The sequence below is a fragment of the Numenius arquata genome, chromosome 19, assembly GCF_964106895.1.
Source record: "Numenius arquata chromosome 19, bNumArq3.hap1.1, whole genome shotgun sequence".
NCBI classification, from domain to species: Eukaryota; Metazoa; Chordata; class Aves; order Charadriiformes; family Scolopacidae; genus Numenius; species Numenius arquata.
In genome coordinates this window covers 7,786,713-8,063,026 of record NC_133594.1, presented here as the reverse complement: position 1 = coordinate 8,063,026, position 276,314 = coordinate 7,786,713, and the positions used below count along the sequence as shown (strand labels likewise).

At 48.7% G+C, this 276,314-nt stretch overlaps 19 protein-coding genes and 4 non-coding genes across 24 annotated transcripts in view; 11 read left to right on the top strand and 12 right to left on the bottom strand.

Moving 5' to 3' along the window:
- Positions 1-7,318, top strand: part of MYMK (myomaker, myoblast fusion factor) — an 8,183-nt gene extending 865 nt beyond the window's left edge. Inside the window, exons 2-5 of the mRNA XM_074161292.1 lie at positions 2,076-2,190; positions 4,281-4,429; positions 5,973-6,089; positions 7,172-7,318. Coding sequence (XP_074017393.1) covers positions 2,076-2,190; positions 4,281-4,429; positions 5,973-6,089; positions 7,172-7,318 — 528 coding nt within the window. The remainder of the gene's footprint in view (positions 1-2,075; positions 2,191-4,280; positions 4,430-5,972; positions 6,090-7,171) is intronic.
- A 24,773-nt stretch (positions 7,319-32,091) lies between these two features.
- On the top strand, positions 32,092-36,627 carry SLC2A6 (solute carrier family 2 member 6). The gene is made up of 10 exons (XM_074161260.1): positions 32,092-32,192; positions 32,800-32,962; positions 33,068-33,274; positions 33,891-33,990; positions 34,554-34,765; positions 34,922-35,074; positions 35,407-35,515; positions 35,759-35,932; positions 36,238-36,383; positions 36,472-36,627. Exons 1-10 carry the CDS (start codon positions 32,092-32,094, stop codon positions 36,625-36,627), a joined length of 1,521 nt encoding a protein of 506 aa, XP_074017361.1.
- A 5,834-nt stretch (positions 36,628-42,461) lies between these two features.
- Positions 42,462-48,991, bottom strand: CACFD1 (calcium channel flower domain containing 1). The gene is made up of 5 exons (XM_074161141.1): positions 48,868-48,991; positions 43,872-43,944; positions 43,259-43,384; positions 43,006-43,113; positions 42,462-42,555 (listed from the first exon to the last, which is right to left on the bottom strand). The coding sequence occupies exons 1-5, from the start codon at positions 48,989-48,991 to the stop codon at positions 42,462-42,464; spliced, it is 525 nt and encodes a 174-aa protein (XP_074017242.1).
- Positions 48,992-50,574: 1,583 nt separating this feature from the next.
- ADAMTS13 (ADAM metallopeptidase with thrombospondin type 1 motif 13) lies at positions 50,575-70,357 on the bottom strand. The gene is made up of 29 exons (XM_074161140.1): positions 70,275-70,357; positions 69,614-69,942; positions 68,759-69,042; positions 68,418-68,559; positions 67,903-68,042; positions 67,044-67,127; positions 66,834-66,958; positions 65,915-66,061; positions 65,469-65,603; positions 64,763-64,913; positions 63,990-64,094; positions 63,367-63,518; positions 63,176-63,239; positions 62,510-62,636; positions 62,147-62,295; positions 60,665-60,785; positions 59,991-60,071; positions 59,537-59,718; positions 59,157-59,292; positions 57,311-57,440; positions 56,442-56,631; positions 55,635-55,752; positions 55,153-55,282; positions 54,071-54,275; positions 53,258-53,570; positions 52,733-52,879; positions 52,088-52,264; positions 51,559-51,743; positions 50,575-51,268 (listed from the first exon to the last, which is right to left on the bottom strand). The coding sequence occupies exons 3-29, from the start codon at positions 68,981-68,983 to the stop codon at positions 51,110-51,112; spliced, it is 4,020 nt and encodes a 1,339-aa protein (XP_074017241.1). The 5' UTR covers positions 68,984-69,042; positions 69,614-69,942; positions 70,275-70,357; the 3' UTR covers positions 50,575-51,109.
- Positions 70,358-70,786: 429 nt separating this feature from the next.
- On the top strand, positions 70,787-77,108 carry REXO4 (REX4 homolog, 3'-5' exonuclease). The gene is made up of 8 exons (XM_074161023.1): positions 70,787-71,102; positions 71,467-71,825; positions 72,122-72,277; positions 72,488-72,681; positions 73,103-73,191; positions 73,777-73,851; positions 74,546-74,620; positions 75,336-77,108. The coding sequence occupies exons 1-8, from the start codon at positions 70,902-70,904 to the stop codon at positions 75,435-75,437; spliced, it is 1,251 nt and encodes a 416-aa protein (XP_074017124.1). The 5' UTR covers positions 70,787-70,901; the 3' UTR covers positions 75,438-77,108.
- STKLD1 (serine/threonine kinase like domain containing 1) lies at positions 76,019-88,680 on the bottom strand. The gene is made up of 19 exons (XM_074161022.1): positions 88,666-88,680; positions 88,076-88,171; positions 87,543-87,587; positions 86,182-86,256; positions 85,545-85,649; positions 85,269-85,339; positions 84,522-84,637; positions 83,974-84,086; positions 83,719-83,879; positions 83,135-83,265; positions 82,434-82,517; positions 82,020-82,136; positions 81,336-81,470; positions 80,288-80,416; positions 79,051-79,179; positions 77,997-78,125; positions 77,547-77,684; positions 77,153-77,232; positions 76,019-76,066 (listed from the first exon to the last, which is right to left on the bottom strand). The coding sequence occupies exons 1-19, from the start codon at positions 88,678-88,680 to the stop codon at positions 76,019-76,021; spliced, it is 1,917 nt and encodes a 638-aa protein (XP_074017123.1).
- Positions 88,681-89,098: 418 nt separating this feature from the next.
- On the top strand, positions 89,099-102,868 carry SURF4 (surfeit 4). Its single transcript, XM_074161183.1, has 6 exons — positions 89,099-89,280; positions 96,518-96,704; positions 97,824-97,900; positions 98,516-98,559; positions 99,520-99,706; positions 99,954-102,868. Exons 1-6 carry the CDS (start codon positions 89,233-89,235, stop codon positions 100,218-100,220), a joined length of 810 nt encoding a protein of 269 aa, XP_074017284.1. The 5' UTR covers positions 89,099-89,232; the 3' UTR covers positions 100,221-102,868.
- A 312-nt stretch (positions 102,869-103,180) lies between these two features.
- SURF2 (surfeit 2) lies at positions 103,181-106,493 on the bottom strand. Its single transcript, XM_074161411.1, has 6 exons — positions 106,314-106,493; positions 105,789-105,943; positions 105,467-105,570; positions 104,834-105,028; positions 104,047-104,213; positions 103,181-103,274 (listed from the first exon to the last, which is right to left on the bottom strand). Exons 1-6 carry the CDS (start codon positions 106,491-106,493, stop codon positions 103,191-103,193), a joined length of 885 nt encoding a protein of 294 aa, XP_074017512.1. The 3' UTR covers positions 103,181-103,190.
- A 1-nt stretch (position 106,494) lies between these two features.
- Positions 106,495-111,524, top strand: SURF1 (SURF1 cytochrome c oxidase assembly factor). Its single transcript, XM_074161410.1, has 9 exons — positions 106,495-106,640; positions 107,568-107,649; positions 107,774-107,901; positions 108,265-108,347; positions 108,556-108,747; positions 109,043-109,115; positions 109,494-109,656; positions 110,698-110,779; positions 110,992-111,524. Exons 1-9 carry the CDS (start codon positions 106,578-106,580, stop codon positions 111,056-111,058), a joined length of 933 nt encoding a protein of 310 aa, XP_074017511.1. The 5' UTR covers positions 106,495-106,577; the 3' UTR covers positions 111,059-111,524.
- On the bottom strand, positions 110,890-116,909 carry RPL7A (ribosomal protein L7a). Its single transcript, XM_074161412.1, has 8 exons — positions 116,890-116,909; positions 116,194-116,314; positions 115,619-115,768; positions 114,236-114,376; positions 113,804-113,883; positions 113,344-113,474; positions 112,837-112,906; positions 110,890-112,341 (listed from the first exon to the last, which is right to left on the bottom strand). Exons 1-8 carry the CDS (start codon positions 116,890-116,892, stop codon positions 112,237-112,239), a joined length of 801 nt encoding a protein of 266 aa, XP_074017513.1. The 5' UTR covers positions 116,893-116,909; the 3' UTR covers positions 110,890-112,236.
- On the bottom strand, positions 113,552-113,624 carry LOC141473808 (small nucleolar RNA SNORD36). Its single transcript, XR_012463599.1, has one exon. It is a non-coding gene; the product is annotated as a small nucleolar RNA SNORD36 (small nucleolar RNA).
- LOC141473815 (small nucleolar RNA SNORD36) lies at positions 114,056-114,132 on the bottom strand. The gene has a single exon (XR_012463605.1). It is a non-coding gene; the product is annotated as a small nucleolar RNA SNORD36 (small nucleolar RNA).
- On the bottom strand, positions 114,451-114,516 carry LOC141473817 (small nucleolar RNA SNORD24). The gene has a single exon (XR_012463607.1). It is a non-coding gene; the product is annotated as a small nucleolar RNA SNORD24 (small nucleolar RNA).
- On the bottom strand, positions 115,838-115,912 carry LOC141473816 (small nucleolar RNA SNORD24). Its single transcript, XR_012463606.1, has one exon. It is a non-coding gene; the product is annotated as a small nucleolar RNA SNORD24 (small nucleolar RNA).
- Positions 116,910-117,029: 120 nt separating the features above from the next.
- On the top strand, positions 117,030-123,790 carry MED22 (mediator complex subunit 22). 2 transcript variants are annotated; one of them, XM_074161050.1, is made up of 4 exons: positions 117,030-117,182; positions 117,824-117,904; positions 118,227-118,435; positions 122,451-123,790. In XM_074161050.1, the coding sequence occupies exons 1-4, from the start codon at positions 117,060-117,062 to the stop codon at positions 122,647-122,649; spliced, it is 612 nt and encodes a 203-aa protein (XP_074017151.1). In that variant the 5' UTR covers positions 117,030-117,059; the 3' UTR covers positions 122,650-123,790. The 2 variants fall into 2 exon arrangements, with proteins under 2 accessions (XP_074017151.1, XP_074017153.1); XM_074161052.1 differs by having other exon boundaries at positions 117,036-117,182; positions 122,457-123,784.
- A 345-nt stretch (positions 123,791-124,135) lies between these two features.
- SURF6 (surfeit 6) lies at positions 124,136-127,304 on the top strand. The gene is made up of 4 exons (XM_074161049.1): positions 124,136-124,328; positions 125,043-125,258; positions 125,871-125,962; positions 126,439-127,304. Exons 1-4 carry the CDS (start codon positions 124,235-124,237, stop codon positions 127,108-127,110), a joined length of 1,074 nt encoding a protein of 357 aa, XP_074017150.1. The 5' UTR covers positions 124,136-124,234; the 3' UTR covers positions 127,111-127,304.
- Positions 127,305-128,413: 1,109 nt separating this feature from the next.
- CCDC180 (coiled-coil domain containing 180) lies at positions 128,414-153,672 on the top strand. Its single transcript, XM_074161120.1, has 37 exons — positions 128,414-128,482; positions 129,057-129,241; positions 130,085-130,143; positions 130,661-130,770; positions 130,867-130,995; positions 131,190-131,300; positions 132,190-132,285; positions 132,544-132,707; positions 132,943-133,062; positions 133,752-133,831; positions 134,515-134,603; positions 135,122-135,238; positions 135,877-136,050; positions 136,586-136,701; positions 138,023-138,149; positions 138,577-138,616; positions 138,716-138,951; positions 139,554-139,771; positions 140,248-140,423; positions 141,534-141,714; positions 142,244-142,390; positions 142,664-142,808; positions 143,020-143,136; positions 143,438-143,536; positions 143,895-144,008; positions 144,668-144,867; positions 145,627-145,697; positions 146,215-146,281; positions 147,003-147,074; positions 147,900-147,966; positions 148,305-148,446; positions 148,869-149,029; positions 149,837-149,974; positions 150,997-151,108; positions 151,349-151,454; positions 152,011-152,149; positions 153,541-153,672. The coding sequence occupies exons 1-37, from the start codon at positions 128,414-128,416 to the stop codon at positions 153,670-153,672; spliced, it is 4,626 nt and encodes a 1,541-aa protein (XP_074017221.1).
- Positions 153,673-156,238: 2,566 nt separating this feature from the next.
- LOC141473563 (globoside alpha-1,3-N-acetylgalactosaminyltransferase 1-like) lies at positions 156,239-163,725 on the top strand. The gene is made up of 6 exons (XM_074161119.1): positions 156,239-156,336; positions 157,141-157,256; positions 158,383-158,445; positions 159,754-159,804; positions 159,903-159,938; positions 162,017-163,725. Exons 2-6 carry the CDS (start codon positions 157,195-157,197, stop codon positions 162,102-162,104), a joined length of 300 nt encoding a protein of 99 aa, XP_074017220.1. The 5' UTR covers positions 156,239-156,336; positions 157,141-157,194; the 3' UTR covers positions 162,105-163,725.
- Positions 162,650-164,722, top strand: GBGT1 (globoside alpha-1,3-N-acetylgalactosaminyltransferase 1 (FORS blood group)). Its single transcript, XM_074161118.1, is given in 2 exon segments — positions 162,650-162,766; positions 162,768-164,722. Coding segments are annotated over 2 exon segments (645 nt in total). The 3' UTR covers positions 163,296-164,722.
- A 41,260-nt stretch (positions 164,723-205,982) lies between these two features.
- Positions 205,983-231,473, top strand: RALGDS (ral guanine nucleotide dissociation stimulator). The gene is given in 19 exon segments (XM_074161128.1): positions 205,983-206,108; positions 222,660-222,770; positions 223,306-223,547; positions 223,932-223,946; positions 224,106-224,292; positions 224,374-224,400; positions 224,733-224,825; positions 224,972-225,187; positions 225,318-225,421; positions 225,755-225,839; positions 226,534-226,611; positions 226,704-226,790; positions 227,061-227,093; positions 227,565-227,686; positions 227,873-227,968; positions 228,104-228,305; positions 228,601-228,846; positions 228,992-229,106; positions 229,300-231,473. Coding segments are annotated over 19 exon segments (2,361 nt in total). The 3' UTR covers positions 229,476-231,473.
- A 2,279-nt stretch (positions 231,474-233,752) lies between these two features.
- GTF3C5 (general transcription factor IIIC subunit 5) lies at positions 233,753-241,018 on the bottom strand. Its single transcript, XM_074161178.1, has 11 exons — positions 240,853-241,018; positions 240,131-240,356; positions 239,720-239,918; positions 238,685-238,880; positions 238,436-238,540; positions 237,834-237,948; positions 237,051-237,131; positions 236,390-236,487; positions 235,762-235,844; positions 235,319-235,461; positions 233,753-234,660 (listed from the first exon to the last, which is right to left on the bottom strand). The coding sequence occupies exons 1-11, from the start codon at positions 241,000-241,002 to the stop codon at positions 234,503-234,505; spliced, it is 1,554 nt and encodes a 517-aa protein (XP_074017279.1). The 5' UTR covers positions 241,003-241,018; the 3' UTR covers positions 233,753-234,502.
- A 1,390-nt stretch (positions 241,019-242,408) lies between these two features.
- On the bottom strand, positions 242,409-248,653 carry CEL (carboxyl ester lipase). Its single transcript, XM_074161205.1, has 11 exons — positions 248,588-248,653; positions 247,939-248,089; positions 247,381-247,503; positions 246,836-247,033; positions 246,605-246,735; positions 246,054-246,161; positions 245,717-245,834; positions 244,645-244,831; positions 243,885-244,088; positions 243,191-243,388; positions 242,409-242,677 (listed from the first exon to the last, which is right to left on the bottom strand). Exons 1-11 carry the CDS (start codon positions 248,651-248,653, stop codon positions 242,467-242,469), a joined length of 1,695 nt encoding a protein of 564 aa, XP_074017306.1. The 3' UTR covers positions 242,409-242,466.
- Positions 248,654-262,218: 13,565 nt separating this feature from the next.
- Positions 262,219-266,529, bottom strand: GFI1B (growth factor independent 1B transcriptional repressor). Its single transcript, XM_074161275.1, has 6 exons — positions 266,340-266,529; positions 264,650-264,796; positions 263,837-264,099; positions 263,431-263,568; positions 262,809-262,974; positions 262,219-262,397 (listed from the first exon to the last, which is right to left on the bottom strand). Exons 1-6 carry the CDS (start codon positions 266,452-266,454, stop codon positions 262,219-262,221), a joined length of 1,008 nt encoding a protein of 335 aa, XP_074017376.1. The 5' UTR covers positions 266,455-266,529.
- Between the last annotated feature and the right edge of the window lie 9,785 nt (positions 266,530-276,314).

The following is a 276,314-nucleotide window of genomic DNA, read 5'->3' as shown; positions in this document are numbered from 1 at the left end:
ACCTGCTCTAGTGGAGGTGTCCCTGCCCATGGCAGGGGGGTTGGAACTCGATGATCTTTAAGGTCCCTTCCAACTCTAACCGTTCTATGATAAAGCAGGATTTGCACTGGAAAAATTCTCCTATTTAACGCCATGACAATGCTCTGCCAGAGAATATAAAGGAAATAGCCCAGCAACCCAACCAATATTGCATTTACCTCTTCTCCCCGCTCATCTCAAGGCATCTCATGAGGGTTGTCATGTCCCTTGTACAGAGACAGAAACTGAGGCAGGGAGGAGATAAAGGACCTTCCCGGTGTGAAAAGCTCTTCCCCAGCAGCACAGAGGGTAAAGCAGGGCTCTGAACCAGGGTAGTTTCTTATTCCTAAGGATCCACTGTTTAAACCTCCAATTAAAGCACGATGCGGGGTGGGGGGGAAATTCTGCCAGTTCCATAAAACTAGTTATTAAAAACGTCCCAGCCGAACTCCTCCCCCCCCGCCCCCAACCCCCAGCTCCCCGGGGAAGCCAGACATCTACAGTTTCATTTTGCACCAGTTTTGTGTCTGCTCCGCCGCCCCGAGAAGTCGATAGGAAAATTGGCACGTGTCTTGACGGAAGGTGGAACAGGTCCTCGCCGAAGAGATTGAGGAGGCAAAATATCTGTGCGTGGGGCGGGGAAGGGAAGGGGAGGCAGCTGCCAGCGTGGTCGGGGGGGGGGGGTAGGACAGGCAGCAGCTGCTGCTGTTGCCTTTCTTGTAGCATCCCACTCCTCCTGCCCCAGGGAGACCTCATCAGCGCAGCGAAAGCATATGTCCATCGCAGACAAGTGCTGCGACGCCAGCCAGAAACACGCTCTTTGTCTTCTCCCACCCTTTCTTCTCCCCCACCCCGTCTCCGGACTCCCCGAACCCAATCTCAAGCAGAGAAAAGAATTACGGCCGTGGTGCAATCTTTTCGAGAAACCGCAGCGAGCCAAAGGACTTGCAGCTATTCCCATTATAAATAATATCAGCATCCCCGCTGGGCCGTGACAGGGAGGATTGTTCCAGGGGCGTCCTGCCAAGCGGTGAAGGGACTTCTTCAGCAACGGCAAAGCGCGCTGCTGCTACCACTAGAAAACTCGCCGGGCCGAGTGCTTGGAGGAAAAGGCATTCCTCTGATTGCACTGGAAAATTTCTCTTGGCTTGGTCTGCATTTATGTTGCATGACAATAGGTTTGGTTTGTTTTTTTTTTTTTTTGCAAATAACCTAATCAATGGGCTAATGGGCAGAAAGCAGCAGCTTTTAAGGGAATGCACTAATGAGTGAATTCCCCAGTGTTCAGACTCTGGCCATATAAACCCTATTTAGCCTGGACAGTGACCTGGCATCCACACACATTTCATCAGGACACTCATTTTGAATTGTTTTACAAGAATCTTTCGCAATTAGACCCATAACCCCAGAGTCCTCCTTCTGCTGGAGAGGACGTCCCTGCACCGCCTGGGGCTCGGCTCGCAGCAGCTTGGTCATCAGATTGCAAATTCTGGCACAGACCAAGAGGCAAACTACAGCTCGTCCCCAAATAATTTGTACTAAGAGAGAAGAATGCTGATTCTCAGGCAATTTGCAATTGGGAACGGTGACATTATCTCTCAAATATATTCATTACTGCATACCAGTGACCCTGGTGTATTTGAGACTGTTCTGTTCTGGCTGGCCATCCTCTCAACAGCCACGCAAAGGCTGTTTCAAATTTCAAACCAGTTGATAAGAGCCTTTACCTTACTGGTCTGTAAGGAACTAGTTTTCTAATGTCCCTTCCCTTCCCTTCCCTTCCCTTCCCTTCCCTTCCCTTCCCTTCCCTTCCCTTCCCTTCCCTTCCCTTCCCTTCCCTTCCCTTCCCTTCCCTTTCCTTCCCTTCCCTTCCCTTCCCTTCCCTTTCCTTTCCTTTCCTTTCCTTTCCTTTCCTTTCCTTTCCTTTCCTTTCCTTTCCTTTCCTTTCCTTTCCTTTCCTTTCCTTTCCTTTCCTTTCCTTTCCTTTCCTTTCCTTTCCTTTCCTTTCCTTTCCTTTCCTTTCCTTTCCTTTTTTTTTTCTTTTTTTTTATATATAGTTTTACCATGTATGTGATGGCCCCGGTTTATCAGTGCTGTGCTTCATGCGCTACGATATCCTGGAGTACTTCAGCATCTATGGAACAGCTCTGTCCATCTGGGTGTCCCTGATGGGTAAGCACCGGTCCCTCATGGTTCCTACCGGGCACCAATGTTTGCAGGTTGGGCAGGATCTCTCGGCAACGCTGGTGGGACAGTTAGTGGGTACAGTCCCCAGAAACGTTGTCACCTTTGAGCTCCCGTCTGCAAGACTTTGCTCTGAGACTGTCTTTTATGGAAGTCACCCTGTGCTATGGTTTCATCCATTTTTTTCTCATCTCGTTCATGCCTTGGAAAGCCCTTGCACTCAGTGGGGTCCAGACACACATGAAGACGGTCCTGAGTGGTGGCCGGGGAAGTTTTGCTCTTTGGAGATAAACAGAGCTCTGGCGCCGGGTGTTTGGGTTAGTTGGGTGTTCCTCTGCCTTCACCAGCTCTTATGCGTGTCCTCACAACAGCAGAACTATTTATTTCAAATTGGCAAGCAAGACATGCAGCCTTGTGCATTAGTTCAAGGCAGGACAGTACTATGAGATGACTTAGTTTGAAACCTCCTATTCCTCCTCATTTTCCCCATACTGAGCCCATCAGCTTGTCCTGTCCTGACTTGAGGGCATGAAGAAATGCGGAATCTGCCACTTCCCTTGGTAGCACGCAAATCAAAGTGGTTTAGTCAAAACAAATTCATCTTTCTAGTTTATCAAAAAGCCTAGTCTGGGCTGACAGGAAATATTAGATCTGCTTAGAAAAAGCAGAAATACATTTCACTTCCTTTTTATTAAAAAATCCTGACCCTTCCCCTATTACTCAATTTTCCTTTTCCCACATTCCCTTCACTTGCTTTTTTTTTTTTTTTCTCAATTTGTTCCTCATTTGCCACTGAAACAAGGTATAATAGAAACGAAAAAAAATATGACAGAGCTAAAGAAGGTGGTGCTTCCCCAGGCACGGGTCTGCGGGTCTGTCCCTCCCCTGTTCCCTGCCAAGGAGCGCAGACAGCAGCATCCCCTCCCAGGGCATGCGACGGGATAAACCTTGCATGCAGGGAAAAAATGAGTGGATCAAATATTAACCTTAGAAATGGCTCTTTTCCCCCAAAGTGCGAGTCCCGAGGCAGGCTCCCACATTGCCAGTGGCACTTCAGTGCTCTCTCTCTCTTCTCGGCTAGAAAAGGCCATGAGGCAACTCATCTCCGAAGGGCATTTTCAGTAGATAACAGCAGTGTCAGGGTAGGTCAGAGCTGATCCAGACACTTTGGCTCCTTGCAGCAAGATTCAACTTAATTGCTTCATTACTGCATTCAAAACCCTTGCAAAAAAAATACAAATCCTGGACTACGATGTTTAAAATATTGACCCGCAGGGAAACAACAGAGATTAAAATACGGACATTATCCCTTAGCCAAACTCCCTATAAAACCACGATCCAAGGACATGGAAGGTGTGGTGACTGAAGCCCAGGGAAGCCTCTCGCTGTGGCTTGTAAAGCCCGAGCACACATGTGCGGACGCAGACCCTCGGGCACGCTTCCCGGAATGCAAATCCAGGACAGCCATAACACAGCTGTGCGAGCTGGAAAAGCATGGAGCCCACTGGGATCCATAACTTTTATCAGTTATTACCCCATTCTGTGCTAAACAAAAGCCTCTAATAATTTACTCGCACTGGTGACTTCCAGCTTGCAAACCTCAGGCAGGTGCCGGCACGGCTGGGCAGCCCGGTCCCCATCGCACCGGCGAGCGCGGTCCTACCGGAGAGGGGTGATGGAGGTGGCATCGGGGTGAGCCAGCTCGTTTGGAAAGGTTGGAGATATAGGATGAACCCAAGAGCTGATGGTGGGTGCAAGAATCTTTGCAACCGCCTCCGACTTTTGGGTCGAGGCAGGAAAGGGCAATAGGGGTGGGACATCTCCTTTAGCTTCCACACACAACACTGAGTGTAAGACCTCTAAAATCAGCTCCTAGACCCACCCCTCCGATTCCTCAGGATGCTTTGCCATCGTGTGCCTCAGTTTCCCCAGCTGTGAGGCGTAAGAAGGGCAAACGGGACCTGGATGCAATGCTGAGGGTCCCTGGGGCCGGTGGGCCAGACCCCAGAAAGGCTTTAGGGGACCGGGTGAGGAAGGGGGTGGGTGAGCTCACGCTCCCTGTGCTTGGTGCCCTGCAGCTCTGGCAGAGTTTGACGAGCCCAAGAGATCGACCTTCATCATGTTCGGCGTCCTCACCATCGCCGTGAGGATCTACCACGACCGTTGGGGCTACGGCGTCTACTCGGGACCCATCGGGACGGCCGTCCTGGTGATAACCGTGAAATGGGTAGGTAGGGAAGGGCACCGCGCTGGGGCTTTGCAGGGTGCTCACGGTGGGGAAGGGGCTGAGCCCTGCACAAAGGGGTCCGACCCGTGAGACCCCACCTGGAATACTGGGTCCAGCTTTGGAGTCCTCAACACAGGAAGGACATGGACCTGTTGGAATGGGACCAGCGGAGGGCCACGAAGATGATCAGAGGGATGGAGCACCTCCCCTACGAAGACAGGCTGAGAGAGCTGGGGTTGTTCAGCCTGGAGAAGAGAAGGCTCCGGGGAGACCTCACAGCAGCCTTCCAATATCTGAAGGGAGCCTACAGGAGAGCCGGAGAGGGACTCTTTGTCAGGAGATGTAGTGACAGGACAAGGGGTAATGGTTTTAAATTGGAAGAGGGGAGATTTAGATTAGATATTAGGAGGAAATTCTTTACTGTGAGGGTAGTGAAGCACTGGAACAGGTTGCCCAGGGAAGCTGTGGATGCCCCATCCCTGGGAGTGTTTAAGGCCAGGCTGGATGGGGCTTCGAGCAAGCTGCTCTAGTGGAGGTGTCCCTGCCCATGGCAGGGGGCTTGGAACTCAATGATCTTTAAGGTCCCTTCCAACTCTAACCATTCTATGATTCTATGATTCTATGACCCGTGCCAGCAGTTTCCTCCTCGAGGTCCAGCTCTCTCAGCCCAGGCCATTGCTTCTCCTTCAGGTTGAGCAGAAAGCAGGCAGACAGCAAGCAGCCCTTGTGATAAACGCCAGATTCGATCGGTCTGAGCAATCTACCACATCTGTCCCTGCGTTTCTAATCAGGAGAAACGTATTTATGGAGTTTTTACAGCTACTTAGAGGCAGAGGGGTCTGCTAAACTGTCCCGGAGCCAGTGGAAGATGTGGATAAAACACAGTGATAAAGTGGACTGGAATCTGCCTGTAGTCTGCCTGAATCTGGCTGGCAGCTCCTGGGACAGTCAGGCACTGTGCCGCAGCGGGTGTCCCACACACAGCAGATGCTGTGACCTGGGTGGCAGCACGGGTGGCAGAGCCATTGGCAGGAGGGGGCATGGCCATGAAAGGGAAAAGAGAAGGATTCAGTAATGAGGTAAAAACCGCAGGAAGACGCTGCTGAGCATCATGGAAATGCAGTGGCACAAGTCCCAGCTACAGACTGTCACTAAGCCCCATCTACTGCCTGGCTGGTAGCTAAAATCAAGTGGCCACGATAGGGAGGGGATGGGCAAGGAGGGGACCAAGGCAGGGGACCAGGCTGCATCCCCCATCCTGGGGATGCTGTGCCGGGATCTGCTCTCCCAGAGACTGGGATTGCAAGGGTACACGCTCCCTGAGCTGGGTTTGGGGCTGAACATTAGGAAGACAGCATTACAGTGAGGAATGAAGCAGCAAAAGGCAGAAATGCTTCCCACGCCTGGACAGACCCCACAGCCTGGTGGAGCTGGTCCGTGGGCTTCGTGAGGTTTTATTTCAGCATTTATGGGATCTTTCGGATGCAGAGCAGCCAGCTAAATCCAGGTGAACACACTTGGTGTGCTCTCTCTTTCCTCCCAGCTACAAAAGATGAAAGAGAAGAAAGGACTCTATCCAGACAAGAGCGTCTACACCCAGCAGATTGGTCCCGGCTTCTGCTTCGGGGCGTTAGCGCTGATGCTGAGGTTCTTCTTTGAGGTACCTGTGTGCGCGCGCGATCACCCTGACTTTACAAGGTGTAAAGGACGTTACCAAGATAGGAGACCTCCCCCTTCGCACCGCTGGGCTGCATCCAGCCTTGGACAAAATCCAGCTCAGGTGCAGGTCTCCAGGCTTGGCGCGCCGGGGTCTGGTGGCAGGGACAAGGGCTTGTCCCCATCCCAGCCCCTGGCCCGTTAACTGCAGTGTGGGCAGGGACAGATGTGACAGCGAGCGACACAGGGTGATGCTTGCTCTCTTTTGCCCCCTTTAAGTGAGTCACGAGGACAGAGGCCACACTTTCTTCAGCCATACGTGGTCCTCAAAACGCCTTTGTCAAATGCGAGCGGGGTTTTTTGGGAAGCGGGCACAGGTGACTTAAGGACACCTCACAGAGCCACGGCAGGGACCGGATGTGACCCAAGCATGGCCGGATTCAAAGCTGGCTCACGCCAAAGAAACGACTCCCCGTTGACTCCCGGGGGCACTCAATTCCATGTTTATAACCTTTTGCTCTCGCCGCTGGCCAGTCCGCCCGTCCTGCACAGAAGTGTCCGTCTGTCCCGCACGGGGAAGGCGATAACCCCCGGCCGCGCTGCCGGTCACGCGTGCGCTCAGCCCCGCCGTTACGGCTGCTCTGTGCATTGGGAGCTGCTAGATACAACCTCACAGTCATCCCCAAGGATTATTTTTCAAAGCATTTAGTAATTGCGAATTCTAGCAGAACATAAAAATGTCACTTAGCAGAAACCGCCTCCCCCCGCGCCCCGGCCTCGCCGCCACGTCCTTTGCGGGGTAATGAAACACTTCATTCCAGAATTGGGAAATGTGCAAATTGGAATGTGTTAAATCCACTTTGCCTTTTTTTTTTTTTTTTTTAAGGCTGGAAATCCTTTCTTCTTTGACAGCAAAAAGAGGCAGAAGGCTCAGGAATTATTATTTTTTTATATTTTATTCCTTTCCGTTTGGCTACTTGCAGAAACCTAATGTTTTGCACCTAACGCAGACTTCCCCCCCCCCGACCCGGGCACCGCTGCTCCCGCGGCCCCGGCAGGTCTCACTAACGCTCTCCCCGCTTGCAGGAGTGGGATTACACCTACGTGCACAGCTTCTACCACTGCGCCTTGGCCATGGCCTTCGTGCTGCTGCTGCCCAAGGAGAACAAGAAGGCCGGGAGCGCCGGGACCCCCGCCAGGCTGGACTGCTCCACGCTCTGCTGCTGCGTCTGAGCCGCCCCAGGCAAGCAGGGCACTTGCTTTTCCGCTCCCAGATCGATGGAGGGGTGGCAACAAAAATCAAAATGCTTGCCCACTGCGTTTTGCTCTGGGCCACCAGCATCTTTTCTCACCAGCTCTGTGCACGCCCTGGGCTTTGCTTCCCTTTCCACCGTCAGCCCTAGCAGAGGTTGTGCTCGCAGTGTGCTACATCCTCCTCTTTGGAGAAGCACTTCTCCGGGCTGCAACCCTCAGGAGACCCTTGGGCCACGTCACCGCCTGGGCTGTCCCCTGCGCTGGTCCTAGAGGACACGAGTTGTCTCCTCCATGCAGGTTTGCCCAGCCTGAGCACAGGGGGCTTCATTTGTCATGCCCGATTAACAGAACCTGTATTTTTTGTGAGATATTCACTATTTTATTTATGCATTCTCTTGATGTAAATAATATTTACTAACAAAGACTTCGCAAGTGTGCAATGCCAGTGTTTCCTACGCGCTGCAAGAAACGTTCCAGCTCAGGTTCTGCTCAGTCCAGGGCAGATGCCAGCCCCAAAGCGGAGCTCTGGGCACAGCCACCCCATCCCCTGCCCACAGCCATCCCCAGCCTGGAGGGACATTCAACATTGGGCACTTTGTCCATGTAGACCTGCCCGGGCGGCGCAGGCAGCAGGTGCGCTTGCGGAAAGCCTCGTTAGTATGGAAAAGACACGGAAAATTAAAGGCAGAGAAAAGAAGCTCCTGGAGGGAGGGAGGAGGGCTGTAAGCCTATAACATCTCCTCTAACAGACTATTTACTATAGCAGAAGTGTATGATTTATTTAGACTGTCTGGGAAAAAAGCCAAGACTATATGTCATGGACAATTAGAGCAGTATTGATATACAGTGATGTCCACAGAAAGCCCACATTAAGCCTGGGTTCCTCTGGAAGAGAAATCCACCCTGGTCATTCATCAGAGCAACTTCCTGCGACGGGGCAACAACCAAAACTGAATGAGCTTCCAACAAAAATATAAATGAATTATAAACCCCCGAGCATCCAAGAGTCACTGGCGAGCGGTGGCACAGCCGCCACAGCTGCACGCAGAGGCAGCGGTAGCAAAGATCTTTCAAAGGGTTCCCCAGCACCTAAACCAACACAGCACACAGGGCCTTTTTCAGCATCCAGCCCCCAGGACGTTTTGCAAGATGCTCTGAGGGTCTGCGTGCAACACCTTCCCCATTGCTTGCACGCTACTGGGGTACTTTGCCACATGAGGATTGCCCAGGGCATTCCCAAAAAGCGGTCTCAAGTGCTTCAACTCCTAATTCAGAGCTGAATGCAAGAAGCACCTTGGCGCTATATGGAAGAGCCGGCTCCGAGGATACACAGATGCTTCCCAAAGGGTCACTCACATGGGTGTCCCACGGCCAAGACCACTCTGGCTCACACTGAGCCCCCCCAAGCACGTCTCTCGGTGTGTGTTACCCCACAGTTTGCATTACCCCACGTGCAAATACTCCTGACCCTCCCCAGCAGCCTGACCAGCGCTGCCAGCAGCCTCCATCCCTCCACACACCCTTTGCCACTTGCAGCAGCTGCTGATCAGGGGCACCTTGATGCCCACCCCCCCCCCCCAACTCATTTTTGTGACTCTTCGGCCCCTCCAGCATCCCTAACCCTGCAGCAAGCCCCGGCGGCTGGTGGGCAGTGTGGGCATGGGGGGAGCCTTGTGTGGGGAAAGCGCTGGGAGGAGAGGCACTGGGTAACTGTGAACCCTTACTGTGCCTGAGCAGGAGGGAAAACGGGCTGGCAAACCCCATGCAAAAAAGGAGGACACGTTAGCTAAGGCCCAGCGGAGTAAACGAAAGCTCCTGCTCCCACCTGCCATGCATTCAGGTGTTACACCAAAAAAAAAAAAAAATACCAAAAATAGTGTATTGCATACAATAAAATCCCAGGCGAGGTTTCCTTTCCCCCCTCTCCCTGCTGATGCCCCAGGGCGCTGCTCCATGCAAACCATCTATCCCTTTGCACCCAGTGTGGGACCAGCACCCGTCCTCAGGGCCAAATCACAGCCAGGCATGTCCATGCGGTCCCTGCCCGGCATCAGCCCTGCGCCCGTGGCAGCACCCACCGTGGCAATACCGGGCACCCCGGCACCCGGGAGGAAGGTGCACGGGGCTGAAGTCGCTATCGCTGGGGCAGGATATCCCCTGCAGTACAAATGCAGGGAAATATTATAAACATTTACAGCAATGTAGACAAAACAGTCTCTTGTAACCTTTTAGCAATGCCGAGAGCTCTGCCTGTAAGAGCTCTTGAGCCCCTGCCAAAAATTCTTGCTGTTTTCATAAGAGTAGGTGTTTTCGTCTAAGGTGCAGTCTGAGTGCTGTGACCTTTGTCATGTCTGCTACTGAAATTTCCTGCTTCTCTGTTATTCTCTTCTTTGGTAAGACGATATGAAACCCAAAACTTTTATTGCCCCTTTTAAAGCGTCTTTATAGCTCCCTGTCTACTTCATATACTGTCTTATTCTCCAACGCTGGGATATTACTTATGGGATCCGGGCTTGATGCTGCAAAAGGCATTTGGGTTTCATGAAGCCCAAACCGCCCGGGCTTTTTTAAGATCAACCCAGGGGGAGGAAGAAAAAAAGAAAGAAAAAAGGAAAAAAGGAATGAGAGGGGAGGGACCAGGCTTTCTGCTCCAGAGGCATCGGCATCTGCTACTAGCACAGGGGCAGGGTGGCAACAAGGGTGGGCAGGAGCTTGCCAGCCTCCCCCCTGCTCTGCCATCCCTTCCCAGGCACAAAAACCCATTTTCTTTGTGTCTGGGCCACAGTGACACCGTGGGGTGACCGCTGGCCCTGGGGGGACGGCATCGCACAGCCTCTCTTCCCGTGCCTCCATCCTCTGCCTGCTCTGCCCCGGAGCCAGTGGCTCAGATGTGGTTGGACTCCGCAGCTGGTGCCGGACCCACTGCTGGCACTTGGGGACACCAGCCCTGCTTGGGGGGCCCCCATGCACCCCATTTGCCTGCTGGGTTTCGGCATTGGGACAGACCACATGAAGGACGCGCGTCCCCAGGCCAGGGATGATGCAAAGCCACAAGAGCCGTGCGCCTGTGCCGAGTGCTTCCATCCCACCCCTCGGGCTGTGGGGCATCGCCTCCACCTCACACAGGGACCACGGTGGCAGGGGTCCCGCAGGACCTGGCTCCCCTCTGCGTGCTCCTCAGCATCCCCACAGCGGGAGAAGTGGGGACCTGGCGTGTCGGGTGGGAGAGGGCTGGCCCCGGGGTGCAGCCCCATCAGGGATCTCACAGCAGGCGCAGGGGCCAGCGGGCAACGACTGGGTGGAACCATCCCCTCCAGGGGACACCGATTCCCCCATGCTCGCCTTTGGCAAGGCCAGGATGAGAGGGGAATTAGGACCTACTCCTGCTGGAGGGGAGGCTTCCAGAGATGTCTAGTCGGGCTCGGTGCCAGCTAATCTTCCAGGCAAACTTTATCCAGATCCCTTTGGCTGCAGAAAGGGAAAAACTAGCCAGACTAAAACATAAAAGCCTGGTTTCTGCTGCCAGCTGTGTGGGGCACTCCAGAAAATGCCTTATCACCATGTGATTTTGAAAGACCGCTTGGGTTTTTTTTCCACACACTGCTCTTCCCTCCTCACCCTCGCGCTGCCGTTCCTCTGCGCACGTTCAAGTTGTGAACCAGCCTGGCCAGCCCCGCCAGGTTAATGCACAGACCCTGGGGCCAAGGTTTTTCTTCTAACCATTTTTATGCCCTTTAGGCCATGGCGATGCTACCCTGCTTCAGAAAGTGCCCTTGCTTCTGCCTGTGGCAGATGTGGCTCATTGGAAGTAGAGATGGACAACCCAAGGAGACACATCCACCAGGACTAACAGAGAGGTCCTGCTTCCTCCCAGGGAGCACCAAAGAAACCTGATTTCCCTGCAAATTCAGAAGTGGTGATTTTTTGTGCAGGTAGAGGCAGGAGCTCTGTGGGGAGCCCCAGGGAGAGGTCTTGCCCTGGACTCCTCCATCACCCTCCGTTTCTGATGTGCAGGAGACATCTCTGTCCTGTAACAGGGATGCACAAGGGCTACAGGGGCGAAGGGGAAGCCGCCACCACCAATGTCCTACACAGACATGGTACAGATGCACTATGAGAAACCAGCTCCACCCATCAGCCTGGAAAAAAGTGGAGATGGAGCAACCGAAGCACCTGTCTGGGACCACTTGGTACCTCTCAGCTTTGCTCCAGCTATCCCAGCCCCAACGCACAGCTTTTTTAGGGTGCACAAAGAAGATCTCCTGTGCTTCTGATGAGTCGGGGGGCACCCAGGAAGAGCAGGGTGTGCTTTGCCATCTGCTGTGCAGAAACACCACCTTTCCGCAGCGGCACGGGATGGAGTTAGAGCAGACGCAACCGTGGGGGGTCAGTACAATGGTACCTCCTGCGTGGGTGCAAAGCTGCCTAACCCAGCACCAACGAGAGAAAAAAAACCATCGATATATCGGGATTTTGCTTAAAACACCACCACGCAACATCCCGGCAGGTTTCTCCTCTCTTCCTTTTTCCTCACAGCCTTTTGGCAAGATTTCCACCCAAACTTCTCAGCCCTGTTGGTGTGGGCTGGACAGCCCCATCCCGGCACTGCTCGGCAGCCTCCGACAGCAACGGGGTATTTTGGGGGCAGGGGGGAGCTCAGCTGCAGCACTGCAGACGGGCTGAGCCGCTCGGCTCCCGGGGGGGGGGGGGGGGGGGGGAGGTGGCCAGGGAGCCCCTCGCACACTCACAGGTGTCTGCTCCCCCCCCCCCCCGCCGCCGGCAGCGCCGGAGACGGACGCGGATGGTGGACTCGACCCAAGTGACCAAACCCGAGCACCGAGTCTCCGGCCCGGGGAAGGGGAGATGCGAAGCAGCCGGGCTCGCTCGGTTCTTGCGGGGATGCTTTCGCAGCTGCAAAAACTCGCTCCAGGTCCAGGTTCGGTGTCTCCAGCCTCCCCGCTCCTCCGGCGGAGCGGTCCCAGGGAGCGGCGGTCCAAGGTTTTTGGTTTAGGCCAATCTCCCAGAAATTCTGTCATCATGCAGTGCATCACGCACACTCCCGGATCCGCATTACACAGAGGATGGCCCCGGTCCAGCGCCTCTTAAAGTCAGTGGAAAAACCCTCCCTCGCTACGATGGGAGCTGGCTTGGGCCGTATACGATCTGACAGATACCATGGAGCGAGAGAAGTTGTTTTAATCTGGGAATATCTTGTGGCCCCAAAGCTGCTTCTGGAGACAGACGGGGCAGCGTGTCCGCAGAGCGGGCGCTGCTCAGAAAAGTTCCCAACTTCGCAACAGCCTTTCAATGAGCATTTAACGAACCCTCGTTATCTGATCCACACGCTCCCAATGCAAGGGAACTGCTCGGGTTTCCAACTGCACACATCATCTGATGCTCATAAAACGAGCTGATCTGTCTGGAAGCCCCAGACCCTAAGAAACATTATTTCAAGCGGGGGGGGGGGGGCGGGGGGAAGTCAATAATGCTTTAAAAAACACCCGCGTGGACAGGCAGGAATGGGTGGCTGTTCTCCCCTGCTCACCTGCGGTTTTCCAGCAAAGCAAAAGTTCGCTGATAAAACTCACAATCTCCTTATAAAGGCAGGCTCTGTTTTGCCTGTAAAAGGGAAGGCTTGGGGGAAGTTTTATATGCGTCTCTCCTCTCTTTCTATGTCTTTATTTGCATTTTCGTTTTCACAGTAGTGGAGCTAATCTGAATGGAGCAGGAGCAATGGTCCAGGTTATAACCAAAGTATCGGGTAGCACCTTCACATCTGGAAGGGATTTTGACACAAGTTCTCCCAGACTGTTACAGACAGTTTAAAAGCAAAATCTGATAAATAGCAAATGTTTAACAAGTCAATAGGAAGCTGCATTTGCGAGAACATGTGGCTCTAACCGGTCTAGCACGGCCGCGTTGCCAAGGCCCTTCAAATGCGTATGCGCACATACCTGTAGCACCCGGCGAGGGTTCGCCGTGGCTCTGCCCGGACCTGATCTCAGTTACAGAGGGAAGGATTAAAGACAGATGTGTCTTTGTACATCCAGACATGTCCAACAGCCCTCCTCAAAGCCCGAGCAGGTCCTGAGCCTCCCTGCTTTGGTGGGAAGGGGCTTGGTTCTCCTTCACAGCCTAAACTGAGTCCACTTCCCTTTCTGCATGCCCCCAGCTTGACACTTAAGGTGGGAAGAGGATAAAGGGAGCTGAATAGCTCAGAAAAGCCCTGCAGAGCCCATCCCCACACACTGGGCACTGCTATCCCCAGCACAGGAGTTTTGGGGGCTGCACTGGCCCATGAGGACCCACTCAGGTCACTGCACGAAGGGTCAGAAGCACACCAGGTCTCACCCCTATTTTGCACAGATTGGGGTCCATCAGAGCCCTAACCCAAAAGCCAGAAGCATTTTTACCCTTGGAAAAACTTTGCCATCCCTTGGGAGATGCAGCCTCCTCGGGACAGAGGCCGGTGGCCACCCGGGCAATGCCCTCCCCAGGAAAAGGGCCGCTGCCAGCAAAACATCCCAGCACAAAAGCTCTCGCAGTGTTGCAACCCTGCCTGGTTCGGGGAGACTTCATACCAATAAACAAACGACTACCCAAAAATGTGGAAAGAGGCATTAAAATAGAGAGAATTACGCAAGGAGGGGGGAGCGGAGGGGGAGACGGAGGAATAAGAAGTGACCAGGAAAACCACCAGAAACCCTCCGGGATGCCTGCCTATATTTAAAGATAATGTGTCCAGCCGTCTTGCCAAGTCCCACTCATTTGGAGCCGGGCTCATGTTTTGGATTAATTTTAAGGCAGTTCCTAAAGCATCTCACTCGCACAAGGAAGAATTTTTGCCTCCTTGGCCAAGGTGACCTTTTAAAAAATCTCACTCACTATTTTTCAGCCTCTCACTCATTTAAAATTGTCATCGCCGGGGAGCTGCGGGGCACTCGGGGCAGACAATTCCTTTTCTGGTGCTCACTAGCCCCACAGCCCCAGAGCATCCTGGAGCGGGGCTGGGTGCGAGGATGAAGGGCTGGGGGGAAACTTGCATTTCCCTGCAAGTCGGGACCCTTCCCCTCTCCTGTGAGCATCACCCGACCGAGCACTGAGAGTAGAAATTGCCCCTTCTTTCTGGATACATGAGCCTCTCCAGGCACCCCACCGTGGGCTGGCTGAAAGTTTTCCATGGAAACTAGTCTTCCACAGAAAGTCATATTATTATTTTTTTAACTTAAAATACTGTGTGGACACATGCACGCGTCGTCCAGACTGATGCCTTTGTTTGAGGAAGGGAAAAGTAAATTGTGAATATCGCCCCAGCCTGTGACTGCTCCACTGCAGATGGGTTTTCTGCTCAGCTCTTTGCTCAGAGCCGCCCCAGAAGGTGCCACCTCAAGACGTGCCCCAGTCTCCATGGGGAGGATGGGTTCAAGAGGTGTCACCCCCAGGTCCCCCCCAGCTCCCAGCCACAAGATGGGGAGAGGTTTTGAGCAGAAACATGAGAGCAGTCTCTCCCAGAAACACCACCCAGCCCACCTTCTCGCCCAGGCATCTGCAGCATCCTAATCGCCCTGGAATCCAAAGCACGTCCACGGCAGGGCCGTCAGATGCTTCCCATTTAGCTTAAACGTTTGCAAAATGCTCAGCCACTGACTCACTGCAGGGCACGGGATGAGCCGGCACATCCACGACGCTCGGCTGCCCTCACCGCACCATGGCAGGATCGTGTCCACTGCCCTGATGGGGTGTTTGGCTAAAAAAAAAAATAGGGATTTTTCAAAGTCAAGCATCCCTTGGTACTTTGCATCTCTCCCAGCACACCCGGAGCACTACCGGTGCGTGAGCAGGATGTGGGACATGGAAGTTGCTATTTGTTGCTGATAATCCCAGATGTCACGCTGGGGTTTTAAGGGAGCGATCAGAGCAATGGAGGAGAAAAGCACCATCTGCGATGGAGTGGGAAGGGGTGGCTGCAGGGGCAGCCCTGGCAGCGGAGCGTGGGATGCAGAGCCCCTCAGCCCCGGCAACGGCGCGACGGGGAGTCCAGGGGTTGTGGTCGGTTGGGAGCGACTTGGGATTCAAGAGGTTCCACCCCTGCTTGGGTTTCTCAGACCCTAACAGGTAGGGTCAGATACTTTCTTTCCCTCACACCTTGTGCCCTAAAGTTCCAGTGGCAATATCGAGTGACAGCAGCGATCAGAAAATGTCCCTTTGGCTAGAAAAAAGTAAATCACAAGATCTCACTGGTCCCCGGGTCCAAAGGTGCCAGACACAGCACGAGGACATCCTTCCTGCAGCAGCTTTGGTACGTTAACATCCAGCCCCGGGGAACCAAGACACGCAGAAGCAGCCATGAAAATGAGACAGACATTTGGGGTTTTGGTTAAGCAAATTTCCTCCAACCAGCAAGAAAAGTTGAGCTTGGGTTTGGCTGGATTTGGGAGATGAAGTTTTTGGGCAGCTCCATGGCTTTATTTAAACCGGTTCAACCAGCCATCGCGTAACCTCATCCCAGGAGGGGAACGCAGAAAGTCAAGGTGCCTCTTGTGCAATAGATGCTGCTCTTTACCCAAGCAGGTCTGGGATAGTGCTCAGAGTTTTGCTCCATCTCTGTCCAGGCTAAAGGAAAGACCACACGCAAAACGGTTTCAGGATGCCAGCAGCTGTGCACAAAGCATTTGGTTTACATTAATTATGTCTGGACAAAAAAAAAAAAAAAAAAGAAAAAGGGAGGGGGGGAAAGAGAGAGAAGGAGAGCAAGACAGGAGGGATGGAGGGAGGCTTCTGCATCGTCCTGATGAGACCTGCTCAGATGCCAAATGCAGATTGTAGCACATGCCGTGTGTCTTAACACCTCCTGCCCTGAACAGCTTCTACCACCCCGAGCAGCTCAGTCCTGCCCTGCGCGGCGCCTGTAAACGCCTTGGTGAATGAGAAGGACAAACACAGCCCATAATGGTCTCAAAGACCATAGGGGGACCTTTTCTTCCCAGCTTTGCTCCCTGCTCTGCTTCTCTCTTTCTCCTTTCCTGAGCAGAAACGGTCCCAACAAAGACTGGGGAAGGTAAAGCAAATTCTGCTGTTGGCAGGGGAGAGGTGCTGGTGATTACTGGGATGGGAAGCAGCAAACAAGAGAGGAGAGTAAATAAAATGGGGAGGAGGCAGATGGTAAGTGGAGTCATTAAAAACAGAAAAAACCCCTTGGTTTCCCAGCAGCACAGAAGCCCCAGAGGCAGGCGAGCGAAGCCCTTCACCATCTCCTCTCCAGAGAGCACCGTGAGCGGCAGGGACTCCCCCAGGGCTGGGGACTGCCACCCCCCAGGGGTGGGCACCCTATACCAGCACAGAACCTTGGGCTCCCCAAGGGCAAGAGGAGCCTGGTGAGGTGCAGGCTCAGCCTGAGCTTGAGCAGCCAGCAAAGGCACCAGATCAATCAGCTCTCCACAAAGCAAAACCCCACCACGGTGGGTCCGTGGTGCCACTCATCCTGGGGGGGCTAAGCACAGTTCCCAGCTTGGACCATGCACTGGGCAGCATCACCCCACCGGCCCAGCTGCGGGTTCACCAGCATGGAAAGGGTGGGACATCCAGCCCTGAGCTCCCAGGAACAAACACCTGCCTGCAGGGACTGCAGTGATTGACTGCAATAATCTGCCTGTGACCTGCAGCAGCCGCATCCCTGCTACGTCCTGCACATCTCCTGCACGCTGCACGTCCCCATCCCATGCAGCCTCGCCTGGGCTCTGCATGTCTCCTGGTACTAGGACTGCAGTGAGGTCAGGGACTGTACAAACGTGCCAGGAGCTGTACAAATCCTAAATACATCCCCATCCCAAGGGCCAGCAGCGTGCAGCAGCCCTGCTCCAAAACAGGCCATGAGCACTGTCAGGTCGTGGCATCGCCAGGCACAGGCATTTGGCAGGAGTTGTGATGCCGCATCTCCTGCAGCCGGCCGTCCTGGGGGACCACGGTAGTCGAGCCCCCCACTGGCAGCGGCTGCCCCCTCCCAGCCCAGCCAAAACCCGCTCCTCTCCGGGGCGGCTGCTCCCAGCCTCGCTGCGTAATGAACTTTCGCGTTGCAGCAGCACCGTCTCTGCTCGGCAGCTCGGGGGGCCCAGCCCGCGCACGCCAGAAGCTGGACTGACCCATGTCAGAGGTGATTAATTTATCAGGCTTTTGGCACCCACCACTCCCCGCCAGAAAAACAATATCCCAAATTCCAAGCCCTCCCGCCCAGCAGATGTGTCTGCGGCGAGGGCGACCGTTCCAGCCCGTCTCGCAGAAGCTGCCGCAGGGATGCAGCACCCGGGGGCTCCTGCGCCGCTGGCCACCTTCCCCATCCCCACTGGGCATCCGCAGGAAAACCTCCCCTGGGACCAAAACCCAGGGGCTTTGCACTGGGCTGCCATCCTGGTGGGTCCGGCCTCTAGCCACGTGTAGGTGTCCGTGCTGCCGAGCCACCAAGGAGAATCAGGATGGGCACACAGTCAGGGAAGGCGGCGGGTGCTGGAATACTGCCCCACCGAGCCCCTGCATCCCAGGGAGGAGCAGCACTGTCCTGCCCCAGTGCTCAGCAGCCCACGGAACTGCCTGGGATCAGGGAGCTCATCTGTGTTTGAACTGAGCAGGCACTGATTAAGGACTAATTAAGCTGTATCATCAGGGAAACACTCGAGACCTTTAAGATACACATTAAGAAAGTTGTTATCATTAGTGGAGAGGGTCAGAGGGGAGGGATGGGGCGCAGCATCGCTGCAAATACCAGCCAAGCCCTGCAGCTCGCCCTCCCCACCTCTACCAGGGGTTTAAAGCAAGAAACTGAGAGGGCGGTGATGTCACTCAGACACCGCAGAGCACTCGGACATTGGGCCGCCAAGAAACCAGAGAGATTTTTCTTCCTCTCCCCCCGCCTCGCTGCCTCCCCTCGGGTTTCAGAGGAGGGATGGGAGCCCATGGGAGCGTGGGGTCAGCCAGCCCCTCTGCATCCCAGCGCCAGCCACAGGGAGACCTGCTGCCTGGCCGAGGCCAGGGCTCGCCCTGATGTCAGGGTGAGGGGTGAAGGGGGGTAGACACAGGCAAACAGCCTCTTATTTATCCGAACAGGTCAAAAGCGCCTTGGAAGAGGCTGGAGCTGGATCCCTGCAGTCCGGAGGAGTCCAGCGTCTCCTCGAAGGAGAGGTTTCACAATTCATCTCGTTTGTTCGCTGTGGCATTTTCATCACGGTAGTTCGACTTATGCAATTACATAAAAAACATCTAATGAAATCTCGGTGACACAAAACATGAACGTTTATATTGGCCTCCCCGTGCCGTGGAGTTGATCTTGGCCGGGGCGTCCAGACAGACATTCTGCATTCTTCAGAGATTAAGCACTGAAACGCTCCGGAGAAACCCAGCTGCCCGCTCCCCCTGCAGCCGCGCCGCTAATTCCAACCACATGCTCGCCGGCCGGGGAAAGGGGAACACGTACCTTCTACACACACACACACACACACACACGGGTACCACCGGGGACACTGCCCGGCACCTCGCACACCCCCCGGCCGCATCCCCATCACCGTGAGCACTCGTGGGTCGCCGTATATAAATACACGCACAACAAGCACAATGGCTTGGTGGATCCAGTATCAGGTATAATTAAGGTACCGCAGCAAAATTGTTAATAAGTAAGAGGAGCAATGAGTAACCACAAGTTGGGGCTGGAGCCCCCAAGCCTGACCCCGTGGCCACGATGCCGCACTGCCCATGCAGCACCTCGCCGGTGCTTCCAGGTCATCAACCCGTGAGATGTCAGACCCCAGGCAAAACAAAAGAGCCAGGGAGGCTCTGGACAGTGAAACCCTCATTCTGGTTCAGTTCCCACCGCCCTCCTTTTAAAAGTTCTTCTGTCTCCCATTAAAAATACCGCTAATCATTAAAAAAAGGAAAAAGAATGGGAGGATGAGACGTGGAGGGCAGGGACTTTGTTCTCAACAGCACATGGGGAGCTGGGCAAGAACCACAGTGCTTCCAGAGATGGGGATGAGGGGAGTGGACACCCCATCCCAATGCTGCCCACATCACCCATGAATGGGTTTTAGGTGCATCAGTGCACCCCGTTGCCACTGGGCGATGCTGGTGGCTGCCGAGCAGAGCCACCTCCCCGGCACCGGCCAAGGCGCATCCCGCAGTGCATCCCTGCTCCTCCCATGGCCATTCCCATGTTTTAAGACCCAGGACAGTGACTTCACTGCAAATCTCCATCCCAGTGCCCGCCACAACCTGGAAATAAATGCATTTCATCCAGCAAAAGCACCTGTGGAAAAATATGCTATTCGGAAAGTCACCCGTCATGCCGGGTGACACCCAGGTGGCACTGCCAAACCAAAAGCCACCGGAGCGTTGTTTGCATCACCCTGGCGCCTGGCTGGCTGCAAAACCCCCCTGCTGTCGCAGGGGAAGAGGGAAAAATCCTGGCCAGTACTGGCCCACACCACCAGTGATTTCTCCAAATATTGGTTGGTTCGGGGACAGGGACCAGCACCAGCTCACGGGTTCAGTTGTGGCCACCAGGCTGCTGCCCCACACCACTGGCAGCAGCTGGAGCTCCTGAAAACCCCCAAGCTACCTCTCTCGCAAGGATGGGGGGGTCTGAAGTGCAAAACCCACGGGGGGATCCACCAGCCCCACCGCCCCCGGCCCCCCTGCCGGTGCCCTCATCTTCAGGGCGGAACATTTTTGACATACTACAAACCATCAGCAAAACAAGATATCAGGGCTGTAACTGCCGCTGGCGCCGATGCTGCCGGGGCGTGGGAGGGATCCAGGAATAACAAGGGGGGGGTTCAGCGAGCAGCAGCCCCCCTCGCCCAGGTTGCAACGGGGGCTGCGGCCCCGCGGGCGCATCGGCCGGTTGCCCGCACGGGATGTCTGCAAAGGCTCGGGCTTTATCGCCTTGCACGGAAGGAGGAGGAAAGACAGGAGAGGGGGGGAGAGAGAGGGGGAGGAAAAATAGCCCCTTATTCCACTTTCATCAAGGAAGCATCCAGCCATCCAAAAAATTTAATGTCATATTTTAGCAAGAAAAACAGCTGTTGTGGTACTTTAAGGCCCAGCATATTTTGGCCAGGGCTGCATGTTGTGGATATTGGCTGAGTCAAGGTTAGCTGTTAAAAGGCAGAAATTCTAGACCCATACGAAGAAACATCGCGTTCCTTTATATTCAGATAATATTTACTCCCAGGCCTGTTTTGTTTTGTTTTCTTCTCCCTCCTGGAGGGGGGCCCGGCCCCGGGGCTGTGGCTGCCCTTGGCATCGCTGCTTCACGGGCTGGGGGGCGGCTGTGCCCGGAACACGGCACTCTGGGGGTGATGGAAACAAGGGAAAAAGCAGGGGAGGCTCTGCCTGGCACCTCCAACTCGAGGTTTGCCCTCCAGTTTTCAGCGCTGCCTGGCTTGGAGCCATGCCTTGTGCACGGGGAGAGGCAGCAGGGCAGGAGCTGGGGATTCACTGCCTGCCGGGAGGCGACGGGTCCCCCCCAGCAGCACAGGCACCAGGGGAGTCGGTCACTTGCCTGCGGTGCCACAGGGAGGATGGGGACCCACAAGGTGCTGGTGTCATGGCACAGCATCCACACGCCTATCTGCCATTCAGACTGGGTCAGACTTTTATTCCCCCCAGGGGATAAAGATGCCCAAAAATCCCCAGCAGACAGAATTGGAGAAGGGGGAACGAGCTCCAGTACCATCAATCCCACCCCCTGCCCCAGGAGGAGCAGCTCTGCCCCAGCTAAGGTGCCAGCACGGCTACAAAACCCCCACAATATTAACCCCACAAAAGTTAAGTGCAATTTTAATACGGCGTTTTGCAGCTTTGTCTTTTCAGAACTTTGTTCTGTTAGAGCACATCTATGTTTTTACGCTATCGCCCATTTAAACGCCTGTGTCAATGCCGGTCCCCAATCCAGCCGGTCCCAGCCTGCCGTGCTGGGGACGGGCCAGTCCTCTCCAGAGGGTCTTTGTATGACAGCTTCTTCCAGCTCCCACCTGCACTGTGCTGCGAGAGCAAACGGAGCCCCTGGGTGGAGAAAGGTGGGGTGAGGGGGTGCATTTATACTACATGGAAATGAAACCCCTCCCAAAACCCCCCAAAACTGGAAGCAGAGCTCCCCAGGCTCCACAGCCCTGTGCCGAGCGTGATGCCACCCAGGCTGTAAATGACTCATCTTCTCGTAAAACTGGTTTGTTAAGGAAGAAAGAAAAGCCTTTGCCCTGAAACAATTCCTCTGCGCTTGCCAAGCTCGGCAGGAGCAATCCACGCTGTCCCCCTGCTTCTCCGGAGCACCCAGAGCCAGAGTCCCCCCCACCATGGTGCCACCTCCGGAGCTGGACCCCCTTCTCCCCCCGCAACACTGGGGCTTTCCTCCGAACCTCCCACCCAGCACCGTGCCTTACCAAACATGGAGCCACCAACACAACCCCGCATATTTCGCTAACCTCAGATGCTTGGAGAGGGAAGGCTGTGGATGCAAAAAAAAAAAAAAAAAAGGAAAAAAAAAAAAGTCCAAGGTGGAACCGCAATGTTTATAAAATGGGTCACTGAATTATACATAAAAATATTTTCCTTGTGGATGCAATTACTTCCTGGACTTGTTATTCCACAGATGCTTAAGTTCGCCTCAAGCAACTCCAATAAATGCTTTACAGTCTGCTAGATCAACAGTAGCAGCGCTGGAGCGAATTGAGCAGCGCTGTTTCAAATTTGTCAGAAAACCACACAGTGTTTTCATGCGCACGTTTTAGAAACCCAAACAAAATGATTCCCAACCGTCGTGCTCCCTTTCCTTACGCCTTTAATGGGTTTCACATGAGCTCCTCCAGACACGGGCAGAGCCCCAGGGGCTCGGCACACCCGGGCAAGTGGTCCCCAAAAGCCGGGGAGCGCCCAGGAGGAGATGGGAACCGAGCAGGGATGGCACCTCCCATCGCTCTCCCGTATAAACCCTGCTCATTTCACTCCTAAAATTTCCCATCTCATCCTCCTGCGAGGTCTGGCTCGCCCGTTAGGTACCCGGGGGCAGCGGGATGTGTAAGCGGCTTAAGAGGCTTTCCCAGGGGAAATGAATTTTGGGAGCGAGGGGTTGGGGCTGCCCCTACCTGCCACAGTGGCTGCCGGGGGGTGAGGGAGAGTTCAGGGGCTGGGGGGGACACATGCCACAACGGGTTTAAACGTGCAACGAGAAAACCCCAGAGGAGCTGCAGGAAAGCTGTTGGGAAGGGAAAAGCAGCGACCAGTTTGTTCCCAACGTGGGCACAGGCTGGCTATAATGGTCTCCCCCCATGGCAGGGACACCTATTTAGGTTTTTTTTTCCCATATCAAGCCGCCAATTTTCATGAAACTCGAAGCCATGGAGATGCATAAAGATATTTTTTTAATGCATGTAGGGCTTGGCCCAAACGCCCCTGAATAAAATCCTGGTCCATCTGGTACATCTTGATCTTCAAAAACCCCCAAAGCTCCTTTCGTTTAAGAGCAATTGAAAGTATTTAGTGCCGCTTTCAAAGACCTTGAATAGGAAAGCAACCAAGGGCTGTGGTGTTGGGGGACGCCCTGGGATCATGGGACAGAGTGATGTTATGCCAATAAGATAAATTAATATCTGCCCAAGAACACTTAAGATTCACTCCAGGACTAACAGGTGGCTGTAACAAGATTATCCCGTTAACAGATCACCAGCAGAGCAGAAATGTGCTTTCAGGTCTCTGCTTTCACTCCAAATTTCATCCACGAGATTTTCTGTCGGCAGGATAAATGGGTTAAAAGGTGCCTGCAAAAATGGGCTTATGAAAAGCTCTTTATTCTTCAGCTTTGAGGACGCAGCTGCCTCCCGTCCCCCTTGTATGGGAATCCCTGCTCATCTTTGCCTTTTTATAGGCCACTGCATCCATCCTGCTCCTCTCCCGCTCTGCTCTGCCAGCGGTTTGGGATCGACGGCAGACGGACACCAGCCCGCCCGCCGCAGTGTCACAGCCCCATCCATGTACCCAACCCTTATCCTGCCGGGTGTAGGCGACAGCAGGCTCTCAGCAGACAACGCACAGCACGAAAATCCCACGAGACCTGAGAGAGCATCATCCTCTTCAGCGATAGCACCCCACAGGCTGCAACCCCCAAACTCCCAGCGAGGCAAATCATTTATGAGCAATCCTCACCCTGCCACCGGCGGAAAATGCTTTGCTAAAGGGAAGGAGCCAGGTTTCCCTCTGCCTTTGCTCCCAGCCCTGGGATGGGGACGGGGAATGTATCCCCATGACCAAGCCACACGCGGGGCTGTCCACCTCAGAGGTTAAACCAAGGGTCCCACAGGGAACGCACTGGCATTTTTATTTGGAATTAGGTCCCAGCACATCTTAATTTTCAATTCAACCACCGCTGAAAAGAAACGTAAAATAAAACAAGCGCCAGCGGTGGGGAGGGAGGGAGCGAGAAGGCAGCACCGGGTCTGCCCACAGCCCCGAATTAGCTGCAGAAAAACGTTAACATTCCTGCGCTGGCCCCCAGCCAGGGGACAGAGCAATTCAGGAGACGGCGATGCAGTCACTGGCAAACACACGCACGGTCTGTGGGTCCCGGTGCCGCAGCCGGCGTGCAAAACCCTGGGGAAACGGCTGTGACCGAGGGTGGGGAAGAGGATGGGCCCCACACCCTGCTCCCAGAGATGGCTCCAAGGTGTTTTTAAATGCCACCAGCATTTTTCTACCCAAGGAAAGCGACTGGGAAACATCATGCAAAAGGTGACCCATACTACATGGGATTTCACTGTGGCTGGACACCATCCGGCTCCAGGTCCCCAGGCCAGCGGTGCCCAGGTTGGAGAGGTCATACGCTGCCTCCAGATATGTGAGTCACTGTGATTCAGGGGCGATGGGCAGGACAGCACAGTGGGAAGATCCCCCTTGGGGGCGGGGAGGGAGCACAGCATCCCACAGAGCATCCCATGCCACCCCTCACTGCAAACCTGCAGCAGCTCAGGTGCTCCCCAGCTCCCACCGGCTCGTTGCAGACCCCAGCACCCCACTGGAGACCCCCATTACCCCACACAGCACACACACACACACACCCCCCCCCAAGTCCCAGCCTGGGCTATGCCTGGCTGCCGGCGCGGTTTAATAATGCTGGCCCGCACCCTGGTATCCGCCGGCCGCCCCAGCCCTCCTGATTTTGCCATTTGCCGGGCGCTGGAGGCAGCGTGCCGCGCTCGAGCACCGGCGAGGGCTCCAATCTGTTCCTCATTAGGAGGGGCAGACAGCCCAGCGCGGGAGTCTGAGCCTTAATCTCCTTTCCAGTTGGTATCCGTCAGCAGATGTACAACAAGTGGTTGGATATTTTAGTGGGCATGTGTGTGACAGAGCCATTAGCTTTTTTTCCAGCTGAGAGGAGGGGGGGGGATATAAAATGCCGTGGCTCGAGCCGAGGCTTTGCCGGTCGCACGCGGAGCCCGACGGCAGGTCCCGGCTGCCAGCTCTGCTCCGCTCTGCCGGCGTGGTGGTTTATTTTACCAAGGTCTTTCTTGGAAGAAGCGGTGATGAAGTTAACAGCCTGTGAGCCATAATTGGCTCACATTAAATCAAGGAAATGATATGTTTTGTTTTGCCCCCCCCTCCTTTTTTTTTTTTTTTTTAAAAAAAAAGTCATATTAAACAGGAAAAAACCACACAGAGCCAAGGAAGAAGCAGGCAGCAGCTCTCAGGAATCTGGGGGGGGGAGGGTAGATTTTTGTCCCAAGCATAAAGAAATCCAGTCCTTGCCATCAAGGAAAAAGCAGCTTCACTTCAAAATACCCAGCAGAAATGCCCATGGGCACGGGAAGAGAGATCCAAAAAAACCCAGGTTATGGCACCTCAACAGGCACCACTTCAAACCCTCGTCCCAGCAGCTCATGGAGTTCAACTGGACACATTAAAAAAAAAAAAATGCTTAAAAAAAAGTCTTCTTAAAAGTTGTTTTGTCTACCTTGTCACCTCTCAACCAACACAGAGGTGTCAAAAGCCTCGTGGGTACCTTAACGTGGCTCTGGATATACAGGGTATTTCAGAAAGGAAACTTTCTTGTGCTTGTTCTTGAAATCCTATTTTTAGCCCCTGTGGCTGCATTCTGGGTGTGAGCTGAGCCGGGTGATGGCAGAACCCTCCTCCTGAGGCTGCAGGTCACCTAAGCCATCAGGTCTCCAGAGGGACAACATCCAGCCCCAAAAACCTGCCCCAGAGACACCCGCTGTGTTTCCACCCATGTTGCTGCAGTCGCTGTGGTGCTGCCCTGTGCTCACTGAGTTTTCACCCATCCCTATGGGCAACCACTGCTGCTGCATCACGGCACCAGAGTCCCCTCACAGCTCAGCACTGAAGTACCAAGAGCCACCAGGGCTTATCCCAGCTGGAGGCAGCCGCATCCCAGCTTGTCCTGCTACCCAGCACTGGATTTTGTGGAAAGCCTGAGCTGTTTCCCAGGGTTGGCCCGTCCAAAAGCACAGCATCCCTGCGGATGCTCAGCCCTTGCTTTCACGCAGTATCGCAGCACAAATGTGCATCAAGATCAACCGCATCATCCCAGCAAGGCAAGACACGAATCGATGGGGTACAGGGACCACAGGGGACCAGCTCTGAGCACCGCTGGCTGCATCCCTCCCTCTCTCAGGAGCCACCACAGCCCTGGCGAAATTCAGGCTCCAGAAGAGCATGGCTCCACACTGCCTTGACACTGCTCACACATGCCAGCCACCCAAAAGCTGCAGCAGAAGCAGCAGCAAATGATGAAGCCACCACATCACATGGGAAGGGCTGGAAACCTATGATCGGCCTCCATGTCCCCTATTTCATAGAATCATAGAATTGTCCAGGTTGGAAGGGACCTTTAAGATCATCTAGTCCAACCATCAACCTAACTCTGACAAAAAAAAAAACCCACATCACTAAACCATGTCTCTAAGCTCTATGTCAACCCATCTCCTAAATACCTCCAGGGATGGTGCCTCAAGCACTTCCCTGGGCAGCCCATCCCAATGCTTAATAACCCTTCCCATGTCAAAACTTTTCCTAATATCCAATCTGAACCTCCCCTGGTGCAACTTGAGGCCATTTCCTCTTGTCCCATCGCCTGTGACTTGGGAGAAGAGACCGACCCCCCTGGCTACGCCCTCCTTTCAGGGAGTTGTAGAGAGCGAGAAGGTCTCCCCTCAGCCTCCTTTTCTCCAGGCTGAACAACCCCAGCTCCCTCAGCTGCTCCTCATAAGACTTATTCTCCACCATCTCAGTTTCACTTGTACCTGCAGGCACTGGAAGTTGTGGGTCACAAGACTTCACGTGACCTGAAAAAAAGGCCTAAAAGCAGGAAAAAACATCCCACTTTTGGTAAATTCCCCACCCAGCTGAAGATCACACACGTGTCTTCCAGCTCATCCTGGCTCCTGGGTTAGCCAGGTCAGAAATGGGACACCAAAACCCCTCGCTCTAAGCATGGGGGAATGAACAAGTCTTCCATTTGCGTGGCAACCAGGAAACACCCCCAAAACTCAACCCTTTTCCAACTTAAAAACAACAACAACAAAGAAAACCTCAATGGGAAATTCTAATTTTGTTTGGAAATGTCATTTCCAAATTGCACATGAGAAATCATGCTCTGACCTGGCGTTGCTGACAGGCAAATATTTATCCCCACAGAATTTCCACATAAAGCCATCACTTTTGTCAGTAGGTCTGGACACCAGAAGAGGAGGGGGAAGGCAGCGAGAGGGGAGCCAGGAGGCACAGGGACAGGCAGCCCTGCCCGGCGGGTCAGGGCCATGGGTGGCTGCGAGCCCCTCGGACACATCCCTGCAAACACAAGGGGTCTCCCTGAGACTCACTTTGGGGCAAGATGCAGCCTTTTCCAACACATTCAGAGCGAGTACCTAATTTTTTTTTTTTTTTTTTTTCTTCAAAACTTGTACCATTTTTTCCAGTACATTAAACCAGTACAAGCCTCTGCTCCTCAGCCCCACAGCACTTCATCATTCAGCGCCGCCGCTCTCGCCCGTGGCGGAGCGGATCCCATCCGACATACATTTCTCAGTCTATTAGGCAGAGTTATTCTTTTGCTCTGTGTTTTGATACTTACAAAGCCATTACCATCCCTCGCATGCACATCCATCATCGGGCCTTCAAAACTCCAGAAAGTCCCAAAAAACTATTTTCCACTCACCATGCAGCCTGCCAGGCTCTGTTCTTCTACTCTGCGTTGCTTCATCCATCGAAAGACGTTTCAGCAAGTTCCGAGTCCAACAAAATAAACAGATGGCAGCCTGAAAAGGTGGTGATTTTTTTTGGCGGGGGGGAGGGGGCAAAGGATACAGCAGGGAAGAGCTAACTTTCGTCTGCCTGGTTGGAAAAGCTAACCTGGGCTCCGGGCACCATTGCCCGTCTGGAGCTGGGGGTACAAGGCACAGTTTGGCAAAGCTGTGGGGTCCTGGAAAGTTGCAGGGGGAGCAGCCGTAGCTGCCTCCTGAGGTCAGACTCCCCCAGCTCCAAAAGAGCCATGCCACAGGGGCGCACCCAGCTTGGTGCCAGCCCCCACCAGGCAGCCACCCTCTCTCTCTCTCTCCACGTGCCCCCAGCACCCTGCAGCCACTGGCCACCCCCTGAGTGACTCTGGAAACATGGCACGCGGTGTTCAACCACATCTTGCAAGGAGCCGGTTCACCATCACACCTCTGCACCGCCCCGATGGTGACCACGCGCTCCCCAAAAATCACCCACAGATCAGCACCCTGCCACAAAGCACCAGCTCTGCTACAGCCTTGGGGGATGCGGGAGATGCAGAGACAATCAATCCTGCCTCAGCCCAGGGCAAACCAGCCCTGGGGCTGCCCCCGAGCCCAGCGCAGGCACCAAGCATTACGGCATCCTGACCCAGCCATCACCAGTTCAGACTTACGAGGAAGATTTATGAAAGGATGTGGCCAGATGAGCGATAGAGACGAATAGCCTTGAGGAGTGACTGATTTCTCCCTTACAAGAGGAATAGAAATTAATTTATGAATTGGGTTAGTTAAGTTGCCAAGTGGCTTTGATGCAGTTTATTTTTTTGCATATGTTCATGATCTATTGCACAGCTGTCAGAGGGGGAGGAAGGTCCTATTGAGCCCGAGCAATGCATCACTCTGGCAGAGGCAGCCAACAGCTCTCAGCAAAACCAGATTGCCCTTTAATCGGCCACGGGCTGGTTTGCTGCTTTCCCAAAGCAGGCGCCTCTTTCCTCCTCAGTTCACCCTCAAGGAGCCGGAGCCCCGTTACTTACCACAGAGGTGGGGAGCGGGACTGGAGCCCCTTCTCTGTGCCAGTGGCCAAGCACAGCCCACCAGAGACACTGCTGATGCAGAGTCTTCTTTCACCCCTTGTGTGCTTTGGTAGAACCAACAAGCAAGTCAGGAGAGTCCCCAGGGAGATGTGGAGAGGGGACAGGGTGGTGGGCGATTTATTCCTTTCCGAGACTGCACTTTTAGAAAGAAACCATGGAGGGCAGAACGAGGACATGGTGCTCACAGAAAACAAGTGCAGGGACCTGTTACACCACATCTGAGGGACCCCCCTTCCCTCCAGGGAACACCGTCCCCCTGCACGGGGAGGGATGGACCTGCTGAGGGGCTCAGCCCCAGCTCCCCAAGCCGAGAGCAACGCAGGCGCCGGCTCCCCCGAGCTTCCCGGCGTTACAGGTGCTTGGAGCTTTTTCAAGACACGAAGTAATTTCCTGTTTGAAGCAGTTGACAAATCTGCACAGAAACTGGATAACCCTTCACGTCTCGGGGAGATCTGACTGTTCCAGCTCATAGCTCCTCTACAATACACTTTTTTCCCCCCCTGCCAAATATAAGGGGTAAGAGGTTAGGTTGAGCACTCCTCTCTGTCCTATGTCCAAGTGGCTTCAGGTTTAGGACAGACACCGTGTCCTTCTATGAGCTCTGAGGCTGGTACATACAGCAGCCACATGTCAAGGAGGTGCCCCAGCCCAGAGCAGGTTCCCATCCCTGGCCCCATCTAACAGCCGCTGCCAGCCTTCCCTGCGTCGTCCTGCTCCCTCCCGAAAGCCTCCCACAAACAGGGCTATTTAGGGAAAAACCTCAGTAATTAAATCATCACATAAATACAGCAAAACCAACTAATGCGCGTTCGTGGGTTTGACGACTCTTCAGTTAATAGTTGCTTTAATAGCCAGAAGCAAGAGAATTAAGTCAGAAGCTGGCAATAGCCGCCTGGGGACAAAAGGTGGCATTTGGGGCTCCAGCCCCGTGCACCCACGTGCTGGGATCACACCAGCATGGCCAGGCTCACCCGGCTGCGGCAGCAGAGCAGGTCCTGGATCCCAGGCTTATTTTGCTGGCTCCCAGGGGCTGTAGCAGGTTGTCCCCAGCCACCCGGGACCTAGCCCAAGCTCCCCAAGGAGCTGGCAGGAAGGAGAGCACAAAGCCCTGGAGAGAGGGGAGATGCAGATCCTGCTTTCTGAAGTCCCTCACTAGAGGCCACATTGATCTCCAAAAACAAATGAAGGGAGGGAGATGAATTAGCAAGAGGTGTTATTGCACACAGATGGCTATTTCACACGGTAGTCAGCTCTGAGTCATATTACCCCTGTCCAAGCCACCAAACTGCACAACCAGGTCAGCGCCCAGCACTGCCACCCCATCAGGACACATCATCTCTCCCTGCTTTGGTGTTGGCCTCTGCAAACTAAGAGGCTCCCGGCCCTCATCTTTGAGAGACATAAACATCCAAAGGGTGCAGGGACAACAGACCCATCACCACACATAGAAGCTTTTCTTCCCCTCACCCCCAAGCTCACCACAGACCAGCAGTGCAGGTTTCCCACCTTTGCTCTCAGCAATATCACTTCCAGCAGGGACCTACAACCCAACACGCAAACCTCTCCAAAAAACACAAGCCCAAAGCTGGCAGGACCTACATGGGACAACACACTCAGGCCCACCACAGTCCCAAAAACCAGCAGCCGAGCAGCTCCATGATGGAAAGAGCCAGAGATAACGAAGCAGCAAGCCCACAGCTTCCTCCTCACTTGAGATATTTATAGCAAAAACAAAGATCAGGAAGAAAAAGAAAAAAGCCAAGCCCTTACCTTGCAGCAGCCTCAGCCCCTGGAGACCTTGCAGCCACGTTCCCCAGTGAACACCGTCATGCTCAGCACCTGCAGCCACTTTTCACCTGGACCAGCCCCAGCAGCATCACCCTAAAGCCCTCCACCCACAACATGCCCTCCCTCTGCTACAGCATCTTGCTTTGGGGGGTCCCTTTTCTTAACTCATAATGCTGAAAGGCAGCTGCTTTAGGGTAGAACATGGCAAATATTGCATTGCAGAGACTCAGCGTGTCCAATTTTGGGGGGAAAAAAGCTAGGAGGGGCAGAAGGGATAAAGAATAACTTTCTTAACGAGTGGCCTTAGGGAATTTGAAGAGAAAGGGGGCTGCAAATTCACTGCATGAATTTTGCATGGAGCAAAATGCATGTGAGGGAGATGACCGATGGCATTTACTGATGGAGGGGGTGCCCAGGGTGCAGGGACCAGCTCCAGGTCAGCTGGAGGCTGTTGTGACATCCCTGCTCAGACCAACGTGGCGCTGGAAAGTTTTTGGATGGGCTGGTCTGCCACCCTGACGTGCCCTTGCTCCATGACCTTTCTTCCTGCAGAGAAATCATAGCCCCGAGTGCCTGAGTCAGCTGTAAATCCCCAGCATCGATCAGACACTAAATGCGGCACTTGGTGGTTGCAGAAGGGGAACCGGGTGGCACGGAGGGAAGAGCGTAGCAGCTCCTGGCTGACGCCAAAGCGTCACTGGGGCCCCCAGGCAGGCTTGGGGGTGCAGACACCATCCAGGTGGTCCCAAAAGCACCAGGGACTTTCTTGATGGAAACAAGAGGAACACTAGAGTAGCTTAGCGAAAGACATCTTTTGCTAATTAAATCCAAGTACAAAGGCAGTAGGTATGTCCCCACTTTTTCCTACAAGGCGAGTTTGGCTCTTGCAGCCCGCCAGGACCTGCAGGTGTCCCAGCACAATGCTGCCCACTGAGTCCTGTGGGGTTGGGGGATCAGGGCGAGGGGGCGAAGGCACCCATGGGCAGCCCGGGGCCCCCAGCAGCTGCACCCAATGCAGCAGAGATGCCACCCTCCCTTTTTCCAACCTCATCAGCACTCTTCATCCCCCTGTGCCCCCTCCATGTTCCCCTCCCTCTTGTTTCCTCTCCTTCCTCTTCCTCGGCTCTGGTCTATGTTGAAAACCCTTCCCCAGGGTGGCTGCGGAGGCTCACACAGATGCAATTTACCCTTGTAAAAAGCAGCAGCGTTTGGCTGGTCTAACTGGGACCAGTTCATCGAGGGGAGAGATGTGGCCTTAGCAAAGGGACACTTCTGCTGGTGGGAAACAGTTCTACAAGGGTCATCCCCGTAAGTGCTGCTGCAGCGATGGGTTTTGGTGTCGATGAGGTCTGGGAGTGACAAGGGCTGGGTGGGCGAAGGGCACTGTCATTTCCCCGTGGTTCTTTGCCTGCTGGTTTTCCGGCCCCCATAGTTTCCTCCCCAGAGGCCGGCCGGGTGCGAGCCCACGAGACACAGATTTCTCTGATTAGGCAACGCCAGGGCAGCCTCTCCCCTTTCGCTTTCAGCTGCCTCTTCCTCCCCGTCCCTGAGCATCCGGCCCCAGGCACAGCAGCAGGCGGGCACCGGCCACGGCACGGCCATGGAGCCGAGCACCCGCGAGCCCCTCGTGAGGAAAATGAGCGTCTCATACCGGACGTTCCCTGAGAGCGCTGGCAAGAGGCTCGACAAGGAATACCTGCGGTAAGGGCTGAGCTGGGGCCATGGGGCTGGCTGCGGGGTGAGCTGTGCCCCCCATCCCAAGAGCTAGGCTGGGGGGAGCCAGTGGGAGAGCAGCTTCATGCTGCTGTCATGCCCAAGTTGCTTGAGATGGGGTCTCATCCTGCCCAGGGTGTTGAGTGCTGGAAGAGCTGTGAGCGTGTATGCTTTTGGGCATCCAACTCTTATGGGGGCATAAGGTCCTGCTGGGGGACCTGGGGGACTTGAAAGGAGCCCTCTCCTTGCTCCACTGGGACGAACCGGTTGCCAGCTGGGTCTGTGGTGCCGCCCAGCTCCAGCTTCTGCTTTTCTTTGTTTATTGAACCTGCTGAAAGCCGCCCAGCACAGAGGAAAGCATTGTTGGTGCCCGGGGGGACGGGGTCTTGTCCCCCACCACAGGGCAGGAGCAGCTGCTGCTCTGCTCAGAGAAACCCCACCAACCCGGGGCTCTGCTGGGCCATTCCCGGGGAAAATCCCTTCCGTGGGTGTCACGAGAGCCTCGGCAAAGGCTGGGGGAAGCTGCAGAGTTAACATTTCTGCCGGGTGCGATAAGGGCACCCAACACGTCTGTCTCGCTCCCTCCCTCCTTCAGGAGCCTCCACAACAAGCGGCTCTACCTGGCTGTGTTTGCCGCTGTCCTGGGGAACTTCAGTTTTGGCTTTGCCCTGGTTTACCCCTCGCCCGTCATCCCTGCCCTGGAGGCTCACCCCAGCCCTGAGCTGAGGCTGGACCAGCACACAGCCTCCTGGTTTGGGGTAAGAAGTGGGGTTATCCCTGCTGGGGGCGGGGGATAGAGCCAGGGGGTGTATGGGGGGGGAAGCACCAGACCCACCGAGGTCCTTTTCCGTCTCTCCCCGCAGTCGGTGTTCACGCTGGGAGCGGCGGCGGGGGGGCTCAGCGCCATGCTCCTCAACGACCGTCTGGGCCGCAAACTGAGCATCATGTTCTCGGCGCTGCCCTCCGCCGTGGGATACGCGCTGATGGCCAGTGCCCAGAACATCGGGATGCTGCTGCTGGGACGCGTGCTGACGGGCTACGCCGGCGGCGTGACGTCCGCCTCCATCCCGGTAACGTGCCGTGGGAGGGAGTTTGCCAGGGGTTTGCACGGCGGGAGATGGAGAGGTGCCGTAGCTGAGCCTGGGGCATCCCGCTGATTTTTGGAGGCATCAGCAGAGCTCCAGGGCTGGTTGAGGTTGGGGATGAGGAGGATGCACTGGGTTAATGGCCCTGGTATGGTCACTCCAAGCTGCCCCCATGATGCTGGACATTCTCGCCTGCAGAAAAGGGAAGGCAGGTCCTCGATCCCGGCCCTGTTCTTCTCGGCAGTTATTTCCTCCCATGGTTACCGAATGCCGACCTTGTGTTGCATGCAGAGGGGAAGGCAAGGATTGAGTAACCCTGGGGCACGTCTTTCCAGTAATGGGAGCCTGAGCGTGCTGCTGGAGCACTTCTCCCACACTGGTGCGAGGGAAGGAAGCGGTGGTACCTGCAAGGTTGTCCTCTCCACCTGCCAGGACCAGCTTGTGATGCTGGACCGGTCAGATTTCCACCCCGAGAGGGCAGTTTCCTGGCAGTTCAGGGTTCTCCTGGCCACAGTGGATGACTGCGAGGTGACGGAGGACAGGTTTTGGTGGTGACGGCTGTATATTGCAGCTCGGTTAAATGTGTGTTGTCCCGCTTCAGGTCTACATCTCAGAGATCTCCCACCCCGGGGTCAGAGGCATGCTGGGCGCCTGTCCTCAGATCATGGCAGTGCTGGGCTCCCTCATCCTGTACGCGCTGGGCAAGTATCTCAGTGTTCAGAGGGCAGGAAACCCTCAGCGAGGCCTTAGGGAAGGAGAGTTTATTTTAAAGTTTAACTTTCTCAGCAAGTTGATGGATTCCTTCCCCTCGCAGCCAGCTCACAACCACCTCCGTGGGTGTGCAAAGGGGGTCCGGACAGGATCGCCCGTGCATAACCCACACTTGTGTGTGCACTTAGAGGGATAAATCCATAACCTGCACGGACCCGTGGCCATCACCATGCCTGCAGACCCGGGTCCAGCCGAGGTTCCATCAGGGCTGAAGGATGAAGCACGCGATGAACTGCGTGTGCATCTCCTGCCAGCGCATGCCCTGGTTGCTGCAGGATCTTGCTGGATCCTCCAAGATTTGAGGGAGCTTGCTGGAATTCCCCCATATTGAACAACAGCTGAAACTGCTGCTTTGCTGGGAGAAAAACATGGAAAATTTCTCTCTAGTTTTGGGCAATTTTTTTCCCCCCTTGGGTTTATTAAATGTCTGCTGTTGGGGTGCCCACGTGGAGGCAAGGCCAGGACTTCTCTCCTAACCGTGCTGCTCTGGCAGGGCTGGTCCTGGAGTGGCGCTGGCTGGCCGTCGCAGGGGAGGTGCCCGTGCTCGCCATGATCATCCTGCTCTGCTTCATGCCCGACTCGCCCCGGTTCCTGCTCTCCCAGGGGAAGGATGACGAGGCCCTGGTGTCCCTGTGCTGGCTGCGGGGCAGGGACACGGACTATGCCAGGGAATATGAGCAGATCAAGGACAGCGTGAGGAAGCTGGTGAGGAGGGGACGGGGCTCACCTCCAGCACGGGGCAGATGTAATGTGAAAACTGCAAAATCCAGCCTCCTTTGGGCAACTTCCGAGCCACCTTCTGGGTGCTGTGGTGGTGCCCAGAGGTGGTACACCTCAGCTTTCTGGCTTTGTCTCCTCCAGAGCCGGCGGGTTTCCTGTGCCGAGATCAAGGACCCTTTCATTTACAAGCCCATTCTGATCGCGGTGGGGATGAGGTTCCTGCAGCAGCTCTCCGGTGTCACCTGTGTCCTCGTGTACCTGCAGTCGATATTCAAGAAAACAGCTGTCATCCTGGTAAGTCCTGGGGTTCAGCCCATGCTCAGACTGCTCTGTCTTCAGTGATGCTCCAAATCCCCTGCAGCTCTTCAAAGACTTTGAAGCCTTTTTTTAAAGCACTTGGTTGACAGCAATTGCTGAGCACATGGCCTGCAAAAGGCTGCATGAGGTTGGGCAGCAGGACTGGTCCCACTCTCTCCCCTCTCTCCTCCTCTGAGCTTCAGGCTCCTCTTCTCCAGTCTCTTGCTATAGGAGCAAAGTCATCAGCCAGAGTCAAGGCAACATACGTGGGAACTTGCCCTTTCCCTAGCTCTCCCATCTCGGCTTCCCCACTGCTTTTGCCGTTGCAGAAACCAGAGTACGATGCAGCTCTTGTTGGTTTGGTCCGTCTGTTCTCCGTGGCGATCGCTGCTGTGTCGATGGATAAAGCTGGGAGGAAGATTCTTCTTTTTGTATCGGGTATGTCTCTCTCTCACTGCTGTGCAAGGGAAGCTCTTATTTAAGGTTTCTAGGAGCTTTGCAAAAGTGCTGGAATGCCTTCAGCCATACGGGACTTGGGCAGGGAGTAGGGGAGGTCTCAGAGGCCTCTTTCCTTTGGTTGTGGCTCAGCTGCTGAGCAGAAGCATTCCCAGGATCTCAGTCCTTGGCATGGAGGGAGTCATTCGCTCATCGATCCCACTGTGCTGTTGCATCTCTCCACAGCTGGTGTCATGTTGGTCTCCAACCTGACCATGGGGCTCTATATCCACTTCGTGCCGGCTTCTCAGAACGGCACCATTGCCAACAAGACGCTGGTGAGCTCTGCTACCCTTCCTGCTGAGCCAACCAACTACATCACCCTCATCCCCCTCCTGGCAACCATGTTCTTCATAATGGGTAGGTGCAGAGAGCGAGAGCCCAGGACCCACAGCACAGGGCTGGGTGCCAGACTGGGGGGACATTTCTCATCTGAGGCAGGGTGATGTGGAGCGAGGAGATTTGGGCTTGGAGTTGGAAGGCAGGCAGATGTCCCTGGAAGACCAAGAAAGATGGCATCTAAAGTCACTTTGAGGACTGACAGAGCATGAATGGGGGGAATGATGATTGATGGGGGAGCAGGGCAAGATTGCACAGGGCTCTTCTGCACTCCCCAGCAGGCTTCAGAGTCTCAGCAGCCTCACCTTACCCCTCCTCCCCTGCAGGTTATGCTATGGGCTGGGGCCCCATCACTTGGTTGCTGATGTCGGAGGTCCTCCCTCTGAAAGCCCGTGGGGTGGCCTCAGGCCTCTGCGTTGTCGTGAGCTGGCTGACAGCCTTCACCCTGACCCAGTTCTTCCTCCGAGTCGTGGTGGGTACTGCCCCAGGAGGGTGTCCAGCAGCCCCTCCTCAGACCCTCTCTGCACCAACTCATGTCTGCTTTCTGTCCTGCTTCCCAGGAAGCCTTTGGCCTTGAGGTGCCCTTCCTCTTCTTCGCTGTCATCTGCGCCGGGAACATCTTATTCACAGGCTGCTGCGTTCCAGAAACCAAAGGCAGGTCTCTAGAACAGATCGAGGCCTTCTTCAGGACTGGCCGGAGGTCATTCATGAGGTAGGAGCTGCCATTTGCCAGCTGCACTGGGCCACCAGTCCACGTGCTCAAGGGCAAGAAAGAACACGGTTGTGCTGCTGGAGGCTGGAGCTCTCTCCAAAGGCAATGGGAGGGGAACGGGCAGCAATGACCGTCTTGCTTTGGATGTAGACGTTGCCAACTGGAACTTTACCTTCTCTTCCTGTCATTCAACACTACCTCTTGCCCTCTGGGCAACATGTCAACCCAAGGTATAGGACCAGGTAACCAGCAGCAGGCTGGACATAAAGATGTTCTGGAAAACGGAACATGTGGCTGTGGACAAAAGATCATGCATGTCCTTTGCTCAGCAGCCACCAAAGCAGCCCAAGAGCCTGAGGGTTTGGCTGGAACAGAGTTAACAGCTGTAGCTGTTTTGGCAAAAGTTCATCGTGTAGTTGTAAAAATAAAACGGTTTTGCCTTCAACTGCAAGATGTTGCCTTTGTTGCAGAGAAGGGATCTGCAGGCGGGTGGGCTGGGAGAGGCAGATCAGGACTGTGACAAGGGGACCACAGCAGCCTGCAGCTTCCCAGATGAGTCTCATGTACTTGGGGACTTTGAAAGAGGCAGAGCCAGATATTTTGTATAAAAAGCTGCCACATTTTATTGCTCTAAAAACACACAGTACACTAGAAGCCTAATGAACAAGACCAAATACAGTTCACAAAGAAAATCCAGGACAAAACAAAGAACAGGAACAGACAGACATTCAGCTGTAGTGCAAGTGGTTCACCGTAGGAAAGACACAGTGGGTACTGACAATACTTTGTACTGGGATGGGTCCTTCCCACCCCAGGGTTTTACTCATCCACAAAGAGGAAGGTGGATGTGTCCCCATCACAGCTGTGAGTGGAGCCTCCGCCTCCATCACTTTGAGATTTCAACTGCATAGTTAGTAGCAAATTGCTCTTACCCCTTTCCTGTGTGTCCTGCATGATTAAGGACTTCTTTAATTTTTTTTAGAGCCTAACCCTAGGTAAAACACAGCTGCAGGAGGTGATTATGGCTGCGAGAAACAAATGGCCTTGCTGACTATTACATCCAACCTAACTCCTCCCAAAAGGGCAGCACAACAAAGGCTGAGCTGGGAGGTGATTTGCCCAAGCTCCTGAAATGCACTTGGCAGCCCGAAGGCTGGTGGAGATGTTGGTGTCCTCCCATTCCTGGAACATTCAGCCTGCAGTAACAAGGAAGCATTGGGTAATGTAGCATATTTGACCCAGATCTCAAGATATGCTACCTGCTATTGAGATCCCCTGCCGCAGGAGATGAGAGAAAGCACCTAAGAGAAGATATGCTTTATCAGAGGATTAATGTAAAGCAGCCTGGGACAGAGGAAGAGAGATGGGCCAAAATCAAAACCACAGAGAAAATTCAGTATTAGACCTAACCTTTGCAGCTGAGACCCATTTCCAGAAAGATGTTCGGCTCTGGCTGGAATATGACTATTTCTAAGCATGGCCTGATTACAAGAGGTCTCGAGAGCCTCTGGTTTCCACTGACCTTCTGAAGATCAGGATCTCTGGCAGCCCTGGGCTAGAGCATTCTCTTTCTCACATGGCTATGGACCAGGTCTTGATATCTTCACTTCAGTGAAACCCTTCCCTGAAGACAAAAAAAAAAATGACAGAGATGAATTGAGCTTCCCAGGGCTCAGCCTAAGGAGGAAATGCCCAAATATGAAATGAGGTTGGACTCTGCAGGTCCTGTGAGAATCTCATTGGAGAAGTATTGTCTGAGTGACCTCCTTCAATAAAGAAAGTCTGAGCGTTTTTGCTACAACATTTAGAGTCTGAGAAATCACAGTGGCTCTTTCCAGAGGTAGAATGGTCTTTTTATTCACTGCACACACAGAGAATCGATTGGTGTTACAAAATGAGCTCCTGCCCAGAGCAGCGAGGTCTGGGTACACAGCAGAAAGCGAGCTTCTGCTCTTCTCTTCACACTCAATGGAGAGCCCCAGGGCACAGCGGAGCCAATATGCACAAGTGCTATCAGCTCCATGACTGGGTGGGACAGGGAAGAGTTGCACGCTGTGTAAGTGCAGGTGGGTAAGAAGAGCACAGCTCACGTAGACGTGTAACAGTCCATTGCTAAAAGCACACGTCCTGCCAGTACCCAGGTGTCTTTCCACACTCACCAACGACTCACTGTAGTCACTGCATCACCTGCTCTTGAGTTCTCATGTAACAAAACTTCTGTCCCATCATCTCCCAAGAGGCCTTTCCAAGACCTGACAAGCAGAACCTCTTCTATAGAGACCCCATAATAGCCATCCAGCCTGGATGCCATCCGCAGGGATGGGGTTGAGCCTGTAAATTCTCTAGAGCAGGGCTTTTAAATCATTTATCCTTACACAGCTCCAAGCACCCTGATGGTGCCTCTAAACACAATTAATAACCACCATGCACTGTGAATGGGCATATTAACTACTGTGATGCTACTACTCTAAAGCTCCTCTCTACCTCCACAAAAACAGTGCCTTGCCCACACGGAGGTGAGACCACTCACTAACTGTCACTACAACTCTTAAAAGCCATGGCTGCTGTCACCAAGTCACATCTGCAACGATGGCAGCATCTGGCTTGGTTTCAGCTGCATCACAGACAGCCAAAATTCCCAACAGCTCCCACTCCAGACACACATCTGTAGGAGCCAGCAGTTTCAGAGCACGGATCTGGGACACCTCCTGTTGTGGCAGGCACAGAGACACTGAACAGCCCCAGCGCCTTTAAATGTTGTGGCCAAAGGCTCCAGCTCAGCTCTTACAGAAGAGTCCCTGAGGCCTGTTTTCAACAGAAGCGTTGAGCTCAGAGCTGAGCTTTGCAACCTGCTAAGGGTGGCAGAGCTGGTGTAGATGGTTCGCTTGCCTTGGCCCTAGTGTCAGACCCAACTGCCACAAAACACAGCGTGACAGTACTGCTGGCACCCGAGGGACGTCTGCCGCTCATGCCAAGGGAGCAGAGTGGATCCATCCGTGTCCACGAGCCCTCCAGGAGACCTGGAGCAGCGTCTGCCTGTGCCAGCCCCAGGGACTGTCCCAATGCCATAGACCAGCAGCCATCAGGTGAAGCCAGAGAGGGTCCTACCAGTTCCGTGGCTCGTCACCGCGGGCGTAGCTCAGCCTGCGGGCGTTACTCCATCGCCTCTGCTTTGCCTTCCGCCTCCTGTCACTAAAGCTACCGTGGAACTACTCACAGAGCAAAGCAGTCACTACCAAAGACATGCTCGTAGCTACGTGCATCAGTCTGCAACATTCCTCTACTACACACTACTTAACTCCCCAAACCCCCCTGAAATCTAAGCAGATGTCCTGTGTGCTAGGCAGGACTCTGCACATGAACCACCCGGAGAAGGTCGCGCGCAGGGACACCGCTGGCAAAGAGCAGAGAGGCTTTTACCACTGAAGACTCCTGCGGGGTGTTCCTCCTGCAGCACCCCATCTCTGCAGGCAGCGTGACTCACGCAGGAGCCTGCGGTCCCCGCACACATGCACAAGGAAGGCCAATGTCCCATGTATTGGGGGGGATCAGCTCGGAGCTGGGGGCTCTGAAACGGCACAGCCTTTATTGAAACCAGCTGCATCTGGGCTGGCGGTGCCTATTCTGCATCCCGGACAGGCTGGTGTGAGAGCAATCACGGTCCAGAGGCCTGGGGGAAAGGGGCTTAGCACAAAGTGACCACCCAGCATCCAGCTGTGTGTAAATAAACCCAAGCTGTGTTCCTGACCGGTGTAAATCCTCACACCTCCCTGGACTCCAAGGAAGAAACAGCAGCTAACACGAGCTGGCAGCTTAGCCCCCCGATCTCCAGGGACCACTCTGCTCCTGCTGCATCCCTGCCCTGCCACCTCCTTCAGCAGGGAGGTGTCGTTCTGCTAACGCAAACATGCACCATACCTAGAGAAAGGATTATATAGGTATTTTCCAACACTACACTGCTCAGAAGCCACAGAGTGGCTGGGAGACAGACCCTTCTGACAGAGCACTCAGCCTCCAGCAGCGTTTCTCAGACCACAGCGCAACCTTTCTGGTACCCCCATGACTCGATTGGGACCACGAAATGTTGGTGGCAGCAGGAGCTCAGCTCCCAGGGCAGGGGAGTGAGAACAGGCTGCATTTCCTCAGCCACTGCCCCCCAGAGCTGCTGCCTGCCTTGGCTGCCGAGCTGAGAACAAACCTCCAGTCCAGCAGCTACAGCCCAGTTTTCCTCCCTTCTCTCTCCCAGAAGAGGGGAAAACCAAACTTTGTCAGCACACTTTGTCAACACAACTTTCCAAAGCCTGAGAAATTCTCTGAAGGCTGAAATAGGATTTTACAGTATCCCAGTTGTAGCATCCCAGTTATAGCAGCCTGGGCTCTCCCTGCGTTCAGAGACCCCCCACAATGAAATGAGGCAGCCCTATGAAGGCCAGGAAATAGAGCACTCCTTTCTCCTAGGTCCAGAGAAAATGAGTCCCATGAAAATACTTAAATAACTACAAATAAATAATTCCCCTTTTTCCTAATCAAAATAAAAAGCAATAATGTAAAATCAAATAAATTAAACCATCCAGAAGAAACCATGATAAGAGGAGGGGGATCTGGACTTAGTGAGCAGTTTTGTTCTGCATGACACAAAGCAAACAGAAAATATAATGCAAGAACCACTGACGGAGCCTGTAATAAAGTGACCCACACTGAAATGATGCAGACTTCTCTGGGTTTGCAAAGGAAGGGTATGCCACCTTCCCGTACAAAACCAGCCCAGGACTGACGGAAAAAGAACAGGAGCCAAAAGAGAAAGGCTGTACCAGACGGAAGCAAAGAGCAGGTCCCTTGCACAGAGGGATGGGTCACAGGAGCAGATGCAGGGAGTGAGAGGTACCAGAGCAGACGCCTGGCCTCACAAGAGAAGGATGCTCTTGCACAACAGTAACCTTTACACCAGCAAAAAATCCTGCTCGGCTCAAGCAATAGTACCCTTTTTCAGCTGAGGTAAAGCAAACCTTATTTCCCTTCTTCCCCAGTAAAAGAGTGAATCTTAAGAAAAGTACCCTTATTAAGACAAAGTAATTAATTCATATAATTCAAGTAAATTGCAGTAACTGCCTGCAGCTGTATCCAGAGGAAGAGGGGACTGTGCTTTGTAGGTAGGTACCAGGATCTGCCCCAGCGCCTCTGGCAGCTCCTCTGCAGAGATGGTTATTGTCTTTATACGGGTTTTTTGATGGAAGTCCTTTCCCCCGCAGCGATGCCTCCGATGCCTGGCCTGACTGGACCCATATTAAAACACACTCAATGGAAGAAGACCAAGCTTAGGCATCGCCATGTAGTGTTAAACCCTGGATTAGTGTATTAAGCCTGGGAAGGGCCACACCAGAGACCGTTACTAAAAATGTGTAACGTGCAATGGCAGGTTATCCCGAAGCACGAGGCCGGTGGCTCCCTGACTCCCACGAGGCCAGCGCAGGCACGGAGGGCAGTTCCCAAATGAGCACTGCATCCTTGGCTCATCACTCCAAAGAATGGCTACCTACTCAGGCTGGTAAAGCAGCGCTCAAAGAGCCAGCACCTCTGCAACAGAAAAAAAAAAAATTAAAAAATAGGGGGACTGTGAGATATTTGGTTGAGAAGGAGAGAGGCCAACGCGCCGAGGTCTGGCTGCTGGTGTGAGAAGAGGGCACAGCCCATCCCAGCCCCTGAGATTTCCAGTTGCTGCAGTGTCCAGGGAAATCACGGTATAACGGAGAGGGGAGCAGGCAGAGGGAAGGGCAGAGTGGGTTTCCATATCTTCACCATCTCAGTGTCCAGAAGAATTTTACCCCAAGCTCGTGTGTTTCAGAGAGCCTGTCCCTCCAGGGCCCCCGTGAGCTTCTCTTCATCCATTTGCTTCTGCTGCTGGTGGATCCGGGCGTAGGAAATGGCATCTCCCCTGCAGAGAGAAGGGACAGCGTGGGGACATGAGCTCCAGGTGCCCACCATGGTGGGTAAGCGCCTGACACAGAGGTGGCCCAACCAGGGCCCAAGACTCTCCATGCTGAGGGATGCCAGGAGTGAAATGAGACTTGATGGCCCTCTCCAACCCCACCAAAGCTTCTCACCACCCCCACAGTTGGGCCCATCCATCCAACAGCTGCAGAAAGAGGGCTGGGACCCACGGGGCAACCTAGATTGAGCTCCCAAGGAAAAGCTCAGAGCTTAAGCAAACCCTAGGACCTTCCCTCCCAAGGCTTTGAGGTGATGGCAGGGAGATGTTCTACAGCATTTATGCCTGAAAGCACAGTTAGCACAAGAGGAAAGTGTATCCTCAGAGAGGAAGATGGGGGTGAGGGCTGGAGGTCCACCTTCCCCTTCCCTCCACAAGCAGACAGATCTCTCTTACTTTTTGCCGAGCGCCGACATGCCATAAAGCACCCCGGTGGCAAACGCAATGGCATTCCCAAAGAGCGTGGTGAGCGTCAGGCTGAGCACGACAGGGAACACAGCCATCCTGGAAAACAGAGGCAGCCCTCAAAGCCAGGCTCCGCTCCCCACGGGATGCGGGGATGCTCCTCCATCACAGCATACCCATGGGCATCCCAACGTGGTTCCTGGGATGGTTTCACCGCCACAACACCCCCCAGCAGCATCCTCACCCGCAGTAGAAAGCGGCTTTCTGCCAGGGCCGCAGCTTGTCTGCCCTCGCAGAGACGGCGTTCGCAAACTCGATAAACTGGCAGCAGAAAGGGGCTTCACACAGGAACAGGACAAAGGCGTTGAGCCTCCAGACAGAGAAAACCAGAGTTAATCCTGCCCACAATGACCCCAGCCCCACGGAGGCCAGCCACCCCCATACAGCCAAACACAGGCAGAAGGGAACTGTGGGGCTGGACCCCACTGCGCTACCTCCTCACTTCTTGATAATTCCCAAACCCTGGTGACCCAGACTTAATTTGGGTAAGTATTTACTACAACCTGGTCTAGTGGGAGGTGTCCCTACCCAGGGCAGAGGGGTTGGAACTGCATGATCTTTAAGGTCCCTTCCAACCCTAACCATTCTATGATAAAAAGGGGTAAAGACAGAATATAAATAGAATAAACCCAGCATCTCAACCCACCTGATGGAGCAAGATCTGGCAATTCACAGAGTCTGTTGGATGTTTCACTCCCATCCACTGCCCAAGAGGGCCAGCTCTGCCCCTTGCCCAGTGGTGTCTAATTAACCAAACTCCCTCCCGGCAGAAAAAAAGAAAAGAAACTCTGGCTCACATCATCCACACGCCGGCCGCGATGTTCAGGGGGTTGATGGTGACACAGTTCCAGAGACCAGCAAAGGCACAGGCTGGAAAGCAAAGAGGCTTTCGGTGACCATGAAGACCAACCCCGTGTCCCCATGGAGGTCTGGCTGCTCCTCCGGCTCTGCCCTGCAGCAGGACCTTGCAGCCACACCAGCATGAGTTCGCTCTCCTGTATTTTGGGCTGTTTTGCAGAGCAGAGGCTGCCCAGAAGAGCCTTTGTCTCGACCAGCACCTCTAGGCACTGCAGAACAGCCTCTCCAGACCAGCAGAGGAGGGCAGGTGGAAAGGGCTGATGGCCAGAAGAAGATCCTGGGGTGCAGGGGAGAGGGCTTCTTCCCACCTCCTCCAGCCAGGTATCCTTTTGCTCTGAACACTTGGTGACTTAGCATGACACTTGGCACAACTATTTGACAACAGACCATTCGTTTTTACATGGAGTCACATACACGACGCCCTGGTTTTTATTTGCCAAGGAATTACTGCTTTGTTCCAGGATGAACAGAGAGGTCCCAGCAGGCACCTGTCTCGGAGCAGCACTGGGAACGTTCAGCAAAAACACGACTCGCAGCACCAAGGCACACGGACAAACAATAAATAAAGCAGAGGTGAACGCGGTCTCTGCCACACACTGCTGGCTCTGCGCTGGAGATGGGCAGAAAAGAGCCAAGTTTGGGTCTCCGCTAATACAAATAGAAGCGGATGAAGCAGAGCCCAAAATAGCCCCAGCACTCCTGACCCTGTAACGCAAGGAGAGGAACCAGGCAGCAGCATCCGAGCCGAGGTGGCACGTACCTCCCTCCTGCCTCATTAAACTTGCAGAGCAAGTTGATACGCCCTTGATACAGCCCTTTTCCTCTGCCGATACCAACCGGCTGCCGCTGCTCACCGGGAACCCGAGCCTGGCAGGGAGGGCAGCGAGACCCGGGCTGAGGCCACAGTAAACAACACCGCCCTGAGAAACTCCAGCTAAAATTATATAGCCCTTAAAGGCTGTCTTGGGGATGTTTAGCAGCGTAATGAAGAGCTGCAGAGTCCATCTCTGGAGAATGAGACCAGCCTGGGCTTGGGTATTTGAGATATCTCCTCGTGTTTTGCTAAGGGGATCCCTGAGCAGCGCTGCTGTGAGCAGTCCTGACCTTCAAAAGCCTGGCACATGTTTGCAAGGTTGTTTTTTTTTTAAAGCAGTCACTGCTGAATCCTCAAAGTTTCTTTAAAAATAGTTATCTTTATTTACCAGCCTGGGAAACAGAGCTGCAGCCTATGACAGGACCGATCTAAGGTCATCCCACAAGCAAGTGAACCCCTGGCTTCAGGAAACAACAAGGTGATTTTTAAAGGCTTCCCAGGACTATTTCACAGGACCCAAAAGCTTTCGGAGAATCCTGCAAGAACAAGATCAGCCAACAGAGGAGAAATGCCAGAGGATGTGTTACCAGCCATGCTGCAAGGGCACTTCTCATCTTCCCATCACAGAGGGACCAGTGCCAGTATCCCCACGCTACAGGGGAAGCTGAGGCACTGGGATGGGATGACTTGCTCACGGTCACACGTGCAAACAGCTGGAGAGCTGGAAAATCAATGGCAAGCAGGATTGCTGGGAGCAGCGGGCACAACACAGAGGTTTCCAGTTCTTCTCTGTGACCAACAAACCCTTGGATGCTGACGGGAGAGGAGCTCAGGGGAAGCACCGCAGGCTTCTGACACTTGCTCTCACCCAGGAAAGCACACTCCTGAAAATCACATTAAGTCACTTTCAAGCACTTTATAATTAGCAGAACACCAAAAATCAGCTGCATCTCGACTACCCCCGACACGCAGCTGGGGCCGGGGCAGAGCCCTGCCTTGTTTAACGGCACAGGGAGCAGAGCAGACCAAGAGCTTCACAGGGCTACAAACCGATCCCAGCCACACAACAAACCCGGGGAGGCAGAATTCTATGATTCTGTGAATATTATTTTTTTTCAAGCAGGTTTTTGGCCCTACTCTTTTTTTTTTTTTTTTTTTTAATCCAGCCAACCAGGGGTTGTTTTGTCAGGGTTCTGGTTAGGTTTTGTCCTCAAACACCCCAAAACAACCCTCGAGCACTAAGTCTCAGCCAAGCAACCACCCGGGTTGCCGATGGACTAGTGACCCAGCAAGCCTGAGCTGAGCAAGCCCATACGTCAGCACGAGCGCCAGCCAGCGGGAAAGGAGTCAAAGGTTTATAGTCGCAGGAACACTGCACTCGGTGGCGGCTGCCAACAGCCACAGAGATAACGATTCAGTGACCTTCGGTCTCCTCTGCAGAGCAGCACATCCCACAACAGCCTGGTACATCCTGGTCCCACCACGCCAGGACCAGCTCCTGCCTCAATAGCCAAAAGGGGACAGAGCTGCCAAGCCAGAGACCTATTTTTGAAAAAAAAAAAAAAAAAAAGGAGGCCTTGCAATAGGTTTAAAATGCAGATAATGCTCAATGGCACGTAAGCTATGGAAGACAGACGGTTCTGCCATTTGTTTAACTGCTGTCCCATCTCGAATCCCTGAGGAAGCACAAATAACTGGGAGCTAAAATGGGGGGGAAGAACACCACCCCCCACAAAGGCTCTATTCATTTCAAGCAGCTGGCCACTGTCCTCCACACAAGCCTATTTTTGCTCCCAGAGCATTTCACAAAAGCCACAGGCTCTCCTTGTCCGATTACGAAGAGGAACACAAGGGAAAGAAGGGACTTGGCCAAGGTCACCAAACCAGCCTGTGCAAGAGAAACAGAACCCGAACCTTGTTTGTCTTCTTCCTGCTCTGGCCCCTGGACCTTTCTGGCTTAAACAAGTTGTGGGCTGCATGCGGTAGACGTTGTCTGCCAGTCTCACCTCCACTAACAAAGTTTCTCTTCCTTTTTACAGGGAATTTTTCCTTCTGTAAGAAATAATCCCGCCCTGTAGCAGGACCACAATCCCATTGCTCAAAATCCTTATAGATGATTTCTGTTCTTTCATAGCAAGCTCTGAAAATAGTGGCCTCGCTGTGTTATTAGTCACCCCGTTTCCAAAATCTCCACCTTCAACAAGGTGATGCTGAACAAGGAGCATTTTGAAGAGGGCCATTGCCAGCATGGGGCATTGGAGGGTGGCCTCTTTCTACAGTCCCCCATTTCCCTGCTCATAAGAGGAGTCTGTATCTCACACTGCCTGATGAACCTCACCAAGGAAGACTGTCAGGGCTACAGAGCTGTCTTGACTCCCCAAATCGTCAGCAATCCTGTTAAGAGCCTGGCTTTTCTTCCAAAAGCTTCTTCTCCCAGACTCACCAAACATGTAAAACTCTCAGCTTTCCTTTAAAAACAAGTCATGAGTTCTCCGAGCTGTGAACAAAAGGTTGGGAAAATAATTCAAGTATAATTCAGCTGCTTTGAAACACGAAGACAGAAAAAATGCCTTCAAAGACTTGCACTTTTAAGTGAGCTGCTCTGGCACGAGGTGGGCAATGCCACCACTGCGACCCAACACCCATCCTCTCTAGCTCTTCACCCTCCATCCGCATCCCCCTCATCTCTGCATGGCCCAAAGCCACATAAAAGGCACGGAGGGTCCTGCTACAGCCCCAGTCCATGGGAAAGACACTGCTACACAAACCCCCACACCTGGGACCTGGGCTGAAGACACGTCCCAGCTGGTCTCTTGGCCGTCTGCCGGGACCAGAAGCGCAGGGGCCTCTGCGTGGCGAGGACAGTACATTTTGCCCCGTATGAGCAGTCCTACCAAATCTTTTCCCACCTCCAGAATTTCAGCACCTAAGACGTAAAGCAAGAGCAGCATGTGTTTTACCAGCCCAGCCAAAAAGGGCTGTTACGAGCCCAAAGATACCACGGTCTACAAGGTCGGCTACAAAAATGCTGTGGGCTTACGCAGTCGATCCCGAGGCAAGAGGCAAACATGGAAAAGGGGCAGGGAGAGAGGGGATCGGACAAAACGCTACAGCCAAGGGAATAAATCAGGGCTGACTGCACTGGCTGAGAAACACTCTTGTTTTACTAGAAGTCGTGGACCCGAAGCAGGAGAAATTCTCCATCCTGTGCTCTGCAGGAGTTCAGACTAAGCGGTCATAACAGTCCCTCCTGCTTTTAAGAGCTATTAATCTCTCCACAGAATGTAGCAAAACAGCACTACAGGACAGGCTGATTTCTGGCAAAGTTGCAAAGGCTCTTTCCCTGGGAAAATTTTTTTCAGCAGCAGGTAATTCAGAGCGCAGCCAACTCGCTTTGCTGTTTGCCGGCTCCCTTCTGTCGCTCCAAGACTAAACCCCTTAAAAACACACACAACACAAACCAAGTCCGTTATTCGCCTTCAAAAAAAAAAAAAAAACAAACCAACAAAACAACCACAGCCAGGCCCTCTGCAATCAACACCGGGAGGAACAGGAAACATGCTCCAACACACAGGATGGGGAAAGAAAGAAAGAAAATAAGTTGCAGGAACATACAAACACCTGACAGTCAAATAGGATGAACCAAATCCCGTGGCCCCTCTCTGAGCCCCAAAACTGACCCTGCTGAACCCCCTGAGCTCGGTGCTCCCAGTAAGAGCATCGTCTGGGTTATGTGCCCATAGCCCTCCCACAGGAGCCAAGGCTCGGCTGCTGCTCCCACCACTTCCAGCCATATCCCAGAAGAAACTCGAGGAATTGTGGATGCCCCCCATAATGTCCTTTTTCCCAGGTGCTGAAGCACAGCAAAGCACATCCCTTGTGTTCCAGCAGAAACCACCCCGCTTCAGGCACGACCACGACTCTTCCTTCTGCCCAAAAAGCAGCAAATTAATGTCTAGAGCAGACACAACCCCTGTAACCCCAAAGGATGGTTTCATGGCACACACCCCCAGCACAGACGTGACCCTAACATGGGGCAGGCAGGACCCCTGACCCGCGCTCCCGCATGCACGAGTGGCGCCGAGGGGGAGCCTTTGGCTGCGAGGGAAGGGGATACTTACACAGGCCCCCGATGACCCCGGCAATCCTGCAGAGCCACCTGTACCACCAGGTCATGCCATCATCGGCGGAGGAAGCCGCTGGCTCAGGGGCTCCTGCTTGGAACTGCTCATCCTGAGAGCTCATCGCACCCCAGCTCCCAGAGGGTCAGGGGGGGCAGCACCCCGCTTCCCCGCCTGAGCCCCAGCAGCGCAGGATGCCACCACTCCCCCCCACCGGTGATACTCCCCCCCCCCCCTCCAGCCAGCCCAGGGGACAGCCCCTAAACCCAGCCCTGCCGCTGCTGGGCCTCTCCTCACACCCCCATGCAGGGCCTGGCCCCCGGCGGCCCCCCCAGGGCTGACAATGGAGGGTCTCTGCCTGCAGCAGCGATGCCAGCGGCCGTGGGAGCTGCCTCCACGTCTGCCTGCGTATTGCATTGTGGGTCCCCTCCTCCAGCAGGCAGGGCTTTGATGTCACTCTCATTAAAAGGCTGGTGGGCAGAGCCCGTCCTGTACATATTCATAAGCAGCCGTGCAGGCATGAGCTCCACGCCAGGGTCTGGGGGGCACCGGAGGTTGGGGTCCCGCTGTTATCCAGGCGGCCAGCATGTGCTCGGAAGAAAGAGAAACATGAATTTTTACATTAACGGGAATTTCATGGCGTTACAAAATCCCACCCTTGAGATAAGAGGGAAACGCTCCCTTAAATCTGAACATAATCAGGTTTTTCCCCCTAGAAAATGGGAGGAGGATTAGGACTTTGCAAGACAGAGATGTCTCAGTTGGCAACCTGTTGGCATCCAAACAAATGGTCCAGGGAAACAGCCTTAATTCTCTTAAATTATAAAGACAACAGCTGCATTTTTTTTTCAAATTAACATGGAGTCAGAAAGCAGAGCCCATCTCTGCAGACCAGGGACTCTGCATAGTTGATCTCGAACAATAAATAGCAGTGAGAGTTGGGATCCAGAGCAGAGCGGGAAGACAGATCCCATCTGCTGCAAGGTTACAAAAAAGGATTAAGAAAAGGATGTCTTTTCCTTAACATCTCCTGTTCCACAGGAAATGAAGGCCCAGCGCCTGCATCACCCACGCACCGCGCTGGGATAGCTGACGTATCCAGCTCCTCAAGGATCTCGCTTCAAGAATCTACTTTCTAGCTCTTCCAGGAATGGAACGTAAATCTGGAGGCTGGCAAGCAAAAAACTCCCAGCTTAACCAGCAAAAAACAACTATTAAGAAGGCAGAAGACAATAAGATTTTGCGGTTGTAAAAAGCTGTCAGAGAATTCAAGTGAGGGAAAGCAGAAGCAGGGTTAAAACTGCCCAGGCAGAACCATTTAGTGCATCCAGCACAAAGAGCAAGGGCAGATGTGTCCAGCCAGGCTCCAGGTGCGGAAAAAAAACCCCTTAAGCAATATATTGTGATTTTTGAGGAGGATGACAAATTTGGACCAAAGCATGGTCCAATGTTCAAGATATTAAAACGTTCACTGTTAAAAACTTTATTGAATATAAAGATATTCAATAAAAACAACCTAAAAATGTATTTAAATCAAACTGGAGTGAATATTTCTCACTGCTCTAAAATACCTCTTCCTGCTACAAGTTGTATCATGCAGTCCCAACAATCTCCCAGAGCACACTTCCTGCGAGAGGAAGATACAGGCAGATTAACAGCACAACTACTGTTGTTATCAGAGTAAATACATCTTGGCACCAAACCTATCATTAAGAGACAGAATTCTTTTATTTTCCCATAGAAAAGAAGTGCTGGTATCACCGACACTTATACAATAGTGGAACCACAGAAGGGGTAGCTGGGGAGGGACCTCTGGATGTCATTTAGTCCTCCCATACAAAACCAGCTGTCACCAGAGGTATACAGAGGTTTGTAATGGGACACTGAGCCACTCAGAAATTAAATGACTATCCTAAAAGGTCACAGCGTATTACAAAACAGGACCCTGAGACTTCAGCGTCCAAGTCACCAACTGCAGACACGTAAACTGCATTAATACCAACCAGATAGAAAATCTGTATGAGGACTATTTGCTAAATATTTGGTAGTTACATGTCTTTTGCATAACCTTTATAGATATTAACTGAGATCCCAAAGGAATCAGTAGATATTATTGCTCTTACTCAATAGATGGGGAAGCAGTTGCAAAAAGATTAAATGACTCGTGTGACCTTGAGCAGTGAACAGGCAGCAGTGACTGACTGGACCATGGCCTTTCTCAGTGCAGTGGCCCTGGCCCCTTTTATTTGGGCTCAACAGCGTGATATTCAGCCCAGAAGTTGGTTCGGTGATCCTTAACATTTTCATGAAATTCGATTTCAGCTTGGCTTCCTGTTGATTGCCAGAAGAATTGTTGTTTCCCATGGAACACCATCGTCTTCATGGTGCTTACATCACGGACCTGCATAAAGAAAGACCAGACCATTATATCATAGCAGCCTACAAGTATAAGTACCCACAAAATACTGGGAACATGCAAATTGGTCACTCAGGGGGAAAAGGTGCCCTCTGCAAAGATTAGAAGAAATACAGTAGACATCAGTAGCGCTCATTCACATCTACGTTTACAAAACAGACATCAGAATCTGACCCTCTGGGATTTGTGACTGAACTTGGCATCTGGATGGAAGAGTCTACTGAGGAGACGGGTTTGTACCCATCCCAACTATCCCCTTTAGGTTTCTGACTCACCAGGATGTAATTAAAATGTGTTTGGTTGCTCTCCTTGCCCAGGTCAATATATAGGGCGCGGATAGCTATGCGATGCCGAGGAGCCACGTTGATAAAGGTCCGACACACTACTTCTTGCCTTTGATCAGGCAATTGCACAGGATTCTGTATTTCACCTTGGGGACCAAACAGCTGCTTGTCACAATCTGAGAGGAGGAAAAGGAGCAGAAAAGAAACAATTTAGAGAAGTGTCCAGCATCTCCAAGAAAGAAATCATTTAAATTAAGCACAGGCAGAAAAGTTTCTCTAAGGATTTTCATCTGGGAACCTCCAAGCATCAGCAAACACCTGCAGAGGGCTGGCCTCGTGGAGGGGTAGTCCACAAATAATATTAATTCCAACACTCCTCAAGAAGGGGCTTATTAGCTGCTAAAGATGAAGCAAGGTTTCCATAGATTTCCATAAGCAGCCATGACCTGTGGCATTCTGTGGGCATTGTCATGTGAGCCTTAATCTAAAGCAATAGCGAAGTTTTCAGTAAGGTAATTACCTTGGTAATATTTTTTAGTTGCAGTTTTGCTGTTGTACTGAAGAATGACCCCATTTCCTGGCAGCAAAACACGCTGTTTCACAATCAGTGTATTCGTTCTGGAATTTATCAGTGACAAAGGGAGCTTCCTGCAGCCTGTCCGCCACATCATTCGCCCAGAAAACAGCACTACCTCACCTGGAATGGATGAGCACAGGGATTAGAAACACTTCTACTTTAAGTAAAAGGCTGGAACCTGTCTTACATAGGTCTGGAATCAAGTAATTTCTGCATCTTGTCCCTGTCTTATCAAAATCTGTCACGAAAACAGTCCAGTTAACTAATCTAACTGTACTGATTCCAGCAAGAGGGTGTAAGAGAGATTTTATAACAGACCAAAGCAATAAGCTTCTTTAAAACCCATAACCTCCTTTCATCCAATATCTATCAACAAAACAGGTAAGACACCATTACGCAGGGGGAGGAAAGGCATCATCTTCATTGAGTCCTATCTGACAAAGACTTGGTGGGACAGAAAGACTTGGTTTCAGAGATTACACAGGCTCCAAGGTAGCAAGAACCATTCAGGGCACTGAAAGCACAAGGACAAACGAGGTGGAGACTTCCCAAAAGGGCCAGGCTGGTCCCCAGCACGCCCTGGGGTACCTGCACTGCAGTTGAGGGTGCTCTCCAGGACACTGACTGTGATCTCCTCCCCAAGGGGACGTCCAATGGCCACAGTGCAGTCGCTGCTCTCTACACCCGTCATGTTGATGACTCCGGTGGCATTAAGAAAGAGCTTTCCACAGACACCTGTACAGCAAGAGACAGGTAAGAAACACATCCAGAAGGAAGCAGAGCTGCTGAAACACAGTTTCCATCCCCTTGTGGCACAATGAACAGACACATGCCAACAGCGTGCCTGCCTTCCAGATAAAGCACAGGAAGAGTCAGCTTCTGTCCCAAGGAGTCCCAAGTCAGAAGAGCTTGGGGATGCCCAGGGAAGGGATTCATTGTCCATAGGTCAGATATCATGGACAGCTCATTGCATGATGGAGGGAACAGTGTGTTGTCCCTCCTAACGAGGAGTACTCCCTCCCATGCTCCTGTCCCTGTGTGGCAGTAGGGTCACCACAATCCAGCTGCACACAGTAAGCACTTATCTCTACCTTTTGGTAGTGTCCTCCTCACCTTCTCTGGTCTCCTTTGTCTGTTCCCGAGTCACAGCTGGCTCAGCAGATGGAGGAAGATCCAGGTCCTTGTATCTTGCCTCTTTGACTGTTGCAGCAGTCGTCAGATGTGCAGCTGGTGTCACTGTCTGCATTTCTGCTCCACGGGACCCGGGTCCCACCGTCTGCTCAGGACAGGGCCCTGCCGAGCAGCCACGTACCACAATGGCCTTGGGGAAGTGCCTGCAGAAGATGGGGTTCACGTGCTTACGGGTTAGCGGGTTGAGGCAGAAATCCTGCCGTGTCTGAATGCCATTCCCACACGAAGTTGAACACTGCAGAGGAAGAAACCCACAGGCCTTTATACATGTATTTCAGTTGGCATTTAGAAATAAATACACTTATTGGCTCAGGCATGATCTGGGGGACTGATCTTTTGTTGACCAATGCTGTCCTATCACTTGCCCTTTCAGTGCTCTAGCTTCATCAGCTGTAAGATGGCTCCCCTCCCGGGGGATCTTCCAAGCTATATCTTTGAATTGCAGAACCACTTCCCAAAAATTCCAAGAACATATGAATTCCGGAAGAAAACATGCCAAAGACCATTTTTAAACTGCAGCCAAAACCTGAGAAACATGGGAAACAAACCCATGGCTGCTAAACATAGGACAGTGGAAAGGGTGGAAAACATCCCTAGAAACAGCTTAGCATTTCCGTGGGAAGTAAATATAACAAGGCAGAAGTGGTATTTCGTCAGTGTGTGCTTTAGACAAGTGAACGGCTATAAACCCGCTTCCCGAGACACCACGTGCTGCACCTGAGGAGGAGCAGATACCTCCGTCCACTCGCTGAAGCTCCATTCATAAGAGCACATTCGGATGACACAGGGGACGCTGGTAAGGGGCTTCTCTGCCACAGGGCACAAACGCTCCTCCAGCAAAATCTCCTTGCCTTGGTGAATCTGCACGCAGGTGACCAGCTGGACAGCTAAGCCCAGCCCACAGCTGGAGGAACAGGGGCCAGCTGGAGTCACCTTCCACCTGACAGAGGACATGGAAGAGAAAAATTAAGTTAGTGATGAATCCCCACCCTCTACCATCTCTCACTGTAGAAAATGCACTGCAACTCCCTCATCCTTCCCCCTTCTGCTTCTCAACAGCTTTTTTTTACCCCTCTGCCTCACACTGCCACACACCACCTCTGCCGTCTGTGGTACTTAGAAGGCAGCCTTTGAACCAAGGCTGGGCAGTCTGGAGCAGGTTTGGAGTTGGACCCATACAGAGGGCACTCACATTTTGCATAAGCCCACAGACTCAAAAAATACATTGACTTTTACTCTGCGTCCATTACAGTCTTCCCCAGGGTGACATACACAGGCTTAACTGCAAAAACCATCTTATCTCCTTCTAAAACGCACACCACTGAACGGTCAGATCAGAAACCGACCCAGGGTATCTCATCCTGGGAGCGGCATCCTGTAACGTGTAAAAAAAGTTCAGATGCCAGTGGCTTTCCAGTCCCACAGCAAATGTATCAGCCCTGAGCCATATCCTAGATGACCACACACACATGCTCACGGACAACATGTCAAATGTGTCACCATCTTTTGCAGTTATGGATTTGTTCCTACTTCGCCAGGGCAATACGGGATCAAGAGGTTTTCCGATTTTTTCCCTGCAAACTCCAAAGACTTCGCTTGGTTCTGCCTGAGAATACACCAGCCCAGGAAAGACTCTCCCTTAGTTTGCTGAGTACGGACAAGTGCTACTGTTTTTGCAGCTGGCTGTGCTTTCAAACCAGGGGAGAGGAAGATAACATCCTCAGAGCAGCTTGACCCTTATTTTCCCATGTCCCTGGAGATAGAGAGAGGAAGGAAAGACCTCTCACTGTCTCATTGTCTCCTGATAACTGCTTTACCTTGGTGGGCAGGGACTGAGATCACAGACTTCCATCCTGCTCTCTGGCTTTGGCACTGGATGACAGTTTTCTTCTTGGGCTTTTTCTTTCGTGTCAAAAGCCACACATACATACTGCATCTGAGTCTTACCTAGAAAGTGAAGTGATCTTACTGCAGGGCACATATGCAAGAGTTGAAAATAAGCCAAGCAGCATCAGTCGCATCTGCATGTACAAAACAAGCCAACTCTGCCCAAGCCCCAGGCACATTTCTTGCACTCATCCTCCCCAACTCTGAAACAAAGCAGCAGCCAGCCAGCTCTCTGAACCATTCCCTGAGCCAGGCCCCCTTGAGTCTTCCAGACTCAAAAAAAAATTGTAACCAAAGCTACACACGCACTTAAGAGCTGTAGAGGGAAAAAGACCAGCTCCCCGAGGTTCCCAGGCATGGAGCTCACACCTACAGCCAAGTAACATTTCCCTGCAGCACTGAAAGATCTCACCTCTACCACAGGAGACGGAACACTCTCCAGCTAGAGGGGTCCAGACATACACGGTCTGATTTTCCAGTTGGATATGCCCAAGTGACCCTGAAGTCTGAAGTAAATGTACGTCTTCCTCCTCAGAACAGAGCAAAAAGACCCAGACTGACATTGGCACCCGCTTTCCACACTGGTCCCGATCTAATGAAGCCAGAGGATACTTCAGATCAAGCCTACAACATATTTTCTGTCACTGCAGAAAGAGGCACATTTAAGCACTTCCTCCATTTTTGCAGAACATATAAGTTTCGTCAATAGCTAAGGACATCCAACAGCCAAACCCCACCTAATTCACACTCCTGAAGAGAGATACCTGAGACTAGAGATGCCTAAAGCAGCATCTTCACCATTTGTAAATGTAAACGTGGCAGTGGCTTCCCAGTACAGATTTGGACCAGTGATTCTGTGCTGAGAAGCCCTTTTCCCTGCCAGCAACCTTCCCTACCATGAGGTGTTTCCCCCCGCCAGACATTGGGTTATTTCTGGTTTTGTTGGACTCTGCGAGAAGAAATTAAGAAGGAACATAGTCAACACCTGCCCTACACAAACCACCATTATGAATTGATGAGTTCAGCAACATAAACCAAGAGGGACGGAGCTGTCTATAAAGCAACAGGATGAACCTTTAACTAGGCAGACATCCTTGGTGTAACCCACCCTCCCAGAATCCAGCAATAAGATGGTTCTTCCTAACTGCTAGCCTCCTGTGGATCACAAATGCAAAGCTCCCAGTGAGACTCCTGAAATAAGCCAAGACAATAAACTCACTTTGTCCCAGCCCAATGGGCAGACGTTAACCACACATGGCACAACAGAGAGGGGTTTTTCTTCGGCTGGGCACAAGCTGTCATCCACAACGGTCTCCAATCCATCACGGAACTGAACACAGGTCAGATTCTGCTGGGCAACTCCAGTTCCACAGACAGCAGAGCATTCACCTGTCTGAGAGATCTTCCACCTAAATGGGAAGTACATTGTTATCACTCCATTTCTCATCTGGATCATGGAGGCTTATTACTCATGCCACTGATTACAGAAATGGGCCATATGGAGTATTCAGTTTCTCTATTTCAAGAGCTTTGTCTTGATGTGACCGAGAGGACAACTGCTGGACATTTAAGTCCTTGCACTGACAGCTCTCTAGGACTAAAACCACCTAAGCTAAAGAGCTATAATTCACAGTGTAATCACTTTTTATTAAACACTAAAATGTCTATGAGATCAATGTCTGGACAGGCTTGACTCTTGGTCCTCTTTCCAGTCTAATTAACACAAGGGCCTCCTTCAGAGTAAGATCAAATCTTTGTTGGCGCAATCTTGGAAAGGATGTGAGCAGACATCATCTTCTGGCCATGCCCTCAAAGGATTTTCATTCAGGAGACTACTGTAAAATATTGCAAGGAGCATCTCCCATTCATTCAGCTGACATCTCAATTACCTCATGCAACCAGGAAAGACAGAACATGGTTTGGGATCCACTACGCCATTATAATTAGGAAGAAACTACTTCATACCTCTTTTTTTTTTTTTTTTTTTCTTCACATTGCACAATGCAAACAAGACTGCAGAGACTGGGTTAGCTGCCAGAGAAAGGACACGCGAAGCAAGAATTCAGCTGAGCTTCCAGGAGCACCAACCTGTACAGACACGGCTCCGTGGCACAGGGCTCATGCCCTGAAAGGGGCCGTGGGAGCTCCAGACACCACTCCTCTTCTGTTATTTCATTCTTTGTCTGGTCAAAGCACACGTGATCCACTGGTCGTGTCCCTGGGATACAAAAGAAAAAGGAAAGGAAGTTATAAACAGCGAACAGCTCACCTCTATTGTGCTAGGAAGATGCAGTAATTTTGCTTTACTCAAATCATCTGTGTAGGAAAATTGCATATTTGCTAATACAGACTTTCTGTAAACACAACCCCCCCCTTCTTTCTGATATAACTTTTTCCAAGAGTTTTAAAGTGACTTTCCAAGATAAACACCCCAGAAGATGAGAAGTTTGATGGATAATCCACTGCCAAAATGGAACGATTGCTCTAAACTGGCCATTTTCAAGAACAAGGATATCAATCATAATTTGGTCCAAATTACTTCTAGCCATCTTGATATCTGACTGATGAGGGACAGGATGCTGAAAATAATCCCTAGCAGTCAGCCATTTTTAAATGACATTCTGTAGAACTAATCGTGTAATATCATCACGCAGCCCTTGTACCCAGAGAGCACCGTGCCAATGTCCTCAAAGTGATCCATAACTAGGCTAGAGGTTCTGGGAGAGAAACTAAAGACTGGCATTGCTTGTGGCATGCAAGAAATGAAATACTCATAAACTACAGCTATTGACAAGATTTTTAACAATACTGAACCTAACAGGTAAAGCGAGTGAAAAACCAAACTCAAAAAAAAGTTACAAGCAAAGCTGTAAAGAGTCTCCTTTGCAGTGAATGAGCTACCCACGGAGACAAGCAGCCCTGATTCTCAGAGAGCGTGACCCCGAAAAGCAAACGTCAAGAATCAATCAGCAACATTATCTTTTCACTACCCTCCTTGGTTTCAAATAAAGTCTAGAGGTAAGGAGGGCCTGGGCATCACTTTCAGCTCTCAAGACGCAATTTCAGTTTGGATTCTCAACTCCCTGTTATTTTAAGTCCCAGCTTGCTTTTTTTTTTTGTGGCTGCATTAGCTGGGAAGCCCTAGAGCACTTTGAGTTCATTACTTCAGGGTTTCAGCAGTCAGTTCACCTGGGGAATCTACTGGAGAAAAGCTCTCCAGACATAACTAGTCCTATAGATTGACTTCCTTAAGTATTCATTAATGCATTTCCTAAATCCTTGTCATAAAAATCTTGCGAGACTTGCCAGTGTCATCTGTATTATCTGGTAAACAAGATGTCAGACTGTCTGCCAGAGTGATCTGTTACAATCTGCATTATGATTTCTTCAGGGAGACAGAAAGGATTAGCCACGGCACAGGAATAGAATTCTAAGAAGGAAGTTTCATAATTAGCTCTGAGGCTTTAGTTAGACACTAGATACCACTCTGGTCTCAGACTTTTGATGTTTAGCCAACTTCTAATTACAGTCTTTGATAAGTTTGAAAAATCTAAGAAAATTATTTAGTCTTAAAACCAAAAGTTCAGGTAAAACCTATTTAAAAATCCTCTTCACGATCAAACATTTTCATTATCATTTTGATGATTCAGCTCACTTGCTAATTTAATTCAAAAGCTGTACCACTCTTTTCTTTGGTTCAGTTTAACACTGGCAACTGCAGCTCGCTTTCAGCAATTAGCTTTTCAATTCAGTTCAGTTGTTTAATAAGTTCTAACCAAGTATCTATTATTGATGTCACGTTTCTTTCAGGCAGGAAGAAAGAAATGGTTCTCTCCAGAAGAGCCCATGGAGTAAGATCGGGGTGACTACCAGCCAGCCAAACTAGAAGTCTTCCCAGATCTCTGTAGAAAGTAAAGATTGAGTTCTGCCTCACCTTCCCCACAGGTCACCGAGCACAGCCCCTGCTGAGGAATCCACACATACGTCAGATTCTCTTTGGGGACAAAATAGCTGAAGGTGATGTCTGGGTTGGTGGCATTGCCATATTCTTTTGCATACCTTCGATAGACCTGGGGAAGGAAAAAGTTGTGGTCAATGCACAAATAAACTCAGATTCATTTCTCAGAATGGAGATAAGAGAACATAGTCCCCCTTTTCCATCCAATCCTGAACCTCCACTCTTAGTGAACACCATCTCCACTGGCCTTGGACACGAACCGTACTACACCTGGATCCTGCACTGCAGCAGAGCTACACAGGCTCAGCCTGGCCAGTTCTGACTGCCCCCTTTCCAACTCTGCAATGTTAATTTACCTGTATTTCAATTTCTTCTTGTGTTGGCCCATCCACATGGACTTCCTCCAGGCTTGGCAGGTTGTCCTTGGTGAGAAACACTTTGTATTTGATCTGGCTGTCCTCCAGAACCGAGGGATAGGTGACATTCAGAGATATCTTTCCTTTTCCAGCGACCACATACTCTCCTCTAACCTTCACAGCTAGAGGAGCAAAAGTAGCAGTGAGGTTAAGAGATACCATGTGGTCACCAGGATCCCCTGGTGGCAGCAGCTACAGGCTGCCCCATTTGCTAGAAACCGATTTGATCTAAGTCAGGCATCCTGAAGAGCATGGCTTCTACCACTTCTCACTGACAGCATCCCACAAACAAATTGCATCATCAAGAACTTTCCTCTCAAATTCCATTTTCTTGTTTTTACAAGCTTGTTTCAGCCCTGCCTGTACTCCCTCCTCTCCTTTTCATTCAACTCACCCAAATGCGTGAAGAGTGGTCTCCGGTTGGTAACACGGACCAAGGTGGTGTTATAAGGCAGGGAGAGAAACGTAACATACTCTGGAAGGATGGAAAGAAAGAAGGTATGGTCACCTTCCATTACTGTACCTCAGTAAAAAGGCTGAGGATTACAAATCAATCCCTCTACACCTTACTAGCACACTGTCCATTGGAGGAGAAGCCTTACAGGCAGCAATTGCTTAATTGCAGACAGGGGTTATTAAAAATAAGGATACAACAGTGATGGCCAGCAGGCTAAATTCTCACTGACCTCAGCTCCATCTGCTTGGCTTGAACATAGTGATGGTGAATACAGCAAACAAAACCAAACTGAATTCTGTGTCCCGATCTCATCTTTCTTTTGTATTCTCTGCTAATATCTGTATGTGATACTGCAAGAGCCAGATCAGTTCCAGAGAAGAACTATGACCAAAAAATTCACTCTGCCTACACAACAGCCACCTCCCTGCTGCAGATCTGAGCTGCCTTCTCTGTTGACTACCCAAACTCCATCACCATATCTGCCATAAAATAAAAGCAGGCAAAAGCAGAAAGAAATCACATACAGAAGATAATGAACACTGAATATGAATACAAATATGCAGCCTACAAACAGTACCATAATATTGCGCCTGAGGGTGAGGACTACACACCTTTAGCTTTTCCTTCTGTGTAAGATCCACTCACTTTGGTGCAAGTGGAATTATCGCCCCCACAGACCATGCAAGAGTCCATTATCTTCTCGGAGTCCATCTGGCCATCACACCCGAAAGCCTGAGCAAAGGGGAGAGTCTGTCAAGACTTGTCTATTCTGAGAAGAAAACAAGGGAATGAAGGCAACATTGCCTGAATTCCTGGAACTGCCTTGTTCATTTGTAATTAGAATTTAAGAAGACAAAGATGCATTTGTACCTAGATCTACCACTGTACAGCAGTTTGCAGGGCCAGGGGTTGGAAAGTGTTAGCTGATAGCATGACAAGTTTCATTAATTGTGTGACATTTTCTTTCCCATAAGAAGCAGCCCAGAAAGATTTCTCCTGTGACCTAAAACAAAGGCTCTGCACTCCCTCTCTTCTAGGAACTCTTTCTGGAGGAGTGGGAGGGAAAAAATGCCCAGGAGAACAGTAAACATGAATGGCAGGTTCTAAAGGAATCTTTAGCTCCCCAACCCCAAAGCCAAACCTAGCTCACATCCTCCAGCCTGGCCTTCAATCCCATGGAGCTCAGAGAAGAGACTCTATCCTCATTCCCACGAACAAGACTAATTTACACAAAGCTACAGGAGGATCTCAGCAGGCTTAGCAGCAAAACATGTGCCACTGCTGAACTGATGCTAGAGGCACTGATCCCAGGCTTTGGATGCTGCCGTAACATACATATTTATCCCTGTCACCAACAGAACGGCAGAAATCAGAATAGATTATGCCTACACCCTCTGCTGTTCAGTAGTGGAAATGCATTACAAAACACTGAACAGGAGGATAATGAGAAAAACATAAAATGTTAAAAAAGTGTAATTCTGGGAATGTAAAGAAACAACAGAAAACACACAACCGGGTCAGCATTGAGCAGTTACTAAAATGCAGACAGTGCGGGGGAGTTATATTCAAGTTCATCATGAAAGAATGCCTTTCTCCCGTCCAATACACAGGGGAAAAAAAAGTTTTATTTCAGTCTTGATTAGTGATACTGCAACAATCAATTTGTTGACTTACGATTCCCAGGTTTTACTCCTTATTTTGCCACCGACTCAGTATGTTCAAATCATGTAACTTTTCTCCAACAGAGCCAGCATTTTATAGGGTTATTTAGACCATGCAAACTGAACAGCTAATGATGCCTCCTCAACCAACACATAAACCAATTGCTTCTTGAATTAAGGATGAACAGCCTTACGTACTTACTGCATAATTAGCAGAATGGCTTATGTAGAGGCCATTGGCATTGGATGCAAACATGGAACAGTAGATTGTTGGACTCCATCCAAGAAGCTAAGAACAAAACTCTCTTCTTTTGAGAAGAGCTCGCTCTGTTGTTTGGAACACTGTGGGTTTTTTTCCCCTGCTCCTAATAAACCCACTCCTTTGGTGTAGATTACATGCCAGAGGTTCACCTGGATTCCCCGGTCACTTACTCTGCAACTTCCCAATACGCACAGACTGAAGGCCCCGCGGTGTTCGGAGTCATCCTGCTCACATCTGGTTCCATCTATGAAACTGTCTTCGCGGCTCACCATGAATTCCTTTTCAAGGGCCCTGCACATGTGCTTGCAGAGCATGTCCCCTGGAGGAGGCAGCCAGAAGAGAGGAGTCACTCTTTCAGAAAGGCACGTGGCTGACCATCACGCAAGAAGTCAAAAGGATCTGACAGAAAGGGTATCCAGGTTTCACATGGAAACTAAAGCAATCAGTGAAACACCCTTTTGCCTTCAAAGTACAGACAGGTCCATGAACGCTCCCCTTCACAAAAAAACCACGGTTTCTCAGTCTTTCCTTACCTTTGGCAAAGCCAACAGCAGCAGTCCAGGTATAAAAGGACGGTGCTTCTACAGTGAGATACAGTGGCTTTAAATTTGTTGCTGCGCATTGTTCAGCCATAAAGTCCTGCTGGGTCATCAAACAGGCCTACATCCCAGAGAGAATCGCAAGGGTAATGAAAGGGAGTGACTGAGCACAGAATCCCAAGCAATTTTACCCACTAGCTAAAGGCAGAAAGCTGGTAAGTAAAACACCAAAACAACTGAAAATACAGAAAACCACTTCAAAAGGAGGCTGTGGGATATGCAGAGAATTGTGTTTGGAAGCTGATATCTTTGCTATTTATACAAAATAAATGGATAAGGAAAATAGGAACAATATAAGAATGTCCCTCTGAAGAAAACTATCATTAAGTGAGTCACTATTTTCTCAGTGTCTGTCCTGCGATGAAGGCACAGAGAAAATGCTTCATTAAATGTGAACAATGCTATTAAATAATATTGCTGTCTTCAGACACAGTGGAACAAATACCTCTCCTGTTGTCAGACAGATGGAGGCTGTAACAGATCTTTAGTTCTCCTTCCCAGAGCAATCAGCTGTGAGAAGTACAGTCCCAAACCATAGAGCTCTCAAAGGGTTAAACTGCATTAAGGAAAAAGCTCAGATGATGTGATCAGCTCCATTACCTGGGTATTGCACATCTCCACCTGGATGCTGGTGCCTTGGCATTCCTGCCCCCCAAAAGCAGGCCTGGAAATGACAGGAAAAGTACTCCTCAACAGAGGCGGGTTTGTCCCAAGCAAAGAGCAAGACTCAGACCCCATGTCCCTGAATCAGCCAAGAGGCACCACAAACTGCCCAGCTCCCCTCCTCTTACCTGGGGTTGTTACAGAACCGCTGCCTTATCACAACTCCACCTCCACAGCTGCGGGAGCAGGAGGAGAAGGGGCTCCAGCCAGACCACTGCCCATGGACTACAGCCATGGGGTTGAGTTCCTCCAGAGAGCTGCACTGTCCCTTGGAGCACCACTAGGACCAAGAATATACAAAATTGGCAGCAGCACCACAGTGAACCCAGCAGGGCTGGGATCTGCAAGGGTGGCACAACTCCCCATCTTTTTGCAGTTGCTGTAACAGAGAATCCCGAGATGAATGAGGGACCTTCTCGCAAGAGGCTGGAAGAGTCTCATTCCTAATTACAGTCTAACATGTGTCTGGGGTTAAAACAAAGACCTGACAAGTCATTTCAAGTAGAAAGCAAAGCCTTGGAGGAGAGCTCAGGTATCAGGCTGTAAGCCTGCAAAGTGACTCCAGAGATACAGAGCAGATGGGAACACCAAGATCAGCTGGTGCTAGTTTGTGACTGGAGCGCTTGGCCTTAGCTCCCTGGACGAGGGACAGAGTGTCATGTACCTTCCAGCCACCAGCAATGTCTTGCTCCCTAATGAGCTCCACAGCACTGACACCCACTTCTGATCATCAGACCAGCAGCCTCCTTACCTTATTGATTCCACACTCGGTACCATCCAAGAGGGGAACGAGAAGCCGAGTACAGCTGGATTTGTCTCCTGGTTGTACGTGACATGAGAGAACTTCACATATGTCCTGGTGTGACAAGAGAATCAGGGAGTTCAGGCAGTCGCTTAGGCTCATCAAGACAGCAGTCCCAAAAGCTGTTCCATTTAAATAGTGCATGTCCCAGGTGTTTGGTTTCCCCACAGCTACCCAATGATGCAAGGAAGTTCCTCCATTTCTCCTGCTATTGGGCAAAAGTTGTGGGCATGTCAAAAGACCATCATTGCCAGCTGTAATGCTAGGAGATGATCAACTGAAGCAACTAAATTTTCACCCACCTTAGTGCTCCCCCTTTAACAAAACCTGTCCAGATGGCAGCTATTAGCCATGCTGCCTTTCTCAGACATGGGGACTTGAGCAATGGTGGGAAAGCTGAAGGAATTCAATGAACAAGAGCTCCCTGAGACAGAACTCTGGGGAGGTGAACCCAACACTAGTGCCACCAGGCTCCTGTTGGGACAGAAGGCTTTGGGCACTGTGCAAACCTTAAAGGAGACTTATATGGACAAAGGAGTTGATGGAGAGAAGGAAAGCATTTTAAAAGCCTTTCAAAGGTTTGTTCTTTGCCAAGAAATCTGTGGCAGGAAAGCACCTTCCATCCCTTGATAATAAAAATGTCCCTAGCTCCCTTTTCCTGAATCTTGGCTCCAGAACATTTCACTGCTGCCTCTAGCAAGACAAACAAACTTTCTACCTACAACATTGCTGTCAGCAAAGGTGCATGCTGTGGCAACGCTCCCAAAGGCTATTTTACATTGCTCATCTGCTCCATAGTACAAGCCAGGCTTCCAGCCAGGGATGCTGCTGTCCATGTCCGGCAGGTCATTTAAGCAGTTTGTTTGGCCTGTGCTGATAGAAACATAAGAATTATCACTTTCCCAGCTGTGGGCAGTAAGGACAATGACATGTTTGCAAACTTGTGCTGAGTTTCATTCTGGGAGTTGGCTGTTGCTTTCCCAGACAACACATGCTTACTGTGGGCTGTGATGGATTTAGCTGCAGCAGCTGCCTGGAGATGCTCACAGTTCCCTGCTGCTGAAGTTAAAACAGAAACTCATGCCTGTTCCTCACCCAGCCAGCTCGCAGCCCGCAATGCTTGTTTAAACCTAGATGCTCTGACATTTTAAATAAAATTTCCAGGCTGAGCTAGTGTCTGAGAAGTCCAACACAGCCCAGGCCTGTTAGTCACTAACCAAAGTAATTTCCAGTTACTTGAAGCAAAAACAGGGTTTAACCTCAGCAGCAGACACAAGTGATAAGAAATAAACAAACCCCAAGCTTTTCACAGTTCCTCATTTTCCAGGAATGTCTTATTTTATTCCTTGTCTTTCCCTGCTCTCCCTTAAGCCCTCAGCACAGGGAACTGCTCCCACATGAGCACCCAGAACTCTACCATTCCCTTACCTGACAAAGGTCAGGAACTCTTCTCGGCTGCACTGTGACCAGGTGAGGTCGATGCTGTTGTGGTTTCCTGCTGAACCCATGATGTAACCGCTGCTGCTGCACTGATTCCCCTCACCATCGTGGGGAATTCCAAGACTGTAACAGAAGAAGCACAGTGCCCTGAGCAGAAGAAACCCAGAGGCTGGGGTCCCTCGGAGCCTCTCTTCTCTAAGCAAGGACTGAGCCCCTTCTGCAGCCTTTCCTTCTACCGTTGTCACAAAGGTTTTCTCTCCTCTTTGCAGCTTCTAATTACCACAAAGCATGCAGGAACTCTTTCCAGAAGTTTTTCAAAATCTATGGGAAACCCCCTGTTATGCCAAAAGATCCTTTTCCTTCCTCAGAATCCTTTAAACTGGGTGTGTACCTGAATAAAACATACTGGGCTGCTCTGGGGCTTTCCTACTGACCTGTGCCCAATCTCATGGGCTATGGTGACTCCAAGGTCAAAGCCAGTGTCCTGGGTAATAACACAACTCCAGAAGGAGGAGCAGACTCCACCTAACTGGGTCACTCCACGCAGCTCCTTGTTCCCATCAGGTAACTCCAAGTCAAACCTAATGTAAGGGAGACAGATACAGCGGAAAGAGCAAAAAACCATTGCAGCTAATAAAGCCAGGGCTAGACATTCAACTGAATTTGTTTGCACTTTCCTGATCGAACTTTGCCAGCTGCCTAATATTTCTTTTGATGTATGGAGCTCCATGGGGCAAAATCATAGGTCCTACAAGTGCCCGCTGTTCAAAATATGTGGTGATTCTACATTAAAAAAGCCCCATGACACCAGATGAGCAGAACAGAATAAAATGACCTAATTCTATTTGCAAAAGACAGAGCAGCAGCATCACCTCTTTGAAGAAAGAGCACCAAACCAAAGCCATTACACTCAAGAAAAGTTTGCCTTCAACAAATTTAGCCAAGGCAATTTAGAGCAAGGAGCCTAAAAGTCAGACCAAATGTCTGAGTCAGAGTAGCAAGCATCTTCCATAGAAAATACCAGTGGGTTTTCACTTCCAGTTACTGTTCGACTTTTCTGCCCACAAAAAGCTGCAGTGGGTTTGGCTGTGCTGCTCTGGAAGGACACAATGTCCGCTCAACTCTGGCTGGGCAGAGCTTGGGGAATATTCCTGTTCCTTCAGAAACCGAAGAAACAGCACCTCCAACTAACTGCATTACACTACGGGCAGAAGAATCAACCCCCAACAGGAGAATCAACCCATTTCCAAAGACTCTGTGATGCCCAACTGCTGGAAGACCCAGTGCAAATCACTGCGCTAACAGTTGGGCACCATCAGCTCTGTTTCCAGTCCCCTCCCAGAGCTTTGGTACCTGGTGACATAGAGGACAACGTCAGCATGCTGGGGGTCAGAGTCATTCTGGGGGTTGACCTTCTTGCTCCACTCACAAACGCTGATGAGCGAGGAGGTGATATTTGTTGTGATGTTTACCTCTGCCTAGAGCAAAGGCATGTGTTTGCAAATTTCATGTAATTTTTAGCAATCCCTTGGACAAGACTTGAACATCCTCCTCCCTGCTTACCTCCGGTTCTCTCAAAACAAGCATTTGCATCAGATGAACCCTGAAATGAGCACCCAGTGAGGCATCTCTCAGCAGCTCTGCCCCCTGTTAAGAGACAGAAAGGATTCAATAAAGAAGGCATCTTAGTGACTCCCACTACCTGTTCCCAATAACAGGACTGCATTCGCTACAAAGGTAGCACACCTGGCAACCATAAGGGGCAACTAGAAAATCACCAGGAAGTACAAGATTATAGCATGCACTACAAATGTAAATAAATCCATCAACAGATGAGAACTGTTGTTAGACTTGTCAGATGCTCTGCAGCAGAAAGAAAAATCTGCACGGAAAACAGCTCCACAGTGTAGGAGGGTGAAAGCTAAAGACTCTTTTTTCAATACACACACAGAGAAAATGCATAAACAAATTCTTAATAATAGCAAAGGGAGACATTTAGAGAAATTCTGTACTAGAAATAAGAAGCTGAAATGTAAAACGTAAGATTAATTCAGTGCATCTGAAAAGCTACAGGGACTGGATCAAGGCTCTGGTGGTAAAACTCGCTACTGGATCTGACATATTAACAAAATTAGTAATGAAACAAAGAGCTACATTTTCTACACGGGCTTTAAGGCTACAAATCCAAAACTTTTAACAATCACTTTTCCTTGTGCAGTTCCTTGCTCCAGGGAAAGCTTGCCACGCTGTGCCAAAAGAAGCAGAGAGGAACACCCTGCACACAAGCCGTGCGTGGTACTAGGAGCAGGTAACTACAAACCCCTCTGAAAGTGCACTCAGAGAGGTCCGTCTGCCTGTGACACAGCCCGTGAGACCGTGAGCTCTCACATTGGGACAGCAATCCGAACAGAAAGCTACTCACAATGTTCAGGTTGGTGAGAATATATCGCTCCGTGTCCTCTCTGTGGTACAAGTAAACATCTGGACCTGCTACCACCATCAGCTCCAGGTGTTTGACAGCTCCCTCAGCCCTCTTCTGCAGGCGAGAAGGAAACCGCCCTGCTGAACAGCACAAAGAGACACGGGGAGTTTAAAATGCAAGACAGCATAAAAGGTCCCACAGATCCACTCCCTTTTCCTGACAGACTAGAGTAATCCAGCTGGAAGATAACTCTTCCCAGTTGCTTGCTCGGGTTGCCCACTTCTGTTGGTTTCTTTCACCTGCCAGCATCCTTAATGACACACCTGTGCTATCAAAATAACAAACACCTAAATGAAAACACACTGGTTACACCTCAGTGAGCTGAGAAACAGATTTAAGTATACCCATATATTTATAGATACAATTTTTTCCTTTGAGCTCATGCAAGCAACCCCACTACCAGGAGACAGCTTTTCCAAGCAGAACAAACAAGGCTTCCACTCCATGTACGTTACCTCTCGCTGTATTTGCCTCTCTCGCAGAACTTCTGAAGAGAACGTGGGGTCTGGAGAAGCCAAGGTCCTTCAGCAGAGCCGTATCTTTGCTTCTGACAGGCCTTATGTGAATCTTTTCCTCATCTGCAACAACGACTCCTTGCTAAGGGAGACAAAATTCCATCTCTGAGTTATTCCAAAGACATTTGCTATCGATGGAGAACCGCGCACCATACCCTTCCTGTTTCTCTTTTGTAATGCTCAGATTTATTAAATGGATGGTTCACACAGGTTTGGTGCATCAAGCTGCAAACCTACAACAGCTGTAAATACTCGTAAGAGTAAGTTTAGTCCACACTCACCAGCTGCCCTTCACAGTAAGTGACTCTACACTTGGCCCCAGGAGGTCGCAGTGGGTTTCCACCTGCAAAGCAGCTGCCTGAGAATCGCTTGAGTAAGCTCAAGGAAGAGTTCACCACTTGATTGCTCACAAAGGAGGAGGAAAGGAGGGCATGGTCCTCTAGAAATTCAAAGGCATAGAGTTCCCCCCAGGCCTCAATGGAGCAATGCTGAATCCGACAGGACATCCGCCCAATCTGTTCTTCTTTACAAGGGCAAGTTGGCTCGGCAACAACAAACTCGGGTACTGAAAGAAAGGAAACAAGGCAAGAACAAGGGGAACAGTTATGAGAAACAATGACACACAGAAAATAAATATAACAATCTATCTCTCTAGGAGAAAGTACTCTCCAGATGACAAGAGTGGCCTTTCAGGATCATCATGTCACCAAAGAACTTCTAGGCTTTCACATATTCCAAAGTGAGGATAATCTGACTGGGAACAGACAACAGCTTAGAAACTGGCTCCTGATTTATTGGTGCTTTTGCTCTCTCGATAAGGAGAACAGTTCATTTAACAAAGGCTGAGACAGTTTTACTTCCTGAGATGTTATGTATTGCTGAGTGGGAATTATCATAATCCAGACAGAGACACTGGGATGAGCACTAGGTGAACTCACAAGTAGCCTACACCCTCGCTTTCAGGATTTGAGAATTTAAAACGTTATCTTTATCCTGAACTACCATCAGTCCAGACCCAGAATACCAGTCTCCCCACGTGTTTATTTCAAAAAAATTATCAAGTGCATTTAAAGCTATTCTTAGTCTAAAGCTTCCCACCCAGAAGACCTGGATCTGTTCATCTCTTAGAAACATACCGATACAGAGAATGAGGACCGCAGGAGGAACGTGCAAAAAGATTTATCATATCTCCTCCAGCAGACTTGAAACACTGACCCAGTTCTTCAACCGCTTCACGCCGAAACACGGATTGCCTCACTGAGTAATGTGACTCAGAAACACTAAATGCTTGTCAGATCAGGGTTCGTTAATAAGCGTCCTTAGCGTTATCAAGCACACAGGATTAGAAATAAACTGACAGATGCGTTCCAAAACCAAGAAGGAAGGAGCCCTGCGTACCATCAGACACCGAGCTGGTTCCAAAATAAGAGAAAACATCTTCTGCATCCAAAGCGCCGAGAAATTTCTGCAAGAAGAGGAATAGCTTTATGTTTTTATAGGAAAAACAAATGGACACAAGACTCTCGCTTAACTGAACCTAACCTGGAAGGAACGCCAGCAAACAACTCAACAAGTACCGATGCCAAGTTCTCATGGCTTTATTTCACACTTAAGCGTGGGCTGCGCAACAGCCACCCAGAGGAAACAGCTTTATCTTCTTGATTAGTGAGGTTTGATGGATTTTGGCTTAGAACACGTTGTGTTGTCTCCTTTTCTTCTTTTTTTTCTTTTTTTTTTTTTTTTCCTAGAAATACAAAAGGCTTCCTGGAAACTGTGTTTTCTGGAGGTCAGACTCACCTCTTGGAAAGCCGGCGGCCAGCAGAACCCCAAGGGGAGCATCACGAGCGCCGGGATGGTCAAGCTGAGGATCATGCTGGAGAAGCTGTGACCAGCGCCGGCCCAGGGCTTGATGGAGGCGATGTTTGGCCCAGGACATCACGTGGAGCGGAAGAGAAAAGGGTGCAGGGTTCAAACAAACAGGGGAGCAGATGATCCTCTGCAGAGAGAGGGGCAGCCGGGAGGGGGAACGGCCTGGGAAAGGAACACGGGAACAGCTGGAGGGAGGGAGGTCGGTCTTTGCGCAATGTTTGCGACTTCGCTGCAGCCAAAGAGCACCAGCAGGAAGGAGCTTTGAGCCAGTCTCAGCAGCCAAACACACGCGGGGCGATCGGGGGGGGGTTGGGGGGAGAAAAGGGGGCTCCCTGATGTTCGACCTGTGCCCTGACTGGCCCCACACCCCCGCCGTGGCGGCGGGACAAACCCCCACCGGCCGCCCGGCCCTCAGCGGGGCCCCCGCAGCCCCGGAACCCGAGCGCGGGGTGGCCGTTCCCCGCCGGGCCGGTACGGCGCTGCGCGGTCCCGGCGTGGCGGGGGGAGAGGCAGCCCCAACCCGGTTGAGCCCCGTTTCCCCCGGGATCGGGCCGCATGGCGGAGCAGAGCCCCGCGGCCGGCGGGGAGGGCGGGAGGAGGAGGAGGAGGAGGAAGAAGAAGAAGAAGAATAAGGTCGGGAGCGGGGAAGCGGCGGCCGCGCCGAAAGGCCCCGCCGTGGCGGCGGTGGCAGCGGCGGCGGCGGCTCCCCCCCGCAGCCCCCGGGATTTCTCCTCCAACTGGAAGGCGCTGCAGGAGGTGAGGGGAGCGGGGGGACGCGCCTGGGGACAGCCGGAGCCATCTTCTCCCCGGGGGGGGGGGTATCTGGGCCGGGGATGGAGGCCGGGGCGGGCCGCGGCCACGCCGCCGCTCTCCGAATGCCGGCCCAGGGCGTAGGTAGTAATTTTTTTTTAAAATAATAACCTTTGCGTCAATAAATAAAGCGCTGCGGGCAGGGATTTGGGATGCCCCATTGCAGGTAATATCCTTAGAGCCAGCAAGAGAGTCCAGGGCCATTTACCACTGAGACAGAACACCAGGAGCCCTCAGGACCTCCAGAAGCAGAGGGAGATAATCCTTCTTTCCCTTTTTTTTTTTTTTTTGTTTTTCCTTGTCTTTTTAGCTACTGAAACAGAAGGCAAACAGCTCCAGCGAGTCCCTCTCTACGTGTCAAGCGCACAGCAAAAAGAAGCATCCCCTCAAAGCGGGCAATAGCCAAGAAATCCCAGCCGTCAACGGGAAGGGGAACGCGGCGAAGGCCAAACCCACAGATAAAACGGAGAGCGGTTCTGCGAAAGACAGCGCTCCTTTGGCAAAGCCGAAAGCCAAGAGGGCTGCGACGGATAAGAATTTAAGTGGCACCAAAAGCGGTGGAAGAGGCTGCGAAGAAAAAAAGAAAAATAGCGATATTTTAAAGGAGAAAGGCGATATAAAACACAAGAGGAGGAAAGCTGAAGAGCATGTGGAGCAGCAGCCCAAAGAGTAAGTACTTCAGGCATCGTACGTGCACCTGAATATTTCTTTTCAGAGGTGTATCTGAGAAGCACAGAGCGGTACATTCGAAACAGCTGCGCTCTCCCAGACTAAATTTTGGGAGAAATAAGATGCATGCTGCCACTGGTCCTCAGAGATAGCAACAAACGTGCATAGGCGACAGCACTAGACCCGTTTTCACAGAGCTAATTTCTTAATTTAAAAAACAAATAAGCTTTTCCTACACTACAAAGATGCTAGACCACTTTAAGACCATTAAGTGTAATTAAATCTGTACTTACCAGGGCTGAAATCTGGTTTGATGACGTCGATCCAAAAGATATTGAAGCAGCAATAGGACCTGAAGCAGCAAAAATTGCCAGAAGAAATCTCGGACTTGAAACGGGCCCATCCAAAGAGTCTGTGGAGCAGGTGCTGGTTAAAGAAAAGGCTTCCAAAGGGTGAGTGACATTCCAGCGGGAAGGATGGCAGTGAGATTATCTTCTAATAACTGTGATTTGCAGGTGCATGGCGTAAGCTGGCATCTCCCGGGGTCTGCTGACAGACAAACTGCCGAGTTCTCCCCATTCGCATCGATGCATGAACCTGGTGAACTCTCACCGTGCCGTCCCTGGACCAGGGGTGTCACCAAGCTGTCCTTTCTCTTTCAGGCTGACGCGGGCTGTAGCCATGGACTGTGAGATGGTGGGAGTGGGACCCAAGGGGGAAGACAGCATTGTGGCTCGCGTCTCCCTTGTCAACCAGTTTGGAATATGCATTTATGACAAATATGTCAAGCCTACGGAGGAGGTGACTGATTACAGAACAGCTGTTAGTGGCATACGCCCTGAGAATATAAATAAAGGTAGGAGGTTTTTCTTTTTTTTTCCCCAAAAAACATTCTTTAAGGAGGGAGAATTTAACAGGCTATCACAGAAGCCTGGTTGGCTGAGCCTGGGTAAGTGTTAGACTTATTTTGGGAAATGGAAAACAAAATGTAATTTGACCGCTGAGAAAAATGGTGGGAAGAAGTACTTTTTACAGTGTGGTCACTAACGCCCTAGAAGAAATTAACTTGTGGATTATGGTATGGGAATAATAGGAAGGATATTTCCTTTTAGCGCTATGCTTTTGTAACAAGCAGAGGATTTAGTGTACTCTACAAATTTAGGTAACTGCAGTCCCAAGGATACAATCGCTTTCACAAAAAAAATACAGTTATAATTGTAGCTTGCTTATTTTCTTAAGTGTCTAATGCAAAGTGTTTCCTCGTGTGGTATTTTTAGGTGAAGATTTTAAAACAGTTCAGAAGGAGGTCGCTGACATCTTGAACGGAAGGATTTTAGTTGGACATGCTTTACGCAATGATCTAAAAGTACGTGGCTGCAGATTTGTTATTTTAAAGACAAGGCTCCAAAAATTTAAGATTGTTTACATTTCTAATACATGTTTCTGGATGAGAGGAGCACACCTGAGCTGCTAGAAATTACAGCTTTGTCACCCTTACATCAATTTCTTGTCATTTCATGCTGGCCAAGTATAGCCCTAGCCACTTGCCAACTAAAGTTCTTTCACTTCTAAACTCAGTTGCTAATAGCACTGAGCTCCTACTAAAGAGCCAGGAAATGAACAGAACGATGAAAAAAAACCATTTGTAGGTTTGATTAGTCCCCAGAGCTCAGTCTGCTCATCCTTTCCAGAGCCAGGTACTATATCATGCTGTACCAGCGCTGCAGGGAGTCTCCACAGCTGGTGCCTCCACATTCATTTCTCTTTCTCACGCAAAGTAGAACTTTGTGGATCTTGAATCCAGACAGTGTCTGGATGATCTTGGTCTGGTCCATTCATGGTTTTGAACTCTCTCGTAACGGATGGAAGGAAACAGCAAGAAGCTGTACATTCAGCTGTATGAAGTTTCATGCAACAGCACGCTTTGAACTGGAACTGTAATCTTTTCTAGGTCCTATTTCTTGACCATCCTAAGAAGAAAATACGTGACACGCAAAGATACAAGCCTTTCAGACAGAGAGTCAAGGTAAGGGACTGATGGGAAGGTGCACCTCAATTAACCGAGTCCCAGCTGCTAGTTCTCTCCCCCTACCTGACCCCATTCCTTCTTTCTGACCTGAAACAGGGATCCCTGCTTTTATCCTTTGAAAATACGAGTCTAGTTGAATGCTTGCTTAGTATTTGAAATAAATCAACAAGTTACTTAGTTCGGTACAAACATTACCAGCAATACCTGTGCACAAAATCCAGTGGCTCTCCCATTCTCTAGCACTTGGATGGTCTTTGTAATGCTTTTCTGGACAGCAAAATAAGACATTACAGTTCTACTCACAGTAAGGCTTATCATCTGAATGGTATCTTTTCCGTAGGGATATAAAGACACATGGCTTCAAGTTTCTGCTTAGGCTAGAGGAGCAGAGGTTCAGATTATAGGGAGGTATTTAAGTCCCATAACTATATACTCAGGTGGTCTTTTTCACAACAAAGCACCTTAAACACTAATCTTAGGGTTATGGTAATGCACATAAAATCCTCTCAGCAGTACATGCTTAAATCTCGTAATTCATTAAGCGTTCTTGCCAGTTCATCAGCAGAAGCCAAGATGTGCTATGATTAATTAAGGAATACACTTAAACCAGTATTTTTTTGTGTGTATACATACATATATATATCTCTATCTCAAGTAGCGCAAGACAGCATGATTGTATCTTTATTTCTAGGCTACGCGGCCATCATTGAAACTGCTCTGTGAGAAACTGCTAAATGTTCAAGTGCAGACATCAGAGCACTGCTCGGTATGTATCTCCTCAGAACACACATTTTTGGGTAGATCAACAAGGTACGACGCATCAGCTCCAGGATCCGGGTTCAATCCAGAATGCTGTGGCTTCACTCTGGCCTCTACATGAATGTAGCAGGCCCTGCTTGGACACCAGCATGCAGTAAGGCTGCCACCTAAACTGCTTACCGTTACGTTTCTCATACCACTTGGATTATTTCCTTATTCTCATAAACTACTTTTGCACAAGTCAACTGTATTTTATTTAAATATTAATTCTTGTTATTTTAAGATCCCCAGGGGAAGGAAGTAATTCTCAAGTATCGACTGCTTACCTTAAAAGCAGCATTTTGCACTGTTCTGGATAAAATATCATGAGAACATACTCCTGAACCTCAGCAGTTCCTTTCTTTCAGCAGACAGGGGGATCTAACAGGGGAATGAGCTGAAGAAGCAGCGGAAATAGGGAGAGTATCTCCAAGATACTGTATCAAGAGTATCCAAGTCACAATCAGAAGGAGAAGTGTATAGCCTGGTGGTGGCCCATGCATTCTGAATACACATCATCCCCCTTCCACTAGGCACAGAACCCAAATCTAGAAAGAGATTATGAAATGTTAATTAAAAGGATGTATTAAGATGATAGAAGATTTAGCTGCTTCTTAACAATAACGTTCTAAAACCATGTCAGCTGTGTTTCATTAAGCCTCCTGTTTGTTCTATTCTTTTAGATTCAGGACGCACAAGCAGCTATGAGACTGTACACCTTGGAGAAAAAGAAATGGGAAGCTGCTGTTAAGAACAAACCTAACAACAAAAATCATAAAACTTGAATGGTTTTCATCTGCAGCATTTGCTGGTTTCACGTCACATTCCAGGAGAAAATTTAGAGATAACTTGTAACTGACAGCAGCTAATTCGTAAAATCAATCAAAAGACAGTAATTCCTAACCAGGTACATGAGTGCTACAAGAATCCAAGAATACTGCTCATACCCCTTTTCTGGATGGTACCTAAGCCTAACGCCTGCTGCTGCGTTTAAACACTACCTTAACAAATGCCTGCATTTGTGAGGTACTTCATCAGTTCAATTTCTGCAACGGATATATACACTGAAGAAAAAGCGTTTTTAATTAAGGTAGATGAAGAAGGAAGAAACTGTCATAGCTTTGCTGAAACTCCCAAGACTAAAATCTTTATTTCAAATATTTTAAAGTCTACAAAGTAAGGCACATTCTTAATTATTGCTGCTAGCCTCGCAGTTGTGGTACCTAAATCAACAGAATATGTATTAATGGCCCAATATTAATCTTTCTGGTGAGAAAAATATTTTAAAAATATTTCTAGAAGATCCAGGCTTTTATATCTGAACCAGAAGCATACGAGTCTTGTTCTTATACAGAAAGTTTTTCTTTTACTCCTGCAGTTTCAAAAGCGCTGCATCCACAAGGGTCATTATCTCCTGGAGAGAAATGTGAGAATTGTCAAATAAATACAAGAGTATACCTTGTCACTTCACTTATTTTTATATTCCTTTATTAATAAAAACGCTGTGTCTAACATCGGCCTTTAAAGTCAGTGGTGTTTTAAACAGATGTGGGGTCTGGTTCTTCAAAATTCAGAACAACTGTAATTACTAGGCTGAATACTAATACTGTGATTTAAATAATCTAAATGATTACTGGAAGGTAACAAGGAATGGTTTTCAGAGATTTAGCCGTTGCACAGTGCACATTGTATTGCCAGGATGAGAGGGTTCTGGTCTTGTCTCTGTGCTGTCTGTCAACCGGGGACACAGGGAACAAGTTACGTTCACAACAGAAGAGGGAGCTTTCTTTTTGATCCTTTTTTTCTGCCCTGCCTTACAGCTACAATGTTCATTAAACTGGTGCAGGCATTGCCTGCAGGAGACATGTAACTATCTTTGAGACAAATTCTCCAGCAGGCTAAATGCAGAACTGAAGAGAGCAAAGATGTAAGATTAACCAGTTCTATTGGTTTGAGGAGAAAACTTGTATTTACTGGTTTCTTGACAGGAAGCCATTGCAAAGGAAATTAGTCTAACACATTAAATAGCTGTTTCTGGTGTTTCAAAGGTATGTTTTTTTCAGTATGAATCCTTGTTGGAATTTAATATGTTAAGTCTTCAGGCAGGCAAGCTGTCAGAAGGGTTTGGTTTGTTGGGTTTGTGTTTTTCTAAGGACATCACTTATAAAGCAAAAATAATTGCATGTAATATATTTACACTTTATTCCTATAAACTTTAACCTGTTCTGGTATGCAGAATGTAGTAAATTAATGCAATGCAGTGTCGCAAGAGACCAGAACATATTAAAAAGTTACAGCATAAAGTGTAAAGAAAAAAACCTTTCCAACTACTTGTTTCCAGTAATTAGAAATATTCTTACAAGCTCACTTCACCCCACATACACGTAATTCTGTAAATTTCTGCACTATGTAATTCCAGACAATTGAGAATAATAAAATCCATAAACATAAATAACATACCAAGCGTCCACCCTTTATTATCACAGTGACTTCTACATACCATGCTAGATGGAAAAGAGCTTTTTATTTCAGACAGCAGTTCTTCCATTTTCTGGAACCGCATATCCAGCACAACTTCATCTGTAATGCAAATGAACAGCATAGTTTATGGTTATAACTACCAATGGTTTCAGCAGGAGCTAAACGAGAGCAGGGAAGGGACAGATCTACACAAACAGAGGGCAAGATGAGATTAAGTTATAAAATTACATCAGAGGGGTGGTTATAATTATTCAAGAAGTGGGATGAACTCTCAGTTCCAATTCATCCTCTCAGGTACATATTGAGTCTCCTGAGAGCAACTAACAGCAGCTGCTCAGGGACGTGTTAGGTTTTTACTATCTTCTGGGGGTGCGGGAGAGGAAGAGACTCGACAAACACCACCATCATCTCACCATACTGAAGCATCTCATTAATCAGCATACAGATATTTTCCACCACTTCCAGATGATCGAAGTGAAGGTGGTAGGCATATTTGATCAGGTTTATTCCATTGCCTTTTGGATCCATTATAAATCTCAAAGCTGGGATTTCTGAAAGGGAGACAAACACTGCTGGGCTAATTGGTAGCTGCAGACTGCATTATCTGCTTTCCAATCCCCTGCTCCAGGCTAGCACACATGTAGTATTTTTCCAGGAAGTCATGGTCATTATTTTCAGTCTTCCTAAAAGCTATTCTGAAGTACGTTTGGGCAACAAGTAGAAGACCATATATGCGGCTGACATTAAATATTTTAATATTTATTGTTTTCACATTGAGCTTTACCCTTTTTACACAGTTGAAACATCATAAAATAAGTACCAAAACACTCAAGTTACTAATAGATGAGATTGCTGGATGTTACCAGATAGCCTTAGAAGGCTTGCTAATGCCAGGAAGGTGTTCTTCACCAGCACCGGTCTTTCTGGGTTCATCCTGAGCGCATCCAGCAGAAGCGCTGTTGTGGGCTCATAGTCATTTTCACTTAAACAACCTTTAAAAAAAACAACGAAAACCACAACACAAAATCCCCCAACTTCTACATACTCAAAAGCCATTAAAATACTCATCTGCATTTCAACTTCTGCCTCATATTTCTGAAGCAACTTTTTAATTATGCAATAAAAGTTACAAAGAAAGCATGTGAAAACCTGTATTGCATTAAAAAAGGCCAAATAGTGTCTTACCATGAGTTGATCAGGGGTCTAGGAGAAATTTCTGATATATCTACTGTGTCAGGATTCCCTTTCATTCTCCAAGCCAAAAGGAATGGAGAGTCCTGAATACTCAACCTATTCTGCTGGTGGGTACTAGAAATGAGATCGCTTAAGGTGTTTTACGGCGCTCTTCCCAGTGGAATGATGGCAGAAGTGCAGGGCAGTAGGTAAACACATGGCAATATTCTTGCATGAGGAAGAAATAAGAGAGTAGTATTGCAAGGATGCGTTCCTTAGTGCACGTGGTAATGAAAGAGATACACGTTTTCTTTTTTAATCTGAAATGTTGTTCCCAATTTACAAAGCAAGTGGCATAAAACCAAACCTCCCAACCCAGGCTGCACAACATGAATGCTGCATTCAACGGCGTAACACAAATGGGATTCCTAGTCTTAAGAGATAAGCCAGAGATAATGCTCTGCACAACAGGGATCTTGTAGCTGCCCATCATTACAGTACCCATCAGCAGCATCTCGTTATATAATTGCTACTGCTCCTCAAAAATAGCTTCATTAGGGAGTGTTAGAGAGCAAGTGCAGGGAAGACTGGATAAGAGAGGATGCAAATTCCTAACTCTGCTGCCATCTGCAGAGTCTGCTAAGGCCCAGCAGCCTTTAACTCAGGGATCACCCCTCCGGACAGACTTGTTTGGAATATGAGCCTTCTCGGTGCAGAAGGGACAGGGAGACTGGGAAAACACACCTTGGAGTGACAGTGCCCATATAGCTGAGCAAGCAGACTCCGTAACTGCTCCATTCTGGATGTGCTCCTGAAGAACCGCAGAGGTAACGGGGACAGCACTTTTCAGCACTGCTTGGTCTACGTTATTCTCTGAATTACCATAACAAAAAGGAAAGGCATCAAGTAGAGTTATTTAATCAAGTAATAATATCATAAGCACATTGTACATCAAATTCTATCAGTAAAACCTTAATGGGTGGTGGTATTTGGAGTAATACAACACTATTTTAGTATGGACAACAGCAGAGCGAAGGAACCTAAAATGTATCCCATTTTACAGGACTGCTAAATAGTAATGTTTATTGCAGAAAGCTCAACTTCTCCAGGAACTAGGGGTTTTTTTTGCCATTTAAATTATACACGGGGATCACAGCAAGAAACCTCCAAAAATAACCACCCTTTTGACAGAATGCGGTCTGCAGGATGAATATTTAGCTGGTCACATAAATCAAGTGGGTGGTTTGTTGCACAGAAGGAATAAAACACACCAAATGCAATTGTGCGCATTCTGTGCTTTCAGCCTTCCTTGATGATCAGAACACCACACCCCTGTATCACAACACATCAAACAAACCCCCTAAAAATCTCCCAGCGTGGTCTCATGAGAAGGGGTCAAGCCATCACCCATGGCCCTCCAGCACTGTGGGGATGGTGCTGGTTTAGTTCTAAGGCAATGGGAAGAGTACACTTGACACTTTGTCAATCACATTTCTTTTGGAAAAGCAAGTCTCTAGGAGATGTCCACCTCAAGATTTAGCCCAGTGCTGCCAAGAGAAGTGTGATGCAAAGAACTAAGATGATATTACTTCCAAATCCTATTCTGATACCTAATCTAATATGCCGTTTGCATTGCACTCCCTCTGCTAAAAGCAGAGCAAAACTACGTGACTGGCAAACCAGAATCTGTGTGTACCCTTTAATTTCTGACAGTCTTCATAAGCCATATCTTGGTCTAAACAGTAAAGATTTGACTTCAACACCTTATCACAAAAAGGGTTCTATAAAGTCTGCATTAGTTTTTAGTTTTCTCTTATACTCTGAATCACTTAAAGTTATTCTAGTAGTGCTGTGGAGATATCTCTCCGGAATGGAAGAAAGAAAAACCCACTCCCAGGAACAGGAATGTCTGAATGCAATTAGGCACAATACCTGCTGCCTTTCAGTCATACGAGCACAATACTTGCTGTGTTTAACTTACCACTCGCTGCCAAGCTCCAGAGAACTCCACAGCAAGAGAGGCAGATCTGTTCATTATGAAGAAAACTTCTTAAAATTGACAGAAGGTCTGGAATCGCTCCAGCTTTCCCGAGATTCTCTGCAGCAACTTCTGAAAAACACAAAAAGATTCTATAGAATCTGCAATTTTTGTCCCACTCACTGTTCTCGCAGCAGACAGTGCTACTAACCATGTTTAAACATTGATTACAAACCAGTAACATGATACCATCAGCTGGACAAAAGAAAGCAAGAGAACAGACCAAATTCCTTAACAAGGTGCACTTAAGTATAGTGCTGAGCACAACTGACCCTTCCAAACGGCTGTTTGCCCATCCTTTTTCATTACAGATCTGAAATTTACAGAGCAGAGAAGGAACTGAGAGGGTAGAACAGTACTATTTTTCAGATGCTTGCAATTTAGCAATTCTAGTTACCTCAGCTTAAGAATTAGGGAACACTGTTTAAAAAATAGTTTGGTCTTAGATGGTAAGTTTATTTGTTCATGACACTTTGTACTTTTCTTTTTTCAAGATTATCCCCTTGCTGCTAAATCCTCCTGTAACAATTTATAATAAGTCTTCTGACGACTGTTGAGCTCACACTGAAAACAAGCAAAAATTTATATTTAGCAATTACAATCTCAGGAGAAAAAAACAAAGCAGAGAAATTAGGCAGAATGGTTTCAATTCACAATGGCACAGCCAAAAATAGAATCCAGGTTCTATGCCCTCATTTTCCCATGCGCTACTATTTGCACAGTTTGTATTGGTTTTCAAAACAAAATGAAATACAGGACCACCCTAACAGATAAAAATCTGTAAGTACCTGAATCCTCAGCAGCATATCTTATACTTTCAGGAGTGTTATCTTACCAATATTTAGTCAATCTTACCAATATTACCCCTTTTAAACTAATACTTACGGACATCCACATCTCTCAGTGAAGTCAAGAGCTCTGCATTGTCTTGGATTAGACTACAAAAGCAGAAAGATAAGAATATTCCCCTAAAATGAACAGGGTGACCCACCACTGGCTGAAATCATCATCAATAATGTGCAGACCAATGAAAGTAACTCTTCGTTTTCAGAGTGTTTTCTCACTGTCTCTAACAGAGAGCTGGTCACATTCTCATCCAGGGCCACCATCACATTCTGTTCTAGAGCTGTCAAAAGTAAACATTGGAACAGAACAAAGATTTCAGCAGCTTTGAATGAAGTCTGAACCCCCTGCTGTCATTTCTCCACATAATATATCCAAAAGTTAATTTTCTTTTTCTGAAACACAATTCTTACTATTGTCAAGCTTGTATCGTTATCAGGTGTTACTGGGGTAAATTGCCAAGAAAATGACAGCAAGAACCACACAATAGACCAAAAAACACTTCTATGGTTTGAAAATCAAATACCAGAACGCCGAGAGTCTCTTATTTATGCACTCTAGTAACATTCTACATAACGTGAAAACAACCTCACTAGCCTAAGATCACCAACCTGTATTTAAAATTAACACTAATGTAGAATTCACATATGCCAGTCCTGAAGAAAGTCCATGAGAACTCACACTCTTATTAAACCTGCTTAAATTCCTCTACTACTTTAAATTTGTCCCCTAAAATCACCACTGAACCCATTTCAAACCTTACCTGCTACATCTAACTTCACAAGAAATAGCACATATTACCCAGCAGAAGTTGGAAGTCTCATGACTGTACCGTGACTAAGAATTTCAAGCAATAAACTGCAACCATCTACTTGTAACTTGAGAGAATCCACATGAGTCTTCATGGCAAAAGCGATCAATTCTGTGAACGTTAGCAGGTAGGGCAAGGCTGAGGAGAAAAATGATTTGAGACAACATCCAGTTACACAGCTTAGAATGCTCAGTTGGGTATCTACACTCCAGAAGACAAGAGTTCCAGTTTCAAATAAATTTGAGTCCCTACAGGCGATGCGATATGGCAGAAAAACATTCTTGAATCAAAGAGAACAAAGTGCAAGTATAGGCAGAACAATACAGTGTGAATTTTATACTCTCTATGGGAAATGCCTCTTATTAAAGACAGCTGGTAGCACAGCATCTTCCTCATTAAGGAAAGGGCAGAATAATTAATAAAATAGTGCCTTACCACTTTTATCTCTTACAAAGCTGGCAAGGAGCTGAATGGCTTTATCCTGTGCTTCTTCTACCTCCCAGAAAGCCTGCATGAATTCTACATAAACCAAGAAAATTCTTCTAACCATTTGATACAAACACAAAAAGCACTCAAATTTTTTTTAGTGCAAGATGTGAATTCATATAAATTAAAATAATATCATTTGTGATTGTTGAAAAGAAAATTTTCCCCTAGTGCATCAAACATTTAAATATTACAAAGTGTTATGATTCACCTCTATAATCTGTGTATTTGGCATTATGTATTTTGGGCACCTGATAGAGTATTAAATAAGAGCAGGGCTAGGGGCTTTAAATGCATTATTCCAATAGCCTTTCCAGATGAAGAGAACATCTTTCTTACTCAAGAGGAAAATAACAGAGCAGGTCCTCTGTTGGATAAATTGGGAAACACGTTAGAAAGCCGATAAAGACAGTGGGGCTCCCCAATTTTCTGAAGGATGATCTCTGACCCCATTTAACTTGTGCAGTAGATATGGCTGGTTATCTTACAAGGTTACAGAAAAGGCTGTAGAGTGAAATCCTTCCTCCAAGTAGCATCCCATTTCATTTCAAGTAAAACAAACATCCAATAATTCATTTTGATGCAGAATATATGCTGACTGGGTTTATTTCCTATGAAAACCATCATTATATTTATCTTTTCGTTATTACCTAGAACACTTTCGATTCCTCCCTCAAGGAGCATATCTATTATTCTAGGAGGCAAAGACTTCTTCAGTTTTACCGAAGAGGCACCAGCAACAGTCAGGCATTCCCTAATAAATGGAACATCAGTCAGATCCCTAGAATTACGAGAGACAAAAGCAGTACCAATAAGTGAGAACTGGCAAGTAACAAAAGAAAGATTCTACAGGCTTTGCTTCATTTTGATATAAAAAGCTAATAATGCTTCTTTGAAGACCAGGTTATTTTTGACAGAACTTAAACAATTTACTTCAAAACAGCTAATGAAATAACTCACATTGAACAAGCCATGCTCAGGTTTCAAGTTAATGGCTTGTAAATTTGTGTATAACATGATTTTATAATCTTCAAAAAAAGGACATCTATGCATATCAGAATGCCCAATTCTGAATGAACACCAAGCCTTTGACTTTTTTAATAACTCAATTTATCAAGGCAGTAAGATAAGCAACCTTGACTCAATCTCTTTCCAACAGTAGCTGACACTCCTACCTTTGTGAAGGTAGGTGGGGTTTAGGACAAAAAATAAAGGGAAAGCATCCCAAACTCACTTTGTTGTGGGTCTCATGCTGGGCTGAATCTGTAGCATCATACATAAAATTGGAAATAAAGGCAAAGAGCTGTTATCTCCATGTTGTGTTAGTGTCAGAACTCCCTCAAGACGGCTGGTATCCTGTCTAATGTCCTGCAGCAATGAAGTTATCTCTTCTGCCTGTAAAGTAAAAGTAGAGCTTTCACACACTCGTTTAGAGATACCCCGGTGGGCCAACAACATTTTAAATCTATAATAAAACATTATCACATACATTCAGAACAAAGCAGGTCATCATGTCCAGTAGAATACAACCTAGAGACCAGATGTCAGATTTCTCAGTAAAAGAAAAATCAAATGTTTCCGGAGCCATCCAAGCCTTGCTATCTGTTGAAATAAGAATCATACAGTAACGTTGCTGATATTGTACTATACACAGTTTTTCTTGCATGTGCAAGAACTGCAGGCAATTGTTTTGTCTAAAAATAATTTAGAGATATTCTGCACAGATTAGACAGTTTTTACTGGTGATATGCTACAAAAGACTAAGAAGCACACTATAACTAATGAACAATTTTTGAAGGTGTTATTGTATATCAGACATATCTATAGTTGTCAATTGTGAACACAATTAACGCTGCAGGCAACTGCCTATGAATATGCTTTTCATACTTCAGAAAACAAATAGCATGATGCAGAGAAAGAGGAGGGAAGATAATATTTTCCTCTTTGGCTGATTTTTCTGCGGACTAAAATATTCACCATAAGCAAATCTCTTAAAAATAAAGTGAAAAAAAAAAAACAAGTAAAACAAGTATCTACTTTCTTCCACTCTTATTTTCCATTTCATCTCATCTGTCATAAGTGTTTCTGTACTGAAGTCGCTAAGCATGAAGGATGCTTCACCAGTCACAAGTATGTTTGATGGCTTGAGATTTCTGCAACACAAATATTTTCTGTCAGCCTGGGAAGTCAGAGTCAAATGCAATATAACTACAGGGTCCCAGCCTCTACACGTCAGAAGGTTTGGAGTTTTGGGGGGGGAAGGCAGATGGGTGGTAAGGGGCTTGGGGTTTTTTTTTGTTTGAGGGTTTTGATTTTTTTTAATATACAAGTGATAATCAGCTGAAATACATTTATTTTCTTGTTTTATTATGAAATGCTTTAAACATTGTGATTGTGACACAAATTTATCTGAACGTGGAATGTGACAGTTGTCTCTTGTTTTAGATAGACAAAATAGACTTTGTGTATCACAGCCACTAAAATGTAAGCATTAACAGATTTGGTCAACATTCTAATATTAAAATTAGTATTAGAATTTTAGCAAATTCAAAAAAACAAAGAGAGAGAACACCTTGCTCAAATGGATAATTCTAGAAAGCATGCAAGAAATAGATGATTTCAGAAGTCACAGAAAATTAATCAATATATGAAGTCCAGAATTTCTACCTCCTACTTGCCCTTTTGGAACAGTAAAATTCACTGCCTGCGAGCAGCTGGGCTGAATCAACAGTCACCGCAATGAACAATGACCTATCAGACAAAGAGAACAAGATTTCTACTTACCTGTGGAAAATATTTTGTTTGTGTATATAAAACAAAGCATCCACCATCTGTCCCAGGAACTTCATAATCACCTGTTGAGGGGAATATACATGAAAGTGTAACATACAGAGTAACTTCCAAATATCTTTTGGAAGATAGCTTCCAAAAGCGCCCTTCTGTAAAACATTCTGCTTTGAAGATTTTGGGGAGGACTTTGAGAAAGAGGGGATACAAGGGAAGAAATACAAAAGCAGTGCGACTCTGAGTTCAACCAGATGCCTCTTTTGTACTTTTTACCATGTCTGTTATTTTTTCTGTCTTCTGCCTTTTTTCCTTGATTACAGATGAAAGATCTCTTTGGCCTGAGTGCTGCATTACCAGGCAAAGGAACAGAGATGATATCTGTAACAAAACATTACATCAAAACTGTCTAACTGTTTGCAGGTAATAACATATCCAGTAAGAAAGACAAAACTGAGCACTTGGCCAAACTGGTGGGTGTGATGTTGACCAACACCAAGGTGTTCTAACATTTCCCTCACAGAGGAGATGGTATTTACTTTATTTTATTAAAAATACAGCATGTTTGTTGTGTTTTGTTTTTTTTCAAAAAACCACAAAACATTATCAAGCATCTTATCTGAAGCCACATGGGACAATTCAAGACAAATACACATACATAAAATCAACACAAATTTTGCCTGAGCACTGAATAAAATCTGCAAATAATTAAGTTGGGGCTTTCAGTTTCCTATAGTCTCCTATAAAAGGATTTTCACGCAGACATGAAAATCAGTATTGCACACTGATTCATATCACAATCCATGACTCAGCGTGCAATACTGCCACGTGATGGACTCCAATCCATGTATCTTCACAGCTTTTCAGCATGTTTATTCAGGAGTTAAAAAAGCAGGTTTGTTTCAAATCTCACCTCATTATCCCAAGTTATAAACAACTCCTGGTAAGCACAGACATTTGAATGATGAAGTTTCAGCAAATCTGTTGCCTGCATAGAATAAAAAAAAATTGAGAGGGTTTTCTGTGGCTACACAGGCCTTCCTACTGAACAGGACTTTAAATTATATCCTAAGCCTGACTTGTTTACATCGCATCATTGACCAAACCATTTCAATGTACAAGCTCTGTTATACATTTGCATGTACAAGTGTCAAGTTAAGGAAAATACTGAAAGACTCTATTCAATGTAATGCTGTAACAGCCTTGTGAGATTCAAGGATATAAGCTGATCCTTAGAGAGATGATATGTAAACAACCCTCTTCTTCAGTTCCTAACATCCAAACCTGAAAGCACATCTTAGATTATGAAAGTCAAGATGATTTGTCTAATGTAGCCATTATTTCCAGTAACCCCTATGCAAGCTTGCATCACAGAAAATATGATACTAGTGAGAGATGCTTATCTCCTTGACTTTGGTTTCCATATAAGGCTCTAACAATTATCAATTACTTCAACAAATTTGCTGATGATGTGAAACTTAAAAGGAATTCAACTTACTCTCCTATAGTTGTGTTTGTGGTTGTGCAGACACCAGAGAAAAACTAAGAGACACATTCCCAGCTGGCACAACTGCATTTATTCCAACAGACACATAGCAGAAAAATTGAATCAAACTATCAGTAAAGCCAGTCTCAGTGCACAGAGAGGTCACCTCTCCTAAGTAGGATGAAGCATCAGCACAGACACGTATTCTCACTCATTTTCAACTGCAGCTGTCATGCATACTGGACACTGTGAGACTAATCCATCAGGTGTTCCTTCACATATTTTGTTGAAGCAAATCATGCTATTTTAGTAGTATTTCTGATGTTGCTTCTTACCTGAGGCATTGAAACAAGTTTGCACAAAAGTGTAAAGGGAGAAAACTAGTCAAATCATGCACATCAGTGTCCAACTCTGAGAAATTAACATATAACTAAATACATAGAAATTGAGTTATTAATAATAAACTATAAACAGACCAAGGTTCTCCCTCAGCTTAAGGCCAAAAGGATGAGCTTTGTTCTTTGTCTTCAGCACAAAACAAACATGAACCTTGAAAAAGCACTATCCTCTGAGAACAGCTGTCCATTTGAATCTACATAATCAAATACAGGAACAATTAATACAAAATCCTGGCTTGAGCTCAAACAGAGGGCAGGGAGAACACCCCTCAGACAGTCCCACCTGATTTATATCTTGACTATTTATTTAAGTTAATCCTTGTAGATAAAAGACTTCATTAAGACTTCGGTCTTTGTAAGCAAAGTAGTAAAGAAAAAGTGCACTGATACCTCCTTCAAGGCCTCATTTGCTTGGCTTTCTTCAATGCATTCAACCTGCACCAAACAGAATACAAAGATGAGATCCTAATATAGTAACAGCCAAACTTTAAGCCAGAACAATCTTGCCAAGATGACTGCAACTGCATATTGTGCATGAACTGGCACAAGTTTTCAATAACAGCTCCAATGTCTAATGTTTGGAGCAGTCTTGCTGTTGGGAGATGGCCCAAACCAGAGCTTTGAATGAGTCTGCAACACCTGGCCAGCCTTCCTCCTGCACTGTCAAGGAAGCAGTAAGCCAAGGTGAAAACACACTGGATAGACCTAAATAACCTGCTCCTCTTTCCCTATTTCTAACCTCAATACTCTGATAAACTGATCTGAATATTCTAATTTCCAAACAGCAGCACAGTAAGGTGTAAGCCTACTCTTACCCAGTGGCTGAGCTGCCTAACATGTTTGTCTCTATTACTATCAGATGGGCCTGTGGAGAAGACAAACATGCTAAAGGACTCGTGTTTTCCTAGCAACAACCTTCTCACCTGCTTTATTACATATTTCTTCTCCGCACTCATTTCTGTTTTCAATTCAACTACCAGCATAGTGCCCAGCGCCCCAGGCTGGAGCTCCTCCAGCACCTGCAGAGCAAAGAAACGCTCAGCTTCAAGAAGTGGACCAACCAAGGCAGAAAACCCCTTCCAACCTGTTTCCCAGGCACCCTCTACACAGCACACACCTTCACTTCCCAGTGGCGGGACCACAGGCCCCCCATCTGCACCCCAACTCTCCAGAGACACACAGGCCTTCTCTTCCCCTCCAGCACATTTCCCCTTGCTGAGCAGAACATTCCCCAGGGCCATCCACACCCTAGCACTTCCCTCTGTCGGACCCTGTAGGTCCCTTCCTCAGAGTAGTTTACACCTTCACCAAGGCCACACACCCCTTCCAGGGATACGAACCCCCCAGGGCCACCTACATTCCCTCCCCATGGTTACATACAACCCCCAGGGATACTTACACCTCCTCCCCCAGAAAACAAACCCCTCCCCAGGGCTACAGCACTACCTACACCCCCAGAAGGGCCGCAGCCGTCCCCTTCCCGCCAGGCAGGGCCTAGCCCTTGGGGCAGCACCTCGTATTTCTCCATGGCGGGACGCGGCCCAGCATCCCAGCGAGGCGACGGGTGTGGAGAGACCCCTAGGCCCAGGGCGAGAGCAGCCCCTCAGCCGTCAGCAGCAGATACAGTGCAGGGAAGAAGCATTTCCCTTTTCTTACGCTTTCTAGCAAAAAAAAAAAAAAAAAAAAAAAAAAAAAAAAAAAAAAAAAAAAAGCACCGTTACAAACCCCCGGGGCGCTGCCCGAAACGGGGATGAAACGCTCGCCCCGAACCCGCCGCGCGCCCCCTCAGCGGTGGAGGAAGAAACAGCGCGAGGGGGGAGGCTTTAAGCGCGCGGCGCGAGAGGGGCGGGCCCGCCCCGCCCCGCCCCGCCCCGCCCCCGGGTGCCACCGCCCCGCCCCACCCCGCCTGCGCCGGCGCTGCCGCCCGCGCGGCGCCTTTAAGGGCTGGCCTACGTGGCAGCAGCAGCCGAGCGGCGGCGCGGCCCGGCCCGGCGCTCCTTCCCTCCGCCCGCCCTTCCCGCCGCCGTCTGCCAGAGCCAGGCCGGGCCCTAGGCGCGTCTAGCAGCATCTTGCCGCCGCCATGGGCCAGAACGATATCATGAGCACCGCTGAGGACTTCGCGGACCAGGTGGGCGCCCATCTGGGCGGCCTTTGCGCGCTGGGCCGCTCCCTCAGGCATTGGGGCCGGTTGTGAGGGGGCGCCGCGGCGGGCCCTGAGCTGAGGGGATGGCGGTGGGGGGGTTCGGCCACTAGGCCGCCGCCCTGAGGGGCCCAGCGCTAGGGCAGGCTGGGATGGCGGCGGCCCGTCCCTCCGGTGGGGCTGTGGGCTCTCCGGGCCGCGCTGCCCTTGAGGGGAGCCCTGGGGGCCTGGCTCCTCGCCGGAGTGGCCGGGTCTCCGGCCCTCACCTAAGCCCTGGGGCTGGTCGCACAGCCGAGCAAGCGGGTTTCTCTTGGGAACCGGGCTTCTCCCGGGGAGCGGGTAAATGGGCAGGAGGCCGAGCTACTCTCATCTTGCAAACCGTCCAGGTTGGCAATTAAGGCATAAAGGGGTGCGGGGAACCGAGATGGGGGGGTGGGGGTGGTGGTAGGGAAACAAATCTCTAAACCCTCACCAATGTCTGGAAGAGACTTGCCAGTACCCTACTGCTGTGCTTAGAATTGGGGTAAAAGGAAAGCAAACAAGCTGGTGTTGCCTTGTAACACTCTTTATGTTTATTTTAGTGGAAGTCCTTACAGATTTCTCTTAAATACAAGTTTTTGGTCTTTTACTATATGAGAGCAGGAATATTTTGAGTGTAAGTAAGTTTATCAGCTGGTGATGGTGTTAGAAAGAGCTTCACTGTCATGGTGATTCATCTAATTGAAAATAAGAGGCGGCATCTAGTCATATTTAGCAAGTTCTCTGGAAAATCTGATTCTGCCTGGTTCTACAACTCTTGACTGCTGAAGCAGTGTGAGTTGTGTGGTGCACGATAACACGTCACAGCTCTGAGGGGGCTGTGCTACCTCTGTGTCTTTAACTGGGTTTCACTGGGAAAACCTGTTCTGCGCTTCCTCCCCAACCCCAGATGGAGACTCATTTTAGAGACAGAACTTCTTATGGTGTGTGGTAGCATTCAGTTTAAGGGGTGTCTGCATCGTTTTTGTCATTCTCTATTTACCTTCCCCTCTCACTCCTTTTAGAGGAGAAAGTAAACTATCACTGCAGTGTTCACTACACTTGCCAAAATTTACAACACTTGTCCTGACCTCTTTATAACACCTCTCTATTTATTCCTGTGTGACTATTTCTAGATGTCTTTAATACCCCTTTTTCATACTACTGAAAGCTCCTTTGTCCAGCTAAAGTGTGGTTTGCTTCCTCCTGAAATGAGCTTTAAATGGCACAACTTTATTTGTGCTTAGCCACATTCTATTTAAAGATGAGTCTTCCCTTTGGCTGCAGAATTTGGGGTGTTTGCATACACTTACCCATCAGATTGCAAAACAATTTTTACAGCTTTCCAAGTAACTAACTCCTTTGATAAATCTGCCTGCAGATAATTGCCTGATTCAGTACTGTGTATGCTGCTAAAATTCAGTATCACACCAGTGTAGGAGTGGAGAGATTTACTGAACAATAACCTTTGGTATATATTGCGGAGTTAACACTTGGCATTACAGAAACTGTTAGTTCATCTTGGATTAAAAAAAAAATACTTGGAACGTTTGGACTGAAATTATGTTGAAATTTCCCTTGATGGAGGCGGAGGAAGTGAAGCTGGACAATGGCTGTTCTGGGAGCTGAATGCATTCTCATTGATAACCTTGCTTTCTCCACTCCCTGTACTAGTCCTCAAGACCTAATGAGTCTTAATTTCTGTAGCATAAAAGCCCTGTGGGAGAGTGCCACAGCTACTTCCGTGGTTTATCAGTAAGTACTGAATGTCTCTTACAAAAAGTAAGAATAATCTGTTCCTTAAATTCAAACATTAAAGCTTAATTTTGTCAAATACTGTAACTTCCTTCTGAATTAGCAAAGTATGCCTTAGATGCTAAGACACTCAGTAGTAACAAGTGGCTCTTAATCCAGAGAACTAGTGCACTGAAGACATGGCCTTAGAAAGGCAGCTAAGCTTGTCTGACAGCGAACTGTCAGTGAAAGGGGTTGTCCTACTTCTCCCAGGGCTTCGTTCCACTAGCGCTTTTCTGTCACAGAACTGGAGACCTGAACTGGCAGGGAGAAAAAAAAATTGAGCCGTTAGTTTAGCTTGCCTGTAGCATGAGTTTGTAGCCTGCAGGTGCATAGTGTGGCTGGCAAGATGTTCCCCTTGCTGTGCTGTTGGCAGTTTTCAGGGACTGCAGTGGAGGAGGCAGCTACTTGGTGGGTGTTGGGGGGTGGTCCTGTTGATGTCGGAGAAGGCAACTTTCTAAATATTGGGGAGGGTGGGAAATATTAGAGGTTCTCAAAATCTAGGTGATGCGCAGTGCAAGGAAATCAGGATATTGGTTCAAAATGATGCCCAGCTACAGGTTTTATGAGTTGGTTTGCTTTTAAGCCCCGTAACACCAGCCCAATGTTATTAATTAAATAATTTACATACTCAAAGTTAAGCCCTTTTCTAGTTATTCTTGTTAAAATATATGCTGAGCCTTTCATTGCAGTCACCATGTACTGCTGACATCATACTCAAAATAGCTGTATCTGGGGCCTGTACTGATTGTTTAGGGTTATAGAACTGGTTGTCTCTCCCCTGTAATCTCCATAAGAGGGAGCAGATCTCAAGTTCCAGTGTCTCTAATAATCTTTAGGAATGTGGGTGCCTGGTATTTCTGCCATTCTGAAAAAAATTATGGACAAAAATGCAAGGAGACTATTGAGTCATTGTACTGCAGTGAAAGGGCTGTAAGGGAGATCCAGACTCTGGGGGTTTTATTTAATTTTTCAACATAAACGCTGATGCCCGTTGTTCAGCTAATTTTAACATCTCTGTATCCTATTTTGCAGAAGACATAAGGGAGAAGAAAACATTTCATTGTTAGTCTGAACTTTTTTGTGGTTTATATTAAAAAACCCAAATTTGGAAACTCTTGATAAAATAGTCATGTCAGTGCACTGATCCTTTATTGTTATAAGCCAGATAGCTTATTCTGGTTAGGCTGGGAAAGAATCTTCCCATGAAGAGAGATAGCAAAATGCAATACATAACTAATAAATCTCATTTTAAAGATTTGATTAATAAATAGCCTTTTAGAAGAGGGACTTGGTATAAAGCACACTTTAGGAGTTAAGAACATTGCCATGAGAAATTTTCCTGCAATTAAAAACCTGATTAAGACCACTGGCAATGTTCTAGTGGGTCAGAGCTCTCTTCTTGCCTTTTGAAATAAGCAGGAAAGCTTCTGTTCCCAGTTTTCTCAAATAACTTGTAGACATTAATTAGTCCAATGTGATGGGTGCTACTGTCCTTGTAATTTATTTTTTTTAGGTGATATATATCCACTTAAGGAGATATATTATTAATCAAGATCACAGGCTGCTGGAGATCTCTATACTCCCAGAACAAAGCAATCTGTTAAACGAATACAAGCTAGATACTTGGAATACATCTTTATTCAAAGGTCTAGACTAATAAAGCTGTGCAGCCCACGGGGGCTTTCTGCGTAGATTAGCAGACTGATGTTCATCACAATGATCATAATTTCTCTGATCCAGGAGCATGTGTACACATACAGAAAAGACTTCTGTGTTTGGACAGAATATCCCTAGGTGACAGCAAAAATTCCCAATTCCTGGCTGTGTTCTGGTCTTAAAATGCATGTAATTATGCTAGGGTATGTACACGTTAAAAAAAAAAAAAAAAAGACTGGATTTTTAACAAATTTGAGACTGTTGGAGGTGGGATATAGTTTAGAAAGTGTGATAAGAGTCAAAACAATCATTTTATTGCCTCACTTTGAGGAGGCCTCTATGGATTTGACTATTTCAAGCTTCCTTTTGAAAAATAGGTCTTGAGCAGAGATTTGATTTTTAGGGATCCCTGGATCCTTTTGTGCCTCTTTGCTCGTTAAACCAAGAGAAGCATTTAAATCTATCTCTGCCTTTCTAATCCTGTTAGAAGGGGAAGTGCCAACACAAAGCCCCTCTGGTGTTTGTTAGTGACTTGGCTCCAACACAGAACCAGCTGTTCTTCTTTAAAATAGTTTCACTATAGCATTTTGTTGTCTTTTCTCAAGATGTTTTGCCTCTTGCAAGGAGGCGGTATGCGCTAAGAACAGTTGATGCAAAGCCCGTAGCAGAATAAACCATTCAATTACTTCATGCCGTGGGTTTAGCACTGCTACTTCCATCAATCTCAGCAGCTTTGTTTTGGCTTGCATGCATTGTGCTTAGTGGAGTGTGTGTTTCAAGTCCCTTGCCTTAGCTGGGTATGTTTCTTAACAGCTACCAAGTTTCCCGTATGTGCTGCATTTATCTGTGTGAATCATAAAGGAAGTGGTCTCAGGGAGCAGTGTTGGAGCCACGTGTTGCTAGTGATGTGTGGGGACAAACCCAGGGTTTCTGGTACTATTAGTTCAGTCTCACTTCTAGAGGTCCTCTGTTTCTTACCAGTTACTCTGTCCTTAGTTAAATTACTTTGGTGATTTATACCTGAATCCTCTAATCATAAAATCACTTGATGTCTGTTATGCTCTTTTGTTATCGCATAAACCTTCCCTTTTCTCTCTGGATCTCCATGGCTAGTTGTTCTTTTAGCTTGGATTTTTGTTCATACAGTCTGCTTCTGAAGCTTATTTCCTTTAAGCTTGCTGGGTACAGGGGTTTCAGCTTGTGTGTAGCTCAGTGAATGCAGCCACATGAGATACGGATGTCCGAAGATGATGTGTGTTGTGATAAGGTTGCTTAGTGCTGCAGCTGCCTCAGGCTTCAGTCTTTCTGACTTGTCTTAAGCTGATTGGATGTGCGCACTCATGTTTAATAGCTAGCATTGCGTTCCCTCTATACACCATGAGAACAGGTAAAATGTTAAATGCCTTTTCTGCCTGGACTGTTGGCAGTTGTGTGGTTTTCGGGGAAGGGGAAGATGAGATCAGCTCACGTCACCCACTTCAGAAGCAGCAAAGATGAGGCTTGGAGGCAGATCCCGTCATTGAATGTTTGCTTCTCCTTTCAGCTTTTTCCACAGCAGTGTCTTTTTCCTTTTCCTGCAGATGCCCAACACTTGTCCTCTTTCATTTCCTTCTAGACCAGAGTTGTCTGTCCCATTTCTTGACAAGGCAGACTTAATTTACAAACAACTTCTGATTTTGTACTATTTCCAAATTAACTTTATCCTTGGTATAAGTTTGCCCAAATGTACAATGAAACCCAGGAGAGAAGAAAGCTGTAAACCAACATGTGTGTCTCATTCAGTGACAAAGATCACAAATTTTCTTCTGACTCATTCATCCAACTGTTGACATGGCTTAAAAAAAGTCTGAAGTGGCAGCCCCGAGTCAGAGTACAGCTGCACTTAAAATGTACTTGATTGACTTGGATCTTGACCCTTAGACTCTGGATACATGCAGTACAACTAGTGTAGTGTGTTCCAGTATTAACTGTTTAACTATTTAGCATGCTTGCTGGATTTTTTTTTCTTGTGATAATCTTCTGTTTCACAGGAGGCAAGGCTTGTCATTTGCATAGGATTTGGAACAGCCTTTAGTATTTACTGATTACTGTGGCAAGAATAAGTGTTCATGGAAGGCTTTAGTCTCCTTTCTTTGCACTCCCATATGTACTGAAACATAAAATGCTGCCAGAACTTTAAAAAAAAAAAAAATCTACCCAGAAAGAAGCCAGTTGGCTGTATTATTTAACCTGAAGTCAGTGTTAATACTGAATTATGAAACAAAAGGGTTGTGTGGCTCTTCTGTCCTTTTTTTTTTTGTGTGTGTGTGTATTATAATTCAGTGCTGTCTGGAAGACACCTACACACATATAGGTTCCCCCCACCCCTTTTCATGCTTGAAGTATTGTAATATTGCATAAACTGCATGAATCAATGTGCCTTACAACACATCGAACTTTGTGTGGGATCATGGGGTTTTGTGAAACGGCTCCTCCTCCTACTTCTAACGCAGGGATCTCTGCGGAGTCCGGCAGTTCTGCATGAGGGCTTGTGACAAGTGTCAACCTGCCCGAACTCTGCCTGTCAGCTGGAGGTAGAAACCTGCTGGATAATCTCTTAGTTAGCTTTGTTTCTTACTAGATTGCGCTTACTCAAACAGTAGCATATGCCGACTCCAAGCGTGTCTTCCCAGTCATCTGCCAAAGCTGAACCTGTGCACAAATTGGCCCAGCCAGATGCCAGCCTGCGTTCAGAGTGACAATGCAGAGCCTGGTGGAAGTCTCCATTAAGTAATAACCAGTGCTGTTTAGGAAACTGGGTAACAGTTAAGCACTTCTCATAATGTAGAGGCAGTAAGTTTTCCTGTGCACTTCACAGTCCTATAGAGCGTGCTGGTCTAGACCTTGTTTGGCAATTCTGTATGTGTTCCTTTATAATTACTGTAATCGTAGAGCAAACAAACCGATGAGCTTGCAGGAGGGAGGGGTATGTGGGACCAGATACATCTTGCATTCCTGAGAACTAAGGCTCAGCATCTGTTGCATGATGGAATAATTTCCTTTTAACTACTATACTGAATTGTGTATATAAGTGCCTATTTTCTTTCTGCAGAAGATGCTATTTTTAATGGCAGTAGAGACTGTGTATACTTGCGTAGAGGGTGCAATTTCATGCAATGTCTACAGTGATCTAATAGCTGCTGCTGCTACACAAGTACATGTGCTTTGCACCATTGCTGTTCTAAGCTGTTAGAGGGAAGTAGCTTGGCAGAAAGCTTATTAATGTTTTGGTTTTTTTTTTTTTTTTTTAATTTGTACAGAATTAGTCTTCTGTTGGCCTGACTCCCTGGATCAGTTTGTTACGGGGTGTTGAGTGCCTGAGCTTGTGGGTGGGAGTAGAATTGCCCTTTCAGCTCCTGGCTATCTGATAGTTGAGCTGTAACATGAAACCCTGAGATAGACAAACTAAAGCCAAGGTCAGCTTTCAGCTAGAAAGATCTCCATCAAAACATGTTCCTGTTACACAGAAAGGTGCTGCTGGATTCTGCTTTTCTCCAAGTCTTTGTCCAAAATTCTCTTTGGGTGGAGCATGCCAACAGGTTTCCCCCACTGCTCCCAAGTGTTCTCAAACTGGGGAAGTCCCAAGTATATGTTCTCTCTAGATGTTGATGACCCTGTGTGTGAGAACTACTGATCCTCAGAGTGCATGGATCTGTTATGCCTCGAGTATCTGCTTGCCTCCCTTTCCTGCTAACGATGGTGTCTGCCTGTGCAGTTCCTGCGGGTGACGAAGCAGTACCTCCCGCACGTGGCCCGCCTGTGCCTGATCAGCACCTTCCTGGAGGATGGCATCCGCATGTGGTTCCAGTGGAGTGAACAGAGGGATTACATTGATGGCACGTGGAACTGTGGCTATTTCCTGGCCTCCATCTTTGTGTTCATAAATCTCTTCGGACAGCTGAGTAAGTGGCTCTAAGGCTGTTAAGGTGGATGCCAGAGCACTCCAGTGTGTCTGCCACCCTGGCTCATGTGGGCACTGTGAATCATGTAAGCACAGGACGCCTCACTGGTTTGTTAATAGCCATTGACAGCTTAGAACCGATAGTACTACATGGGTTGAATGAAAAGAACTCTTAATTGACCTGCTTCAGCCTTTCCTGGAAGTAGTCTTGGAGAATTTCTTGTGACACACTACCTCTGAGTCAGAGATGCCAAGAGTCCATTAGGACAATCTGTTTTCAATTCTGTACGTGCATCTATAAACACATGTTGCGCCCCCTGAATTCTCTTAAATGAAATGCTCATATTTTCTTAAACAGGGCAGCGTTAAGACTTTCTCAGCCTGCTAGTTTTATGGGTATTAATCTCAATGGCAAAGTCTTATCCTGCAGCTGGTACACTTAAGCCTGAGAGAGGTGTTTGTGTCAGACTTTCAAAGCCCAGGAATCAAAATAATCCCAGAAGCAGAGCTTCTCTGTATGCTAGGTGGACTTAGGGTATCAGAAATGGAAAGAAGTAAAATAGTTTTTGGTTTATTATACGTCCCTGATCTACTGTTCTTGATTGCTCTGCTAACTTTGTCTTGTGTTTAGGGTTTTATACCCTCATATTTTTGAATTTAATGTAGTTAATAGTCCTCATGTCAAAGTGGCAAAGGCTGCCAGTGCTTTGTGACAGAAGACTTGAGGAAGGATGGATACAAAGCAAAAGCTTTGAAGGAAAAGGAGTGCAGCATGTTTGCCCTAACAGTTACTGTACTTAAAAATAAAAAAGAATCTATGATGAGTTTCTTTTCAACTTCTTTTAATGCTTTAATAGCTGCTGTACAATGCTGTGTGTTGGGGACTGCATTCAGCACGTGCTTACCCTTTGTAAAATAAAAGATACTTCTGGAATTACAAAAATATCTTAAAATGCACTAAAACTTTTTGTTCTCAAACTGATTTGTGCCAATGTGCCATTAAAATTTCCTGCCTGATGTTCTCTGTGGCACAGTTGAATAAAATGGGAAGTTAGCATTCCTGCAGCATCTCTTCCTGCGCAAGCCACAAGTGTAACTGTGTTCAATTTCCCCAACTCAGGCGGCTGTATCCTGGTGCTGAGTAGGAACTTTGTGCAATATGCCTGCTTTGGACTGTTTGGAATTATAGCATTACAGGTAGGAGGCTTAAGTCTTCAGCCCTTCTAAACCATATCTTTCAGATCTTCTCTCTTAGCCTTCATACTACCAATATATAAATACAACTTGCAACCCGGGATTTTTTCTCCACCCTGGCCTAGTGCCCCAGTCCTCAATGGCATTGAACTGCTTCTGTTCTTCTGATATGCCCAATAGATGCTTGGCTGTAATTGCAATTAGTTAGCTGGAGATGTTGATTTAATACTTGACCTTGACCAATTTAGCAGTAATAACTCGCAATTTACCTGTGTGTCAGTAATGTGCCAAATGTGGAACTTGTAGTTGGTTTGGCTGTCAGCACACAGCTTTTGTAAAGGACCGTCCCCGCCACAGAGGATCCTAGCTAGTGGCATCCTTCCTGTTGAAAACCGATGAATTTTTGTGGGGGCTAAAGAACAAGTCAAATTCTGGCTTCTATTTCCTTTTTAACACTGACTCATCAGACCACAGTGATGTAACCTACCTTGTTTCCTTCAGTATAACGCACTTCTAATTGACTTCTGCTATGGATAGTACGGGTTTGAGATTAGAACATAAATTCAGAAGTTCAGTGTAACTTATATGGTGTTTTAACCTGTTTTCTTCTTTGCCTAGACTATTGCATACAGCATTCTATGGGACCTGAAGTTCTTGATGAGGTATGTCTGTTTCTTAAAGTTTTTATCAAAACAGAATAAAAACTATTGCCTGTCACTGCCATTCTCTGACAGAGGAAATGATCTTTTGTATATAGTATTTACTAGGAAAATGTTATAAATTATGCACTTAGATTTAAACAAGAAATTAAAGCACTTAAAAATACTATCCATACAGTCTGTGTGAAACACAGACAGCAGGCTCAGTGCTGTGGAAAGGAAAGACTGATCCCAGCCTACTAGGACCTAAGTGCTTCTGCTACTGACCCCCTTGCTGAGAGCTCACAAGCCCCTGTCTAGGCTGGATCAATGACCCACTTAAATAGTGACTGTGCTTATGTGTGGCTGAAGCCATTTTCCAAGAAAACTAAAGCATGTAGATATTAGAGTGATTTCTGGGATTTTAAATCTCTAACACCTTCCCTAAGAAGGGGAGGGTTTTTTTAAACATGAGCTTTCTTGTCAAATTCTCAGTGATGGCTGGCTGTTACCTCTTCAACCCTCTCCTCTGAGGGGTGGGCAGGGGCAGCACAGGAACTACACTCTGGGCTTACTACAGCCCTGTAATTGTGTAACTTTTTAGCAGTACTGCTGTTCTGTTTTCTCAAATTAACCTCTGAACTACTTTGGCATCTGTGGCTAAACCTGAGGTACAGAATAACTTCAACACAACTAAATTCATGCTGTAGCAGATGCTAAGCTACTGTGCCTGAGCTGTGGCTGCTGGATTTCTCTGGTGGGCTGTACGTGTCTACAAGGCTTGTGTAAATCATTGTTGTGTACAGTGCTGCTGTTTGAGCTGTGAAATCTAACGCAGACACGCATTGCAGGGTGCAGAGTAGGTCACTCCTCACTAGAATGCAGATTCTTACCAAGTTGAAATTGTGAGATAAGACTTTAAATCTATATATCAGTGCAAACTAATAAACTGGGGTTTCCCCCCCCATTTCTGTCTTTCTGTAGGAACCTTGCCCTTGGGGGAGGCTTACTGCTGCTTTTGGCTGAGTCGCGCTCAGAGGGGAAGAGCATGTTTGCTGGTGTCCCCACCATGCGGGAAAGCTCTCCTAAGCAGTACATGCAGCTAGGGGGCCGTGTGCTGCTGGTCCTCATGTTCATGACACTGCTACATTTTGACATGAACTTCTTTTCTGTAAGTATCTGAGTATAAAAGTATTAGTTAAGGAACTAGAATATAGTACCAGCTCCCAGGTTGGCTGCTGGACCTACTCGATGCTTATCATTAAAGTCTATTTTTTAGTAGAATTAATATTTAGGAAAAGCTATTAAATCATCTGTGCCATGACAACTTGTTCTGCTGAACTTACCCGTGTTCTGTTCCGATGTTTGTGCATCTACTTAAGACCCGTATGTGAACTTGTGGGGTTTTTATCTTGCAGATTCTGCAGAACATTGTGGGCACAGCCCTGATTATCTTGGTGGCAATTGGCTTCAAGACTAAGCTGGCTGCCTTGACTCTAGTCATCTGGCTGTTTGGCATCAACATCTACTTCAATGCCTTCTGGACCGTCCCAGCCTACAAGCCTATGCACGACTTCCTCAAATACGATTTCTTCCAGACCATGTCTGTAATTGGAGGGCTCCTCCTCGTGGTTGCACTGGGCCCTGGCGGAGTCTCCATGGATGAGAAGAAAAAAGAGTGGTAACAGGAATAACAACACTGCTTGGGACATAATGTATTAAGTCCAGAACTGATTCTCTATGGATTCAACAAAAACTGCCAGCATTTTACACGTACATGCCCCCTTCCTGTTAAAGGCACAGATGTTTTGAATTTGTTTTACAGTGGCACCAGTAATATAATAGATAAAATCCTGTTTCTTCAAGGAATGTTGCCTAGGCTTATTCTAACTTCCTAGATTTGGAACTAACCCAAGGAACCTGCATTTTGCTGATGCCTCAGTGAGTTGCAGTAGAACAGTCGCTGTCTTTAATGTCAGCAATGTTTTAAAATTTGAAGTACTGTGAGCAGATACAGCTGTATCATTCAGTATGCTGTTGGGTTCTAGCTATAACTAAAAAAGTGGATCCCCTTTCTCACCCTCATTGCAACTGTCTTGTGCATAAGGAGTTCCATTGCTGGTTATAGCACTGCTTATCAAGGTGAAAAGCAGCATTAGAAACAAAAAAATATCACTTGTTATTTTGCTGCTCAGAGGCCTGTAATTCCATTTTGCTTAACAAGAGGGGAGGTCTTTCCTGCCCCCCAAATAAAAGGCAAAAAGAAAACCCTGAAAGTAATTGAACCCCCCTCTAGGTAAGAAAAGGGAGAGGGTTTCCTAACATGTCCCCATTCCCCTCTTGAGTGGGAACAAGGGAGAAATCTGTATTGCTCATTGGGAATACTGTATAGCTAATTGGATTTCAAGAAGGAAGGCGGGGAGATACTCCTGAAGAGACAGAATGTTAGATTCTGTTAAAATTCTGTGCCAAAAGAACTCTTTATTCAGCATTCTTTCCCCAATGTTGCCCCTCCTGAATTCCCAAGAAGGGAGCCAAGTTGTCCTGCAGGTTCCATAATAAAAGCTCCTTTCTGCTATTAACCAGCTTCCATCCGTATATACCCCAAATTCATATCTGAATTGCAGGTTATTGGTGAAAGTGTCTTCAGAATTGCAGAAATTCCCCTTTTTCCCGGCACTCAGATGCAAGATGAGAGCAGTCGATCTTCTAATCTGTAGTCTTTGCTTCTTAGATTCACTTCTGTCGGTCTCTCAGCTGTAGAAGTCCCTGTTGACTGAATAGCGGGAGAGCTGGGGCGCTGCGCTCCTGAGTACAGCCCCTTCTCTCTGCTCTCTCGGGCTGCACCCGAGGTGTGTAGGGAGGAAAGGTGGAATGTACAAGTCGGCTCCGTGCTGCCCCAGTTCTCAGCTCTGTAGGCAAAGGGCTATAGCTGAAGAATGCAAGTGCAAAGCCTGGGCAGTGAATAAGCAGCCAGGGATGTAACTTGCGTGTTCAGAGGGAGGAACTCCTCAGTGTGACGGTGAGGAGAGAGGAAGGCCCTGTTCTCACCTCTCAGTGCCACGACCTCTGTGCCATGAACATGCTTAGTGCTGCTCAGAGGAGGCAGTTTGTCCTCTGCTAGTCAACTAGGTGAACCTGTTCCACTAGATAATGAAAGGATTCTAGAAAGCACGAGCGCTACCAACTTGCTACCATTACCTTGATTCCTTGCACTGTTGTCTCCCTTGAGAAAGCTGCTCAGCTGTTTGTTCAAGGAGTTTTTCAGCTGAACACCTCCAGCAGGAGCTATTTACCAGGGTCTCCTGGTAAGGACACTAACCTGGACAGTTCAGCTTAACGGTTGCATTTTAAGAGATAAAACTAGGCTGAAAGAACTGATGACAAATAGAAGAGCACTGATGAATGTTAAACCAGATTTCATAACCTTAGGGGGAAAATAGCCTATGTAATAGCAAGATGTGCTGCTGCTGAAGGAAACAAATTCGTACGTGGGGGTAGAGGGGAGGGGAAGCCAGCATTTCAGTTCAGGTCACATAGATAGAAGGCTCTCTGTTTAAAAAGGTTTTGCAAGAGAAGTTTTCACTTCAAGCGTTCACTGTGCCTGTCTGTTCACAGCAAAACAATCTGGTCCTTTCTGTTACGGATACACAGCACAGGATGCTTTTTTCTCAGTTTCACTGCAGGTCCTAGAACGGTTTTAGGCTACATCAAGGCAGCTGTTCTGGGATATCTTAACTGCTGTTGATGTTCATAGTATTTATAAATGGAATGACATAACTCCTGTAAGTAGCCTTTAAGTTGATTTTTCTTAACTCCTATGTGTCCTGTCTAACTGTGGAGCTGGATGATGGACTAGTCTGAAATAGCGACTGGTTTCCTCTGTGAAAATCAAGTCCCCTTTCCAACAAAAGACCCCAGAAAAGGAACCAATATGGTCCCTTGCAGCAGAAATATTTTGGTACTAAAGGGGCCCAGTTAGGCAGAGGGCATTATAAGGTATTTCTAGGCAGCGCAATATGCAGACTTACTAACTGTGAGTCCTGATGCAGAAGATACTGGTTTCCTACAAACACTGCTGTATTCATGCATCTCCAAAAAAATACAGTGACCTCTCCCTGTGGCTGAGAAGCTCCCACAAGCAGGATGTCAGCTATCAATTGGCTCTGCAAAGTGTTCTGGAATTCATTCTGAATATATTTTTGCTTTCTATGTGGAAAAAAAGAAATAAGTATAAATTCTCATTTTATGCTGTATTTTGTACCTTAGTTGTGTTTGAAAATGTTTTGATTTTTGGAAACAATCAAAATAAAACAATGGCATCTTTGTATCCACTTGGCGTGTGTGACTGGTGACACTCCAGATGGGCTACCTGGAAATGCTGGTTGGTCTCTCATGTGCTTTCTCTCCCATCTACTGAAAATCCTCTTTCCACAGAGATCTGAGCCCTGGGCCGCCTGTATTTCCCTGCAGCCATCTTCCTTCCTATAGTGGTGGGGGGTAGCTCAAGGCTGTTAGAACACAACTTAATTCTACCCCCCTATTCCCCTCCTCAGCTGTAACTGTTCGTGGAACAGGCAAACGCTTCAGCCAGCTTTGTGCACCCTCTAGAATTGTTATACAACAGGCGTCAGGCCACATATTTATCATAAAATTTATTTGCCATTGGTTGCTTTCTTGAGGTTCTTGGGTTTTCGATGATGACTCTTGAATTTCTTCTTTAAAGGGCCTGACTGTTTCTGTAGAGAAAAGAAGTTAATCAGCTTTTTCCAAACTCCCAATCCAGCCTGAAGAGAAGCTGACGGTGGTCTCCTTTACCAACAGAGGCAGAATGAGCTCAGCCCTGGTCACAGCCAGCCAGGATCTCTCCTTGCCCTGTCCTGCAGGTTAGTAGCCCTTTCTCTGACAGGGAGGTGGTTTCATTGGATACAGTGATGGTCTCTTCAGAGAAATGAACCTAAACTTCAGCCAGCTTTCACTTTCCAGAGTGACCGGGTTGTAAATGATCCAGCCCCTCCTTCAGGAGCTGCCTTAGAGAGTTAAAGGTTTATCCATCTTTATATATGTAATATTTACCTGCTTCCCAAAGTGAGAAGGATCAGGGTATGCACTGGAAGGCAGGACCTGCCCAGCTCCTCAAAAAGAGGCAGAAAAAGGGTCTAGAAGGACCCTGTGCATTTAACTTGTGTTTGTGTGTGTATGGGGAGATTCCAGAACCCACAAAGCACGCTTCAGTTTCCCTGATAAAGAGAGCGTGCAGCAGCATCCCACCAAAGATGAGCTATTTATACAGGCAGGAACATCCCTAGTTACCACAGACAGGATAAACATTTACTGGGAGTAATTCGCACCTCACAGGATGCGAGTCAGTGGCTGGCACACAGGGAAAGACTATTCTCCTGAACAGCTTTGCACCTTCTGCTGCTTCTCAGATGGGAACAGATCAGACAGACAACTACAGGATGGGATCCCGGTCCCCTACTGCTGCTGCACGTGCAGTGTGACTCCCACCTTTCCCCTTTTGTTGCCAACACCTCTGCCAACATCCATTCTTCCACCGGCCTCTCCGTTCACGTCACCGTTCTGCTTGGCCCCCTCATCCTCGCTGTCTGTTGCAAAGTCATCGCTGCCCTTCGTGGTTTGTGGAGCTGCCGGGCTCTTTTCTGGGAAGAGTGCAGCTAAAATATAAAGATTTAGCTCAGGATGAGTTCCCTGTGCAGATAGGCTCTGCCTCCCCATAATCTTACTTTGAAGTCATCTTAAAGGTGATTTGCCAAGCTGTTTCCATTCTCTGAGCATATATGCATCACTGCTGAAATACTTTGGAAATAAACACACTGGTGTTTTATTAGAGACATGCTTGGTGCTGTCACTAGCCCCGTTCTGGGACCCGTTGGGCAGAGGGGGTGCTGTGGTTTGACTGTGGTGTTACACCCCTGCTCCCCTGCAGCAAGGCAGCACCCCCAGATGTACGTCAGCACAACAGCCTGACCCGCTTCTCTCAGACTCAAGGATTTGCTGAGAAACAAGGAAAGCAGAGATACCTAAAGCAGCAAACCCCAGTGGATCTGATATCTGGTATCCCTCCCCTCACACCTGATGTGATCCAACTCTGGGTATTTCTTAGTGGTAACTAATTTCTTATTTGGTGGTGGGAAGCTTTTCCAAACCCAAGAAGCCCCAACAGGATGGAAGTCACACACCTCCAGCGTGGGAGCAGTATAAAGAATCCGGGATAAAATGAGCCAACAAACTAAACTCCCTTCAAGTAACAGATGATACCAACATTCTTACTCACGTGGGTACAGGTCACTCATGCTGTCGTCTGTTTCCTCTCCGTCCTCATCGCTGGACTTTGGCTCCCAGAATTCCTCTTTTCTGTAAGGCTGCCTGCTCCTGTTCATTTGCTCATCAGCGTGCTGCGTCAGCTGCTGCTTCTTGTGTCGCAGGCAGGCAGGGACGTACTCCACTCCTTCCTTCTGGCACTCCTCATCTAACAGTGCGATGGGGCAGCACTGAGCAAGGCCACCCAGTCACCTTAGTCATTTCCAGCTCTGGCTTATGTTAAATGCAACTCAAAAGGATGAGTCGAGCTCCAGCTCTAATATACGTTCATATAATTTACAGCGATACTATGGACCATGAAAGATGGAAAAGATGTTAACACAGAGACAGTGCTGGATGTGTGAACCACCCTCTCTGGGGAAGTTTTAGAACCACTCCTCTCAGGTAAGGATGTTCCAAAGTACTTGCTAGAGGCCCAATTGCTCCTTATACATGGGATCCTCCTTCCCAGCACACACAGCAACAACGGTACGTTACTGTCTATCTAGAGAAAATGGATCCCCTTCCTTCATGTAGAGCTACTGGAACCTCAGCAGCTCAGGGGAAAAAAAAAATCGCTGGTTGTATCTTCAGAAAAGCCACTTACATGTTTTTAGGGCCTTCTGATAGCGCTTCCCTTGGACGTGACGCAGCACATGCTCTGGAAACTTGTTGATGTGTCTGAGAGTCAGTTTGCAAAAGAGCTGGTGTCTGACAGACACAGAAAGACAAAAAGAGCCCGTGACAGAGTTTAAGTAAGCTATTACTTAATAACTTTTCACTTACAAGCACTGTGCTCGAAGTCGATAAAGAGTTTATAAAGACTTTCCCTGCCTCCCAAAACCCATAAACACTCAAAAACGCTCAACCACTTCACGTCTGAGATGGATCAAGTGTGAAGCGTAACGCACAAGAGGAAGAATACGTACAGATTCTTTGTGCTGGGCACTATATGGGGCTCAAACTTGCCATAGTCAAACTCTCTGGCTGTCTTTATCAGCCGCTGGTACCTCTTGCCGTTAGTATAAGCCTGCAGCTCCGACAGCCGACATGGCATCTCGTGGCCTGTCAGCCTGCATCTCACCTGAGGAAAAAAGACCTCGGGTCAGGGAAGCCCAGGGGATTACCTTCCCCAGCGCCGGGGAGGGCAGGAGAGACCTCAAGCTCCCACCAGCGTCCCCCTCCCCGGCCCTCCTCTGACTTCCACGGCGGGAGAAAGGCCTCTAGGCCAGGGAGCTCCCCGGGGCCGAGCCCATCTGCCGGGGTACCCTCCCCGGCCTGCTACCGACCGGCCTCGTCCCCTCTCACGGCCCCCTCAGGGGAGGCATCCCCGGCATCGCCTCACCAACCCCTTAGGGAGGCGGCCCCGGTCCCCCTCATGGCCCCCCTCCGGGGGCGGCCCCGGCATCCCCTCACGAACCCCTCAGCCTCACACAGCCCGGCCCCAGCCCCACCTTGCCCGGCTCCACGAGGCTGAGGAGCGGGTGCTGCCGCAGGAATAGCCGCTCCTCCTCGGGCACGTCAGCCATGGCCACGCCGCCGGTGGGACCCGGCCCCGCCATAGAGAGGCGCGGCCAGAGAGGAGCTCGCCTCCACTTCCGGTGCCGGTCCCGCCGGGGAGCAGCCGGCACCATAGAGAGGGGGCGGCTAGAGAGGGGCCCGCCCGCGCCGGGGCTGTGTGGGCTGGAGGCGGTGCGGGGAGCGGTGGCGGCGTTGCCATGGCGACGGGGAGGCTGCTGCTGCGCGCCGGGCCGCGGCTGCTGCGGGAGCGCCGGGGCCAGGTGAGGGCCGAGGGGAGCGGGAGCGGGGCCGGGGCCGGGGCCGGGGCCGGGTGAGGGCCGAGGGGAGCGGGGCCGGGGCCGGGGCCGGGTGAGGGCCGAGGGGAGCGGGGCCGGGGCCGGCTGAGGGCCGAGGGGAGCGGGGCCGGGTGAGGAGAGCGGGGCTGGGTGAGGGGAGCGGGGACGGGTGAGGGTCGAGGGGAGCGGGGCCGGGTGAGGAGAGCGGGGCTGGGTGAGGGCCGAGGGGAGCGGGGCCGGGGGCCGGGTGAGGGCCGAGGGGAGCGGGGCGGGGCCGGGTGAGGAGAGCGGGGACGGGTGAGGGGAGCGGGGACGGGTGAGGGCCGAGGGGAGCGGGGCCAGGCCCGATCCTGCTCTGGGCCCGTCCCCCCGCGGTGCTCGGCGCTGTACCTGCGCCCGGCCGGGCTCCCCCCTTCCGCTGCCCGGGCCCGGGCTTTGGCTGCGGTGGGTTGGTGCCCCCCGTTGCGGTGTGGGGACCGAGTTCACTGCACGGGGCGAAGCGGCGCTAAAAGTGAACGGAATCGGTGGCAAAAAGGCTGTAAATCTGTCCCTGTGCTGCTCCAGCGCGGCGGGAAGGGGAGAGGGAGCAGGAGGGCAGGTGCTTGGCTGGCATTTATTTCGAGGCCAAATTAAGACGGTGTGTGCGTTTGCTGACAGCGTAGATGGAAAGGGACAGATCATTTGCTGTGCTATAGTCAGCTCTGTAATTGGAATTTGCTTTTGCTCCTTTTTTTTTTTTCTTTTTTAAAATATAACTATAACCTAACCTGTAGTGTTTTACTGACAGTTGCTCAAATGATTGCATGAAATTTTGTTTACCCATTGATATGTATCATTGAGACAACTGATACCATCTAGATACAAATTTTACAAAGCAGAGACGCTACAAAGGTTGTTTCTTATTTCATGTAGGTATCACATTGCTTGATCAGAAGAACATTTTTTGGGTATTCCCTAACTAAAGCAGGTTCTGGTCTGGTCCAGAAGACTAAAGGTAAGAAAATACTTGCTTGGATTTCTGCTCTGTTTCAACTTTATACCAAGAGTTGACATTTTCTGCAGGAATTTGGCATCTCCTCTCCTGTACAAATCCTGTTCCTCATTCTGTTTTTCTCTAGATGTTTGTTTGAGGTTCTGCAGACCACGGAGTTCTACAACAGCAGCTGATGCATCTGGAGAGGACATCATACTCAAATGGGGCCTTTTCCTGGTCCCTCTGACCACGTTCTGTCTCGGCACTTGGCAGGTACAAACAAATATTTCATTTTTTGAAGAGATGAGCACTTGAGGGCTGTCAGTTTTTTCCATCTCTGGCTGTTTAATCTAGTTCAAATCACATACAGATTAAAGATTTGCTCTTAATTTACCTTTCTGTTTTCCAAGTGTACATTTGTAAGTCTTTAAAGAAGAGAGTCTTATTTTTCACGCTTTTATTTCAGTTTAAATATTTCCTCAAATTAAAGTCAGTAACCATTTCCAGATCTCCAATTACACTGGCCCAATTAGGCCAGGTCTGAGGAGAAACTTAGGATGATTTTAGGGCTTGCTGGGGTTATTACATTGCTCTGTTCTGTCGTAAGGAATTGCTTTTGTGTTTGTGTACTTTCAGGTTCAGCGACGAAAGTGGAAATTAGACTTGATTGCACAACTGGCCTCAAGAATTACATCAGAGCCCATCCCTCTGACATTAGAGTAAGGAAACTGAGGCTGTGATACTATCACCGTGATAGTAACAAAATATTAAGCCAGCTGCTTATTCCCTGAGGTGTTTGTGCTCTGTTTCTGTTTGCCAGCTGGCTCTAGAGTGAAACATTAGGCAAAAGGAGAATCCCATGATAAAATCCCCTAATTTGATTTGCCTGTTGCAGCCATGATTTTGTTTTCATTTTGTTCCGTGCAGCCCCATGGAATTGAAGGAACTGGAGTACAGACCCGTAAAGGTCCGAGGGCATTTCGACCACTCCAAGGAGCTCTATATTCTGCCACGGTCGCTTGTGGACCCGGAGCGAGAAGCCAGAGAAGCTGGGCGGCTGACATCCCACCCGGAGAATGGAGCCAATGTCATTACTCCTTTCTACTGCACAGATCTAGGGTAAGGTGATGAAAGTCGTGGTTCATGTCAGCAACTCACTTCTGTTTTGAAAAGCTGAATCATGGGGGTTGGCTTTATATAAATTGCCCCCTCTCCCTTGAAAGGCATCTCTCACAGTCTGTTACGTCATGGGGGCTTGATTTGAAATTGTATTTAAATTCCCTTATAACGTGCACTCAGATTACAAAAAAAAAAAGTGCCACCAAACATATTCTTTCTTTGGAACCTAGTTCTAGGCAGCAGGAAGAATAACCTTCCTTTCACTCATGAGCAATACTTCTTTATGTAACTCTAGGGTCACGATTTTAGTCAACCGAGGATTTGTTCCCAAAAAGAAATTGAAACCGGAGACCAGGCTGAAGGGACAGGTAAGGGGGATACGGGGAATATTGTGTATTACTTTCTGCTCTGTGATTACCCAGAGGCAGTGCTGACAAACCAAGGCAGGCAGGAGCCATGTTCAGCATCACGGGAGGTTACTTAAATAGTCATTGCACTTTTCAAAGGCGGCAAACCTTTGCTTCCCACATTTTTGTTAAGTAAATGATGTATTTTACAAACAAGGAGCTGTTCTTGATCTGCCCTTTTCCCTGCTGTGTTCCAGCACTGCCCCACTGCGGGGCACGACCAGTTGATTTATAATCAGACCCCACAAGTGCCGTATTTTTATACCGGGACGTGGTATGCCAGAACGTGAAATGAATCTTGAAGGATTCCTTTTTTTTCTCCTCCGTGCTTCTCTTCAGATTGAAGATGAAATCGATCTCACCGGGGTGGTGAGGTTATCAGAAACCCGGAAACCTTTTGTGCCTGAAAATAACATTGAGAAAAACCGCTGGCACTACCGTGACCTGGAGGCTATGGCAAAGGTGACCGGTGCCGAGCCCATCTTTATCGATGCGGATTTCAGTAAGTCACAGAAGAACCCAACTCCACCTCCCATTTACATCGCTCTCCCCCTCTTTCCACTTAGTTATTTCCCCTGGGCATTTGGAAAGGTAGAATCATAGAATTGTCCAGGTTGGAAGGGACCTTTGAGATCATCTAGTCCAACCACCAACCTAACTCTGACAAAAAACCATCACTAAACCATGTCTCTAAGCTCTATGTCAACCCATCTCCTAAATACCTCCAGGGATGGTGCCTCAGCCACTTCCCTGGGCAGCCCATTCCAAGGCTTAAGAACCCCTTTCTGTGTAAAAATTTTTCCTGATATCCAATCTGAACCTCCCCTGGTGCAACTTGAGGCCATTCCCTCTTGTCCCATCGCCTGTGACTTGGGAGAAGAGACCGACCCCCCCCCCCAGCTACACTCTCCTTTCAGGGAGTTGTAGAGAGCGAGAAGGTCTCCCCTCAGCCTCCCTTTCTCCAGGCTGAACATCCCCAACTCCCTCAGCCGCTCCTTGTAAGATTTATTCTCCAGACCCCTCACCAGCTTCGTTGCACTTCTCTGGAGCTGCTCCAGCACCTCAATGTCTTTTTTGTGGTAAGGGGCCCAAAACTGGACACAGCACTTGAGGTGGGGTCTCACCAGTGCCCAGTACAGGGGGACCATCACCTCCCGAGTGACATGAATAGAATAGACCATAGAATCACGTAGGTTGGAAAAGACTTTTTAGATCAGGTCCAACAAGGCGTTGCATCTTTCTCTTCTCTGTGTGTACTCTGCTTGTTTTGCTGTTCTGGAGGTGGTAGGCAGCCAGCCCCAGGGAACAGTAGGATGCTTGAGGAGATGTGGGTGGTGTTCCCTGCCTCGAACACAACCAGCCACTTGCCCTAGGGCCACTTGCCCCACAGCTTTGGCCTTGCTGGTAACTTGGGAACACCATTGCCTGAGGAAGGGGAACAGGGCATCCGTACGACTCAACCTCTTCATCCCCTTTCTGCCAGCAAGGGCAGCTCTACGTGGTGCAGGCGAGATGTAACTTGTGTGCTGTGTTGTGCCTACAGGAAGCACGGTCCCAGGGGGGCCCATCGGAGGCCAGACAAGAGTGAGCCTGAGGAACGAGCACATGCAGTACATTGTCACCTGGTGAGTCACCCAGCCTCTGGCTGACCCTCCACAAGTTTCTTTTGAACTTAAATCTTTACCTGTAATTCTTGCTCCTGCATCAGTGAGAAGTTTTAATTTAAGTAACATTTGCACAGCGATTTGGCGTAATTTATTGCACCACAGCTGACTTAGGGAGGTCCAGTCCATCTTGAAATGAAGGTGTAACCATGTGATTTTGTTTTCTTTCACAGGTATGGCTTATGTGCCGCAACTTCATTCTTGTGGTACAGAAAATTTATACAGAAAATACCTCTGTGAGGGGAAGGGCTAATTTCTTCTCTCCTGTACTACAGTCAAGAGCAGACTTTTATAGGAGACAGTAGTCTGATCAGTCCCGAGTAACTACCTGAAGCACCCAGAGTTTCAGGGCAACACATTCAGTAATCGTGTGCAGCTGCCAAGCTGCAAATAGGACTTTAAGCAACCAACGCAGGCTCTGAGCTCCTTCCAGCACGATTCCAACTGCAGCCTGGAGGTACTGAACTTCAAAATTTAAGTGGCTGTTGAGACTTCCAGTGAAGCCAATTTATGCAGTAATCTCAAGGATACAATTTTCTATTGTGGTTGGTTTTAAGCTACGTTTTAACTTCTCCAGTGCTGTATTCTCCAAAAGACAGTGCGGGATTTTGTAAATCAGTTTCCTTGCACCGAGTAGTCATTCCTGAAGTCAGGAGTGGTTCACAGCAGTTGCATCAGAATAAATAAAGAGGGCTTATAGGTGCTTGCCTTGTGATTTGTATTGCACATCTTACATCTTAACAGTGACGGACCTCAATTAAAGCTTCCTGTGGATACTCAGGTCTGGATGGGTAAGGCAGCCTGTGGCTTCACAAGAGCACGATGAAGGCCACCAAACCCAAGCAGCAGCTACCTCAGCTAGAGCCTTAGCAAGCTTGGTGGCCTCCCACACCACCACAAGACCAAGTCGCAAATCAGGAAAGAACAGAAAAACAAGAAGGTCTAGATTCTTCCCCCAGCACTTCAGCCCTGGAAGAGGCATTACAGACCTCGCAGGAGGTCCCCATCTGGTTAGACTGGTAAATGCTGCAACACCCTACAAAACCCAGACTGTAACCATGGCTAAGTACTACGGAGATGATCTAGAGCCATTTCCAATTGAGAGGTATTTGCATAAACTAAGCTTAAAGGCAGAACTAGCCTAAGCCCATTCAACTTTTTAATCTCACACAGCATGTGCTGCTGAGCTGCTGGGCTGTGTGTTCAAAGGAGAGGAATTACTGCACAGGACTAGTTAAGGGCAATTGTTTCAAGTAAAGTAATAACCTGCTCTGTGCAGCACTATGCCATCATTTAATGGAAGGCAATGCTAATTGCTAACCACTGCCTGGAATGCTCCCATTAATAGAGACCACTGAACTTCATCTGGGGGTTTATTCTTTTTATGTACAGAAAACACGGTACAATCCGGTACATTTTTAGCCCAGCTTAGTAGCCAGTTCTTTAGCCTTTGCTTTTTCAAGCTTAGCAATGCGAGCCACCGATTTTGGACCCAAGACGTTACCGCCCCAGTGACGACGGATCTGCAAAGAAGTGAGAACAGGTTAGATGTTTCATACAATCTCTTACTACATCACTGAAACAACTTGCTTAATTACACTCCTTTCTGCACAAGGGAACGAGCTCCCTCAATGTGGATGTCCTACACATTTCAAGCAGTGAACTACGTTTCGGGTCAGCACAGAGATCCAGGAATTTAAAATCATTCCCTGTTGAATGGTGGTGGATTGAGCCATGACACATGACATGGGGGACGGAGCGCAGCCGAGCAGAAGCTGTTGCCCTCTCTACAACCCTAGCCCTGCAATAGCTCCATTTACTTGTAACTCGGTGACAGCATTCACATTTTACCCCATCCTCAGGTAAATAATCTGGATACGTGGCAAGCAAATCCAGGTACACCCAACATGCTTAAAAGCGCTGTCACTATGTCTGAAATAATTTGCATTTCACTGGCAAGCTTTTGGGGGTGTTTACAGCACAAACTAAAAGACAAGGCAAGCAGCAGTGAATCTTACCTCATCATATCTGTCATTGTAGTTGGTCTTCACAGCCTCCACCAGCTTTGCAAGGGCTCCCTTGTCCTCCCTGTTGGTGACAGGTTTAGTTCCTTTAAGTGCCTCAATTTAACATTTTCCATAAATTTTTTGCCCCGGGATTTAAGAGCTCACGGTGGCAATGTGATTTTTCTGGTTAAGCGTAAGCATCACTGACAAAGGGTTAATCACACCAACCACCAATGCTTTACAAACTTGCATTCCCATTGCTCAGACTAAGGTTAATAGTTTCATTTACGTATTTTAAAGGAAACTATCCATTTTGGTAAAACAAAGTAATGTGTATCTTCAGGATCCAATAGAACCCTTCATACAAAAGGACATCTATATTAGACATTATAAAGGTAGTATTTTAGTTTTACTACTTTAAACTAGAGACCCAAGTTTGCTATCCATCTGTGAGTCTGTGCCCTTGAGCAGTTTGTTTTCTCCACTGCAGCGAGTCCAGTCGGCACACAGAATACTTACGGGTTAACCTGGGTGAAAGCAACACAGGTACAAGTTTTCCTGTGGACCAGTCGCCCCAGTCGGGCTTTGCCCTTGATGACGCAGTATGGCACTCCCATCTTGCGGCACAGAGCTGGCAAGAAGACCACCAGCTGAAAAGAAAGGAAGCATGCTGTATAACTGAGGGAGGACATCTTTTTAATTCTTTGGATCGGGCTGGGCTGTGGCAATTGCTCAGTGTTAAAAAGCTCGTTTTGTTCTTCATTGTTGATTCAGGTGAAGAAATTCATACATCATTGCAAGGGCCAAGCCTCATTGTAATGCCAGGACAACTATGAACACGTACAGGTAAATAAGTCTTTTTATGCCTTCTCTTTTCACACAATAAATGTCATAAAATGCATTTTCACCCCAAGCCCAGCTCTGACCTCAGCTTAAGTTACACGGGTAGCCTGGAACATGCACCAGCGAGTACACTTACCTCAATGGGGTCTACATCGTGGGCAATAACCACAAGCTGAGCTTTCTTGTTCTCTACCAGAGTTGTGACACTGTTAATACCTGAAAAACAAGTTATAGATAAGTGTTGATTCCGCTCAGTCTATTTTCAGAGCTTTCATGTAAGCCTCGTACAACCAGCTCAGATTCCACAGCGCAGCTTCATTATGAAAGTTATGAAAACTTTTCACGTCTCTTCAGGGGCACAGAGAAGACACTCCATGGACAATTTGCTAAAGCTCAGGGTTAAAAAGCTCGTCTGTTTTGCTCTTCACTTTGAGCTCAGGTGAAGAAATTCATACATCATTGCAATAGCTTGTCCAATCCTGTCTGTCTGGAGCTGAGCACCAACTCTTCCCGTCACAAGTACCACATTCCCACATATGCAAGCAGCCAAGTCCATATACGAAATTACCTGCTCGGAGGACCGGTGGCCGCTTGGTCGGAGCATCTCCCTTTCCTGCAGCTTTCTGCTCGGCACGAGCCAGTAGCCTCTGCTTCTTCTCTTGCTTATTTTCTGGCCTGTATTTGTGTGCCAGCTTCAGAAGCTGCGTAGCTGGGAGAGAACACCTACTAGTTAGTTAGTTGCATCGCCTGAAAATCTAAGCATTACTTTTTAAAATACTGAAGTGCATCAGCGATCTTGGTGGTTGTCATCAAGTGTATTTAGACAGCAAAAAGTTAGCATCATTTGCACAGCACGAGAGCAGAGCCAGCGGAGCCCCTCCAGAGCCCATATTTACCTCTGCTGGCAAGGAGAGCTCCTGCACTGTCTGGATGAGGAAACACCTGTGGACCCCTCAACAGCAATTATGGTTAAAGGTGATGCACTTTCTCCTCTAAACCAACTTGTTTGGCAACATCTACAGGGGAGTTACTCTAGAGAGGTTGAAAGTTTCTTGCAGGGACACTGTCGCCTGGAAAAAGACTATTTACTCATTCACAGAAGACCCTGAAGTCCCTTTTCCCCCTGTTTCAGTGTCAGCCTGCTGGAGAGAGTCCAGCGTAGGGCAACAAAGATGATGGAGGGATTGGAGCATCTCCGTGATGAGGAAAGGCTGAGAGAGCTGGGACTCTTTAGCCTGGAGAAAAGAAGGCTGAGGGGAGACCTTATTAATGCTTACAAGTACCTAAAGGGTGGGCTGAAGGAGGAGGGAGCCAGACTCTTTTCAGTGGTTCCCAGTGACAGGATGAGGGGCAACGGGCACAAGCTGGAACGTGGGAAGTTCCATTCAAATATGAGGAGAAACTTCTTTCCGGTGAGGGTGCCAGAGCCCTGGAACAGGCTGCCCAGGGAGGGTGTGGAGTCCCTTACTCTGGAGATCCTCAAGACCCACCTGGATGCAGTCCTGAGTAACATGCTCTGGGCAACCCTGCTTTAGCAGGGGAGTTGGACTGGATCTCTAGAGGTCCCTTTCCAACTCTGACAAATTCCATGATGCTGGCTTCCCCCCAAAGCCCGCACTCACACAGACTTCTCAGACTATCTGTTTACACAGTTAGAAGAAGCCTCCATGTTCTACATCAAACCAGAAAAATGGACTCTGATGGAAACATACAGTTAAGATAACTCTGGGTTTGGGTCATTAAGTGGGAGCTTTGGCATCTTCTAAACCCCTTTGTGAAGTACACAGCAGCTATGAAGACTTAAACCAGCAAACTCAGACAGACTATTAAAGCCTCTGTAAAATGCTTCTGAAGACACTTCCCATTAAGTCTTATTTTGATTTCTTTCCTCTTCTGAGGCATATCCCATTAAGGACCCAAGTCAAGAGAACTCTGTGGAGCACATCCTTACCTGTCTGGCGGTCCAAAGCCTGCGTGAACTGGTTAATGGCAGGAGGCACCTTCAAGCGTTTGTAGAGAATGGACCTCTGGCGCTGCAGCCTGATGTAGCGCGGCCATTTCACAAAACGGGTGAGATCACGCTTCGGCTGGATATCCTGTCCTAAAAAACACAGACTTGAACTCAAAGCTGTTCCAAACCCGCAGAGGAACAGCACGGAACAGGCACGGGTGCATCAGTGATCTTGGTGGTTGTGTGTCAGCACATCATCACTCTGATAGCAAATATTCTTTCACATCATCTGCACGCCGTGCAAAAATGGCACTACGGAGTCTGAACGGATTCACCACACTACGTGGGAAACGGCAAGATTCATCACAACAGACTCATATAATGAATCTTTGGAATACGGGAAATTCAGCAGATTGTCCATATCCACCTCCGTATACCTAATGAAGGACAGCTCTTAATTGCAAGGCAACTGCCTCCATCACACTCTACCCTCCACACCTTTATTAATAAAATTGAGACATCTGCCTATAAACCAAGACAGTCTTGAGCGAGGAGCCCAATATCCACCTACTCACCAATGCCAAAGTTCTTGGGCCTCTTCTCAAAGAGGGGGTTGACAACCTTCTTGGCCTCCTGCTTCTTGACTACAGCAGGGGCCGGTGCCACCTTCTTGCCCTTGGCCTTCTTTCCTTTCGGCTGAAAATAAAAAACACACTCTTCTTTCTTTTGCTTCCGACGCTCGTATAACTTAAAAAAATTTCAGTGCACCCGGGAAATGCATCTCCCCCGCCGGCAGCCTCCCAGCCCTGCCTCGCTCCTCCAGCGAGGTCAAACCCTTCCCTGCGACTTCAGAACGTTTATGAACCTCCCGGAGAGCGAGACCGTTTAAAACCGCGTTGTTCTCTCCTCAGCCGGCCGACAATCGCCCAAGGAGCGGCCGCCTCTCCCCAGCCCCGCGCCCCCCGACACCCCCACGGCGGATTACCGGCCACCGAGCCCGGCCCGGGATCCGCCCACCCTACACCGAGAAAAGCGCTGCGGCCCGGCCGCGCAGCCCTCTTCCCCGCGGGCACCGCGCAGCCCGATAGGCCCAGACCCGGCCTTGCCGGGACGGGCGCCGGGCCCCGCAAACCGGGCGCGAAACACCCCTCCACCGCCCTCCCGGGGCCACCGAGCACCCGGTCGGCGCTCCCCGCCGGGCCGCGGCCCAGCGATGGAGGCGGATGGCGGCGGATGTCCCCGGCTCCCGCTCCGCGCCCGCCGCCACTCACCATCTTGGACTGAGGAAGAGAAAGGCGGAGCGGCGCATGCTGGGAAATATCTATGCGGCGCCACGTCTCGCGAGAGAGCGGTGCGACGTCTCGCGAGAGGACGGCGGCGTCGCGCGCGAAGGGGCGGGGCCCGCGGGATCGAGAAGGAGGGGAGGGGGGCGCGGGCCGCCATGGCGCAGCAGCGGGTGCTGCCGCAGAGCAAAGAGACCCTGTTGCAGTCCTACAACAAGCGCCTCAAGGATGACGTCAAGTCCATCATGGACAACTTTACTGAAATCATCAAGACGGCCAAGGTGAGCCTGGGCTGAAGCCGAGTGTCGAGGGGAGGACCCCGGGCCCGCTGTAGCGCCCGGGGGCAACTCTGAGGAGAGACAGGGGTTCCTGAAGGGAGAGGGGCGGGTTTTCCCCGGGGCAGCTTTGAGGAGAGGCAGGGGCTCCTGAGGGGAAGGGGAGCGGCTGTGAGAGGGAAATAAGGCCTGTGAGGGGGTAGCAAGGGCCCTGAGGGATGAGGGGGCGATTGTGAGGGGAGAACGAGGCCTTTGAGGGGAGAGGCAGCGGCCCTGAGGGGAGGTCGAGCCCCTGAGGGAAGGGTGGCGGGGGGACCTTTCTCCCGGTTCCCCCGCGGGTGGCTGTGAGGGAAGGGGGGATTCCTTCCTTCCTCAGGGTGGGCAGCTGTTAGTTCTCCTCGGCTGCTGCTGGCCTCCCTGTTCCCCCCCCTCACCTTATGGGCAGCCAGGTGGTGTTACTGAACGGGAGAGAACCACAGAAGCAAGCGGGGAGGGTAGCAAAGACGATCTGCAAGTATCTCTAAAGTGCAGAGGTGACCCTGGAGACTCTAGGTGTGGATTTAACTGAAATGAGATGCCTTATGGTGTAGTACTCATGTGTCATGATTTTAGTATGTAAAGGTGGATATGTATACTTCTTTCTTTAGATTGAGGATGAAACTCAAGTCTCTCGAGCAACCCAGGGTGAACAAGATAACTATGAGATGCATGTCAGAGCTGCAAACATTGTGAGTAGCACCCTGCTGTGCCAATCGGTGGGCAGCACATCCTTCATTATTGCATCTAGAGCAGTCTTTATAACACTCACGAGGGCTGCTGCTGGAAGAGTAACTTGATAATTTGGGTGGCTGTTGGGTGAATCCCTTCTCTGTGGGGAAGGCTGGGTAGCCTGGCTTGTCAGCTACAGGCTTCTGTCAGAATCCTCACGTAACATGGATGTTTCTACTTTATTCAAGGCTTGGGCCGAAGGAGCAGCTTGGGAGATCTTGTTTTAGAATTGGAGCAAGGGGCTGTTTTGTTACACTCTGTGCTCTTTCTCCCTGCTACAAGGTCCGAGCTGGTGAGTCCCTGATGAAACTTGTGTCTGACCTGAAGCAGTTCTTGATCCTCAATGATTTCCCCTCTGTGAATGAAGCTATCAACCAGCGCAACCAGCAGCTGAGAAGCTTGCAGGAGGAATGTGACAAGAAGTTGATTGCACTACGGGATGAGATCTCCATTGACCTGTACGAGCTAGAAGAAGAATATTACTCTTCCAGGTACAAATAGGGCAGTGGACTTCTGCCTTATTACTCCAGCCCTTTTGGGGTAGTTAATCCAACAAACAAGTAGTTCATAGAGTATAGGTCTTGAGAATGTTCCCAGCAAAATTTCAGTCCTGTTTTTAATTAGGTCAAACTCTTTTTCTGCAGCTAAAGCAACTGCCTTTTCCTTGTAGATATCCTACAGGGTATAAATGTCATGGTGAAGGAGGTATTCACAGCATCCAACTCTAGGTGCTTGCTATAGTTGGGTAGATTTGACAGATAATTTGCTTAGGCTTCCTTTGTGATCTTGTAAAAGGAGATAAATTTCCTTGGAGGTATAGGCTTCTGTCTGAGTATCCCTCTGGAGGAGCCTCTCTCTGTCCCTAGAGAGACTGGCTTGCTGAGCTGGGTCCTGATGTTAGATGAGATCACCATGGTGATCTTCACATGGTGAGTTCTTCACAAGTGACTTGGTTACACAGTGTGCCTTTTCCCTTGTAGTCCACTGCCCTGGCTTCCTGGCATCCTGTTGGGGTGAACGTTTGAAATGAGCAAAAAAGACATGCTCCGTTTCATTGAATTATGAAGTATTATGGTAGGATTTTTCTAAAGAAGACTTACTAGTGATTTGTGAGATTTTTAATATTTTTTTAAAGACTTAGAAAACAGGCTTTTGAGAATTCAGACACTTTATTATTTTTTTTTTATTTTCTGTCATGCACTCCAGCACTTCTAGTTGATGATGCAGTAAATGAAAGCAGGAGAAAACAAATAAGAACCTCATTGGGGGTTGGAACTAGATGATCTTTAAGGTCCCTTCCAACCCAAACCATTCTATGACTATTTCGGCTGCGCTGTCCAAGCTAAGTGAAGTCAGTGCAATAATGCTATGACTTCTAAACAGAAACTTAAGTTTTCAAAACTTAAAGTTTTAGTGACCAGGTTTTCTATTTTTGCCTTTCTCTTCTTTCTAAAAATGCTGAACGTCTATAACCCCAGCTAAGTCAACTAAAACCTCAATTGCTCAATATCTTTGGAAGTTAGGCCGTTATTTATGAGTAATACATGTATTTTAAGAATAAAAAGGTATTGATATGACATAGCTTAGGAACTGCTACGACATTGGAAGAAAACTTGAGGTAAAAGTTTACAGTTGTTTTTCAAACTTTATTCAGTTTTGGTTTTTTTTTGAGGGGTAGCAAGGGATCCTAGAGATATCTCAGGATTGGAGAGGGATGGTTGCAAATCCAAGCACCAGTCAAGGTGCATCCACTACATAGGCTGCATAGAGCATAGCAGTGAGCTGTATCCAAAACCATGCGGTGTGGGATGATAGTGCCTCATGTGTGCCAGGTGTGCTTCCCTCACACTGTCACCAGACTGCCACCACTGTGTGTCAGTAGCTTTAACTTCTGGGCTGAGGGGTTCTGACCGTGCTGGCATGGTCTGTTCTCCTGCCTGGCACCAGATGCCATGTAAAGCAACCCTTTGTAACTGAAAATCTAAGCACAAATGTTGGCATACACTAAACAGATTTGCCTTCATGCTCTTTCCTATGAGTGGTCACAAAGTAGGAAACTTGTTGACTCTACAGAGCTACGATCCCTCCACTGAAACCTGTTATCATGTAGCACTTAAGTCGTTTGCTTTTAGCACTTACTCCCTTCCTGTGCTCTTTCCTGTCTTTTTCTGCACCAAAGAAATTGTGTGTGTGTAAATATAGAAACAGTGATTTGTTCAAAATCCTTTTATAATTAGAACACTAAAATATTTTTAATGAAACTTTATTGCCTAGTGTGGGGAAAAAGGGTTTTTACGTCTTGAGTGATAATCATGTTTAAATGGCTGTAAATGCAATAGCTGGTTTGCCCACAGATGGGCATTCTGTCTCTCCTGGGAGCCCAGCTGGGGTTGCTTCTCTGCACCATCTGTTAATTTCTCATGGGCCTTAATCCCACAGAATTTTTAAAGAGGTGTGCAATCCCGTGGGGGCAGGACATGGGTTCCAGACGGCTCTCCCACGCTGCAGTTTCCCTGAAGGTGACTGGTTAGTTTGTTTTAGGTCATCTCTCCAGGGAAGGCTGTAGAAAAATGATCTCCCTGGCGCAGCACAGCTCTGGGTGCTGCAGAGCTGAGAGCTGCCCTGTGCTGTGCAGCTTGTTCGGTCCCTGTGCACTGTTCCCAACCACCACGAAAAGCCAATCGGGACTGTCTCCTGCCCAGTGTTTGTCACTGCCATTGTGTTAAAGGGGCTTAGGAGACAGCCCCGATGTGCCTCAGGGACAGGTTTAAGTGCTAGGATTTTTATTGGTACGTGGGGGTTTTGAGGAGACCTGAAAGCAGGTCCATGAAACTAAAGCTGACTAGATTGTTCTGAAGGAATTTTTGCTTTCAGTCCCTGTGTTCAGGTAGTTCTCTAGAACTGTTCCTCTGCGTGTGGACCGGGCTGTATGTCCTGAGGGCAGTAGTGCAGTCCTTTCTGTGCACTGAGGACAGAGTAGGAGGCTTGCCCATGCTTTTCTGGGCTGTGCAGTGGCTGCTGATTCACCCTGACTTTTGAGGAGTGTTACATGAGAGGCGAAGCTTAGACTTTTGGGACTGTTCTAACTGGGGCAGCAGGAGAAGCAGTTATGTTTGTGACACAGCTAAAATTTTCTTAGTAACTCACCTGCCAAGATGTGGTGGATGCTGTGGCTGGGTTCTCCTAGGAAACCACGGCCTGAGGTCTAAGACTATGGTTCAGAACTTTTCTGTCAGTTCCGGTTCAGTCCTGAAGGTCTTTGCTAATTGAACCCAGTTTCACTCTGTGTTGGGGACTGTAGGGAAGGGTGACCTTCCAAGGAATTTTACAAAGGCCCCGGATAAAAAAACCTGTATCCACTTGCTTCTCGCTTCTACTGCAAAACCAGCCGGGTGCCAGAAAAGAGCTCAAAGGTAGATGCTTGCAACTAGTGCTTTGTGCGCTTACTCCCCAAAGCGGTAACTCCGAGTCCAGCTTGCCTTCTCTCATCCTAAACCCCAGTCTTGCGTTTATGTTCCATGGCTCCCTTCTCTGAGATCACAGGAGCTGTCTTGAGTGTGGGGTTAAATCTCAACATGTTTCATGTTTATGCAATTTGAAGTGTCTCATATTTCTACACTTAAAATATTTCCCAAAGCATCTATTCAAGTCCATACATTAAAAATGTAAATAAAAGCTGCAACAAGAAAATCACTTGACCCATTGGGTTTGTTTTTATCTGAACGCAAGCTGCTTCCTGCTCCAGCGCTCACTTTGGCTTGGGTGTCTCTTGTGTGTGCAGCTCCTTCCTCTCTTTGGAATTTGTTTTGGTTTTGTTCCAGTTTCTTCCATCATTTTTCTTTTTAGTTTTGGCCCTTCCACGTTGTGTTTTCCTCAGAGCACAGGCAAGAATTAGCCAGTTGTTTAAAAACCTTACTTTCCCCCTGGTTCATCCAGCTCTGTAGTCTATGGTGGTCAAATCCAGGAAGCTGCTGGATAAAATAGGAAATAGGTTTCTTCTTTATCATGACAGGGACAGGCCCTAAAATAATTGTGCTACCTTTTTTCCTGAACTTCAATCTAGAGCAGGAATTAAATTTTTTTTTCCTCCCATAGGATGTGATCTAATTCCAAGTAAAATAATTACAGATGAGGTCCTTGCCTCACTCAGTAGAACTCCCATCTTTGGGGTGCCAGGACTTCAGCCCAGATCTTTCCAGGGACTTAGAGCGTCTGGATTAGTACTGAGCCTCTGAGTTTGTAGCAACAGTTTTGACTCTGAAATTCCCCTGATCCTCACCATGCCCACGAGGTTCAAGACCAGCCATTAGGGGATGTCATAGGGAAGGCCAGAGTCACAAGACTTGAGATGAATTTCTGAACGCAGACCTTTACATCCATGAACGTTTTTTTGCCATTTTCTTAATGCTTTGCTTCTGTCTTGCTCCCCCCACCCTTTCCCCTCCCTCCCCTCCTCTCTTACGGCACCTGCTGTCTCTCCTCACTGGGGTTGTTTGTTCTGGAAAGCTACAGTCTGTGTGACAGCAATGATCTTCCGCTGTGCGAAGCCTACTGGAGACAAGACTTTGCCACGCTGTCCCCCGAAAGCCTCTCCATGCCTCTGGCAGCTGCCGCAGCAGAGCAGAGCGTTGCTACCTCCCAGAGCTCAACCCCATCGCACCCTCACGTGAACGGGCACGGGGCTGGCCCCACGGAGCACTCCTGAAGAGGATCCTCTGCTGCCGAACCTCTTCCTCCCGGCGGCCCCGCGCTGCTGGAAGTCTTCCACCTGCTGTACTGAGCAAGCATCTCCCACTGTCAGGAGAAGGCACTGGAGCTGTATTTGCAGGTTTCTGCTCACTGGATGGCCACAGTGCTTTCTCCACCCCTGGACATTGCCACGAGTGTTCCTCTCCCTTAAGAGAAAGCTATAAGTAAATATGAAGTTGATTGTTGTAAGAAGTTAAGAGTTAGATTTGCTTTTATGTGATCATTACGTGTAGAGCTCGTTAGAAGTCCAGTTTGTTTCCATGTATATCTCAGCAAGTACACGCTGCAATGTTGGGAATCAAATTTGTTTGGGATAAACTTGAGCCAAATGTGGGGGCAGAGAGTGTTTTAGGGTTTTTACTCTGCTTCCCGAGGTTATTGTGTTCTGGCTGCTTTAAAGCTCTCTCAGGATGGCACCTGCCAATCTCCCTTCTGCTCAGAGTAAGAATCTTGCAATATTTTTTACGCAGCACTCTTCACTGCCGCAATGCTTCACAAACTTGGACTTTTGCTCGCAGTCGTTCGGGAGGAGGCTCTCGGGAGACCCTTATCGAGGAGCAGTGTTCTCCCTTTGGGAGAGGAAAGGGCAAACTGAGGAATCTGACTGAGGGTACCAACGCCGCTTCACGAAGCAGCGACCCCTTTAGTTAGTCCAGTTCCTTCCCTGGTGTTTACACAGAAACCTTCCATTAATGCAGCCTGAGCTAATGTGAAGCGTTGACGCTGGGTGACAGTTTTGTCTCCTGCTCTGGAGGTGACTGGGGCGCTGGGAGCAGTGAAGGACACTCGGGGACTCTGGGTTTCCTCCCTGACGCCCGTGTCATCGTTGGGTGCTTTGCCTGCGCCCGGCGGCAGCTCCCGCCCTTCCCCGCAGCGCCGCTTGTGCCCCGGCCCCTGCGGGGGAGAGAGGGTCCAGGCTGCTCGGGGGCGAGCCGGGCTCCCCCAGCCCTCTGCTGTACCGTCTCGCTGCGTCGGATGTGAATTTCGCTGTGATTTTTGTTTTATTTTTCTTCCATTCCATTAATTTTCTTTTTTTTATTTTCTTCTTTTTGTTTTTTTTGTAATTAGGTGGTTTAATAAAACTAACTCCCTTCTATAATTTTTAAAGCGTTTTTTTTTTTTTTTTTCAACCTTGTGAAAATACGTCAATACGGAGCGCGCTCTAGGCCGAGTGTGTGTGTGTCCCGGGGGTTTTGGAGACACCCCCGCTCCTTGCAGCGGGTCCCGGTGCCCCGGGACCCTTACCCTTCAACCGGCCGTGCTCCGGCAGGCGGAACGGGGGCGGCTCTCTCTCCTCCGGCCCACTCGTCGTCCATTAGGGCTTGTGGCCTCCAGACCGGAGCCTCCCCGGGCTGGAGACCAGCGGAGGGCTTCCTACCGTGGTACCGGGGGGCGGCGCGGGCGGATGACGTCACTTCCTGCGCGGCGCGCTGAGGTCATTTCCTGCCGGCTCTTCCATGCCGTGAGGAGGGAACGGTGCGCCTGGTGCTGAGCCGGGGCTCCGGGGCCTGCCGGCGCTGAGGAACCCGGGCCCGCCCACCATGGCCAGCCTGGCCGCCCAGGATTCCTACCTGCAGGCCTTGGCGAGGAAGGTCGATGTGCCGCACTCCCCGGAGTCGCGGAAGAGGAAATTCGGTAATGGAGCTGCGGCGTTTGGGCTCCTGTCCCTCCCGGCCGGTGTTGGGGGGGGGGAGAGGTGTCTGGATCACCGCGGGGTGCTTGGCCCGGAGCGGTGCATGTGCCGTGTTTCAAGAAAAAAACAATCTCTTCTGAAACACGGGGTTTCTGAGCGTTTCTGCACACGTGGTGATTGGACGTGGGAGAACGGTGTCTGTGGTGAAGTGGGCGGGCCTGTTTGGCTCTATTTAAATAAATCGAAACTATGGAATTTTTGAAGATTGAGATAATGGTGCTCCAACGCTGGAGCTTTAGTCTTCAGAAATGACAATGTTATGAAGTGGGAATGTAGTGTTGTCCTGTTTTATCATCGAATAGAATCACAGAATTGTCTTGGCTGGAAGGTCCAACCATCAACCGAACACTGCCAAAACCACCACTAAACCATGTCCCTCAGCACCACGTATACCTGTCTTTTAAATCCCTCCAGGGATGGTGATTCCCCCACTTTGCTGGCCAGACTGTTTCAATGTTTGATAATACTTTTGGTGAAGAAATTTTTTGTAATATCTAATCTAAATCTCCCTTGGTGCAACTTGAGACCATTTCCTCTTGTCCTATTGCTTATTATTTGGAAGAAGAGAGCAACACACACTCCCCCCACCTCACTACAACCTCCTTTCAAGTAGGTGTAGAGAGAGTTGTTTGTGTAATTTGTCTTTTGTCTTCTAGTGTCTAAGCCAGGCCAGCGTGAGGATGCTGGCAGGCAGCCCAAGAAAAAGAAGAGGAAGAAGCCTAGGAAGCAAGCTGAGAAGGTGAATGGTTCTTCAGTCAAACAGGTGGTCTCTAACACCAATAAACCTACTCCAGGAGAGAAAGCAGCCCCTCAAGCCAGCAAATCATCTCCACAGGGTGTTACACAGAGCAGAAATGAGAGTTTGGTTACAGGTAAGAATACCACGGTCTGGTTACAGTTCCCTGAGCTGAGGTGGCTGCTTTTCAGTTGCTTCAGATGAGTATGGTTTGGAAAGCCTTTAAGAAGTTCAGCTGAACTGAGAACATCCTTGCTTATTCCGTGTGCCCTAAAAGCTTTTGCGCATGTACGTACATTTGTAGTGCCACCACTGAGTGGCTCTCTGGAAACAGTGTTTAGCCTGAATTGGAGACTTTTTATGTATTTGGGTAACTTCTGGGGGTTATTGTGTGGATGCAGTCTCTGTCGTGCCAGGCCAGCTTTCCATTATGAATCTGAAAGGCCTGATGATGAAGAAAAGATGTCCTTGGTGTCTTTGTTTCCACTAGCTTGGTACTTGTCCTCGGGCTTGTTGGGCAGCCACAGGGCATGCCAGGCCACGCTGGCTGGCTGTGCTCAGGGATAGTATGAATAGAAAAGGGGGAATTCTAAAGGAACCAATGAAACAGAAACTCTTGGTTTCTTTAGAATTGCTCTTCTTCTGTTCACAGCATCTAAAGCATTCTCGGAGCTTTTCCTGTAGCCACAGAAAGTTCTGTTTAGCTGGTGCTGCCTTCTCAGTGTTTTAATTTTCTTCTCATTTTCAGGGAGCAAAAGTGAGCTGGATTCCCCTTCTTTTTCTGCAATTAATCTCTTGCGTCAGAGACTGCACGAGAAGATTAAAAAAGCTTCTGGACAAGTATGAGAACTCTTAATACATATCCATATGTGTGTTTATGCAATATAAATTCTCCCTAGCCTCCCGGGGGATGTGGGGACAAGACTATGATCTTACAAGGCTCAGGGTTTGAGTTAATTCCACCTCCTAAGGAAGTGTCTGTAGTATTCCTGGGAGACCTGTGTGTGTTCTGTGGTCTGGAAAAACACGTGAGAAAAGGTGGGGCCTGGCCTGGAGGAGAACATGGCTCTGTGGGGGTGTAGGAAAGAGAAAAGTACTAAGAGCCTGAATGGGAACGTAGCTACGGGGTGTTGAGAGAGAATAAAGGCTTCGAAATGCCTTTGCTGTATTTAGTGTCTCTAAAAGCTGAGCCCGCAGCTTCTCGTCACAAGCAGTGCGTTTCTTAGGAGAAGTTTGAAATCAGGAACTTGAGGACATCCGGCTTTTAATTCTGCTTTATCCCATTAAGGCTCCTGATTCGTGTCCCTTCTTCTTAGGCTGATGCCAAAGAATTGCCCCCCGCAGTCCTGGAGAAGAGACAGCGAAGGAAGTATGAGAGAGAAAGAAAGAAGCGCCGAAGGAAGGAGTTAAAGATGAAGGCAAAAGTGGAGAAGAAGGAAACTGAGGAGGTACCGGTAGAGCCGGAAAGCAAAAAGGAGGAGAGCACAGCTGAGGTTGTCTTTAACAGGGTTGAAGTCCATGAAGAGAATGAGTTGAACAAGGTCCAGAAGAAGAAAGAGAAGAGGAAAGCGGTGAAAGGCAACATCACTCCTCTGACGGGCAAAAACTACAAGCAGCTGCTGAGCAGGCTGGAGACCAGGAAGAACAAGCTGGAGGAGCTCAAGGATAAGGACGAGAAGAAAGCCCAGGAGCTGGAGAACAAGATGAAGTGGACAAATGTTCTCTATAAGGCGGAAGGGGTGAAGATCCGTGACAACGAGGAGCGTCTGAAAGAAGCTCTGAAGCGTAAGGAGAAGCGTAAAGCGCAACGCCAGAGGCAGTGGGAGAAGAGGACGGAAAGAGTGGTGGAAAAGATGCAACAGCGGCAGGAAAAGCGTCGCAAGAACATTCAGAAGAAGAAGAAGGATAGGATAGAGAAGAAGAAAGCCAGGGCCCGCAAGAAAGGACGGGTTCTGCCAGAGGACTTGAAAAAAGCTGGTTTAAATTGAGAGTGAGAGAACTGGTCCCTGTGGGTTCTTCCCCAGGGGGGGTCTCTGGGGGGCTGTGGGAGCTGCTGGGGTGGTGCTGCCCGGGGGGAGGCAGCGCCCGAGGAATCCCGCCTGCGGGGCAGTCCCTGCCACTGCTTCCCAACGTCTAACAACCACCACCCTGCTGTATGTTTCTTAATTAAATTTCCTATCCCAAAGAAACACCTTCTGGTTGATTTATTGTAATAATTGTTGTTATTTTATAGAATCATAGAATGCTTTGAGTTGGAGGGGACCTTAAAGATCACCTGGGGTCCCCCCAGAGGGGAACAGAGGGGCAGGATCCCCTCCCTCACGCTGCTGGGGGTGCAGCCCGGGTTGCGGTTGGCTTTGGGCTGGCTCACGTTGAGTTTTTATGTCGGTTGCCGCCGTTTCCCCCGAATCCCGGCCGGTGCGGCGGTGGCTGTGGAGCGGACCGATGCCTGCCCCGGGATCAGCCTCCCGGCGCGGGGGCGGAGTCCACAGGGGGCGTGGCTTGCCTAGGCCCCGCCCCCCCACCCGCGCTGCTATGGCAACGAGACGCACTACCCGCCACGCTCCCCCCCCCGCCCCGTCGGTGGGCGCGCGGCTGAGGTGAGTGCGGCCCTGGCCCGGCTCGGCTGCCCTGAGGGGACACGGCGGGGGCCCTCAAACACCGGTAAATGTAGGAGGGCCATTAAAATGATCAGGGGGTGGGAGCACCTCTGCTACGAGGACAGGCTGAGGGAGCTGGGGTTATTCAGCCTGGAGAAGAGGAGGCTCCGGGGAGACCTACTAGCAGCCTTCCAGTACCTGAGGGGGGCCTAAAGGAAGGCTGGGGAGGGTCTATTTACAAAGGCCTGCAGTGACAGGACGAGGGAAAATGGCTTTAAGTTGGAGAAGGGGAGATTTAGATTGGATATTAGGAAAAAGTTCTTTACTATGAGGGTGGTGGAACACTGGAACAGGCCCCTTCCCTGGAGATATTCAAGGTGAAGCTCGACGAGGCCCTGGGCAACCTGGTCTAGTTGGGGGTGTCCCTGCTGACTGCGGGGAGGTCGGACTAGATGACCTTCGGAGGTCCCTTCCGGCCTGGACCAATCTATGAATCTATGAATAAATCATCACACACCTATTTTTAAATCATCCGAACGCTTTGCCCTGCGGTAGCGGAGCGTGGGGACCGTGCGGTAAGGCCTGTAGTTTCACCCGGGAGGAGAACTTCGCCCAACTGAAATGTTTTATATCTTTCCCCTTGGCCCCTAGCTCCTAAACTGCAGTTCTCCTGGAAGCAGGCCTGGGCGGCATGCAGCGGGCCGGGGCTGTGCGCCTCCTTCCCAGAGGGAAAGTCTACAAACAGATCTTTGAGGATGAGGTAAAAAAAAAAAAAAAAAGAGAGAAAAGAAAGGGGTAGAAGCTAAATGAGTTAATTCCGTTGCTCAGTTTTTTGCTGGCTGTTAAAGCGGTGAGCTCAAACCAGAGGTCAGTTTCAAACTTTCTGGGTTTTGTTTCTTTTAGTAGAAAATAATTGTGTTACCTTCAGCATACGCTTTCTAATACATCTGTGGGTGTTCCTGTGTGTTGAGATATATTAACTGAAGGCAGAATGATCATAATTATAACCCAGCAGTTGAAGATAAATTAAGAGGCATAATAAGCCAGATTCAGGCATTTCTGCCTCTGCTGTTGACTTTCCTTGTGACCATAAGCAAGGCACAGGGTCCAGTTTCCTTCAGTTTTCCTCTGAGGAAAGGGATATCTTTTTTTTTTTTCTCATTTTGAAAATAGCCTTAGATGAAAATTGTTATGCACGTGCCAAGTAGCACTCATTATTTTATCTTTCTCTTCTGTCGCCTTTCCCCCACTGTTTTTATCAATTATTTTTGCGGTTGTTCTCTGTTCAGTAGGTTGGAAAGAATTCTAACCGTTTTGGTTCTGGTTCTTTGAAGGTTCGCTTAGTGCGCTCTTTGGATGAAGTAAGGAACAAAACTAGGTTTCCTATAAAGAGTGAAGGGCTCGCTTTGGTTAGGGATTCAGAAGCTTCTACTGATGCCAGGCTACTACCGTGTTACCAGCCGATGTGGGTTGAAAGAACACCTTATGACAACTCCACAGAAAAACCACCGCTGTACAGGTAGAGAACAGAAGCATAAAAACCCAGTTATACGTTCATGGCTGTAGGTATGAAGTTGTAAGATTTTGCACTGGGAGCAAAACACTCCTGAATTCTTGGTCACAGCACTAATGACTTGTAATAGACTGTCTCCTTGCCAGGTGTAAATTGAGCATAATGAGCTGCAGCCTCTTAAAGTACAGATTAACAAGCTAGTGTTTGCAATGGCATGCATATTGTATGGCCTTTCTTTTAAAAAGAAATTGTAAGTCCTTTTTGTTAAAAGCAATCTAGATATAAGCCCAGTCTGATATGTGTTTTTGAACTATATTTTAAACTATGTTAATGGTTTACATGATGATGCAGTAATGATTATGTAATGAGCAAGAAAAGAAATTAGTGCATCCATCCTTTTCACCCTGACCCTTCTGCTGAATAATGACACCCTTGTTCTCACTTTCACCAAGGAGAAACACAGTGTCCCAGCTGATGGGAAGAGCAGCGGGCAGAAAAAGGCTTCCTCCACATTTCTTGCTAGTTCTGACTTAACAGTTCATAGAGTTTTATACCTTTTTAAGATAGTATGTATGTCTTTGTAGTTTACACGTATTAAATCTAGCATTTATTTCTTTTATGCCATCATAATAGATTTGAGTGATCAACCCATGCTAGATAATTACTCAGTTCAGTTCATCTCAGAAATAGCAACATTGATTCTTTGAATCATATTCTTTGAAGTTAGGATGATGCTTATGTTCACTTAAATGTTACATTTTGCTAATTTAATTGAATATTATAGCCATTGCAAGTCCCTCCTCTTACATGTATAGTACAAGTCAAAGCTTTATTCTCTTTCTGTTTCAGAGAAGCCACAACATTTCAAAAGGCAGCTGAGGAAGTCAGAGGCCTACCTGATTTTGTTGGTAAAATTTATTTCCCTTAATGTCAGATACTTTAATTTGCTTCCTTGGGAGCCATCGTACATGTAATGGTTTTAGCTAAACAAGGTATAAAATCAGGCTCAGAAATGACCTGACACATTTTTGATGATGAAGAGTCTACTCATAGAAAAAAATGGTTGTAAAATTGTCAGTCAATCAAAGTTTGTGTTTAGATGGTAAATTCCAGTTCTGATGCAAGCAGATCTCATTCTTGGAAGTCGCAATTTTTTGCATTATACCTGAACTTAGTTCATAGTTTCCATCCTTTTATCCTTCTGAAAATCACAAATTCATAACATCAAAGGAAATTTTAAAATATGCTTTACTATTTTTAACCTACGTTTGCATTGATTTCCCACCCCATGGGAAGCTGTCACGCACTGTCATAACGGCACAAGCTACAGAGGTCAGAGCGTGGATTTAGTGATTCATTGTGTGTGTGTTATGTAATCTGCAGCAACAGTTCCAAGCTGCATCATCCTCATTTCTTCCTTGGCAGTTCCTGAGGAAACGAAGAGTAATATCTCGGAACGCCTGTCAGAACGCCGGCGAGGCCGTCATGCTGAAGCACTGACCTCAATGTATCATGAGCTTGCCTGCATTGCCAGGGTAAGACTGGATTTTGTAATCCAGATAGCCTGCAGTGCTGTACTGAGGTCAGGGCCTAATACTCAAAAGAGCAGACTGACTTCCTTACCTTTTTAGGAGCTGGAACCCTTTGTTTTGGAGCATGGAAAATTCCTTCTGACAAAACTGATGGAATCTGATAGAAAAATTGAACTTCTCTTTAAAAAGATTGAGTTTGACACTACTCTGGAAGGTTTCTCGATTGAAGTAAGGCAACTCATGCCATTGTCTCATCTTCAGTTATTTGTACCTCATAAGCATAACACAGCTTCTGATGTCTTGCTGTAGTTTTAAGATATAAATGCTTATTTGGACTTTGGGGGTTTTATGTTTGTTTGTTTGTTTGGGGTTTTTTTTGACATTTACTTTTCAGTGAGATTGAGAGTAAATCCTTCTTCCAGGGTTTGGAAGACCTGTGGAATATCATCCATCAGGAATCCTTGACCAGAAGGAAGTGGATTAGGGAAATGGATGAATCCTTAAAACTGGTTGAATGGAGTCGAGTTGATAAAGTGAGCTGTAGTTTTAATAGCTGTTAATTAAACATAAGATTATTATTTGCTCATAGTGCTGGATGCAGAGCAAAGAGTGGCTTGTTCCCACAGGAGTCAAAGAGGTCTGCCAGGAGTTCTGTTGTGTAGGCGATGACTGTCTTTTCCAGTTACAAGGCGTTTGTTTCTTCCACAATTACCTGTAGTAAAGATGTAAGGAACATGTGAGCTGCTTTTATTCTTCTGCAGGGTTATTTAGGTCAAACTGTTGGGTAGGCTGGGTAGCAGTAGCAGAGATGCCACAGTTACGTAGGTGTCACCCTGACCTGTAAAAGTCATTGGACATCACAGTAAATGTTTGGGTGAATAAAGGGATAGTCCATAAGGAAGTCCTTGCTGCTATGTCTTTGTAGGCAAACAAAAACTGTCTGTTATACCTGTGTCAGTTTCTCCTCTCTTGTTAAAGTCCAACACTATCACCAGTAACTTTTCTGTTTGATTAGTTATGAAAAATACCAGAGATGAATACATTTGCTTAAATTTCGTGTCTGCTTAAAACAAACAGTGGTGGACTCACTGCAGGTATCTGAAAGGAAGCTGGTTTGATTTTTAAATTCAGATTGTAGCCTGTCTGCAGAGCCTTCCGTTATCCCAGACATTAAAGAGAAATAAGTTGAGTAGTAACAGAATGGAATGTTTTAGTTACTATTTTTATCAATGATTAAAAAAAATAAGTATTTAAGATATTTAAGATAGGTATTTTAAAATTCACTTCTCAATCTGTCTGTCAGCCAATTGAATTTATTTTAATGGAAAAAAATTATCTTGTTCATATCATTGCTTAACTTGGGAAACTGGCATTTGAGTTATACAGATTTTATTTTTTTTTCTGTATTCTTTTATTGCACAGATAACAGATGTACTGAGGAAGTATACTGTGATATTGGAGGAAATTTCCTTCTTCTTGTCAGCTGACATTTACAGGTTCATGAATGATGAGGCCATGGTAAATCTTTCATTTTGAGAGTCTCTTTTACCCGGGAGAAGATAGCAATGTGAATATTTCCAGAATGTCCTTTTTTTTCCAACTGCATTTCATTTTTTCTACCTATCAATCACTGCAATATAGAAGAGTTTTCTATTTTGCAGGATATTCTTTATCACTTTTATTCTTTTTCTCTGGTTTTACATAGAACAGGCAATATTATTTTTTTTTCAACATTGTGTGCTGCTTTTATTCCCTTTTTTATTTTTTAATATGCAGATGATTAACAGAGCACTGTTGGCTAATCAGAGGGCAATTGCCAAGCTGTTCTTTGATCTAATGAAATCAGAGATGAAGAGGGAATTATCACATCGATTGAAATGGCAAGATAGAGTCAAGGACTGGAAGCTCATCCAAAAGAACTCTTTAGTTCACAGTTTCAGGTCAGAAATTTTGCAATTATAATTTGGAGTATGAATAACACAAAGTGACTAGTGTTCACATGTGCTTTCTATAAGCAGTAATATTTTATAATTTTTCTATTATAAAACTAAAAAGCTGAAAGAACTTAGCATTCTTTTTTTACCTGGTATGTATAAAATATAGTTTGTATTTGTATTTCAAACATGAATTTTTCCAAAACATATATTTACTTTGATGTATTCTTCCATCCTACAGAGAATTTATGGCAAATGAAGAAATACAGAATCCCCCGACTGTGAAAACAGAAATGGAAAATATGATAACAAAACAAATTTTACTTAGTGAAAGGAGACTGGAATTATTGCAGCACCTTGGGTATGACAAAAGAGCTAAGAGGAACAAAGGAAAATAGAATTCTTTCTAGAATTAAGAAGGACTTCACTACAAAACGCACTTTGCTCCCTTTCAGTGTGTGATTGGACGATGCAGCAGTAAGGGAGGGCCTAAAGTTCCTTTGTAAAGCTTTTTTTTAATGGAAAAGATGCATTCTTGGGTTTCAAGGCGCCAGTTACACTAAATAGGGGGTGTTCGAGGGCTAGAAATGCAGGAACACGAGTAAATCTTACTAATGTTTGAAACGTGGTAGGAAGGGGCAGACAGGGATGGGTAGGTAAGTAAAAATTGGTATTTGGTCAAGGCATTATTTCTGTGTGGGAGTTTAATTTGTATAATAAATTAAGAAAAGAGGCTTGATAGAAATCTAACACCTGCTATGTTTGTCCATCCTGACAACAGGATGGACAATGGTTTGGACGCAATGCATTTTAATATTTACAGTTTTTTCTTTTGCAATGTATGTGTCAGCAAGATAGATTACAGTTAGTTCCGTGTCAGTAAACAGTGGCCTTGAAAAACAACAGTCATCTTGTTTTATTTTCATTGCTGATGTGACTGTAAATAAAATAAAGGGCAGTATGATGGTTACTTTGATACATAATTTTATCCTTTAAGAAGTGACTGCATTATATTTGAAGATACCTGACTCTTGTTTCCTATTTTGACAGTAATCTGTTGCCTCCAACACACACAAAAGCTGACGTAAATGAATGGTACAGGTCTTTGGTGAATTTAAACAAAAGTATAGGTAAGTTGGGAAATCATAAAAACAATCTGGATTTCATGCAATTCTTTCTTTCTTTTTTCCAAGCACTAATGAGTCAGAGGGTTGCTTTGAAAGTACATTTGCTATATTCTTTGTTCCGTGTGTTTCCATGTACCTTCTAAGTCACTTTGAGCTAGCAATAGACCAAAATAAGCTGCCCGTTCCATCACCTCCCTTTTGCCAGCAGAAGCACTTTTGCATGGCAAGATCTAGCAGGAACTGACTCGGTTAGAATTCATCTGGGGGAAAACAGAAGGTTAATTTTAATGCAGGTCAGTTCTCAATCATACAAAAATGCTTCTTTTTATCTCTTGGAGAATGAGAGGGGAAGTTTTTGAGATGCTTCCTTTCTCCGAGTCCTGTAGAGGGCCTTCACTCTGTGTGTTTGTACCTTCTGTTTCTCCAGAGCACGTTTGCAGCCTATATAGTAGCAAAGAAGTTGTTAGCAATTGTAAATAACTCACTACTTTTAAGCATAATGATAAAAAGATTTGTATTAAAACATCTTATTTTGTTGGTAGATGGTGTGGTACAAGTGTAAAGACAGTACTGGGTTATATTACCCGTGCTGAGACTGAGCGTGGGTCCTTTGTCATGTTTCCATTTCACGCTGCACTGTGAAGTACAGGAATCTTTACAATGTCCTGTTCTTTCATTTCCTTCAGATACCCACAATGTGCAGTGTATGATGAAAATACACATCCAGTACGAGACGGTCCTGCAAAAATGTTTGGCAGAAATGGAGTTATGCAAGGTTAGTATCATAGCTTTGTGAAACCTTGGGAGGGTTGTTGGTAACTGTGTACAATGTGTTGTTACAGGAATACAGGTTTGAGGATCCACTAAACATTGACATAACAAGTGAAATTACTTTTCAACCTTTGTCTTATTCTGTTAGAAAACTTCACTGTCCGTTTTGCTTCACAGTAGAGGTATTGTATTTGAAATGTGTAAAAGCAGTAACAATGCCAGTAATGAATAAGCAGCACTGTCCCACATTAAGGTAGGGGACTCAGGGTCAGAACGCCTCAGCTATTTTGGTGAATTGGTCTTATTTGGGGAAATTCCACCTTCCTGCTTCAGTTTCTCCCTTTGTGTCCAAATAGAATTGTACTGCTTACTACCAGAATGTGGGATCTAGCAGGTTGAATCTTTCTCCATCCGTTCACAAGAAAAGAAGGAACACTAAGTTTAGCTATGCTCTCTAAAAGCCACACGATATTTTATGTTATATTATGTTCATGTCAATAACTTAGCATTCTTCTCATCTAGAATAACCTGTTGAACGTTTGCACCAGAAAGGAAGCGGAAGAAACTGTGAATTCTGAGATATTTGAGTTGACTGAGAAACTGAAAAGTCAGTTTGAGGAAAAACTAGAGCATATGGATGTACGTTTATTTATTACATCTATTTTTATTACTCACTGGGAGTAGTGTGTTCTTCCTGTGCTAATGCCTGAAATGCCATATGCATCCTAGGCTATTGATGTCATGTTCAAAAGAGGTCCATAGTGTGACTGGACAAATGCCCCACAAATAAAAGAAATTTGGTGTGACTCAAGGAAAACAGTTCGTAATCGTTTGGTTTATATTTATAATAGGTTGCCAGGGATGAATTAGGTATAGCTCATCCTGCCTGGAGGCAGAGGAATAGATTTAAATGATCTCTCAAATTTCTTTCAATCCTCTCTCGTATGATTCCGTACATGAAGATGTCTGGGCTGTTGTTCCTAAAACGGTAGATGGCCAGATAATTCAGGGTATATGCAGAACTTAGTAATTCTGTGCTTAGCAGTACCAGAAGAATAAATGGAAGTATCGATATCTCAGCTTCTAGAACAAAAATCCACATTCTTATCCGGTTTACTTGGACTATTTTTTCCTCTCTAAATATAAGAGTCTATGTTGAATACTGATATTATACTTCCAGACAACCTTTTGTCATGTCATATGTCCCCTTACTCCTTTATTTCACCTTCCATCAAACAGTTTAATAATAACCATTTCACTTAAATGTATTTCTTTAGAGAGACTTTGAGGAGCTGGCTAAACACAATGAGCAGAATTGTAGAGATTTGTGCAGCTATTTTCAGGAGGCCATGGATCTCTGGGATGTCCATCAACTCAAACTGTCCCAGCAGGAAGGTGAACTTCAGAAGAAATTAGACGAATGCAGACGGAAACAGGATAACTTAATACAGGTATAAATGTAAAAATGAGGATGTGATACAATGTAAAGAAAGGACTTCTTCATACAGAGAACCCTCTGGAATTCAAAATACCTGGTATAAAATTTAAAGGTATTCTTTGAAATTTATACTGGAATTTCTACAGGGTAATTTCATCCTGTCAGGTGCGTTTTTTGCTAACTGCTTGATTCACACTTAATGAGCATTCATATCTTATTCTTGATATGGCAATGATGATACAGATTATATTTTCTGTATTAAGTGGCTGCAAGTTTCTATTACTCATAAGACCTTGTGCAGATACAGAATCTTGTTTGTATGTCAAGTTCTCATATTATGAGTATATCATACAACTTGGGGTGGCAACATCAAAGATGCTGTTAATTACCTATGAAAGATCTTCATAATAGACAAGTTTTGGTAAGATATCTTCCTTTCTTGATGTAGAATATATGTACATAGTTAAATCATTCGAATTCTAAGTAGTTATGAAGCATTTTATTCATAACTAAATAATTCTTCCTGGGTTCTTTTTATATGGCCTTAGATCATGGAAGATAATCTGGATAAAATTTTGGATGAAATGAGAACAGCGAGCTCTGAAGAAAATCTGAATCAATATTTGGAGAATGCCCTTTGTTTTTTAGATGACATTAGAGCTAGGTATGAGTTTTGTAGTGCAAAATTAACAAATAAAGCATATTTGAATGTTGGTTATAGTACTTAGGTCTTGTTTATGCCGTAGTGTGAAGGCGTGGAAAAACACTGCTTGCTACTTCATATAAGAAAAAAATAAATAATTTCCATATTGAACAAGGTTAAGGAAAATAATACCCACATTTTAGAATTAGGACTAAGGAAGACCAAAGAATACTGGTATCATTTAAAACATATACCAGATCGGTATTATTATGTTGTATACTGTGTCATCCGTGCCAGCGGGATAATTATTCAGAAGGTAAAAGTAGTAGTTCAAATTCTTGAATCACAGGGATCAGAAAGTAGATCTGTGCCATCACCTGTGCTCTTGGCTGACAGATTTGATCTCTTTCAAAATTGCAAAGACTAGAAGTTATTAGTAACTTTGAAATAGCCAAACTTTATATTTTGGTAATCTTTCTGTTGTGTTTCCCATGATCAAGCATTTGCATCTTTAAAAATCACATCAAAATTGGCACATACCACTCTCCTTGCTGAAGACCTTAGCGGAAAGTTTGAGGATTAAATAGCCAGAGAGGAAGCAGTGATATTTTCACACCTAGAAGGTCTTTTCTGTCTGTCAAATTGGAGGGATAGTAGAAGAGTGGTGTTGACCCAAGAGGGGATATGCACACCTCACACTGTAACTGTGTTTAGAGCTGTTGATTAAGTGCTCTTTATAGCCATTAGGACAATGTAAAAAGAAAACACAAAGATAATGTACCTTTTCTGTGAATGAAAATACAGCGAGAGGTTGCAGACATGGAACGTAATCTATCTGTACATTTGAACATGTACATAATTTCCCCATGATTATATTCATATAGGAGGCAAAGCAAATGTAAATGAAAACAGGTGTGACCATTGATTTTTCTTGAATCAAGGCTCAGCTTGAACCATTAGTTTTCATTTCCATGTAAAATGAAAATAAATCAGAAAAACATCAGTCAAAGCAGAGCATGATACAGAACTGACATGAAAGACAATAATTGGACCTTTTGCTTCTAATATTCCATATGTAAGCACAGGTCTTGAATGGTCTGAAATACTTAATTGTGAATGTTTCTTAACTTCTGTGAATTTATCTATTTGTAATGATCTAATCTTTACTAACAAGCCAGGATGTGATGGCATTCAGGCTAAACAGATATAGTACAATGTTTAGCCTAAAGGTTTTATGAGATTGGTCAAAAAGTTAGATTTGGATTTAAAGACGTTGTCGTCATATTTCATTTTATTTCTATATATACTTGAGTCTCTTAAACAGTGACCTTAAATTTGACAGGTATGAGACATTCAACCAAGTTCTAATGGATACAGTAATGGCTTACCCAGAAGCTGTTTTGCAGGAACTGATTTCCTATAGTATATCCATCAGCCAGTATTTTAACGTAAAGGAAATCTTCAAGCAGGTATAAAGAAAACAAACTTCTTCTGGTTTAAAATGGTGTATTGATTTTTCATTTTTGGGAAAATTTACATTAGCTTTAGAATTTAGATTATATAAAGCATTGTTTTGGCCATAGGACTGAAGTGCTTTTGGTAGAAATAGAGGGGAGGAAACACAAAACCTTTCTCTGTCCCACACTTTTAACTTTGTCCTTGTTACAAACTGCATTTCAGCAAATTCATTTGCCTTTTAAACAGAAAAATGCAAAGTAACAAAATTATATTAATCAATTTGAGTGTTATAGCTCCTTTAGAAAGTAAGTGACCCATTCAAGACTATCCTATCTTATTGAATCAGATATATTTTGAGAATGAATATTTATTTCTTCTAAGCATGCAAATCCTTATTTTCAAATTGTTTGGGTGTTTCTGTTGTTGTTTTGCTTCTAGAACTTGCAAGGAGAGATAGACTTTGCATTTCAAGATCAAGGTAATACCTCAGTGGTACAAACAGGTATTTTTGCTTGCTTGTTTTTCTATCTGTATTTCTTTGGATTGTGACCAGTAAAACTCTGCTTTAACTGGAAAGAACTAGTTGAGGCTTCAGAAGCTGAACGTCTGGTGGAGCAGGAAGCTAAGAGCACTATGCAAGAAAATGAAAGACAGCAAGAGGTGGATAGTCATCAACGAGAAAAGGAGGAATCAAACACAGCTGAGAATGAGAAGATCTTTGCTCAGGAAACTGGAGAAACAGAATATGGGGAGAGTATTCCTCATGAAAGTGAAGAAACTGAGAGTGCAGGACAGGAGGTAAGCTTTACACAGGTAAGTGAACAAGAGAATAAATTGGAAGGTGAAGGAAGTCTTGCACAAAATAATGATGCATAGGAAATCTTCTTTTTGTTGAGGTAAGTCTAAACTCCTTAAAGTACATTGGATTTAGTTTGTACACAAAGCACGCAGGAGTCCATTGTTTTCATTTATTTCCAGACTATTAGAGCTTTAGATCCTTTGTATTGGGAAATGGAGTGTGTAAAGCAGTCTAGAACCATTCCTTATGCACTGCTTTTACCCTTGTAAAAACCTTTTCCATAGATTTTTTTTTTTTTTAAATACCTTCCTTCCATCCGTCCGTCCGTCATAGTGTTCTTAACCCATGGTAAATGATTTAAGCTGTATTTGTACCTAAGTATTAGTTTTTCAGGTCTTTAGTTACGTGAATTTATTACCATACAAAAAGCTTCTTAAAACTTTGATGACTCTGTCTATTGAGACTTGCAAGCACATTCTCTGTATGAATGTTGTTCAAATTGAGAACCAGAATGTTATTCTTAATATCCTGAGGATTCTTACCTTAGCTTGTGCACTGTTGATTCTATGCTTATAGCTTTAAAGGTAACAGATGATGATTTCCAGTTGTTTTCTAGGCTACGTTCAACACCAGCAAGGCGGAAAGCTCTGAAATTGCTGTTGAGACCTTCTCCACTTCCAGTGGAAACACTTACACAGTTCTTGGAGTTGAAGAGGCAGGAAAGACCGATATCCCGGAGACTTATTTTACAAAATATGAAAAAAAAGAATCACTTCCTATGTACTTGAAATATGTACTTATCAAAGAAACCATGTTTTTAGAGCTGAAGAAATGGTTAGTAGAAAACAGTTTATGTTCTTTCTTTCGCTTTAGGCAATTGTCACATTTCAGCTGTTTGGAAGAAACATTAGACTGAAGATGCAAAAATGATCTAATTATTTTGATATTATTCCTTTTTTTTTTAAATGATAAAAATAAGAGAAAATGTTTATATTGCTTTTCATCCATGGCTCTCAAAGTACCATACAAGCATTTACCTCTTACAGAACATTCATATTTTAAAGAAAATTTAGTGCGAAAACGTGTTACAGAAAGGCAAGTAATTTGCCCAAATGCCCTGCAGAGCCACGAAGGTAAAATGCCTGATACTCAGTAGTATGCAGCCAGCTCAAAAACTCTACCAGTACTGTGCAAATGGTAAAGAAACCATACCTTCCTATAGTCAGAAGTTAAATTCTTAGAATTAATATGTTTAATAAATTCTTATTTATTACTTACTGTTCCTCACTGTAATTATTTTTTAATCATAGGATTCGCCTCTGTTTTTTCGAACACTTGGAGAAATGGTTTGCAGAGTCCTTATCCAAGTCCTGTGTCGTTGTAGCTGCCAAGAAAGAGGAGCTGAATTCAGAGCTTCAGCTGCGTCTTCACTTGCACCAACGAAGGCAGGAGGATATAGAGAGAAATATCTACAACGTTAGAGCTGGTACCGACTGGTTTTTCACTCTGAGCATTACATGTCTTCATTTAGAGATGATCCTAAGTGGACCAAAATCTGTTTCAGCGTTAGTTGACTCAGTAGTAGAGGACAATAGGAAGCAGTTGAGACTCTACTAATTCCTGCTATAATACCTTACTCATATATTTTAAAGATGTTTCTTTTCTATAGCTTGTACTGGTTTCTGCTGTGTTATGTTTGGAAAATACCCAGCAGTGCTTTGATCAATGACTTGACTTGTAAAAAATATAAAACATTCACTTTCAGTTGCCGATATTTGTGAATGCTCATTCTCTTTGAAATTATTTAACAAGAGTTTGCAATGCACAAAAAATAATTTTTAAAGTGTTGCAGAAAAAGAATGAGAAAGTGCTGGAAGAAACAAAATGCCAGGGCTTGGCTTCTGAACAGAGGAGAGGATTTAGCTGTTTGAAATATCACAGAGCACAGCTTGGCCACTAGTCAGAACTCTGTTTTTTGTGTGAGAAGTGTCAGGTTTTTCTGGTGAAAAAATATTATTTAAGACTTATTATTTAAGGTTTTTTGGTCTTTAGCATATAAAGAAAAAAAAATGGGAGAACAGGAAAATAATTTTTCAATTCCACTTTTTCCTGCAAAGAGCACAGGTGCCTTTTCTGGCAGTTTTCTTGAGGCTGATTGGCTGGCTCTTGATTTATCCAACTATCATTCCAGAAAGGAGACCAGAACTGATAACTTTTTCTTTCCACAAAAATAAGGAGAAGTGTGTTTTCCATTAAAAAAAAAAAAATCCTTTACCTTTACTTTTGTTACAAGAGTGAGAAGAGAGAGATAATGGAAATGTCAGCATTGACCAAAAATAAAGGAAAAAGAAGGCTTAGAGCAAACAACAGACATTTATGATTTGAATGGTTTAGGAGCTGCCAGGGATATATGTCAGACACAGGAGAAAAGTCAAAGAAACAATTAGATTATTTTATTTATTTTTATGTTTTAGCCGCTCTGAGATCTGGCTTGGTTTATTTTACTGGTGCTTCTGATAATAGCTTGGCTGGTGGTCGCGACATCCACAGTAAAAAGGGAATAATGACCATATGGTAAAATTTCTTTTCTTATCAGCGGAACTGTTGCTTCACAAAGAGCGTCTGGAGAGCCACCGTGCTGGGGTGGTGGAAGCTCTGAAAAAGGAGAGAGCTGAATTTCTCAAATTTTGTGATGGGCAAAATAACATCAGCAAAAACTTACATTCACGAATCCGTGACATGGAATCTGTCTTCCTCAGTGCTCCTATGACTGAGAAGTAAGTGTGCCACAGGTGTTGCTGGCTGGGAGTTTCCATAGTTCAATACTCCTGATTGCTGTCTGTCTGTGGTTTGCATTCTGAGTCTATTTTATGTCATTTCAATTAAGACTGCTTTATGAAACCTTAAAAAAAAAAAAAGTAAAGAATTTTTGTTTCCTTTATCTCTCTCTGAAGAAATTAAAATCAGAACTGAATGGATGAAAATTTTCATATATTTTCAAAGTGCTGGCAGTCTTAAAGTAGAAGAGGTTTCATCTGTTTAGATTTCATGCAGTTTACTGAACCTCCACAGTAATAGCCATTGACTAACTAGTTGTGAAAGATGCTCTTCAATAGGATGAACTGATTGCTGATATCTTCCGAGTGTTCATCCAAACAGTCCCAGTTCAGTCAGTTGCTTTCAGAATGCTAAAATACTCCTGGGTTCTCAGATTTTGTTCGTGTCTTTACAGCCAGCAGTCTCTGAATCATAACGTGTGTGCTTCTTCCTGTATGTTTTCCCTGTCTTTTTATTATTTGCTGTTAGGTTAGTTTCTTTCAACAACAATCTGCACTCAGAGCTACATAATCATCTGGAAATGATCCATGTTTCCTTGAGGAGTTACCGGAACTATTTGGAGGAAGCTTTAGGAAAATTAAGGGATTCAAATGTGGATTTTCTCAGAGCTTGCAGGTATAGAGATTTCATTGAAGTGTTGTTTATAAATAGTTACCTATTTCTGGGTATCGGTGTTTGTTGCATAGGCAGAACACTAAAAACTAAAGTTTATTTTCTTATTTATCTAGTTTGCTATTTAAAAAAAAATTATTTTGTTAAGCCACAATTACTACACTGTTTTCATCACTTTTGTGTTGATATCTATGTTTTAGGGCTGCTTAGCTAAAACAATCTTTGAGAAAAGGAAGACTCATAGCCAATTGCTTTTACTTTCTTGGTTGCTTTCAGATTATTTTTGGAGGGAGGTAACTTTTCTCCCGAGGAGGTAAAGTCTTTCAGCAGCTGTCTTCAGGAAGAAAGTAAGCGTATTGACTCTTTTGAACGTTTAATCAAGACAGATATGGAGAAAGTGGAATCACGCTGCTTGGAGCAGGTGTGCAGAGTTTTATTCTTTCAAATTATGTATTATATTGGCATATTCGATGTCACTTATAATCAACCTGCTCCCAGATTGGGACTGTAAGACTGTTCTGTATGGCAACTACATGATAGAAAAAATAAGTAGAAATGGGTGAGTTCTATTATTTAAGTTTTTAAAAGCAAAACTTAATCAGTACTGTCTCTTGTTTCTGGCATTCTTAAAGGCTACTGAACTTATCAAGCAGTCTGAAAAAAAGTTCCGTTATCTCTTTATGAATCGAGTCTTTATGGAGAAGATCCGACGATTTTTGACAAATCTACAGGTGCAAATCAAATCAGAGGTACAAACAGAAACATCAGAACTTTGTTTAAATGAATTATAATAATTTCTCTTTTATTCTATTGAAGAGATTTTTGGCTGAATTTGGAGTGGACAAACATTAAGTGACTTGGTATTCATTCCAAATCTGTTTTCTGTCATTATGAGCTTAAAACTGTGTTTTTACTACTGCTGCAGCTATGGTCTTGCAGCACGTTGAGTACGTACATCTGAATAGACCAGCATTTTTGTGTGGTGCAGTAAAGGACATGAAGTGTTGCTTTTGTGAATTATTATTTCACCACTATCTGCTTTGGCTGCAGGTAGCAAAATCCAATTCACAGGCAGTGACGTTAAACTCTCATCTGGAGAAGCTCCATCAGAAGATAGATGCTTATGCTCATCCTACTGCAGTTAAAGAAGTAAGTTTTAATCAGCACGAAATGGTATTTGATTTGACTTGGTATTTGTTTGCCTCACTGTGCATGTTTGTATAATGTATAAACTAGTATCTTTCAGGCAGACTCATGTTTATACACATTTGGGGAGTGGGCAGAAAGAGTACTTTCCCACAGAATTTTTGCTCAGAAAGGTCCTGACCTGTTTGCTCGTTTGCCAAACAAAAACCTCAGCCTCTCTACAATCTCATTGCTTCCATGTCTGTGTAAATAAAATGGTGACACAACAGAGTCAAGTGACATTGTATGCAAGAGTCAGCACATTTGAAAAGTCTGAGATAGCTAGTTTAGTCAATACCATCTGCATTATCATGTCTTTCAGGCTTTGACATCTGAAGAGTGGTATGATTTTGCCAAAGAAGTGTTGAAAGAACTGAAAAAGAGGAGCCAGTATCTTGACTGCTTGCTAGTAAAAGCAATGAGGCCGCATGATAATGTAAGATAGCATTTAAATTCTCTGTATTTTATTTAATATTGAGTGAATTTTTATGTGCATATGTTTTAAAAGTTTTTCAGAATCTGTGCTTTGAATTTTCGAATGAAGAAAGGTGCTGCATTATGCTGAGCCGTCCAAGACATTGTAACATTAGGTCACCTTTTTTAAGAGGCTGAGTAAATCAGTCAGCACAGAGTTTACTAAATGTTAAATGAGTTGTGATGCTCAGTCCTTCACAAGAGTTGATTTTCAAGGTGTAGCACTACTCATAGATACATATTTCATGGGTTTCTTTAAATAATTTAAAAAAAAAAATCCAATGCGTCCTGAAGAGATTTTGGTTTTTTTATCAAGTGTTGTTGGGTTTGTTTTTTTTCCTTCCTTGCCTGGAAAGTCTGTCTTTATTTTGTGGATCATTGTTTTAAGGATATATACTTAAATACTGCTTATGGTAATTATGAGAATCTACTCTTAACTACTTTTAAGTGTCTCAGAGTTGTATGGCTGTCGCAACATTACTACTAGAATTATAAAAAAACCCTTTCTTTCAGCCTGTGAAGCAAAATAATGTATGTTTGGAAGATCTGCTTTTGTAATCAATAACTACATGGAATGCTTTCACTAATTTCCTCCTACAGTCATTTTTCTTCCCATTCCAGGAGGACTTTACCCCTCTTGCAATGGATGTGACATTACAAGGTCCGATTGCTGTTGCCATTCGAAAAGAGTGTGTCAGAGATGAGAACGAATTGGTGGTGATGGGGCTGGATCCTGCCAAATACCCTTTATTAAATCCAAGCAGAATGGGAAAGTCTGCACTTGATGATTTATCAATAAGCGTTATCAAAAATTTACTTGAGTAAGTACTTGTTTGTCCAAAGGTATTTTTCTGTCATTGTCTCTATTTATATTTTCCTTGCCATATATACCTCTTCTCTTTAGGAGGCTCTTGATAACACTAGAAGGGGCTTCACTCCAGTATTTTAATTATATTCCAGAAGCATTCCAGTATTATATTCCAGAAGCATATAAAGGTTTTGCTGAATTTGTATTTTGTAGTTTACCTTTGTATATACAGAACAATTGAAAATATTGCTCATAGGTAATAGTACTACATGCTTTCTCATCAGTCTGGCTTTAAAAATCAGTCTAGCTAAGACTACTTTCTTTTTAAAAGCACTATTTCTAATAGTCAAAAATACCCCTTTTGAGTAACGTGACATCTAGTTAATAGCATTCTGATAAATTTTAGGTATTAAATTTATGTCTTCTATAGTATTACTTTAGTTAAAAGGTACGTATTTGAATGAACATACAAAGTGTGAAATGCACAGTATGACAAGTGTGTGATTTGCAAATAAATATTTTAATGCACAGCTTTGCCTGTAGAAATTCTGAAATTCCAGTTAGACAATTAGTTACTCCCATGAAAGTACTCATATTTACACTGACAGTTGTAAAAGTGATCCTATCTGTTAAATATTATCTCAGAAATTCACCTGCACTTAGTACATGGTAGAGATAGAGAACTTATATAATTCTCCCTATAATATAGTATATAATATAAAATGACAGGGTATTCAGTAGCCACTTAGCTCTTTTTTTTTGTTTGTTTCAGAATTCCACAATCCAGAAAATTTTCAATCTTAAATCAGGAGAGAAAAGATCGTTCACATTCATTAAGACCAGGTGTGCCAGCATTTCTTTTAATATATTTCATTGATCTAAACTGTAGTTCCTAGGATTTTGCTGGGCAGGTAGGTAGATCTAGCAGGCTCCAAGCCAGTGGCTTTCATGCTAGCTCTGAGAAAGTTGTGGCTCCCAACTTTTTTCTTGTATATCTTTACTTTGCAATCATTATTTTTGACTCTTAATCAATGAAAGCTGCAGAAAGAGATAATAATTTTGTAAAGAATACCCGTATTTGTGATAGCAAAAAAGAAAGAGAGTGAAGAAAAAAATTAGAAGAGAAGTAATGAAAATATGTAGGAGATCAGAGATCCTTCTCAGTGCATTATCATTCACTCACCTTAATGTTGTAAGGAAACATTACGGAAATGAGAACAGAAAGTATATGTATAGTATATATACGCTTATATAAGACTTCAGGTGGCATTTATACGATGTTCTTCATCTTTCTTTAGTAAATATAAAACAATTCTTCTCATATCAAAGAAGAATTCTCACTTAACTGTATCTGATTAAGGTCATCAGAAGTCTGCAACTCAGATCACCAGGAAGTCATCATTTAAGAAAAGGATGTCAAGAGGAAGGTAACGCCTCTCAAAGGAGAAATTCCACTTACAATATTCCTATGCAGAAATTTACTTAAACTTTGCTCACTGCCTGTTCCTTGAAAAATTCTTAATGCTTATTAATGTTAGCCTTCTTTCCATCTGTGCCTACTGTTTGGGATCCCATCACTGTTTATATCCTCATGATCAGCACTGCATTTTTTTTTCAGATTTTAGCTGGATAAACACTTTTTTTTTTTTTTTCTCCTTCATCTGCTGCTGTTTTATACTGTGAAGTCGTTGAAATATAGACTAACCCTATTCTTAAATCAATGTGGCTTAATTTTCAGGTCTGGTGTCTAAATAGTATGTTCTCAGCTTAGTCCATCGATAGATGAAATGAGCTGTAATAGTGAAAACAACAGAAAAGATTTGAAGAGCCTTTGAGAAGAGAATCCTGAGATTTTTTTTCCATCAAAGAATATTCTCATATAGTATTAGTTTTAGAGTTACATTTTTCTATGCTTCTATGGGAAGCTGAAAAAGTCCTTGACTTAATATAAACATTACTTAGCAACAACTAAACCAATATGGGTTATCAACATTATACTCATACTAAATCCAAAACACCGCAGCTACAAGGAAGAAATTAATTCTAACCCCACTGAAACCAGGAAACCACCGTATGACTGACTACCTCAAATAGTCAGAGAAGGAAAATACTTGTAGATAGTTTCAAATTTATGTTTTGCCTCCCTAGGGTACAGGTCACCAGACCAGTTCTTGGTGACAAGAGTTTGCAGATATTTGGAGAGAAGCCTCCAGAATCTGAGTAAGTCATGTGTATTTGCATAAATATAACTTAATCTGCAAAAAAACCCCAACCCTGTACCTGTGTATCTATTTATCTATTTATTTATAATTGTTCACCATTAAATTTCGAGGTATTTAACCTTGATATTTATGGGTCAAAGTGGTTACAGAACAGTGCCTTTTTGCAGCATAATTATAGTGAATAGGAAAGTCATCAATTTTATTTTGTTTAATGTCTGAAATGGAATGGGTGGCTTCATTGGAGTCCATTTTGTACATTTACAAAAAATGGGTTGGAAAATATAAAATAGTCTGCCTTGCAGTTATTTTCACCTCTAAGAAGTTAATTAAATTTTATACTTACATTCTTGTGTGCAATGTTACATTGAATATGAAAACAGTGACAGCAAAACTATTAAAATTAATGGCTAAGATGTTTAAGTGCTTGGGAAGTTTGTTTCACATTGTATTTCAAAATAATTTCAGTAAACAGCTGGACCTACCTGCAAATATTGTATTTAAAATACATAGTAAGATCTTAAGGTAAGTTTTCAGCAAAGGAAGTTGGCTAAGAATGCTTTTTTTGTTCCAATGACATGGAGGTGTTCTCCTGTAAGCGTTTACAGTATCTCAGAGTCCTTGCTGCTTCTCAGGAGAATCTTTTCTAATGGGAGTGGAGGTTCTTAGACATTCTGAATATTTGTTTGTGTATGCTCTTAAAAATGTATTAAAATAAGCCTGAACAAAATATTTCAAAACCAGTAAATATTGCCAATGGAATCACTTTACAATATAGTTGTCTTTTTCATTATTATTATTTTATTTTAATTTCATTCGTTTTCAGTACTTTTAAGGGGATTATTATGAACATTCTCTGGACGGCTAGTAACAGCTTGATCTCTCTTGCTGAGGTAAGAAAAGCCGGTTCTTTAGTCACTTTTGCTTTCATAGGTCTATTCCTGTGTCAGCTAAATAATTTGGTTCTTTACAATGTTTGGATGGCCATCTGAAAATTTTCTTTTCTTCATCAGTGTATCTATTTTTAAAGTAGTATTTGACACAGTGGCTTTTTAATCACAGATTTCTTTATAAATATTAACTAAGCATTTCAAAATCAGAAGAAGAAAACTGGTCTCAAATAAGAGGGTGGTTGCTAGCCTTATGTATCCCTGCTACTGTTATATGCCTAGGTGGGATTTGTTTGAATGTGTTATCAACAACTTTTCTCTTTTATCTTTACCTCCTGAAGGAGTTCTACAAAAAAGAGAACCCTCAAATCACGATGCTTGCAGATCTCCCACAGACATTTGAACATTGTGCAGAGGTGCTCAAACAGAATCTATTGTCATACCAAAGACAGACAGATGATTACTACAATTCCTGTCTTATAGGTAAATTAATTCAGTTAAGACTTTTAATTTCTTGTGAATGTAATTTTTCTGTTATGTAAACTGAAAATTGAAGTGATTGAGAATTATGTAGTTCTTAGTTCTTTCTTAGTTCATCGCACTCAGTGGAAGACCTGTTGATTTTACTGGAAATTGGGCCAATATTCTTTTTTATATATTACCAGCTACAATAAGTGTGGCAGAAGGGCCCCTGAGTAAATTGAAAGACCTGCACCGGGTCACATCTTTTAGCAAGTATATGTTTCTCAAAGCATTGGAATTAGAAATAAGAAATGGCAGGGACAGAATCTCTGTAAGAGAAGGTTGTTTGAGCCTTGCAGTATACATTCAACTCGACTGAGTGGGTTTTTTTTCCTTGCATTGAATACTTGTGTGTCACATAAACACTCTGTCTTTCAAAAAAGAATTTCAGGATCAGTTGCAGATGTTTGAGAAGGAGCTCCCTTATGTCTCCCAGATGGCAATTGATAGTCTTTTAAAAGAACATGAGCAGAAGCTCAGCTATTCCACTGGTCAGATTCGGCACCTCTTCAATAAACAGCTGGAAGACTGGGAGAATGTGAAGGTCTGTATCATGGGCGTACTGGAATGCTTCCAGTGTAAGCAATGCTAAATGCATCAGAGTTATAAAATTTTCTTTTTATTCATCTCACTGTTTGCTTAATCACTGCTGAGCTAGCTACAGGTTTACTTTCTGTGTTTGCAGTTAGTCTGTGTAGTTTTTACTGGATGCTTTGTGTTTCTAGAAACTCAGTCCTTTCTCTTATTGCTTCCAGCATTGGGCTGCCTCTTTATAATCTTGTACAGCTCTACCTGTCATCTTGCACTTAGATTGTAAACACTTTTATGGCTGTGACCTTGTAGTACGGCTATACAGCTCATACTGTAGAAGTGCACTCATTTGTAGGTACTATGACATATGGATAATGAAATATCATTATTTACTGTCTTTCAGCAGAGGTATATTTTCTCCATTAATATCAGAACTAATAATAGAATGATAATGGAGATCATGCAGAAAATATTAGAGTAGTATCTTGAGATTTTGTCCCTCTGAGTATTAAGTAAAAATCAGGAAAAAATATAAATATACAGATATGAAAAACATCTCTTGTCTACCACTTGGTAGGAGAGATTATTATTTGTTGAAAACAAAACCCAAGATGAGACAGAGGCCCTGTTCTCCAGCAGATGGGCAAGTTGGTATACACTGCACTGCAAGGTCTATCTCTAGCCAGCCACGGAATACACTAAGTTGTCTTTGTCTTTCTGAATGCTTTTATATAAAATGCTTGGTTTTTACTTCTTTCTTATTATGATTTAATTGCACATTCTTACAGAAGGTATTTCTTCATTATGTATTTATTTAAAGGCTGTGCACAAGAAACAATTACATCCCTCTCTGGGGCATCCAGACAACTTACCTCACCTGGACGCTTTGTGCCAAGCAGAAATAAAAAGGCAAAAAGACCAAGCTGATGGTACTCATCTCAACCGGCAGATGCTGCAGGTAACTGTAAAGCCATTCCATAATATGAACTTAGATGTTGTATTTGGAAAGGAGAGTAGATCTTGGAGACATTTTTCCTTCCCATCAAAAGTAAACTGGAAAAGGTTTTCAGTTTTAGGCAATCCTGTTCATATATCTTTTAACTTCAAGTCATGTATTATCAGCATTAGACCAATCCATGTGCGCATGCAGAGATTTATTGTGGAACTAACTAATCTTTTGTATCATTCATAGAACATACTGAGGAAGAGATGACATATCTTAATGGTAGAATTATTGGATATGTCTAAATTGGGAGCAACACTGACATCCTCTGGTTAGTTACATTACTTGCAGACAACAGATGCCTGGAAAAGTTCCTTCTGTGTGGACTTCATTAGTGCAAATAATTGACATTTTTCTACACAAGATTAAAAACTGGAATAAGCAAAATTTTACAGGAGAGATTCAGGAATCAAAACACTTTTCCCTCTCCATCCTCTAGAGCTATTGAAGGTTAGTTCCCCAGCGTTAAAGCTCTTTGTTTACTTCTCCCAGGCCACCTAATCAAAATTCTGTATCGTCTGCAGAGTATATATATTTTGATCCTGAAGTCATACTCCCTTCTCCTTTTATCTCTGCATAGAGACACAGAAGCACACATACCTTGTTTTAGAATAATTCCTGGCCAAAACGCTTTCAGCCAAAGTACCCATATTCCAAAATGGCCTTTGCTTTGGGCAGAAGGATGCATTTACAGGTAGCTGCTTTTATCAGGTTTAGATGCTTAACCCAAATATACAACTACTGGGGAACTATGCACAGAACTCTAAAGCTTTTTGTACTTTACCTTAGGTAACCAGGTAGTGTTGAGAATATTGCAGAAAAGCACTACGTGCAACTTAGACCTTATGTCTGTTATCTGCAGCTGTTGCAAAATGTCACAGTTGGATACTAGTGCTGTTCTTCTGGAGCTAAACTAAAGGGAGAGGAGATCAAGTTATCACAGGAATTTCTCTCACTTGTCTCCAATGTCCCAACAGGACCGTGCTGCTGAGTGTGCTCAGAACTTTGTTTCTGCACTAGCTGCCTTCACCGAAAAGCTGCTTCTGGAATTAGATGAAAGTGTCACAGTTAATGATGTACAAGTAGCGAGTAAGTAAAGAAGAGATTGCTTGTTCAGGCCTCCACTTCCTTCTCAAAGATTGCAGCAGACTTTCCTTAGGAGGAGGCCACTTCTATGTGCTATCGTACTTTGCATTGAAAGATTTGCATGATCAAGCGTGCAAAGCTATTTCTTGAAAGTGAAGAGCATCTCACTGCTTATACTTACTTCAAAGCAATGATATTACTGTTGTTTTGTTGCTGCTGAGTCTATCTTCTGTTATCTCCCAGAAACTGAAATACCAAGAGAGAAGACATCCACTTTAATCCGTCGTAAACAAGCGGGACTTCCTCTAGAAATCTGTGAAGTTAAACAGTTAATTGACCCTGGGAGCAGGTACTATTTGAAGATACTGAACACTGTTGTATGTAATTTCTCTTCTTTAAACTGATATAAGACCCTGTCCTCATAGCTTCTTGCTGCCTTGTTGAAACTGCTGAATACTATGTTCACCGTTAGTGATGTCCTTTAAATAGTTATGGAGCAGTTTGGATGAGTAATGATCTTAAAGAGAGAATAGCAATGGATCCAAATGAACAAAAGTGAATTATGTATTTTATTGTAAAGCAATACAATTTCAATATTATTGCTATGCCACTTCGCTAGCCACTACTTGTCATTTCAACACTTTCAAATCTATGAATATACTGTTTTATTTTCACTCAGAAGATACAAATTCTATTTACTGTGCAGAGATATGGAAATTTTAAAAGAAAAGTTGGTTGTACTAAGTAAGGTAGTTTTTAGGGTAATCCTGTTATGGAGATTAAAAAAAAAAACATTTAATCTTTTGCTCTTTAAGTACAAGTAGCATGAATTACTATAATCTGCTCTGTTATCTAACTTTCTGTCTTATGTGGGTTGGTTGGTTGTTGTTTCGTTTTTTTAAAAGGACTTGGCCAGGAATACCCAGGACTACTCTTACAGACAATTCAGACTATGTTCTTTGCAGAGAAACTGCATCAGTTACAACAGCAAAGACCACACTGGGCCATGTAGCAGCAGTAGAAGCAAGAGATGCTGTATATGAGGTTGGTCTGTGGGAAAGGACTGTCAGAGGGGCTGCTACTGTTGTGGATTTGGGTTTTTTAAGAAGAAAAGTATCACTATGTGTAAGTCCTATAGTATACACAGTGCTTTCAGATCCTGAAGCCATATTAACCGTGTGTAGAAATCCTCTCTCATGTCCGTTTCTTTGTGATGTTATCAAAAGCAGACAGAGTTGGTTTCTCAGGGAGCTCTCTCATTCGGATTCATTACAACGGGGAATTGTTTCAGCAGAGAAGCACGGATGGTGTCAGAAACAGAACTCTTAATGCATTTCAGCAGCATCACAATATAGAAAATAGCTGCTGCCACAATGCAAATTCAATCCAGCTTGCTTTGACTCACCTTTCTTTCTAAAGCCTACAGCTCTAGCCTTAGATCACAAAAGCTGATTTTTCCATAAAGGTTGAAGGGCTGTAAGATAGTTACATCCTGAACCATCACAGATCATTGTTTCCACCATAAAAATGATCACTCTTTCTTCACGGAGTCTGCTAGAAGAATGAGCACATTCCAGACAGCTCTGAGACTCTGACTTGCACTGATGAAAGCTCGTGAAACAGTAGTGTTCAGCAATTAGGAGATATTCTTATGGTAAATCATTTGGAAATAAATGGTCAGTGTTTACGCATCTGTCCTGGAAGTAATTGTACTGTCTGCCAGTGAACTGAATTAATTTTTTAAAACTATGTATTTTTAATAGGGAAATATAAAATACACTGTCAACAATGGCAAATGCCATTGCATTTGCATTGCATATAAATTTGCATGAGAGTTTTATGTATATAGTTATGGTACCGAAGCACCTGGTTACAGTACAGTTTTGAAGTGAACGTAGTTGTCAGCAGAGTGTGATATGCCACAGAAAGGTTTTCCTGAATGTATGTTGCATAAAAAATACAGTATTTTATATTTTGGAGCATGGACTCTTTAATAAAGGTGCCTTGAGGTTTTCATAGTAGTCTATAAGTTTCTGTTGGGGTGAAATACCTTTTTAGCAGCTTTGTAATATTTCAATTCATACTTGTGACCTAGGAGGTTCTGGCAAGAGGCAGAGCACAGTCTGTGTTTGAGATGCATGCTCTCCTCTCTCTTTTCTAGAGGAGGCAGCTCTTGAATCTTAGGAGCTAATGGAATTGAGATGAAGATCTTGCATTTTTAGCAAAATTTAAATATTGCTGATAATTTAGTTTCAGAAGACTTTAAAAGGAACACAGTGAATAATTCATTGTTCATATAATTCTGTCGTCAAAGGCAGAAAATAAGTGGCCTGTATGCAATCTTCTGGAACAGTGGGTCAGGACCTTGATTTAGGCAAAGTAAAATTATATTTCATCACTACCAATTTTGCCCTTTGTTGTTGTTGTTTATACAGAAATACAAATGTAAACTTGAGCAGCAGTTTGCCCAGATCAAGGAAGAAAGTACAGCTCAGCTGCGGGCAATTCAGCATTGGGAAGATTGGTGGAAACAATCCATCCAGAAGATTAAGCAACTCTATACATGAGCTCAATCACATCTTGCTGATGTCCTTCTGATCATTGGTGGTGTAAACTGACAAGTTTGTACCAATGTCAGTGATTTAGTCCAACAGCATTTTCTATTTTTTTTTTTAATTTCTGCTGCACTGAACAAGTGCAATGGTGAAAGGAGGTATTTTTTGCCTCTTGAAATAAAAAAACCTGACGAATGTGCTGTAAATGAAATGTAGACTCTGTGCAGTGCTTCCTAGTCAGATCTCAGCCAGAATAAATTTATCTCGTTATGGTGCTGGCTGTAACAGGAGAATCTGAAAAGCTAGAAGCCCACGCAGTGGATTTGTACTGAAGTTCATGTTCAAGACCTGGGCATGATCGAGTATGACTGTGTCACGGCACAGTCTGAAGTTACAACGGTTAAATGCAGCCTTTTTAGTAATGGAGTCCAGCAAGGAAACCTTTTTCTCAACACAGATTAAACCCTTCCCACGGATATCCTCTCTTTCTTCACATTCTAAACGACACTGTACTCGCAGCTTGCTACTTCAGTTCTAGAAATCTGAAATACAGGTTTAGAAATCTCAAATAGTTGATCTGCAAAGAATATTTTCCGCAGACTGGTCTACAAGTGAGGTATTTATCTGCAGTCCAGAGTGCTTTCCAAGGCAGGGCTTGAAGATAAAGTACTGCTTTGTTCTGGGAGGTCAAGCAAGTTCATTGAGGAGTAACACAGCTACTTTCAACTGTATTGCTTTTAAAAAACTCTCTGAACAAATTCAAGGAACCTGAGTAACTATTAAAACTGCATTAGCCTTTTTTCCGTTTGTTAGGAGATTCTGTCACTAACTGCAACCATATCTATTTCATTTTTGTTTGCATTGATTGTGAACCCCGGAGTTGTAAATCAGTTGAGGACAAATACGGTAAAAGTCAAAGAGATGTTTTTAGATGCAAGGAGAGGTTCTGAACTCATCTGGCTCCAGTGTTCTTGCAGATTTGTAACAGAGAAATTGAAGCAAAGGGGGAATTCATCAGCTGTGCTCCTAATGATGCAATATTTCAAAATATGTGTATTACTTTTCCTGAGGGATTAGATGTTTACTCTGTAAAGACACATAGAAGTACACAGTGCCTATTAAAATAGCTGAAACTGCACTAAAATAATGAGAATGCCTATGTCTTCTTTTATTCTGTGCTAATTATACTATTCAACATGAGGATAACTTTTATTCTCCTTTCTTCCGTCTGTTCATTGTCCTCTGTCCTTCCCATCACCCACGTTCTGTGCTGTGGCTCTCAGTACACCATGGCGATAAGTGCATGAGGATGGTCAGGTGCAGGAAATGAGAAGCCCCAGGAGACTATCTGCAAAGTGGTACTGACTTATGTTTTCGTTTATGCTTTGGGGGAAAATTTTCAGTGGATGTTCATGAAATTGGAAAGTGCTATCAAGCTGGGAGGGGCTGCAAGCATGACAGAAAACAGAATTCAGTCAAGGCTTGATGTTTTCGTAAAACAAATAGCCTGGAAATGGAGTATAATTCTATAAAGTCAAGTACAACGTTTTATATGTCATAGACCTGGCCAGGAGAGGTGCCATAGAAAAGATGTGTGGATCACATTTGGCCACAGGCTGAATGTCATCACCATGTCGTGTTCTTGCAAAGTAGGCAAGTGTCACGTAGGAACGTATGAACTGTCACAGCATTTCAGTTTTGTGGGGTAATCCTGCTTTACTCAACACTGGTGAGGGCTCAGCAGAAGTATTTGGTTTGGTTTTGGTACCACACTTCATGAGAATGGATTGATTAGAGATCAAACAATTGACAGAAATAATCACAAGTCTTCAGGTTAACAATCTACAAAGAGAGATGGAAGGAGTTCTCTAAGTAATCCTGCTTCAGCAGGGGAGTTGGACTAGATGATCTATATGGTCCCTTCCAACTCTAAAAAAATTCAGTGAAAATTCAGTGAAATTCAGTGAGTTGTGGTGGTTGAGCTCAAAGAATAGAAGAGAGAAGGAAACATCATAAGACTTTAGATATGTAAAGGGAGTAGAGGGGGAAAGGCTGGTTGCGAATCCTTATACATTTGTGGATCTGTAGCAAGGCAAGAATCCAGAACTGCTCAGCATGAATCCGTGAAGGCTTTAAATGGTAGAAGGCCTTGAGATTATTATTTTTAAGTTCTATTTTGTTTTGTTTTGTTTTTTAAGTGGGATTTTGTGATGCTTCTTGGTAAAAGCTGATTGGATTGGTTGACAGGGGAGTGAGGAAGAAGAACCAGAGCAGATTCTACGTGGCATAATAAAGAAAATTAAAGGTTTGCTACCCATCTTTTTATAACCAAAGAAATTAAAGTGGGAGAATCGCCACTAACACTTCACATCCATTAGCACTGTTGTGTGCCTTACCATGGGCCAGGACAGAAAAGATCTCTGTGATGCTTACTTCAGCCTCCCCTAAAGAAGCACCCTGGGCCGGTTCCTCCACTAACATCAATGCTACTGACTGTCTATAAATAGGACTTTGGCAAACAGCCCTGGTTTTTTTTTTTCCCCAGGCTCTAGTCACATGCTAGAAAGTGCTTTCCTCTAACTCGGACCGTATCGCAGTCCCTACAGCCGCAACCTGGAAAGCCTGCCCTGCAGAATGGCCCTTTCTGTGGACACGGAGGATGCTGTGGAGGCGGAAGTGAGTTTGCACACACAAGAGACTTATCTGCAGTACCATAGTTCTGTATTCACTGAAGGTAATAATGACTGTAGCCTATAACAATTAACGTGCTTGTAACAAGCCCCTTTGGAGGCCACATGCAAAGGCTCTGTCTGTGTGTCATAGTGCCCGTGGTTCACACTGTGGGAACCTTTACTTCCCTGTGAAAAGAAAAGGGATTAATTTGAGCTTTTAAGGTACGACAGCTGAGCCAGGGGAAGTTGATTTTTATGGCTGCTGAAAAGGGAGTAATTTCTTAGACTTACAGAGAAATATCATTGCCCAATATGCATTATTATTGTTGTGTAATGTTTCTTTGCTTGTATTGGACCTCAGTTTACCTTTCCACGTGCACCTTTGGAGGGAGCTACCTCTGGCAGTTAGTTTTGAGAAAGATGGGGTTTATCAGCTAAACTGGTAACTCTGTTAGCTCTGCATATCACCCCATATGATTTGTTTCAGTGAGTTTATTAAACTGCAAAGGGTGTGTGCTTTAGATGAATAAATGGAATTTACAGAAGCTAGAATGAAATCAGAAAGGGTCCCCCCGCACTTATAACTATGATTAGATCTCACTGAAACAGAGAGGTTTCTCAAACAGTTTACAGGAACTGCCTCAGTGACTAAGGGGCCTGGCTCTTACGCTCTGGTTTGTGTTCCTGATCTCAGAAAGACTGAATTAAAATGAAACTGCTTGGAAAACCTCATGCTCCTATAATAAAATAATCCATTTATTTCATAATGAGACACTTACAGCAAATTTCCCTTTTTTGTTCTTTGCAGAGTGAAAGCTGCTGGGAGTAAGAAGTTGCCCTTCCTTCTTCTACTCTAGAAGACATGATTTCCAGGAAAGTGTTGGGATCTCTTCTCTGTCTGTCGGTTGTTACCGTGTTTATCTGGTAAGCATTTACTGGCAAGTTTGGTCATACTTAGAACATCTTGTCTGTATCTACACTGTGGTGAAAAGCATAGTAGCAGAAAAATAGAGGCAGTGCATTTTATGGAAAGTCCCTGTTAGAGCTGTAAGAAAGAACAGTAATTCGTACAATAGATGAAGTAACACTAGTAGAGGGAGAAGCCTCCCAAGGGCGAGAGAAAAAAAAGACTAGTTGTGTCTAAATTAGGCTGCTAACACCGTATCTGACTCTCAAACAAATGTTCAGGTACAGAATATTCCGGTCACATTTCAGTTCAGGGCTTAAAAGAGATTATTATCTGTCTCTCCAAACACTCCAAACTCACTCCAGTGTAACTAGGGATAGCTTTGTGTAGCTATCAAACATTGTTGCTTTCAAACACTGAGAATGTTTGTAGTTTTGAGTATACTGAGTACTGAATACGCCTTACAGGTTGTCTTGAGCAAACTCAAACATTGCTTGAAAGGAATCTGAGATCAGGCATTTCTACTAACTATTAAATTATTAATCATTCATTGTTAAATTTATTTTTAATTCTACTGTATTTCTGATGTTGCAATTTGCTCTTATTTCACATTGTGGATAGTTGCATTTCACCAGTAGCTAAGTGATTGTATATAAAAATCTACATAGAGTGTGATGAAAACTGAAGGAAGAAAAAAGCCTATGCAGCCTATTTGTCTGCTACACAAATTCGAGGATGCACACACAGCATTTAAAGTTCCAGGAAGTGTCAGGATGTCACATCAATGTATATTGTATATTTATCCATTTGGGGCTTTGCCTTATGTGTGCCATTTGTCTACGCTTTTAAAAAATGTGTAGACCTACATTTTGTACACCACTTGATGCAAATAAAAATACTTAGACCTGATGTTACAAGCTGGATGCTTCAGGACTCATTTTGCCCTGAGCTTCCCATATATGCCTTAGCACCAGTATATTACATTAAAAAGTGAATACACTGGCTCCTACACTAAGTAGTGAAGTAGAGAAACAGCTAGAGTTACTTCTCAAAATCTGTGCCAGATTCTAAGAAGATCTTGGAAAATCCGTGGAAGATATCTTTCAACATTTCCTATCTTAAAATGTTTTTTTACTATCCCAGGATTACAGTTGGGAATGGAAAAGTGCGCTACCTCCCATATTACCTTCCTTGCCGGGAAATCTTGTGAGTATCCCGTTTTGTGTGTAATTAGTAACACAGGTCGTTATTACAGGAGCTGTACTTCACTGGCAGTATAAGTAGTTATTAACAAGTAGTCACTTGTTCTTTATTTTATGCAATGATGAATCTATAATTAGTCACTCTCTTAAAAGGAAATGGTACTAATGCAACCTTTTCTGCTTTAGTCTGCTTGCCCTTCAAGGCAGCTCTGTATTTGTACAGCATGAGTGGATCACAGAGACCGTGACTAACAGGTTAGCGCTGGCTTTATTATCAGGGCATAATCACACTCGTGCACGTGTACATACAGGATCTCACTGTGCTTTGAGATGTGGATTAAGTATCCCAGCTTGCTGGTTGGGGAACCGTAAGTCAGAGAGGTGACATGAATGATGGCATAAGGAGTTGTGGCTGAGTTAGAAATAATCCCCCGGTCTCCTAATCATGTTCTTCATCTTCACTCTACGATCTGTGCTTTCCACTTGCTTTATGAATGTATTTGTGTTATGGTAGCACTTGAGTTGTGGACCAAAAGCCTGTTCTGAACAAAATTAAAGGGTAGATGCTTCTCCAGATATCTTACAGTTTAAGGAGTCAGCTTCATTGCATCATGCAAACTAATGTACAGATAACTGACTTAGCATTGGTCCTAAAAGTTATCTCAAAGCTGCGTGAAAGAGAATTTACACTGTGGAGGAACAGGGTATTTGGCCTAAGTGACTTAACTGCCATATCAGGCCATAGCCATGGCTTTTCCCATCCTTTGTCGTGACCTACTGATCTTGTAAAACCAAAACAAAAAGATGCAAATAGAAAAGATTATCTTTTATAGAAGCATTTCTGATTATTTCAAGCTATTAAAAAGCATTGTATCTAGTAAGATGCTTATTTCTCAGAATGCTGTTTAACGTATGATATATTTTGGGCAGTTCAGCCCTCCGGGGGAACAGGAACAGTTATGCAGGGAATGGACCACACATATGACCAGAACTGGCAGTCCCCAACAAGCATGTGCTGCCCTGGATTTTCACCCCTAAACTCTGACTTTACTTCACTAGACTCAGAGAGCTGCTAACTTCTCTCCGTCCCTGTTCTGTTGTGTGCTCTGTTTCAAAACTCTTACTCATCTGACAGCCCTCAAAGGTGCATACAGGCAACATCTAAATCTCTGGACCAGGCAGAGCAGCGTCCACAGCAACTGGAGGGAGAACTTGGACAGCTGTCAGTACAGCAGCAGGTCCTGAAGCCGAAACAGGTTCTTGTTTTCAGAAAAGTATTACAAACCCTTTTTTTTCCCACCCCATCATGCAGCTCCACGAAAGTCCAATATACAGAAGAGAAGCTAATCCAGCTTTTCCCCCAGTAAGTACTGGCTTTTTATTTCCTGACCTTTAAACTGCTGTCCCTCTCTTCTGGGCATATTCATGTATTATTCAGTGGATATTTCCTCCTTTTTACAGATTATTTTATCAGCAGCCAAGAGTGCTGGCTCCAAAGTAAGTTTCTTTGTTTGAACTTTGTCATTTGTTTATGCTTTTTCATTTGGGTGCTCTGTGGCACTCACAGTTTCAAAGTCCTGATATGCACTGAACAGTACCTTGTTCCAAGAGAATCCTAACCCTATAGGTATATCTCCAGCTGTCTATGCTGTTGTAAGATTGAGTTTAGTCACTGTATATTTGTTAACACACCTACTATAAATTCCCAGTTAAAACATTAGCACACAGAGCCCTGTCTACATGGTTGCTGCCAGGGCCTCTTTTGGTGAAGGGAGAGATACAATAGCTGGAAGACAGTGAGAAATACCTTCTGGAACTGTATTGTAATTGTAACCAGCTGCAGGAGAGTTTTCAATCCATTTCAGGGCAAAATCAAGCAGGTGCCTTGTATGACCTTCAGCAATGGTTTCAGCTAACCTGCTGGATCTTATGCTGGAACAAATTGCAGGCGCTCTTACAGACAGTCTCCATGAGAAGCAGTCAAACCAGTGAGTTTAAACAGACATGGAAGGTTTCAGGCAGCTCAGAAGTGACTTAGGCCAACACTCCTTGTCAGCTCGAGTTTGTTAGCAGTCTCTCTTGGTCCAGCTCCTATTACCTGACTTTTATCTCTAGCAGTTCACTTTCAACAGCCACTATTCTTTTGTGTGTTAATAAACACACCCTGTTAGTACATACCCTTTTTTCCCCCCTGTTATTTCAACAGGACGTGCTGAATATTTCTCTTCTGTATTGGCATAAATTAATGTGTGAAATCAGCTAGTATATGCTGGATTAAATGAGGAGAGAATCATGTAGCTTTTCGTGCTGTATGTCTTCTAAAGGGAGTTCACTAGCAGGCACTGAGAGGATGCATACCATGGAAGTGAGTCAGTGGGAAACCCAGTGCAGCCCTTTAAAACCAAATGAAAAAAAGCCCTATTTAGAGAAACAAACTTGCAGATTTCCTTCTCTCTCTCTCTCTCTCCCCTCCTCCAAAAATGAATAATAAACCCAGAAAGAGAACAGTTCAGTTAGTACATTTTCTCCAAACCAAATTCTTATTTCTGTATAATTTAATCTTTTAATCATATGCATTGCTATAGGAGGGAATGAAATTGTTATTCTCGTATCCGCTCAGACTGAAAGTATTAAATCTGGGTTGAAAGTCTGTTGCTGCCTCAGCCATCAAACTGCTCCCTACAGGTCCCTTGGTTTGGGTTTTGTGCTGTTATTGCCTTGGGAGCGTGTCAGATGGGAGACTGCTGCAGTCTCCAAGTGTGGCCCTGTGCCGTGCATGACAAATTTCATTAGCAGAGTGCTGCAGATCATGGGCTGGGGTGAATGTGAGCGGGCTAGGGTAAATTACACATCATAAATGACATCTTGTTTTAAAATCAAAAGGGTAAGAAAGAAACCCTCAAAAATAAGAAGAAAGTTGAAATAGCATTGCACAGCTGTAATAGGGCATAATCAGACTCTGCTGCATGTATTTTCAGTATTTCCACTACCTACACAGGAGATTAAGGATTTCCTATAGCTTTGTTATGCATTTGAACACTGCCTCACATACAGAACTTTAAATTATATCCGACTGTGTTAAAACTATATGTAAATACTGGAAAAATAAACTGTAGTGCCACAAGCTGTGTTTTAATAACACAGTAATGGAGTATATTTTTATAGTCATTTTCATATTACGACTTGTGTTTTAATCTGTATGTAGCAATCTGCATCAGACTGATAGCAAATATGCATAGCTTCTCATTTTCTGTGAGTTCAGTGGTCATTAAACTCTCCTCGGCAGAAAAGTCCTATGAGCTTAAATGAGATTTTAGTAAATCCTTGGGTTTTGCCAATTTGTTAAACAGTGCTTAATTTCCTCCCAGGAACTGAAATATCCATGCTTGGTAACCTTAAATAAGAGGACAGGGAAAAGGGTCTGAAGATAATACCATCCATAATGAGTTAATGCTCATATCCACACACACACAAACTTCTTCTAGCTGCCTTTTTAGTGTTTCTTTCCCATTTAGTGGCCTCGAAACCAAAAGGAACAGTTACATTTCATTAACATTCCCTTTCTTTTCCTTCAGGCGTCAGGATGTGCTAACAATCACGCCATGGCTGGCCCCTGTCATCTGGGAAGGAACCTTCCATTCCGAGATCCTAGACAGTGCCTAGAGGCCACTGAACCTCACCATAGGGGTGACAGCCTTTGCCATCGGAAAGTAAGTGAACCACTCAGTGGGCGCAGTTCTTGGATTGATGCACTTCCTCTGTGGAAAGATCGTTTTGGCTTTTCTTGTCCTCAGCAGAGCCGAAATCTGTCCCAATCTGTAGTAAACTTTTATGCCCATGTGTCGTGTCCGTAATCCTACAAGCCTACAAGATACCACACTCAGTACCCAAGGTACCTGGTGCATTTTTGAAGAACTAGCATGTGTCTTGGGAATTAGAGCTGTAGATAGGTAGTTGGTCGCTCAAAGCAGAGATAATCCACTTGTTCCTTGTCCTCCGCTATACTTTCCCTGTTGCATGTGTAATGTATGCATCCTTGCAGCAATAGCTAGTCAACGCTCTTCATCCCTTGTCATCTTCCATTCATTAAAGTACCCTTCATGATTCACTGTGCACCCCCTTGTTCCTGCTGGGCTATTCACATGTTGTGTCTGCACAGATACACAAGGTTTGTGGGCCACTTCTTGGAGTCAGCAGAGAAACATTTCATGAAAGGCTATCGAGTGAACTATTATATCTTCACTGAGAACCCTGAGACAATTCCCAATGTCCAGCTGCAACCTGGATGAAGGTTTGTCAATGTCCCCATCCAGAAATACTCCCAGCTGGCAAGAGATCTCCATGCACAGGATGGAGGCCATAAACAAGCACATAGCAGAGACGAGCCATCAGGAGGTGGACTACCTTTTCTGCCTGGACATTGCCATGGTGTTCCACAATACTTGGGGGCCTGAGACCCTGGGTGATACAGTAGCAGCCATACACCCTGACTATTTCAATGTCCCTTGAAGCCAATTCCCTTATGAGAGGACGAGCTCTTCTGCAGCCTACGTCCCTGATGGAGAAGGGGCCTTCTACTATGGAGGAGCTGTGTTTGGAGGCCTGGTCAAGAGAGTCTATGAGTTCACCAAGACTTGCCACGTGACCATCCTGACAGACAAAGCTAATGAGATCATGGCAGCCCAGCAGGAAGAAAGCCATCTCAACAGGCACTTCCTCTCCCACAAACCCTCCAAGGTGCTTTCTCCAGAGTATTTATGGGATGACAGTATTTATGGGAAGACAAAGCCCCCTGAAATTCACCTAATATGTTTTTCCACAGTGGATAAGAACTACAAAGAGATACGAGATTGACCATCTGATTCTTGCAGAGATGTTCTCCACACAATCAAACCCATGGAATATTAGCTCCCACAGAGCATGCCCCACCATGAATTTTTGTTCCCAGTGTGAACAAACAGAGAAAGGAACATGTGGATAGTTTCTCTGGAGAACAGGAGTATCAATGCATTTCAGAGCAGCAGCCAAAGTGGAGGTGAGAATGAAAAGGTTTCTTTGTCCCTAGTTTTTGTAAATAGAAGCATCCCACTTGAGGCTGCAGCACACAAAAAGGCATCCAAAAGGCTAGCTATCAAATGCAAGGCTGTCCTTATAGCAAGGCTGGAGATGCCTTAGCCTGAGTGCGTTCCTGAGGCCTAGCAGAAACTTAGCAAGATCAAAATGGTATTTGACATTCCTGTGGAGAAGGAGAAGACCTAGAGTTTTAGTAAAGACCTTTTCACTTAAAAAAAAAAAGAAAAAAGAATTTTGCAGGGCAATGAATTTTCATGCCTTATGATTTAAACTCACACCCTTTATCAGGATCAGGAGGAAACTCGTGCTCAGAGCAAGTCATCCCTGATTAACGTGCAGCAGGATTTCTTGGACCTTCTCAGCAGAGAGCTGGTACCAGCCATTGCCAGTAAGAACCCTGGCCTGACAGGACAAATAGTGTGAACTCATATGGCAGTTATCTTCCAAATTCCAATCTGTGTTATGGAAACCTGAGTTTAGACAGAACTGGCACAGCTCAGACCCAGACTGAAATTCTTTGGGTTTATTTCAATCACAGATGTGCTCTGAACCTTTTCCCCAGTTCACATGTCTCTGTATATCTTGTAATCTTTTCCAACACAGAAAATCTGGTATTGAGAGGTTCATGTTCCTATCCATTGCTTCAGTCCTTTCCAACTTTTCTAAGCTCTGTGAAATAAATTGGCTAGAAGCTGCTGGAACTGACAGCAAGGGCTGATGCGTTTCCAGCAAACAGGGTGATTTCATTTTCTAACGAAATGCTCTAGTGAAACCGTGAGTTCAGCCTAGAGCTGGAAGTAGGCTGGGGTTAACATTTCCTTTGCGTGAATGTGATGAGAAGCTGAACCGGGCGTTTTGCAGCCTTTAAATCCTGACAGCTCACTTGGGTGAACAGGCGAGGGGGGGGGATCCAAACACAGGGGAACAGCCAGGGCTTGCCAACGACGACTGCATAATTGTCAACTGAGGTCACAGCATGGAGGCTCACGTGCCACCTCCCTTGCCGCAGCACGTCTGCCAGAAACATCTCCTCCGTTACCTCCTGAGGCAGGCTACCGAAGGGCTGTGCAGCTCCGTGCCATGCTCTTTTAATGTCAGCAGGAAGAGAGACCACGGGGAGCAGCAGAGAATAGCCATGCCGAGCCATGCTGTACGGCGCCGAGAGGAGAAGCAGGGGTGAAAGGGCTAAGCTGACTGTTTCTAAGGGAACAGTTAAAAAAAAAAAAAAAAAAAAAAAAAAAAAAAAGGCTCATTTGGCAGAGAGAGAGAAAATGGGGAAGAGGTGCCTGACTGTTCTTGCTTCCCTTCACATGAGAAAATTGCTGTATGGCAGTGTATCAAGTATTCAAAGCTTTAGGGCCCCACCACTGATTGCAGATGACTTAACGAGCCATTTTATTCCTGTGTGAGCTGGCTGAAAATGGCACTTGTCAGTGTCATTGTAGGCATTTCATCTTCCAGAAGATTAATTGGAAAAGCTTTCACCCATAATACCCATAATATAGATAAGGTACACAAAATAGAATCATAGAATGGTTAGAGTTGGAAGGGACCTTAAAGATCATCCAGTTCCAACCCCCCTGCCATGGGCAGGGACACCTCCACTAGAGCAGGTTGCTCAAAGCCCCATCCAGCCTGGCCTTAAACACTTCCAGGGATGGGGCACCCACAGCTTCCCTGGGCAACCTGTTCCAGTGCCTCACCACACTCACAGTAAAGAATTTCTTTCTAGTACCTAATCTAAATCTCTCCCTGAAATATCTCCAGCCCAGAACCCCTAGTGGCAGCTGGGTCTGCTTTATCCAGCAGAGGGTTTGCCCTGTGATATTTTCTCCAGACTGTTGTTCGTGCTGTGGTGCTGGAAGAAGACACCCCTCTACGTAACTAAACCAGAACTGAATCTCCCATGAAGATGTCTGCATTTGGTAACCAGGCAACTCATTTAAGCCAAAAGGGTGAAGAAAAATCTTTATCCAAATATTTCCAAGAAGATACATTCTCACCAAAACCAGGCTTAATACTGTGTATTTCTTATTTGTAAAAGAGTTGTGTCTGAAGGCCATGACTGAAACTGGGGTCTTATTATGCCACTTGCTATATATATGCATATGGATTCCTTTACAAGCCAGAAGGAAGTGTCTAGTCTGATCTCCTGCACAGGACAAGCCAGATAAAATTATCTCCCAATGTCAGTATCAAGCTCACAATACGTGGCTGGGCTGTACTAGATCTCTTAGAAAAGCCTTCAGACCAAATAAAAAGATGAAGTGATATAGAAGCCACAAATCCATACATCCGCTGTGCCGATGGCTAATTCCACTTCTGCCTTAATTCTGCTTTAAATTGGTCTGTATTTGCAGCCATTGGGCTTCGATCTGCCATACTGACTAGAATTCCTGGGCAAATATTCATAGCCTCTACTAAATCCGCCATGAGAGGAAGTTCTCCAGCACAAATGATATGTGATAGAGGTTTGTCTGTGTTTCTGGGGTACCTGTTCTGAAGAACTTTTGTGAACGGCTTGGTCTCCGGCTCTGCTTCCCATCCACCTTTTGGCTGAATCCGAGACAGAGTGATTGACGTGGTAATAGCCTGATTTGTGCGGTGCCAAACGTGTTTATCCTCCTGGCAGGCCCGCAGCTTCTCCCCAGGGAAAAGTCTTCTGTCACATGTTACCTGACACAGATCTGCTCGACAGGGCTGTGATTTGAGGAAGTACCTAGAGACTCCCTGTGTCTCCAGGGAGCAGAAGAATGTGACTGCAGAAACACACTCCCTAGTGCAGTGCGCGAGATGCTCCCTGAATCAGCTCATGCCCTCCTCTAATTAATGAAAGCCTGGACTTCTGTTGTCATCCCCTGCTGATTAATCCCCCTCCCCCAACACCAGCAGCAACCTTTCCTTCTCTCGTTTGGATTGTGCAGCCTGAGACTTGTGGGCAGTGTGGGGGGCTTCACAAGGACCTACTTTCTGATCTGAATTCCCCACCAACATCCACTGCTCAGTGGGGAAACTGAGGCACACATTAGCAAGGCAGCAGACTGGCACTCTTGCATCTGGGGTCTTTCTCCATTTGCCACAGGAGTCAATGCCATCTCACATCTCTCTGTGCAAAGGGAATTTTGACTTGGAAACACACACGCAGTACTGCATGAAAAGTGAATCACCACATGCAAATAAATCATCGGCCGATGTACACTGCCTGTGCTTTCAAGGTATTACTGACCCAAGCCCTGTTGGTCCTTAACCAAGCCTCAGATCAGAAGCTTGTTGCCTTCCCAAGGGCCCTTTGTTCCATCCGCCCCTTTCTGCTCGGCTGGAACAGACTCACCATTCATTGTCTGTCTCATTTAAGAACCCATCTGACAGGCTTTTCTTTCCTTGTCCAAGCTGGTGACTTACATGGTGCATCCATCCCCAAAGGGAAAACTACTCTGGGGGGTAAGAAACAGAAACTGAGTATGATCTTAGGTGGGGCCAAACCATGATCCTCTTGTTTTCCCCACTGATAAGACAAGAATAATTTCCAGACTTGCACCCTTTTTCACTCGTGTTTGGATTTCCCTTAACCCTTCCACGGGTGGTGTTAACCTGACATTATTAACCAGAAATGTCATTTTGAACCACTTTGATGCCCAGCAATAGTTATGAAAGGACTGGCCTAGTCAAACCTCCTCTGGGTGAGATCTGTGGCTGGGGGGCATGGAAATGAGAAGGTCTTTGAGCAGACATGGATGAGGAAGGATAAGAACATCAGTTTTAAGTTCCCTGCACAAAACCAGCTCGGGGAATAGCCGTGTGCATCTGGCTGGCTGAACGCAGCAAAAGCAGCGTGGTGCTGGGAAGGAGCTGGAAGGCTGCGAGCTCCCCGCCAGAATGGCTGGTTTTACTCTCCCACCCTTCGTCTTACCTGTTCAACCTGTGGCTTTTCAAGGAAGGGACTGTCTCTTGTTCTCTGTACGCACAGGGACTAGTCATGGCCGCTCACTAGTGAATGTGAGATACACAGAATGAGTTTCTTTCTCAGCAGGGATTTGTTCTAATCTCAAAGGCCAGCTCTAAGCACCAGGGTTACTGTTTTCTCCTCCCGCTGCTCTGTGCCAGCGAGTCCCTGTGGGATCCCCAGGGCTGAAACATGCGGAGAGCAGCTCTCCAGCTAGAGTGACAATGACAGTGACGGGTGCTTTCAGGGACAGCAGGAACTGGAGAAGGAATTTACAGGAGTGGGTTGTGCTTTACTCACTCTAAATCCCCAATCCTTCAGTTCTGCTCTGCACGTAGGTCCACACAATCAAATAATTTAGGAAAGCATCGCTAGCAAAACGCATCCAAGAAGTGACTTTTAAATGTCTGCCTACCCACCCTGTCCCTCCTTTCTCCATGAGTAACGCTGTACTGACTTGACTTTTCTTGGGCTATATTTAGATTAAACATAGATCCACCAAATGTCGCTGTTTCATGTAAAACTAGCATAAAGCCATACAAATAGAAAGGCAGTTTTAACCAGAAATCTCTGCTGCTGGTGTGCCCACCTCATCCCCCCTGCCCCCCCGCTGAACCTTTAGCTGATTTAAAGCAAGTCAGATAAATACAAATGACTTCTTTAAAGTGCTTCATTCTGGGTTGTTTTTTTGGTTTTTTGTTTTTTTTTTTTTTGTAGTGAGTTTTGCCAGCCAGCAAATTACATAGTTATAGACCTTTTGAAGTATGTATTTCTCCCACTGCTCAGCGCTGACACCGTTACTATAATTAGAATGATGTTGCTCTGTAGCAGCATCTAGTGCCAGAGCGAGAGGCCTGGCAGCACCTTTTCCTTTCCTGGCAACGTTTCCCGTCCCGCGCTGCTGGATCTGCTGGCCCGGAGCCACGGAGGAGCGGGATGGCCAGATGTGATGGGCTGTGCCTTGTCACTAATTCCCACCGGGGGCCCCGGCAGAGCTGGTTCTTCCCGTTCGGTTGGGGGGCTGTGAGACGCGGTGGCACTGGTGTGGGTGCCGGGTGCGTGTGTGTCGGTCCCCAGCATTGCAGCTGCCGGGTGACGCAGCCTTCTCTCAGCTCCTGCTTCTCCTGACATCACTCTGCAATGGCACATGTCATCGGGCTCATAAATATCAACTATGGGTACTGGGGCCCTTCGCATGCAGCCTCTCTGTTTCCAGGGCAACCCCGCTCGCTCAGCCTCCGCTGTCTCACCAGCTCACGCTCCAGCACACCGACTGTGCACCCAAATCTCCAGCAGCTTTTTCCCCGGCTCCCTGCGTGCCCCCGTTTCGGGTGCTGGGTTGGGGAAGCTGGGGGTGGACGTTTGCGCACGTCTGGTAACCCAGTCCCCGTGGGGCAGGGTGTCGGGGTCGCCTGGTTAGAGGTGTCACGCTGGGCAGAGCTTGGGGCGCGCAGGGGGATCTCGCCCAGCAAATGACCCCTTTCCCTGCCCTGAAGCTCTTCTCCTATTTATAGCTCACACAGCTATAAAAACCCTCCCAACCGCTCGCCGGCGGGGCCCGCAAGGTGCTTTCCCGCGGGTCACCCACAGCACCCACCTCCTCCTGGGGAGGGGGGGCACCCAACCAGAGGCGGGGTGCACATCTGGAGAGCTGCCCGGGGGCGGGCGCCCACGGGTGCCGGTGCCCGTGCGTGCGCCCGCGGGTACAGCCGCTCTCCCACCTGCGATCGCTCGCCCGGTGATGCGGGCGGCCAGGCCGGGCGGAGCCGGACCGGGCCCCCGCCCTCCCGGTAGCGGCGCGCCCGCCCCCGCCCCGCACGGTGCCGCCCCGCCATCGGCTCTCCCGGCCGCGCTCCGCGCTGGCGGTGGCGGCTCCCCGGGGGCGGCGGGGCCCCATGGCCGGCGCGGTGCGGCCCCGGCCGCCGGGCAGCGCGGAGGGGCGGTGAGGCCGGCTCCGCGGAGCCCCGCGGCGGCGGCGGTGGCGGTGGCCAGCGGCTCTCCCTGCGCGGCCGGCGGAGGCTATGCGCGGGGCACGATGATGATCGACACTCAGGTGAGTTGCGCGTTTCGCCCCTCGGCTTTGTCTCCCCGGAGCACTTTCGCGGTGTCGTCCGTCCCCGTCCCCCCCCCCCCCCCCGAGCTCCGGTGCGCCGCTGCGGGGTCGGCCGGGCTCGGTCCCCTTCAGCATCCCCCCGGCTGGAGGGGGCTCACGGCGGCCCACGCGTGTTCGCCACGGGTGACTAATGCGTGCGCGGTGCCAGGGAGCGAGTGGGCTCTGTCGGCGACTTCCTGGGGGTCTGTAGCTGCAGGTGCCTGTCCCTTGCTGCCTGCTGGTGTAGGGGAACGCTGTAGGTGCCAGCGATCCTGCCCCTGGTTTGCAGCGTGAGCTTTGGCAGAGGAGAAGCAGCAGCCTTTGCAGGGGTGAATTATTATTTGTTTGGTTTTTTTTTTTTTTTTTTTGCTTTCTATCCGTGTAACGGATAAGCGCGGCCAGTAGAAGTGGGACTGAAGGGTTGGGAACCAAAGCAAGACGGTTCAGGACAGAGTCTAGCTGCCACTGCGATGCTGCAGCCGTTACTGAGCTGCGTGGCTGCTGGCAGGCTGCGAAGCTGCTGCGTGCTGTGCCAGTGAGCCAGGGCTACAGCTCTCCAGGCAGTGTTTAGGCCAAGTGGCGCCAGGAGGTCCCTTGTCTCTGCCTGGTGTGCTTATGAGGCTAAATGAAGCTGAATTGGGCCAAGGTGGACAAAAGCTCTAACACTCACAAACCTATTGGTCCTTTAGGGGCAGGGGAGGATGAAGCAAAGCCATGAAATTTGGGGGTCTTATTAGAATGTGGCTCTCTGTTTGGTGCTGATGCTTCTCTGACTTTATACTTTCTGTTCCCCTTCTCCTGTTCCCTTCCTGACCCTAACCCTGGGAAGGGAAGGGGGGGTCTGTGCTGCTGCCCTTGTGGGGGCAGTGGGAAGGTAAGTGGGCAGCGATAGCTCCTAGGAGCCCAAGAATGAATAAAGGGAAGGGCTGATGCTGTGATGGAAAAGTGGGCTGGGATCCATTTTGGGACTGGAAAATGCATACCAGAGCCACCTCCTGGACCCAGTGGGTCCATTTGGTCCGAGTCTTATTTGCCTTGATCCAGCCCTATAAACAAAAGCTAAATTAGCTCCGTTGGGGGTACGTGTGTGAGGTAGGAGCTAGTGCCAGCGTGTATGTGTGCTGCATTGTGGCGTGTCTCTTTGGGAAAGGGGATTGGCAACCAAAATACCAGGATTTGGCTCCTGACCCTGCCAAGGGTCAAGAACAAGAGTGCTCTGTCACCATGGCTGCAGACTGGGGAGAATAATCTTGCTGGGAGATCCAGAAAATTATAGGTGTAAAGCTGTCCAGAGCTCAGTCTCTCTTCCGTGTTGGGGAATGCACGTTGCATTCCTATGGAATGCTTTGTATTAAGGTCTGGACTTTAGCCTTCTCGTCACTTTTTATAATTACCTCCATTTTAAATATGGGTAAACTGAGGCACATAGAGGTATGTGTTACAAGGCTAGGATCCTGCGTGGTGGGTGGTACGGTGGAGAGCACAGATTAGAAGTCCTGATTCCACCTGCACGTCCTGCAAGAAGAGGATGAGCCACTTTGCTGTTTCAGGGGTGCAATTCATCGAAGTCCCGTCATTTGTGACTACCAGTTAAGAGGAATTTCCAGCTGCAGCCGCACCCTGCCAGTTCTTAGGGCTGTACAGCTACATTTTTCATGCCTCATAAATGTTTCTCTCCCTGGTTGCTAAGGGAAAGACCCACACAAACAACTGGGAAAACTGAGTGTTGCAAAGTAAATAAGCTGAGCAAACAAGGAGATTTTTTTTTTCCCGTCTCTGATCTAATTACTGCAGGTGTGTTGTTCAGGGTGTCATGACATGTGAAAGCAAAGGTTCATGTGCAAGGGTGAATTTCAGCCTTTAAAACCGAAACCTGTATGTAAGCTGGGCCAGAAGGTGGCTTCCATCCTGAACCAAGCTCCTAAAGCTGCAGACTCATCCGCCCTCCCCCTTGCTGGCCGTTTGGGCTGCAGAAGGGAGCAGATGGTGGTCAAGCAGTCTTGGGGCTGGCTGAGGGCAGGATGTAGAGAGCCCGAGGCAAGCATGGCTGGGGCTGAATTTGTTTCTGTGTCTCTGTCATCTGCTCTGGGGCAGAGAAGGGAGCTGTTTCTGAAGTGACTCCAATGGCCAGGAGTTAACTCTCGGTGGTGCTTTGCCACGGTTAGGAGGGCAAGTTGGCAACAAGTGACAGCAAGCGAGAGTCCAGCTGGCAGCAGGGTCTGGGAGGAAGCGGGTGGAGAGATGCAAAGTCCCTCCTCAGCGTGGTTCAACTGCTCCATCTGGAGCTCCCACTCATGCATGTCTGTGTGTGCCCGCACATAGGGCTGATCAGCCATGAACAGAGGATGCAGCGACTGCTGCAGGCTCTGGAATTAATCTCTGGGCTGCTGTAATGATTGATTTGACATCCTGTAGCTCAGTGCAATTTATCTTTGGGGTCAGTTTGCTTTGAGATGACTCTTTATGTGAAGAAAGGAGGGGCTTCTCAGAAGTTTGTTTATTCTGGGCGTCTTTGGGATTGTGTTTTCCAGTTCCTTGCAGTGTTTTCACTGTGGCGTTCCCTATACGGTGCCTGGTTACTGGATTTTGAGAAGCAGAGGTCCTGATCTTGCATGGCAATCTTAAAAGCAATCTGCGCTATCCATCAATGCTCGGTTTGCTTCTGATACCTTTCCCATTGCTATAGCAACACATTTCTCATGGAGGATGCCAGCATGCTTTCCAGGCGGTATGTGGAGAGAAACTGCTTCACCTGCCACCAAACTGCGATCGCTTGTGGAGCAGGGATGGCTAATTGGCAACTACCCACAGCTGCTGGGGCAGGAGGCACAGAGAAGCTGCTATAAGCTCCCTTGGGCTGATCCTGCTCTCCCAGGTGTCCACTCACCTGGAGTTTCCCTGGGATATCAGGTTGACAATGTACATGTGGGATTCTAATGCCAGAATCTGAGATTACTCTCCAAAGGAGAAGCTTGGGATGGTGTCAGCGCTCTCACCCAGGCTTGGCAGGTTTTAGGGGCCATTTGCCTTTTTCCTCCTCCCCTTGCCTGTAGAGAGGCTGGAAGATGTGCTTCACCTGCAGGGTGCTGATGGAGGAAAGGGGTTGTTTGCCTGCTTTTGCCAAGAAAGCTTGCCTCTTCCTTCATCTCCTTTGCAAACTGTCGTCACTAAATGGGCTCTGGGACATTCTCTTGTTCTGCTCCGCCTCCCCATCCTGCTGTCCTTTGCTCTTCTGTGCAAACCAGAGGCTGTCCCCACTCATTCAGCTGCGGGTGGCCATCAGGACTGCTGCAGGGTTGCCTTCCCGCTGCAGTGATGCTTGCTGCTGCCTCTCTGCCTGGCTTGGTGCTGGTTGGGGATGCGTTTTGCATGCTGTCCTGACCAGTGTGAGCTGTGTAAGCCTGTGCGAACGCCTTGTGTGGGCAGGCCATGGGCTGTCCGGCCGCTCGGGGCCGAGCGGGGCTGTGCAGCAGATGGCACTGTTGTTTTCCCTATGAGTTATTGGGTTTTGCCTTCCTCGGTGCTCAGAAGGGTCAGTGGTGATGGGAGCCGGGGCATGGCAGGCACCCGGCTCTCTTGGGAAGCCGTGCTCGCCAATCTGGGCTCTGCTGCAGAGAGCAGATCTGCTCAGGGCAGCTCGGTGTTTGTGTCTTGCTCACCAAGGAGGAGCTGTGCCTGGCTTCTCAGTGATGAGGAGCCAGCTCCATCCTTGGAGACCTGAGGTCCAATCCCAAAGCCGCCGTGGGCCTGCTGTGAGACCTCAGCAAGACTGTGTCAATCACTGTGTCTCCCTCCCATAAAAAGAAAGCCCTGATCCCTTTTGTGCTCATTCCCACTGTCACCAGTCAACCCATCCCCCAGCTTTCCCTAGTGCTCAGTAAACAACAAACCCGTGACCTTTCCATCAGTAGTGGCTGGCAGAAAAGTGTCTTTGCTGCTTTCCAGGCTGCCACACGTGTGCTCTTCGTCTTAGTATAGTGGTATTTAAATATGTACATAGGGCAGCATGGTTGAAGGTGCCCTGTTGTTGCCCCTGTGGCTGGAGCAGCACCGGGCGTTCAGGAGCGGCCACGGATGTCGTTGGCTGGTGGCTGTTTTGGGTGCTGAGCTGCTCCACATCTCCCAAATATCCAGTTTTCTCTGCCTGGGGCCACCCCCCGGCTGCTGCGGGATCTGCTGGCAGCGGCGGAGCCTCCAGATGTTAGCAGGTTTCCCTGCTGGGACTGCCCGACTCCAGCCTGCGTGACCTGTAGTGAGGGTTCACTCATCTCTTTTCCTTGGGGATTTGCATTTTAAATGGCTTGATTTCTTGGGGCCCTTCTGGCTCCCTGGTCACCCCGGCTGTGCCTGCACGCTTGCCCTCGGCCCACTGCCCCTCGCCACCCGGCTCTTGCAGCGGGCTCTCTGCGGGGTATTTCTGCGGATATTCGCTTTCTCCACTGGTTTTCCCTTGCACTGCAAGTTTTGGCCGTGGGTCAAAGACAATGTTTGTAGACATGAGCTGACGTCAAAGGCGGCTTGGTGGTGGCGTGCCGGGGGATCACAGGCTTCCAGGACGGAGTTGCCGCTCCCTCGAGACCCGGGAGCGCAGTGGGAGTTCATCCTCTGCAAAGATTTACAGCCCCCCGGGTTCACTGAGCCGTGCTCTGGTGTGGCCCCGCAGGCTCCTGCGCTTGGGGCTGGTGAACGTTGTGTGCTCCCCAGGGTAGCTGTAGCTGCACTACAGTGTCCTTCACCGCCCTGCTTGGAGGGAGATTTCAAAGTCTGGGAAGGAAGGAAAGAGACAGTGTGAAGGGGCTGGGGGGAAAGGAAGGGGTGAAGCGGTGCCCTGACGGGGTCGCTCGCCTGCTGCGGGTCGGAGAGGGTGGAGAAGCCCTCCCTCGGTTCGTCATGCTTCTGTGTAGAATCTGGAGAACATCAGAGAGGCTTTAGATGTGGCGCCAGAGCTCTGGGATGTCAGGGCATCCCAGATAAGGCTCCACACCTCCCTGTAGGGCCTAGAAAAGAAAGGGAGGAGGGGGGAGAGACAATGAGTGAGGTGTGGTGTAGATACTGACTGTTGTAGGCTGACTGGTGCTGTTGGAAGGGATCACTTGTGTGGCTGGAGAAGCACTCCTGGTGTTAGCAGAGCAGAGGATGTCCAGCTGGGGCACAGGTTGCTGGCACAGCCTAAAGGCAACGCTCTGCCCGGGATTCACAGTGTGTCCACGTGAATCTGCTCACAGCCTCCCCAAAGGCACGTGCTGGCTGATATTACCCTGAAAGCTGTGTCTGGCTTGCACCCTCGTGGGTTTCTCAGGACACCCACTGTTCCTTTTTATCTTTCCTCCTCCACGCGGTCCCAATCTGTTTCCCACTCCCTTGCTATAGACGCCCTGCCTGACCTAAAGGCAGGAAGCAAACACTGCAGAGGCCACAGCCAGCGCTGAAGGAGCCTGCCTGGCTCCATGCGGGCCATCGGCACGGGATGGGGAGGTCAAGGTCATTTCACAAGGCAGCCCGTAGGCCCCTTTGAAATCTTTGGCAGCCGCCCTGCCTTGCTCTTTTGGCCCCCACTGCCTCCCCCTCACAGCGGATTTCCCACCGTGTGTTTCCTGCCCATCCCACTCGGCGCCGTGTCCCATGCGGTCACGGCCCTTCGCCTCCCTGGAGGAGACACCGCTGGCGTGAAAAACAGCGATGGGTGGCGTGATGAGGTCCAGGGCAGGCGGAAACACCCTGGTCAGAGTGGCTGCTGCTGTGTGTCCTGCTCCAAGTTACAGGGAATCAGGATGTGACCGGCCCTTGGCTGCTTTCTACCCCTCTCCAAGGAGGTCGGGTAGCCCCAGCGGGAGGGTCAGTGGTCGGGTCTGCCAGGAGGGGATGGAGTAGTCTTCCCACGGCAAATGCAAAAGCACTGGCTGTGCAGCCCACTGTGGAAAACCACTGCTGCCTGAGCTGTGAGGTGTCTGCAGGACAGATCTGGTGGGTGCACACCAGAGAGGGCAACTAGTCCAGGGCAGGAGCAGCTGAGGGATGGGGCAGAGCTCTGCCTGTGCGGAGGCTGGAGGAGCAGGGGGTGTCCTTTCTCTGGGTGGCTTTTTCCCAGGGATAAGTCCCACTTTAGCTGCTTCGTGCCCGGCAGGCCAAGGGAAGCACAAGTCTCCTCCTCATACAAACACTCGGGGCTTGCGGTTGTTTAAGGGCCCTGTTTTGCTTGGCAGAGGTTGAAAGTCCCAGCAGGCTTCAAACCCTTGCGTTCAGCATTTCCATGGTGACAGGCAGGCGCTTCTGCTGGCTGTGCTGTCCTCAGTGGCACCAAAATAACGAGGCTGGTGCAAGCGCTGTGCCTCAGTGTGGTGGGTTTGCAAGCCAGAGCCTGTGGCCCCACAGCCTCCTCCCAGTACTGGGACACGCTCCTTCCCCAGTGCTCATGGAGGGCAGTTTTATTTTGCCCTCAGTAGGATGAGCGCTAAAAGGAGGAATGGTTTTGTTAAGGAACTGTGCTCGGCCTCCCGCTCCGTCACTGTGCGTGGCACTGATGGGGATGCCTGCAGCGTCATGTCCCCTGACAAAGAGCTCGTCCTGTGCCTCTGCATTCATAACCCATCGTGGAAAGTATTAGGCCTGGCAGTTTGCAGTGCTGTGTGAATAACTAATTAAAGGGAAGGGGGCGATGACTAATAAATGCTTCCACAGTCTGGGGAAGGTGCATTTCCGCTGGTGGAAAGGCATTTATCTCCCTCCTGCCGCAGCACAGACTCTCCTCCTCAGGCTAACCGCTGCAGATATCCTGAACGTATCATTTGGAGGGGATCTGGACCTGAAGGGCTTTTAGTCGGATGAGGCATCAGCCAGGGATCTGCATCTTGTGCAGTGGCACAGCCCTTCCTGTGGCAGTTGGTGAGCGGTCTGGCCGCAGCACCCACGGCTGCTCCGGTCTCCATCCCTGCACGTGGCTCAGCAGCGTTTCCTTGGGGCTCACCGGAGCACAGAGGCTTCTCATTCTCATATGGAAATGCAGTGTGGCTCTGGGGCACCTGGGGCTGGGTGGGAAATTGGGATTTTACCTCCTCTACAAGCTTGATTTTTTTTTTTTTTTTTTTTTTTCTACGCTGGCTGTTGTTTCAAACTAGGGAAGAGGGATACAATCTTGAAATGTTTTGTAAATAGAAGTATTCTGAAATACATCCTTTCTCCTTAGGAAGTCAGAGCGAAATTCACATTCTTCCATCAAATGTTTATGTATTTTGGCCAAAGCGGTGTATCTTTTTGCTGGGAAACGTTTATAAGTATGGCCAGGGTGGTGTCAATTAGGAAGAGATTGAAATGCAATGATACCTGTCAATGTTTCAGTCCTGCAAGTTTGCGTGTGTGGGCACCATTTTCCTGTGCAGGGCCTTCTAGCTCCTTTGCACTCTGGCCAGCGACGGGCAGCTGAAGCACATGTTTCTTGGTAGGATCCAACATGTCTTTGTGGGGGCCACCACCGACACCGCCTGCTGCTGTGGGTGTCACAGCCCCGTTTTTGGGGAATTCAACCAGCACCTACTGGAGCCGGGCACTGCACCGGCTGGCTCTAACTGCTTATACAACTCCCCTTTGCGCTGTTCCCAGTGCTGCTTGAAAGGGTGTTTAGTTAATAGGATTATAAAGCTTTCCTGTCGTTAGGCAACGGAAATCAATGGTGGGCCTCCAGGGCTGAGTTTCATCCGATTTACAGCGCAGTCACTAGATGGCTGGGTGTGTGGCAAGACTGGTACGGTGCTGGAGGGAGGACATGCTACCTCCTGTGCTGCGTGCCGCTCTGGTGGGGCCTTCTGCAAATGCAGAGGATGCTCGGTCTGCCAGTGCCGGCCACGTGTTTCTTCTGCTGCAGAGGGTCCGGGATCACTCCTGCCGCGGTGCCTGGCACCACACGGGTGGTCGGGATGCTGACGCAGCCCCGTGGTGCTGGCTGCATGTTCTAAAGCGCTGGACCGTGTTCCCCAGCTCCTGTGCTGCTGGGCTGGTGTGGGAAACCCAGACGTTTTCCTGTTCTCCAGCCAAAAATGGTGGCTTGGTCTAAAAGCTGAGAGCAGGCACTGCTCTGCAATGCCCAAGGGGGTTTCACTCTCCTCGCTGCTGTTAGAAAGCATCTGGAGACAGCAGGCTGGTAGGATGGCTCATTAATCTGTGCAACGCAAAGTGAGCTCACAGCTCGCCATCCCCAAAATGCAGCAGGCTCCCGGCCCCCGAGGGGCTGCGGAGCTGGCAGGGGATGGGGCCGGGGGGGTGCAGCCCCCTTCATGACAGGCTGCACGTCTGCGCTGTGCTGGGGCCAGGCCTGGGAAAGCTGAGGTCCAGCCACAGCCCTCAGGGAGGTCAGGGAAGGGCCTCTGCGCTCTCTGGACTGTGTCCACCAAAGCTGACAGCCTTTGGGGTTGGTCAGTCCTGCCCTGCCCTGTCCTTGCCCCCCTCACCCTCCATGAGAGGGGGTGGTCCGGGCTAAAATGCCTCTCCCGCTCTGAGCTGGGGCCATGCGTCTTGGGAGAGCTTGTGCAAAGGCATTGGCTCCCCTTGCAGCCCAGGGAGCGGTGTCGAACCCTTCACTGTCACAACGGGAGGGTGGGGAGCTGCTGAGCGGGATCCCTGAAGGAAACATCCAGGAAAGTCAACCTCCTTCAGGAATCTGTCCGGGCAACAAGTGTTTCCCATCCCCCTGGCTAACACAAGCTGGCGGAGAGGGGACAGCACATGGTGGAAAGTTCTTTAAACGCCCTAGCCTGCAAAGCAAGCATGAAGAGGGAGGATGGGGAGAGCTTTTGGCTTAGTGCAGAGGGCTGGAAACCTCCGAGCCGCCACAGCCATGTCTCCTATCTCTCAGCCTGCGGTTTGTTGTCTGCCAAGTGACACAGAGCAGTGGTGTGGATCTGCAGATAACCTCTTGGCCACGTGTTATGGAGGCTAAAGTATGCATGAGGAGCTGAGACGGTTTTAGACCCCACGGCACAGCATCATGTAGGCAAGAGGGGGCTCCAGGGGTGAGGGCACAGGAACCTCCTCCTTTGGGTTTGTTTAACTTCAGCTAAGCTCTGGAAAATATGCTGAAGGGAACAAGCCTGCACAGTGCAGGAGGCTGGGCCAAGTGGGTGAATTAGTGGATGCTGTGTCTCTGGCGAATGCTCCAGGTAGTGTGTTGTGCTGTACATCACATCTGTGTGCCCACTCTTTGCACGCAGGCCTGGATGCCGACAGACACGAGAGGCGGACAGGCGCCGGAGAGGTGCCCTGGCCTTGCTGCCAGCCTGGTCTCTCACGGCAGACGGCTGCTGCTCTAGCCTGGTTGGCAGGTGGAATAAACCCTTGCAGAGAAATTATAATTGGTGACGGCGGGGATTGTCATGGCTTGCTGGTACCCTCAGCTCTCCATTTCCCCCAGCACCTTTCTCTTCTCCAGAAAAGACTTTGTTTGGAGTGCGAAGCATCTAGTTGTGCTGCCGGTCTGGTGTGGGGATGGCAGAGCTCTGCTGTGCCCTGCTCTGTGCCCGCTGGGTCCCAGCAAGATGGCTGGCTGCACTGCCAGGGCACGGTCCGGACCTGGCCTTAGAGGAGCCAGGGTGTGCTGATGTTTGGGAGCTTATTCTAGGCCCCGTTCTCTCTTAAATCTGTCTGTGCTGGAGTGCTGTAGGCTCCCCGGATGGGTAGATGTTTTGAGAGGTGATGGGGCTTTTCCTCGTGATCAGAGCTGGCAGGGAACAACTGTGATGGGCATGTGGCAGTTTGTGGCATCTTCCCACACTGGGAGCTCTGCAGCCTCCAGCTCCTAAATCGGCTGTGTGTGCGCAGCCTGGGGAGTTGGGCACCCATGCATGAATACAGTCATCCCAACAAAATATGCCTAAAACATGTGCAGGCCTTGTGCCAGGGATTTCCCTGCCTGAGAGCTGTGCCCAGGTCACTCTGGCAGCACAGAGTGGCTGCACATGGGATGGGGAGACTGAGGAGATGTTAAATGGGCTCAGTTTAGTGGTAAACTGAGATTAATTTAGGGGGTGAACGAGGAACGGATGGTGGGGTCAGCTCTGAACTGCAGGGAGTTATACAGTGACTATCCTGCTTGCCCTCCAGCAGTGTGGTGGTACGTGATGCTGATGCCGCTTGGAGCAGGAGGGAGCAGGAAGCTGCTCTGGGATATCTGCCCAGGGATGGGGTCCTTCCTCCGCCTGGTGCACGGGCAGTTGCCCGGTGGCATCGTGGCCAGAGCAGTGGGTACCCCTCCTTGACCAGCTCTGCCCACCCTGGGCTCCCCAGCCCTGAGCACCTGGAGCTGCTGCATTAGTGCCCCCAGCCTGGGCTCTGTCCCCACCTCCGGTGGGAGGGCGGATACGGAAACTCAATAAACTGTTGCCATGACAGCCTTGAGCTCAGCTCCCTCCCGATGCCGTATCCACCGTGACAGCTCGATATTACCAGCTCCCATGGGACTGATTTCAACAGGATAAAGCGCTTTCAGCATGGGACGAGGCAGTTGGATCACAGAGCTGCAGAGCCCTTTCATCCTTCTGATGCAGGGAAACAGTCTCAGAAGCTGAAAGGAGGCGTGTGGGTACCTGACGATCCCTTCCCTAAGGCGGAGAGGTGGTCCTTGGTCTCATTTGCATCCTCTCGCAGCCCCATCAGCTGCACCTCTGGTCTCCGTTGCTGCAGTGACCGTCTCCATGGAGACGGGACCAGCACAGCCGCATCATGGGACCACTGGAGCGGGAGGCCATGGGGAAGCATCCCCATCCCCTCCTAATGGGGACATGATGGCTCCCGGGGTGTGCTCTCAGTCCCCAGGGGAGCGTGAAAATTGAAATCCCTCAAGTGGCAAATGTGTGGAGGAATCCCAAGAAAACTAATTGGTTTTCCCCCACCTCCCCCTTTAATGCTTGTTGGCTTTCACTTTGCATTGGTAATTGCTGCTCTGTACCTATTAAAAGGCCGTCTCATGCTTCGCACAGGCTTGATTGCAAATTAATTTTGCGTACATATCTATTCTGGGGAGCACAGGAATTTATTCGGCTCAGGATGCTGAATGCCAGACAGGCTTTCCAGAGGTGTGAGTTGCAGAATGGGCTGTGGCCGTTACCGGGAGTAAGTTTCAGGGAACGAGGATGAGTTCTTCAAGGGTGCAGATACAAATCAATGGGGTTTGTTCTCATCACTCATTTGGGAAAAGACAGATTTCAAATGGGATATACAGAAGGAGCCACAAGCTTAGATACGAAGGTGCCTTTGATTTTCACTGAGAAATAGGGATCCTACCTGCTCACGGTCTCCTGGAAGTCCCACTAGGCATCCGCCTTCATGCCCACGCCTGTATCTGCCTCTCTGAATCTACCCGTAGGCTTTTTGTAAATGCCAGATTTCTTCAGAGGGATGCTATCAGGTTGGGATTTCTGTGTTTTCAAAAGCAGATTTCCTCTTTCTATTACTGATAACTATCAAAGGGGAAGAGCTGTTGGGATTTTCCATTTGCCTTTCACTCCTCATGCTTTGTTTCCTCTTTGCCTTTTTATCAGCCCCACGCGGTGAAAATAAACCAGCCACTTTTTTGTCATTTCTCTTCAAGCACAGCCTTCTTGTGCATGTGCAGGATGCAGTGATGTTTGGGCTTGTGGGCAACACATGGAGTTGCAATTTCCTTGGAAAAACAAACTCGCCATTGTTATTTCTGTGGAATTTCTTTAATTTTGTGGCAGTCTTTGATGCTTGACTGCATCAAGCATTGGAGTCAGCCTTCCTTAGGTGGGCCTTTGTCTTTGTGAGTCACTTGGTGTAAGGAATGACCAACGTGGGCAGAGAGGTTAGTCACTGGTTATTGGAGCATTCTGAATGTTTACAGCATAGCAGCGCTGCTGGGTCCTGAGATCCTCCTGTGCCTGAGTTTGTCACTGAAACCTGCACCCACCTGTACAGAGATTCAGTTGTGTTCCATCGTGGTGTGCCCAAAATGATGTGTTTGCTGGGTAGCAGAGGCTGTTCAGTCCTTAAGGAATGGATGCACTTCCCAGTGCAGGAGTTGGTCTCTCCCTGGGCGGCAGTAGAGCAGTTTGGAGTAGGATGCATCCAGCATAGGGATTGCAATTTATTTGCCCTGCAGTTGCTCTGTTCCTGCCAAGACTCTTACTGGAAAACAGTGTTTTTCCAGTTATGGTTGCTAAGCAGTGAGGTCTCATGATGGGCTTTATCTGCTCAGCTGGATCTGCAGGAAACAATAAAGCTCCAGTGCAGAATGAAATGGGGAAGAATCAGTGGCTGTGATGGGGCTTCCCTGTTTGCCAGAAGTGGCTGCTGGGGTAAGGTGATAACCAGGGGGAGGCTTCTCCTCCACCCCTTGCAGGGCTTCCCCGCTCCTTGGGCTGGCACACGCTGCTGTTGGGCTCCAGCAGTGAGTTAGTGCTGTGCTTGTGGGGATGGCTCTCTGTTACCGATGTGACAGTACGTTTAAGGTGCTCGGCTGCTGTTGCCGGAGGATCTGGGATCGTAGCACGGTTTCTACTCGTGCCAGCCAGACTGGAGGAGGAGTAGGATGAGGCTGTCGTTCAAAAATCTGCGTAGGATCGTCCTGTCTGGGCTGGTTTGATGCTGGGGGAATCTTTGCCTTGTACTTCTTCTGAAAATCTCCTAATGGGAAATTGGCAAACTGGTTTGGAACAATTTGTGTTGAAGGACCGTTATGGTCCCTAGTGACTTATGCAGGTGTCTGGGGAGACTGGTGGGTGGATGTGCAAGAGCTGGCCCCTGGTGAGGAGGGGATAGTTTCATGCTGCCTCTGAGGCTGTGCAAATGCCCACGACATCTGGCTGGTTGCCTTTGGCCAAAGCCTTCCATGCACAGCAGCTCTCATGTCCCGTCAGCCCCCATCCACTGCGTCCCGTTGCTGTTGGTTTGACATGGTTCTCCGGAGCGGCTGTTCTTTCGTCCAGCCTCTTTGGTTGCTGCTCCACCTGGCACCTCCCCTCGGACTCTGCACTGCTCTCCTTCGCAGTCTGCCCATGTGGCTTGTGACTTCTCCAGAAGGCTTGACCTCTTTGGCAAGCCTTGACCTCTTTACAGCTGTCTGGTAGGAGTTTGCCGGACTCCGGGGACAGACTGAGTCCCTGCCAGAAGCGTGTGCTTTGGGGTAGCAACCTCAGCTGTCTATCCCTTGCTGTTACCGTGAGGTCCAGAGGAGCCCTAAAGACCCAGCAGATGATGGGACTCCTGTACTTCCACACCACCTTTGCAGACTCTCCTGTTCCCATGGGAAAGACTAGCTGCTGAAGAGGATGATAAGTGGGTTCCTGGGGATGGTAGCCCTTGGAGATTTTGGCACTTGAGTGTGAAATCTGTGTCCTTCACAGGATGTTGGTGCAATCCCGGCTGGCCAAGCCCAGCTTGTTACTGGAAAGCTGTTATTGGAAAGCCGTGCTCTGCCGGCCTGTTGTTGCAGGGAGGTGAGTAACCTGAGCTAGGGCTGAAGCATGGGTTTGAATCACCTTTCCTGGAATCAGAGCTGTGGGTGCTGGCTGGGCTGGGGGAAAATTTCATTGCTGGTGATGGCAGTTTGAAATACGGGACTGCCCTCCATGGGAGTGCACATTGTACTGACTCACTAAGACACCATTTATGCAGAGGGGGCAGTGATTGGGGATGCCAGGGTGTTTCCCGGGCTGTGGCGCTACCTCTCTGCCATGAAAAGAGCCAGACAGTTGCCAAAATGTTCTTGGTCAGAAGCTGGGAGATGGAGCTGGAGATACTGCTTTGTCCATATGCTGTAGTTGTGACCTCCTTTCTCCCCTCCCCTGTGAGGCCATTCCCAGGGCTTGTGTCCTGTCCTGCCCTCTGCTTCCTGTGCTGCTGCTCATCTCGGCCATACAGTGGTTGAAACTTCTGTCTAATTTCCAGTTAAAACTTACTGATGGTGGGTTTATCCCTACCTGGTCTTGTTCCAGGCTTGCCCATTAGTTCCCATTCCCGCAGCGTGTAAGCACTGATTTTTCTCACCCTTGTGTTTCTCCTGGGAACGATGTGCTGGACCCCTCTGCAGTCCCGCGCTCTGCCCCAGCGTGCTGGGAAGTGCCCAGCTCCAACTGCGTGTGGCACGAAGGGTCTGTGTGTGTGCGAGACCCATCTAACCCCAGCGTCTCAGACATCTCTGGCTCCTGTGCAAATGACTCAGTCCAGCCGGGGAGGCCGGGAGGACGTGGGGCCGGTGCTGGCTGGGCGCTGAGCAGGGCTCGCCAAGCCCAGCTTACCTAACGCCGCAGGAATGCCCGGCTCAGCAGGGCTCCTCGGCGCTGCTCTGAGACCCAGGCGTGCCGTCAGCTGGGCTTGTGGCCTCGGGCAGTGGCTGGGTTTGGGAAAGCCGGGACAGGGCTACACCGTCCCGGACCTCTGCCCTGCGTGCAGCAAGGGGCAGCCCCAAAGCGGGACCCGCTGCTGCCTGCAGCCGTGGGAAACCACCCAGAAATGCCTGGAACAGGGTCTGTTCACCCTATTTATGTCATCCCTGCTGGGCCCAGCAATAAGGGCAGCTGTAAGGACATAAACTTCTGGTTTTTGAGGGCAGTGAGGGCTTTTTATTGACTTGGCCCTGGCCTTTCGCATGGCCCCTCTGTTGGGTACGTAGCTGGCCCCAGTGATTCTTTTTGCTGACTGGAGCTCGATGAACCCACCAAACTGCTTCTCTCCTCTACTGCTGCCCTCCCTGGAGAGAGACACCCGGCGTGTTATTAACCCTGATCTCTGCAGCTGATGAGGGTGAGATGATGGCCCACAGACTTGGCCCCAGGTTTACTCTTGTTTGTGAGAGCAGTAATGTCTGTGTGATATGCGTGTGCAGGTGATACACATGTTGCTCCACGTTAAGACACTCATCCTACTGCTGGTGCAAATTCTGCAGGAAGATGCTCTTTGTAGCAAAACCACTCCATTTTGTGCCATACTCCCTCTAGCAAAACTGTGCTTCGGAGTCGCAGGCTCTCTCTGGTGGAAAAGACACCTGGTGCCACGCTCACCTGGGCAAAACTTTCTGTGCAGAATTGACCTGCAAACAAAATGGTCATCAGTATTCACTGTCTTTTAGTGCCGTGCTGCGTTTTCAGTGCCATAAGGTTCCCAAGCGCTCTCTGGATGTGAATTATTTAAGCCTCACTGTGGTCCTTGGAGTACAGGAAAGCGCTGAGCTGAAACTGCCTCCGACAATGGGAAGCAGGGATGGAAGAAGAGAAGGAAAGAAAAGGGGAGGCTCCAGCTCTGATCATTCATGCTCTCTGTCTCACACCCTCTCATCCTTCCAGCTCTGCTTGTTTGCCTGCCACAACAGCCAGAGGGAAATGCTGTAGCTGCCGCAGACACAGTTTGATCATAATCAGAAATCAACAGCAGGCAGGACCTGTTGTGTCTCTGAGACAATGCGCGGGGTTTGCGAGTGCCGTGCATGTAGATGAGGCTGGAAACCTCACGCCAGTGCAAAGCAGCAGCTGGAGCCAGCACCGAGATTGCCCTGAAAGAAAGGAGAGGCTGGGGGAAGGCAGCGTGCCGTGGCGTGCTCGCAGAGGGCTGCTTCGCCGACCTCAGGAACATCGCCGGCTACACACACGCGCACGCACACACAGGCGCACTTGCTCACACACGCGCACACACAGCCTCTCGGTGCAGCTCCTCGCAGCTCTTTGATTTGCAAGGAAGGAAACAAGAGCTCTTAGAGCAGCGGAGGCAGCAGCTGTTGGCAAGATGTGCTGACAAAAATTGAGCAGGGAGTGATCTCCAATCTGTTTCGCTGCCTGGGCTGGACCCGCTCCTGGGAGAGGAGCGGCGGAGGAGAGAGAGAGAAGAATGAGCAGCCCCTCCATCCCTGGGAAGATGGAGGCGAAACCTTTGTTCAATGTGCAGAAGGCTCTGGTGCAGCCTGTGCAGATGTGCATGTTGGATATCCCCCTGAGCGTGCAGGACGATGATGTAAGTAGAAGGCAAGCGAGCGGCCAGCCCGTTTTCGGCTCCAGGGACAGGGTGGGTGTGCAAGGGGCAGCGAGGTGCCGTGACCCCACCCCGGCACTACCCAGGGGTGGTGAACTTCTGGCAAAGTTAGAGATGCCAAGAGCTGGTACCGCCTCCAGATGTGACTGTTTCCTCTCTGAAGCGGTGTATTTTGAGGCAGACCATGTCTTGCACTTGCCAAATCCAGGGCACCAAAATGAAAGGAGGAGTTTGGGAGGGAGGGGAAGCCTTCCTATATGGAAAAAAGATTTGCGTTGTCGCTCAGTACAAAAGGGAGCGTTTGCTGTGTGTGTCCTGGCTGTACTGCCCTGGGGTGGCTGATGGGTGTGAAAACCTGGGAGGCAGCGATCGGCTGCGGAGCTCATCTCTGCCTTCACATGCCTTGGTGGCTGCCCTGCCCGGTCCTGCCGTCTGTGTGGGCACCAATCCTGCCCCCTCGCCCTGCTGCTGTGCCGCAGCTGCAACAAGCTGCAGGGTTTGCTCCATGATGCAAAAATTGGTGTTGGTTGCAGCACTGAGGTGGAGGTTTCCTGATGTCCTCGGGTCAGGGGTTTCCTGGTGGGGGCTCCCCTGGTCGCCTTAACTCTGCCCCTCGCAGAAATACACCCCAAATCTTACTGTGTAAGAAGGAACCCCGAGATAAAGCTGCTGGAGAACCCAAAATAGGGGCAATGCTTTCCAGAGCTGGTGGGTGGTGAGCGGTCGGTGTCCCACCTGTGCAAGGGGTTTGGGTGTGATCCTGGTGCTGTTAAAATTTGAGGCAAAACTTCCTTTGATTTTGGAGCAGGGAAAGCCCATGTTCTTGCTGTGTGTATTCAGTATTTGTACTGTCACTGCAGGAGCCTTAAATCTGAGTTTTCTTGATGGCAAACAATTAATATGTCATGGTTAATGTTACCTTGTCTTCTACATTAAGTGTGCGTTTAAAAAGGTGAAATGATGGTACAGAAATGAGCTTGATTTCCTTGAAGGAGGGAGGACTTTCCTGCAGGGTGATGTATTGGATCTCAGCAGGGGCGGGAAGCCCCAGCCTCAGCTCAGCAGCCTTAAGTGTCTCTGCAGGGACAGGGGACTTGCAGGGAGCCTCCTATATTTAGAAACACCTCAAGGCTTTGCCGGGATCTACTGTGCTGCTGCACTAATGAGGATACCTGTAACGGCCACTGCAGAGCTGGTGGGGTGTGCCGGGGGTGGGAGATGCTCCCCGAAAGCGCGGGAGCCTCCTGCAGCATGCGTGGGAAGGAGGGAGGGCAGCCGGGCGCTGGGAGGTGGCTGGAGCATGGGATGAAGAGGGTGAACCAGTGGCTGGATGCTTTATTCTCATTTAGCTTGATTTCTCAAGCAGCAGATTTCTCAAGGCTTACGCTACGCGATACCCGTTCCTGCTCGGTAGTGCAATCTGGCACTGGGTTTCCCTGCGGCCCGTGGTGCAGCGCAGGGGGATCCTCAGGGTTTGCCCGACACAGGTGGGGGCTTCCTTCCCTGCAGAGGGGGAAGCCGGAGCTGGAGACCTGTGTTCACCTGGGCAGCGCCTGCCACCAGACACAGGGGGTGATGCTCTGGCCTGGGTTGCTTGGAAATGACCTCTGTTTGCTAATCTTATTCCTAGTTTGATTGCAGAAAAGAAAGATCATTTTTAAGGGGGGGTGTGCGCTGCATTAGAGGGTTTTTTTTTTTTTTTTGTTGGTTGGTTGGGTTTTTAATGAGTCCCACTAACCCCTTGGCAGCTGCTGGGTCATAGCCAGTCCCAGGAGCTGTGTCACGGCAAGGCACTGGTCAGTAATCTGGCACATCGGGGCGTCCCCAGCCCTCGGGTCATCGCTGGGGCGTTAGCTCCATTGTGCAGGACGGAAAGGGTTAGAGCTTTCCTGTGGAAACTCAAACTGACTTGAGGCCAGGCTGGGAGCATGGTCTCCAGCATCCACATTTCCAATCAAATTAATGCTCTGTGTGTGCACCGTGTGCGTTTCCCAGCCGCGATCACCTGTCCCAGCTCAGGGCTCCAATGGTTCTTTCATCCCCTGCCCTCTCCTGCACTGGGCAGAGCAAGATGAGACCCCAGGGTCAAGCATTGGCTGGCAGCACCCGTGAGCAGGAGATGGATCAGGGACCGCTCTGTATCTCCGTGCTCATGTCCTGCTGCTTCCAGGCTGAGGATGCTCACTCCATTTTCCTCTCCTGGAAAGTGGGGGCGTAACGGCTCACGCACCCCCGCAGAGCTGGCACCTCCCTCTGCTGCAAAGCGCGGGCAGCGGGGAAATGCCAGCGGGGAAGTCCCGAGCGGCGTTTCTGTCTGTGGAGCGATGGGGAAACTCCTCTTTCACAGCTGAAAGGTTCTCCTCAGCCAGGCAGGGTTTGGTGTCTCACGCCCACCTGCACGCGGGTACCTGCTCATCTCCCCACCATCGCTTCTGCCAGTCTGCGTGGGCATGGTGGAGGGAGCCGTGTTGGCATTTCCCCCTCTATTTCAGGACTTTCAGGCTCATGAATTGTCTTTTCTTCTTGGAGATGGCACAAGCAGGTTGGGAAAAGTTTAGGAGCCACGTTACATGGGGACCTTTGGATGCTCGCGCCCAAAGGAAGCTGTAGTAAGAGGTGGGGGTCCAGAAATTGATTCACCCAGCAAATGCACTAACAACCAGGGAACCTGCCTGCGCCACACTGGGCTGGCTCCAGCCCAGCGCTGCCTTCCTGACCCGTCGCAAGTGAGACAGGGAAGGGAGAGTGTAAAACAAATCAACTTCATGGGAAGGGAGTTGGAGGTTTTCCCAGCACCCGTGGGTCTTGGCTGCATCACCCCCTGCCCCGAGCCCTGCTACCCTTTGCAAAGGTGCTCTGGTATGGTGGGTGTTCCTCCATGGTTGAGTTGGCACTTTGCAACCTGCTCAGCCGCTCTCTGCCCTTTGCAAAAGGAGCATCATGCCCCATCAGTGAGCTCCCCTCTTCCCGAAACACCCTGCAGCCCTGGCTGTGAGCCCTCCCTGCCCTCCTCTCCCCATGGCTGGTACCATCTCCAGAGGAGCTGTGCCATGCTCTGCTTCAGAGTCAGCCGTGCTCCCTGATCGCTCAGAAACCTTCCTCTAATCAGGACCCTACTTGGTTTTGCAGGTCAGGATTTGGACAAGTATTTTACATCTCCCTGAGTGGGAGTTGCCGTGCAGGCTCCTTGCAGCAGCAAAGGGACAGGGTGGCAGAGGGAGAGGCAAAGGATCTGGGATGTGACAGGAAGGAATGGAGGTGTTGCAGGGGGAGGAGGAGGGTGCACCAGGACAGGACATCCAGGCAGGAGGCACAGAGCAAAGCCGAAAGCCACGGGAGCGGAGCTGTGCTCTGCTGTGCCCCTGATTCCCATTGGCACCCGCTGTGATGCAGCCACAGGAGCATCTGGTCACCGTTGCATGTTCTCCCACTGAGACCTGGCATGCCTGGGTTGCTGTCAGGTCTCTGCCCTCCCCAAGGGACAAATCCTGCCATCTCTCTGGCTTGGATCTCCCGTGCATACAAGTCACAGTATGGAAGTGACCTCAGCGGAGCTCTTCTGTAGGATCCTGTCTGTCAGTCTCCATCACCAGTTGGACTGTAGCTGTGTGAAGGCCTGGCTTGAAAAATGGGCTTTCGTTGTGCTGCAGATCCTTTCACTGAACACACAACCAACCCCTTCCAGGCTGCGTTCCCAGGGGAAGCAGGGCTTTGGCCTCGAAAAGGAGCAAGGGATCCAGGCGAAGACCGTATCGGGGCACCCCCCAAAGACATCAGCCCTCAACTCAAGCCTGCTCTCACAGGAGAGCAACTCTGCTGGGTCAACATCTCATACTCGTGTTTTTCAGGAAAACTGCCCTTCCCCAGGATGGAGCGGGGCTCCATTGGGGAGTGTTTCACCAGCCGGTGGCAGACCGTTGAAGGTGATGGAGAGACACGGGCTGCTTGTGCCCATGTTCACTGGGTGGTCAGCTGGAAAGGGAACACACCCCCAGGCTACCCACAACGTGGTGGTTCATGTGGGGCAGAGGAGGCTCTTGTTTCTGTTTCCCTTGCTAGCTTTCAATGCGGCTGTCAATCCCTCCCTTTCATAATTCAGCCACAATTCAGCAGTTGCAAAATTTCCCAGGGTGCTTTTCTTCCTATTATGGGTAGGGATTTCCAAAGCTTTGCTAATAAAAGAGCAACAATTTCTATATCTGGGAAATGAGGAAATCAATGAACGGACTGTTGCAAGTGATATAACGGCTTTTTGTGGCATCTCGGGCAGTTCCCTAATATGATGGAGCTTTATGGCACGTTGTTTTGTCAGCTTAATTGGCAATATCCTTTCCCTGTGAGTGGGAGCCGTAGGGCTGGGAGGGACCGGTGAGCTGATGTCCCGCGGTGGTGGGTGCTGCTGCCTGGGCCCATCTCGCACAGTCCTGGTGCATCCCTCCTGCCCAACAGGTCACTTGTGCGTCCCAGGGCATCCCAGGCTAATGTCACGCAGCTGACCCAGCCCTGTGTCATGGCAAAAATCGCTGGGAAATACCCTCTTGTTGTAATGTCCCGTAAATGGCAAGTCAGAGGGGGGTGCAGCACAGCCTGTGGTCTCCTCCAGCCCAGCTGTGTCCGAGTCGGACACTTACTGCAGCTCTACAGAGTAAGAAGAAAAGAGAAATGATCAGGTGAAATTCTCAGTGTCCTGCTTAGGCACTTGCATCCTCCAGAGCCTGTCCAGGTGATCTCCCCCTCCTCACCTCCTTCCTTTCTCCTCTGTGACACCCTAATAAGTGCAGTAGGTTTGACTTCAAAGTAGTTAGCAAATATTTTCCACTCCAGTGGGCTAATTAGTTAAATTACATTTCACATGCTAATTTATTCCTCTAATATTATTTTTTTTCCCAGCGTACTGGAATACGGGAGAGAAGATAAAAGCTTAGTTTGACCTTAGAGCCGGGCTCGGAGGAGCTGGAGATGGGAACAAACGATTAGTTCCCAGGTTTGCCGTAGTACAGGTTTATTCCCTGCCTCAATCAAGATCTCATTCAGTTGAGCTTTAAGTGTTTTAGCTGACTGCAACCTGGGTATCTTGGGTGAAATGTTGTCCTCTGGCACATCGAAGAAAAACTTTCAGATCAGCAGTAATGAGCTGTTAATTTCCAGCTTTGTTGTTCCTGTCTGCAGCACCGGGTATCGCCTTGGAGTCCCGCGTAAATGGCAACTAATTAATCCTCACAGGAGCGGGTGGGAATGGTGTTACTTCCCATGCACCAAGGGGTGAAGGGATCTGCTTAGGCGATGGGCACCAGAGCCAGCCTTGGGATTCGGTTCAGCATTCGATGGTCATGTCCCACAGCGAGAAAGAAGGCTGTCCTGTTTTATGGCATTGTAAAGAGGCTGGAAATGCACCTTCCTCGCCAAGCTTGGACGGCTGAATCCCCAGGGCTGGGAGGTAGATGCTTTCCCCGTGCTGGGTTAGTGGGACTCAGCTCCCTCCCAGGGGATGCACATGCAGCGGGTGCCTTTGGGCGATGGTGTTGGTGAGCAGGGTGGGTTGCTCGGTGTGAAATCCTCTTGTCCCGCTGGTGAACGCTTGCTGGCAGCTGAGCTCTACCGGAGCTGAGACACTCGCCATCTCCTGCCCCCCCTCCCGACACCCCCCCCAGCAGCATCCCTCTGCTCCCGCAGCACAGCTCTGCCAGTGTCAGGGATGGAAAGGCTTCACCGAGAGCCAAATGGGGCTGGGAGTTGGTGCTTGCGTCGATCACAGGTTGAAGCCATGCACCGAGCGTTGGGGTGAAGCGATAGCTGCAAACAGCCCCGCAATGAATCAAACTCTGTTGTGTTTATATCAAAGGCTGTTTCTTTTCCACTGCTTGTGTATGGTAGATGTTATCGAGAGGGAGGAGCTGAAAATGAGCGCCGGGACCGTTTCCTGACCACAATTACAGTCAAAAACAACAAATCCCTCCATCCCTGCTCTTGGCCAAACTCTCCTTTTACCTTGGGCAAATGGTCACTCGGTTTCTTTGGAGAAAACTAGAAACTATGGGAAAAGTCTCCCAGGTTGAATTCTCATCTGTAAGGGCAGAAATTCAGGAGCGCACTGTGAAGTCTTGGGTTTCCTGGGGAGGGCTGAGCCCATCCAAGACCTCGTGTGTGTGTGTGTGTGTGTGTGTATGGGGCAGCTTCAAACCTGTCTGTGGCTCCTGCAGCAGTGCTGTGGGGTGGTGCTGCAGCCACCCGGGGCAGTGTGTGTAACCCCTCTGCCTCGTCCGTACCTCCGTGCTGGTTTTATCAGTCCTGGGGGAGGGTGTCTAATCACTGCCCCATGAGCTTAACCCCCAAGAGCTGCAAAGGTGAGCGTGCGAGGTGATGAGCGCTCTTGGATGTGTCTTTGGCTGATGACAGAGGCAGTGTCTTTGAAAGTGGCTGTCCCAGGAGCTTTTGGGGGGGCTGCAGTCCCCGTTTTCAGCCCTTGGAGAGGCTGCAGAGTGGGGAATGGTTGCTGTGATAAGCTGAGCATTTACACTGGCTGGAAGGGATGGGGAAAAGGGTCACCAATTGCTGCTACTGCTGGTTCACTGGTACTAAAGTGTCCGGAGTCTTCACCTCTCCTTGTGCCTGTGTTCATCAACTGAATAAACACGTGAGATACAGCCATGGGAGTGCCACACCAATAATATCAGGGTTATACTTGAAATAAGCAGTTAGCAGGGTTGTGTTGACGCAGCCAGGCAGACAAGGATTGCCAAAATGAAATGAAAACTCAGACCTCTGGAGCCTCGACCAGTGTCTGACACAGCTCCCTGGGGTACAGTCTGCCTGAGGCTTTGTCATTACAGCCCAAACATGATCTGGAAGTCCCAGTTGCAGATTTTGAGATGGGTGGTGGTCACCAAGCGTCCGTGCTTGACCCATGCATAGCGGCGGGTTGGGCTTGGTCACACCAGTGGCACCTGGGGTTGTTCAGTCTGGAGAAGAGGATGCTGCGGGGAGACCTTATCCTCTCTGAAAGGAGGTTGTAGAGAAGTAGGGGTCCGTCTCTTCTCCCAAGTAACAAGTGATAGGACAAGAGGAAATAGCCTTAAGTTGCACCAGAGGAGGTTTAGGATTGTTCAGTTAAAGGGTTATCAAATACTGGAACAAGCTGCCCAGGGAAGTTGTTGAGTCACCATCCCTGGAGGATTTAAAAGATGGATAGACATGGTGCTGAGGGACATGGGTTAGTGGTGTTTTTGGCAGTGTTATTTTGATGGTTGGACTTGATGATCTTAAAGGTCCCTGTACACCTAGATGATTCTATGACTCTATCTCTAGGCAGTTGCCTTGCGTGTACTGCAGCACTGGGTGCTCGCCATCACTCCACCGCTGCAGGGGCAGGTATCACACAACCGACTCTTGCTACTGCCCTGATGGAGTTATTGGTGCAATTAAGGCAATGCTGATTCTCCGTATATTGCAAGTGCAGAAGGAGCTGATGTTTCCAGTAACTGATCGATCTGCTTTCAATATATTTTTATAAGTGGCCTGGCTGGATCTGTGCTTGCTAGCGCTAGCTGTGGAGCAGAAACTGCAAAGAAAATTATGTAAAATACTGTGTGCTATGTCCTCTACTGGTGTAAATCAAGGCAAACCCACCAATTTTGGTGGCATTACCACCTATCTCTAGCTAAGGACATGAATTGATGTTCAAGGTGACATCCTAGAGCCTTTCTCTGTTGCTTTGCTCTTCCTTTCCGTCCTTTAGCACCAGCTGAAATCTGAGGGCAGGTAAGAGCTTGCTCCTCTTGCAGCTTTTCCTCTGTAGACGTGTATCTCCAAGAGGAACAGGCTCTGCCTCTTGCAGTTTCCCTTTCTCAGGTGAAACGGGATCTCTTCTCTGTGCTTTTGGCTTTCTCGCTCTCTGCTCTCATTTTTCATCCTGATGATACCGTGGGGACCCTCGAACTCAGCAGAGTGTTTTTCATGGCTCCAGGCGCTGCCGAGGCAGATGCACGGTCGGGTCCCGGTGCCCACATGCTGCTGGCTGTAGCTGGCTCCATCCCTGCACCCCGGGGCCGGGCACCTCGATGGACGGCAGATCGGTAGCGGAGCAGCTGCCTCCTGATGGTTTGATTCAATAAGGGCCCGTCAATACAATTTGCTGTCATCTGTCACTTTGCAGCGGGGCTCGGAGCGGCGCCTGCAGAAGCAGCTGTTGCAGGAACGTGCCACGAGGGCTGCCAGTCCTGCTCGGGGCCCGCCTGGGCTCGAATAAGGCAAGTCCGGTTTACTGACCGGTTTGACACGTTACAGGCAGTCAAAGGCGGGTTGCGATGCCCTCTCAGGGTCTTTGCAAGAGATTTTGGCCCTGGCAACCCTGTCCTCCTTAAGCAAAGATTACGAGTGGGTGGGTGTGGGTGTCTCCTGCCTCCCAGCGCAGCCCCATCCCTCCTCTGCGCAGCTTCCCATGCTGCGTCCTGCAGCGGGGCTGGCCCAGGGACGAGGCTGTCATCGATACAGCCGCTTGATTTGGAGTATGCCAGCTGCAAACACAGGGGAAATGGAAGTTTTGCCTCATTCACAGCCACAGATATGGCAGCAGAGCATGGATGTAGTCCTGGGTATCTCCCATCCAGGGACTGCATCAGAGCTGGGCCTGTTTCAGCAGCAAACGGCGAGCCCTGGGGCTGTGCTGCAGCTGAGGCAGCCAAGCATGGCACTACTGAAGCAGAGGTGTGTCCTGCGTGTGCTTGACACGCAATTAAATGCCTTGAGCTGGACCCTGCCTACCTTCAGATGTGGTTGCTGCTGCCACAGACGCGGGTGACACCGCTTCTTGCTGACGTAAGCTCCGGTCCTGCAGCCTGTGGTGCTGCTGAAGCATCCTCAGGTTGGCACACAGTCGCTGCACGGCTGCTCCTTGGCCAGCACTGACATGCCTCCGGGCTCTCAGCACATCTCCAAAGCCAACACGTGGCTTTGGTGGATCCCCTGACCCTCGCTGTGCCCTTGTGTCCATGTGCATAAGACAGCAGCTTTATTTTATTTAAGCGTTTCCAAGCACAGGTGGACATTTCAGCCCTATCTGAAATACAGCAGCATTTAGCCATGTGAGTTTCAAATAATGCTAAGGAATTACCCTGCCAGGAGCCCTGTCCTGAAACAGCTTGATTTGGCCACTGTGCTGGCTACCGAGTGCCATTTTGGTGCAAATAGCATCTTTGGTTTCAGTGCAATGTGCTTGTGAGGTGGTGAAACGCTGCAGCCCAAGTGAGGGACGACGCCGAGATGCAGCTTGGTGTTGGCTCTGTTTATTGTGAACCCGGGGTGCTTTAATTGCTTTGTTTTAGTATTAACGTCGCTGAAAGGATTGGCTCCGTCTCGCCCCGAGGAGATGGCTCTCACCAGATCCTCCTGCTGTTTGCTCTATCATATGACAGTGCTGTAACGTAACGGGCCAGGCGGGTTGGTGGTTCGGTTTGGGCAGAACTTGTGATATTTGCTATTTTTAAGTCCTGGCTGCTAGAGTCATGTGTGTGGCATCACGCTCGGTGTCTGGAGAGGGGAGTGTGTTGCTGGCGCGGCAGTTTGCACCCTGGTATTGTGGTCCACGGCTGAGGTTTTCAGGCATTACCTCCATGCAAATGCTGGTCGTGAGCAGCGTCTCAGGTGCTCCTTCTCCTCTCTGCCTCTATGGTAAGAAACTTCCTCTATCTTAAAGTGAAGTCTGGATGCTATGAACCCCAAGGGCTGTTTACATCCAAAGGCTGATGTATTGATTTTCTTGTGTCATCTGGTGTGCAGACTCATGCAGGCACCTCCTCTGCCCTTGCTCTTCTCCTGACTTCTCCGGGCTCGTGCTGGGGCTGTGTCTGGGCGCGCTGGAGCTGTGTCTGGGTGCTCAGGAGTCGGGCACCTCAGGTCTTTGCTCCATCCGGCAGCCTGGGAGTGGGAAATCCTGGATCCCGTCCTGCTGCCGTCTGCCTTTTTCATTTGGGGCTGGGGTCTGTGAGCTCCAGAGGACAGCTGGATCCAGGCCCTTGACTCGGCGATGCTGAGGAGCTGTTTGGGATGAGCAGTGTGACAATCTCAGTAGTGTCTGCCTGTGGTGTTGGCGACAGGGAAGCAAATGCAGAGCAACGCCCCCAGTAGCGCTGGTGGCCTGAGGCGAGGGGGCTTGCCCTCCTGCCTGCCAGGAAACAGCACCCAAAAAAACGCACTTTAAAAATAACCCCTTTGTTGTTCATCCTTTTCTTCTCCCTTCAAGCTCCTATGCGCCTTCCTCTCAGAGTATGGATTTTTTTTTTCTTTCATCACATTACCCTCTACGGCACTTCTCCTTCCCATGCTGGAAGCTAAGTGCCAGTTAGAAACTGCAACCAAGTGAGGAAGGAGGGGAAATGTGGTTTGTGGTGCCAGACTCGGGACTGACCGACCAGAGCAGCTGGGAGGCACGTCTGGGGAGCTGCACCGAGGCCGGGGAGAGGCAGGATGGAGGCAGCTGTTGCAGCGATGCGGGGTCCAGCAGCGTCGCAGTCGTGGGTCGGGGAGCCCCTGGCCGGGGGTCCCGCCTGGGCAGCGCTTGGAGCCGGGAAATGGAGACTAATCCCTTCCCACCCTGCTGTGTGCAGAGCAAGAAGGAATCAAAAGCAGCTGAAAATCCCGGATTTCCCTTTCCATTTGGCGGAGGGATGGGGGGAAACAGGAGGGAGGAGACGGACACGCTATGGGGTGTAGCTCCACCTTTTCCCACCGCACAGCATGCGATGCCTCTACACCCACAGCCCTTTCCCCTGGGGGGGGACACTGGCTCTGGTCATCCATCCCCAGTTATTTTGAGGTCAGCACAAGGCAAGGCTCTGTCTCCAAGCGTCGTGGCCCTGGCTGCTGCTGACAGTCCAGCCCGTTGCATCGTTGCACCAGACTCCATCTGAGACCTACAGCAAACCTCAATTTCCAGGGGCCCTCGATTGCTAAACGTACCTACTGCTGTGGAAAAGAGCTGGGCAAAAGGCAGTGAATCTCTGCTGGAGCCTGGGGAAAGGAAGCGGGGAAAGGGAATGGGGATTGGCTTTTGCAAAAAGGTGACTCAGTGCGTGTCCCAGCTGGCGTTGAACCTGCGTGCCACCAGGCTACGCACCCACGTGTAATGGAAACGCTGACACCGCTCCTCGCCAGCGCATCGCAAATAGCGATGGGTTATTAAGCATCAGTACGTATATAATGCTCACTGCTGAGATTGATGCAGGTCAATTTGTTTTCAATGTTGGCCGTTCAGGAATGGATTAATCAGCCCATCCTTTCTGTGCCACGAAGGCTGAAGATGGGGGAAGCTCCTCGGGGGCAGGATGCTGCCTCGCGGCTGTAGAAAGTCTTGCTGAGGCTGGATGAGACCCCGAGGGAGCAGCTTGTTTCACTCCCCGTCTGGTCCCTGATCCTCCTCCAAATGCTCGGGTCGTGTTTCCTAGGCTTTTTTCCCCTGCAATTAGGGGGGCAGAAAATTCTTAAAATCTGATTTCCTACCAAAATGAGCTTAATGCTGTCATGGTGTCTGTCTGCCTGTGTGCTCTCTCCCCACCTGACTTCTGAATCTGCTGGCCTGCTTCATGCAAATTTGGCTGAGGGCTTGCAAATAATTAAATCTGTGCAAATATGATGAAATAAGGTGGTTGAGAGGAGGAAAAGAATCTTGTAAATGCCCCAAAACATCTGTAGCATGAGTTCATGTATTATTAGACACCAGAAAATCCACATGGGAGATGCTTCTTACAAACACTTTAACCACAAAAACATTTTCGTTCTCAGTTCATACATTTTTAGGCACCAAAGACTGTCTCGAGACACAAAACCGTAGGAAACAACACAAGTAGTTTCAGTGCTCACGGGATGACCTTTTTATTTTAATGAAAACTGAAATTCTTCGGCACTTGACGTGATCCCCGGAGCCAAGACTTGAAGGAAAAACAGCATAAATCATGGAACCGAAGGTAAAAAGTCGTGAGGGTCATCAGCGTCGGGGCCGGACTCAGCGCCACAGTGTGACTCAGCGGCGCTTGCCGAGTTTGTTGATATTTGTGCCACTGTAACCCAGAGATAAATCTGGCCCTTGGCCACCGGCGTACAGTATTGTTTGGAAGAACACTGCTCATCCATGCCAAAAACCCACAACAAAAAGAGTTTTGCTGGCCATTGAGAGAGGCGCTGGAACAACTTCCCCACTAAAACAATGCGGAGCGGAAACCTTTTAAAGTGGTAATTACCGTAGGGAAAATAATTTTTTTTTTAAACATCCTTTGTCTGAGGGTCTAACAATACCTGGGAATACTAAAAGACTTTTACAATTCTTAATTGACTTTTCAGCCATGTGACTGACTGTTTCATCTCTGCAATACCCGGCTAAGGGCTGGGCGATGAAACTTTCCCTTTCCAGCTCCTGCCAGCCTCTTTTCCCGACTCTCACGTGGCCGACACCAGTAAGTGTGTACTGGGGCTGTGACAGCAGAATGTTCATGTCCACTCACTGCATCCCAGCCCAGACCGAGGTGAATTTGGCCCAAATGTTGGTGTCGGTGAGCATCCAGGTGCGCTGCCGGCTGGTTCAGCTGCCGGACGTCTCTCCTGCCGTGCTCCTGCAGCTCCTCTCCCTCGTCCCTGCGGCTGCTCCGGGCCCTCTGGCTCCTCTCTTGGCCGCTCGCTTTCAATCACATCAGCTCTTTGCTTTGCTGGAGCCTGGCTCCAAGGTTTCACTCCTCACTTCAAATCAAGTCAGCTTTCCTGCGGCTTTCACGGCGGCTTTCCGACGTGTCTGGATTTTGATGTATGCTTTCCCTGACGTTTGTGCAGCCGAAGGAGATACAGGACCATTGTTGGAACATCCTTTTCCATATCCCCCCATGAAGGGGCTTTGTTCCTGTTTAACTGGATTTTTTATTTTAAGTAACCTCAGTTATTTACTTGTGTTATTAATGTTACGTCTGCGATACACCTGACTGTTGTTTCACTTATTTCCAGGATCTGGCATTTAAATCTGTTCCACCTTATTTTTGCACTGGGTTAACTCTTTGTACTCAACATAGGCTACATGTAAATATGTTTTATTTTGCTACCTGTAGCTCTTCAGATCAGCTCGGCACTGCAGCCCAACATCTTGCAGCCTGTTTGGCTCCCATGTTTAAGTTGGTCTTTGGACATAATTTAATCTTGTGCAACATATCAACTCTGTGTGCTCCTTCCCTGTGCTGCTGCTATGGCACCACTTTTCTCTTGGACTTCTTCGCAGCTCCGTGGCACCATTCCCTCCCCTACGTGTGTTCAGACACGTCCTTCCAGCGATAGGGTATGGTGCTGATCAGGTTCAGGGAGCTGAGTCTGAGCCTGCTGGGGTGACGTTTCCATCGGTCGCGGTAGCCACACAGATGCAAACCTGTCCCCGGGGAGAACAAGCAGCGTGGGGGCAGAGCCTGTCCCCGGCTATAACGCAAGTGCGGGCACTCAGCGATGCCCATAGGTGCTGGTAGGAGATATGGACCAGGCAGCCGGCCGGGGGTGAGCCTCTCTCTGCCTTCTCTAGCCCAGGAGGAGAGCCAGTGGGGTGACAGCCAGAATAAAGCTGCTCTTCCGCTTCCCTGGCTGGAGAGGGGGACCCAAAGGCCCGTCCATATTCCCTGTCTGTCCCCCCGCTGGGCGCAGGGGGTGCGGGTGTACGTGCCGCTTCGTGGCTGCAGCCCATCGGCCCCGGCAAGTGAGAGTGGGGCTGGAGAACGTGCCGGGGTAGGAGCTGATGATGATGACAGGCTCTGTGAGCAAAGTTTCTTGGTTATCCGCTGGGATTTCTGTATTGATTGGTTGCCAGAGCCTCTTGTTTCTGAGAGTCTCCTTTTACGCGATTCAGCTGAACGTGTCATTTTGGCTGGTTATTGTTGGTGGAAAAATATACTGCCTGCCCTTGAATGTGTTTTTGAAAGGTGAGCAGAGCCAGAACTTTGTTCTATTTCTTTTCCAGCCGGGCTCAGGAGCCTGGCCATTGAGAGCACTTGCTGCTCCCCGGATGATTTGGAAGGAGCTGCACTAGGGTGAGAGGGGGCTTGGGGAGGGACGGGGCTGCTCGGCCTTACATAAAGTAAAGACAGGAGCATCCCAAAGCCGTAACGGTGGGTGATGCTGTTCCATAGGCAGTCACCAACTGGGTGATGCAGTACCCATTTTGCATATTTAGCAGAGCGGTGTTTAGAACTGAGCTAGTGCTCCCAGCCTGGCCCCAGTAGCAAAGTAAAAAGGTGCTGGAGGGAGGAACTCTCGGGGGAACAGAAAATCCAGCACATAACCTCCCTCACCGAAGGTTGTAGTGAGGGGAATAAGTCATGCCCAGTGAATTCCTTGATAGGTTGAGTTTCTTTCGGGAAGTGATGTAGCTGGGAGACAGGTTAACTTTGCTTTGAGGTCTGCATAGCCCCCGGCCACTCTGTGTCTGAGCACGGCAGCACAGGGGCTGGCAGCACTCGGGGTGCCCCCTGGGGAAGCGAGGGGCTTGGGGTACTGTGCCAGCTGTGGGGAAAGTGACTCCAGCTGTTGGGGAACTTGTTGGGGGGACTCAAGCCGCTTTGCCAATGAAACCACCACCGCTGGACCTCACCCACCATCAGCAATCAGATACGTGTTTCCAATATGTAATGAAATCTCGCTATGTGGTTTTATTATTTTTTTGCTAGATAAGAAGGGCTGTTTTGATTTCAGAAAGGAGTTTCCCCTATCTTCAGGGGCTACACCCATTCCCATCTTTCCCTGCCAATTTTCATGGCTTCATAACCTTTCTCCTCTTTTCTACCAGTGATTTTTCTTTTCTCGACTGTTATGCAGAGGATCTATAGAAGCAGGGATGGAAATCACAGTAACTCTGAGCGCCGGGGAAACCTGAACTTGTCGTACGCTGATCGCTAAGCAACACAGAAAAATGTTTTTCCTGTTTTTCTTTTGGTTACAAGCACCTTAGGTGGGATTTGTTAAAAGAGCTGACTGAAACATTCTGGCAGAAAGGTGATAGGGAGATAAAAGCTGCCTTTAAAGACAAACAGCTCAAGAAATAATAGTCTTTACCAGAGGAGCTCTGGCGTGTCTGCGGCGCGTCAGGCTTCAGCGGCTTAATGCCTGCTGAACCCTGCACTCGGGGGAGCGCCACGGATGCAGCGGAGAAGCACGTGGAAGAGGGAAACGCTGGAACCCGGAGCTGCAGCTGCAACTCCCCCTCGATGCAGGGATGGTCCGTAACAAAACTCTCTGGGTATTTTACCATCCTCTCGGAACAGCCAGCTCTGGGCAAGCTTTTGTGCTTGTTCTGCTGCATCCCCTTGCCACCAGTGCCCTGCAAAGTGCTGTTAAGGTCTCTTCTCACATGATGGACCCTGTTGGTTTTGGCTTCTTGGACATAGTTTAATGTTACTAGTTATGTTTTGCCTGTTATTTCTCTGATTGTTTTCACTGTAAATGGCTGTGCGGCACTTTGCTGCGAAAGAGTTGAGGCACCTCTACTCAGAAATGCCCCCACGAAGCGTGCTGCGGTCTGTTGTTTCTTAGAAAGTGGCTTGATTCTGCCACGCTCCCCTTGTTGGCCTTGTTCTGCTGAGTTTTTAGAGGTCAGCAAACTCGAAAACCAGAGGTTTGTGTTGTCACTTGCTGCCCCGATGGAAGATGCTCAGATGCTACAGCCAAGTGGATGGCTCAAGAAGTAGGATGGCGGAGAAATATTCCTGCTGCAGGCTCTTGAGACTTCAAGGCTTGTGGCATAATTGCATCGCCGTCGTGAGCTTCAGGAGCCTGCAGTCTCGGCAGGAGATGCCGTAGCCCAGCTGTGCGCAGGGGCTGCAGGAAATGAAACACAGAATAGCTGGATGGAGACTTTTAGATCCTAATTGCCCGGGGATTTGGTGTGCTTCCTTTGCTAGGAACTGACAATAATTAGGAGCTTGCCTTGCTGTGTTAGCCGTTTGGTGTGCTTCAGAGAGGCTGGAGGAGAGCTGCGTTCCTGAATTAACCCGGCGCTTAATCGGTAGCCGCCCATGGGGGGCCGTGGGGAACAAAGCGGGGGTTGCAGCTGAAAAACAGGTGCCAGCGGCAGAAGGGGCACAAAGTGCGGGAGATCCTGAGTCAGCCTTCCTCCCTGCCAGCACAAAGAGAGTTCGTGGTGCCTGACTGCCGAGAAACACCCAAAACCTGGAGGCAGAGCGAGTGAGTGATCCAACTGCCCTGGATCCAAAATACTCAGCAGAGAATTTCCTAAAATCCAGGCTCCCTGTAAGCTGTGACAAGTGGTGTGTGGCTCACCCTTAAAATCTGGTTAAATAGGGGCATTGATCTTGTTTGCAAGTGAGAAATTGGGTCTGCGAGGGACTGAGGGCTGGCTGTGATCTGTTGGTCCCCAAATTTTGGGAGCAACTGCTCTAATCTAACATCTGTATATGGATTGTACTGAACGGAGCGGTGGCATCGTTTTCCATTCTTGCACAAGCTTGGAGGGTTTTTTCCTCATCTTGAAGTAGAAGAAATAGTAGTAGTTTATTATTATTATTATTTTTTATAAAATAATCTTCCAGTTGAGCCTGGGCAGTGGAAATAGCCTTTCAAATTAAAATCTGAATGTCCAAGAAGTTTTGATTTAGGACTTAATGCAAGTATAACGAACAGCCTGACTTTTAGTTGGTAATTCTTTTAGCCCTTTTCCTCCAAAGTGCCTTACAAACAGCGACAAAAAGGGCTTCCCCGGCCCCTACAATAGAAGGAAGTGTTATCGTCTCCATTTTACAGCGAGCGGCCTGACACAGAGCTCTGCGGGGATTTACCCAATGCGCCTTGTGAGTTGGTGCCAGAGCTTGGGACAGAGGCCGGATAATGTTGCAACTCCCCCATAAACCAGCCCGGTTCCCATCGGAGGCTGCTGGTTTGGGTCCCAGTTCACTCGCTTGTAGAACAGTGGAAGCTGGTGGTGTGTGATGCTCCAGAAGGGCTCAGCTGGAGGTGGCGGGAGCTGATTCTTGGTGTCTTCTGTGGGTCGGGGCTGAGATCAGCTTTTTGCAGTTCTCTGCTCTGGCATCTGTCCCGCTGGAGGCTCACTGAGGCTCAAAGAAAATACGGGTAGCTGGTGTGTGCCCTCAGGGCGGTGGCAGGAGAACTGGGGGTGTTTGCAGGACACCCCGTGCCACGCGGGAGGCAGCAACCCCTGTGAAAGCATTTCTGAGCGATGCTTTGGGGTGGGCAGCCTGGCTCGCTCAGCCCCTGGCCTGATGGAAAAAAAAAAAAATAAAAAATCCCCAGCAATATAGAGCACGGGAACTGGGTCACCGTGAGTTTTGTCCTGTAGGAAATAACGCTGGAAAGCCCTTCTCGGAAGTGGAGCAGTGAGATGAAAGCGAAGGAGGGCAGTTGCTGGGAGGGCTGGAGGCTGGAGCTGAGGGGGATGCTCAAAGGCCACATGTACAAGCTTGTACGTGCCGGGGAGAGACAACTCGGGGTCCGTGCTGAGCCCTGTTACTAAGGGACAAAGTAAAGTCTGAATCCGCAGGTGCTGACCCTAAGGGACTGAATCGGGGAACTAGTTTAGAGTTTGCAAAAGCCCCTCTGTGTCACCCGCTCCGCGTTATTTACCGTGCAGGGAAGCCTCCGGGCTGGGGGCTGCGGCAGAGCCGTGGATCCGTGATCTGTAGGTGCTGTACGGGTTTGTATTTATCCAGCCAAGTGCTGATCGCAGAGTGGCAGAAAGAAACGAAGGGAGGGATTTCCCACAGCACCCGGTTCCTGCGCCCGCTGAAGGCGATGGGACATTTATAGCTGACGTCAATGCAGAATGCTCAGTGTGTTGTGAAAAGCTTTTGCTGAGCTTGCCAAGTGTAAATTAATGATATTATTATTTTTTTTAATGAGTCACTCAATCGTTGATCGTTTTCTTAAATCCCTTGCTCCTGGAGTCGCGTGTATATAAAATGATTTCATTTTTCCAACGATTTTTAGTCCTTCAAGGCTATAGGGGAGAAACCTGAGGGTATGATCTGCATGTTGCCTTTTGGCTCTGTGCTTAGAGGCAAATAAGTAGTTATTTGTTTTGAATCTCACGATTTTCAAGAGCTTGGCCCCTGACGGCTGAGTGTTTGGGGTTAGCTGCGCTGAGCAAACATCCTGAACTTGGGCTCCTGACCCCGCTTTGAGTGTTTTGCTTTTCAGACCCAGAAGGTTCCCAGGAGAGGAGAAAGGAAACTGGCTGGCTATTTTTAAACCCTTGCAGTTGCCTTCCTGCCTTATATTATTTATTATCCATTATCAGAAGTGTTTCTCCCCTGAAACCATCTTTAGTGGTCAACCAAGGGACCAGTGAAAATTGCCCATCAAACAGAGCTGCATCTTTCCGTAGAGGTCAGACGAAGCTGGAGGGTTTTGAAGGGTTTTGCCAACTGAAAATGAGTAGTGCTTTTCTTTATTACGTGTACTCAGCCAGTGCCAAGCAGTTCCAGTGGTGGGCCATAATTTCACTGCCCTAAGAGATAAATACTGAAGAAAAGCACAGTCTCCCTCCCGAGGTCCCTGCAGCCCAGGGAGGTAGCACTGATTTCCGTTAGAGACTGGGGCGCTGCCTCCCGTTTCTGTGTAAACTGGGTGAAACGATGCATGCAGCCCATCTCGTGTCATAGCACATCTTGCGCTGTCACACGGTTTCTGCATGACGCGCCAGTGAGTCTAAGGACACCTCTGTGCGGAGCATCGTCACATCCTTTCTGCAGCGGAGACAGCTCCGGTGCCCTGACCGGCACCGCGGGGTCACCTGGGCAGGGATCAGGACCATGGCTCTGCCGTGTTAAAACCCGCATTCCCGTCAGGAAAGCATCCCGAAGGTGCAGGGCTGCCTTGGGCAGTGTGAGGCCCTGGTGCAGGGCTGGGTCCGCTTTTCCCAGGGTGTCCCGGGAAGTTCCCTTGACCCTCTGCCGCTCTAGATAAGCAGGATAATAGCCCACATTGTCCTCACTCATCTTCCTGCCTTGGTAAACTTTCAAGTTTGAAGCATATCGCATCCCTGGCAGCTTTGTTAATCCTTTCCTGCCCGGGCAGGAGCTGCTGGTGCCCTGGGCAGAGCAGGACGTGCGAGCATCGGCTCCATGTTCTCATTGGCAATAAAGCCGCGGGGCTGGAAGGCCCTGGGAGCCTGATGTTATTTCAGCTGCTTGGGGGGAGCTGAGGCGTAAAACTCTGGGTTTTGGTGTTGTCAGCAGCAACTGCCCGGACCCTGTGATATAGTTTATGGGCAGCGTGCGAGGAGGGGAGGGGAAGGGGCAGGGGAGGGTGAGAGCACGCTGTGCTCAGTGCAGGGGGACGGTCAGTGACAAACAGTTTTGCTCGTTTCTCTTTCTTTGCTTTTGAAAACAAAAATTACGTTGCAGGGTTTCAGCATCGTCTTGGAGGCTCAGGGCCTCTTCAAAGTGGGATCTGCATCTCTCTTCCCCCGAGCCCCTGCTGGGCTGAGTGTGTGCGCCCTGGTCCCTGCTCCCCAGCTTTGCCTGCGCATCGGGGTCCCGGCACAGGGAAGGGGGTCAGACCCACGGTGACCCACGTCACCCCGTGAAGTCCAGCTGTGGAGAGCGGAGGGCCGGGCAGCGCTCTGAACACGCACAGCGCTGTTGGCGGGGGCTGAGCTCATGTCATGAGATAAAACTTGCCTGTTCAGACAAAAACACGTGCTGTTAATATTCATGCACTTGAATTTAATACTTTTTCGTTGGGTGCGGGCGTGTGACCCCCAGATCGAGGTGCTGTATGAACACCTGGAGATGTGAGGCTCCTTTTCCAGAGCCGCTGTCACCTGTATAGCTTTGCTCCCTCCCACCCGAGTTAAAACTCGCGGCTCCAGCGAGTGTCACCCACCCTCTCCCCATCCCGGTGCCGCCCCCCCCCCCCGTAGCTTCACTCCTCCTGGCAGCTCCGTGTCCCCGCCACCCGCAGCTCCCACCCCGCGTTTTTGTGGGCTCGGGGTGTGGGGGGGGTATCACAGCTCGGCCGCCTCCCGCAGCCCCGTGTCCGTCCGTGTCCCCCCCCCCCCCCCCGGCTCCCGCGGGGGCTGGGCCGAGGCGGGCCGGCCCCCGGGGCGGGCGGAGGCTGCGGGAGGAGGAAATCCAGTGCCTGGTTTTGCAGCCTCGCCGGCTCCGTCCCGGCCCCGCGGTGACATCAGGCTGTTGGGCGGCGGGGGCGGCTGCGGGCTCCCGGCGCCTGCCCCGCTGCTTGCGGGCGCTGCCGCCTCCCGACCCCGCCGAACCCTTCTCCCTCCACGGCCGGCTCCCCGTTCCCGGGAATCCATTCTTCCCATCCCGGCCCATTTCTCCACCCCCCCCCACCCCTCCCCGGTGCTTCTCCCCGGTGCATCCCGGGGGCGCTGGCGGGGCGCGGCGCGGGGGATGCGGCGGTGCTGCCCATGGTGAGCCGCCGGCGCTCCCCGCCGCACCATGTCGCCGCAGCCGCCCCCGAGAGGATGTTCGAGGGCTGCCGGAGGGCGCGGAGCCTCTGGGGCGGCGTGAGGCTGGAGGTGGCCGGGGAGAGCAGCCCCGTGGTGCTGCACAGCTTCACCCAGCTCGACCCCGACCTGCCGCCGCTGGAGGTGAGTGCGGGGGTAGTAGGGGTGGTTGGGGGGGGGGGGGGGCGCATCGCTGCTGCGATGAGTTTGGGGGGGCTCAGCCCGCTGCACGGTGGGGCCCTGGCGCATCACCCCTCTTAATTTGTGGTTCTCTGCCTCGCTGGCAGCCTGGCTAAAGCAGGCCTGGAATTCAGCGAGGGGATGGCTGTGAGTAGTCTGCTACACGCAGCACTGCTTCATTTTATTTAACAAATGGGCGCCCCTGCTCAGTCTTTTTGCTGTGTGTCCCTGTGCCACGGACTGGCAGGCAGGCTGCCAGGCTCTCTGCTGGGAGAAACCAAAGAGATGCTCTCCCTCAAGACAAGCGGGGAAGGGGGCAGGTTGCTAAAACCGGGGGCTTTTAATCTTTTATTTGAGGCTCTGGCTGCTGGAGGCAGGAATCTGCTCAGATCTGAGCTGCTCGTAAAGGCTTCAGGCTTGTCCAAACCACAAAAGTGTCCTCTGGGAAGGTTACGAGTATTGGGAGGACTTTGCTGGAAGATGCAAAATATTTGTGCTTCTTTGGATTCGACCTCGGGCGGTTCAGAGTCAGACTGGTCCCCTGGAGGTCTCAGCCTGAGCGGTTTGTTGATGGCAGTGGCGTGCGGAGGCACCCAAAATAATCTGAGTCAGAGCTGTGCCTTTTTTCTTAGTAATGGATGATTGTCTTTGGCGTGCCAGGAATGTCATTGATTCTGAGCAAATGGTGTGTTGGGAGAAGCCCAGCTGGAGGAAGGTTTTGGCATTCAGAGGTGGTGCTTTCACAGGGTCCGAGCCCTGCAGGCTGGTGGTGCAGGGGTTAATATCAGCAAGGGTCAGTCAGTCTGGCTTTGCTGGGATTTAGAGCCAGCTGCAGATGTGATTCTCTGCTCTGGATGCTTCCCGAAGGAGGGGGGCGGTGGAGGCGGGGGGGGGAATCACCACTAAACCCTTTTGAGTTACTGTGCAGATATCCGGGGAGGGCAGCCAGTTTTTCAGGGGGTGATGGCTCCTTCTCCCAGCGCTAAACGGTCTACCCTGTAACCTGCGATGGAAAGTCTTGGCCAGCCAGGGACGGGAAGGGATTATCTCAGGCTCCGGCTCTATCGGTTCACCTCTGGCCTGGTGGCAGGGGCTCATCAGCTCTGCCGAGAGTTCATGAAAGCTCCATCCAGCTTATTTCCCCCTGCCTTTTCCCCTCCCTGCTTCTTTCTCCTGGGGGTGGGCGTACTGACATTGTTTGGAGTACATCATCTGGTTCGTGTTATGCCTGGCAGGAAGTCCAGCCTCTCCGGCCGCCGCGCTCCGGGAGGCCGAGGGGCCGCGCTTTTGGCAGGGAGAGCAAGAGGAGTGGGGAGGAAAAGAGGGGGTGATGCGGCGTGCTGCTCTCCTCACCCCAGGAGAGAGGCTTGGCACGGGTGAGCCCCCGTGCATTCCGTCCGGAGGAGGCTCCGGAGCTTAGGAGAGGGTTTGGCAGCATCTCAGGTGATGTGGGCTGCAAAGGAAAAGTGAGGTGCTAAGGGTGGCTTTGCATGGCGCCTGCTGGCACTGACCAAGCCCCGGCAGAGAGAGATGACCACCCACCAGACCTCCTCTGAAGGTCTCATCTTTGCCCAAATTTCTGCTCTGGGCTCTAGGTGGGTCCCTGCTGTGTAGTGGTCAGAGCACAGTCCCGGCATCCGACCGCTTGGCCTTTCCTCCCAGCCCTGAACAACTTGCAGACAAATTTCTCCTTTCCCCATATCATCCATTTCCAAGAAAAGGTTTATCCCAGAGCTGGGTACAGGGACCCGCTGCGTCCCGAGCAGCTTTGAGATGCTCAGGGAGCCACTAAACTCTAGTGTGTTCCCGTGCTCTAGGGCCTCCCTGATCTTTAAGCCCCGACGGACGGGTTGCACTGGCCGGCGTTGGAGCACCCAACTGGGGAAAGGAAAAGAAATGAGTGTCAGTGTTGTGACAACTCTCCTGGCAGCAGCCTGGCGTGGTCATAATCCTTGGGTAGAGTTACTCTGCGAGATGCAGAGTTGGAGAAGGGAGATTATTTGAATAAGAAACCCCCCGGGAGGCCATCAGTGTTTTGCTAAGCCCCGTTAATAGCCCCGCAGCGCTGCCGCCCGTCCCTGGGACAGAGCTGGTTTCAGCAGAGCTGTGCCAGCTTATGGGGCGGATAGTCTGGTCCCACGGGGAATAGAGGATCCCTGGAAAGCTGCTGGGCAGGTTGCGGGGAACGTGGATCTTGTTTTCTGCTCCTCGGCTGAGCCCCTGCGGATGTCAGCAGGGCAGACCTTTGCCTGTATCCCACAGCAACGGTATCGATCTCCCAGGCATCGCTTTGAGGTCCTACTCGAGGTCTCATGGCCACGTGTTGCCAAGTGCTCTCACCGTGATTTTAACCACGGGGAATGGAAAATTCAAGCTGACTGTCTCAAGTGACTGTCCGATGGAGCAGCTTTGCAGACCTTTTGCTTTGACCTTTCCAGTTCCGATCCATCCCAAATCAGCAGCGAGCGTCGATCCTTCCTGTCCAGTGGCAGCTGCAAAGTGAGTTTGGTGGTCCTCCTCCTGGTCTTTGATGGACAAGCCAGCCGTGAACACCCCTGCAGATGACACAGACTGAAACTTTCAGGAGGCTGACATTGCTGAACCTTTAGATAAGTGGCTGGGCTGGTGCATATCAAAAAAAGCTTGTGTCCTTGCTATTCTGGCTCTGTTTGTTTTCTGAACAATTAGGAGATTCTCAGTTGCTAAACGCTTCCTCAGAAAACTTGAATTGCTCAGCCCAGATGCCTTGGAGGTCAGTGCTTGTTCTTTACAGCCGGGAAGGAGGTGAGGGAGGGGCAAAGATCTCTCTTAAAAGCCATTTTGGTTTAGCTTCCTATGGTGCCTTTGGAAGAAGATCCTTTTCTCCCAGCCTGTTCTCCTCCCCCAGGCACAACCTGATATGCCCCTTGCAATTTGCCAGATGAACATCATCTGTTGGTATTTCTTGGAGGGGGACCTACCTTCTGGCTCCCTTCCAGAAGGGTTTGGAGCCGGGGGTGAGGCCGGGAGCAGGCTGAGATGATGATTGTTAGTGGCTGCTGCAGGATGGGAATAACAGAGGTGTGGGAGGGATTTTTTAATTATTATTTGATATGGTTAGAGAGAAGCTGGAGAGACTTTTCTAAATGTATTTGTATAAGGATCGCGTTACTCGGAGGCTGCCGTGCCATGTTTCCATAGGGGTGGGAAACCCTCCAGTATTGGGATCTCGCTGAGGTTTTAGTGGATTTAGTACTAGACTGGCAGCCCTGGAAACTGAAGTCTTTGTTTATCCACAGGCTGGATGGTCAACGCCCCCCCGGCCACCACCACACCCCGGCTTTGCTCCCAAGGCTCCCTGGTCTATCTTCTAGCCGTCGGTGTGGGGTTATGGGGCAGGGGCGACCAAATGCAACCTTGGAGGATTTCTGCGCTTCCCTGTGCCTGGGTTTTGGGGTGTGATGAGCAGAAAGAGCATTAGGCCAGCTGTGCCTACGGGGATGGGTCTCGCTCCACCGGCACCACTGTTTCAGAGCTGGGGGGTTGCCTGTGGCCACGCCACAACTGAGACTAGAACATGGTCTGTTTTTAGGGCCACCTGAGTTGGTCTGGCCATAGGAAGGGCTTCACCACTAGTGGCTCCTCCATCACCCTTTCTTGTTTCTCTAATTACCAGCCGCTCTGTCGCCCGAGGCAAGTGTAATTGAAGGAGCAGAGAGCTTATTTAGGTCACCCTAGACCACGTTTAAAGGCTGGGCATCCCCTGCTCGGACTTCTCTAACACCGTTATCTCCAGAGCTGACTGGCTTTCAAGCGGCCGTGTTCCTTTTATTTAAATATATGCTTGCAGCAGGGCTGTTTCAGCTCTCAAATATTTCCTCATCTCCCACGGACCCAGCAAGAGGGGAGGAAAAAAATGCCGTTGCTAAGGAGCGGGATTTGGATACAAAGCTGGCCGGGCTGCTGGCGGGGGGACCCGGGGGGCTCCAGTGCAGCTCGTGGTGGGTCCGAGTTTGTGCATCCCTTTGGTGGGACGTCACCTGCAGGGTCTGGGGGGTGTGTGTGTGTATCAGGATTTGGAGCATCATTTGGGTCTTGGCGAGAAAGAGCTGATTTGTGGGGTTCGTACTGTTACCTCAAATAAAAGCTTGTGCTAGATTTGTGGATTTCCACCTAGCACCCGACGTCAAATAAAGCAATATCTCCTCTCTAAACTACTTTTGGTTTTGAGAGCTTTTGTTTCAGGTAACAGTACCCTCTGTAGGTTGTTTGTCGTGTGCGTGGTGCTGGGTTAGACCCAACAGCATTGTCCTTGGCCTGTCCAAACTGTGTGTCGTTTGCTGCGGGGGGGTCTGTGGGACCTTCATTCTGCAGCGAGGAGCATCCGTGGGCTGAAGGATGAGGCTGGCATGAGGGCTCTTCGGAGGAGGGACGTGGTGCTTGGGGAAACGTGTTAAGCATCGCACAGGAACTGTATGGCAGCCTCTGGCTGGAGCGAGCCTGCCTGGGAAAACGGGCAGCAGGGGAAGAATTGAGCTGTTTGGCTACTTCAGTTGTTGGTTTTTCTTGTTCCTGTCCCCGTGTGGGGACTCACCTGCAGCAGCCCCAGCCCGTCTAGCTCTGATAAAGATGCATTTGGACTTTGCTCCTGGGTCATTAGGGAAGGGGAGTGCTGGGCTCCGGCAAGGAGTAATCCCAGCCGCTCCCCGGAGACTCAGCCTCGCAGGCTGCCCTTCTGGATGGAGACAGGGGAGGGGACGGGAGCAGGGGCAGAGGTACCAGGGTGCTGCGTGGGGAGCCTGCCCTCAGCCAACACCGTGGCTGGCAACAGGGGTGGCTGTGCTCACATATAGTCTGGTGTTTGTAGAAGGGCTTTTGTGGATGGGCCTTTTGTTCTTCCTACACCTGGGAACCTCCCAGAGGCGACGGGAAAGTCCTTTTCTAAATCTCTGCACGGGCCATGCCCTCGCGTGGGCTGCGCTGAGCAAACATCGGCTTCCTTCGGTTACGGTGAAGTGACGACTCCGCAGCACCTAAACCAGCTGATTTTGTTTGGTTTGTTTTCATGATGTTCTGCGAATAAACTTCAAAGTCTTTGGTTATGTTCCTGGGGCTGCGTTGGTGTGCGTTCTTACGGGGCAGCGCTTTTACATTAGATAACAGCCGAGAGTTTCTCTTGAACATACCTGAGGGTCAGGAGTTATGTGACAGCTAAATGTCAGTGGAGATCAAGCACATGCAGAGGCACATGCATGGCCCGTTTCACTTGCATAGCTTGACGGCAGCGGGTTTGTTTTCATTGCACAGTTGGTATTTCGATGAGCCCTGCTGTCAGAAACACGCTGGGATGGGGAAGGGCATCTTCCCTGCCGGGTGCCCATGGAGCGTGGTCAGTGGCCACGGCTGCCTGGTGAGCCCCGGGGTCAGCAGAGGTAGGACAGAGGTGACTCCAGCTGCCAGGCACCAGCCAAGTCCTCGGAGCTGACAGGGAAGGAAAAAAGTTGCTTTAACTTGCAAACAGAGCAGATTGGAGAGGAAACTCATCGGAGGCAACTTCATCTGGAATGCTGAGGCATTATTTTTAGAGCGGCTTTTCTTTCTGCTAACCACACTTTAACAAACAGCAGCTGAGCTGAGAGCCTGTGTGGAAACCTGCTTCTCAAAGGGTTTTGCTACCCGTCTTACCAGAACTTCTTTTCATGTGATGGAGCAAAACCACGCAACCTTTCCCTGTTCTTTGCGGTGGTTGGGTCTCCATGGAGACTCGCAAGCCCAGAGCCTGCGCGAGGCTCCCCGCTCCAGCCAGCGTTCTCGTTGGTGAAATGATGTGTTTGGTTTGGGTTGGCTTCTTAAGAGTTGGAACTAACTTCAGGAAACCATCGTTTAGCCACGCTGGGCAAAGCGAAGCACGTTGCCGGAGACTGGCAGGGTCAAAACTCAGCTGTGGGAAGTGAACAAGGATGCACACCTTCGCGTGGCTGGGGGGTTTGGGCTCTCACCTTCCAGTTTAGGGCAAAACCCCAGGGATTTTGTTGAAAGACGCTTGAAAGGCTCAGCTGGTGGCCTGCTGCTGGTGAGGTCTGGCCCTGTGTGTTGGAGCAGCAGCAGAGCTGGTGAGCTGTGGGCACTGGAGGATGTGGGGGGGTGTTAACTGGGACGGATGGTGTCACCCCCATTCCTCCCATGCTTCAACCCCAACGATCACTGTAGACTTTTCAGAGGAAGGCTGATGCTTGATGTGGTTTATCACCTTAAAGCAGCCCAGCTTTTCTCCAAGTGTTGCTATTTTGTTTGCTTTTGATTCTCCTTTTTTTTTTTTAATGGATGTTTGGCCCCAGCTGCAGCTCTGCTGATCGGGACCCCTGGGCCAGATCCCTGCGCTGAGCAATGTGCCCGTTGCTGGTGACTGTCGCTGTCATTACTGTCATTACTGGGTTTCTAGACAAGGCGGTTTACTAGATTCAGTCCCAGTTGCGACAGTGAGAACTGGCATTAAGAGGAGCCAGGCTGGTCCCTCCCTCGCAGCGCGCTGGGGGTGACTCAGAGCGTAGCTATGGCTCACACCAGTGTCATAACAAACACTTATTCCCTGAGGTGCTTTTTGGGGGGGGGTATCCCACAAACTCCATCTCTCTCAGTCCTCATTCCCACGGATTTCAGTGTGTTCCTCAGCAAAACTCAGCTCTGGGAGGATGGGGCTGTTTGAGGCTTGCCCTGTCTTAGTCCGGGCAATGTCAAAGGAAGGGAGACAGGGAAGGAGGGTGGGCACCTCTGCCCCCTTCGCACTGATGCTGCCTCATGGTTGTTGTGCACATCAGCTTTTTGGGTTTGTGCCCCAAAATCATGTTAAATGGGAGGGCGAGCTGCAGGGATGCTCACCTGTGGCTGGTGATCCCGGGGGATGAACCGGGGCAGGGTGGCAGGAGCAGACAAGTTGGGGTGGGAGCGTGCCTATACTGGCTCGCCAAAGTGCCATGGCCAGGGGCAACAGGCGTCCTTGGGTGGTGGTTTACCTGCCGTGAAAGAGCTCTGCTGTCATGAGGGAATGCCTGCCTGCAAATGTCTGTGGTGACACAGTGATGGGCTGAAATCCCAATGCCCGGTGTCCCCGAGCAGACGCAGGTGTGCTGCTGCAGATGCTGGCACGTCTTCGTCATCAGCCATTGCTGGAAAAGGGCAGGAGAAAACATGATCCCAAAAGTCTGTGCTGAATCACGGTAGGTGGGAAGGTGGAACAACCCTGCGTTGAAGCTGCTTGCTCTCTCCCTGCCACCCCCCGGGGTCTGGCTGGAGGTCCCGCTCTGGCTGATGCTCGGACATGGTCCACGGCAGGACCCGCACCTACAGGTGCAGGGCTGAGGGTCCAGGGAGGGAACTCATCCCGCCATCCCAGCTGCCCATGCCCTGCCTGGACCCGTGTTCCTCGTACCACAGCCGCTCTCCACCCTCTGGATGTGCAGGATCCGGCACACCCAGCTCTCGGGGCAGGGCCCGGGTCCAAATCTCACTGCTTGGGTTCCCGGCGTGCGTGTTCAGGCACTTGACAACAGCTGGATTATTTTTTTTTAGTATTTTTTTTTTCAGTTGTTTTCTCCCCAAAGGTGCTAATTAAACTGAAGCTCTCAGTTGCTTCAGCTGTGGAAATCAGACTTAGTTGACTGAGCATCCTCCTTGCAGGCCCCCCAGGTGTTGGCTTGTTGACTCCTGCCCCTGTACCTGCTTATATAGCACCTACTGCCTTGTTGACACTTGTGTAATGCTCTGAAGGTGAGATTTGCTTGATTACAAAGCAAAAGTGCTTGCTCTTCCCCCTCTCAGCTTCCCACAGGCTACCTGGGGAGGGGAACAAATAGCGGGGACCACGCAAGAGGAGAATCTCTCCCAACCCTTCCCCGGAGCCAAGGGGATGCCCGGAGACCCGCAGCTGGGATGCGGTGGGACAGGCTGCGATGCAGTGGGACACGCTGGGGTGGTGGGTGTCGGGAGGAGGCTGGGATGAGTCGGGCTGAGCCTGGAGCTGGGCACGGGGCAGCCCGAGAACACGCCGGCAGCAAATGGAGGTCTCCTACGTCATCCCGTCCGGGGTGGGAGTCGGGCGCGAGGGGCACGGCCGCAGAACAAAGGCTCGCATTTATTCCTCCCGTCCTTTCACCGGCAGCCCCTCGCTGCCTCCCCGCGCTGGATTGTTCCTGCATTTTCTCTGCTTCAGCTGTTTACTGGGTCACCCTGATGCAGACACGCACACAAAGAACCAGCCATCCGGCGAGGCCGTTCCTCTGCCACCGGCACCGCGAGCCCCTCTCCGGCCCCGGAGCACAGTGGGGCCATTGAACCGGGCTGGGAGAGCGCCTGAGCCTCTGCTCTGGGGTCAGGCTGGGCCGGGGGCACCCGGATCCCCCCCAGCATCCTTCCCTGGGCAGGATGGGGTGACAGGATTTTGGGGAGGGGGGGACGGGGACCCGAGAGGTCTGGGCTTGTCAGCTTTGCCCACGCTTCAATCGCGCCAGCTTTAAACAGAGGGAACGTAAGTTGACGTAAGGCAGTGTAAACACATGGGGTGGACACATTTATTTCACGAGAGCTTATTTTGGTTCAGCTTATCTAAGCTAAGGATATGTCTGAGCTAAATCAAAATTAACTTTGTTCAAATTGAAACGAAGGGTGACGGAGCAGTTTACCGTAAGCCAGACTGCAGCCAGACAGGGCCGTGGCTTCTGGACAGCCTCCAACCTGTCCCCCCCAATCTGTGCACCTTCAAAATGACAGAAGGATAGGGCTCTGCTTCCCCCCCCCCGTAAGCTACAGCAGGTGAGTTACTACATTTACAGCTTATCCAGGCTGCTCGGGAATGGCGTGTGGTGAAAATCCCTGGGAATGCCGGCGTGGGGCCGGTGGGATGGGTCGGCACGGCACGAGGGGCCGAGAGCCGTCTCCTGCATCTGGGCTGATGTTCTGTGCCTGGAATTTGCTGGAGTCATGGACATTGTGTTGCTGTTTCTGCACATCCCATGTGCCTTGCTGGTGTCGCAGGTGCGTGCCCAGGTGTGAGCTTGGTACGTGCGGGTCAGGTACACATGGAGGGGGAGGTTTGACAAAAGAAGCTGGGTTTAGAGCAGCGAATAATTCTTAAAATTAATTTTTTGGCTGTCTGGACTGGCACATGGGCTGCAAGCTCAGAGCAGGAGAAAATTTATTCAAGGCTTTGTGGCTCTGAGAACGTAAAGACTGGACTTTTTGGGACAGATGAACTCAGTAGCTTGCAGATGCTGGTACATGCAGGGGACAAGCATTGCCCTGGAGTTGCAACAACGGACAAGTCAGTGTGTTCTGGTTAACACGGGTTAAGACATAACTGACATTTCAGGAGCGAGCATACCTGTCGGTTTCAAGGTACGTCAGCTCTGAATGCCAGCCTCATCACCAACCCTTCCCAAATGCATACAGCAGTTCTTGTGGCCACAGAAATAACACACTTGGCGCAAAAGGGCCCTGTTTCAGCAGTGGAATCAGTAGAGTGATATTAGATCAGGAGGGCTTGAACTGTACCTCTTTGGGACACAACCCCTCCTTTTCTTTACATAGAACAAGGCACTATGGAGCTGTCGTGTTGCATGTGACTTACAGGTGCTACTGTACACACACGCACACACACAAAAAATAATCAGTTCTTGAACTTGTTATGTTTTTTGCAGATTTTTCTGTTCCGTCTTGGTAAAATACAGACCTTTGTTCTGAGCCGAGGTGACTTAACTCTGAACCGCTCTATCTTTATTTACCCTTACAGAGCAATGTGTATTAATTTTTTATACACCAGTTTTCACCAGTCATGCCTTTCTGGTTTCACTTCCAGTAACTACCCTCCGGGTTCTAGGCGGGTTTGTAGCGGAGCGATTGCTCTGTAAGCGAGGGCCAGCTGCGTCCCTCCTATGCAAGCCTGACGCTGCGTAGGCGTTGGCGCTGAGCATGGATGCTGCCGAAACGCACGCCGAAGCGCTCACGAACACAAAGCTCAGGACTGTGGAGCAAGAGCTAGAACTGCTGTGTCGGCGGGATCTTTTTTTTCCATCAACTTTAGAGAGGAAGCAAAACCTGCTGCACTCAGTTTTCTTCTAACCTTCAGCAGCCTGTGAAGGGAGCCCGGCCCAGCACGTCCCCTGGTAGGAAACACGGGGGAAGTCCTGCTCCGGTGGTGTTCTCCCATAGGATGCACATAGAGGTGCTGGTGGTCTTCTCTACTCCTGGGTATAGGAAACACAGAGTTTGGAGTTAAACCATCATCTCTGGCATCTCTGGCACTGCCAGTTGCAGATAAAGTTTGTTTTTCCCTGGGGAGTCCCCCCAGCAAGGCTGATCCCCCAGCACCGGCATCGCCCCCTGCGTCAGGGGGTCTGATCCTGCCCCTTGGAGGCCGGGAGGGATGGAGTGGACACGAAGCATCTTTGCAGATCTTTGACTCTTGATTTCCAGACCATAAAAAGAGCGAAAAAGTCTCTATGTGTGGGAAGGCTCTTAGTTTTCTTTAAAAGCAAAACAAAAGCAAATGAGGGAGGAATCCTGTGTATCTGCTCTGTCTCATTTCTGGACCCGAGCTCTGAGCTCCTAATCCTCGCTCCAGCCACTGACTCACTGCGTGCGAGTCACAAGATGCCTTTGTAACCGATCCACCAGCCGCTGCTTTCTCTTATTCCCAAGCCGTGAGGGTGGAGGAGGCTGCCTTTTAATATTGTCTCTAACCCCTCTGGGTTACAAACACAGGATCGGACCCGCCGTCAGCCTCGGGCAGCCCCAGACCCCGAGGGAGGAGGTGTCAAATCCCCCCAAGAGGCAGATATGGGGTGATGTGCCCCCTCCCTCTCTCTGCCCCATCCCACTGGGTGATGCAGGGCCCTGGGGCTGTTCCCGCGGGCTCTGGGTGCAGCTTTCCATGCTGAAACACCTGAAGGAGGGTGAAAGCGGAGCTCGGGGTGTCAGGAAAGCCCGGCTGCAGAGCCCAGCAGCTGATGGGGTGAGAACAGGCTCTCAGCTGTCGCCACTGTCTTGGTGTCCTGGCAAAAACACCCCCTTTTCATAGCGGGTTTAAGTTTAGCTTCTGGCCCTTTTTCTGTTCTTTTCCTGTTTCCCCCTTTGTCGCTATGTTTTAATGGGCTGTTGGAATCGGTCCTGGTTTGAGGCGGCTCTGAGCAGGCAGGAAGGAAGGCAGAGAGTGCTGAAAAGCCAAAGGAACCGTGTCTATCTGCCTGACATCTCTGCGTGGGGAGCAGTGCCCAGGGCAGGGTACAGCCGAGCTGCCATGGGGGGACTCGAGCTCCTTCAGCAGCAACGGGAACACGCCTGGGAGGAGACAGCAGGACATCAGCTTGTTCAAGGCCAACGTTGGCTGGAGAGAAACATTGTACCCCCGTGACACCACGGTCACCACTGGGATGGTGTTGGGGAGCAAAAGTGCTCCTGCCCTCCATGGGGCTGCTAATCCAGAGCACATGCCATGGGTCACCAGGGTAGGCAGATGCCAGCACAGGGAGCCTTTCCTTTCCCTGAACACGGGGGATATTCAGCAGCTTCCTCAATGGCTTTGGATAATCTCTGTTGCCTTCCTGAGCGCAGCCGGGGGAAGGAAGCTGCCGATGAGTGTGTGGAGCGGATGATCCCGACCCATGGGACGATCCTGACCGTGGGGGAACATCCACCGTGGGGCTTTTTGCGTGGAAGTCCCCGTGAGGAAGGGTGTTGTGCTGCGTGCGCTTATTTTGGATGTGTAGGACAGAGGGTACTTCTGCTTTTGCGGTCTTTATCTTTGGTTCACGGAACTGCAGTTGTTTTCCTTTCACTAGATGGGGGTGGCTTTTTTCCTGTTTCCTTTTACATAAAGCCTTACACTTCGGTTGACATAAGAGGCCCCAAAGTTGCTGCTGTTCGTTGCATGGGTTCAGGATTTGCTCCTGGGAGTGAAACGAAAGTTAATTCGGGGCTTGTGTCAACCGTGACACAGTCCTTGGTAGAGCCGGTTCCTTTCGTTTCTGGACAGGCCCGTTTCCCGTTACCCATGAGAAGGGATTATTCTGAGAAGGGACTGTAAAGACCAAAACCCACTTTCTGTTTCTGGTTTTTCCAGCTTCCATCGAGTCCTTTCGAACTTGTGCAAACGCGGAGCTTCAATGAGAAACTCCTGGTGATGTCTCTGAGGCTCAGCTCTGCCTTTTCTTGTCTCATTAGCGAGACTGTTAATTCCCAACAGACGCAGGTTCCTGGCTTCCCATGGGCAGGGTTAGCGTCTGCTTCTCTCTCGCGGCTGGGAGCAGTGTCCCTTTGAAATCTTGGTGCAAAAACACTCTGGGTGCTGTGTTATACCTGTCTGTAGAAGAGGCATTTTGCGTAGCCCAGCCGAAAGGGAACAGAGTACCACGAACATCTTGATCTTTAAACCAGCTGTTGTCCAGGGAGCATCAGTAAAAGCACTTTAAGCGGTTTTGCCTCTTCCACGTGTGCTGAAATTAATACCTTTTTCCAATAACAGTTCATTATTTTGTGCCTTTGGAGGCCAGTGCTCTAACCCAGGGCACGTGGGACCAGAGCTCTTAAGACCTGGTAATTGTTAGATAATTGTCCGTGTGTAACGTGCAGGGATGCTGTCACGCTCACACTTAATCCTGTACTTTGCTCCTGTCTTACCAAAACCACCTTTGCGACTGATCTCAAACACTTTCTAAAATGCAGATCCCCAGCCAATATTTTACTTTGCTGTTTGGCTTTCGCGTTTTCCCCTCCTTTCAAGCCGGCGAGAAGAGATGAAGGCAGATTCCCCGCTGCTCTCTGCCTGGCTCCTGCGAGGGTCCCTCACACCACAGCCCTTCCTCCAGCCTCGCAAACCTTGGCTACGTCTTGGAGCTCGTTATTAAGCCTCCATGCAAAGACGTGGGGTTCGGCACCACGCCGTGTACTAGAACATTCACCAGAGAGTAGAAGAGTTTATTGCACGGAGCAGGAATTCCTCCCCGGTGTAGTCACCAGTGCTTTGAACTCTCCGTGGGGAGCTCGCTGTTGCTCACGCAGCCCGGGGCGATCCGCAGTTGGAAGAGGCGGTCTCTAAAACCAGGCAAGCCATCTGGTGCAGACCTCCAGTTTCATGTTTCAGGGGATGAACTCCTGCAGAGTTCACTTACGGCTGCTTTCGCAAAAGCCTCCGACTCTGCAGAATTGGGCGTTTCATACCCCCAAGTTAAACATATGGTTTTTCCTTGTGCCCCTCCGTCGAGAGGCCTTTTCCTGCCGTCTGCGGAGGAGCAGGATTGCACACCCAGCTGGAGAAATCATGGTCAAATGTTCATTTTCTACGTCTTCCCTTCTTTGGTGCCCGTCTTGAAATGCGTTGGATCTCACTTTCTGGGGTGCGGAGTCCCTTCTGTACAAGTTTGGTGGAAGGCGCAAATGCCGTAACCATCGACGTGCTCCAAGTTAGTGCTTTCACAGAAAAGCTTTGCCAAATCTTGTTGCAGCTGTTTAGAGCGCTGTCTGGGCCTGTTGGACACATCTCTTCCACCAACGTGATGTAGTAAGCGGAAGGGATGCTCACCTGTATCTCTGGTGTGCTGCTCGGTTATCTAGGTTGAACCACTGATGAAGGAGGGGTTGCACGTGTGTGTTGGGCTGTGGTTGTGCTGGCTGGAGCCCGACTCGCGTTCCCTTCTGCTATGAGGGGCAGAAAACTCTAGCAGATGTGGAGGGCAGGCAACGGGGAGCAGTAGCAGTAATATTTTCCTGCACTTGTCTGTCACAGCTCTTTAGGGACCATTTTGAAGACGTTCATCTTTGGTTGACTTGGTGGAAATGCTGGTGTAGTGCCGGACTTAGGATTGCAGCGTTCTTGGTGGCCAGCACGTGCAGAAGCCACAGGTCAAGGTTTTGTGTCTCTCCCAGCCCTGCTCCCACCCCGTGTCTCCTCATCTGCAGAGGCAGAAACGTGCGTTTGGGGCAGGTGTTGGAGTGGGACTTCACTGGCTCCGTCCTGCTGCTGCTTTTTGCTTGGTTGGTTTTCAACCAACATGTGCGGAATGCACAATCAGCATCTTGGAGAAGCAGCGGTAGGAAAGAGGAAGCTCACGCAGAATATAAATAGCCAAATTTTAAAATGTACCAGTGTAGCAGCTCGCCTGGCTCTTGGCATGAGCCTGGCCGAAGACCGCTGGGAAGCTGCGTACTTCGTGTGCGGTTTGCAAAGGGGGAACTTCGGGGGATATCGCATAAGTCAGCAAGACAAAAAATGAATGAATCTGACAGTCTTGAATATGGGAAGGAAACAAAATTTGCGTCTACGCACATCAAAATTGGGTGTATCCACTGCACGTGACACGAAATACAGAGTGAAACCCCCTGCAGAGCTATGGCAATACTTTCCACTGTAGTTGCACAGCAGCTGCCAATGATTCATGGGTTGATCCTGGGACACTTTGTTCTCCCGTATGATTTCTTTATTAATTTAATTGCATCTCCACAAACGTCTGATTTTTCTTGATATTTGTGTCTGGGATTTACAGCTGCCCAGCCCAAATCTCTTTTCTGAGATCCCAGCACAGGGATCTGGTCCTGCTGGACCCAGCGCTTTCTTCCAGCCCAAAGTCAGCGTAACTGGAAGATACGCAGGGTAGGGCTGATGTGCAGGTTGGGTGGTAAAGACGGGGAGAGAGCCCGGGAGAGCTGCTGTGAAGCACCGTTGGTAGTGATTCCCCTTCTCTATCACCGGGCCTGTGTGCTCAAGAGGCATCTACTGCTGTCACTTCTGGAGGACAGCACACAGCTGTGGACACTAGGGTCTGGTGGTCTCTGAGGGCAAACTGGGAAGAGTTCCCATAGCTTTTCTTTCTTTTTGTTGGAAACAGCACCTATAGGTGGAAGAAAGACAACCTGGCTGACTTGGGCTCAAGAGAAAGCGAGGAAGAAGTCCAGTAACCCTGCCCAGGGGGATTCTCTGTCCTCATTCATTACAACCATGAATGAGAGGCTTCTTGAAGTCTTCCCCTTACTCTTCGCGGTGGCCGTGGTTCCCTGCCTTAATTCCTTGCTAATATCACTTGACTTGAGCAGGGTAAGGTAACGGCACAGTGACCGCTGCTGTGATGGTGATGATAAAGGATGGCTAAAGAGCATGTTAGGTGCACATCAGCTCAGGGTCACGTTCAATGCTGTCTGCTCAGTGTCTCTTGAGATGCGCAGCATCGTCTGAAGCTGGGGCCCTGGGTATGGCCATTCCCACGTTCTCGGGGAGCGATGTGGGAGGAGGACTTTTTGCAGGGAGCAGCTGCGCTCCTGGGGCTCCATCCTGGGTCACCCCACGGCAGCTTCTTCCCCAGCAAGCCTTACCTTGGTGCCATTGCTCAGGGGGTTTTGTGCTCCTGAGAGGCAGATCACAGGTAGAGCCGTGGGCTGGCTCTGGCCCCTGGCTAGCAGTGTGTTACACATGGGGGGATTTGTCCCTAAGCCCCCACACCCTAGTGCTTCGTCACCTCCCCCTGCTAACTGGCTTATTGCTTTTGGGCATTTTCCCCATCTGCTGAGCAGTGGGTTTTGCCGCATGTTACACTGCATCCCACCATTTGGCGTGGGGGATGGAGGGTGGGGGAGATCCCCGCGGTGTTTAAAGGGATCTGAATAAATCCTCTTAAGAGACGCGCTGACTCAGCAGAGCGTGGTGAGAGAGGAGGAGGAGGAGGAGGGAACCGAATTATCCTTGGTGCGGCTGGAGCCGCTGCCGAGCCCCACGCTGGCACGTGGAGCTGGGGCAGACATGTGCCTGGGGACCTACCCCAAGAAGCATCGCCTCTTTCCTCGCCAAATTTTAGATGGTCTCCATCTCCCTAGAGCAGAAATGTGAGCCTCACAGCTTGGGCTGTGGTCCAGAGGTGCCTCTCCCCAGGGTTGCGGGGACCTGTCCTGGCTGTGCCCAAGCCCACCCCAGCGCCACTCCCCAAGGTTTCCCCCCAGCTTTAAGCTCCCCCCTTAGATTTCTGCCTTGCGTGCGTGCCCAGCACTGCCAAAGCTCATGGGAGGCTCGTTCTCATGGTTATTATTCATTACCAAAGGTGTGCAGAAGTGCTCAGTTCCCGCAGGGGTAGATTACTGAGATTATGGTCACGCCGAGTGGCAATGTCACCTTACGGGAAAGGCAAAGGCTTGGGGAGGGGGAAGCAGCCAGGGCTGGGTATAGGGGTGTGCTGTCACCCGCCCCCCTCGGGTCCCCTCTCTGCCCAGCACCCGGCGCTGGTGCAGGCTCAGTTTGCAGAAGGCCTGAGACGCAGAGGCAGGGGACAGGGAGCAGACTGAGAGCGGCTTCCCAAGGTCTTGGCTCTGCCTGTGTGTGGGCTCGGGTGGGCCCAGGGTTAAGCTGGCCGGGAGGACTGGTGTCGCCTGGTTTGCATTTCTGAGCAGGCAAGGGAGACTCTCACTGTCTGCCGGCTGTTGCCTTTGGCTTGCTGTGATGCCTCGTACCATCTCTGCCACACTTCACCCTCCTTATCTCACGGTGTATCTTGTCCTCCCGTGCAGAGCTCCACACAGGAGATCGGAGAAGAGCTGGAGGATGGTGTGATCTACAGCATATCGCTCCGGAAAGTGCAGCTCCATCACACGGCCAACAAAGGGCAGCGATGGCTGGGGGTAAGCTGGGCATTCCACCATCCTGCCGCCCCAGGGTGTTCTCGGATATTTCCCTGCCAGAGACAGTGACCTGATACTAGGGCTTGGCAGGGTCAATACCAGCCCATGTGCTGCTCTCTTCTCACTCCCCGATATGCTTCTGTCCTCGGGGGTCCCTCCAAGCCTTATCTGGGAATCGTATTTGGGAGTACCCGCTGGCCTCTGCCCCACAGGAAAGGGCATGGGGGAAGTGATCTGAAGCCCCATTTTGCAAAATAGGGCAGCCCTGATTTGCTTCTAGATTTTTTGCAACCTTGAGGCCTTTCCTAGGATTTCCCAAATGCTCGAGTCTTCTCAGCTGAGTTGCTGGTATTTGGTGTCTGAGGAGACCCAACTTCCTTTTCCCCAAACCCATCTTGAAAGCCCCAGGCACTGTAGGGTGTCTCCGTGGTCCTAGCCTGGACCCAAAAGCAGCTTCCAAAGCTGGTGGGACTGCGTTGCACTTGAACGTGTCTGTCTTCATCCAGCTCACTGACTTCTGCTCTTGTCCTGGCAGTTTGAGAACGAGTCGGCCTTAAACCTCTATGAGACGTGTAAGGTGCGGACGATAAAAGCTGGGACCTTGGAGAAGCTGGTGGAGTACCTGGTCTCAGCCTTCAAGGGCAATGACTCCACTTACGTCACCATCTTCCTGTGCACTTACCGGGCCTTCGCCACCACCAAGCAAGTGCTGGACCTGCTGCTTAACAGGTGAGGCTGCCCTGAACCCCAAAACGCAGCTGGGAGTGGCTGGTGTGAGTCCCCCTTGACCAGGAGAACCACAGCATCTTGGAGGGTTGATGGGCTTCTCCCAACCCCATCAGCATGAAGGTTTTGAGGCAGGGCAGGGAGGACAGAACTTCCCAATGAGCTGGAGCCCTTCCAGCTGGTGCCCCTCTGCGAGGCAGCCAGTGCTGGCTGCTCCCCTCTTCCCATAACACAGGGGCTGTGGCAGGCTGGGGGAGCAGGACAGTGCATGAGACGTTCATCCTGATCCACTGGCACAGCTGGGATGATGTGGAGGGAGCTCTGAGACACGGGTGAGTCCAACATGCTCACTGCCTCCCCTCTGTGCCCCACCAGGTACGGCAAACTCCATGTGCAGGCGAATGGGGACCATGCCAGGCATGCTGTGGACGAGAGGACAGAGCTGAAGAAGTGAGTCTGGCCACGCTGTGGGGGAACAAGATGGGTGGCTCTGGTGATAGCTCTTTGGTTCTTGTACAAAGGCATGTGCTGTCCCAGGGGCGCTCAGAGGTGCACATGGGTTTCTCCTGGCACCCAGTTCTCACGCAGGCTTGCCTGTGTTCCCCACAGCACCATCTCCTCCATCCTGGGCGCCTGGCTGGACCAGTACTCAGAGGACTTCCGCAAGCCCCCGGACTTTGCCTGCCTCAAGCAGCTCATCTCCTACGTGCGCCACAACATCCCTGGCTCGGACCTGGAGCGCCGAGCCCGCATCCTGCTGGCCCAGTTCCAGCAGCAAGAGCAGAGCGAGTCAGAGGCGGAAGGTGGGGTCCTTTCCACACTTGTGGGGGGACGTTTGGGGCTGCAGGTGCAGGGAGTGCTACTGGTTGGCATCGAGGGTCTCCAAAACCTTGGGTCCTGCCACGTGGCCGACCTCCATAGACCCTGCCTGCGTTTACACGGAGGTATACTGGGAAGCTAATCCAACTGCACCAGAAGTGGGATCTCTAAATGGATTAGCTAATCTGCTTTAATCCTCTGCAGACACTTGTGTCTAGGTTTAAAATGACTATCCTTTTATCTGAGCCTCGTTTCTCGAGGCGTGAAGCCAGACGGGATTTAAGAGCCCGGGAGGTGGGATGTGGTGAGGGCAGGGGGCTGGCGTTGGTCGGCGTGGGCCTGGCTGGTGGCAGTGCTGTGGTGCTCAGCTTTGCCCTCTCTCTTGCAGCTGTAGACCACGGTGGCTGCACCTTCCAGCTGGTGGAGGAGAACGGGGTTGGGGACGGGAAGCCGGATTTCCTCTCCTTCTCCCCAGAGATGGTGGCAGAACAGTTCACGCTGATGGATGCTGTGAGTATTCATTTGGCAGCTGGGTCAATGGTGCTCTGCCTGCTGCTCTGGGCACAGGCCTGTCTCTTCCCTTCCACCTTTTCCTCCCAGCCTGTTCCCTTCCCAGGGACCCCAAAGAGACCCATCTCCATCGCTTTATCTTCCAGGAGCTGTTTAAGAAAGTGGTGCCTTACCACTGCCTGGGCTGCATCTGGTCGCAGCGAGACAAAAAGGGCAAAGAGCACCTGGCACCCACCATCCGTGCCACGGTCTCGCAGTTCAACAGTGTGGCCAACTGTGTCATCGCCACGTGTCTCGGAGACCGGTCCCTGAAGCCACAGCAGAGGGCTAAAGTGGTGGAGCGGTGGATCGAAGTGGCTCGGGTAGGACAGCTTGCCGTCCCGCTCACCTCCCACCCCGGCCCAAGGCCTGAGGGTTTGTGTTGTGTGAATCCCAGCAGATCCCTGGGCTTTCTTTAACGCTGAGTCTTGTCTTCTCCTTGTCTGCTCCCAGGAGTGCCGTATCCTGAAGAACTTCTCCTCCCTCCGAGCCATCCTCTCGGCTCTGCAGTGCAATGCTGTTCACCGACTGAAGAAGACCTGGGACGAGGTCCTACGGTAAGCAGCACCTGCTGGACTCCTGTGGCCACAGGGAGGTTTCAAGGGGGAGATTGTGCTGTGGCCCTTGAATATGTAAATGGGATCATTTCAGCTCCAGCGTTGCCTCTTGGAGTGTGCCCAAAACCCAGGGACCTAAGGAGGGTGAGGAAATAAAATGACCATCACCTCCTCCTCCTTTAATGCAAAACACCCTTGAACAGCCCCCAAAAGCAAGCCTGTGCTAGAGCTGTGAGCATTGCAGGGGTTCTTTGGGTGGGCAAAAAAGAGCCTGAGGAGGGGATCCCATGGTGGCACCATTGCTGAAATACCCCTGTGTTTCTCCCTGAGCAGGGAGAGCTTCCGCACTTTCCACGAGCTCTCCGAGATCTTCTCCGATGAGAACAACCACTCGCTGAGCCGGGAGCTTCTCATTAAGGTATGGGGAAGCAGCACCCGTGTTGCCCTTTCTCTGGTAGGGAGCTCAGGCTGATGCTGGCAGAAGTTTCTACTGTGTTCCAGCCACCAGGCTCCAGCCCTGGCAGTGCTGCCGGGGTTGCCAGCACGGGTGCAGGCAGGACCTGCTGAGCTGGGGAGCAGGCGGGGGCTTCGGACCAGGCTGGGCTTTTCTGCTTCTCCACCCAAATGTCGTCATTGCCTGAAGCTTGCAGAGCAATTCAGCAAGCAGAGATAAGCAGGGGCATAGGATCCGGTGCACCAGGTGATGGCTTCTCCCCAGAGGCAGCTGCATTTTAACAGCCCAGTGCAAAGTCCTCTTGATTTCAGGTCAGGGTTTAGGGTTCGTGAAAGGCTGCAGCAAAAACGTCCTTCTTCCCCATGGAGCCTCTGTACCGCTTCCCAGCCTAGCTCTGGTTTGAGGGCTGAGAGGACACAAAATGCAAAAGGGAACAAAACATCCTATTAAGGAGCCATTTATACAGAGCTGGGAATGGGAGCAGCAGTTCCCATTCACTAAGCCTCTCCTCCCCGTGAGCCATGAAAAAGCTCAGCTGTGATTTCCTCCTCTTCCCCTCTACAAGGAAAGTTGTACCGATAAAAGAGGGGTGAATTTTAGCTCATCTATTAGTACAGTTTCCCACCCACGCTGATGCCCACCTCTCCCCACCATCCAGGAGGGCACGTCCAAATTTGCCACCTTGGAGATCAACCCAAAGAGGGCTCAGAAGCGGCAGCAGCAGCAGCGAGAGATGGTGAGTCTGGCACAGCCACCTCCGTTGTCCCCTCCCCGGTGGCTGCCCGGGCTGGTCCCAGCTGACGCCACTGTCACTTGCTGTCCCCACAGGGTGTGATGCAGGGCACCATCCCCTACCTTGGCACCTTTCTCACGGACCTGGTGATGCTCGACACCGCCATGAAGGATTTCCTGGACGTATGTACCTCCATCTCTATCCTCCCCTTCCGCTCCTTCCTCCGCACCAGAGCCCGGGCTGATAAATGGAGGGCTGGTCCCCCATGCGTCCTGTATCGGACACTGCACCCTGTGCATCCACCTCTGCCAACCCGTGGAAGTGGGGTGCTCTGGTGCTGCCCCTCATCAGGGACGCCCGCACTGCAGTGGCAGCGAGCCGGGGGACAGGGAGGTACCGGAGCAATATTTTTCTGCCTGTTCCACACTGACATTTGGCTTCTTCTTTTCCAGGGAGGGCTGATCAACTTTGAGAAGCGAAGGAAGGTGAGAGCTCTGCCCTGGCAGCAGCACAGCGGGGTGGAGGGAGGAGGCTGACGTGGTGCAAGCCCAGGCTCTGCCAGTCACTTTGGGGTTGATCTCGCTCCTTTTCTTGCTGTCATGTTCTTCATTTTTGGGGAGGAGGATTCTGGGCCTTCATAGAATCACAGAATTGTCTGGGTTGGAAGGGATCTTTAAAATCATCGAGTCCAACCATCAACATAACACTGCCAAAACCACCACTAAACCATGTCCTGAAGCACCACATCTTTTAAATGTGGTCTTTTAAATACCTCCAGGGATGGTGACTCAACCGCTTCCCTGGGCAGCTTGTTCCTGTGTTTTATAACCCTTTTGGTGAAGAAATATTTCCTAGTATCCATCCTAAACCTCCCCTGGTGCAACTTTATATCTGTCTCCGTGTGTGGGACTGGGGCTGGCAAACAGATCTGGTCTCATGGCTTCTGTTCACTGCAGGAGTTCGAAGTCATCGCCCAGATCAAGCTGCTTCAGTCGGCCTGCAACAACTACAGCTTCACGCAGGAGGACCAGTTCGTGGACTGGTTCCACAGCCTGGAGCGGCTCAGTGAGGCCGAGAGGTGAGTGTGAGCGGGGTCTGGAGCTGTGCTGCCACCGGTGCGTCGGGAGGTCCCACCGCTCATCTCCAGCAGCTGAGCAGCTGCCCTGAGCCCCACTCCCTGTCCTGCCTCCTCGCCCTGCCGGCACGGTGCTCGCTGTGGCCACGGCAGCACAGAGAGCTCAAACCCTCATCTCTCCCCTCCCAGCTATGGGCTGTCGTGTGAGATTGAGCCGCTGTCGGAGTCAGCCAGCAACACGTTGAAGGCAAAGAAAAACACGGGCATCATCAAGCGATGGAGCGAGTAAGTCTGCTCCTCCCCGGCGGGAGGTGGGGGCCAGCGTGGGGCAACTGTGGCTGAGGATTGTGGGGACCAGGCTGGGGTGGCCACTGTCCTTGCTCTGTTCAGTTCTCACCTGCTCCGTGTCTCTCCTCACAGCCGGCAGCCACCGAGCACTGAGCCCTGTGCCAGCGGCAGCTCCCACTCAAAATCCTTCGACCAGCTCAAGTGCGGGCAGTACCTGTGCAGCGGGGACGCCACCGACTCCGTGAGTGTCACCTCCGCTGGCTCCAGCAGCTCCGACGTGGAGGAGATCAACATCAGCTTCATCCCCGAGTCCCCCGACTGCCAGGAGAAGAAGGTACGGGGCAGCTCATGGGGTCCAGGCCTCCAGAGGCAGGTGGGGGAGTGGGTGGGGGCCCCGGGGGCTGTTTCTGACCCACCGGGGCTAGGGAGGCCCCCTGCCCTTTGCTGCTCCGGCAGCGTGGCGGGGCTCTCGTGCCTCCGGTGGCTGTAGTCGTATCGGTCCCCCATTGTCACAGGTCAGTGAGATCCCTCTGGCCTCCCTCCCCCAGCGCTGGTACGCCCCGTCTGTGGCCGATGGAGAAGCTAAAACCACTGTGTCCTCCGCATCCCCTCTCCTCCCTGCCCTCCAGTTCTGGGAATCCACCTCCCTCTCCTCCCTGGACACGTCGGGCATCGGCTCAGGCTCCAGCAGTGCCTCATCCTCTTCCGTCTCCTCCACGCCGGTGACTGCCTCCCGCACCCACAAGCGCTCGGTCTCCGGCATCTCCAGCTACTCCTCCCTCTCGCTGCCCCTCTACAACCAGCAGGTCGACGACTGCTGCATCATCCGCGTCAGCCTGGCTGTGGACAACGGCAACATGTACAAGAGCATCCTGGTTAGTACGGGGCACCCGCGGTGACACCAGGGAGGGGTGGCTCGTCCCGCTGGGATGTGGGCATGGCCCATTTTGGGAGGAGATGGTGGTGGAAGGCTTAGGAGGGTTTTGCACCCCCTGGGCTAATAACGCTCTGCGCTCACAGGTGACGAGCCAGGATAAGACCCCGGTCGTTATTCGCAAGGCCATGGCCAAACACAATTTGGACGGGGACCGGCCTGAAGACTATGAGCTTGTTCAGATCATCTCAGAGGAGAGAGGTGTGTGCTGTGGTGTGGGGGGTTTTCCTGGGGGCTGTGTCCCTGGCCAGCTACGCAGGCTGGGCACCAGCGGGTCAGAGTTGGGCTGGGAGGTGACAGCAGAGCAGTCCCAGCACCCAGGGACAACTCTCAGCCCCACTCTGGGCCCATTTCAGGGAAAGGGTGACTGACCCCCTTCCTTGGTTACTTCCAGAGCTGAAGATCCCCGACAACGCCAATGTCTTCTACGCCATGAACTCTGCCGCCAACTACGACTTTGTGCTGAAGAAGCGGGGCTTCTCCAAGGGGGTGAAGATCAAGCACGGCTCCAGCTCCACCCTGCCCAGGATGAAGCAGAAAGGCCTGAAGATCGCCAAAGGCATCTTCTAGCCTCAGCCCTACTGCCACCCATCACCGACGGGGCCTTGGGGGCAGGCTGCTCTGAGCTCGGCTGCGGCCGGTCCTTGTGCTGCCTGGCGCGGTGAGAGGAGCGACCCTCGCCCATGGGGGATGGCCCGTGGTGCATCTCCCTCCCGCACCGAGAGCCAGGGCGCTTTGGCAATCGGTGTCGGCCTCCGCCTCCCTCTGCACAAGCTCCCGTTTCAATCAGGTCTTTTTTTCTACACAGGAAGGCAGCGAGAGGGGATCTCTCCATTTTATTTTTCTCTTTTTTTTTAACCTTCCACGGTGCGACACTAGCCCAGCCGCCGGCCAGCCCAGAGCTGGAGCCCGCCTCTGCCGTAGGTGCCTTGTGTCTGAGCGAGCCGGGGAGCGGCAACTCACAGAGGGGCCGTTTGCAAGGAGCAGAGCACGAGCCATCACCCCGGGGCTGCAAAGCCTCCCATGTGGCAGGGTCCTCTCTTTCCCGGCTTTCCTGGCGTTATTTTACCTCCGCCTCCTTCCTCCCCAGGATAACTGGCATCGCCACCACCACGCATATCTGCCTATCCTTCCCATGGGAGAAGCCGCGATGCCCCGGGCTGGGAGACGAGCTGGAAAGGATGCAGATGTAGCCCCACACTGATGCTCGGAGCCCGGTGGAGGAGGGCTGTGTCCCTGCCACAATGGAGCGGGCATCTCGTGCTCTTGACAACTTGGAGGTCTGCGTGGTCTCACTCCTCTCCCCGATCCAGCGCGTTCCTCCAGCTGGACTTCGATGGCCCATGTTCAAACTTGCACCAAAGATCAAACGCCAGTGTCTCTTCCACCGGCGGGGGAAGCTTTGCGCTGTGCCCCCAGCGCTGCCAGCCTAACTAGGAGGAGGAAGAGGAGGAGGAGAGTGAATTTCTGTCCGAACTTGTGTAAATAGAGACCTTGGGTCTGCGCAGGCGGGCAAGGAGCCGGAGAGCTCGGGGTGCTCCGGGTGCCCTGGCTGCCACCGCCTGACCTGCAGAAAGTGCCACTCACCTTGGGCTTTAACCGGACTTTTTCAAACACTGACCATGGGAGAAGCAGCAATGAGACTTTTTTTGTATAAAACAAAAAAGTTTACTGATCTTTTTTTTTTTTTTTTTTTTGGCAATATTTATTGGTTGTAAATAGAAGAGACGAACTTGTACATTTTACTAATCCAGCCTCCCCCTGCCCTGCAGCCCAGTCCCTCTCCGCTCCCCACCCTGCTATTTAAACCTCCTGGGAGGGACGTTGGCAGCGTTGCTCTGCTGTGCTGGTGGGGCGCAGACCCCACGGGCACCCCCTCCCTTCTTTCTCTACCACTAAATTCTTTGAGCAGGGGCAGAGATGCCTGTTTTAATCATTGTAGGAAACACTAACCGAAGGGGGACCTTATTTTGTTCCTGGCTCCATCTCTTTATTTTTTTTTTTAAGCGCTTTCTCCCAGCACATCTTTTCTCTTTCCCGTCTGTAGGTGCTGCCGGGCGGGTGCAACGCCTTCCCCGGCTCTGGGAGAGGGGCCTGGGGGATACAACGCTGCAGGACCACCCTCGGGGGGGCTGCTGGCAGGAGCTGGGCTGTGGGCCCCTGGCTCTGGGTGGGAAGAGGCTGCTTGGGTGCGAGCGTGGCCGGCACTGAGCTCTTGCAGCCCCGTGTCCCCTCAGGTGGCATCGCCCGTCGCTGCACATGATGGAAGCCCCTGGCTCCCTGACGCAGGGGCAGCCTCCTGCCCCCCACCCTGCCCGGAGCCTGGCTCCTTGCCCTCGGGCATCAGCACCCCGGGGTCTTCCCTCTGCTTTGTGCCTGCCAGCTCTCGCCCACCCCGGGGCCGTGCTGTGTCCCCCCTCCTCACCTCCCACGGGTGTCCCCCAGCAGCGCAGCGTCACCCGAGGGACTGGCTGTACCATATGTATTTTGTACCACTTCAATGAAGGAGCACACTGCCCGGTGTGACTTGTACACAGCAATGTAATTAGTCTTTGCAATAAAATACTGACGCTCAAACGTCTCTGCCCCAAGGCAGGGGTTGTCCTGTCCTCCTTCCCCAAAATGCCAGCACGTTCCTGGAGAAAGAGGAGTGGAGGTGACACCCTGCCTGGCGGTTGTACTTTACCTTACTCTGCTGAGTTGAGCTTTGTTTTGTGCTTGAACGAAGATAAAGGCTTTTAGTTTTGAGGGACCGGTGCCTGATGTTCAGATGAACCCTGTTCATTTGGAAAATGCAACAGTCCCAACAACTCGCAAATGAACTCCGTTCATTTGCGAGTTGTTGGGACTGTTGCATTTTCCAGTTGCATCAACGCGACGTCCGATTTACTGGTTTTACGGCTTTAAGAACAAAGGCAACGGTTGGTCTTGATGGTGCGGAGACAGTGTCTGTCTCGGTTTGAGGCATCAAGGTGCCTTGGTTTGACGTTCAACGGCTCGTTTCCCAGCACGTTTCTCTTCCGTTTTAGAATCGCAGACACCTCAGCGGAGATTACTCGGACGGTGAGGTGGTTCTGAGTGTGGCTATTAAAGATAGAGCTGCACTATCCAGAATTTCTCTACGAGTTTGGCTACCTAGATTAGTTTAAAGCCTGAGCTATTGGAAATGAAAGGATTGTGTAATAGAGACAGGGCTGGTAACGCCGTTAGCTGCTCGGGCAGAATTAAACATCCAAATTACTGCAGCCTTCCCAGACAGAGGAATTTTGAAAAAAAAGAGCTGGGAATTAAATGAACTCTGGCAGAAGTGATTTCTGCCTGCTTTGGCCTTGGGCCTCCTGTTGATAGAAAACTTGGCTTTGGGTGGTTTTCCTCACATTTTGAAGTGTTTATTCTTGGTGCCTGCTAGTACCTGAGCACAGACTCTTACCCAGCAGGGGTACGTATGCCCACCGCAGCTCTCCTTTTTTCTCAGTTGACTGTTGCATTGCATTGAGAAGGGTAAGTCTGTTGCAGAGCCCCTAGTGCCTCCAGATTCCTGCACTGCCAGGACAGAATCACAGAATTGTCAGAGTTGGAAGGGACCTCTAGAGATCATCTAGTCCAACTCCTCTGCTTAAGCAGGGTTGCCCAGAGCACATCACTCAGGACTGCATCAAGGCGGGTTTTGAAGATCTCCGGAGAAGGGGACTCCACACCCTCCCTGGGCAGCCTGTTCCAGGGCTCTGGCACCCTCACCAGACCCTCTCATATTTGAATGGAACTTCCCATGTTCCAGCTTGGGCCCGTTGCCCCTCGTCCTGTCACTGGCAACCACTGAAAAGAGTCCGGCTCCATCCTCCTTCAACCCACCCTTTAGGTACTTGTAAACATAGATAAGGTCTCCCCTCAGCCTTCTCTTCTCCAGGCTAAAGAGTCCCAGCTCTCTCAGCCTTTCCTCATCACGGAGATGCTCCAATCCCTCCATCATCTTTGTTGCCCTACACTGGACTCTCTCCAGTAGTTCCCTGTCTCTCTTGAACTGGGGAGCCCAGAACTGGATGCAATACTCCAGTTGTGGCCTCACCAGTGCAGAGTAGAGGGGGAGAATGACCTCCCTCGACCTACTGGCCACACTCTTCCCTATGCAGCCCAGTATCCCATTGGCCGCGTTGGCAACAAGGGCACATTGCTGGCTCATGGAAAGTTTGCTATCCACCAGGACTCCCAGGTCCTTCTCCTCAGTAGTGCTTTCCAGAAGACCCATCCCTAACCTATATTGGTGCCTGGGGTTCTTCCTCCCCAGGTGCAGGACCCTACACTTTGCCCTTGTTGAACCTCATTAGGTTCTTCTCTGCCCAGCTCTCCAGCCTGTTCAGGTCATGCTGGATGGCGGCACAGCCCTCTGGAGTGTTGCCCAGTCCTCCCGGTTTGGTATCATCAGGACCCACACCTTTCCCTGGCTGGAGGTGTCTCCAGACAGACCCATCAATGCCCAGAAGTCTTTTGAAGCCTTCGTACTTATGGCTGCAGCCTGTGCCACCCCGAGGCAGGAGCACGAGGCAAAGCACAGGACCTCCCAGCGAGCCATGGTGAGTGCACACCTTGGGAGCCAGTCCCTTCGTGGAGCTTGTGTGTGTATATACACAAACATACGTATGTCACTGTGTGAGAGCCCTGCAGGTGTTACCTATTCAGGCTGGAGGCCAAACCTAAGGAAATACTTCAGTCTTAACAAAACTCCAGCAAACATTAAAAAATGCTGAAGCCTTGAGAAGCCTCACACAAGAGCAGGAGGATGAAATCGTATTAGACCATGCGTTAGAGCATATCGTTAGCCACTAATGAGAAACCTTGTACTCGTAACACACTGGGGAATACACAAGACTCTTAGAAAATGCCAGCACATCCTTAATCTGTGTGACGGGGTGGTAACACTCCAGCCAGCAATGGCAGACTAATGAGTGGCCAACTTCTGCGGATGTGAAGCTTTGCCCCATTGCCTGCTTCCTTCTGTCCTTGCTAACTGCTGGGGAAGGCAAAACGGAATTGAGAAGTGCATCAGCTATTGAGGATAACATATGCTACATCCTGTGGATGGGAATTTTTTCCCTGCTGGCTTTATTTCCAACATCACCAGCAAGGCTTGATGCTGAAGTCATGGCAGAGTATTTCATTCCCAGAAAGGCAGCACCTGCCGTAGGGACTCCAGAGGCACCTGAGTCCCATCCCAGTGCCCCCACAGGCACCTCTTCTATTTTCCACACAGCCACCAACCTGGCCAAGGTGTACTTCCTGCGCATGGAGAGATCTGGGAATGCAGCTGCTCCTCTTTTCTGGGGTATTACCTGCTGGTTTGGATTTGGGACCCTTTCTTGGGAGTTTGCTGAGCTTGCTCGAGGGCTTATTAGCCAGCAATTATGAAAGCGTAGGCACTGGCTCCCCAACATCGGTAATGACACCCATCAGCAGGCACCGTAGTCCGTGCAGAGAGATCGTCGGCGTCTTCATGCAAGTTCTGCTTCTCCACACCCTGGGCACGGTGGCTGAACTCTCAGCACTCAGGTAACAAGCGCAGAGACGGTTCTGTCCAGCAGCAGCCAGACTGCTCACCAAGTTCACACATAGTCCAGAATTTCTGTCTCCATTTCATTTTCACTCCCATCAGAAGGCTTGAATTCCTCTTCCTCTTCCTCTTCGTCATCCTCATCCTCTCCAGACTCATACGCCAGCTGCTCTTTGCCATCTTCACTGCTTGTTGTATTTGAAAAAAGAGCTTAATTGGGAAGAAAGAAAAAATACACTGTGATGCCTCTCTCAGTGAAACCTGGGGGTATTTGCAGTAGAGTTCATAAATCATGCGAGAGGAAGGCAGAAGCCGGAGGGACACAGCTAATGCTGCACAGCTTAATAGAATTTGATCAAGCCCAAAGCAATCTGTTTCCATGTTCCCGGAACGCCAGCAGAACCGCAGCAGATCTGCAGCGCTGGGACTCCTCTCCTGGCTGATTCCGCCCTAGTTCTCTGGGATACTGCTTTGGCCCAGCATCAGGCAAAAATAATTTACTTACTTCTTTTTCAATTAATAACATCGATAACAGTAAAATGCCACCAACAGATACATCAGTAAGAATAAGATCTTATTACCGGGAAGATGAAAGAGAAAACCTTTACCCCCAGCCCTTCCTAATCCCAACCCACGTTCATGCTGCAGGACAACAGCCTCAGCTCACACACTGCAATGAGCTACAACACAGAGAACACCAGATGCAGCACAAAGGAGGAGGCAAAACCAGGAATGCTATTTCCCCAGTGCTGACTGCAACGTCCTCATTCAGCCCACCATGTCTCAACACCATCAGGAAGGTCGCTCTACCCTGCGGTAGTAGGCAGTAAGGCAGTAATACACTTCTGATAGTCAGAAGCGTCCTTACCAGGTCTTGTGGATCTGATTATCTGCTTTATCATCAGCGACATGCTGTCCCGCAGATCGTCACTAGTCTTTGGAAGGCACCATCCATCCCGCTCTGTGCATTCTGACTCTGTGCCGTCATTCCGATGGATGATCTTCTGTAGGCTAAAAAGCAGCAAAAGGGAAGGAAATGTTAGCCTTCTACCATCAGATGTAGGCTTTATATGAGAGAGTCTATGGTTTACTTCCATTTTACTTCACTGAGTTGGAATAGCTTATTTGGTTATTCACATAATTGTCAGATGGGAAAGGAAGTTCATGTGTGAAAAGTCTGTTCTATTTTTACGCAGAAGCTAAACACCTTTCAAGTTTCTGGTCAAGGTGAAAGAAGGGAATGGACTGGATATAAACAGTCGGCTTTGAAATCTAGCTCTAACAGAAGACTCAGCTGCTAGCGTGCAATACCTTTCCACGTTCAAGTCACAGAGCTGGTAGAACATCTGCCGATAAGGGGGCAAGGCTCCTTCTCGGAAAATGTAGATGGATTCCTAAGGGGAGGGAAGAAGGGAAGGATTAATGTGCATTTTATGGTGTAACAGGACAACTCTGGCATAACTGAAAAGTACTTCTGATGGGCTGATTCTAGAACAAGGCACTTCCAACACAAATCGGTTCCAAGGCGTAGGTGTGTGTATGGAAAAGATGAAGCTGAATGAGGATGGCAGCAAAATTTCACTGCAGCCATAGCGAACCACAGAGAACACTCTTCATCCCTTCAAACTGCAGCCTGTTACTGCATAATAGTGGATCACAGGTTTCACTCTAGCAAAAGGGAAGAATAAAAGATTCCTGTTTAAATATTTATTTTGCCCTGCTGGATTTTTCAGGATGGCCTGATAAACACATGGTGATTTTTTGCACTTCAGTGCACAGCAGGTGCAGTTCTGAAGTGACATGTACAACCAGCAGCTTCCCAGGTAAACCTGAGGACATCAGCTCACTCACAACTGTCCCCTTAATGACTGACAAAACAGGAAACACCCCTTCTTCACTAAGCTATTTCAAGATTCTAGTAAAAGAGAATAATGCTTACCTTCAGTTTGTACCTGCTGGAAGCAGGCTTTTTTGTACCGGCTGCACCGGACGTACCAAGCCCCTGTTTCAGATCGTGTACACTGACCGTATGGCTCACTGAAAGACAAAAAAAGAGTTCCTAATTAGGGACATCTTTCACTCCATGGTATTGCACTGTCACTCCTCTGTGTTAATTCGACTTTGTTGGTCAGCAAAAACCCGGCCAACCCAGCAACTAAGCATGTCTTGCTCATTCTTCACAGATGTTACTGGACAGTCAGAGGAAAGGTGGTGAGTTTGGCGGCTTTTTCTGCAGCGCATTTGTTCATAATTTTAGCTTTTCTACTCTCCCTTGACAAAGAAAAGAGAACAACTCTCCCCTTCTTCTGCACCATCACTTGAACAGAAGTGAATGAATTCCCACAGTGTTGCTTCCAGAACTCCCTTCTGTCTGCTAAGAAATACTGCAGCTCAGCAGCCAGACACGCATCCAGGGACTCTCACGTTTCCCAGCAGGAGACTCTTCTACTGGCTTAAACAGCAGCATCATATTATAACCAGAAATTAAGGTCCAATTTTGGCTCAGCTGGAACACAGGAAGACCCTTCAATAGCTATCACTATGATGGAGTAAACAAAGAAACAGAAGAGCCAGGCAGCCTTTCTGCTGGCACAGCATACCTGGCTTCTTGACAGTGATGGGCAGGCTGTAGTTATAGGTGCTGCGTTTCGCTTTCACGGGCATGTCGTTAGGGGCGTAACCTAGAGGTGAAAAAAGAAAAGCAATGATGAACCGAGGGCAAGCTCCCTGCAGCACATCCCTTGCTCAGAAAAGAGGTGCTGGACTGGTGGGTGAAAGGCAGGGTGGTCTTTGGGATACGCTGACTTGAGCAAGGTGGGGAGAGGAGAGGAGAGCTACCAGATCAACAAAACCTGGAAAGGGAGATGTGATCTGATGTTAATGACTGGGCACCAGCTCTGTCATGGACTTATTACATGACCTCAGAAAGTCCTTTCCCTCACTGTACCCTCTGCAAAATCAGAGCAGGGGAATCCTCTGTCCCAAAGTCTGAGACCACAGACTCTGATCTCTGAACACAGATCTCAAATCTTTGAGGAAAAGCTACTATGTAAATCTCAGAATCTACTGCTCAGTGCCTCCCCTGAGCAAGAGGGAAGATGGTCACCTACATCCACTTGAGCTTTGAACACATGGAGGAGGAAAGTCAGCAAGCTGTCCATTGGGTAGGGAATGTGCCAAATGAGGAAAGACATATTGCATAGTATGAAATAAAGTATTAAAGGAGTTTACGGAAGAGCTACTGTAAGCAATGAACTCAAAAGGTGTCATCTTCAACAGAGCACAAATATGGCAAAAGAGTTTGAAAAACAAGTAAAAAGAAAAGTACTACCAGGATTAACCAGAAAGCAGAGAGAGCATCTCTGTGGTTTGGGCCCTTTTACCATATTTCATTCCACAGCGAATTCGGAAGTCCAGTACTTGATAAATCTTTGCTTCTGGGTGTTTTCTGGGGTCATACCCAAACCTAACCCATAAGCTTCTCCAAGGACCTGTTAACTGCATGAACACACATGGGGGAAGATGGTTACAGAAAAAACAGTACAGTGTTGCAGTTCCTTAGAAAATTCTTGTATTTCCCCTCATTACCCAAAACTTGTTTCTTTTATCAGCTTCTTCTGCACTTGCCACACTGGTATTTATATACTGAAACCTGGGCAATCAAGGTATCAAAGGCCAAATATTTGCATGCTTTTACAAACTAACTTGCAAGGTCACATTAATAAAGTGTTTGTTTGGAAAAATTCTGCTACCATTTCCAGATGGACAGTCAATTTGAGTGTCTGACTGAACTGCAAAATGGAACAGAACCAATGAAGCGAACAGTTCCATGGTTTTAACTTCTTTCTCTTTACATAATGTGAAGCTCAGGTATTTAGTGGTGGGACCTCAGAAACTGTGAAGAGCCAGGAACACCCAGGTGATGCTCCCTTGTTCTCCCTCCAAGCAGCCCTAGACAGACACAAGGGCAGATGTACAGACTCACCATGTAATAGGCCAAATACGGCAACAGAAGTTTCAGCTTGTCTGGGTGGACACTGATATTGGCTTTTACTGCATTCCGAGACCAGACAGGACGGACTTCAAAGAGCTAAAATAATACAGAAACAATCACGGCAACAGTGGGAAGTGGGTTACCAATAGCAGTTCAGATTTCCAAGTGGACTTTCTTTTGTACTAAGGGCCTTTGGCCCTTAGTATGAGCTATCAGAATGGTAACGACAAGGGCACGTACCTTTCTCAGCTCTTCCTCCACCTTTTTATCCACAGGGTTGGTGCACATTTTCTTCCAGGTCTGTACAGCAGCATCCAGGGGTTTAGTTGGAATTTCTTCATCATCAAAGTTCACAAAGATAGCGTTGTGCGGGCGACGGGCCCTGCTGAGGCCAATCAGGTTCTCACCAGACACCTGGGGGTTGTTGTATCCCTCCCTAGGAAACAGGGAAAGGATCAGGTTTGCTTTCTGCCTGTGGCACACATAGATTTTGGGAATATCCGAAAATGGAAGTCTGTGCCCCAGATTTCAGAGGCGACTCAGCCATGTGAGGAATGGGTTGGTTTATCTTTGGCGGCACCTCCCTATGGATTTTGGAATCACATGCTGGTACCATAAAAGACTCTTGTGACACCATTGAGGAGAGAAAATTTAAGTTTAAAAAAATCAACCTGCAAAGCTACATCCAGTTGCACAATGACAGAGGTCCCCTCTCCTACATGACAGAAAACCCTTGGGTTTTTTCACTGAAATGCATTTCCAGCACTGAAGACTTCACCCTCTGCATTTGCTCTACTGTAGTTACTGCAGCTCAGTGGGGTCCAGGGACAAGGCAAGATGGAAATGCAGTTTAGATAATTTATTTTTTTTTCTTTTTAAGTGCCGATGAAGGACTACAGTGAGAAAATGAAACATGTTTCTTGTGGGAGATCTCACAGACTGTTCTTCTGGCAAAACCAGCTGTGGGCCAGGAGGGAACAGGTCCGGTGAGCGCGGTCGCAGGAACATATGGCATTGACTCCAGCCCACGGGAAGAGAGCGGGGCTCACTGCACCCCACGCTGCATGTAGCGTTTGGGGGCTGGGGGGAGCAGTCAAATCCTGTAACAACACTAATGTCAGAATGGACTGGAGGCATCTCCAACTGATAAAAAAGGAAATCTTAACTCGAAGACGTTTCTGTTACAAGTATATATCAAACCAGCGAAATGTTTCACCGCCTGTCCATTCCAGAACCAACACAGCTATTTACTACATTATGAGAAAAGGCACTAACCGGTGTTGTATATCTGGCCGATAAAAATAGTCAACAGGAGTGTCCAGACGTGAGAAAATTGGTGGTGGGATGTAGAGAGGTAATTCTCTATTGAAAAATTCTTCCTTCTCTGGTTTGAGCATTAGGACTTTGTCATACATGGAGGTTTGTTTGCCATCAGGACCAGAGTGCATTGCCAGGTACTGGAAATCAGACATTCCTGTGAGAAACAGAAGTTAAAATATTGTGAATATCAAACATTTCTTACAACACTCAACATTCAGGTGCAGAAATCTGGTAATTTTATGCAACGATTTATACAGCAAGGAGACCCGATTGTCCTTCCAGTCCTAAATTCCTATAGGGAAACACTTCCCCTTCCCATCAGACATACTCATCTTTAAGCCACATGGACACAAATCCAAGTATCACCTTGAAATTTGTAAACGGTGGTGACAGTCCCCAGAATTTCCATTTCAAACTGGACTTCCGGCTGGATTTTTTCTTCGCCATCCAACTGCTTCTTCTTCTTCTTGGTCCTCCTCTTCACCTTGAGCAGCATGGTGGAGGTGGGGAAGCGATTGGCACATACAGGGTGGCAGTAAGGGTCCTTGGGGCGAAAATACAGCTCCAGCCTTTTGGCAGGGTCCGCATAGATCTGTTGGCAAGGGCAGGCACAGCATCCATTAGCATCGCACCCACGCAGCCCCGCCCTCCTGGACTACCTTTGGCACCAGGCCCCGGACCCACACTTTCAACCGTGGGCACCAGCCATTTCTCCCCACACCACCTCAGGGATATCAATCCCTGCTCCACCAACACGGGCAGCACATCATGGGGAAGTGCAGCTGCTGCCATCCTGCCCGACACCTCCTGCCCCATCTCCCGTGGTCAGCAGCACCCAGGTGAGCGTTGTCACCCCAAACCCACGCCTTGGGCCTGTGCGGGGCCCGCTGAGCCCCTGCGGCCCGGACAGGGGGGTCCCACAGCTGGGTGGCTCCCTGGCCCCGGCCTCCTTCCCTTCTACCCCCTTCCCCTGCCCCCCGGCCTCCAGCCCGCTCCCCAGGGCCGGGCTCCCCGCCCCACAGCCCCTCTGCCTGGAAAACATCCACCATCCCCCGGTCTCCCCTCAGCCCCCCGGGCCCCCCCCTCACCCGCGACACCCCCTGCTCTCCTCCCAGCGTCAGCAGCATGGCCCCGACATCCCGCACCAGGCCCGGGTACTCCACGCACACCATCCGCGGCGTGCGGGGCAGCTCCAACACAGCCGAACCCCGTTCCCCCCACTGCCTCCCCGCCGCCATCGCTCCACCGCCCCGCTCCCTCCCGACAGCTCCACCCCCCCCACCCCGCCGGCCGCGGCATAAAGGTTCCGCCGCAGAAAGGTTCCTACTGCGGCGGCGTCGAGCCGGGCCGGGCCTGGTGCGGGTGAGTCGGGGTAGAGGAGGAGGAAAAGGTGAAAGAGAAGGTGGAGGTGGGGGTCGGTGGGCCGTCGTGCTCCTCTTCCAGCCCGGGCTCAGAGCTGGAGCTCCCCGGCCCAGCCTGGCCTCTGCCAAGCAGGGACTTGTGCCCATAAACCCGCGGGGAATAGCCTCCCCCCTGGGGTTTGTTTTCCCCTCTTTGCGTTTCTGAGGTGAAACTGTATGGCAACAGTTCACCAGTTGGTTTTCATGCACATATTACAACTGTGATTATCTAAGAGCTGTTTGTTATTAGCGTGGATGTTGTAACCCCAAGCACGAATCCAGGCTGGGCGGAGGGTGGATGGAGAGCAGCCCTGAGGAGAAGGGCTTGGGGGTGTTGGTTGATGAGAAGCTCAACATGAGCCGGCAACGTGTGCTGGCAGCCCAGAAAGCCCCCCACACCCTGGGCTGCATGGCCAGCAGGGCGAGGGGGGGGGGTTCTGCCCCTCTGCTCCGCTCTGGGGAGACTCCCCACCGGTGCTGCCTCCAGCTCTGGGGCCACCAACATCAGAAGGACCTGTTGGAGTGGGGCCAGAGGAGGCCACAAAGATGCTGGGAGGTCTGGAGCCCCTCTGCTGTGAGGACAGGCTGAGAGAGTTGGGGTGTTCAGCCTGGAGAAGAGAAGGCTCCGGGGAGAACTTAGAGCCCCTTCCAGTCCCTAAAGGGGCTCCAGGAGATATGGGGAGGGACTCTTGATCAGGGATTGAGGTGATAGGACAAGGGGGTAATGGTTTTAAACTAAAAGAGGGAGATTTAGATCAGATATTAAGGAGAAATTCTTTACTCTGAGGGTGGTGAGACGCTGGAACAGGTTGCCCAGAGAAGCTGTGGATGCCCCATCCCTGGAAGTGTTCAAGGCCAGGCTGGATGGGGCTTTGGGCAACCTGGTCTAGTGGGAGGTGTCCCTGCCCATGGCAGGGGGTTGAAACTGACAATATTTAAGGGTCCCTTCCAACCCAAACCATTCTATGATTATGTGTTGGTAGTGCAGAGATGTCTAGAGGACAGGTCAGGATTGGGTCTGTCCTGCTGGGGGTTACACAGAAAACGAGGAAAAACAAACCCTGAGCCAAAGGACTGGCAGAGGGGGTCAAGCCATGGCTCCCTGTGTCAGCAGCTTCCCCGGGACATGGCTGTGCTGTGGGCCAGGGGAACACACTTGGTTCAGGGACTGGATGTCACTTGCTGCACAACCTTAATGTTAGGGACAAAATCCTGTCACAGCAAAGACATGGAGAAGCCGGAATCGCTCAGTTACAAACAAGCCTTTAATGAATTGGGCCGATCTTTAGAAGGTGTTTTTTCTTAGTTCCACAGCAGTTCATCAGCCACAGAGATGTTGGCAACCTGCGGCAGATTCTGATAGACCGTGTTCCAGAAGGTCACGTACCGGGTTCTCAGATTCTGCTTCACGGAGTTCTCGCTCAACTTGTTGTTGATTTCCAGGTAGTAACTGGCCTCATTGGTGTAGGGTGGCCAGTTAACAGGTACATTTGAATTCCCTTTGTTGGGATCACTGGGAAAAAACGAGAAATAGAAGTTCAGTTTTACCAGGGCAGCTTGTGGATGCAGCAAGGTTTGACAGGGACCCCACCTGCTCAAGTGAGGCTTTTAAGTGAGTGCAAAGAGAGAGTCTGACATTGTCAGAGGGAGTCAAGCAAAAGCAATTCTGCCTGCTAGGAGTGACTTGCCAACCTGCAGTCTCCTCCGCTGGTCCCCTCTAGCATTGACCCTAGCTGCAGACAGGGGCTTAATTCATGTCTGAACAGCAGAATTTGGAAACAAACATCACAATTAAGTTTAAGCAGAGTTCACAAGTTCTGGAAATGCTTCTGCTGTCTCCAGGTGTTCCCTGGATGAGGAGGACCCGGAGCAAACTCCACCACTGGGAGGCACAGAGCCAGGCTTGCAGCAGAATTACAGACAGAGGACACCCCGCTTTTGGGAATTGCTCCTAAGAAGTTAATAGGCAAAAGCAGCAGGTTGAAGTGCTGCAGCAAGCCCAAAATATGGAACTGGAATCACTCACCCTGTCCTGGCAAAGTTGGTCCAGTAAGCAATCATGGCACTTGAGACAGTCCTGTGCTTGGGCAGGTAGCCCAGGGGAGTGGCGAAGGGTTTCCCAAACACGTACTGCAGGTCATCAGCATGGTCTGCCCCTACCCAGCTTGGGTAGACGGGCATTCGGGATGGCTGGGAGAACAAGTAGCTGTATGTCTTGGCATTCCTGGGGAAATAAAATAGACTTGCTAAGCAGCTGCGGGTGGAGAGCAGAGAAAGGGGTGCAGATTCATAACCAGGCTCCAAATACTGGCAGAGATACAGCTTGGAAGACATTCACATACATCTAATGGGTGATCTCACGAGAAAACATCCTTCTGTCTGGGAATTTTTAACTTCCATTTCTGATTCTCACCCTAACCCTCATATCGTTCAACTGCCATGTCTCGTGGCATCAAACATTGCTAGGGTGAAGTCTGAAGTCTTTAGGAAGCAAACACTTATTTTAATGGAAATTTAAAACAAATTCCTAGCATGACTCCCTTTGCAGCATTAGAGAAACACTGCTTGTGCAAGCCACGTGTAAGTGTGTACTCAGTACCAAAAAGCCTGCTTCCTTCATGTTCATAACTCTTAACCCGCTCCTCAGCCCCTTGTGCTGGATAAGCAGCATTTCAGCCCCCAGGTGGGCTTTGGGCTCCTGCCAGGGCTGAGCTCCTCACCGGGCATTCTGCAGGTGCAGATTCAGTGCCCACTGTGTGGGAACCAGGAAGATGTAGTCAGTAATCAGGCCCACCACTGTCTTCTTCATGAGCTCCTGGCTTGGGCTGTCACCCCACGTTTGCGTGTAGATATTGTACGTCACGTTGGCTCCACGTTCACCTCTGTCCACAGTAAGTCCTTTGATCAAGTTATAGACCTCATCCCTGAAAAGACAAGTAATATCACCTAATTAGAGACCGGCAGCTTCAAGTGGGGCTGGCCTCATGGAAATGGATCTCAGCTCCTGTTGATGTTTACATCCAACCCTGTGGTCAGCAATGGTTTGTGGTGTAAAAGCCAGTGATTTCATTCCTAGTTTAGATGGAGGGCATGTGCTTCTCAGCTTTACCAGTGGAATAGCTTGTGGCCAAATTGACCACAACCTCCTTTTGTCCGCGAAGAGGAGTCTTACGGGATGGGTACCCAGCATGTCTGGTATGTACCTGCTCTGGACAGAGAGCATCAGGGCTGCCAAGCCTATCACTGGTGCTGAGTTCAGGAGCACCTTAAATATATATGAGGAGGCTTCCCCACTAGCTGGTCCTTTTTCTTGAAGGCTCTGGACTTGCCATCATATGCCCTAGGCACCCTGGCTCTGAGTGACATCCTGTTTTAAAGGTAGTGCCCTGTCCACTTGGGACAAAGTCCTTGGAGTTTGGGGGCTACATTAAAGATAAGGTTCCTCCTGTTAAAGGATATTTAAGAGCATCCTTCACTTACGCAGTGATTTTCACCAATGGGCGGTTGATTGCAGGTAAATCAATGCCAGCAAAGATGTGTCCATCCATGTCATTGACCCCAGCAATGTAGTCAATGTCAGCAGCATTGGCAAAGAGGTTCTCTGGCATGTCTGGGAGGAAGTCTCCATCGATGACAGGGGTGAGGGCCAGTGTGTGAACCAGTGGAGCTGCAGCAGGAGACAAAACCAGAGTCCATTAGGAGATGAGAAAAGACAGATGTGTGGCCTGACATATCCCATGGCTTGAGGAACTGTGAAAGGAATCGGCTGAGGTGAATGAGAGCTTGGGTAGTGACTTCATTGTGACCACAGGATCACGTTCAGTAAACCTCATGCCTGTAGGTGGGGGAGAGGAACTAGAGATCTGCCAGCCGAGTACCAGCAGGTAACATCAGCAATTCCTCTCCTTCTTTCCCCAGACTGTTCCCAAAAAGCCCAGCCAAAGGCAGGACAGAGCAGAATTTCCCCTGCCCACCTCATCTGGCTGCGCTCACTCATTGCCAGGACAGCCAGCTCGGGCCAGTGCAGCTGCACAGCAGTTGTTGGCCACTCTCTGTCCTGAGCAAGGCTAAACATTGGAGCTATTTACTAGGAGCATGAGGAGACCAAGCAGAGGAAAGTCTTCTTGGGAAAGAAATTCTCACAGGCAGCAAAAGCAGAAGCATTCCCTACCTGCTGTGAGAGTCCTACCCTCCACCCAGCGACTCAAATGAAAATAGCAGGGTTGTAGTCAATTCTTTTTGTTCGTAAGCTGTGTTCTGGAATTGCTCTTGGTGCTTTCACAGGAAAGAAAGCCCGAACAGCTGTTCTGGAGCCAAAGCATGGCTCTTGGCTAATTCCTCTGCCACCGCTGCCATTGCACAATGAACAGCGTTCATTCAGTGCAATGTGCACCTGCCCGCAGAAGGGCAACTGCAAGATCTCTCATTATTGTCCCCTTTCTGAAGGGCACAAGCACGGCTTCAACACTCCTGGCTATCACCCCACGGTTCTATCAAAGGCATGGTGAGCCCTAGGTGTGTAGGGGACCACAGTGCGGGCCGGGGAACTTACCGGGCAGGTTGGTCAGCTGCAGGTGGTAGGCCAGCGTCAGAGCTTTGGGGTCGGAGTTGCGCAGGCAGTTGGCCAAGGTGGTGGTGTCATCAATGGGGCAGCCCACCTTTTGTCCAAGCTGCAGGAGGAGAGAGAGAAACCTCCCAGCATTACCCTCTGAAGCAAGGCTTCATTACCAGCTTCACAGAGGCAGAGGCTGGTTTTATCTAAAAGCAGCGTGTTTCCAAAGCTCTGTGTTTGGCAGCACGGCTCCTGCTGAACCCCTTGCTAGTTATGCTCTTCTGTAGGGAATCCCTTTTTTTGTTTTCCGTTCCCTCAAGCAAGACTTGCACGTTACCTTTTTAGCCCAGGCGAGTGGGTCCTTCTGGATGGCCCAGCTGCAGAGACCGACGCCGCTCTGGCTGATGGCTCTCTTGAACAGGCCCTTGTTCTTTGGGGTCAATGTCTGTGGGGCAAAATAGAAACAAGAGGGTTTTGGGTACAAACTCCTGAAGAGCCCGTTGCCTGCCAGACCCAGCCGATCACCTCACAGCTTCTGCAGCAGGCCCAGGGAAGCCGCCAGCTCTCGTGCTATTTAACAGTCTCAGCACTTAAAGTTAAAAGGTGGTATGATGAGAAAAGAAGCAGAGTAGAGGGACATGGCAAGTAAATGCTATTTCACCAGAGGTCCCAAAAGCAAGGACAAATGCCTGCAGTGGTGAGACTGATTAAACTGAAGAAGGAGGAGTGGCTTTGAAGCCAAGAAGCTGAGCGTTGCTGTCCCCAGGCAGGAGAGGATGTTAATTGGGCAGCATGTGCAGAGGAAAGCGACGGAGTGCCCAGGGTACCATCTCTCCCATTTACATAGAAGAGAAGTGGCTCTGGTGGGATCCAACAAGGACAACACACCTGCAGGGAGACACTAACGGCACCGGCTGATTCCCCAAAGATGGTGATGTTTTCTGGGTCACCCCCAAAGGCCTTGATATTCCTCTTCACCCAGGCAATAGCCATGTGCTGGTCCTTCAGCCCGTAGTTCCCTGAGCAACAGAGAGCACCCACCATTGAGCAAGGGCACAGCAAAGCTGATAAACTGGGGACCCATTACGGGGCCCCCTGAAAAGGGAGCAGCTACAGTACCTGGCAAGTTTTCATCTCCAGTGCTCAGGAAGCCGAGGGGCCCCAGACGGTAGTTGATGGTCACTACGATCACATTGCCCCGCACAGCGATCTCCTCGCCATCATAGAGGTAGTTATTAAGGAAGTTGGCTCCCTGGCTCCCTCCTACAAGGAAGGCACCGCCGTATATCCAGACCATCACTGGCAAGTTGGTAGAGACTGGGAGATGAGGAAAAAAAGCGGTGTGAGCCACAACACGGCTAGAAGGCGCTGCCCATCCATCCCCATACCCACTCGCTGAGCATCGCTCCATCTGGGCATGAACAGACATGATGCTTTGCAATAGCCTATGGCCAAGAAAGTCCACACTCTGTAGAAGAGGCTGAAACTCCCAACAGGCTGGAGCTGAGGGACATTGGTTGACATGGCGCCTACCTTTCCCTCTGAAAATCAGTGCTCCTGCAGTTGCCCGCTATGGGAACATAGTTGCCAAGAGATGCTCCAGAGCAATTTGTCCACAAAAGGCAACTGAGAACTTCCTCCTCAGGTCTCTGCCAAGCACATACCCTGTCTCTTCCCTTGAGGGATCCAGATGTTCAGATAAAGACAGTCCTCGCTCCCGCGGACATCAGTTTGTGTGAGCTTCATCTGCATGCAGCGGTTTTTGAATTTTTTTGCCTGCAGTGTTCCTGAGAGGAGAAAGAGAAGACAGCAGGTCCTAGTTAGAGGTATCAACTCCATCCTTTGGTTGCAAGCTGTCTGCCCATCCATTCTCTCCTCTGTGAGTCCGGTATAGAAGCAGCAAAGCTTCCCCGGCCACTGTGACTGGTCTGAAGGAGAGACAAAGAGGGACCCTTTCACATAAGAACTAGCTCTGGAGAGCCGAGGCATGGAGAGGGGAGATGCAGGTGCCATGCTTTGGTTTTGTTACTTCATGTGGTTACTTGGGTTGCTTGGGAACACATAGACACAGACTCTCATACCCACCATGAGACTCAGAACATTTTCTTGGGGCTACTTAGTAGAGGAAAGTAGGCAACATCTTTGGCTTGTCAAGGATGGAAAAAAGAGAAAGAAGCGAAAATAAAACCCCAAACCAAAGGCATCCAAAAGTTAGATCTTACCATCCCAGCCAGGATGAGGTTGGGGGTCTTCCAGAGTCTTTGGAGGGGCAGCAAAGGGGATCCCTCTGAAGATGTCTACGTAATTCCCAAAGAGTCCCAGTTTTTTACTCTCGCCTTCCACAAAACCGCCCTCGGTGTGCACCACACCCAGCTACATGTGGTACAATTGAAAAGAGAAAAGCCATTGCACAGTCCTTCATGCCTCTGGCTTCCCCTCTTGCCAGCACACACACTTTGCCCTCCCCAGTCCCCCAGATGGACCCACTCACTACCCACCTTCCCCAGCTGTCCCTTTGGACCCTGGTGGAAAGCCCACATGGAACTGCTACTGGAGATGTGCTCATGCAGATGTCCTGCAGGCTGCCCTTTGGAGCAGACAAGCAGCAGCAATTCCCCTGCACTCCCAAAGACAAATGGCAGAAGGTGAAGACCTTCAGTCTCAAGATGTAAACTGGGCCAGACCTGACACAGAACTGTGCAGGAACTTTTGGAAAAAATGTTGGTGAGAGACTTTGCCATGTTTAGGGCAGGAAAACACCCTGCCTTGGCTGTCACCGTCGCTACAGACCAGATGTAGCAGGAGTTTGCTTATTCAGGCAGGAACAGGCAAAATATCTTGTAAATCCATAAGAAGGGCTTTTGTACTTACGGTTGCAGCCTGTGCTACCCCCAGGTAGCAGCACAAGGCAAAGCACAGGACCTCCCAGCGAGCCATGGTGACCGCGCACCTCAGGAGCCAGTCCCCAGGTGGGGACTCACACATATATAGCTACGGGTGCATCTGCGTGTCAATGCCATGACCCAGACCTGGCTTTAAGTAAACCAGGGGAGACTCTACACACTTGTCCTTCAGTAGGCTGAGGCCAAACTGTGGCTGAGGTAGACTGGCGTCACTGTGTGAGAGCCCTGCAGATGCTGCCTTTGTGGGCTGGATGCCAAACTTAAGGAAATATCTCAGTCTAACAAAACTCTAGAGAAAATAAAAAAATGCTGAAGCCTTGAGAAGCCTCACACAAGTGTGGGAGGCTGAAATCGTATTAGTCCATGCATTAGAGCATATAGTCGGCTACTAATGAGAAACCTTGCACTTGTAACACACTGGGGAATACACGAGACTTAGAAAATGTCAGCAGATCCTTAATCTCTGTGATGGGGTGATAACACTCCAGCCAACAATGGCAGACTAATGAGTGGAGATGTGATCTGATGTTAATGACTGGGTGCCAGCCCTGTCATGGACTTACTAGATGACCTCAGAAAGTCCTTTCCCTCACCTTACCCTCTGCAAAATCATAGCAGGGGAATCCTCTGTCCCAAAGTCTGAGACATAGCATCCTGCACAAGATGTAGAGCTGGGAACACCCAGGTGATGCTCCTTTGCTCTGCCTTGGACCAGCCCCAGACATCTACACAAGGGCAGATGTACAGGCTCACCATGTAATAGGCCAAATGTGGCACAAGAAGTTTCTGATACTGGCTTTTACTGCATTCTGAGACCAGACAGGATGGACTTCAAAGAGCTAAAATAATACTGAAACAATCGTGGAACTGAATACAGCAGTCTCAGTGGTGTCCACTGAGGCTTGTTATATCAGTCAGACTTTGGATTTGCCCGTCGTTATCCTCAGAAAAGAGACAATGTCCACCCAGCAGCCAGTCTACGCTCCAAAAGGGTTGGAGAGCACTGCAGAAGACACATCGAAAAATTCATTTTCAGAACACGGACAACTCTAAGGAAGAAAATTTCACAGCCCTCAGTGGCATTTCAGATACATGCCACTTACTCACTTTCCTGACATGACATTGTCATGCCTTGACAAATTTTTATCCCATCCATCATTTCAAGGGGAGCTGCAGCTGTTCAGGACACCAAAAATTCCTGTATCTCTGGCAGGATATGCCCTTCTTATTTGATAGATGAGAGAACAGAAAAAGCAAATGTGTGTTTTGCTAAGGGCAAAGGATAGCTGATATCCAACTGGAGTAGAGCCCAAAGGCCTGCATTCAGGTCCCTGGCGTAATTGCACAGGCCCGTATCTCACTTGTTAACAAGGTTAAACAGGAAACACAAACATAAAACCTTCAGAGAGGCCAACAGTAGTTACAACCACAACAATTTTCAGTGAGGTCTGCATGCCACAGTGAAGTGCTCAGCCCAGATCAGGACTAAGGCACGTAACTTCCTCAGCTCTTCCTCCACCTTTTTATCCACAGGGTTGGTGCACATTTTCTTCCAGGTCTGTACAGCAGCATCCAGGGGTTTAGTTGGGATTTCTTCATCATCAAAGTTCACAAAGATAGCGTTGTGCGGGCGACGGGCCCTGCTGAGGCCAATCAGGTTCTCACCAGACACCTGGGGGTTGTTGTATCCTTCCCTAAGAGAGAGGGAAAGGATCAGGTTTGCTTTCTGCCTGTGGCACACATGGATTTGGGGCCTTCACAGGAACGTGCGAAAATGAAAGCTTGTGCCACAGGTTTCAGAGGCGACTCAGCCATGTGAGGAATGGGTTGGTTTATCTTTGGCGGCACCTCCCTATGGATTTTGGAATCACATGCTGGTACCATAAAAGACTCTTGTGACACCATTGAGGAGAGAAAATTTAAGTTTAAAAAAATCAACCTGCAAAGCTACATCCAGTTGCCCAATGACAGAGGTCCCCTCTCCTACCCGACAGAAAACCCCTGGGTTTTTTCATTGTATGAAATGCATTTCCAGCACTGAAGACTTCACCCTCTGCACTTGCTCTACTGTGCTCAGTGGGGTCCAGGGACAAGGCAAGATGGAAATGCAGTTTAGATAATTTATTTTTTTTTCTTTTTAAGTGCCGATGAAGGACTACAGTGAGAAAATGAAACATGTTTCTTGTGGGAGATCTCACAGACTGTTCTTCTGGCAAAACCAGCTGTGGGCCAGGAGGGAACAGGTCCGGTGAGCGCGGTCGCAGGAACATATGGCATTGACTCCAGCCCACGGGAAGCAGGCAGAGAGCGGGGCTCACTGCACCCCACGCTGCATGTAGCGTTTGGGGGCTGGGGGGAGCAGTCAAATTCACCAGATCACCAGGTCCCCTCACCTGGGAAGTCCTCAAGCAGACTTTTGCTGCGCTTTCTGCTGCCTGGCAGTTTCTCAAGTGTGCCTGCCTCTATTGTGCCAAATCTGGAGGGATAAAACAGAACAGGGCAGCAGCTTAAACAGGTGAAGGTCTCTATCCCGTCTCCATCTCACCAACCAACTTCTCCCCGGTACCCGAGCTCCCCCCTTTCCCGTGGGTGCCCTGCACACAACCACTGAGGTTTGCCGGACAGCCCCAGCACTGCTGAGCCCCATGGACAGCCCCCCACCACCATGGAGTCCCTCAGTCAGGGGGTTTGGTGTGTCTGGGAGCATGTGTGTTGCTGTGTTGGTGTCACAGCCGCTGCTGTTCCCTCTGCTCGTCCCACAGGATGGGCAACGCGTGTGTTCATTCTGTGAGAGCTCGGGGATGGGGCAGAAGCAGAGCCCTCAGCCCCAAATACCCGGGAGCCAGGAGCCAGCTTCCCTCCCCAGAGCGATGAGCCTGGCTTAGAAATTGTGATTAAAAAAAAAAAAGAATTATATATTAGCTGTTTTCAGCCTGTAGGGTGCAGTAGTACCACATTTTCTTCTTAAAAACTGTAATTCCCTTGGCTCTGCCACTCAAGCTCTAAGAGCATACCTGATTATCGTTAGACAAGAAACCCCCAAACCTGTGAGAGCAGGTGGCAGCTCTGCACAGGGAAAGGCTTTAAAAGGAGGCAGCCCTGGAATTACTCACACATGGTTTAGATGGCATTAAGTCCCCGGGTGAGCTTGAGAGGAGGTCTTTGGGATTGTGCTGTGGTCGCTTCCTTGGTGTTTCCTAGGGAAGAGCAGTAGGCGCTGTAAGTACGTACACCAGAACCCTGCTCCCTCGGAGAGGGGGGAAGGAGGTTTTGTGAGCTGTAAGTTGTTGGTGGGGTGAATACATAAATGTTCACAGAGAATATACAAACCTATAGCAAGGTAAGTCAGTCCTGCTTAGCTGTCCTTTAGTGTCGAAATGTTGTTCCCTGTGCTGGTTAATGAGGTAAATCAGGAAGAGTGTAAAAGCAATATGAGACCAAAGTCAGCTTCACTTTATCCATCTGCAATACACAGTTCCCGGGCTCCTCTTCCTTTTCTGCTTATTTTTTGTGTTGCTTTTAGTCTAGTGGAAGGCTGTATCTGTCTCATGGATATCAGAGACCCACTGGGCTGAGAGACACCACAAACATGACATGAGCTCTCCATGAATTGCGTACACCTTTATTTTCATTAGGATTTCATGGCATTCTTGCAAGACTGGGCTCCGACTGGAGTGCCTGGGCTCAGTGCATTAGGGGAAATACTACATCTCCTAGTTAAGGTCTAGCTGAAGTTTCTTCTTTACTCTCTGTTCCATAGGCTGTGTACTAGGAGCTGTTAAGCTCCTACTGTGTTCCACCTCAGGAGTAGTTGCAGCAGGAAACAAAATGTTTATGAAAAAGGGCTATAATATATAAATATGATACAGTGGCCAAAACTGTGCAGGTTAAAACATTATTTCTAACTGTCCTCTGCTATGCCTTAGATACCAAATGACACAGAGCCTTTTTCAGGAACAGTGATGTTCAAAGTGCCTGATAATGGACTTCCAAACAATTGAAAATGTTGGTTACGGAGAGCAGAAACTCCTCTTAGAAGTAGTTTGCTTGGTGGAACTTTGTTCCAGTGTAAACCAGAATGGACTATGTGGCTCTCGGCTACACCTGTAAAAACCCCGTATCAGCCTGTGCAATACCCAGATACCAGAGGGCAGAATATGCTTCGTTTCCTTCCATGTTGTGTTCTCTTTTATTGTTAGCTTTGTTTTGTGGAGTAAAGACTCTAAATTACAGCCTTATTTTTTACATTATTATTGCCCCTCCTCCAAAACCAAGCCTTTGCCAGGCCTTTCAGTCCTTGGATCGTGCAATTTCACCAGTTTTTATCTCCCTCCTTTGAGCCGCAGTTTTTCCCCGCTCATCTTTGTAATCTGACATTGTGATTTGTTCACTTGTGTGCTTGTTTTTCTCCTTGAAGAAGATTTGCTGAATCATTGGGGAGGAGGCAAGAGCTCTAGAGGCAGCTGGTGGCCAGTGATAAAACCCCAGCCACATCCAGCCTTCAGGGTTTGCGGATGACAGCCCTTCAGTTGAAGGCCTGAGTCACATTCCCTTCCGAGCTAAGATTGCTGGGGACTTTGGGATTGAGGAAGTGGGGCCGAGGAGGTGGTGCACCAAAAATATAAATTATTGATCCTGACAACCACAAGGTTTGTGTTGTATCTCCTGCAAAATTTATAATGATGCTGTGAGAGAACATTCAGACTAGAGGCTAAATCCTGCCGACTGTTGCACACTGTGTCCCCTTCAGTGGGAACACATAGTTAAGAAGAGAGAGATTTGGGTTGAAATAGGTGAAGGTACGTAGTGGCTGTTTCCAGACACGCAGTAGGAAGGTGTAGTGTGAATAAAATGTGCCAGGGCTCCAAGGCATTCATGTGCCTGTTTATTTGGAACGGATGCACCAAATTCCACTGGCACAATTTATGCAGCTGTTTTCATCACAACGGGTCTGAATTTTGCCCAATGCCTAATGATTGAAATAAGAGCTGGAAGCTAAAACGCCTTGGTACATTTCTTAGGTCTTTCTAGATGATCTTTATGGTCCCTTCCAACTCTAAAAAATTCAGTGAAATTCACTCACTCTCTGTATGACCTTGAGTTACTTTCTCCCTGGCTCTTGGCTTCCTTGCAGTTAAACAGGGATGTTTCCATCTTTGTAGAACATTTTGAAATCTTTAGGCAGAATGTGCTATTTAAATGCAAAGTGTCATTGGTATTTCTGAGTCCTCCAACACCACTGCTGTGACACTATGCAGCGGGCACACAGATATGGCTCTCTTTCTTGCTAATAGTTTCCTTAAATTCCAGTTAAGATGGCAAACCTAAGCTGTTCCACGTGCATTTGCTCTGAAACCAAAGACCTTCTCCTGCTCTGTCAGCTCTGCCCTTAATGTAAAGCCCTAGAAAATCAGTTTTCTGCATATTTTTATTAGTATCTTCCAGTACTCAGAAATAAAATCTCACTAATAGTATGTGAAACTTTTCCTAAGAACAGTTTTAACTTGGGATGTTCTACTTAAGTTATACTTCAATGAAGTAAGATAGAAGGTTGGTTAAGAAACAAGACTTGAAAGTCCAGGTGACCTAAGCTCCATTTCTAGTTGTCCTACTCAAATTTGGGCAAATATTTTTAAAGTGAAAAATGCATATCATGTTGGCAGGTCACAATGCAGAGACTTTGACTTGAAGCTTTATGCATTTTCTATGGAATTTCCTTACGATGATAGGTGCTGTTCCAGTGTAAGGTGACTGTGCATGTGGAGCAACTCTAGCTCGCTCTTAACTGTAGATCTCAGAAGATGTCTGTATTATCCCTGCTTTGCAGATGGGAAAGCTGAGACATAGAGAGGGATAATGACTGGCTTGGGTCAGCTGGCAATGACAAAGCCAGGAATACAATCCTTCTTTGAGTCTCATCTTTAGCATTCTCCATGATGCTCCAATGTCAGAAAATGCAGCTGTGGTTCCTGGACTCTCTTTTCTAGGTGGTGTGCACTGAGCCTGACTGATTTACAGTCAAGCTACTACAAGCTGGGTCTAAATAAGGAGCTGGGGCAGGGATGTCTGACTGACATGCTGGTTCACCATGTCCACACTCTCAGGATGGGGCCCTTTCAAGAACAGGAATGCTCCATCATCTCTGACTTCCCCTTCCCCAACTGAGACAAGAGATAACTTCTATTTTATAAAGAGAAGAAACCAGCGGATTTGACCACTGCCAAAAATCCCACCAAACCTTCTAATATAGAAGGGCCTGGGATGTAAGATAAAGTCCCATTGCCTTAAAATTATTCAAGAGGAAGGCAGAATCAATGGGGTAGGGTTTTTTGACTCATTCTTCATGAGGAAGCCTTGAACTTTAGAGTTGTGTTGCCAGTGCTGAGTGTGGCTGTTGTACTTGGAACTTGCTTAGGAACCCTTGAAGCACAGAGGAATTAAACAGTTTAGAGGTTGCTCATGGACTGGAGAGGAGTAGATTATGGGTTGGAGCAGAAACAGCTGTGAGAAACTTGGCCTGAGAGTGGTGCAGAAACCACAGGGGTGTGACCCATCTCATGTAACTCTAGATGTCTACAGATTAACTAGAGATGTCTCCCTTTCTCTTCAGTGAGAGAAGTAGGTGTGTTGAAGGCATGACTTTTGTCGTATTTTAGATATGGGCTTTAGGAGGAGCTGAATAACTCCCTAGATATGTTACTTACCAGTAAGGAGGCCTTTGAGTGACTAGCTCACATTGGAGCTAACCCGGCTGACTTTGCTGCTGCAGAAGGTTTCCTGCCTCATATCCCTTGGAGGACTTGGGACAGCATTTGTGCCCAGGCAGCCAAGTGTGAACGCGTCCTCCCAGCACAGGGTCAGGGCTTGCACTGGGGTCAGCTCTCAGTAAAATCCCCTGATATATGCAGCTTGAACCCAGCCAAAGACCCAAAGGTGAGCGGGATGCAGGATGACAGCTGTCCGTAGGGTCTAAATGAGCAGTGACCTGAAAACAGCATGGTTTGACAGACTGAAGAAACACAGTGTGGTGAAGCTGCTGATCTTACCCCGGTTCTGTCCTGTGTGGCACATCCTCGGCAGGGAACCCAAGTAGAGGGTGTGCTATGCAGGAATCTTGTATTGCCCACCTTGTTGTGGCTGAGGTATGCAGATGGGGAGCTTGCACAGGCTGCACTTGTCCAGGGAGCTCACACGAACATGTGAGACACTCTCTGCTACAACCTTCAGCTGTATTGATTTGGTTATTGCTGCCCCAGTAGTAGGTGCAAAGGGGTATTTGTTGGCCCATACTTTTGCAGCTCAGATGAGAACAGTCAGGTTTTTCCTCTTCTATTCACTTAGGGTTTTTTTTTTTATTATTTTTCAGAAACAGTATAGGGAAAACAAAGCAATTATCTGTACGCCAAAACTTAGTGACTAGTGTTATTTTGAAATGCTAGATTCCCCTCCCAAAGCTGGGGAAGGCAGCAGTGGGGAGAGCTGCTGCTCTGGGCACTGAGCAGGAGCAGCTCACTCCGTGAGCATCTGAATTGCTTGCTGTAAATCTGACTCCCTGCTGGGCAATGTTCTGAAGAAAACCTGCCCCATGCCTTCCCTCAGGCCCCTGTGTTCACATTTGCATCTCTCATGCCGCACTTACCATGGTGGTTTGCATGGATGGGGGCTCCCTGTTGATGCCTGGGTGGCAGAGTGAAGGGCTGACAGGCCTTTCCTGCCAATCTGTCTGTTGTTCAGATGAAGTGGTTGGAAAGTGCTCGCTCTCCAGTTCCCTCTTTGGCTCAGGCACTCCGATAAGGCATGGGCTGTCCTATCTTGCCCTGGGAGCTGTTCCTCCTCCCTAACAGGCTCACTTCGCCGGCTGACAGTTAGCAGCCGGCAGTGCTTGATAAACTTATCAGACCAAAGCTGAGCCCAGTGCACGCTCAGCTCCTCCCCAGCCTCAGATTTCCCCATTCCTGGGGACTCTGTGCTCTCTACCCGCCTTGCCATCTGGTATGGTGAACGCAGATCACCCTTGGGCCAACAGGTCAAAATCAGCCCAAGGACCAGATTGCAAAACGCTTGTATCGAAGCAACACCTTTAAAATGAGGGTGTCAAGTGGGATGTTCGTAGCATCCATATCCAGCTCTGTCTCTCTCCCTGGAATTTTATTCACCAGTGGAAATGCTGCTCATATCTGGTGTATCCTCTCTCTGTTTCTGCTCACCCTGTTTCTCCGCTCACTTGGCAGTTTAGCGCTTTAAATGTAGCGGTCTCGCTGTGCACGCTTGGAGGATTTCTTTCTAAGCCAGTTAGAGAATTAGGTTGCTTTGCTGAATTAAGTTTCTATCACTCGTTATTAGTATCGCAGTAGCACTTAGGCGTTCCAGCTGAGATCAAGACTCCATTGTGCGTGGTGCTGTATGTAAAAGATAAGGAGGGGCAGTCCTGTTCCTGACTATCTTACCGTTGAAATAAACAAGTGAGATGAAGGGGGGAGAGGGAATTATTATCCTTCTCTCGCAGATGGGGCGAAGCTTTCTGTGAGCTTTGTAGTGCGCTGAACAACTTCAGAAATCCAGTGCTCATGTCTTGCCAGAGCTCATGCAGGAAACGTATGGCAGATCTCAAGTCTCAGTTCAGGGTTGCAGCCTTAAGACCAGTGTGTGTCCATGGTGACTGTTAGTTGAAAGGTGGTGGGTCAGGAACTCTGCAAGGATCTGCATTTTCTTAGGTCTCATCCAGCACAGAGGCAACCGACTGATTTAACTATCCTTGAATAATTTTGGTGTGGCTGTTCTGGGTTGTCTCCTCTGTGTGCACATGCTATTCCAGGGCAAAAGTGGGAAAACATCTCCGCTTTGTGAGCGGAATAAGTGATAAAAAATTGCTTGTGGTGGTACTTTTTTTATTCTGTAGCAGCTTTGCAGGTCAAGCTCCCTATCTGTTCCCAGGTTAGGCAGGCAGGAATGTTCACAAGGAAACATGCTTATGCAGCTCTTTTTGGGAGATTCTCTAGAGGCTTCAGGTTTCTCCTTGTACTGTGCTGATGGGTTAGAACGAACCTGCTGGTGTGTCCCCACCACCTACAACTGTGTGGCCCTGTGGGAATGACCTGCTGTGAGGGCAAGCAACTCTGCTTTTATCTTTTGTTCACTGAAAACGTTTTCTCGTGAAGTCTAAGGCGGGAAGCAACTGGACTCAACATTTTTTTTTTTTTTTCTTTTTTTCCCCAACACAACCCAACTTTTAGGCCTTCCCTAACCATTGCCAACACACCATGAAAACTTCAGGTATTTGTCTTCTCCACCTGTGGAGGTTAATACAACCTGAGGATAAGCTCCAGTGTAATGCTGTGCTAGCTGGGAATACACCTCTGCTTCCTGCAGGTGTCCTGTGGCTCTGTCTTCATTAGGAAGAGAAAGATGCATCCCGTGTCCAAACTTAAATCCATCCTTGATCTGGGGTGCTGCTCGCAGCACCTGAAGGCTGTCTGGAAGACACGGAGGCACCTCTCTCCTTCTGACAGATGCCCAGGGTTATTGCTTTGCATATTCTTCATTTGCTAAACAAAACAGCCCAAAGACCAGGATTTTCTTTCCCTGGCAATAAAGGGAAGAAGGTGTGAAGAGGACTGGGGAAGTGCAGGATACAGGGCGGGCTCAGAGAGAGGCAAAAACAATCAGCTCTTTCTTCTGCCACAAAGATTGGTTGAGATTTTGTTTTTTGTTATCTGTTTCCTTGATTGACCAACCAGAATGTTTTTTTGATGCAAGGGGAGATGGTGGGAAAGGGGTTGTTTTCAGAGCGGTCAGAACTGGGGAGGATTTGCATGTTTGGAGAGCAAGGCCAGGTGTGTTTGGAGTTGGTGGCAGCCAAGGCCTGATCCTGAAGGGTGCTGAGCATCCTTGGATACCTGTTGTGTGGATTCAGTGGCTCCAAGGATGAGGGAAGCCCTTTGCCCGCTCCGTGCAGAAGGCCTGCCCATGGCTGGGGCTGTGTTGGGGGTGGAAGGCTCTCCCTCAGCCAGTGTGGTGAGGTTTGGGCAATGCCAGATCTGCTTCCTTCCCTGCTCCTTCACCTGCATTCCCAGAGCTTCAGGCACCACAGATGAGAGCCCCGGGCTACTCCTAAGCAGAGCCAAGCTGGGTCCCTCCATCCTCTTCCTTGGGAGACGGCTCTCCCTGGTCAGGGATTGCAGTGAACAAGGGGCTGTGGGGGCTCTGCCTTGTTTTTTCTTTGGGCTGCTGACATCCGCAGTGCTAAAGGAAGCACAGTGCTCGGGCAGCGTTGCCCAGGGGGTCTGAAAGTGGCACCTTGTTACTCCAGGGGAAGAAACCGTAGTGCCTTAGTGGAAAACTCTACAAGTTAATTCCCTGTCCTCTTCCTCCCTTCTCAGGTCACCTCCTGACTCTGGCCCTAGTGTCTCGCTGGTGCCTTTGCCAGCTGGCCTCCATCCACAGCCTGTGTTTCTGGAGATATGCTCCCAGTGCCTGTGGGAGTGGGTCAGCCTGCCCCCCCCCGGTGCTGCTTTGGCCATGGATATGTTTTTCCTGAGCGTGGCTCTGCAGCAGCATGCTGCCTAGGGCCACCCCAGCGTGTTTCTCTACTCGCTGCCCATCCACCTAAAGCAGTCCCTGCATCTCCTGGGGATGTGCTCACCAGGCTCCTCACAAATGTAAGGGTAAGGCTGACACCGTCTCCTCCAGTGTAACTGCTCTTCAGTAGTCTCTGTGCTCAGTAATCCCAATGATGGTGAAAGCAGGTGCCTGCCCTTGAGTCCTGGGGAAACAAAAGACGGGACTGGGGTGGTCTGTGCTTTCTTGGGAAGGAGAAGCAGGCTGGAGAAGCATAGCCTTAGGACAGAAGACCCCTGCCACCCGTTGAAGGTTATACCTCCTCTGTACCATGGAAATCAAAGATAGGAATGAAAATCTAATGGATACAGCAGCCCTTGTTCAGCAGGCTCAGAAGAACCAGCTGTCTGATTTGTTTTTATGAGTGGTTTTCCAGGCAGACTTGCCATGGTGCCGATCAGTGTGTGCCAGCACTTCCCTCCAGAATGACCAAAACTGGGGAGGTTCAGATGAGTCAGACACACCTGCTGTCCCCGGGACACAGACGGGGAGCTCCGTGCTGGTGTGTTTTGGGGCTGGAGGGTATTTGCTCCCAAGCAGTTCAGATGCTGACAAGCTCTTTAAATATTTCTGTTCACAGATTTGTGGAGGACAAGGGGAGTAACAATCACAGTTTGCATTTTTGGCAGCAGTTTTAATAAGCTGAAGTGACTTTACTTTGAGTAAGGCTTGTACATGTGTGAGAGTGTTCATGTGTGTTTGTATCTGGTGTAACGGTCAGGACCTGACAACCGGTTCCCTAAGCCCAGTTCTGTCACAGGTTATACCCCTCCCCTGCAGTCCCTGCCCTGACCGGGTTCTGGCTTTACCCAGGAAAGGACAGCAGAATTTTAACAGGGTTTTGGTAACACCGTCTATCTGGTGTGGTTGTAGCTGCACAGCCCTCTTGCTCCTGTGTGGAGCTCTGCACCAACCTGTCTGTGACAATGAATGTCCCCTGATCCCAGACTCTGAGCGTTGTTCATGGCTGTTCTGTAGCCAACAGGCCCCAGCTCCCCAAATTTTCCTTCTTTCACTTCTAAGTTTGGGACCCCTGTTCCTGATGGGAGCCCTATTCTGCACGTGAATTCCCATTTTGTTTTCACTTGTGTGTGTTGGAGCCCCAGGGCAGGAGCTAACTTTATGGGGCTACACTGTTCTTGCTCCCTTCTCCTTTCCCCTGTGTCTCCAGAGCCAAGTATGAGCCTTTCCTGAAATGGATGTTTTTAACATGAAATACACTGTGTTAGCCCAGTTACTGAGAGGGAACAGATTTATCGGATAGATCCCAGCAGGCCTGTACATGTTCTCACTGTCTGGTATAGTGCAATAAAAATATACATTAGAATAAGTATAAATACATATTTACAGTGTACAAGTGAAGCCAGGAGTACAGACTCTGTTTTGAGCTTCCAGAGTGCATATTAGTGACTGACAGCTTAGGCACAGCATAAAACAGGGGCAGGGACATTTTAGGTCTTAGGAGAATAACTTTGGATTCACAGCAGTGTAACTGAGGGCAGGACAGAGCTCTTCTCTCCTGGCAATAAATGGATTTTCCACTTGGACCGTTTCTTCTTTGCCCATGATGGCAGCCTTCCTTTGTAAGCATTTGGGTAGTGCCACAGCCTGTTCTCCAGGCTACTTCTCACCGGTGTCATTGTCCAAGGCCACGTGTTCAGAGGTGGGCTGTGCGCTGCTACAATGCCCCACTTAACTGAAAGCACTTGTCTTTTTAATGCTATGATAGTACTTTGTCCTTCCTCTCAAGAACTCCAGGGACTCTACAAACCTGAGTCAATGACTCCACATCAGCAGGAGGGGTGGAGAAATAAAAAGCCCAGTGCAGTGACTTGCCAAAGGTATCTAGTGTTGGAGGGGAACTGGCTCTTACTTGTTCCAGTCCTTTGCTTCAAGCCCTAGACCTGGCAGAAGGAGGAAATACCACTGTTCTGTTTGTATAATATTTGTAAGGTACTTGCATGCTACACCAGTGTGTACAGGTTGGGTCACTTCCTCCTTTAAGAGAGTGGCCAGAAAGCAGAACTCCAGCCCTTGACATTGATATCCAAGGGCCATTCCTGACCATGCAGTGACACAGGATTGCCCAGGACAGCTCTAAGTCGGTACGTCCAGCATGTAGTGAAATACCGTGGGACATACCAGCCTGGATTCTAAGAGGAGCCAGTCTCTCTCACTTGGTACTGAGGCATGCGGTTTATTAGCTTATACCTAGTGGTGTGGCATGGCTCTTCCTGGAGCTTGCTTGGTTGCCACTAACCCAGGGATCTCTGCAGCATGGTGCATATGAGGAATGCCATTTAGAGACCCCTCTTAGCAGCTAGGGATAGGAGCTGTTTTTTCAGTATTTTTCCCTCCCACTCCAAGCTAAAAATACAACGCAGTTAACTTGTCATTTGATCATGGTAAATGCTCTGCTGAAAGAAAATGACTTTAGGTGCCTGTTGCCAGAATTTATGACCTCGGCAAGTCTCTGCAGAAGGGCTGTCTAGGTTGAACACAGCTCACTGAATGCAATTTATTTGCATGCCCTAGCCTTATCTTCCTAATCATCAAAGCAGAGCGTGGTTATGGTACTAGCTTAGCACAGATTGCTGCCAGTAGCCCAGGGGTTCCCACCTCACTGCTGGTCAGTCTGATGAACCGGATTCTGCACATGGTGTAAATCCAGAGTAATAGTGACCTTAAAGGAATTCCTCTGGATCTGTGTTTGGTGATGTCAGATCTGGGCTGGTATGTGTTGTAACTGAAAAGCAAGAGCTCCCAGAGGTTTCTTTGTCACCTACTGGGATGTGCAAGGCCCTGGGGTGCCAGAACACCAGAGCCAATGACATGGCTTTGCCAGTCTCCAGGGCAACATAGGACACTATATGAGCTTTACGAGGTGGGCAACTCCATGCTGGATGGAGATGCTGGGGAGAGTCATCTTCCCTGGAGCGTACACTGGCAGCAGGAGCTCCAGCAAAGACCTGGAGCCATCCCTCACTTCAGACTGTGTTGGGTCTCTCGGTGCCTCCGTAGATCCACCTTGCGCTGGAAGCCCTTGGCGCAGAGCTCACAGCTGAAGGGCTTGAAGCCGGTGTGCTTGCGGCTGTGGGTGATGAGGTTGGAGCTCTGGCTGAAGGCTTTGCCACAGACCTGGCATTTGTGGGGCTTCTCCCCTGCAGGGCAGATAAAATGGTGAGAAACACTTTAACAGATGAGAAGTGAGGTAGAAATGCCCTTTAGCAGGCTCAGAACTGGCTGGCTATGCTTGGGCATCAGCATGCTGCCAACCCAGCTGTCCGACCCAATGCGTCTGCATTCTGAGGGTGAGAAGAACCAGAGGCAGCCCTCTCCAGCCTGTGACCGATGCCCTGTCTGCATCCAGGGCTGGGTACAATCATGACACGGACTGGAGGCTGGTCAATAACCATCTCCTTGTCACACAGAGGAGAACATGCATCTCAGTGACTCTTAGACTTTCTGCTCTTATCCTCGGTCCAATATCTCTGTGTCTGGGGACTATGTATGTGTATCAACACGATGGACTCTAATTTGTATTTTCTTATTGGGAATATTTTGTTTCTCACCGGTGTGGATGTAGGTGTGTTTCTTCATATCCGACTTCTGGTGGAAGCGCTTGCCACAGTATTGGCAGGGGTAGGGCCGTGTGTCTGAATGGATCAGGAGATGAGTGGAGAGGGTGGAGGAACGTTTGAAAGTCTTCCCACACATCTTGCACTCAAAACTCCTTTCCTGTTAGGGAAAGAAAATCATGGGATGTCTATGGCGGCAAGACATGTGACAGAGCTTGAAGAGTGTGAAGAGTGTTGAGAATAGTAGATTTGATAAGCAAATCTGAGCTCACAGACTGATATGATCAGTGCAGTACAAAGAATGTGGGGAGGATTAGTTATGGAAATGGATTACATCTTGTGATCTGAACTCCTGCACCCTTTAGGAGGAGGCGAGGCACAGAAGAACCAGTAGCAACGACCCTCCTCTCTCATACAAGGAATTCTCAAGGTTAGTCTGAGATTTGAAACAAAAGTCTATGATCTTCTGAGCTCCTATCATAGTCACTGGGCACAACAGGAAAGCCATCATGTTTGTAACCTAGGAAATGTCACTTCCCTTATGGAGTAAGCAACAGCTAAGGTCCAAGCACTCATGAGCTCTGGAGACCTGGTTCTCTGGGAGCATACTACCCACCTGGGAGTGAATATTGGTGTGCTGCTCCAGGCTGACAGCGTGGCCAAAGGTTTTTCCACATACTTCACAAGCAAAGGGCCGGGTCCCGCTGTGAGACCTTCGGACATGGACCTCCAGCCCATGGGGAGTGGAGAATACCTGCAAAACAAAATGCCACTGATTTTTTGGCATGAGGCAGCTGTGTCTCCATCTCTGTTTTTTCCTTCTGTTTATTGGAGTCTTCCCTCTCATGGGTCATGTGAACTGCATCATTCCTAGCACCTTTGTTCCCTAGTCAGGAGAACAAGTAGGTACCCATTTTATGCTGCATGTATTGCACTTTGGTGTAACCCAGTGAAACACTGAGATATGCAATGAAAATAACTCCAGGCTCTCCCTGTCCCTGCGGTTCTTGTCTGACACACACCTTGTTGCACTTCACACAGTGGTAGGTCTCCATGTCCGAGGAGTAATGCATGCTGTAATCCAGAGGGGGCTCGCTGCTTGGCAGGAGGTGGCTTCCATACAGGCTAACTGGGTGCTCCAAGAGGGCTGACTGCATGGTGGAAGACATCTGTCGGTAGTTGTATGGCAAATGGAAAGCATCCCAAGAAAAGCCAGTTTTGTAGAAGGTAGGGGTGCTTGTCGTGTTAGTGCAGTCTTTGATCTGCAGACCTGGGATGGCCATCTCTGAGTGTGCAAAGGAGAGGGAGACGTGAGTGTCCTGCCATTGCCTGCAGCTCAGCACCAGTAAAAAGGTTCCCCAGGTACCGTTCTCCCATTAAATGTCCTGCCCAACCTTGGGAGTTGCAGTTGTTAACTCCTCCTTCTTTGATCCCCATACAAAGTTCCTATTATGACTTTGATTTCAGTCTGAGGAAATTTTAGGGAAGAGGGGATGCTAGGGGGATATTAACCCCCCTGCTAGCCCTGTTTCATGTGGTGTTTGAACAAGTGCCCACCCGCATTGACCCATAGAGCACGGATTTGCATTAGTCCTTGAGATCTGGAGGCTCACTCACTGGGAATCCCAGCATCATCCTTCAGGGAGATGCTGATCTAGACCAGAATGGTTAAAGGGAAATATAGAATGCTCTTGTTGAGTTCTGCCTAGGACAAGTTTGACCATTGATGTCAAAATAAGAGCTGCCACTTACTGAAAATCTGAACCCAGTCATAGGGCCTCCATAAGCCAACCCAGCCCTGACCTCTTTTGCAATTGTGGTCTTGGGTAGCAGACCTTGAGCTGACGGGCCTGGCAGCATCCTGCTCAGGTACTGGACAGGGACACTGTCTTCTTTCAGTTCAGATGTGTCCTTTTCTTGTTTTGGAACCACGCATTCTAGGTCCTGTTTCTTGATGTCCTCCGGTGTCTTGTCTCCTATGGCTGTAATCACACAGTAAAGTCACAGTTAGTTTATTCTGGCTGTTAAGAAAAGAGACTATTGAGATGGGGTTTGTGTTTATGTATGAACTCGTGCTTGGATACGTGAGCCCATGCTCAATTCCCTGAATAAGTGCAGAGTGGTGCAGTCAGCACGGCAATCAAGGTCGGCCCATTGCTGACAAAGGGGAATTCCAAGCAGGATGAGACAGACAAGGTAGAGGGGGGCAGGAAGAAATGATAGGACACTTGATACCGTATATAGTTAGAGAAAATTAATTCTAGAAGGCCATTTGTCTGTAAGAATAATTTCCCTATTTAAAACCATTTTAATTTGTGTGGGTAACTAACAATCACTAACTTATTAACCTCCCCACCCCTCTCCTAAAAGAGCTGGGTATTGTTAACCTCAATTTAGGGACAGGCAAGTAGGGAAGCAGAGAGGGGAGGTAACTGCTTACGCAGTCGCAAAGGTGACCACAAAGCCTCGTCTCCTCCTGCCCTCTCTCCCGTTTGTCCGTACTTCTCCCAGCCCTCAAAGAGACCAACCAGCACTTGTTATGAGTAGACTTTATGGTAAGAATCTAAAATGGACAGAGGTTCAATATATGTGCTTTCTGCTCCTTTCTGCTGGAGATGGGACTGGTGTGCTGAAGGACAGGATTCATCTGTCCAAACCTTCTTGTGTGCCAGAGACACAAAAAATGGCCAAAAGAAGACAGCAGGAATTGAAATGAAAATGTCACCTCCTTTCTTTTTTACCAAACTTATAATAGGGCCGGACTCTAATTTGATAGCCAGGGCTAGAACAAAGGGTAAGTTGATCCTAGATTTGAATAAAGAAAATTTGAATGGTGCCTGAAGGTAGAAGATAATTGCCCTGGCCGCGCCACTGCATGAATGGCTGTGGGAGAGCAAGAACAGGAGCAGAGGGAGGACAGCAGGCACAGAGAGAAGCAGTGTTGGTTTGTGTTAATACAGCATAAAGCAGCTGGCCCTTCATCTGTGAGCATGTAGGACTCCTTTCACAGTCAGTGTTAGGGTATCACTAGTATCTTCTCTCTCTAGCTGTAACCTTCCTTGCAAATCATCGGGAAGAGGTGGTAACACGCTGAGGTAGAGAAGATGTAGGTCCAGAGAGAATGAGGGCAGTGAACACAGCAAGCTGGAGACCAAGGTGGCAGACCTGTGAGTTTGTAGAAGACTGACAACCAAGTGCAAGCTCTTTTTCCTGACTGTTAATTGCCTGGAATTGGCCATCTTTCCCAAAAGTGACCAACTCCACACAGCAATCTTATATCTCAAATCTCCCCAGCAACCCAGCAGGAAACAAAAGGAGGATCTAAATTCAGTTTCAGTGAGACAATGTGGATTTTTCCTAGAGAAACAGGGCACACAGTAGAGGATTGGTTTGTCCTTAGACTGACATCCCTGTGTGGAAGCCCTTAGTGCTCTTAGCTCACTCATCCTACTCCCTTAGCTTGCCTACTCAATTATTGATGTGCCTTGGTGTATTCTTACAAGCCCAGTGGATGGACTGACTCACCAGAGAAGGGAGAGGTTACTGGATCCCACGTGAGTATAGGCAGGTCATCTTCCACAAAGCGGTGTTGATGATAGGTATGAGCCTTTTTGCTCTTCACCAAAAAGGAACGTGGCATTTTCCATTCACTGTCTGGGCGGAAACACAGAATAATGGCAGGTAAATCTTTGTGGTTTTGGGGGTAATTTCACATTTGTTCCCCCAGCATATCAGCTCTGTATGCAGCAGTGATGAGAATTAAAACCCTTCTACTGTGGAAACAGAGTTCATCTCAAAGGTCCCTCCACCCAGCTGGAGAGCAGGCAGTGCTTGCTTGGGTGTAGGCGCTTCATGGATCTCAACTCTGAGGAAAATACATAGCCATGGAGGGGGCTAAGCAAGATAACTTACTGCCAGATTGTCTCTGCCACTGAATGTAGAGATGGGAATGTAGTTTGAAGATGAGATTGCAGATTACAGTATACCTGGTAAAAATTACACTTCATAATCTATCCCTAGGTTGAAGCAAAGGAATAGTGCTGTCTTCATATTGTAGGTGCAGAAATAGAGCCGTGCTTAAATTGAGCGCTGTGTTACAGACACAAACTGTTTCTGTGGCAAAGATACATCAGAACCCAGAATCTCTCTCTTGTAGCACTCTGCTCTGGCTACAGGACACAATGCATCTCTGACCTTACCCTCCCGGAGTGGGGCAGTGGGGACCAAAGGCTGGAGATCAACCCCTGGAGAAAAGGTCTGTCTTAGTGCTTGTACCACACCCAGAAGAGCACAGTCCCAAGCCATGGCATAGGCTCCTCTGTGAAATTGGTACACAAATAATAATTATTGAAACAACACCAGTGACAGGAGAGACGCGGCGGAAAATCCCCACAGCCATGATGTGCAGTGGGTTTTCTTCTTGTTGGCCGTGGCTTGGGTACTTTGTATTCTGGCTGACAAACAACAGTCAAGCAGAGGCAGAGCAGAAGTGCTGCCTGAGAGAGGTTACCTTTTGGATCTGGCTCAAATATCCCAGACCGTTGCAATGACGGGTTAGCAACAAACACAAAATGCTGAAATTTAATCACACAAAATTCTCTTGCAATGCATTTGTTATCTTTACAGCCCAGAACCCAGCCCGCCCTGTGCCCACTCCCCATGGCTAGTAACTGTCCTCATGTAGGCAGTGTGACAACAGGCTCCGTGCTGTCGACAGCAATATCAGCTGGAACCTTATTTGCATATGTATTTGCATTTTCCCTTGTAATTGTTCAGGATAGTAGCACTAAAAACAAATCTTGCCATATTTATATGAAAAGTCAGCAGTAAGTCCTGGCTCTCTGTTGATGGGAAAGTATGTTATTAAGTTGGTTTTTTTTTTTTTCCCTAGAGCAGTTGAAGTGTAGCTTCTTTATTTACTAAAAAAGCACAAAGCTCGCTCCTGTAAAGTAGGAATGACCGGAAACGTCTGTGTAAGTTGGGACAGAGCAGTGTGGGCTCCTGGAATCCCAAACAGCCAGGGATGGAAAAGGTCTGCTCCTTAGGGTTCAGAAGTACCTGCAGCACCCTTATGTGCTAAATACAATTACACAGCGCCCTGGTGCTTTGTTTAAAGGTCCCAGGGCCACATTTACAGTGGTGCCTGTGGCTGTAGGTACGTGTACGGTGGGATTCACACAACAGGGTGTGCTGCAGACAGATTGCCCACCCGCTGTTGTCAGTGACACTCAGGTAGGTGCTCACCAGCCCAGCTGCCTTTGGAAATGCAGTTATAGCTGTTTTTCTTAATCTGGTCCAGGATTCCCACTGTTTCTTCCATGACTTCAGAGATAACTCTTGGTGTCTTTAGTCATTTTTTTTTCTTCTGAAATGACTCACCTGTTTTTCTTCATCTTTTTCCAAGAAACTTGCATGTAACTTGAGATGAGTAAGAGAAAACAGAGGCCAAGAGTAGATTTGTTAATTTAATTTTAGAAAGAGGACAAAACTGTACTGAGAATGAACCGTAAGTATGCCCTTGAGGGAAGGGATGCTGAAGTACATCGCTGTATTTACTGTTCTGTAACTCTCTAATGAGGTTCTTTCTAAGTCATAAAGCGTATCTCTGCCTGGAGAAAGGCTGCGGGCACAGAAATACCTCCAGCTTGGCACAAACATGGGAGTGTTGTGTGATGGGCAGAATCCTTCTAGCAGTGTCCCCCTGCTCAGCCTGTGCACCTCGTGTCCCAGCAGAGGTGCTGAGCTCAGAGGGTCCCACTGTTCCTGGTCAGTCCCAGGTGGAGTATCTGTGTGTGGAGCCGCACTCTGCAGTATAGAAGTGCCTCAAGTTAAAGTCCTGCCACAAGCCCTTTATACATGGAATTTCCACTCATGTCAAAGGGATTTTCCCATCTGGTGGGGCAGGACCGTGTCCACAATGGAGGGTATTCATACCAGCAAGCTTCAGACATCTGATTTCTCTGCCTGAATTAACCAGTTAATTTCCCCGTGCTTCCTATGCGGTGGAGGAAGAGGCTCTGGCAGCGGGTAACTGAATGCAGGGTGAAAGCCCGCACCCAGCAGTGCCTGCTGGAAGAGTCCCTCTGCCCACCAGCTGGAGGACCCCACAGCATTCACCCGACAGCTCTGCCAGATCAATTAGAGAACTGGAGACAGGTGGCATAAGCAATCTTGCAGCATTTTATGGTAGTACCCATATGCTAAGTACACGAAGGCCCTGAGCACGGCCCCTCTTTTCTGATGGCAGGTGAAAGCAGATGTACGTGAATCAATGGGATTTTTCTGGATGTTTCCCTCAGCCTATGTAAAACTCAAATTTGGTCAAGTATCTTGCCTGCTGATAAGAGCCTCTACTGAGCCCAACGATCTCTAACGCACTACTGAACGTTACAAAAGGAAGTTACCTTCCCCCACCCCATTTTACAGAGAAAACAGGAACTGGGAGCCCAAAACATAGTTAATTAACAACTGCATTGCACTGTCTTTGTGATTCACACAACCAGGTTAGAGGAAAACTGGAAGCACAGATTGTGAGAGGAAAAAATACTATCTCTCCTTGAAACTCAAGATTATCAGTAGCGAGTGATCAGCTGCTATTAATGGCTAACTAAATTTCATAGGGAAAGTAGTGTTATGGACAACAGACCCCGCAACATCTTAAAGTCATTGAAGCTTCTGGCAGAATTTAGCTACAACCTTTTGCTAAAAATTAAAATTCATATTTATGGAGTCTGTTTTTGCCAGCCCCTGTGGCAGTGGTTTCTACCTGGAGTGGCGAGTGCGTAAGGGAGTTCATTGCTTGGGCAGGAGTTTGCCTCCTTCAAATGCAAGTGTCGTGGCATTTTTTGGATTCAGTACAGAACATAGAATCAGTAGTTGGCTAGAATTGACATTCTTATTTGTTTGCCACTCATGTAGCTGCACAATAATGTTGTAGTAATCTTCCCTGAGGAAAAGACAGCCAAAAGGACCCCAGGGAAAAAAAAAAACCTGCTTCACTATTTTGGGTACCTAACTTCAGGCACCTTGCAAGGGCTTCTTTCACCGGCTGCAAATTCCCCCGTCAGATCTGAAAGCGGAGCCAGCATTCACGGGTTCCTGTCCTCTGTTCAAACTCAAAGTTCCTTCATCCTCAGTGATGCTCTCTGGTGATTTTGCAGAGTATCACATGTAAAACCATAATGTAATACTGGAACACTGGAGATTGTGCAAGAACCAAATTAAAAGGGTGTTGTGTTGTTTTGTTTTGTTTTTTAAGGGGTGGTTTCTGAATTCAGGATCCTAATTTCACTTGATCCTACATTCCTCGTGAAGCCCCAACTCCCACTTTACTGCACGGCAGTACCCAAAAATACAGGATTGTGTCCTTTTGATATAATTTAGAAGGAAATTGTATTTTTGATGAATTACATTATGGAGCTGATCTCTCTGGTTCCTTCAGAGACAATTCAGAGCACAGAACATCGTATTTGGGACAGGTGTCTGCAGGATTGTGCCACGCTGAATCAGGAACCCAATTTACAGCGTAAGTTCCATTCTAAAGCTGACTTTCATTTTCCTCTAAATTCAAGTAATCCTGTTTTCATTTTTACAAGGTTAACTGAAGAGATTAAACTCTCTTCCCCCACTATACTCAGCAGAAATATTAAATTTTAACTTATATGAAGACACATATCAATTGTAAGTTGATGAGTGTACAAAGTTTTAAGCTAAAAGAGGCTTATTTCCTTCATGTTGCTTAATTTATATTTAAATCTTAATATTGCTTTCTGACAAAAGTGAAGCTTCCAAAAATAAAGAACAGTTTGTCTTTTGGAAGATTACATTTTTTTGAAGAAAAAAGCACAAAATGGAACACAACCTGTATCTCAAATTTCTAAAAGCCCAAATTAAGAGATTTTACAGACTCCTGACTCTTTGAATATAGAATCATATTTGAAAAGAATTTCAGTTCTTTACAACAAAATTAATCATGTTTTCGCTAGTCCACCCTTGCAAAATCAAATGTACTTGGGGCAGGTAATTTGAATGCGGCTTTTTTTAGTGGAAAAATGCGCAGAACATTTTTCACCCTTGTGGGAAGAGTGGCCAAATGGACACTGTGGCAGGGATAGCAAATCATGGTGGAAACCTTGTCCAAGAAGTGGAATGGAAATGCTCGTACATCTGTAGTATCTAGAAAAAATGTTTATAATTGCAGCGTTTCTTCTTTAGAAACCTCATTTAGGTCCTAGTGATGTTGGGAACGCCACTGGCTTTAGCAAACTTTGCCTTAGGCTTCCATGGATAGACTTACATAGCGCAATCTAACAAATTCTATATCCCCTTAATATATACACGCACTTACTGTGTGAACTTGCAAATCACTTGGTTTTTTTGCTTAATGTATTGAATCAATCTGGTGGTATATGAGAAGCGTCTATAAATAGCTAATTCCATATGCTAAAAATTGTTACACTAATCAGCATATACTTAGGATGGAAAAATAATAAAATAAAAGATGGATTTGAAGCAAAAACTCTGAACAGGAGAAACTGAACTGTCATCTAGCAAAATTGGCATAGATTAATTGATGTCAGCAGAGGTATGCTGTTTTCTGAATTTAAAGGTCTGGCAAAGAGCAATTAAAAGGAAAAATATAGTACACCCTCACCTCAATGCTTCAGTAAAAAAGTCTACATCTGGAAACTGCTCCTGCTGCACGGAGCTTGCTGGGACACAGGTATCTGAGACCATCGTCACATCTCTTATATTTTGTTCTACTATTACCATTTTCACATGTGACGGTGAAGTATATGGTATATAATTTTAAAAGGCTTGACTCATTTGAATTAAGTGAAGCATTATCATAAAGGAATCCTCAGGACAAGTGCCTTACACAGTGGAATACGCTACGTATTTGCAAACACAAGCAAAGTAGAAGAAAAAGCTTAGAAAAACATCAGAGAAACAAGAAAAACAATGAAATTAAAAGTGTTTAAAAGAATAAATCAATCACCTGTTTGGGTGACTTTGCTTTACTGGGTTCGCCTTGAAATCTCCCCAGACAAGCGAGACGTCGTCTTCTCTCTGGACTCCTCTTCCACTTTTTCACTTAGTTGCAGTCTGCTGAAATAGATACTTCTCCTTTTTTCTCTCTCTGTTTTTTCTGCCCCTGTTCCCCTCCCTGATTTTTCAATCAGATTATTTGTGTCAAAATCTGGCGGTGAAGAAACAGCCAATAGAGAGGCAGAGCCCAGAAAGTATTTGCTTATCAAAACTTTCCAGGACTTTGAAAACTTGAAGAGAACTCACGATGCCCGGCTCGAAACCCTAGGGGCAGCACCCTTCACTTTCTGGGGCAGCTTCGCCTTCTGCAGGAATACTCCTCTGTCATATCGACGAAGAGCGTGACACGGGGAAATAATGTACCAAGCAAGCATTTGTTATTTTGTCTTCTCTTTTTTTCTTTTTTCTTTTTTTTTTTTTTTTTAAAAAAAAAGCTCTTAAGAAACCTGTATTTTTACACACATTCATCCACGCGTTGTATCTTTCACAAACAGACACACCATCTGTCTCACATACACACACTCACACACTTCAGGCTCATAAACAAAACCATCTCGCACATATGCACAAAATTATTTTATTCCAGAATGGATCTTTTATCTCTCCAATTTCCAAGGAAAAAGGAATAAATACTTGCACAGTAATAACTGAAAAAGATGTGTGTTAATCAGCCTTCATTTTCCTATGCGTGTGTGTGCAATCCATATATATTTTAGGCATTGCTCTAGCTATATACAGCTGTATATAGGATATAAATATAGATTTAAGAAAGCTCATTAAGCAAGCTCATTAACAAGCATCTTTGCAAAAAGCTCTTCAAGAGCAATAATAAGAATTTGCACTTCTATCGCTTGCTTTCAAAAAAGGTTTGAAAATGGGTTTGCAAATGTGAAATAATTGACTGCCAAACCCCCGGTAACGGCAGGCTGGAAGGAGGGAGGAGAATGCAGCCAAGTGACTTTTCTCAGATCACCCAGTTGCTCTTTAGGAGAATTGGGAACAGGAGCTGGCAACCAGTGATTTTCTTTGGAGAATCCTTGGAAATTAGTCTTACTTGGGGACAAACGAGGGGAGCTGCTGTCCCCAAATGCTAGGAGTGGGGAATAATTCCTTGATTTCACCTATTCTCTGATTTTCATAATCTTTCTGACTGTGCAAGTACACAGTGGCATGAGCTGTGTGTGCCCTCGGTTATTCCCTCCTGCACTTAGAGCCCACTCTGTGCATGACTGGGATGGGAAAGCAAAGGTACCTTTCCAGGAGTGTATAATTTAAGATGTATATAAGCATACACCCAGCTGTCGAGTGCCAAGTACTGGGACATCGCCATCAGAGAAATGCCTTTATATCATGGAGTTTTTCTGCTCACTAGGAGCTTTCAAACGCATTTCACCCTTCTCTACAGTCGGTTGCACTAAACCAGGACTGAGTTTGGCCCCTTTTCCTACTGTGGCTCAGGGTGGGGAGAGCACCAGGAAGGAATAACCTTCTTTCTGCCCTGCGACAGGGTGGGTGGTGTTGCCCTGATGGAGCAGATGTGGGTCCGGAGACCCTTCAGATTCCTAGCAGAGGTATTCTGCATCCTGCCGTGGCAGGCAGCAGTGCCAGGTGTGCTGGCCCTAGAGCTCTCTGCTGGGACAGCCACAAGTCACAGCTCTTGTCATTGCCCCGTGGCACCGGACAGGCCACGCAATGGGGTTTGATGCACCTCTGAGATAGAAGTGTAGATTTCACTCACATTGAGAAAGATTCAGATTTTGATCTTAACCCATCTGTCATTTACTGAACATAATTAATTCTCGTTGTTTATAGAAGCAAACAATCCTTTTTCCCTCTCCCTCCTCCCCTCCTTATTTATTTAGCCGTGTTTTGCATGAAAGAAACGTTCCCAAGGCATTGTGTGAGCAACCTGATTTGCATCCCCTTAAACACAGGCATTTGCAGGATTACATTTCCCGCTACAAAAACAAGCATTGTAACAGAAAACCAAAATGTACATTGCAGCTTCAGGGTTTCATAGGAAGACAGTTACAGGAATTAAACAAAACAGGAAAATGACAAGCTGCTGAAAGGACTGAGATGTTATTTTATGAAACATTGGAGCCGGCTTCTGCCAGCACCCCTGAGCACAGGCTTCCCGTTGACATAAAGCGCAAATGGCTGCAGAATGTGGCTCTTAAACTAGAGACAGCAAAAAATAGTAAACCACACAAAAAACGTGGCCCTCCTCCACAGCGGAGGGCCACAAAAATGATCAGAGGGATGGAGCACCTCCCCTATGAAGACAGGCTGAGAGAGCTGGGGTCATTCAGCCTGGAGAAGAGAAGGCTCCGGGGAGACCTCACAGCAGCCTTCCAATATCTGAAGGGAGCCTACAGGAGAGCCGGAGAGGGACTCTTTGTCAGGAGATGTAGTGACAGGACAAGGGGTAATGGTTTTAAATTGGAAGAGGGGAGATTTAGATTAGATATTAGGAGGAAATTCTTTCCTGTGAGGGTAGTGAAGCACTGGAACAGGTTGCCCAGGGAAGTTGTGGATGCCCCATCCCTGGAAGTGTTTAAGGCCAGGCTGGACGGGGCTTTGAACAACCTGCTCTAGTGGAGGTGTCCCTGCCCATGGCAGGGGGGTTGGAACTGGATGATCTTTAAGGTCCCTTCCAACTCTAACCATTCTATGATTCTATGAAAAACGAGTTATGCAAAAAAATCTAAGAACGTGTTCGGTAAAACCTCACCAGCTAGCTGATTTGAGAGGTGCTCCAAAGCGCTTTGGGTACAGTCCTTTGCAGGAGGAAGATGACTGCAATTCCCAGTGTCAGTAACCTATGCGTAGAGCAGCTGCAAATAAAACATCTGGACCAGCTGTTCTGCTTCCCCAAGTAGCCATCCCCTTGCAAAGCCCAGATATAACTGCATACAAACCGATCCCTGAGGTAACGGGCACGGATACTCTCTTTTAGGACTATTGCTATTACCACTACACCAAAATGCCTGAGGGGAGATGGGGACACTGCTGCGCCTGGTTCAGCTCTCACTCGCCCCTTCTCTATTTTATTTCAGGAGCTAGTTCCTACGGAGCAAATAGTTGCAGGATGGGAGAGCAGTCAGCTATCGCCTTGGCTTGTTGTCTTCTTACTCTTCCCTAGATTTCTGTTTATGGCTTCTGTTAAACTTGTCACCTCCCCTCTCCGTTGAAATCGCCAGCAAAAGGAGATTTATACCAGCTGAAAAAGACCCCACAGCGCTGGAGCTGCATTTTGGGTGAGAGGGACCTTTGAGCTGGCCCCGTGTGGTCATTCTTATTTTATGCTCTTCCTGTTGATATAATTTTCCCTGTTCTATCTTCTTATTTCAGGGTCAGCAGAGAACGGAGAGCCGCAGAGGGCTTATCTGGGCTCACATAAGCTCAAACCAGCCCTGACCCACAGCGAGCTCTGCTTGCCTCCGAGGACAGTTTAATTCTGTGTATTGCTGTGAGTTCCCACTCCAGCATATGCTCCAGTGCATCCCAAGTAAATTGATTATTAAATGTTTAACTCAGTAATAATAAACAGGTTAATTATAGCACATCACGTCCATTCTAATGCAGTCGCCCTCCCTTTCAAATCTAGCAGCAAACCGCTCCTGTAGCGTCCATGTTTTCTTTGTCAATTTGAATGTTACGGTAATTAAGTCACAGTAAAATAACACGACTAATTGCTTCCAGCTCTTTTCTGAAGCTCATCCTAATTTCCACTCTTTTCTGTGGCAGATTAAATAAACATGTCTTATGCACAGCAGGGAAAAAAAATGCCACCACTCAGTCCAGCCTGCACTAAATATTAATTGCCATGCACGATTAAAACCAGGCTGGCTCCAAGCAGCTCTGTCTCATCCAGAAGCGGGATGACCTACTGCAGGTGCAGCTGAAGGAACCATCTCAACCCTGCAGGGATGAGAGGTGAGAAGCGCCACAACTAACGCCGCAGAAGTTAAAAATCAACCCATGTGTCTCAGATGGGGTTCTGAACTGCTTTTATTTTCTTACATCTTGTTTCTACCTTGCAAATTTAACGTCCACGATTCCTACTGGCATCTGAGGACAATTCATACAGACTGAAGAGTTTGATCAGGAGCTTGCCAAGTGCCCTCAGTGCATCCCCTCCCAACTCTCCCTCTTTGGGGATGAGAAACGCCGAGACCCCACCAAGCCTGGAGACCAAAACGTTGAGTTGAAAACCCGTTGGCGTGACAAACACAACCGGAGGCTGGAGAACCTACCCGGAGGTAACCTCTTATTTCCTGAACTCTGGATTTTCCACAAGGAAAAACAAACCCTACCTAGAAGGAAGGATGAAATGTTTTATGCCGTATACTTGTTGCACTTCAGCAATCAAAGAAAATAGTCCTTGACCGTGGTTTGCATGGAGCGTTACAGGGTCCAAACTGGGAAGAATGGAAGGAGCTTTGCATG

Excerpts from the sequence above, each read along its gene's own strand:
- SLC2A6 (XM_074161260.1), top strand. The coding sequence starts at position 32,092 with ATGGAGCCGAGCACCCGCGAGCCCCTCGTGAGGAAAATGAGCGTCTCA. Across the intron at positions 33,275-33,890 it reads TGACGTCCGCCTCCATCCCG|GTCTACATCTCAGAGATCTC; the intron begins GTAACGTGCCGT and ends GTCCCGCTTCAG. Across the intron at positions 35,516-35,758 it reads GATTCTTCTTTTTGTATCGG|CTGGTGTCATGTTGGTCTCC; the intron begins GTATGTCTCTCT and ends ATCTCTCCACAG.
- CACFD1 (XM_074161141.1), bottom strand. The coding sequence starts at position 48,991 with ATGAGCTCTCAGGATGAGCAGTTCCAAGCAGGAGCCCCTGAGCCAGCG. Across the intron at positions 43,385-43,871 it reads GCGGCCGGCGTGTGGATGAT|GCTCAACGCCTTTGTCCTGT; the intron begins GTGAGCCAGAGT and ends CTCTGTCTGGAG. Across the intron at positions 42,556-43,005 it reads ATGTCGGCGCTCGGCAAAAA|GGGAGATGCCATTTCCTACG; the intron begins GTAAGAGAGATC and ends TTCTCTCTGCAG.
- ADAMTS13 (XM_074161140.1), bottom strand. The coding sequence starts at position 68,983 with ATGTCCTGTCGGATTCAGCATTGCTCCATTGAGGCCTGGGGGGAACTC. Across the intron at positions 63,519-63,989 it reads CCGAGTGTGGAATCAATAAG|TGGTGCTCCAAGGGACAGTG; the intron begins GTAAGGAGGCTG and ends TCTTGGTCCTAG. Across the intron at positions 53,571-54,070 it reads GCTTCAGCGAGTGGACGGAG|TGTTCAACTTCGTGTGGGAA; the intron begins GTATCTGCTCCT and ends CTTCCTCTGCAG.
- REXO4 (XM_074161023.1), top strand. The coding sequence starts at position 70,902 with ATGGCGGAGCAGAGCCCCGCGGCCGGCGGGGAGGGCGGGAGGAGGAGG. Across the intron at positions 71,826-72,121 it reads GTGGAGCAGCAGCCCAAAGA|GGCTGAAATCTGGTTTGATG; the intron begins GTAAGTACTTCA and ends TGTACTTACCAG. Across the intron at positions 74,621-75,335 it reads AGACATCAGAGCACTGCTCG|ATTCAGGACGCACAAGCAGC; the intron begins GTATGTATCTCC and ends CTATTCTTTTAG.
- STKLD1 (XM_074161022.1), bottom strand. Across the intron at positions 86,257-87,542 it reads CAAATGAGGCCTTGAAGGAG|GCAACAGATTTGCTGAAACT; the intron begins GTATCAGTGCAC and ends TATTCTATGCAG. Across the intron at positions 79,180-80,287 it reads CTGGAGCTTGGCAGCGAGTG|AGAATAACGTAGACCAAGCA; the intron begins GTAAGTTAAACA and ends ATGGTAATTCAG.
- SURF4 (XM_074161183.1), top strand. The coding sequence starts at position 89,233 with ATGGGCCAGAACGATATCATGAGCACCGCTGAGGACTTCGCGGACCAG. Across the intron at positions 97,901-98,515 it reads TTGGAATTATAGCATTACAG|ACTATTGCATACAGCATTCT; the intron begins GTAGGAGGCTTA and ends TTCTTTGCCTAG. Across the intron at positions 98,560-99,519 it reads GACCTGAAGTTCTTGATGAG|GAACCTTGCCCTTGGGGGAG; the intron begins GTATGTCTGTTT and ends GTCTTTCTGTAG.
- SURF2 (XM_074161411.1), bottom strand. The coding sequence starts at position 106,493 with ATGGTGCCGGCTGCTCCCCGGCGGGACCGGCACCGGAAGTGGAGGCGA. Across the intron at positions 105,571-105,788 it reads GTGCCCAGCACAAAGAATCT|ACACCAGCTCTTTTGCAAAC; the intron begins GTACGTATTCTT and ends TGTGTCTGTCAG. Across the intron at positions 103,275-104,046 it reads TTGGCAACAAAAGGGGAAAG|AAACAGTCAGGCCCTTTAAA; the intron begins GTGGGAGTCACA and ends TTTTCTCTACAG.
- SURF1 (XM_074161410.1), top strand. The coding sequence starts at position 106,578 with ATGGCGACGGGGAGGCTGCTGCTGCGCGCCGGGCCGCGGCTGCTGCGG. Across the intron at positions 107,650-107,773 it reads TCTGGTCCAGAAGACTAAAG|ATGTTTGTTTGAGGTTCTGC; the intron begins GTAAGAAAATAC and ends GTTTTTCTCTAG. Across the intron at positions 109,116-109,493 it reads AGACCAGGCTGAAGGGACAG|ATTGAAGATGAAATCGATCT; the intron begins GTAAGGGGGATA and ends GCTTCTCTTCAG.
- RPL7A (XM_074161412.1), bottom strand. Across the intron at positions 113,475-113,803 it reads ACGATGTAGACCCCATTGAG|CTGGTGGTCTTCTTGCCAGC; the intron begins GTAAGTGTACTC and ends CTTTCTTTTCAG. Across the intron at positions 112,342-112,836 it reads ACAATGACAGATATGATGAG|ATCCGTCGTCACTGGGGCGG; the intron begins GTAAGATTCACT and ends ACTTCTTTGCAG.
- MED22 (XM_074161050.1), top strand. The coding sequence starts at position 117,060 with ATGGCGCAGCAGCGGGTGCTGCCGCAGAGCAAAGAGACCCTGTTGCAG. Across the intron at positions 117,183-117,823 it reads AAATCATCAAGACGGCCAAG|ATTGAGGATGAAACTCAAGT; the intron begins GTGAGCCTGGGC and ends TTCTTTCTTTAG. Across the intron at positions 118,436-122,450 it reads GAAGAATATTACTCTTCCAG|CTACAGTCTGTGTGACAGCA; the intron begins GTACAAATAGGG and ends TGTTCTGGAAAG.
- SURF6 (XM_074161049.1), top strand. The coding sequence starts at position 124,235 with ATGGCCAGCCTGGCCGCCCAGGATTCCTACCTGCAGGCCTTGGCGAGG. Across the intron at positions 124,329-125,042 it reads GTCGCGGAAGAGGAAATTCG|TGTCTAAGCCAGGCCAGCGT; the intron begins GTAATGGAGCTG and ends TTTGTCTTCTAG. Across the intron at positions 125,963-126,438 it reads TTAAAAAAGCTTCTGGACAA|GCTGATGCCAAAGAATTGCC; the intron begins GTATGAGAACTC and ends CCTTCTTCTTAG.
- CCDC180 (XM_074161120.1), top strand. The coding sequence starts at position 128,414 with ATGCAGCGGGCCGGGGCTGTGCGCCTCCTTCCCAGAGGGAAAGTCTAC. Across the intron at positions 145,698-146,214 it reads TTCACATTCATTAAGACCAG|GTCATCAGAAGTCTGCAACT; the intron begins GTGTGCCAGCAT and ends TATCTGATTAAG. Across the intron at positions 149,975-150,996 it reads TCAACCGGCAGATGCTGCAG|GACCGTGCTGCTGAGTGTGC; the intron begins GTAACTGTAAAG and ends ATGTCCCAACAG.
- LOC141473563 (XM_074161119.1), top strand. The coding sequence starts at position 157,195 with ATGATTTCCAGGAAAGTGTTGGGATCTCTTCTCTGTCTGTCGGTTGTT. Across the intron at positions 158,446-159,753 it reads CTTCCTTGCCGGGAAATCTT|CTCCACGAAAGTCCAATATA; the intron begins GTGAGTATCCCG and ends CCCATCATGCAG. Across the intron at positions 159,939-162,016 it reads CCAAGAGTGCTGGCTCCAAA|GCGTCAGGATGTGCTAACAA; the intron begins GTAAGTTTCTTT and ends CTTTTCCTTCAG.
- GTF3C5 (XM_074161178.1), bottom strand. The coding sequence starts at position 241,002 with ATGGCGGCGGGGAGGCAGTGGGGGGAACGGGGTTCGGCTGTGTTGGAG. Across the intron at positions 240,357-240,852 it reads GAGAGCAGGGGGTGTCGCGG|ATCTATGCGGACCCTGCCAA; the intron begins GTGAGGGGGGGG and ends CCTTGCCAACAG. Across the intron at positions 238,881-239,719 it reads CGGCCAGATATACAACACCG|GGAGGGATACAACAACCCCC; the intron begins GTTAGTGCCTTT and ends CCTGTTTCCTAG.
- CEL (XM_074161205.1), bottom strand. The coding sequence starts at position 248,653 with ATGGCTCGCTGGGAGGTCCTGTGCTTTGCCTTGTGCTGCTACCTGGGG. Across the intron at positions 244,089-244,644 it reads CCATTGGTGAAAATCACTGC|GGATGAGGTCTATAACTTGA; the intron begins GTAAGTGAAGGA and ends TTGTCTTTTCAG. Across the intron at positions 243,389-243,884 it reads CTGCACCTGCAGAATGCCCG|GAATGCCAAGACATACAGCT; the intron begins GTGAGGAGCTCA and ends TTATTTCCCCAG.
- GFI1B (XM_074161275.1), bottom strand. The coding sequence starts at position 266,454 with ATGCCACGTTCCTTTTTGGTGAAGAGCAAAAAGGCTCATACCTATCAT. Across the intron at positions 264,100-264,649 it reads GCCAGGCCCGTCAGCTCAAG|AGATGGCCATCCCAGGTCTG; the intron begins GTCTGCTACCCA and ends TTGCACACTCAG. Across the intron at positions 263,569-263,836 it reads ACTGTGTGAAGTGCAACAAG|GTATTCTCCACTCCCCATGG; the intron begins GTGTGTGTCAGA and ends TTTGTTTTGCAG.